We start from the raw sequence: 280,545 nt of genomic DNA, 5'->3' as shown, positions 1-280,545 counted from the left end.
ACATTTCGATAGGTATAAATATACACAACAAAATTGCATTTTTACTTTTCGGAAATCTTTAAAGATGTGGGCGCAGGACCCATTTTAAAATCGTTAGTGGGCGATTGTGGGCGTTAGAGGGGGCGTGGCGCTCGGCTAAAATAAACTTGCGCTGCGTAGGAAGCCAAAGAACATGTGTGGGAAATCTCAACCTTCTAGCTTTTGTAGTTTCTGAGATCTCAGCGTTCATACAGACAGACAGACGGACAGACGGACAGACGGACTTGGCTAGATCGACTCGGCTGGTGATCCTGATCAAGAATATATATAGTTTATAGGGTCGGAAACGCTTCCTTCTACCTGTTACATACTTTTGCACGAATCTAATATACCCTTTTACTCTACTAGTAACGGGTATACATAGCGGGTACTAATATTGCAATTTAATAGTTCTAGAGAAAAGAATAGAAGTGCCCTAACCTAAAGCCTTGTCACACTATGTTGGGTTTTCCCATCGAGTGATTTAATAACCGTATTATTTAAAAAAAAAGGGTTTCCACTGTTTTTTTTTGTTTTTTATTTGTTTATTTAACTAGTAATTTAACGTCAACGATAGGAAAAAAATACAAAGATCTCAAAAGTACCTCACTGTTGCCTGCCTCTTGTTTCCTATAAACATAGGACCCATAGCTCCATAACTCCACCCACTACAATCCTCTCTACTGGTTATAATCTGAGTTGTAGTTCTGGGAAATATACCACTGTCTGCCATCGATTTAAAGCTTCAGCACCCGAAAATGCATTAATAAGGCAGAATGACAGTCGTCGGTTGTTGGGAGGGCGGGAAAGTCGGCTATACTTTCACCGGATAAATACATAATTGATGATTATGGTTTGGAGCAGCCATCCCCACTCCCCGTTTTCCAACTACCAACTACCATTTACCAATTAGAAATATCAGGTTTTATTAACTGAACTACCTTGCGGGCGATTCCTGCCAATTTGGGGTTTTCGGGGGGTAATGAGCTTAGCTTACTGGGGCGTGCCAAGGGGCTTCGATGTTCGTATATGGGTATTACGAACCATAAATTTCAAGAGCGAACACGAGATGTGCATCTTTTGTTGCCGGGCTGCCATGTTTTATTGCTAATTGCAACTTCACGTTGCATTGTGGCTTCTTCTTCGACAGCCACCACTACCACCCCCTTCTTAACCAGAGTTTTCCACAGTCTATGTATGTGTCGCCCTCTTGGCAGCTCTATCGTGCCATCTCCATCTCTGCCCCGATGTTTGCGCCACGGAAAATAATAAAACTGATTTTATTTATGTGCTGCGCCAGACCAAAATTGAAATTCTGCAACACGAGCGGCAACTTGAGATGCAGGACGACGGACGATGGGAATCCTGCCAAAAAAAAACCAAATAAAAAACCGAAATAAATATAAAGAAAAAGAAAAACCCCATCGCGTGTCTTAGTTATTGTTACCATATCCACTCCATCTTCATCGCCCGACGAAGGCTTCTTCCCCGATAATGTTGTTGATGTTTTCCGCTTACGGCTCACAATTAATGGCACACGTGCGCCAAAGTTTTTATAAATTATTATCGCCGTCGATTGGGGTTTGCTCCATGTGGATTTGACAGCTACACACCTTTCGAGAGATACTTTCCGCCAGATGCAGGCCGCCAATAGGCCATTAATCACATTTTGAATTAATAAGCTCGATTTGTCCACAACATTTGCAAATTAGAATTATCATTTAATACCCTATAGTTTAAGGGGTCAGAATATCTTATTATCAACATCTACCAGCTAATTAGATAGATTTCGGAAAAGTGTAAGTGTAATGTTGCTGTGTTTTAATACCTATCGAAATGTAGAAGAAATTTTTCAAATGGGAACATTCATTGCATTCATTGCAGTGCATATCGCCTTCCCTTTCGCACTTCCTTTATCTGAGTAACGGGTATCTGATAGTCGTTCCCTCATGTTTTTATTAATATTTTTATTTGTTAATACTATTTTGCTGTTTTAAAATAAATTTGTAATATTTTAAACTGTAATTTAAAATTTATTAATTATCTTGTAACGATTAACTTACATGTTTCTATATTTAAATAAGTTTAAAGTTATTAACTTATGTAATAGAGAATTTAAAATGAATTATTTTACTTATAACTTTTTGACCTTTTTTCAATTATTTTATTGTTTTTATAATGTTGGATATATGAAATATTTTTTTCAGTGCACTTTGTTATCGTCTAGCTATTTCTCGGTCGCTACTAAGTGCCACATTTCCCATGTTAATTGCGAATTATGACGCAAGTAGTAACATATTGCCATTTGGCCTCGCCCACTTTTCACTTAACGCCCAAGTCTTGCGGAATGTGAAAATGTGGCATGCAGAATTTTCACAGAATCACGACACAAGAGGCAATATCCCCTTTCCACCCAGAAATGCTTAAACAATTCCTCACTGCTCGTTGAGCGTTACCAAGGATCTGTTGAAAGGGGAGCTTTAAAATGTTTATGGAAGAAGCCAGCTAATAAGATATTCATTTAAATGATTTGAATCATTAATAATTTCGTTTTGTTTAAAATAATCCTGTCGCCTTAAAGATTTTGTAAAAATAAAGGAAAGGAAAATTTTAAAATCGTACCATTCATTAAAAAGTTATAAGCATTTGACAATAGGTGGAGCCACTTTTAAGCGACTGCTTGCATATTATTTAATTTATTTATTTAATTTTTAATTTTTGATTTTCAATTAATTAACTTTCATTAAATAAATGGCATATTTTTGGTTGATTTTCGTCCAAATTTTCCAACTAATTATACCTTAATGAGGAATATTATTTAATGTTCAAGATAAAGCCTTCTAAAGTCTAATGAGCATAGCCCTAGGCCGTTCCTTTCAATGGGAAATCAATGATTAAATGTTTGCCCACTCAATTATGGATTGGCATTCTAGTGTTTGTCCTGACTTCAAAGCCCTTTGAATGGAGATGGAGATTAACATGTATTTACATTGATTCGGAAGAGCATTTTTGCGACTATTCTCAACCATTTCCCCATTTCCCCAGCTACAACATGTAGCAGCGCTTAATTTATTCAATAGAAATTTGTAAATTGTAAAAGTTGCTGTCGAGCAACAAGCGGCAGCTTCCAGCAATTAGTAAATCATGAGAAAATTATGTACTTTGTGAATGCAGCTCAGCTCCCCGAAGAGGTTGACTTTCAGTGAGTGGGGGCCCAGTTGGCAGACGAAAATTTTAATGCAAACTGTAAATTATTATATACTTAGTTACTTTTTGCTCGACTGAAGCTGCAGCTGCAGTTCCTTCGAAGAATTCCTGCGCGAAAACGGGTCGGTTTCCCAGGAACCAAGAACCGAGAAGCCACCCACACGTCCCACATCCCTTTCATTTGGCGCTCAAAAGGCAGTTTTAGTCATTTTCTGGGTTGCCTGCCAGACAATGCAGAACTATAAATATGCACAGTCACAGACTGAGTCACAGTCCCAGTCGCAGTCACAGTTGCAATTACAATCACAGAACCGAGGCTGCACAGTGGCACAGTGAATAATAAATAAGAGGTACATAATTAATGAATTATGTATTAATTAATACAATTACAAAATGTGCACAAGTTTTTATTTGACAAGTTGGATGTAATTAAATGTAACTTAATGTGGTCTTTTTTTACAAAAACAAAAGTATTAAATTAAAAAAAACTACTTTTACATTTTAGAGAGGGTTAATACCATATAAAAAGTAATTAACTGAAAAAATATTTAATAATAATATTAAACAATAACGTTTAGTAATAATATTTATTACCTAAAATTTCTTTATAATAATAATAATAACTTAATAATAATTTAAAATTAGACAATACAATTTAATATTTATATCAGATATATTTTAATATTTTGTAATATTTCACGAAAACGCACTAGTCTTTTTCTATTTTATTTTATAATCCTTCAAGTTTAAACACTTCCTAAACGATCTTTTGGCAATATTCAAGACCCTGTCAGGCACTGTTTCTGCTCATTCGCTATTCACAATTCGCCTTTTTGCAATGAAATATTATTTTATTTACTTTATTTTATTTTAGCTTCTCCGCCGGCTGGTTGCTGGGTGTCTCTGGCAGAGCCAGCAAAATGCAAAATTTATTGCAGAAAACTACAAAACACACACCGAGTGGATGGAAAGTGGGCGGCGGTTGAGTGGTTGGCGGGTATAGTAGGTGGAGGGCGACTGGGGGCGTGGAAAATGTGTTAAGTCTATTGAGTGTATTAAAGCAAATAACTGCGTCGACGAATAAAATACATACGGGACGACGGCAGCGAGGAATCCCAAGCCCAAGGCACTCGGATCAAGAGGGGTGGGGGTGTTGGGCGGGAGGCGTGGCAGATATACTGTATACACATACTCACAACGAGACCCACTGACAGCTGCACCAACTCAGACATATGCAAATATGAATATAAATGAACAACGCGATGAAGTCTGAGATCCAATGACTTAGCAGGCGGTATTTGCAGATAGCGAAAAAGTTGCAGAAAACTTGCTTTTTGAAAATGTGAAATACTAAAATAATATAGAATTAATTAAATTCATTACAAAATATAATGTTTTTCATCAAATAAAAATGTGAATAACTAAAAAAATGTTGAGTTTATTAAAAGAATTAGAATTTTAACAAATTCATTAAATACGTTAGTAGGGGAGAGGTCTGTAGGTTGGTCCACCTTTTGTTTTTAATCTGCCATTTCGACATTCACTTATGAAACTTAACGCATTTGGTACTGATCGAAAGGTTAGTCTATTAGCTTAATAGCTTAGGGAAAGCTGAAAAATTTTTTTTTTTTGAAAAGTCCCAAAAAACGACATTTTGAAAAAGGAGGTCTGTAAGTTGAGACACTTTTTAAAGTCAATAATACTCACACAAAAAGTACTCAAAACTATAAGGAACTATTTATTTATGTTAATTTAATCAATTTTAGTTCGTCCTAAATCATTTCCCATCCAATTTTTAAGAACTTAGACCAAATAACAATTAAAATCAAAAGGCTCTTTGAACATTCACTTTTCCCCTAATATCAAAGAAATGTACTAGGCAGAAAGCGACCTCTGTTGGCCTAAGGCCTTTTTGTATGAAAAACGGGTGTCTCAACTTACACAAAATGGGATGTTTCGGGAAAAAATTAATAACTTTTGTTCTGACTTTCACATTAAGCTGATTCTTTTTTTAATTAGTTAACAGTTAGTATACTAATGTTTTAAATCTCTTACCAAGTTAATTTAAGGACGTTATTAATTTTAAATGGAATTTAGAAAAAAGTAGACAAAAACTTTTTTGGTGAAAAATGGTACACGACTCTCACAGCTTTAATCTGACTAGAGCCTGGCTTATAATGTTTTCCCCAAAAGTTTTGTCACTAAAAAGGACTACAAAAAAAAAATAAAAACAATTTTTTTAGTGGATAAGTTTTGAGAAAATTGAGTGTCTCAACTTACAGACCGTCTCAGCCTACAGACCTCTCCCCTACTCATACCAAAATGTATAATAATATCTCAAGGTAAATTAAATTGATTTTTATTTAATTTTAGTATTTCATTTTTTTTTTTTAATTTTGTTTATTGTATTTTAAATGTGTACATTGGAAGTTATTTAAGGCCACCTACAATTCAACAGTAAAACATACTATTCAATTTAACTTCCAATGGAAATCGAACCGAGGCGATATTTGCTGTAATAAAATAATACAAATAAAATACAATACTTAAGGAACATTTTTGTAAATACTAATTTTACAATTTCTCTATATTTATTTTTAATATTTTTTTCTGTGTACTTTGGTACCAAGAAAAGGGGGCCAAGAAAGAGGCGTGTTTGGCGAGGGGTCCCGCTGAAAAGTTTATGGTTGGTAAGTTGAACTTGGGGCCAAAACTGTAATCGACACAAGGCAAACGGAACTACGCCCATAAAGCTCGATCGCAATGCAGAGCCGAGGGGCTGAGGCTGAGGCTCTCGAAACTCCAATCGCATTCAATCAATTATGGCAATTTAACAAATCTGCCAAAAATGGCAAAGCTTTAATGCTCGCAACTAAACCATAAATTATGGTAATTCTAATTAGAGCCCGGTGTAGTTGAAACGCTTCATTAGATGGCAATGCAATCCATTTAATATTCGCATTTAAATTAATTTTAATGTTCATTTCGTTTAATTGATTTGACAAATAGTTGCTCGTGTGCAGGAGCATGGAAGGAAAGGAGCCGAGGACCAAAAAGCAGAGGCTGAAACAGAAACAGAAACGGAAACAGCTCCCAGAAACAGGCAACAGAAACAGAACCAGAACGGAAATAAGCAGCTTTTGACTAACGGCAAAATGGAGGCCATGGAAGCCTATACGTGTGCACGAACTACATGTGTGTTTGTGTGGTAAAAAAGCAAGGCAGGGCAAACAGAAAAGGGGAGAAGAGAGAGAGAGACAGATAGGGGGGCAAAGTGGAGTAACATCTGGCGTTGCCCTGTGCGATTACAAAAACATCAACACTTAATATGTTTATTAAATTTGTTGCTACATCATTAGGCACTAGCAGCCATGTAATGTGAGGCAAACACTTCACATGTGCCCATGTCTCCTTGCCTCTCAGTGTGTGTGTGTGTGTGTAGTGTATGTGTGTGTGTGCTCAGGCTGTGTTTGTGTTGCTGTTACAACTGTACTAAATACCCTATGACCCATAAACCCGACTCGAATAGCTGGAGATAAATATGTTAAATATGCATAAACAAATAAAATACCAAGGAAATACATTTACAACTTTTTGGGCTATGAGAAACTAATTAAAGAAATATTCTTGATTTTCTTCATATAAAAATTCATCCAATAAATAACTAACTATTTTAATTTATAATCTTTTATTTTATTAGCTATTAATTTATAACAATTAAAATACTAAGTAAATATAAACCACTTCTATTGGCTTCCAAAAAATATATATATACTTAATCTTGACTTGGTTAAAAATGATTTTAATTCATCTAACTATTAACTAACTATTTTAGTTTCAAATATAATATTTAATTTAATTTATTGCTGAAACACTTTCATTATTTTATACCTACGTATACCCAATTACTGTTTACCTAATTAAACTGAAGGGCCCAATTACATATAGACTTAAGTCCATACCAATGCTAATTTAGTCTTCATTGAGTGATTCCCTAACCAAGTGAATACCAAATCAATTTACTTTACTGATTTACGCTAATGAATTTGGTGTCTGTTTGGTATAGTTTACCCTGTAATCCAATCAATTTGGGGGTTTTTGGACCCCCTAAATTAAGTTTAGCTGTCAAAGCTAATATTATAGGTCGTACTACATATGTAAATCGTATGATAAACATATTATTTTTATGATTTACAAATGATTAAGCAAATAAGTTCTAGATATATTTTGAATAATTATGAATATATTATGAATAGATATCGATCTTTAGAAGTGAGTAAATTTATTTTAAGGAAATGTGTTTGATTTAATCGCCCCATCTTCTGCGGTATTTACTTCAAGGGCATCTGAGGTTCGTGGGTTGTTAGGGACACTGCTTTTGTTGGCTGTGCCAATGCCCTGTACTCACTCACAGATACTCACCCACACAGCGGCGCGTGGCGATGTGTTTGTGCGGTGCTCTGGGCTACTTTGCATGGGCTTAATGATTGTTGTTTAGGTGCAGTTTCAGTTACTGTTGCCGTTGCCGTTACAGTCACAGTTACAGTTACTGTTCCAGCTGCAGTTACAGTCACAGTTGCTCAAACAGAAAAACAGCAAAATAATAAAAAAAGAGTGGGTGGGAGTAAAAGAAGAAGGCGGGTTGAAGCTTTAATAAAAAATTTGCATTGCATACTTTTTGAAAGTGTGGCCTTTTAAGAGTAGAACCCGTTTGTGTTCTCAGCTTTTCTGAATTTGGAGATTTTATAGAGGATAAAAAGTTTTTTTTTTTTTTCTGTTTTGTCAACTTTGAAAAAATATATATTTTTAAATTTTTTAATTATTATTATGTAGTATTATAAATTATAATTTATAATCTACTTCAATTGTTATAGGGTATAGGAGCATTTTATGTGTATTAGATTATTATGTACTTAAAAATCCCAAATTTAAAACAAACTCACGAAAGTGAAAATGGGAAAGCGTCTGCTTGTCTGAATACAAAAACACATATGTACAACGTTTCGGCATATATTCACTTTTATAAATATATATGCTTTACCTGTGCTCCCTTGTTGTGCTTTTCCTCGTTTTTAGTTTTTGCCCCGCGAAAAGTTATGCGCATTATTATAAAAAGAAAAAAAAAGATAAAAAACAAGTCCACCCGCCGCATAAATTTTAATGCTCATGATTATTATTATCATACTAAAATGTAATGTTGCCATCATCGCAAAAAGACTGTGCGAGCATATAGAATATACATTTATATATTTGGGTATCTGTACATTGTAGGGCCACTAGAACTGCATACTCAGGTGATTTCCATTTCCCTTTCATTTCCTTGCAGCTTCTGCCGGCAGTGAGGTAATCACAAATCGCTCGACGCCAACGGACGAATCGCTGACACTACCGCTGACACTACCGCTGACACTACCGCTGACCGGCGACCGCCCACCGAATGTCACCCTGTCGCGCCTCTTTTCCCGCCCCTTCCGGGAGCCGGATGTGGCCGAGGGGGAGGGGGAGGGTGGCGACTGGGGGGAGGCGCAGCTTCCGCAGACCATCTCCCGACCACCGAGAGCGGGACGCAGCGCGCGGCAGGCGGAGGAGGATCAGGTGGACCGCTGCCGGCTGTTCGTCGAGGGGGATCCCACCAAGAACGAGCTGTACAGCCCCGAGTATCCCAATCTCTATCCGAAGAACATCAACTGCACAAGGGTGATAACAGGTGAGTCCTTGGGATTTTATATATTTTATATTAATTTTATAAATATTAACTTGGGAGCATCAAGTCTCTTTGTCCGATTTTATATAATTATATATCTATAAGGTGATAAATTTAACAGATTTGCATTTTAAGATTTAGTCCTAAAAAAATTACTCATACGACGCGTGTGACGGCTAGAATTTAGTCGAAAAAAACGTTCTTTCATAACTACGTTGTAAAATAAGGAAATTCGGTGGTATTAATTGGTTTAAAGAAGAAATAGCTCTTTGATCGGAGGCAACAGGGCGTATGGGTGATAAGCTATGAACTTTGAATTCCCAGACATATCACTTAACCCCTGTTCAGAGCCTTGTTTTATTCATAGGCGCTCTAATTTATTTATCCAGGTACCCAAGGGATCAAAGCCCCAGCCTAATGGCAGGCTGTCGTATTCATGGCAGTCAGTTAGTCAGAAACTCATTCCTGTGGATTATCTACGGCTAAGCAATTAACAATCAGACCGAACAGCAGAAGCCAGCTGTATCGGTGGCATTATCTGTATCTGTAGCTATAGCTGTATCTGTATCTGTATTCCACAGTTGCAAAGACAAATACGAACTTTGATGGAAGCCAATTGGCAGCCGGCTTCCTGTTAGCGAGTGTGGGAGTGAGTGTGCATTGAGAGAAATAATAATAATAATACAAAAAAAACTTAATTTCTTAAAAAATATATAGCATTTTAAAATCTTTATTTGAGGTATTTTGATAAAAAAAATTAAAAATAAATTGTAAATTTAATTAAAAGCATATAATTTATTGTTAAAGCGATTTTAAAATATTTTTTATTTTATTTTTCAGTAAATAATTTAATATTTGAACTCTAAATAATGTTAATATTTTTGAAAAAATGAACAAAAAATTGTAAACATAAAATTTAAAATTTTTAACAATAAATAATATAAAATGGTTAGCTTAATAGAAAAATTCAAAAAAAAATTTAAATTTAATTTAAAAAAAATATTATTAGCTTTTAAGTAGATTTTTTTTTTTTGTAAATTTTTATTTTATACGAATACAAACATTCTGTCTTTTGAAATCACACAAGAATGACCCCTGTTTTTCTTTGCCTGTAAGTGGAGTGGAGAGTGCAGGCCTCGTAAAAGTTTATATGGCAAGCACTTGGCGACGAGCGAGCTACTGCAAATAATTGCAAAGTCTTTGGCCAAGTCTTGGCAGCCACTGCTGTTGACATTACCAGATGTCAGTCAGTGAGTCAGTCAGTCATTCGTTCGACTAAGGGGGAAAGCTATAAGGGACAGGAGAAAGGAGAAAAGAGAGGGGAGAAAAGGAGAAAGGGCGGAGTGAACCAGTGAACCGGAGGCATTAGATGGCGCTGATGCGTAAGATGCTCCACACAGATTCCACATGGCAGAAGGCCGTTTTGTGTGGCCCATTTAAAAGCGTTAGCACGTTGGCTCCCCAGTTACCAGCTACCAGTTACCAGTTTTCCATTTCCCCGGGCTCCAACTCCATAATACGATCCCTCGATTGGGGATTGTGTGTGTGTGTGACTCTGGGTTGTCATCATATTTGAGCTGCACTCGCTTCAGTGCCTCCGCCATCACCATCGCCATTGCCGCAGAAACTGGTTGGTTGGTAAACTCTCTCAGTTCAACTCCAATGCTTATCTAAAGTCGCTGGGAGGCCAAATCATTTGTCAGTTAAGACAAAATAATGTCACTGCAAAAGTCAAGAGCTGACAGATAAAACCTGAAAGCGAATGATTGACTTTCCATAAGCACGCATCAGCGGTCCCAGTTTTGGTATCTTTGTATCTGCGAATATGTTGGCATATGTAGCGATATACATATGTGCGCTTACACAGGAAAAAAATTGAGACAATATCATATTTATATGTGCAGGTTAATTGAACATTTTTTAAAGATCAAGTAATTCATATCACTTTGATATGAATAAAGATTATGGTTATCTTGTTTTACAATATTTGTTCAAAAAACACATTTGGGATTTTAAAACACTACATATTTTTATAACTTTTATGAACTGATAAAATATCGAGTTGATATGTTTGCATCATTAATTTGACATTATTGATACGAAATAAGGTAGAAATGACCCCATTTCATATCGACCTTTTTTTTAGTGTAGCATTACGAGTTCGAGTACGAGTTCGGCTTATTTGCATATCAATGTGTGTGCGTAATGTTGGACTAAGCGGGCCAACAAGGGCAGCCAACTGAGGTTCGCTTTATGGCCAAGATGGGCGCCCCGCAGGGCGAACAAATGCCGCAAGGAATTGCGGGCATAAAAGTCTTGCGGTCGGGGAATCGAAAGTTCAAAGTTATTTCACGAAAAACAACAAAGAATCAGAATCAGAATCAAAGTCGGGGTGTATTTTTATACTTTCGAAGGGAGAGAGAGAGCTTATATTCATGCACTTTGCTTTATAACTATAATAAAAGTGCAGAACACTGGGGCGTATACGCAATGCGGGATTACAACTGAGGAAGTAACTCGGTGCACAGAATTTTTTGTAAAATCCCTGGGATTATTCTGGTCCAAAAGAATTTGCTAATTAATACCACATCCAATTAGTGTCGTTTTTGTTCGTTTTGGTTCAGTTTTGAAACTCAATTCTGTCAGTCAGTCAGTCATTTGCCACTGTGGCGTATACGCAACATGATTTTCCCATTGTCAAACTGCAAGATTAAAACACAATGTAACCCAAAACTAATCACCCGAAATGTGGGGGCTTATGATCTCAATTTTCAGGTATGTATGAAAAGCTGAAAGAGCTGAAATTGCCCAAAACTGCTAACCAATGTGTGTAATTATGAGGGGCCCTTCTTTTTCAGTCATGTCATCAATTGGCCAGCAGTAATTAGATTTTTAGCATGGCCCAAACTTGGGAAGGACTGCAAGTGCAGTCCGAGAATTCTCGTTTGCCTGGGGGACTTTGTAATTTGATAACGCTACGAATACACAGAACCATATGCCATCTACGTTTTTTTTCAAGGCCAATCAATGTGGGATTCTATTCCATTTCAAGTTCTCTTCTTCTTCTCCTCCCTCTCCTTCCCCTTTCTCCGCCTGTCTGTGATTCCAACTTTCATTACTTGTCCATCTCCATTATGTAATGTGTGTGAGTGTGAGTGGGTGGTTGTGTGGGTGCTAACGCCCTGGCAATTGCTGCTGTGTGAGTGTGTGAGTGTTGTTATGCCACATTGGCCACAAAGGTTCCATTTGAGAAAAGCCGGGGGAAAATGTATTTTCAAATGCCAGAGCCAGCCCATCGCCATTGATTCATGCCAAGGATTCGCCGGTTGAATATGTATGGCCCGCAATGCGAGTGTGAATGAATGACTGACTAAGTGAATGAATGAATGAATGAACCGAAGTGGGTGTATATGTGTGCGTCCAGCATCTTGATGCCTTCTCCTTTTTATGCGGCCACTAAATGAGTCCCCAGACGCTTTCATTTTGGCCATAGATACGAGATTGGGTCCTGTCTCTTTCACTTTTTTTCCCCCGGAAAGTTGGCCCTACTTTGTGCCAAGGACTCCTCTGGTTATTCTCGGCTCATCGACAGGCGGAAATTTTCACAAATATTTTTATTAGCCAGCCGAATGTTTGCCTAACCAAATTATGGGCCTATTTGAGCGCCTAAAATTCAGTAAAGTCGATAGTAAAGTTAAGGTGTTGTTTGGTGCTAAGAGTAATCCCTGATTATTTAAAAGGAAACCAAAGTTCAAAACTTTCAACCAAAGAAACTTCTTTGCTATGACAGGAAAAATAATAATTAAAAAGAGGCCAGCAAAGGTATAAAAAATATGTAAAAATATACATTTCTTTATTTCGTTTTTATATCTAGTTTTTTAAGGTAATAAAAATATTTAAAAATTTATTTAAAATAGCTGTCTTTTATTTACTTATATTTTTTATTTATCAGACGAGATCATTTCTTAGCTCAAATCTCAAACCCACACTATGAGTAGGTCACTCTAGCTGTTCGTATTTATTTTACGATGTTTAGTATTAATTGATGATGCATAAATAGATGTACGATAGCACCGAGGACTGTTTTTGGATAGCAGATATTTTAAAATATTAATAGAAAATATTCTTTAATATATTATTATTGTTAAGAGTATTCCCGCTTCGGCCGACCGAAGTCCAGCTGGCCATATTATCCCTTCAAAGTCCGAAGCGCTGAGGTAAGCTGTTGTTAATCAGTTTCTCGGCTCGGGGCCATTTGACTTGGAGTAAGCTTGGGAGCTTGCAGGGATCTGGCCACCTGGCCATCCGAATGGAGGTGGAAGTGAAGTCAAGTGCCATGGTTACCATGGTGAATGATGAAATATATATTTGCGGACTAACGTGTTCTTGTTCGCCGCTCCTCTGCCCTGCGGCTGCCGGCATCTAATTACAGCGCCAAAGGGACAAATCATACGCCTGGACTTTCGCAACTCGTTTAATATCGAGGACAAGGAGGAGTGCAAATTTGATTTTCTCGAAGTAAGTACAGGGCTAGCTGACAAATGCACAGAGACAACATTAGTTGGCCAGAAAAATAAATAAATAAATTGATAAATATTTTAATTTACATTTTCTAAAAGTCAAACCTAATATACTATTGCAAATTAACAGTTCAAAAATATTGTAATTTATTTTTTTGTATAATTTTTATTGAAAAACTTGCCAAAAATGTAAGTTAAAATATAAAAAGTAAAAGAGATTATTGGCAATTGTTTTTCAAATATTTAATATTGCCAATTAATAATTGAAATTTTAATAATTATTTTTTATTATGAAAAATCTGAAGTAATAATACTTATGAAGATTATAAGCAATTATTTTGGCGTTCCAGCAATTTAATATTGCTACTGAACGGAATTTATTTTTATATTATATGTTTTTAAATTTTAATTATAAACTTTTAATATACTATTGCCAAATAATAATTTAAAAATTTATTAAAGATTTTCGCAGATTGTAGGCACTTATTTTTACGTTCCAGAAATGTAGTAGGTACTTACATTTTAATTTACTTTATTTAGTATTTATTTATTTATATTCTGTCTGGAACTCGACTTTTTTTCTCTTTGTGCAACAAAAGCCGGCATAACCAACTTAAAAAGGGTCAGCGCATAAAAAAGACAAACTTTGTTGCATGCTGAGGCTGAGGCCAGGGCATAAAAAAAAGGAACGAAACAAAAACTTGCTTAGTTGCTCGGCTTTTCTCGGTCTCTTGGCCGGACTTGCAAAGTTTTCGATTTGTTTCCTTTACGACTTTTCCTTGTTACTTCGGCCTTTGCAGCCACTGCCACAGCCTTTCTTTTTGCACCGAAAAATGGCAAGTTTTAATTGAATGTTGTCTCTGCTGCAGCAAGTCGTAAGCCTGATTTGAATGCAGGCCCCTGGCCAAAGCGGTTTAGGCCAAGACAAACTGCCAACTGAAGCTTAGGGGCTTAGCCAAACTAACGATCGGAATCCCGAAACCCTTCTTGCAGATACGGGACGGCCAGTACGGCTTCTCCCAGCTGCTGGGCAAGTTCTGCGGCACCAACTTCCCGCCGGAGCTCACCTCCAAGGAGCGCTACCTGTGGCTGCACTTCCACTCCGACGAGACCATCGAGTACACCGGCTTCAGTGCGGTCTACGAGTACCTCGATAGGAACAGGGAGGCGGCCAGCACTGATCTCAACTGCACCATCGAGAAGGGCGGCTTCGAGGGGTTCATCAACTCGACAGACGTACCGGCGGAGATCCGGGAGCAGGTCATCCACAGCAAGATCGCCTTGGACTGCATCTGGCGCATCCAGGTGAAGGAGAACTGGAAGGTGAGAGTCGATTTCGTATTTTTAATATTAGAAAAAAAACACTACTTTCCAAAATCATTGCAATATTTTAGAAGCACTTTAAAAATTTGACCTAAATAGTTGGTTATAAATAATTTTCTAATGAACTTAACTAATTATTTTAATAATTTAAAATCTTCATTAATTACCGCTAATAATGAGCAATTCGACTTATATTATTCATTGCTTTTTCTAATTTTAAAAAATGCACTAAATGTTTTGATTTAGTATTATATGTATCCGAGCTATACATCGATGTAAAAACCTACTATTTACTTACATAAATATTTCATTAAATTACATTTTAAAAGTAATTAAGTAAAATAATTTTCCCTTATCATTCTCCTCTCTTTCCCCAGATATATCTCAAGTTTCTGGACTTTAAGCTGAGCAAGCCGAACGATTGCGACACCAACTTTCTTGATATATTCCCCGAACAGACGGTGATGCCGCGCAGGTGAGGACCTTCGATTCGCGGCTTAATCACATTTCGCGTCGAGCGTCCGGAGTGCCGGTGATAAAATTGCTATAGTCATTGCTGTTGAGAAGAGAAGGGCTGCGCGAGTGCAGTCGGTGGCGTATGCGTAATATCGGTGGCGTATACGCAATGCCGCAAACCAATTTCCGCATTGCCGAAAAAGCAGCGAGATCAAAGCCCCGGCCCGTCATGGGCCAAAGCAAATTTTCAATTTATTACCGGCCAAAAGTAAATTGTACGCGAGCGGAAGTGGCGTCGCCTTTGACTCGCACAACCAATCTCCTCGACCTGCGAGGAGTCCCTTTCCCTTTACCCCCCCGATGTAACGAGTATTTCGCCATCTCCTGGTTGACTGACTCAATGACGGACTGACTGAGTGACGAACTGAAGGACTACTCGCCACGGCATCTTCGACACGCATTGACATCCGCTTTTAACGCGCCAATACATTTCCACTTGTTGCCGCTGCTCGGGACAACACTCAAATTGATTGACTGGCGGCGGTCCTTGGAAAATGGCAAATGGAAAGCTGAAAGCTGAAAATTCCTTGCTTCCCCTCCTTTCATTCTTGGCCAATGATTTGATGCCTTTGTCGCTTTCATTTAAATTCATTTTTCATTTTTCGTTACAATTTAACGCACACGACGGGTGGCCAACTGCCTTTGCCTTCCACAACCAGATTTTGCGAGCATAAAATGCGTTGAAATATCGTAAAGAAAATACCCGGAGCCACAGAGACACAGAGAGACCGAAATGAACATAAATACAATATTCAGTGAACGTCATCATTTAAGCCATATTATAAATTATTTATTTATCGATTATGTGAGTGTGTGTTTGTGTGTACCATCGATGGCCAAATATTTAACGAATGGCAGATATATTGCCCCGGGAAAAAGGAGACGTACTCGTACACTCGTTGACTGCAAGTTAAGGCCTTCATTTGTGTGGCAAAATGCTTTGGCAACTGGTAACGGGATTTGCCACAATAGATTATATCAATCACTCGATAATTAATTACCCAGTCAACTGGCCGATGCATATATGATTTTAACAATTTACTTATCGTTGAATAATTTGCTGCTGCATATTTTCTATTTGTATTTATTTAGGCAAATGTTTAACTGTCTCAAGATTATTTGAATCGATTACGATGTCCCTTTGACGCGTTTAATGTAGTTACATTTTATGCCATTTTAATTCTCTAAAGAGCAAAAATATTTGAATGAACAATTATGTTGCTAGCATAAAGAGAGAAAATTTAATGAAATAAATTATTTTTTTTATGTTTTCATTAATACAATAGGTTCTAAATGTGAAAAACTTAAATCTGAACATTTATTAAAAAGCTATGAGAAAATAATGAATTTTCCGATAGATGGCGCCACTTTCAATCGTCTGCTTGCATTTCTCCATCTCTCTCACACTTATTCTTTTGAGTAACGGGTATTGGATAGTCGAGTCGGTCTCTCTTGTTTTAACTATTCGGTTTACAGTCTATTTAATCATCTTTTCCTTTTCAGGGTGAAGAACTTTTGTGGTTCGGCTGGCGAAAGTATTACGGCCGAGTCAAACATCCTGCACTTGCGCTTCTACGCAGATCAAATCGCGATTAACTCGACATTCGGCATTCTGTTCACGGCTTTCCGGGACAAGGGACCTGGTAAGTCCAATTCCTACTCCGGTTCTGATTCCGAAGTTCCAAGTTCCAAGGGCCCCTTTGATGGCGGTGGCAAATCCCTCGAATTGGCAACAAATGGCCGGGGCGCAAAGTACAAAGGCATGGCCAAAATCCTGGGGGCAATCCGGTGCTAAGCTGGCCCCAAATCCCGGCGAGCCATCCCCCTTTTTGGCTGCTCATTTGGCAGTTGGAGAATAGGAATTGAGAATGAGAAGTAGTCGCTTGTCTAACCAACTATCTCGCCACCAGGCCACCATATCCTCCATCTATCTGTCTCTCCGAATGTCTGAATGTCTGAAGGAAAGGCGGCCAGGAGGCGGAGGTCCTGCGTGATTGCCGCCAGTTGCCAGAGGCAAAAGGCTAAGCACTCTTTTGTCATTCAACGATTGTCCTTTGTCCCCGGGCCAGCATTGTTTACTTTTAGGCAGCCAGAGTAGTGGTGGTCCTGGCTCGCCCCCCGAATCTCCAGGACCTTCGACACCAGCTCCTTCTGCTTTCCCAGCATTTCCAGCTCCTTCAGCTTCAGCTTCATCTACTTGAACTGCCAGCATCGGCAATTATTGTTGTTGCTTGAGCGATTTATGTCGGAGATTACGTGCATTTGCTTTGTGGTCTCGCCCATCGTCGCCCTTCAATGACTGCACTGTGGAATGTCCATCAATTTAAAGCTTACAATTGATCGAAGCTTTAAGTCAAATTGAATTGACATTCAATTTAATGTCGAATTGAATTCGGTTCTCCATGGCCAGGAAATTCAATTGCGAGTGGAATAAAACTCTATGGGTGTTAAAACCGAACTCAAAGCTAATCGAAATAGTATACTAAAATTATTCTAAAAAAAAATAATTTTTTTTAACTCGAAATCGAACCTAAAATTTATATACAACTTCATTAAAATCAATTTAGTTTAATTTTAATTTTAGGTAAGATTTTACTTAACAAATGAATTAATTTAAAATCTCTATAATATTTTATCTTAAAAACTTAGTACCTATAAATCTTAAATATAATATAATAAAGTTAGTAATAAGTACATTAGAACCAATTTAATATAATTTATATTGTAGGCAAGATTTTACTTGACAAATGAATTAATTTAAAATATCTATGATATTTTATCTTAAAAACTTAGTACTTATAAATCATTAAATTATTTACTGACATGGTGTGGCAATATTCGGAAACTAACGTCAAATATTCAATCTCCAATCGTCCTGCCACGTCAATCAAAACCATATTGAATTGTCTGCTGAATGACCATCGAATGACAATATACATTTTATGCGCCCGTTTTACACTCTCATCTAGTGGAGAGCACTTTCAATTGAAGTCAATTGTCCATTCCACTGTGCGATTTGCGCTTTGATTGGCGTTTTAGCCATTTTGGCCGCTTCTCTCGTCCTCTCACTTTAACTGCCATTTTGTGCCAAATTTTTTACAACTTTCTCTAACTCCCAAACTGTCGCCCCTCTGCCCCTTTTTTAGCGGGAGCCTGCGCCGAGGACGAGTACGATTGCGAGGACGCGACCTGCATATCAAAGGATTTGAAATGTAATAACCTAGACAATTGTAAATTTCGATGGGACGAGGAGGACTGCAAGGTAAGTGACACGCCTCTACAGAGAGAAACCTAAAATCTGATCCGACTGAAAGCAATAAAATATTAATTCCCAAATTAAATAGGCAATACTTAAATATTTTAAAACTATGAGTTAAATTCGTTTGTACTTATTTAAAAAATATTTATATTTTGAATTAAGCTAAATATAATAAATTTAATAAAAAAAAATTCCATATAATATTTGTATTACATGTAAGGAACGCTATAGTCGAAAAATCCGACTATCAAATACCCGTTACTCAGCTGAAAAGGTGCGAGAGAGACGGAGATATACATGCGACTGCTTGAATTCCCTTACTTGCTCATAACTTTTTAATAAATGGTCCGATATAAACAATTTATTCTACATTTCGATAGGTTTTAGTGACCGAAATAAAATTTGCATTTCCACTTTTCCGAAATCTTTAAATATGTGGGCGCCAGACACATTTTAAGGTCGTTTAGTGCGATTGTGGGCGTGGCGCTCGGCTGAAACAAACTTGCGATGCGTAGGAAGCTCAAGAGCATGTGTGGCTAATCCCAACATTCTTGCTTTTGTAGTTTCCGAGATCTTATCCTTTTACTCTACAAGTAACGGGCATAGATATGAAAACGAAGAGATAATTAAGAATCTGGCACATACGGTATATTTTCTCTCAGTGCATCCGCACTCAAAAACACAAAACTGGGCCGTTTGTACGTGCATCTAATTATAGGCCAGCTCGTTCGCCCCGACTACACCCCATCCCCTGGCCTCGTGACCCCTTACCCCCTGCCAAAACCCCTTCGAACCCCCTGCCAAAACCCCTACCAAACCCCCTGCCAGCTCCATCACCCGGCTCATTATAAGTATGCTCGACACGCCGATGATGGCAACACCCAAAAACACTCACGTACACACGCTAGCGAAAACACACACACTCCTGCTCCGGCACAAACACAAACAAAGTTGGTCAAATAAGTTTTGTTTGGCAAAGTTTGAGGTTTGTGTTACAGGAAGGCCTTGTGTTTGTTGTATTTGTAGTTGTTGTTCCTGTTCTTTGCGGGGCTTGTTCGTTAGCCGTAAATAACAGTTATTTGCAGGGCATCCCCCAGAATCCCCCTTCAGCCCCCCAGAAGTTGAACACCAGCATCAGCGCATTAGATCATTAGATTTGATAAAGTCAGCGGGAACTTGAGCTCGCACCACCGACAAGCGACTTTATCACAGGGAATGATTCATGCAGCGCCATCTAAGCCACTTTCCCATTTTTTCACTTTCACTCAACAAAAGTGCGGTTGTAAATCCCTTGTAAAAATAGCTAAACATAAAAAAACAGCTGGGGGGAAATCCGCACTTGTGGCATCCTCGAATTACATGCATTACAAATTGTTTAGTTCTAATGACCTTAGCTAATGGAAGGGTTTTAAAATATTCAAAAGCTTTTATAAGCACATAATTTAATTTCAAGCTAAACAAAAAATCTAACAAAAATTGTCCTGCCCTTAAAATATTTGTATTGACTTTTAGACTCGGTTTTTTGCATATTAATTATTTTTTTCTGAACCATTTTTAATTTTTTTTATATTTAAAATTAAGATAGATATTATAATATTCAACAAAATTCAATTGAAATGTTTAAAATTCAATTTACTTACAAATTAACTTAAATTTACTTAATAATTCAAGCCCCACCGTTTCCAAAAGAGTATAAAGCATTTAAATGAAGCACACATAATTTTCAAAACCAGAAAACCAACCAAAAACACTCAATTTAAACCACGGCCCTTGAATAAACTTTTCCATTAACCATTGCAAAATACCGCTGGCCAAAAGCAAACACATTTATGGAAATTTTATTATTTAATTTCGTTTACAAAAGTCTACATTTAATTTTCGCACCACATTGGTCGATTGCATTTAGCATTTGGCCATACCATTCAATATCTTGCCCAATTAAAGCGAATTGATATTGGGTTTGGCCAAATGTTTCCATAATTATTCCTAATTTTATACATATACAGAGGGAGGCCATTTGCATTGACCAGGAATTTTTAGTTTAGTTTTTCGATACCCGATTGAACGGTTCCGGTTTATGGTTTCTAATTTGCTCAAACGATGTTAAATGAACGTGTGTAAAGGCGGGCTTCAATCAAATGCTCAATCGAGCGCATGCACAAGTTATGTTTATTTAATTGGCCGACATTAAAATCGGTCCAAAATATATGCTGTGTTCACTGGGCGCGTGTAATTTATGACGACATATTGGCCTTTGGAAGCCGGCTAATGATGGCCTAAAGACCTCATGAAATCCAAGAAAGATATAGAGAAAAATTAATAATAATCACCAAGAAAATAAAACAAATACAACATTTATTACAATTTTTGTTTAAATTAATTTTGTTTTTGTAATGTCCTTTTTTTAAATATAATTCCTCTTTCATAATAAAATTTCTATGCAAAAAAATAATTTTAAATGGTTAATTTACCGCTTAAACTATTTTAATAAATATTTTAAATAATTTATAATCACCAATAACAAATTTTAAAATAATAAAAAAGAAAAAAAATTCTTGGCCTTTTTGTTTGTTCCTCTTCCTTAACAAAATTTCTATGCAAAACTTTAAATAAACGCTTAAAACTATTTTAATAAATATATCGTATAATTCATAGTCACTAAGAAAATAATTAAATTGATAGGTCTATTAAAAATTAGAAAATGTTTTATCTTAATATCTTTTTTTTCCTAATAAAATTGCTATGCAAATAAAAAATTTGTAAAATATTTCAAATTGAAAGAATGAAAGCCGAATAAAATCACAGCTTCGTTTCTGTTTGTGGGCTAATTTACTTGCTGCAACGGCCAATGGTCATTAGTTGTCTAGCAATCGATGACGCACACGAACACTCAATTAAGTGGCGTAAGGAAAGCCGCACTTTGATTATTTTGATTCGAGCCTTGGCTTGGTAATTCGATAATGCAATTAAAATGGCAATTAATGTCTTTTTTGCAGGGCGACGCAAACGGCCAATCGGAGCATGTGGTCATCATCGTGACCGTGTTTGGCCTGATACTCGGCGGCATGGTCCTAACGTTCATCGTCAATTGCACACGCAAGATAATACGTGATCAGAAGATAATACGCGTAAGTATTGCCAACTTTTACGCCCCCATTCGTCTCCCCATGAAACTTTAGTCTGTGCTCGCGCGTGTCCCCCCATAAAATACTGAAACCACCCCCAGAAACCAAAAACCCCAGCCACCCAAAACCACCCAACACCCCGCCTGCCGCTCTCTCTCTCTCTTTCTACATATGAATATATATATATATATATCTCTCTGTCTCGCTCGTTGTGTGCTTGAACCACCCAGCATTTACCACTTAACCCCCCTAGAATAGTCTCCTAAATGTGGCCACCGCAGGACAGCAAGAATTTATTTCCACACACATATATCCACTCTTTTTGTTTTTGGTTCCATTAGATATGTTGCCAAAAAGTATTCAACTGCATTTCAAATGCACGCTAACACAGGAATTGCAACACAATTTGGAACAACCGGGCTCGAAATAATAGGCAGTAGTATTTGCATGTTTTTGGATAAAAGCAAACGAAAATTAAATTTTAATGTGGGTTCATTTTAGAGCTTGAAAAAAGATCGACAGTTGGGTATTTCTCGATGTTTAATAAGTGTTTTCCCTGAAAAACATCGAAATTATCGAATACATATTGTGAAAATATAGAACATATCGATAATTTTCAAACTCTACTTCATTTGCCACAGATTCGAAGAGATTTGTTTATATTATATTATTATTTTGTGTAAGTTAAACTTTAGGTAATTGCGGAAATTGCCGTTCTATTGTTTTGATCACAGCTGTGACCATAAATAAATGTGAAAATCAAATCTGCCTGTGACGCTTTGACGTTGCATTTTTTCGGGTCAGCGAAAAATTGTTGGAATCAACAATCATTTGCACTCCTTTAAAGAACCCATTCACAAAAGTGGGCTATAGAGCGATTGTTAATGATTTACCGGAACAGAACGGAGCAGTGTAAATTCGAGGGGCTTACACTCGACTTAACATGCGATGACCAGGCATGTGTATAATTATATATGGATATATGGTTATATGGAGAGTGCCTGCGTATATGACAAACTCGTTTTGCATATGTAAACATAATTTGCATTGACTGCGCTGACTGTTTGACAACTGAATCTGATTTGGCTTTGGCAGGCGAATGCGAATGGAAATGGCAGTGGTATTCGGGATTCAGGATTCGGGTTTCAGGAATGGGATGGTACCTCGAGCAGAAATCACCCGACATAATGACTCTGCAAGGGGCCTCGCGCTCCACGAATGACAATTGGCATAACTGACAATTAGGCGATGGATTAAACTAAGCCGCGTTTAGATTGCATTTTGGCCTTAATTAAAGGTGCGATCTGAATGGTGGGGCCAATGAAACAGCGAAACATCCACTTGACTCTGGAACTGAATTGAACTCAAAAGGTCAATGGGTCGTAAAAATAAATTAAATAAATTTAATAATAATCAAAATCAAGAGGATCGTCAGGTAGATATTAGACTATGGTTTGCCTAAGCCAATTAGAATAAATAGACCATTACAAAATAAGTAATACCTCAACGAAAAATTTTAAAATAATATTCATATAAAACATATTAACAGATAAACAATAAATTAAATTAATTTTAATTTTATAAATTTGGAAAGATTTAACAAATATTATTATTAAAATTAGTAATTTCATATCAACGAATAGTTAATAAATTAAATTAATTATGATTTAATACATTTAGAAACAGCTTGTGGTTCAGTTTAAAAAAGCTCATAAGCTTTGGATAGAATGTAAAAAGATATTTGTTTTTTTGTTCACCAAACCAATCTTAACATTTTCGACAAATCATGGCATGTTCGAATTTAGATTATTATCTAACGAATTTCCTAAAACCAGGCCAATGCATTACCACAGCAAATCATCGACGAAGTGACGCATGTCACTCAGCCTTCAACTGCCATTAATTATTAATGGTAATTGTTCTCGAGCTGCAGTCCCCCATCAAATCATATCTATCTGGGGCACTCAAACGGTTCGATTTGAATTTCGATTTTAATTAGCGAAAGTCAAAATGCGGCAACTTAAATCGATGGCCGCGCAAATGTGGCGAGTGCATTAAAGCCGACTTCGTTCAAAAGGAGGGCTTCGAACGACATTAGTAAAACAATAATACGCAGCGTGATAGGAATCTTGTCGCCTTGTCTCGATGCGGAAATGTGCGCGCGGGCGAGCACTTTTCTCACGCACTGTCGTCTGCTGCCTGGAATTTAATAGACATGCAGCGTCCCCTTACCCGGCGGCAAATTGAACGAACGGATCCCGGCAATTCTAATGTCGTCTGACACTTTGAAATGTAAAATAGACTTTGACTCTGAGCCTTGAGCCCCGAGCCGGAGCTCCACACCCAAACCAATCCAATCCGATTTGATTCGATGTAACCCTAGACGAGGATCCCACACAAACTGGAGGTGACTAATCAATACAAATGAAATTTGTCAGCTGAATGAACAAAGTACAGTGTTACTCGAGCCGTTTCGCTTCGCCTTTTCATTTATCTTGTTATTTTTCTAAACTTGGAGAAAAGCTCGATGGAAAAACCAGCAAATAGAAACTCACTTTACGAAAGATACTCTAGAAATTAGTTTTTTTAGGATTAGGATTTTATTAGATTATTTGTTTTAATATTGCAATAGTAAACTACTGTATCAAAATAAAATATAGAAATTATACTAAATTAACATAGTAAATTCTATCAAATACTAGAACATTTATAAAATACTACAAAATTCGAGAAAATACTAGAAAATGCCTAAAATGCATTAACTCCATTTGAAATATTGACATTGACATTCTCGAAATAATAATTAAGATAATTGAAGTCCAAGAATTGCAAGACATTATTTTATTAATAACTAAATACGTTGAATATTATTTCCTGTTTTAATGTTGAACCACATTCTATAAAATAATTATAATACCTATTTGTTTTTAGAATGCACATGTATCATGTTGCATCCTATTTTTTCCGAGTGTACGGGAACCCCCAAAAATACCAAACACACACAAAACCGAGTGCGCGAGTGGAGGGTCTGTTTAATCAAGCAGCAGACCGCGTCTATAAATATGTGGCCGCCGCACAAAAACACACAGAAACACACGGACTGACACGCAAACACACTTAATTAACTCGCTGGCGAGGGCGTCTGGGTCTCCAAACATTTCTTCTTGGCCGCTCCACTTGCCAGCAGTCGATTCCTCGATGATATTCAATTTGGCCAGTGCCTCTTTCTCCTCCTCCAAACCGAAGTCAATGTCAAATTGAAGCTCCATTGCGGCCATGACCCCCGGGGGAGATGGAGATAGAAAATAGCAGCAGAAATGAAGCGAACTGAAATGAAATGACTTTTGCCAGGACAACCGTGGACCCCTGACAACCGATGAGAGCTAGCTAGCTGCCTTCCGATATTCCCATATTCCAATATTCCGATATTGATACCGACAGCCCGGGAACTGGGAAACTTTATGCCTCGCAAACTCGGCCAGCCAATGAATAATTTAATTATCAAAAAAAAGAGGAAAAACAAATACCTCAGCTGCGATATGGTTTTGCGTAATTTAATTAGGACAGTCCAGGAATCAGGCATCAGGAGTCGGGCATTGAGCTTCCACTAGGTTAACTTTGGGGGGCCGAGTGAAAGCCCTCAACTCCTGAAACTCCCGCCGTTAATAGTCATAATTACTAGTGCGCGAATGTTTCACGGGTCAGTGTGAAAAAACAAACTTGATTTTTGCAAATTAAATTTAAATGCAGAAGGTGTGGATTATTCAATTAATTCAATTACCACCGGCTTTCACCACGTCCACGACAATTAAATGGAACGTTTTTAAACGGTTTTGCGTCATCATTGATCACTACACTGTGCTGCTTCACTGATTTATGGAATTTAAAGTTTAATAGCTTGCTTTGTTTCCGGGAAAAAATGAACGCATTTATTGCAATCCAAAACCAAAGCAGATCTATCTTTTTCGGGAGATCTTTCATTTGGGAATTTGATTGGAAAAATACTCCCTGGACTCAAACGATTTTCGAAAATATATTCGTTAGGGTGGGTCGATTTGGGACCCCAAAAATCGTATAGGGGGAACGTAATCTTTAAAGGATTCTAAGCCATATTGGCGAACATACTTATGGTCTAAAATGATGTTTGACCCCCCCCCAAACGCGAATGAAAAATACTGTTTTTTTGAGAAAAATATCATAGTAGTCAGCACATTTATAGTACTGAATATCAATTTCAAATTTTTATTTTAAATTTAATAATACATCTGAGCTGACTACTATGATATTTTCCTCAAAAAAAGCTGTATTTTTCATTCGCGTTTGGGGGGGGTCAAACATCATTTTAGACCATAAGTATGTTCGACAATATGGCTTAGAATCCTTTAAAGATTACGTTCCCCCTATACGATTCATCACTTTTTTCGGCCCCATACAAATCGACCCGCCCTAATATTCGTATTAGGCATCATTTGAATCTATCTTATTTTTACCAAACACCCAAGTTCCTGATTTTATAAAAAAAAAACAATATTTTGGCGAAACAATTAAAATAATATTAATAATAAAAACAGTTAGTATTTTTGATGTGGGAAAACAAAAGAAAAACTACTTAAAAACCAATTTTGATCAAAAATTAAGTTCTGTTGCACTTTTTGCTCTGCGCTGCCGAATTTATAACGGTGCGTATGCGTAATATGCCCACACCCTCTAAGTCGAAACGAGCTCTTTGGGCTTAGCTTGTTAGTTGTTGATTGTGGGGTTGGTTTTTGGTTTTGGGCTTTGGGCTTTTTGGCGGGCATAGATGCCCGTTGGTGCCAGGAAGACAAAGCAGTCATGTCCCGGCTAAATTGTAAAACAGCGTCGTGCGCTGACTTTGCACAATGCCCCCGGACCCCAGCTGATACCACATGCCATCCTGCCATCCTGCCATCCTGGCGTCCTGGCATTCCCATCCCAATCCCCCTACCCCATTCTGGGCAAATGGAACTACGAAACGGGAAAACAATGGGCCGAGGACACGGGATCCCCCTCATAACGGGAACCCAATTTGCAAGGCGTTCCTGCGGTTTCGATCAACACAAAAAGGCATGAAAGTTAAGCGGAAATTGACACGACCATTTTCAAGTTATTAGCGGTAGCTGGGGAAATTTCCAAAATCAATGGAAGCATTTCCTTCAGCTTGGGAAGCGGAGAAATATTTAGAGGGTCCACTCTTCTCGTTTATTCGTAATTATAAAGTGATTATTATTATACCCGTTACTCGTAGAGTAAAAGGGTATACTAGATTCGTGCAAAAGTATGTAACAGCTAGAAGGAAGCGTTTCCGACCCCATAAAGTATATATATTCTTGATCAGGGTCACTAGCCGAGTCGATCTAGCCATGTCCGTCTGTCCGTCTGTCCGTCTGTCTGTCCGTCTGTCTGTCTGTATGAACGCTGAGATCTCAGAAACTACAAAAGCTAGAAGGTTGAGATTTCCCACACATATTCTTTGGCTTCCTACGCAGCGCAAGTTTATTTTAGCCAAGCGCCACGCCCCCTCTAACGCCCACAATCGCCCACTAACGATTTTAAAATGGGTCCTGCGCCCACATCTTTAAAGATTTCCGAAAAGTATAAATGCAATTTTGTTGTGTATATTTATACCTATCGAAATGTAGAAGACATTTTTCAAATCGGACCATTCATTAAAAAGTTATACGCTTTATAAATTGTCAACATATATCTATCTCCCTCGCACTCCCTTTAGCTGAGTTACGATTATTAGTCGGGACACCAACCCGACACAGCGTTCGCACTCCCTTTAGCTGAGTGACGGGTATTAGGTAGTCGGGACAACAACCCGACTATAGCGTTCTCTCTTGTTTTTTATTTATATAGTGATCATTTCACTTCGCTTAAAAATTAAACAAAAAAATTGGGTCTTCAAAAAGTATGCAACAACAAATTTTTTCTGAAATCACCCCCCACAACCAAATCCAAAGCAATAACTGGGTATAATTATACTTTTCTAGCTTAAACCATGTTTAGTTATATCTAATGATGTGCTATTCACACTATTATTTTCACAAAAAAAAGGCATCTCGTTCCACTGTCGGCGACACCTGAGCCTTGGCAGATGCACGAGGGCCTCAATCTGATTATCGCCTGAAGTGCTAGATGATGGCTGATGGTTGATGGCGGGCGGCTGAAATGAGGGGGTGGGTGGTTTGGGGTCTTCACCTGCCACCCTTCCCCTTCCCTTCACTTCAAAGGATTTTCGGGGCGTGGGAAATTATGCCATCAATAAACGGCAAAGGCGAACGAGCGACTGAATGAATGGCAAATAGGTTGGGCTCTTTTTTTCTTGCCTCCATTTATGAAACTGCAGCGCATCACATAAATTTGCACAAAGCGCACATCAAATCAAATCGGATCGAATCGAATCGAACCGAATCAATTCAGCGTCAGCAGATTTGATAAAATCATTCGGAGCGGCGGAGATGGCGATGGCGATGGCCAGCACTTTAATATCCCATTCGGGGCCACCAAATGGCGTCCATATAGAAAACGATGGCAACATTCGCACATCTAATAAAACTTATTTCCATATTCTCCAGCTGAATCCTTTGCTCCCTGGCTTTTGGCCATGGCCTCCTGCCTTCCGCCCTCCGCCTTCCGCCGTCTCAGCTTTCTATTCTTTCTTGTTCGCAAAATTTTCTGTTGCCACTTAGATTTTAGCATGTAGATAAGCAGAAAAAGTATTTCCGCTCACTCGTGCACACTCGAAATCAGCGAAGAGGATGCAATTTCTTTTGCCCGCTCCCAGCTCCTTTGCCCTTTATTTTTATCCCTTTTTTCGGGGGTTTCGGGGGTTCGGGGTTTCTGGGTGCTGCCAACAGACGAGGGTCGCTCCTGCGGTAGAAGGTGAGGGTGATGATGACCTGATGAGGCTCATAATTCATCATAATAGGTGTCTTCTTCACTAGGGAAGCTGATAAAGGTGCCGAGATTTTTTGGGAATATAAATGCGAAATTACGAGGCTAATTTAAATGATTTAAGCCCGGCGCTTGAGTGGGGAAATTAGGCCATTTCATATATTTCTTCATTTCCGTTTAGTCGGGAATTATTTGTGATTATTATAAATTATTTTTTAAATCGGGTAATTTTTTCATATTTTAAACCTTTAACAAGATTGGAAGAGGTTTGTTGAAAGTAACTAGTGTTTATTTTTTAAATGCGTTTTTATTTTACCTATCCTATACTTTTTAAATCATTTTTTTTTATCTTTCTGTAATATTTGTAATTCTGTAATATTTTAGTTTTGGTTTTACTTTTTATTCAGTTGAAATGCTGAATAGCCCAATGGGGTCGATCTGATGAGCTGGCAATCTGATGATATTTCCACTCGGACTTGCAGCTTTAAATGTACTTATTATAACGACTCCACACGCTTTTTTCCAAACTCTTAGTTTTCGTGATAAATGTGCTAAGCTGCAATTTGCCAGAGATTCCCCGATGGGATTTTAGCGAAAACTCGGTGAAAATCTCATCACTGCAATTCATCCTGAAGCACACCTCGCACCGCATAAGTCCTTCCGCCCCCCTTGCGTCGCACCCCTGGCAGGCTAAGGCAGCTGGGGAGATGCATTCGTATCCTGCGCCCCCCCCCCCCCCCACCATCCTTGCATCCTTCGCAAGGCGCTTGCCATAACTGCATGCAATTTGGTAACAACCGCAATGCATATTTGCCCTGCCACACACACACACAATCGTCCTGCACCCATACACACACAGCGCGGAGTGCCTTGAGTGGCATTTTAGTGTTGCCATTTAAGCAATGGCAACGACTTGGGTGCCCCCACACTCGACGAAAAAATATTCTAATATATAATATTCTAAAAAAAAAGATGAAGAAAGCCTTTTGTTTATTTTTCTTTTATATTTTGTTTTTGATATATTTTATATTTTGTTATTATTGTTTATTTCCTATTTTATATATTATATTTCATTAGCATTATTTTCAACAAGGCAAAAATCATTTCAATTTGGTACACATGTTTAATAACTAAATTTATTAATATTAGGTATGTACATACCTATAAAATATGAAAGTTATTTCTTTCCAGTAAATTACTGTACAACTTATTTTGTCATCGACTTAAATTTAGGCAAATTGTTTCCTGTACATTTATTTTTACTTTTTTTTTTATATTTTCATTCTTTTCTTAGGGCATAGCATTTTTTCCAGTGCATGCTCGCTTGCTCCCGTGCAAGTTTGCCACTGTACCAAAGTGCAAGTGTGCTGGCCGGGAGTTCTCCACTTCTCCACTCCCCCAATTCTCCGCTTTTCGCTGATGCTGAGATGCTGGGCCAGCGATTGCATGGCGAAAGGCAAACGAAGCGAATCATTGTAGTGATATCCTGATATCCTTCCACTCGCGCTCCCACCTCAAGATAAACTGCATTGCAATGACAGCCAGCACATGCATATCCATAGTTTTTACGGCAATTGCGGCTGGTTCCGACCGAAATGGCGCAACTGCAGCCCCGGGGTATCCGGCCCACCCGATAATGGTATCTGCATTTCCGACTAGAAATATAGGGATGTAAAAGTAAAGTAATCCCAAACTTATTCTACAATTTATTGTAACTAAAATCGCTAATAATTGGAGAAAACTAATTTAATTTATTTATTAAAAAAGTCACTATATATTTACATATATTTCATATATGAGTGATTCTTTGTGAAACGTATCGAGATTTTCTTCATGGTCTCAAAACGATATCTAATTTTTATGACACTATCACACCATTTAAAAAGGATTTTTAAAAAAGTTTCAAAAAAAATCCATTTGACAGAAGCGAAGATATGGCGTTGCTATTTTTTTGTTTAATTCATTTATAATTTTAAATTACGCGGGATAAAAAATAAATAAATATACTCAAAAATTATTATTTTTGCCAAGCTTTCAGATGAAAATAACAACCTTAATGGTTCCAATGCAAAATACGGTCCAAACTTAAAAAAAAATTTTTCATTCGCGGTTTTCTGCAAATCGGCATTTTTAATCTTTATAAAAAAATAGTATAATGTTCTATACATAATTCTTGTTGGCTCCTAAAAGTTTCGTCATGGGACCTCCATTACTTTCTGCATAATTTAATAAAACATTAAAAAACAAAGCAGTCTTTCGTTGTTATACATTAAATTATATTAGACGAACAGTTTCGTTCTTCATGAATTCCGGGAGAACGACCGTTCCCATTTAGGTAAAACCAATAGGAAAAATGCAGTTTTGTATAACAAATAAATATCTACCAATTTCAACGTGGGACAATAACTTCTTGCTAGTTATGTAGTTCTAAGGAAGAACAACACCTAAGCAACACCTTACATCCAAGCTAAGACCATTCCACGTTCTCAAAAGCACCATCATATTGCTCCAACACCTAATAGCAAACTCTTTTAAAAAGATAGTCATTCGCTGAAGACATTTAAATTTTCCCAATACACAAATCATTGTAAGGAGGCTTAAAACAACAGTGGAGCGCCGCCACAGGGGGAATCAAGGAGCGACATGAACCGAACGAGGTGCGTTATTTACCAGGAGCCTGGAATGGTCTTAGCTTGGATGTAATGTGTTGCTATATATTCGAGTGTTCTTCTTTAGAACTAAATAATTAGCAAGAAGTTACTGTCCCACGTTGAAATTGGTAGGGATTTATTTGTTATACAAAACTGCATTTTTCCTATTGGTTTTACCTAAATGGGAACGGTCGTTCTCCCGGAATTCATGAAGAACGAAACTGTTCGTCTAATATAATTTAATGTATAACAACGAAAGACTGCTTTGTTTTTTAATGTTTTATTAAATTATGCAGAAAGTAATGGAGGTCCCATGACGAAACTTTTAGGAGCCAACAAGAATTATGTATAGAACATTATACTATTTTTTTATAAAGATTAAAAATGCCGATTTGCAGAAAACCGCGAATGAAAAATTTTTTTTTAAGTTTGGACCGTATTTTGCATTGGAACCATTAAGGTTGTTATTTTCATCTGAAAGCTTGCAAAAATAATAATTTTTGAGTATTTTTATTTATTTTTTATCCCGCGTAATTTAAAATTATAAATGAATTAAACAAAAAAATAGCAACGCCATATCTTGGCTTCTGTCAAATGAATTTTTTTTTAAACTTTTTTTAAAATCCTTTTTAAATGGTGTGATAGTATCATAAAAATTAGATATCGTTTTGAGACCATGAAGAAAATCTCGATACGTTTCACAAAGAATCACTCATATTTACAGTTATTTTAAATTTCTTATTTTAGTTTTAAAGGGTAACAAATAGTCGCCGCACTAAACCCTCTTCGCAACTGCCCTTTTCTATTATTTTAAGCTCCGTTGAGAATGCGTTTTAGCTAAATTTGATGGCACTTCTCATTGTTTCCAAGTGCAACTGTCGCTGCCCGAAATGAGATTGTTGCTGCCGTCGAGCTGTTGTGTGTTTCATATTTCATAAAAATTAAGTAATACGCGAAAGAGACGGGGCAATCGAGGGGGAGACGCAGAGGGAGAGGGAAGACCGAGGCCAGAGGAGTCCGCCAAGTGTCGGCCAGTTGAAGAGGCCCCCAAGAGCGTGGCCTGGCAGTCGTAATGGAAAAACTGCCATTTCCGCCAGTCGCAGCTCATGCGTGATGCCAGGAGATCGTTGGGAGGGGTGGAAAGTCCGGGGGGGAAGAGCCGGAAAACTGAGGGGACTTGGCCTGGCTTATCTGCCCCTCAGCTGGGGGCTAAAGTCTAAAGCAGAGCCTGCCAGGATCCGACGGCTCCTAGGCTGGAGTAGAGGAACGGGACCTTTAGCAGAACCAGAATCAGAATCAGAAACAGAACCAGAACCAAACCAGTAGCTGTAGTAGCTGGGGAAGCTGAAGCCGAAGCTCTGAGGCCGTGTCATGCATTGGGGAAATGCAATATTTTATTCGAAACTGAAGCGAATTCTCACCAGTCCGCACACACTGGCGCACAGATAGATTCCCGGTCGGAGTGACGAGTGGAGTACACTCGAAGAATAAACAAGTGGAGCTACATATTCGAAGCATGCCCGATTGAAGGGGTCCATTCATAATCTTTGCCGCTCTCAAAGGCCACAGATTCAGATTCATTTGCAACTGTTAATTACACAAGCCTACATTAGAAATAATGTGATTTAAATCTGGAAACTATAAAGTCTTAATTTCGAGGAAATTTGATGCTTTTTAATTTATATTATTATTAATTTATATATATACAAGTCGAACAAAATTATTATAAATATGCTTCCAAAAAACATCAATGTTCAAAAATATCGAGATATTTATATTTTGTAACCTAAAAGCCAAAAGCTAATTTTTAAACACATTTTTTAAGCATAATTGTAACTTATTGTAATAATTACAAATTTAATCCTTTTAAATTATTCAAAAATAGAAGGTTATCCCCAAGCATCGAGTTTTAATTTCCGGCTATTTATTCTGGACATACAAAATTATTTAACTTAACCTAGTTTTTTACAGTTCTTTAGTTTCCAAGTATTATACTTTCAACTTCCACCACAGCTTTTTTAATTTGTTTACATTTTTACTGCATTTTCTAATGGTGCAAAGGTTCTATTCCCTTTGCTAATTGAGTCCTTAGACCTCGCTGCGATTTTCTTCGAGTGCACTTGGGGTCGCGGCCATTGGCTTTAAGCAGCAAGTAATAACCAACTTATGTTGCTAACCGTATTTCTTTCGCTGCCATCAATTTTCCTTAGCCTCCTTCGCCTCCTTGGCTGCTTTCGCTGGACACTGGCTGCATTGGCGAAATGAAATGAAATGAAATAAATCAAGCTGAAATGCAATTCGCAGAAGAAACACTCAGAAGCCGGCCAGAGTCATAAAATAATGCCAAGGAGTTGAAGTTGCAGTTGCAACGGTTTGCGACGGGAAATCCCCATTCCGATTCGCCAGACAAGATGGGGCTAAGTGAAAAGCGTTGGGCTTAATGCGAAATGAAATGCCTTTGCCGGGGCTTAACACGTGGGCGGTGGGCGTGGCACTTAATGATGCACGTCTCGGTGGCAGCCAGTCAATCGATCGATCTGTGAGTCAATCAGGCATTCAATCAGCCACTCACTCAGCCGGCAAACCGCAAAATTTTTGGAAGGGACATATGTGATTGATTTACCCCCCTTTCTCATATCCCATATCTCTTATATCTCCAGTGACGGATCCAGGATTTGGTTGAAGGTGGAGATTTCAGAAAAAAAATTGGTTGCATACTTTTTGAATACTTTTAACATTTATCTTTAACTAGAGCTTTAAAAAATATCGACAGTTTGCTATTTATCGATATTTAATTTGAATTATTCTTTCAAAACATCGATATTATCAAATAAATGTTGTCAAAATATCGAAAATATCGATAATTTTTAAGCTTAACTTTAACCCCCATGTCGCCCCGTGGATCCGCCCATGCATATCTCACATGCCCAATCCATTTTGCGGTTTAAGCTGAGCGACTAAAGCAGACTCCAATTAAGCTGGAAAATCATAATTAAACGCCAGTAGAAAAAATCGAAGAAAGGAAAAAATGCTTTATTTTCAGTTCCAGTTTTCAAAATTTCCAGGAAAGCAATTGAAGATGCTCGTCACGCTTTATGGGTCGGCAATCAAATTTCGGGGCGAAATTTATTTCCATTTCCTCGCTGCGCATGCAGCATTTGCATACTGGCAACGATTGTCAATAATCATAAAATATGATTTGGCCATTAAAAGCAATCGAACGGAGCGAAAGGAGCGAACTGGAAGGAGAGGGGAGGAGAGGGGAATATTTCACAAATTTCACAAATGGTTGCCAATCAAACAATGCGAGCTGCTAACATCAAATGCAGATTTTCGCCGGCGGTTCGAGATGCCGACAGGATGTGGCCAGGATGCTCGCAGGAAGTCAATAGAACCCATATATCTACCATCTACATTCTCTATATCTATATCTATATCGCTGGTTGGCTCCTGATTAGAGGCAACTTGTTCGAAGTTAATTTTCCAAATTGCCCTCGAGCAGACGGCGCGCAAAAGGTGAACACTCCTCCAAAAACCAAACCCAAACCCAAACCCAGACCCAGACCCAAAAATTCCAATTAAACAAATGCCAAACTTTTGGTGCCCACTCCATTTCGTATGTCTCTCTCTCGTCAGATTTTTCGGGGCCTGCCAAAAAGGCAGGAGTCAGCGGAGCGCAAAGCCAAAAACTTTCATGTGTGTGCGTTTGGTTGGTTGGCAAACAAAAATTGGCAAATATATATTCCATATTCCGCAAACATTTTATTAAATAACCAGGCAATATATATGGGCAATGCTATTACAGCCAAAGCGATTCAACTGGAAATTCGCAGTTACGCAATTGTTTTGGCCAATTAAAGTGCGTCCAAGACAAACGAACTCGTTTAATTTAACCCCCTAATTGGCACAAAGCGTTGGGCATTAAACACAAATCGGCAAACAAACAAACGCAACCGGAACTTTATCGCAAAGAAATAAAGTAACTAAACTGAAACTGAAACTGAAATTCATGGACGGACAATCCACGTTGACCGCAGGATTGAAATCTGCCCTGCGGTTTGATTATATATTTCATAAGCCAACTGCCCTCGTAGAAATCACTTCTGGCACAGTTTCGTGTGAAGCAAACCACTAATCAAATACGATACTTTGCGAGTTTCGGGGGATGTGGAGAAGGTTACGGAGACAATCGAATTTATGGGTCAGGGTGATGGGGTGCAGACCCCCCGGAGCTTTAAATACCCTTTCACACTTTCGGTTTCACAGCTTAAAAATTCGGCTTATTTTTATTACATTTTCAAGGCAAATTATAATACTATATTATATTTATGGGGGATAAGACCCCTCCACTCGGGTGAAAAATAAAAGAAGAAAATGCAACAAAGAAATTGTTCTGAAATCCCTCTACAATCAAATTCTGGATCCGCCACTGAATATTTTATATTTATTAAAAACAAATGGTTTAACGTGCGTTATAAGGAAAACTATTTATAATATTTAGAAGAAAATTATTATTCATAACTAACTAAAATAATAACTTAATTCTAATGATTCTTTGTCTTAATTTGATTTTTTTCAAAGAACACTTTTTCCAAGAACTAGTTGATTTGCCAAGTCACTCGATGATTTAATGAGTCTTAAATGCTTTTCTCTAAACTTGGAGAATGGCCGGGAGAACGTATAAAACTCGACCACAAAGGGCAGGCAGTGGGACTGACCAAAGTAATTTAGCTGTAGGCCGCAAACGGAAGGCCGGAAAATGGAGGGAAAAGGGAAAAGAACAAGGCCAAAAGCAGACAGAATCAGAGCCAGACAAACTCACTTGATGGCCGTCATCAGCAGGCCCAGAAGGCCCGACTTGTCACGTCTTTGTGGCCCCATCTCCTTCTATTTCTCCTTCTCTTTCGCTTCCTTATACATATACTGGCACTCCCTCTCAGTCGCCGCCCCTGTGTGTTTAATGACAGGACAGCTGCAATCTGCTGCAATGATATCTATTAATTATGGCACAAACTCCAGCAAATTGAGTTTTATTTCCACCGAAGTGGATATTCATTTGCATATCACTCATACGCCAAGTGCGCAGTGCCAGGCCACAAATTGGCCGAGCTGCCGAGCTGCAAGTGGCAAATCGTTGACAATACAATCCAAATGGAATAAACTATTCCTATTGCAATTCCTTTTCCCCACTCAACAGTCTCCACTCTCCACTTCGGATTGAGTTCTCGCACCGGCTTAGCCAACGGGGCTTTGTGTCCACTCGGTCTTGGTTACCAGGAGATCCAGTGAGAGACATGATTAAATTATCGTTGACTTTTGTTGCACCAGCTTCCCCAGTTGCCCAGTTGCCCAGTTCCCCAGCATCGAATCGAAGACAAACGGGGTGGGAATCAGGAGGTAAATATGGGGTAGTATAGTTCTTGGCATGGGGTTGGCAACCCTCCACTCCCCTCGGCCAAATCAGATTAGTTGCCGGGATTCGGATTCGGCTTCAGATTCGCATTCGCATTCGCATTCGTCGGGGGTTGGGACTTATTGTGTGCATATTGCAAATATACTTTTCTGCTGGGGCGATTGCCTTGGCTACCATTTACTCAGAGCCATATTGCAATTTTGGTATTAGAAAAAAAAATATGAGAACGAAACGCAATTGCATGTATTTTTGTATTTTCCCATGGGTCTTATTGATGGGATTATGCAAGGGATAACTGTGATAAAAAGGACTTTGGTGATTGAATGGGCAAGCTATTTGAGCTATTTTTATATCAATTAGGATTATGTGATTTGTATTGTGTTGCCAAAGTTGATGATGTAAAATTAAAGAGTTTGTCTGCCAATCAAAACTGTAGAAAATTTGACTTTCCCCGAGGATTTTGGAAAACTCAAAGCGAAGACAGACCGACTGACAGTTCAGGATGTTGCATTTCTCGAAACATCAGTCACAGTCTCTGCCGAATTAATCAGCTTACATTAAAGAACCGATTTCTAACCTAAATTTACAGCCTTGCAACAAATTTCAGTGATTTTATGTGAATATATTTTGAAAATTGGAATAGAAAATGAGATTTGCTCATTTGACTTCTTTTCATTTGGATATTTGGATGTTGTGAGTATGCTTATTTAGTAGCCAGAGTTGCCATCATCATGCATGTAGCAAACGTCGCACACCCTCCTCTATCTATCTATCTATCTCGCTCGCTCACAATCCCATTGCCACATTAGTAGAGTTGTCTCGCTCTAGAGTTGCCTCCTCTCACTCTTCACTCTTCTCTTGGTTAAATCGGTGATGTGAAAAGCTCACAATCTTTCTCTGTGTTTAAATCAACTTCTTTCTCTCTCTCCCTTTCTATTTCTCCCTCTCTCTCTCTCTATTCTATCTATATCTTTCGCTTTCTCTCTCTCTCTTCTGCCTGTCTTCTCTTTCTGTTTGTGCTTCATCCACAGGACGTGCCCGCGTTGAGTGACGGAATCTATCACATTGATTCCTTTATACTGGAGGCGCCCAAGAGCGCGATTTTCGTGGGATTACAGAATGATTTCATGTGCGATTTCTCCTACTCGTCGGACGGGCAATTGGCGCCCAACGTGGGGCACGAGGCCCGAGACGAGCAGGCAGTTGGCGACGACTGCGACTTTGACTCGCCCAAGCAGACGTGTGACTGTGATTTCGATATGGATGTGGATGCCGATGTGGAAATGGATGTCGACATGGACGGTGGCGATGGCGAGCAGATGGAAATGGAAATGGAGGAGTACGAAGAGGAGCAGGAGGAGGAGCAGGAGCAGCAGGCGGAGGATCAGGAGTACGATGACGGCATCGGTTTCAGCTGCGACAGCGACAGCGGTCTCACGCTGCCCGAAGAGGATGACGACGAGTTCGTTGTGGTCACCCGGCAGTGCCTGCCGAGCAACTCGAGTCACTCGTGCAGCAGCTCGATGCAGTGCAGCAGTGGATCGAGCGGCGGCACGGGGCCCATCAGCTCGTCCACCTCCATGGAGCTGGATATGGTCCTTACACCGCCGCCGCCTCCGGCACTGGCCAAGCCCAAGTCCGGCGGCCATCATGCCCTCAAGTTCCTGCACAAAATCATCTAGAAAAAATGAATAAATATTCGCTCACGTTCTGCGGTGGCCTTTGACCCTTGACCACCTGCTGCTGCAGGCGGATCTGCAGAATCATCTGCATGGACATCATTAAAATCAGGCTGGCAAAATTCGCAAAAAAAAGAAATCCGATAGCGATACCGAAACCATTCTCCCTGTGGCCCGACCTTCGTTTGCCCCCGTCGTTCGTGCTGAGTTCACCGCAACAAGCCGAAATCAGAATCAGAACAAATTCAAATCCGGGTCCCGGTCCTCAGGGGGGTGGGGGTTGTGCAGTCGGTCGACATTTTCCCCCTCATTAAGTTAAGCTGCTAATTGTATGGCGGGCGATATCATAGATATCCCATTTCCCCGCTCTTAGGTAGGCGAACATAGTTAACAGTATTATGGATATAACCTCATTAAAAGGCTTACAGTTTATAGAAATTATTATGCGAATCGAAAATCGACGTGCATCATCGAAAGGGAATGAAAAACGTAAGTCTTGGCGCCCAACGTGGGGCACAAGACCCGAGTTACGAGTTCTGGTCCCCGTTTCTTAACCCTAAGTAGCAATTGAAATTGAAATTGAAACTGTAATAGTTTAATGTTCCCATTGGACAATCTGATGGCTAAACGAATGGCTGCCAAATCTAATACCGCACAAAGGCAATATAAATACTTATACATGAAAAATAAATACCTATATATAACAAGATGAAATGTGTACCTTTAGATCGTTGGATTGTTAGCTTTTGAAACCAATTACCTTTTGGCATTGGTCATTGGGAAATCAACGAGAACGAGCGAAAGACACTCGCATTTCCTTAGCGATTTGCATTGGATTCTCCTCATTTTTCCATTATACTCAATTCAATTCAAAGTTCGAGCGAGGGAAATATTCTACAATAAGGAAAGTAATTGGCAAGCGATACGAAAAGGCAGGGAATGAAGAGTAAAGTGAGGGAAAGGTGCACGCAATGTTTGCCTTGTATTCCATTATGAATGCAATTTGAGGTGGTTTCAGGTGGTTTCAGCTGGGCTGGTGGCCATCGAGATTTGTGGATGCAGTGCCTGCAGTTCGTCCTTCATTATTCTGTATTTACGTATTAACGCTTCCTTTTATGCAGGCCATCAAGTGCTTCACCCAGCAGGATTTATCCACCCCTGACCTTCCCCCTTCCATTTCCCCCCGTTTTCCCCCTCCTTTTTCCCTCACACTTTTATACAATCGAAGTATTAATGACTGCAAAAGAGAGAGAGAGGGAGCGAGGGCGAGAGAGATGGGGCATCAGGTGGCTGGTGGCTTAATTGCTCAGCCACGCCCCCTTTGCCAGCCCTTTCTCATAATCCACAGTGCAGTGGGCTTTAAGGATATTATATTACAATATTACGCCGCTCTGCAGACTGCAGACTGCAGAATCGGGCTTAAATCGACTCCCCACCACCTCCCTTCCTTACCAAATTAATTGAAAATATTTATTGTTATGCTTATTACATTGGTCTCACCCCTCTCACTCTTACTTTCTCCCTCTCTCTCTCTCTCTCTCTGTTGCAATGGAACCCCTGCAGGAGCACATCCGAGAGTCCAAGGAGAGCAAGCTGGACGAGATGGGCCGCAACTCCAAGGGTCGTTCGCGCGAGAACATCTCCAGGTGAGTCTTCTTAATCCTGAGTACCGAATCCTGATTTTGGTTCCATCTTAAATCTTAAATCGCTTAGAATGCAAGTAGGCAGCACACTTAATTGACGACACCCCATCGCATTACGTATACGCAGTGTGTGCTTGTGCACTAATGATGCACTCAGCACGAACTCAGCACGACGACCGATTGTCGAATAATCAAACAGCTGTGCAGCCATTGTCGGCCGACAGTCTTGGAATTAATGAGACTTTGGCCTGGCATATAAATATTTTTCTAGCAGTTAATTAAAGATTTAAGATTAAGAGAAAATCGAAATTTTTGTTTATTTTATAGCTTAAAAAAAATTAATACTATTCAGATATGATTTAAAAAAACCTTCAAATTTAAATTGATATAAAATTTGGAATTATTCTATTTTTAAAAATATGCCTTTTTTTAATAATATTATTATTTATTATATTAGGTATATATTTTATTTGTACAAGTTCAAAAACAACTAGTTCCTTTGAAACTATTTACTATGAAACGTAAACCCTTTAAGCCGAAAAATTGATATTTAATGCCGATGAAATTTGTGATGAAATTCCCCGATGGACCGCTGAAAATGTGCGAAATTTAATCCGAAATCCCCCTTCCTTTGCTCCTCTGCCTCGCAGGCAAAAGCACTCGCAGACCTCGCTGCAGATCCTGGACGACGTGTCGAACCGCTATTACCGCGAGGCCGTCCCCCTGTCGACGCAGTCGAGCAAGGCGGACTTCAAGGAGAAGGAGCACAGCATCCTGCGCCGGCACGCGGATATGACCCAAACGAGTCTCTGCGAGGACGACGGCGAGTCCAGCTCGACGACCACGGCCACCCACGAGCTGATGACTAAGGCGGCCATGTCGGCGGTGCCCTCGAATGCCTGCGATATGGGCTGTCAGACGAGGTGAGTTACCATCCCATTCCCGATCCTGATCCCCATCCCCATCCCGAAGTGCAGTCAAATAGATGCCAGAAAATTGCAAAGTCAACGGCGGGCAAACACTAAAAACAATGACAATGTGAATGCGAATGTGAATGTGAAGCCCGGTTAAAGTTCCGGGGAATGGAATCCAGTAATCCAGGAAGTAACAGTGGGGGGCGATACTATGTATGTTCGTACCCTCGAACAACACAAATCGATGCAAATATTTGTATTTGCATGCGTCTTTATTGGATATATAGGCGACAGGTTGGAGTCGCAGGAGTCGCAGGATGATTCGGGAATGTGGGTTAGCTGGATGGCAAAGTGGCGGGATGGCAGGATGGCAGGATGGCAGGATAGTAGGATGCCAGGATGGCAGGATGACAGACAGTGGGAATGGCTGGCTGGCTGACAGGCGGAATGCAGTGACACAATGCCGACGTGCCCAGATGAAGATGATTCATGCCACCGAAATAGTGATGGGAACGAGTCACTGTCACTGTCACAGCCAAACTGCTACAGGTTGTTCGGGGTGATTTATTAGAGGCTTTCGCATTTATCTCTTGGCTGTGACATATGTGCGAATGCAGGATACAGAGATTTAGATTAAGAGACACAATTGTTTAATTTAAATGTTTGCTTGATGTTCCAAAAACTAACTTGTATGGTTGGTCTAATTTTTAGATTAATACCTAAGTGTTGCAAATGTAAATGTAAATGATTTTAATTTGATTGGATTAATAAAAAATACCCAACTAATTTTATTGTTTTCGTCTTTTACATTCTTTCTGATATCCGAATACTAACCCTATGATTTTATTGATTTTTTCGGCTTAATAACTAACCTAACTAAATTATAAATAATTAAATTCAATTTTCTTTCAATACAAAATTCATTGATTCGGTCAGCACTGCCAAAGTGTTAGATAGTTATCTGTCAACGGGATCCTGTTTTTAGACCATATGCCTTTACAGCCGTCCGACGGATTCAATTCAGCTGATTGGCGCATACCGTTGTGCCACAATCCCTGTCCCGCGGCTACACAATCACCTTTGTGCTCACCAATGCCCCGTCCTCCGCATAATCCCTCTAAGCCACACTGAAAGAAAAGCACGAGTAACTTACAAAACTAAGGGGATACTTTAAAAAAGCATTATTAGACCATTATTATTTTTTAATTGATTTATTTTTATACATTTTATTTTGTAGCCTTGAAATGGACTTAAATTAAGAAAAAGGTTCTTAGCTCAAACCTTCACTATAATTAATATTGGGTACAAATTTGAATTTTGAAGGTTCACTGGCTTGGGTTCTTTGAAGAATCAATTAAAATTTTAAGCAGAGTTTTATACGTATAGATAAATGTCTTTGATATAAGGGAGTTTTATTTGTAAGCTCTTTTGGTATTTCTTTTTATTAGAGTTTTCAAAAACAACAAAAAAACAGCTGAGAAGTAGGCAACAACTTTTGTGATTGCATTTTTTCGAAATTCTACAAAGAGTTTTAGATCCATCAACTTAGTGTTGGGAAATATTCAAACTTCAATCGTAGATTTTAGGAGTGATCCCAGTGTTTAGGTCCCGATTTTTTGCAGTGTCCTCGCAACCGATTGCCCTCGTGTGTGACTGACAAATATTAAAACCTTTCACTTTGCTCTCTCCCAACTCTCCTTTCTCTTTTTTTCTCCCTTTCTCCTTCTCCGCTCAGGGAATCGCTGTTTGTCAACAGTCCCGGAATTGGACCGTCGGCGGGTGTTGGCGTTGCCGTTGGCATTGGTATTGCTGTTGCTCCCGGCGGCGGTGTTGCGACGCTAATGAGACAAAAGTCCAGCTCCTCATCGCTGGGCGGGCACAGCGGCTCGGGGGGCGGGGCCATGATGATGCCGCCCCCGCCGCAGCGCTTCTTCTCCACCTTTGGCTACGAGCCATCCGGATCGCCGGCGGTGGCAACGCTGACAAGACGCAGCATGCATCAGCAGCATCCGCAGCAGCAGCAGCAGCAGCAACATCACCAGCTGCCTCGCCAGGAGTCCATGGAGATGGAGGAGCGACACAGCGGCCGCTCGCATTACGGCGGACTCTTGGTGGCCTCGACGGTCAAGCAGCCGCAGGAGATCTGTCACCATCATCACCAGCACCAGCAGCAGCACCAGCAACAGCAGCAACAGCAGCAACATATACAGCAGCAACAGCAACAGCAGCGAATGCACCACGCACATCCGCATCCGCCGAGCATTGCTGCCCGTCTGCCCACGATGAAGGGACACGGGGCCATGGGACAGACTACGATCCTGCCCGGCGGCAACAAGCAGCAGCATCATCAGCAGCAACAGCAACAGCAGCAGCAGCAGCATCAGCAGAAGAACGAGGAGTCCAAAGTGTTTATCGACATACGGAATTCAGCACCAGACGTGATTATCATGACGTCCCATTGACATTTAAGGATGGCCCGCCAATCAGCAACAGCAACAACAACGGTAGAGAGCAGGAGCAACAGCAACAGGAGCAGCAGCAACATCGGCGGAAGAAGCAACCGTTACAGCAACTGGACATCGGCCAACATATTAACCGCAGCCGCAGCGTCACTGATGACACAACAAGGACACCAAGGAGGTGGTTGCTTTTTGTTTCACCCCCTCGCAACATGTCACTTGCAACCCAAAACCCCCACCCACACCCACCGCCCCCCACATCCGGTTTGCATTCCGTTGCACTCTTTTCGCGCTTTCTTTTCTCCTCGTTTTTAAAGCAAGGTGAACGCGCATTCATTTAAATTGCTGCAGAGTCGGGAGTTTGGAGTTGTTTCGTAATGAAGAGACACCAAACACCAAACTTCCTCTGTAAGCATTGTTTTTTCAAAGTTTCTAAAGCGACTTTTAAGTATTTTTCGGTAAAGTTAATGAGGCCACTTGCTTTGGAGCGAAAGATAGGGAACTATCAGTATATTAATACACACGTACAGTTGCGTTTAGCTTAAGAATGTTATTTAAAATAATTTGTATTATTTTTCTAAAAAGTACAGAATTTATTTAAAATTAAAAATATTATTTAAACACAAATTTTATTTATACAATAATTTGATTTTAATTTTCTAGATTTATATAAAATTAAATAAGATCAAATAATTTGGTTTCCTAGATTTTTCTGTAAAATACGGAATTTACATAAATTAAATAAGATCATACCTACAACATAACTTCTTCATAACATAACACTAGTTTTAATTCGTTTTTATTTTTAAAAGCTTCAACTAAAAGCTTGAGTAATATTATTATTATTTATCGCAGCTGTATTGATGAATGAAAGCAAAACGGAAAAGACCTTTTAAAAATCAAAAACAAATTTCCAAAAAATATTTCTTAATATTTACGTTTTTTTGGCAACTCTTACACTAAATGAATGAGATCTTAAAAAAATATATAAAGGTCTTTAAGACGACATGAGCCCACTAATAGCTCGACAGCAACGACTGCTGCTGACTGGGGCGAGACAAATGGAAGATATGTCGGTCCATTGGCCTCGGCCAGCCCCTTTGCAATAGCCAGATAGCCAGTCGAAGGGATTGTGAGGAAGGGGAAGGGGAAGCCCGGTGAGCTGTTCCAGTTGTTGTAGCCGACGGACCGCAATTGCTGGCGACATTTGCCGGACATTCTACGGCTGCGACAGCGGCATTTTCTGCTCGAAAACAATGCGAACGCAGGACAGAGAATACGGATGCGGATGCGGATCCAGATGCGGATACAAATAGGGGGTAGTGGGCCGGCAGACACTGAGCAGACCGCTGACAACGTGGCGTATGAGCAACATGTCCCAGAACATTGTTATCGGACTCCACATCCCCTACTTGCCCACCTTTCCATTTCCACTTCAACTCCCCCTTTGCCCCAACATGTTCGCAGCTTGGAAAAACGCTCGACAGGAACTTCTTCATTTACATGCATTGCGGACGTGGTCCATTTCACGACGATGTCGCGACCAGAGTCCATCCATCACGGGCACGTGCTCGTAGCTCCATTTCGGTCTTGGGTTTTGGGTTTGGTTTTGGGTTTCCCAATTCCCGACAAGCAATTTGCGCGAAAATAGTTTTTTAAGTGATTTCGGAGTATTGCACTTCGCAAGTCTTATGAAATTCATTTCTAGTCCCCAGTCTTTCACTTTGTAACCCATTAACTACCAGTGAAAAAGATATGGGGGTTCCGTTGAGCTCATAATAAATTACTCACATCAAAAATAAAAGGAAATTGGGTATTCAAAAAGTATAAAACAACCAAGATCCCAATGATAGTTCATAAAAGTTCTAAAAATAAAAATAAACTCTAAATTAAGAGATAAGCAATCTCCAAACGTTCATTGATTCTCGCACCGTTTGCAATGGGTTAACGAAGGAGCCTGGCTATCTTTTTAGTTCATCTGCCAACTAAATCCCTTTCAATTAGATAAATTAGCTGGCCACAGATTTCTCCGCACCTGTGAAAAGTTTCCATCCCCATCCCCATCCCCATTCCCATCCCCCATCAACGACAGATAGAACCGGGCTCTGGAATCCGTCGGTCCGCAATTAGCGTGGTCACCGTAATGCGGTTGCTTTTGGGTTTTCAGCTCTCGGTTGCCCGGGATCATCCCGGCGATTTGAGTGGTCTGAGTGGTTCCGATGGTGTAAATATTGTCGCAGCTGGCCAAAAAACGACGTGATGGGGGGGTTGACTTCTGAAAAAATAAAGATGACAATGACAATGAGCGAGCGAGGAGGGTGTGGGAAATCCATTTGATTGATTGAATTTAAAGAGCAGCGACAGCCACGCGGGAGAATGGGGAAAATTACAAGATAATGATAATGATAATGCTGCTGATGATGATAATGATGATGATGATGGTGCAGTGCTGCAGCTTTTTTTCTGAGCTCTAGGGAAAGCTCAAATCATTAGAGTGATTAAAGGTCGAGCTGACATGACAAGAGTTCCTTTGACTTGACTCTCGGACCCTCATCATCTTGAGCTCTTGAATCAGTCACGGAAAATTCTTGAGCTCCAAAATCTGTCAAAATGATTTTAGCGAGGGAAATTCACACTTTTACTTCAACCTAACCTTTCGGCCAAAAATTAGTTAACTTCTAATATAAATATGATGCTTTTCCTGGAAAGTTACCCTTATCATTTTGAGCTCAAAAATCAGTCAGGCATACAACTTTCAGCTTTGTATAATTTATTAAGAGATTTCAAAATATAATACTAATATTTTTGTATCTTTCCGCCAATTTCTAACTTCTATACATAAGATTTTCTTCTTTAAAAAATACAAAACCCTCATCATCTGTCTTAAAAAAACCCTCAAAATCTTACAAAACGAAAAAAGCAAACCAAATGAATTTAACAAATTGTATATTTAGTTAATGGAAATCTTTACGACTATGATTTGTTAACTCTTTTTAAAACGCAGTTAGTTATTAAACCAAATATTTTCTTAAAATACTAATTCTAAGACAGGAATATGTCTAACCGTTCCGTTTGTACATAAAACAAAGCAAATGTAAGCTTTTTGTTTAGGCTTAAACTTAAACTACTTATTAATTGTTAAATAAAATTTTGATTTGTTTTTTTGTAACCCCGAGAACCATAGGAAACTTTTTCTAGCTAAAGTTTAAGACGAAATTTAGCGATTTTACTAAACCAAAATAGCATCAAGAAACTATACTAAAGTATGAAAAAACTAAAGGCAAAAAATAAGTAAATGGAAAACAATGTGTACTATAAGTCATCTATGCCTAGGATTAAGTCAAATGTATGATAATTTTTTTTTTATGAAAACATATACATAAATACTGAAAGTATCAAAATGAACTACAGAGTAAACCCCAAAAAATATTTAAAACCTTGTCTGTTTTTTTTCCAAAATGACTGCAAGCATTGTAATTGTAATTGTAAATTGTCGAGTGACAAAAAATGTAAACACATACGAGAGCATTAAATAAATACTTGAAAAAATGCTTCAAAATGTATGGATTTAAATGGATACGGCGAAAGAGATAAGCGAGCAGTAGTATTGTGTGTGAGGATTTGCGATCTGAATGTATCTGAATGTGTATAAAATATAAAAATAAAATAAGCCCAAAAGCGATCGAATAAAAATTCATTTTGTGGAAATGTGAGTATTGTTGTGTTGTTAATTCCCGGGTGGCGCTCTCCAATCGCTCCAGTATCCGCCCGAAAATATGCCATTAGCCGTCGAGATCGCCGGCCCGAAAGTAGACGGCACTCAAATGCGGATAAACACGGAAGCTCACGGCGTCAAAGGCAATCGGCTGACCCAATTAGCGGGGAGCACACAATTCACAACTCACATTCACATTCGGACCGCCCGGAGGCGTCCAAATCACGACCAGAAACGAATCGCATAATTATGCAGAGCATCGTGAAAGAGCATGGAGTGTGATAGGCTCTTGGAAAGTTAGGTATATCATAGGATATCAGACTGCACATTTGAATTATAAATATTTTCCCCAAGAATACTGTTTGGTTTTATTTATTCGTAGGAAAAAATATAGATATTTTGATTAGGAAAATTATAACTTTCTATTTCTCCTTAAATATGTTTTTTAAGATTTGTACAGGTAAATTTGAAAGGCTATTAAAATTCATTGGTTAGTTTGGGAATTCTGATACTAGTTTTAACTTTGTTTGGAATTAAATATAATTAAAAGGCACTCAAAACTACATTATATACATTAATTATATACTTTTTGAACATATATATGTAATTATAATCAAATAAAAACACCTCTTAACGGAGTAAAAAAAAGTAGTAACCAGTTACGATCAAAATTTTTTTTGGTGTTAATACGTAGTGGTATATTTTTAGGGAAAACAATATTTATTGGTTTGCTTGGGATTTTGTATAGTTTTCTTAAATATAATATAAGGACAGCCAAATCTAAATACGTTATTTAATAACGTAGCTTTTGAAAAGAAAATATTTTAACAATTTATATTTTTACCGTATTTTATTACAGAAATTAAAACCAAGCTTAGTAACTGCTTTATTTGGATTCTTTTATTTATTGTCAATAAGTCTTTCTATTTAATTTCAATTAATACTAAGTTAAACTCAAAATTAAATTTAAATTGATAATGTGAAAGCACAGCCACCTTAATTTGATTACCTACCTTTTATATATAGTTGTTAATGGTTTTTATTTGGACAAAACTCCAGCAATTATCTCTGGTTTCGGCGGATCCATAACGTTCTTAGCAGCTCGAATCTGCCGGATATCTGGCTGCGTGTATCTGAATCTGGAGCTCGCAGTGCGAAATGCAAATTGTCGCGCGCATCGCTATTGTTTTCCATAGATTTATGCACTCGGCCGATGCTGCGGCTGATTTGTGGTCAGCCGTGTGAATGGCCAGCTCATCGGTTTGGATCGGCTCGGGGTTCCCAGCCATATAAAAGTGAACCCCGCCGGAGGGGACAGTAGTTAGCTCCCAAAATGCCATCGAGTCAGTTTCACCTGCTGCTGCTGCTGCTGCTCGGCACCTTGATCCTGGTCGCTGGCCAAAAGCCAACCTTTCGAGTGCCGCCGCAGGATCTGCAGGTGCCCAACTTCGGGGGCGAGAGCTTCGAGAGATTCGCCAGCGGTGCGGGATCGGGATCGGCATCGGTGTCGAGTAGCGGGAGCAGCGCGAGCCAGGAAACCAGCGATGAGATGCGGGAGCAACTGAAGCAGCTCCTCAGCGACCAACTGGCCAATGCCTTCGCCCCCCTGGCCACCACGCCCTTCACCCAGCGACAACCGGCCATTGCGTCACCCGCCTCGGGGGCAGCAGCTCGTTCCCAGTTCGCCGCCGATCCGGATCAGGATCAGAATGAAGAGGAGTCCCCCGAGGCGGAGGCGGAGGCGGAGGAGGAGGAGGGCGACGAAGAGGAGGAGCAGGAGACCACTACTCTCCAGCCGCAGCCATCGCCTCCACCACTTCCACAACCAGGAGGCGCCGAGGAGGAGTTGGCTGGTGGCCAAGTGGAGGTGGACGACTATAATGCCTGGCGCGATAATTTCTATGACCTCAACGAGGACGGCAGCTATATCTTTGGGTGAGTTCTCAAGGCTCAAGCCGTAACTATGACTATTAAAAAGGCTTAAACAAGTAAGATGGGATTGCAAACTGAAGATTGCGGTGGGCTAAGCCTGCTCCTCAGCTTTGCAAGTGAAATTAAACCCAGTTGACTTTTAGCCTAGGAATTTAAAAACCATAATAATCTTAACGTCGAAAAAAAATTTACATTCCATTTAAATTTAGAATATTTAATATATTTACTTTTATTTGAGGATTCATAGGGTTTCGAGCTTTTGAAAAAAATACGCAATTTTTGACGTTTTTCGATTGTAATTCAGACAAATCAAGACCGACCGCCAAAAGACCGACTGTTTTGAGCAGCTAACAATCTAAATTTTTTTGCGAAAAATGGCTAAAATTGATATTGCATATTCGGACCTTTATTTACAATGTTGCGGACAAAATACTGATATTTTCGAACGGAAATATGGATTCGAATTTTAGACCAAAATAAACGTTTTTTTTCGGGTTTTAAGGCCCACAGCTAAACGACCCACTGTTGTAAGCAACTTACAACCTAACACTAAACTAACAATCCTCATCACTTTCTGGGAAATATATTTTTTGATAAATTTTTGCATTTTATAATGATACATGATTACAACATGACCTTGCGAAAATTGGTTAGAATTAAAAATAAAAAGTTTGAAAAAGTTTAAATATAAAAGATTTGAATGCCAATCGATTGGGCATAAAAGTGCGAGCTCAACGAGGTATAACATTTCATATATATACTTAATTTAGCGCTATAATGGTTGAAAACAGATTTTAAAGGGCTGAAAGTCGGATTAGGATTTTTTACAAAAAAACCCCTTCTTAGGAAATCTACCCATCGCTACTTGCTAACATTTTTTTTTATTATTTATTTATTTTTTTATTTATCGCATTTTATTTATTAATCACATCTATTTGACCAGTTACTCCATTCCTCATGGCGTTCGTCGCTGGGAGAAGGGTTTCTATTCAGAAGGTCAGCATGGTCAGGTGGTCGAGGGCTTCTACGTGCAGCCCCGCCACGATTCCCAGGGCCTAAGATACGAGTTGCGGTGCTACAGAGCCGATTCTAATGGTTACCAGCCACTGCCAGGTAAGGCCTTTTGCATACAGGATTTTTAAATATAAATAAACACAAAAATACCGGGTGATATTGCAGTGGAGTTCCTGAGGACGCCGCCAATTGTGAGGCGCGATGAGGTGCCCCAGGTGAATTGCTTCCGATGATAGACGACCATTGGGCAAAGATAATCGAAAATCACACCTGAAAAGTGTGCGGTATTCAGTGCTTCCAAATACGTTTTAATAGCTAAAGTGCTACCATTTCTACTGTCATTCTTTTTTTGTGCACGTATGTAAATATATTTAAATTAAAAGTCTTTCGCCTTCATATTTTATTTTCTTCCCAGGATCGAACTATATACAGAAACTAAAAATCTTTGCGATTCATTCAATTGGGATTTTATTTGCTAAAAGTAAGAAAATATTAAGCTATCTGCTGCCAAATGGCATACAATTTATTTTTGGTTTGAAATTAGGACCGACCGACTATATTTCGCCATACTTTATGGCCAAATTCCTTTAAGCACAGCCCGGGAATGAAAACAGGAAACCGTGGACCATAAAGAACATGAGCGCATAAGAAGCATAACAATCGCTTAACCGAATTTTTGGGGCTTACCCGTACAGTCATCACTTCCTTGTTTGCTTTGGCGCTACATTTTGTTTTATCCGTTTTACTCGCTTTATTTTCGCCACTGTTTCAGCTTCCTTCGTTACTCGGTTTCAAGTTTAATTCAAATGGCATTTCGAAATACTTTTTATTTGTTTTTATTGTCTTTTATTTTCGCCAGGGTCCTCTGTACTTCTTCTTTTTTCTCGTTGCTACACGTAGAGAAACATTTTAATTTGACAAATTTATTATATTTGTTTCACAAAGAATTAAGTTTTAGACTTTAAAAAAATATATTTAACTAAAGTTAAAAAATTCAACAAAGTCACTATAAAAAATCTATGTAATTTCGTAAATAGTAAAAATTGTTCATGGTCCTTCGAGCCGGATCATGTGAGTAATCATGTATGATTATAATACAAAATATGAAATGGTTGAAATCATTTGAAAATTCAATGATCGATTGCAAAAGTGCAGAGTTTAATAGTGTATACTCAATATAATTGCAAGTAATAATTTGCAGGTCTTCGATTTCTAATCAAATATATTTTCCGAAACCCAAACCTATTCTTCTAAATTTTCTCCCTCTGCATACGTCCCACAGCGGGGCAAACGAGATTTGTAGCTATGTGTGAGCTTGGCGTGGCTTTTGCGGCGTCCCTGACGTGGAGCGGTATTCCCACAGTTTTCAATTTTTGGCGATTTGTTGCGGCACTTAACGGTTGTTTGTTAGCTGTCATTGTTGTTGCTGATGAAGCGCCTTTTGTCTCAACTTCCCGCCATATCTCTTGCTCTTTCTCCTGAGTTCTGCCCACCGGTACAGGCCAACTTGCCTAAGTAAATGGCCAAAGACATGGCAAAAATCTTTAAAATGGAATTACAAATTCAATTGGAATTAAGCCCGGAAATCTGTATTTTTTTTACATTTTTCACAATTAAAATGATATACATTTTCTGTTATTCAATCTTTTAAAATATTCTTAAAGATTTTTGTAAAATATTTTTAAAATTCGACCGCCTTGTAACTTTTTTGTCTTTTCAAATGACTATTAAATATTCGCTCAAAAAATAAACATTTACCACCTTTAGCTTAAGAGGCTTGCCTGTACATCTTGTGATTGTTGTTCCTGTTGTTTTTTCGCGAATATCCCAAGACGGACCCGCAAATTCTGGGTAAATTGTTTGGGCCAACTCGCCAAAAAGGGGTTGCCCGCATCCGCATCCACATCTACATCTGCGTCTACATCCGCATCCACCGTATCCCCATCCGAATCCGAATCCGAGGACCACATCCGCGGGTCCCCAAAGTTTGCTCGACTCTGGCTTAAATACGAATTTGCCTAAATCAACAAACGGCGAGAACAGAACATTTTGTGTGTCTTCTTTGCATTTGAAAAGTAAAATGTAACAAGATTTCATTGTGGCTCATATTGTCTCGTCTATTTGCATATCTTGCGCGTGGCTTTATAGCTATGGCGTTATATACGGGCGCAAATAGATATATATACCGACCTTTGCATTATATAGTCAAGCGAAACGAAGCCAAAAAGAAAAAACAGGTTCATTTAGCTCACGTTTTGAACTTTTAGCGATTGATCGTGATTTTTATTGCGGTTTCTGTTTCTGTTTGCTGTCATTTGCATGAGTCAACCACGGGGAAAACGGGAATTTCTAACCTAATGCTCTAGTACTTTTGAATGTGGCGCTAACATTTGTTTTTTTTTTAAATAAATAAATTAATAATTTTCTACATAATTGTGGATTTAAAAAAATATTATACTTACTTTAAAAATTGAATTTCAGTGCCATAAATTCTAAAAAATGATTTGGTAAATTATTGAAAAAAAGAGTGAATAATTTGATAATTACTTTATAAATTGCATTTAATATCTTTTTCGTTTTTTTTCAATTTTTAGTTAAGTTTAACAAACAAATTTAAAACAAATAAATAAATCATTTCCCAAATAATTGTGTATCTAAAAAAATATATTATGCTTACTTTTTGTTTGAAAAATGCTTTCCTAAACCATTGATTTTCAACAGATTTCTTAAAACAAATAAATTAATAATTTTCTACATCATTTTCGATTTCGAAAAATAACGTTTTAATTGCATTTTAGTGCAATAAATTTTAAAAAATTCGTTGCTAAATTATTGATTTTCAACAGATTAAAAGGAGCTTCGTAGTTTGTCATATTTTTTCTACTCTCCCAAAAGTCGCAAACAAACTCCATAAAAACAGAAATGCATACAACTAATCTCGAATCCAATTTCCACACATTTTGTCCCCGCAGTCCTAGGAAGTGCTGTTTTTGGTCAACTGAAAATCATGAAGTAATCAACTTAAAGCGAAACTTTGCCTTGGCCGGCGAAACTTTTGCAGATACAAAGATACTCACAATCAGATACACAGATACACATGGGCCTGGGCAGCAAACTTGGCTATAATTGAGCAATTTACACCACAACAAGATGGGGCAGTAGGAGGGGTGACCGGGATGTTCGGGGTTTTCGGGGGGTTTCTCGAGGTTTTTCGGGAGTCTAGAAGGTCAGTTCGCAAGACGAATCGGGGAAAGTTTGCCGGGAGCATCAAACAGTGCTGGAATGTGATAAAAATGCCGAGATTATGTAACCGAAATACTTTTAAATCGAAATCGAGCAATATAAATTCATGGCTTAGACACTTGAAAATGCCAACGATGGGTGGGACACTTGGCCCATGGCTATGGCTATAAGGGGGTGGTTTATTTGGGTGCTCGGTGGTTTTTCCCAATGGGAAATGGGAAATGAAATATTGCAAACACACACGCCGAAAGAGAAAGAGACGGCGACGGACAATGGAACAGAGACGGAGCGACAGAGCGACTGAGCTGAGTTTGCCATTTTTTGGTTTGGCTCTAAACAATATTTTATACTTATTTGGCTGGAGATATTTATTAGTTTGTTGTGCGCATCACCCCGATTTTCAGCTGCACATTCGAACTCCTTTTTACGATGCCTCTGGCATTAACATGCGAAATATCTTAAGTCCCTGCCATTAAAAGCCAACCGAATAACCGAATGCGATAAGATCGGCGACCGTTAGTCGTCGGCACCTTAATACCTTTGGCATATTATAGCACTGGGATGTCAAAAAAAAAGAAATGAAATGAATAAAAAGCAAGAAAAGTGGGGGAACTGTTTCCGAATAAATGCTTACATTTATTAATTACGCATGCGGTTTGACGGACTCTCGGGGGTTTAATCTGCCAAATGGAGTGTTAACCCTCCGCTGGCCGCCGTTCCTTTTGCATCCTCCCACACACAGTCGAGGAAAAGACTGATTTTAAGCCAATAAATGATCAACGATCGATCAAAGCTGTTTATTGATCATTAATTGTGCCGCAATTTATCAACAGATTCGCTTAATTTAATTTATCAATTAAATGTCATTTGGCTGCTGATCAATCATAAGGGAGCAATTTATCATTATTTAACAAATAAAAAAATGCAGACACAATTTTTAATATTTATAAGTGCGTTATGTTCTTATTTGCAAAAACAATAAATACATAAATAATATATCTAAATTAAAAAAAATAATAATAAAATAAATGAGTCACAATTTGAATTGTAGAAATAATTCAATAAATACTAAACCCCTAGCTTGATTAAAATTAAAGTGCAAGTAAATAATAATAATAATATTGCACACTACTTTTATAAAAATCAAAGGAATTTCGGGACATTCCATTGCTATTCCAATATGGGCAAATGTAGCAATAGAAAACTAGCTGTCAAATCAAAGTCATCACAAACAAAGGCCAAGAAAAGCATAAAAATTTAACGCAGGGGGCGTGATGAATGTCTGTAGAGACTGGAGACTGGATTCTGGAGTCTGGCATTTATCACACACTCTCGGCCACAAGGGTTAAGCAATTAGGGGCAGATGGTGACGCCCACACGGGGCTACCAAATCGATGACCAACTCACTGAAAGGGGGAAGAACTGGGAGAGATGGGCCCAGCCGATAGTCGATGTGGGACGATGACGCGCCTGGTCAATGAACCATGTCGATGGGACCCAGAGACTCCGATTGGGATCGGGATGATGCATCTGGGGCTGACACACTTCGGCCGGCCGGGCGGCGCAACAAACAAATAATCAGAAATCAAACAAACAAACGGACGGAGTAAACAGGCCGAAAAGAATCCCCGTCGCAGGTTCAAGGATCCGTCGGGCCCCGAAAACGCTGTCAAAATCACAAAAGCCACCGTGACGCCTCACAAAAACCGACAAAAGAAACGTTCTTTTTTGGGGGGGCTGAAGTTGGAAGGCGGGGGTGTCAGTGCTGTCTGCATCTCGAGGGGCACAAGGCTGTCTTTATAGGGTTAACCGCAGAGCACAAAAGCCGAACAAACGCCGGAGTAATTATTATGAATGAATTTTCTTTGCCGCCTTTGTTGTGGCCATTATTTTGAGGCAGTGCTTTCAGGCTTGACAAAATTCAGCTCGAAAACGTATCTTTATTGCGAACTTCCAAAGCCTTACTTGCATGTAGGTAAAGAGATCTCTTGAAAACAATTCAAAGATATTTTTAATATTTATTTAATAAATAGTAGGTAAAGAGATCTCTTGAAAACAATTCAAAGATATTTATAATATTTATTTAATAAATAAGAATTATCTGAGATTTTTATTCTAAAAAGATAAGTAAAACCGTTTAGAATCTGACTTGAATTCAGTTTTATCATATAAGAAGGATTCTGTGTTTACTCTAGTATTTTATGTTAGTTAAGTTAATATGCAATTGGTTTTGGGCAAAGTGATTTATTAACTTTTTATTTACAAATTTAAGCAAATAAAAGTGTCTAAAAATATGTATAAATAAATAGAAGAATTCGATCAAGGTAAAATATTCCGTCACAATAATTTATAATATACCAAGATTTTAGAGGTAATATTTAAATAAATATATATTTAAAATATTTAACCATAACTTAAATATAACTGTTTAAGAATATTTAAGAAATTTATTTACAAAATAAAAATATTTTTTATCAATACCATTTTGTGTGTTTTACGTATTACAATATAATGAAAATCAAGAATAATATTTTGATGCCCAGTAAATAGATTTAAACGGGATAACAATAAAATAAGTGTATTATTGTATTGTATTGTAGTGTATCTGTATTATTTTATTATTATCTAAAAAAAACCGCCGCATTTATTGGCCAGGAAATATAGCCAAGTCGGGCAGCTCTGAGTCTGCGCAGCAGTGCGATAAGGAAGGGAAATGGAGAAGCGAAGCGAGGGAGTTTTCGGAGGCAGTGTGGCCCAGACTCGGGCCCACCGAAAAGCAATGCCAAATCATTGGCATTGACGTTTGAGCAAAAGAGGGGTTTATTATACTTCAGAGCCAGCCTGTTGCCTTCATCGGTTCGGTCTTTCTTCATTTGCCACTTTCTTGTTCTTGTTCTTTCGCAGGAACATTTTTCATCTTTAGTGCCGAAAGGCTTCACTCGAGTGGGCTGCGTTTTGCTTTTGGTTTTGGGGTATATAAGGCGGCCCCAGTTCGCTTCAATGCCACACAATCAATTATCGAACTCTGAGTGAAACATGTTTCGAACGAAGGAGATCTATGCGGGATGGAATGTCCGATATGTGGTGGCCTGCGCGGTGATCCTGCTGCTGATCCTGAACGAACCCGTCGATGCCCGATTGACCCGGCGACCCAGGCGCACCACCACGCCCAGGAGCACCACCAGTCGGGCCACCGTGAATCCGGATCGCCACCAGCACCTTCACCACTGGCCACCACTGGTGGCACCACCGGCACAGCCACAGCCCCAACCACAACCACATCCCCAAGTGGTTGTGGTGCAGAAACCCATTCACTCGGAGTCCAGTCCCCGGCTGATTGACAGCTTCGATCAGAGATCGGTCGACGGGCAGTACGAGTTCAGGTAAGGAGTCTTAAAAAATAAGTACCCATATTTATGGGTATTATATTTTATATTATATTTTATTTATATTATATTTGTTTGATATGGAAGATTTTTGTTAAGACCAGGACAGGCTGAAATTGACGTTAACTTAATGCAAGTTTTAAATTTTCTTGAATGCTTGTTTTCCCAAGAAAATAAAATCAATATATATAAAATATTTAAAAATTATTTGATGCTCACTAAGATTCAATTTAAATTGAATTGTTTCCAAAAGATAATTTCTTTTACCAATTATTGTACATTTTATTGATAGAATTAATATTTATTAATCAGTTTCTGGTACATACCATTAAAAATACTACGAATTTACGTAATATACGAGTCATAAACAATTTTATAATCTTCATGAATTTTTAAAACATTTTATTTATGCTTCAATTCCACAATATCAACAATATCCAGATATCAACTGGACAACGGGAATACCCGCTACGAACGCGCCTACTGGCTGCCCGTTGGCAAAGAGCTTGTCCTGGCCAAGAAGGGTTACTACTCGGTGCCCCTGCCAAATGACAAATACTCGACCGTCTTCTACACGGCCGATCATCGTGGCTACCATGTGGACATGCGTGAGTTCCTCAGGGGACCATCTCTCCATTTATTTCCAAACCGCTAATGAATTTATCCAAAACGCAGAGACATTAACCGGAGAGCAGCCGCTGTTGCCGCGGAGCCTCGAAGTGCCCGGAGTGGAGAGGGAAATGGGTGCGGGATTGGGTTCGGGAATGGAAATGGGATCTGGAACTGGAACGGGGACTAAGCGAAATTCAATAAGCGGTCCGGAGCGTAACGAGCTGGATGTGGATGTGGGAGTGGATAGGGATGTGAATGTGGACGCAAGTGGAGCTGGCACCGAGATGGTTCCTAATGTAAGTGCCACTGGGGGTAGCCTCCCCTATATGAACACACCGTCGAAAATGCCTTTAATTTATATATCATAACAGAAGAAAGAAAGAATAATAGTCAACTCTAAATTTTAATTTAAATAATATAATTATTGAAAATAATTCAAAATATCAAAATAATTACAAAATTTGAAGTGTAATCCGCGCATTTACAATTTTTTTAGTGGCATTAAACGCCAGCCATTGCAGCCAAACTTAAGGATCAAACTTTATCTATGATTCCCAGACTTAATTTAATTTTCCACTGTGCACTTGCCCCCTTTTGCTGCAGGCTGTAGACCAAGTCGAAACCGAAACCGAACCATCAACTTTGGCCAACGACATTTTGGCAACTGAAGCACCAGCCGACATCCACGACGACGATGACGATGATGATGACGACGCTGTTGATGATGATGAAGGCGCCTCAAACTGAAAGCCCCAACATTAGAGGACATTTCGGCATATATGGAGGATGGAGATTGGAACTGACGGAGGGACGGAGGACAAGGGACACACACACTTGGCTGGCTCGCAGCTCGCTCCACTTGCTGCAAATCAAATTGAAAACAATTGTTGCAGTCACCAGTCCGACACAGTTGAGTTGGCCAGTAGTCACTATATCCCGAGGACCAGGAGCAGGAGCAGCGGGAGAAGTCAACTCGACTCCACTTAACTCCATCTTCATCTTCATCTTGAAGTTCATGGGGAATGTGTCTCAATTGCTCGCTTGACAGCTTCTTCTGGATCCGTTCTGGTCCCCTTCTCTGTTTTCTGTTTGCCTCTTTTAATATACGATAGATTCTTTTTTTTTGCCATATTCAATAAAAATAAATATATGTAGGTTATAAACTTCAAGTGGCCTTTATGGTAATGAGGGGATTTTTTTAGGTGGGTGGGAAAATATGTCATTTGACTTATAATTATTGCCTTTAACTCACTTTGACTTCCTTATATTTTTAAAAGCCTGTTTTGGCATAAAACAATCACTCCAATTAAATTGATTTTATTTATTATCTGTAAATATCTTTAGTACATTTTATAATTTTTTCAAAATATTGGGAAGGTGTATAAAACATTTTGAGCTCTCAAAAAAAACTCAACCAATTATATATTGCCATTAAAGATTTTGAAAAGTACATTGTGGGCAGATAAGGGCCTTTCCTAATGGCCACCATCCAAAATTACATCGTGTTCAGACACACAAACGAGGTCCATTGAAGCAATTCCAAATAGTTTAGAGGTGTCATAGCCATTTTCAATGGACCAAAAAGGAAGGGACCAAAGACCGAGGCTCCGTGTGTGTGATGGCCAAAAGATGAGACATTATGAGGCGGCGGCTGACAAAAACACATTCGAGCCTCAATTTGCCATCTGCCGACTGTCTTTTGTGGGGCCTTTGCTGTCCCCGCTGCCTCTGCCGGTTTCAATTTAAATGGTTTCTGGAAAAACGCCCCAAATTGGGCGGTCGCATTGGTGAAAAGGCAATGCCAGGAGATTTGTCGGCGGCAAATCGGTGAGCATTCATAAAACTTCTCCATCTCCGGCCCTTCCATTGACTCCCCCCTACCAACTGCATGTTCCTGTAAGACTCGGCTGCTTACCTTCGCTGGTGCACATATGCTCGTAAAATGCAGAGGACACTGGGAAAAAAATTGAAAAAAATACAATTGTAAAAAAATTAAATTAAATAGCTACACACAGAAGAATCGACGTGTGCCCAATGCAAGATAGGCGTGTGAACGCAAGAGGGAGCACCCCTGATTTAAGGACTCATTAGCATTACTTTCAAATGAATTTTGAATAAATCATATGAGGCCTACTTTCATAATTATATTTAATATTCTAAAAATGCAATTTACTTTCAACATATTAGGTATTTTTATATTTCCTATATTATTTGTTCATTTAATATACATTTTCTGCGAGTGTCGAGAGGGTTCTGTGGCAGGATAACTGCAGCTATTCATTTCGCTACTAATCCAATGCGGGCCAGGGATTCGGCTTGGTCCTTTTAGCCGCTCCTTTAGCCCCTTCTTTTGCCCCTTCTTTTACCCCTCTCCCTGTCCTTGGCCCGTTTTGTATTTACGATTCAGCCATGCCCACGTAATGAATGGCAGGACCTTCTGCTCCTCGGGCGTGTGAATGAATTGAGTGTGCAAATGGCTGACTGAATGAATGAATGAATGAACCAATACGAATGCGAATGTGAATGCGGGCGGTAGATGTTTTTGTGGCCTGATTGGAGGCGGATCGATCGCCGTGAGTCACGCTGCCATCTCTGCTGCAAAAGGCATAACCTTGGCTGCAATCCCACCATTTCGCCCAGTTCCTTTCTTAATTTTATGTGCGTCGCCTGCATCGAAAAGTTTACACATTTACCGCACTCACGTGAAGCTCCATAAAAGCAGAAGCGGCGTTGGGGATGAAGATTGAATGGACTTTGCGCTGGATTCATCGCAGCTCATCCCGCCCTCCGATTTTCCGAGCACCCAAACACATTAGCATTTTCCAGACAGGATCGCACAATATGATGGATTACGCAACCCAACAAAATATGTTTCACAATCTCAATGGGGAATACACTCAGGAGGCACAGGAAAAAAATAAATGTTATTCAAAGGACGGAAATTAATTTTCTGGTATTATATTATTTTTATATATAATATTATTCTTATATTTTCATCTATAAATCTCTTATGGATTCTATTTTTTTTAAGGAAAATTAATCATCAATTTTATTTCAATAATATTCCTATTATTTATTTTTATTTTCACTTTTTTTTGTGCATCTTGAATAGGATTGGCGCACTTGTGGCTATTTATAAGGTGCCATGGGTCATCGATGACCCTTGTCCCGGATTACCTATGTAAATATTCACACGCACCCTTAACCCTTAACCATTAACCCTTAACCCCATCATTTGCCCATTTGCCAAAATTAATTTATCTTCATGAGCACTCCACTCTCCAGTCACCAGACGGGCAACAAAAAAATGAAAAACAAAACGAATCCCAGGCCTCCAGGGACTCCCGACCCATGTCCAAATCGGTCCAAAGTTCGGCCGCCGTATTGTAAATAAATAAATAGGAAAATAAATAAATAAATTGAGTAATGGCCATAATTGACGTGTCGCATGAAAAATTCAAAGCGCCAACACACACAAATTGAATGAGAATGAGAATGGGTATCCGAATCCGAATGCCAGCCATTGAACTTCAGCCCCAAAGTGAAGCCAAAACAGTCCACAAACTGAGTGTGTGAGTGACTGCGGCATTTTCCAGATTTATATCGGGGTTATCAAACCTCGAAGCACAATGAGAGCACACATATAAGGCCAAGCACACACACTCGAAAAATGCCAAAAAATCAAACGAAGTTTGGCTCTAAAAAGCGGCTAAGATATTTGTTGGTTCTTAGTAAACCGGGCACATACCATCGCCCCCAGACAGCTGAAAGGGGGCGGGGCACCACATTGGGGGTATATCCGAGGTTGTCCGGCAAACATTCTACACAGAAATATTCTCAGACACTGGATTTCGATTGCTAAGGGATTGTACTTTCCTTGAATTGCTAGAAGGGCTCCTTGAAAATCTAAAAACTATTTTATTGTAACCTATAACATTTATTATTAAGAATGGCCAACTATTTATAATCATTTTAAATTAAATTAATGATATAATAATATAAGTCCAACAAAAAAATTATTTTCTTGTAACTAATAACATTAAACATTAAAATTGGCCAAGTAATTATTGTAATATTATCCTATATATAATCTATTTATTTATTAATATTTATTTCTCTCACTGCAGCCCCCTACCCCACCAACATATTTATATTTATGCATACAGTTAGGTATTTCCTATTTCGTATTTCAGTTTATCAAAAACAAGACTCCATCTAATCTTGAGATTAATAATGCGGCTCTGCGTAAATTTCAATTGTGACCACCAGCCACACACACACACACATGTGCTGTCCGCAAAAATGTAGATTTAATGGGGACCTCAGCTGCAATTTCGACCACGGTTGGCAAAGTCCGGCAGGAAGTGGGTTAAGGAAGGCTGTGAAAAGGGCCCGCAAACGGGGTTAGAGGCCGGGGCCCGCCCCTTTTTATGGTTAGAATTTTATTGACTCGGATTAGTCGAGAGTCCGTATGGCGCATCCGTAAGATACACATTACTATACAGAGAGATGCACGATTGCAACGTTTCGGCCGGCAGATTTTCTGCCATATTTTCGGTAATTGAGAATTGTGAATTTCGGCCAGGCTTAGCCGCTTAATAAATTTATGCAAACCGAGATAGAGAGATACAAATGTATCTGCCGGGGATCTGCCGAAATTTGCTTCAATGCACAGCAAGAAAAAAGTGTATAGAAAAAAATAGCAAAAAAAATAAATCTTTAACAATTTTTTTTTTTAATGATTTTATTTTTTATTATGGGATCATTAAAACGAAAAACATTATATTCATACAAGATTTAAAAGCCGTAAATTAAAACTATTAATTTTAAAAATATTTTAACTTAAAGCAAGCTACTGAATTTCTGTAACGATTTAAAAAAAAATATTAAAGAAAGTACATCCTAAGCAAATTTTATTTATTTATTATATGATCATTAGATCCCAAAACATTATATTCATTAAAGATTTGTAAGCTGTAAATTAACACCAATTAATTTTCGAAATATTTATAATAATAATAATAAAATCAACTAAATTATTTTTTAATTCGTTAAACACTTCTTTATTAAATTTTCGCCCTGTGCGTCTGCAGCAAGTTTCGTTGTTAGCACGCCCCTTTCCCTGCTCCCTATTCCCGGTATTTGTTTATCATTGCTTCTTTTTTTCTTTCTTTTTTTATTTGTTTTTTTGTTTTTGCACAGGCACTCAGCTTGCGGATTTTATAATTTATGCAAGACACCAAACAAACTCAGCTTAAGTCTTACAAATTGTTTTGAGATGCTCGGCATATCATATAAAAAAAGCGCACAAGCCAAAAGGAAAAGCAGCAGAAATCTGTATCTGAGTTTTGAAGAGCGCCGCAAAAAAGAAAAAATACAGAAAAAAGAAAAAGGGAAAGAGGGCGGGACGTGATTTGATGGGAATTATTCCATTGCCGGCAACAGGCAGCAGACTCAAAGCCGCAAAAAAGTGGGCAAAGTGCTCCAGACCAAAAGGTAGCTATTCTGGGGGAGGGGCTGCTTTTGGGGTCCGGGTCCACAACAAGTTGTATCTCGGAGATGTCATGTCACGTAGCAGGCAGTGCTACATGGACCATTCATACAAATTTTGTTTTATAAGCCACTTTTATACGTTATTTGTGTGTAACTTGGTCCGATTCAGACGGGCTGTGGCTGCGATTGCGGCTCTACCCCGTATGTTTATCTGTGTAGCTGTATCTTTCCCGGGCTCACTTTTTTGGGCCATTTCATTGCCGCCGCTGTAGATTCACTTGCGAGCAATTGCCAGCAGTCGGCTGCCCCAACAGTGGTTGCCTTTCAAAATAAAAGTGTTTCTAAACAACCTGCAACAAGTAGTGTTCCCTTGCCAACCACCAAAGGATTGATTTACATTTTGTATTTATTTACCTTACCGAAATTACGTTCTTTAATAAAATCTATTTTCTCTAGTTCTTTTTTTATCTACCCAGAAAAAATTTCAAAAGTTTTATACAAATTTTATTTTACTTTGGATTTTTAAAACGTTTTAATTTTTATTTTAAAAAGTTTTTACAAGAAAACGGCATCTAAAATAAAAAAAAGGAGCAAACAAAAGATTATATTTAATAATTCAACATTTGAAACCTTACATAAAAATGTACAACTTTGGAAATTACCTGCTAATTAACAATTTTAAATTAAATTTTAATATGTTTAATACATTTTATAAATGTTCAGTATTCAATGTTTAATTTTTTTACCTGGCTTTTTCCCCTTTTCTTCCACTGTGCCGCCATTTCGTTGTGTGCTGAAAGCTGCAGCACGTCGTCAACAGAATGTCGTGGGTCCCCACTCTGACACCTACAAAGTAAGACAAACCGAGGCACCTCCTGCTGCTCCTGTTGCTCCTTGGCCATTGATGTTGCTGCTGTGTCTGCGATGTTGCAGCCTGCCCAAAAATAACCAACGCACACGGTAATGACAAACAGCGTTGTTGTCTCAACCATTTAGCATCACAGACGACAGTCACACTCGAAAAAAGTTCTTTCATTCTACCCAATACTTAAAAAAAAAAAAATTCCCCATATAAAATAGAAAATACAATTAAAATTACTTCAAATCTTTTAAGTAGAAAAATGTGCAAATAAATAAAGAATTTTTAAGGACTATGCACTTGGTATTTGATTAATTTTTTCTGTGCAGCGGCAACACCGCCAGGAATCGCTTCCTGTCACGACTGCACAGCGGCAACATCTTGCTCCTCCTGCTGTTGATTCTTTTTCGGACACTGGCTTTGTCATCGACAGACAAAACAAATGACCTTGCTGATGAGGCACCCGTAACTACGCCGCCCCCTTCGAGCCACTGATCTTTCAGTACAGCCAAGTACACAGAACAAAAAAGTCTCTAATTATAAATTAGTTTTATTCGAAAAATATCTTTGAATTTCTTTAAAATATTTTATTAATTCTAATTATTATATTTAGAATAAAATTTAAAAGGTATAATAAATTAGTTCTCCATCTTCAATAGATCATAATCATTTCTGTACAGAGAAGAACACAAGACAAAAAAATGTCTAAAATTTATTGTCCACAAGAAATCTATCTTGGGGTTTTATAAATTAGTTAGTTTAGAAAAATTTCTCAAAAAATTTATTTAAATCTAATTACTATTACTGAAATACCTTTCTAAAGGCACAATATATCCGTTCTTAATCTTCAATGGAACCTAAACATTTCTGTCTGTGTTTTGCGAATGGGCGCAACAAGTTTGGCAAACATTTTTGCACTTTTGTATTTTAATTTCTGGGCCTGAGCGCCGTCTTTTGTTCGCCTCGACAGAATGTGAAATGAATGCTTTGTCACAGCCAGAGATAAAATACGTTTATAAATAAATCAGTTTACGCCAGGATGAAGGAAGTGGCTGGTGTTGCTGATGTTGATGTTGCTGTTGCCACTTTGGCAAGTTTGGCGACTGGCTGACTGACAGAGTGACAAACTGGCAGAGTGACTGCCCGACTGACTTAGCCCAGTGAGTGAGCAACTGTGACTGCCATTGTCACTGTTCTGTCACCGCGACTTGGCCATAAATCTGCTCTGGATGCCATGCAAAAAATTCAAAAATAAAATTTAATTTACAAAAAAAAATTCGCATAAATGAGATAACCATTTTTAATGCACTGGCATGACCTTTGAGGTGTGCGGAAATTAATTAAATGGCGATAAGTCCGTGCCGACGTATTGACAGCTGCCCCCGAGCAGCACTAACCGATAAGTTTTGCTGGGTCCCTGGGTCCCCAGCTCAATTGCACATCATTAACTTTGGCCGACTGACCAAGTGGCTCCCTAGATTGCCCTTGCCCCCCTTGAAGCCGCCTCGGAGCCCCTGGCTTCCATCGCATATTGGAGATCCCAGCAGATCCCAGGCCTGTGTTCGCTAAATCGCTGCACATTAAATGCAATTAAGAAATGATTGAAATCATAAATTAGCCCTAATTGGCCACAGGACGCTCGCCTCGTTCGCTGCTCCTTCTCCTTCTCCCCATTCGGGCCCCCCTTTTATGTTCCGCCCCTGGTAGTGCGCTGCCTTTGCAGTCCAGTCCGTTGACAGGCGGCACGTACTGGCTGGCCAAATTGTAGGGTGCAAGAACTGTTGTATTTTTAGCCGCTGCCCAGCACCGTGGGTTAAATGGCAGAAAAACCACATTCCATTAAAAAATTTAAAAAAGGATCTTTGCTTAAAAATATTTATTCTTTCATTAATAAAATCCTTAAACCAATATAGAATATTAATCTATTATTATTGACAGTTTATGAGAGAATAATGACTTAATTTACATTGCCTATTTGGGGGTAATAAACAAGCATTCGGAACAAGCAACATTAAAGCAGAGCCACACTTTGAAGCGATTCCCTGGCCATCCATCAATTGGCAGCAAATCGATTATGTCTGCTGTATCAGTTTCCAACTGTGATTGCTTAGCCCCTCGCCCCCTAACCCCTGCCAAACCCCTGCCAAACCCCTGCCAAACCCCTGCCTAACCCCCCCTTAACCCATTGTGAGCCATTTGGCGGCCGTGCGAACAGCGCCAAAAGCAAACACACAAAAGAGGCGCAACCAAATTGCCCAGTTAGCAACCTGTCCAGCCCCTGCTCCGCCCCCTTTAACCCATTGAGCCCGGCACACCGATAAGCATGTGTGTAAGTAGATGAAATTAAGATTTTTTTCGTATGATTAAGCGTTGAGAATTTTTGACGGCAATGGCTCAGAGAGATTCACATGCACTGAGAAATAATTTGTGTTATAAATCTAAACTAATATATAAAAATCGGTACCAAAAAAAACGGGAGTTATCGAAAATCAACCAGAAGGGATTGACATAAAAATTTAAAAAAATAACATAAATTCGGAAATAATAAGGAGAAGTTATATTTTATTTTTTTTATTAAAGACAACCCTTATGCAGCGATTAAGAATCTAACCAGAACCAGCGGTCGGCAGCGTCCTATTAAGTGAGCATAGGGAATTGCTCTGCTCATCCACTGCCTCTCACGGACACTGTAGAACAGCAGTCTGCACACACACATCAATGAGCTGCCCAGTGCAAATTACTCACACATATATAAAACAAAATGTCATCATATGTGTGTGCCGACCGCTGATCTAAACCCATATTTTACAAATCTTTCTAGCTGTGTATTTGGCTCTCAGTCACCCTTTCGGATATCCCGCTCAGGCTGAAGATATTCGCTGCCTCAGTCGAAGTCGACGTCTCTGCTCCCGCCACTGCCTGCCCGGTGGCGACTATAAAAAGCCAAAGTTACACAGTTTCCGAATTAAACTGTTAACAAAACAACACGCGACAGCACACAACACCCCACATACCCCATATACCCATCCATCCATAACTCACATAGCCCGCAAATAAAAATGGCCACTTCCGATCTGATCCTGCTCTCCATTTTCCTCCTGAGCGCCACCGTCACCCACCTCACATCCGCCCAGCAGATCAGGGAAAGTAACGAAAAGGAGCGGAGCGTGCGATTGCTGGATCGATTCGATAACCGATATCCCGACGGAAGTTACGAGTATCGATTCGAGCTGGACGACGGAACGGCGCGTTACGAGCGCGGATATTTTGCCAAGATCAACGATGTGAAGACCCTCATGGTCGTGGGCTACTACGCGTATCGGATGACCGACGGGCGATACATCACCGTGTTCTATAACGCCGATCAATTTGGCTATCGGCAGAATCAGTGTAAGTATGATTGGTTATTGGTTATCGATTTATAACAAAAACTGACTAGGGACAGAAATATTTTAAATATATTTTCTCCAACATAAAATTACCAATAATCATTAATTTAAAATTTAAACAAGTTTTTCAAATTAAAAATTTATTAAAATAAATTTATATTATTTAAATGTAATATTTTCCCATAAATGTACTATCCCGGTTTTCGCTGCTAAAATTATTGATGTAAACGAGCTACCCGTTAACAAAAGCTCCATCAGCTGAAATTAATAAGACCACCGATTATGCGCAGCCTTAACCCATCAATGGCCCCGCACTCGAATCTGGTTTATATTAAATTATATTATTTGGTTCCGCCCACAGCGATCACGCCGCAAGAGTATCCCAACCTGCCGCGCTCCATCGAGGTGCCCATGGCCAGCGATTCTGATTCCGTTTCCAATTCCCAATCGCAATCCCAATCCCGGCTGGAGTCCCATGGAAACCCCTCCCCCTCCCCCTCCCCCTCCGCGACGACGACGACGACAACGCCCCGGGGGGCGGGGACGAGTCGCAGGGGCCGCTACTGAGAGCCCGTAATTGCACACCATCCTCATTATTATTATGGCTCCCTCCATCGTTTATTCTTTTTTTTTTGTGCCCCGACTACTCGCATTATATTATTATGATTTTTATTTCTTTCACATTTTTTTTTTGTGTTCAATGAAATGGAATTAAAAAATAATAAAAATTTATTAAGGCAAAGCAGCGAAAATTATGAATTTATTATTGAAGATGTTTCAAGTTGTTTGTAGCTGTTTTGGGTTTTTTGCGCTTCACGCCCCTTCATGCCCCTTTCCAGTATTTTTTCGCTTCTTTTGCTTTTTTGCATCTTTTTTGGTTGCGAAGATTTCGCGATTTTTCGAAAGTCGCCGACAATTTGGCAATAAATTTACCACAAAGCGTTTCGGGCAATAAAACATACAAGTGCAGGGCAACCCCTCGCCACCCTGGGCTTCAGCTATATATATATAAATATGTATATTGGATATCTTGCCATATTTTTGCATTTTTAACACATTTTTGGCGAGGTTCTCGGGCCGAGGGCAATTAAGAAACGAAAACGAAACCAAACCAAACCGAAAACAAGAAAATGTCCAGCACACAGAGAAAAACCTGGAAGCGTCTGTAATAATTTATATGTTTAGTTCTAGAATAGCTCCAAATGTTGCTGAAAATATAAGTAAAGAAAGAGCTATTGAATTATTTTTATTTATATCTAAATCTCCATTCAAAATATTTTGATTTTTTCACTCAGTGCAGAAACGAATTGAAATGAAATGGAATGGTGCGGAATGGTGCTGAATGGAATGGAATGGAATCCCAAATTCCCAGCTCTTGAGTGTGTGAAGGTTCATCATAAATTTATTAAGTGCCGACAGGATACCTGGGAAACGGGAAACGAGAAACGAGTTCAACGCTCGCCTGACTTGCAGAATTAATTCAACTGGCAACTGGCACCTTTTTGTGGGCCGACTATTAAGCCATAAAACATAAAAGGCCATAAAAAATCATCTTGAGATCGGATTGCAGTCGACCAGCTTAATTGCAGGCCCCCAAAAAATAAAGCATGATTTGTGTGCTCATAAAATTGAAATTGATTTCAAATCAGATTAACCCAAGAATTGCATAAGCACAATGATTAAATAACCGAAAGGAGACAAGCCAAAAGTTTGTCAGAAAGAAAAAGAAAATTAAGGACTTAAATCGGAGAATATTTTGCTAATGAAAAAAAAAAAAAAATTGGATTAAAAAGGAAATTGCCGAAGCGCAAGCTTTTGCTTGCAATGAAAGCAATACCACCTCGCGGTTTTGGTAAGCCAAAGAAAATGGCGGTGGAAAGTGGGAGGAAAACTGGGTGTTGGAGTGGGCAGGTGGCTGGTGGCTGGTGGCCTTCGACACTTGACTCGATGGCTTGCCACTGTTCCCATTGAGGAGCTTGGGTACACAGAACGCAAGATAGATTCAAGGAAAAAACCAAGAGACTTAAGAAAATAAAAGTGAGAAGGGCTGGGTTAGTAAATAACTAAGTAGATGCTCCCAGTCAAAGGTTCCTTAATGCACTTCTTGTATAGCAGCTTTTTTTATGCACAAGTATTTAAATCGTAATTATAAGCAGTTTTTGGTTTTATGTAGAATAATTCTTTGTTATAAAATAAATGTTTTAATTATTAAATATGTAAAAAAAAATCAGACCATTTTTGTAGCTAATCTTAAAACTTTGCGGACTTTGAACTACAAAAAATTTATTTAAAATATTATTTTTTTTTTTAAATAAAATGCGAATAATACTTAAAAGTAAGTGATATTTAATGATATTTCGGAATTCTCGTCATTTACATCGGGTAAGGTAAATTGATCCTATTTAAATTCATGAAAACTTAAGGAGTTTAACTTAAATCCTCGGTAATTAGAGTTCCTTCCTCAGCTTTAGTTCACTACTGACTGGCGCAGTCCGTGAATTATTGTAAGAGAAACACAATAAAACCAACTTTTGAGAAGTACTTAAAGCGCCTTTGCAGTTCAACACGAACCGGCAATTCCCTTCGAAATCCCCTCCAGAACTCCGACATCCCGACTTTCAGACTTTGCGACTCCCCAACGGACAAACGGACAGACGAACGGACAGACACATGTAGCTGGGAGTCGTTAAAATTATCAATGAAACTTTACAAATCTTCTCTCCGGAAAAAGCCGGCAAAATGGATTGGAGCAAGGGGCAATGGAATGGAAAATAAGAAGGGAATAAAGCCAAATACAAGGGAAAAAGTTAAGTTGCAACTTTGTTAACTTTGACGCTTATTAAAGAGAGTAACAATCCAGCAACTAAGTAAAGGGAAAATGATGAAAAAAGGGGGGAAAATTCTTCAACGACTTTCGACTCGATTAAAGTGTTCGGGGACCTTAAAAATTTCCCCCGTCAGTTCAATGTCAATGCCATATCCCATCCCGGTTTTTCCATTAAATTCACATCACCCGAAATCTTAAATGCCTTTCGAAAAAACCGAAATATTTTTTCTGGCCCGGCTGAAAAATAATCAAAAGGCAATAAATATTGCAAATGTGACAAAGCAGGCAAAGTTTAACTAGGACATGGACCTCCTTTTTCCTCCCGCGTTTCCCAGGAAACGGCTACAGAATGTTTGCAAGCTGCGGTAACAGCAACAAACAGCGAAACAGCGACAGAAAAAATGTAAACCAAAGCCAAAGGATGAAGAACAAACAGAGGTGGAAAGGACACCGAAAAATGAGCAAGGACCGAAATTTAATTTGGCCAAAGCGAAGAAAGGAATACCCTAAGTCGGATTTTTCAAGTCGAAAATCCTTAGTTGTATTTTTTTGTAATTTGTAATTTTGTAATTCAACAAAAGGATTCTTTAAAAATGTTCATTATAAATTTAGGTTTTTTTGTTTAAAATTTTTACTCCTCTGGGTAAAGAATTAGAGCTTGAAAAAATCGATATTTTCACATTATCGTATCGATAATATCGATTTTATTAGGGGAAAAAAATAAAATCTAAAGCAATTATTTTATTGTAAAACGACAGAAAGAATATCGATGTTTCCGTTAAATATCGATGTTTCCGATAAACATCAATGTTTGAAAAATATCGAAAATAATCGAATTGTTGATATTGGTACAAGCACTATGCGGAATACATTTTCAAAGGGTATAGAAAAGGATAAGCATTGCGGCACACCCTCATGAGGTCGGGGGAGAGCACAAAAAAAGGATGGCGAAAAAAATTAAATATAAAATGCAAAAATGGCTTTTAAGCAGCGAAAGTCGCGTTTAGCGGGGGGACCCCTTCCCGCCCCCAAAGGACGCAGGACACATGGCAGGTGTGTGGGCAGGATGTGCCAAAAGGACATTGCTGTTGTTTGCCGGTGGGTGCCGTGCCGTTCCGGTTGATGTGTGCAGTTCATCAGCGACCGCAGCAAAAGGCTGCGCTATCCTGCAAACACACACAAAAAGGACACTGGACACGGCGTCCTGCCAGTTAACCATCACAAAAATACGAAAGAAAATGCCAACCGAAACGAGGAAACGAAATTATCATAGGGCTGGCTTAGCGGAGTCAAATGAACCCGAAAAGGGGTTCATTAAAAACGGAAAATGTGGCAAAAAATCTGTAAAAATGAGGAAAAGCGACGAATGTAATCGCTGGCATGCAAAATAAAATAAGTATTTTTGACGGACTCCAAATAATTCGCTTTCTGGAACAACCCAAAGTGGCGACGACACTGCAGCCCTCAGCCAATTATGAAGTGCAGGCAAATTGCATTTCTTTGTGGGAATTTTCTATTTTCCATTCTCCATTTTTATTTTCTCCACTCTTGCACCTCTAATGAAATTGCCAGGCGCAAGTTGTCCCAAGATTCTGTCTCCTAACTAACTCCTTTGTTTATGCAGGCGGAAATTCATTATTTTAGCATGCACGCCGCAAATTATGCTATGAACTCGCCTGCGAATTTGCACACTTTTTTTGCGAGCTTTGTAAGTGGAATTACCTTATTGGGCCGGATTAAATTCATCAGCCATTGTGGGCGAATTTCTGGCCGGGAATTAACATTCCAAATTGAATTGGTGTTCAGCAGTTTATGAGTGAATTTTCGGGGGTTTTGGGCTACGTGGTTTATTTGGCCAAGCGAACTTTTGACTTTATTTGACTGTATAATTTTTTTCTGTCTTAAATATTTTTTTTACAATAAAAACCTCTATATTATATTTTTTTTATTTATAAACACAAAATTAATTGCTACTGTGTTTTCACTGCTTTAACAAGCCTAATTGCTAATTAATATATTTACTGCCTTACAAAAAAAAAAAAAACAAAATGCTAAATAAACAAAAAAGTGCCCTCATAAATATTAAAAAAAACTCTTGTCAACTTAATTAAGAGAGTACTCGTAAAACTGAATTCGTTTTAAGCAGTTTTAAGGCATATATTAAATGAAGTTTCACCAATTATTTGTGCTTTAGCCGAAAAAACTGTTAACCAAAAAGCCGGGCAACAAAAAAAAGTCACGAAGAGAACTTGCAGCCGCAAAACAACTGTGGAATTTATTTAAATGTTTAACGAAAATCCACTAAGAGCATTGCCCACGACCAGAATATCCAGGTTAGTCGCAGCATAATAATATATTTACACGCGCATAAAAACATTAAAAAAATAAAATGTGCTCACTTTTTGCCGCTTATATTATTTTTTTCTTTTTTCTGGTATTTTTCCCTTTGTTCCTCCTCGGCGCTTTAAAATGAACACGAAGCTATTTGTTAATTCAATGAATTTATTTTGCTGGCCCAGGAAGGGAATCGTCTGGAACTGAGTCAACGAGTCCGGAACATTGCCCGATCCATGTTCCACGGGCATCCGCACACATTGATAAACACATTACAAGATATTTTGCATATTTCATGGGTTCGAGGCGAAGAAGAAGAGAGCATCATATCATCCATATATGGTATATATGGTATGCCCATGCATATATATGTATGTATGTCCACTATACATGGCATAAAGTCAGCTCGTGTTAAAATCTGCTTTTATGATTAATTGCCGTGGCGCTGGAAAATAAACCACGACAAGGAAGGCGACTTGCTGCATTTCAATTTGTATTTTTGCAGCCATTTCCATTGCTCGACCGCTTTTCCGGGGCTTTTCCATTTCGCATCGCACATTCACACTTTTGGGTTTTGGGTTTTATTTCGGTTGCCGCGATGTAATGCTGCATTCGGCTGATTTAAGAGTGATTCTTGTGTAATCGCCCGTTAATTAATCCTCACATTAAATTTTGCCAAAAAAATTGCAGCAATTAATTGCATGTCAGTAAATTAGATTAGATAATTTGGTTTCACACATAAATTATTTGGCAAAATATATGCATTCAATTAAATTTCTTTACTTTTAATTACAGTCCTCGAATTGCAATTAATTTGTTATGCAACTAAACTAATCTATAATAATTTAAAATAATTCTTAATCCTTAGTTAACATTTTGTATACTTTTTTTTCGGTGCTTCATCAGTGGCTTTCCTTCATTTAGCCCCACAATTGGTTTCACAATTCTTCTGCCTGCAAAAGTGTTTGCTATTTTTGTTCTTCTGGAAATTGGCGCGTTTATCTTGCATTATTTTGCGCACATTCGCTTCGCATAACTTTCGGCCTCTGTTGCAGTCACCGTTTCTGCCTCAACTTAAACTTGCCATGCTTGAAAAGCACTGAAAAAATGCTGTAGTAGTTTAAATGTATATTTTTATAATATAAATAAAGAAATAAATATTTTATATTTTCAATTCATAAAAAGTCAAAATGTCTAAACTCATAAAATATATAAAAATATTAAGGTTTTAACATTTTAAAATGTTCGGCTATAAAGTAAAATTTACAGGCGAGCTTAAAAAACAAAACAAAACAAAAAAAAATCTATAAAAATTAATGAACAAAAAAAATAATGTACCACAATTTTTGTAATATATTTAAATAATTATTTTAAATTCACAAAGAGTACAAAATATAAAAATAATATAAATAATTTACAAAATATTTATTTAATCTTCTTTTTATCTTGTAAATGAATCAGTTTTGGTTTAAACCTATTTTATTGAATTATTATATAAACTAACATTTAGCCGTGTTTTTCTGTCTTATAAATATAAAAAACGACAACAATTGGCAGTCATTAGTTAGTTAATAAAAGGCCCACTTAAACTGTTTTCTTTCTGTGCTCCCGCGACTTTCGCCGCTGCTTCCGTTTCCTTTTGCCCGGATGGAGGAGTCGAGGAGGGTGGAAGGGGGGGAGAAGGGACGAAAGGACGACAGGACGAAAGGCGGCAGAGGACGAACTGCAACTGGCATTTTTGGCGTTCCCGGCACGCGCTCACTAATTTTATTCCTTAATAAAAACCAAAGGCACACAATGGCGTTGCGCTGGGAGGAGAAAGGAAAAAGGAGAAAGCCGTTTCTGCACGTAGCTTCGTCCTTGCAATCGCCCCCTCTCTTTCTGCTCCCTTATGTGCCGTCTCTCTCACCCCGGGGATAGCTATCTCGCTCATTGGCCCCATTGCGGGGCGCTACCTTTGGCGAGGTTCGCTATCAAACTAGCAAAGTTCATTAAAGTGATAATTACAAAGGCCGTAAAACGAACGACGTACGGCCAAGACGACACGGAACGGATATACGAGCTGGAAACTGAAAAATAAACCCCAACCGAAACAAGGTTAAGCTCTACAAGAAGAAGAAGAATAGGTGAACAAGAAGAAGAAGCAGGAGGTGGCAGCCCCGGGACATTTAACCCCTTGCAGACCACAATGTAATAGTTGTCTCATTATTTTCAGATATTTTCTGGGTCACTGCCAATAATTTAGGGCCAACAAAAAATATAATACATAATAAAGTGGGATTTATGTTACAAAGTTCAATACTTCCAAATTAAATAATTTAAAAAAATTGTCTTTTAATTATTTTTTCATTAAATATTAAACAATAAAAAAGTTCTATAAATATTACTAGTTTTATATTTTAAATTAAACCATTTAAAGGGGGTTTAAAAAATCATTTACAATAACAAAAAATACCAAAATACCTGCCTTTAATCCAACTACAAGTTTCCATTAAAGGGTTAAAAATAGACGAAGTGCAGAGAGACGTCCTCACCCCGCCCGAACACCCTTAGTATAAATAGTTTCTCAATTTACAGTAAATGGGGCGAAACACAGTTACAGATGATAAGAATGGAAAATTCGTGTTCGATTTAATTGCAAGCCCTTGGAGCCTTTCTTTCTTTTAAATACATATTTAGTGAAAATCATTGGGATTCGGGATTCGCATTCGGGATTCGGGCCTATAAAGTAAGTAAGGTCGAACATGAATTTAAATAATCATAAGACCCAAGACCCAAAAAACTTTGCACAGCTGCCAACAGGCTGACACCCAAGGACCAAGAAAACTTTGCGGCATAAACAACAAACAGGGGAAATTCAAGAGTTTATAGGGCGAGGAAAGAAACGAATCGAGGCAAAGAAAATCCATAAACTACAATTGAAAGAAACAACAAAGACATTGCCAGCAGCGGCGGCAGAAGGCAAGAAAGTAAATAAACAAAATAAATAAATAAATAAATACATACATATGCAAAAATGCCAAAAGGATTGGGCAAAAGTGAAATGCTTTGATATGCATCTAAATGGCATCATCAGCATCATCCTTGCCCCCTTACCCCAGCCCTTAACCCACAACTGCCCAGGGGTTTTCAAGTGGCAAAACAACAAGCACACAGAAAAATCCAAATCGATTCAAGGATCGGTAAATGGATAAATCAACAATACTCACCTTTTTTATATAACAAATATTTACTTAGTTTAGATAGACAATAAATATGACATTTTATATATGTCCTTTACCAAAAACTTTGGTACTGTGGTTCCAAGTAAACCAATTTAAATAAAAACAGTTTGATTTTAAATACTTTCGTCTTTTCTCTCAGTGCAGCAGCAACATGAACAGCAGCAGCAGCAACCAAGGATGGCAATCAGCAACACTGCGATTGAGAAAGCAACAGCAAATAGAATAGGAATCAGGCAAAGCAACAACAACCGAAATCTGGTGAAATAAAAATAGTGAAAACAAAATACATATAGACAGATCACCACTGCCAGCAATCGCAAAAACAGCAAAAAAAATAATATATAACACCAAGAGCGACAAACAAAAAAATACAGCAAATCATTTTGTGGGCATTACATTTTATTTCGCCATTCGTTTGCCGCAGACATAGTGGACATTGGGTCACAATAAATGTGAAATATAAATGAAAAACAAAAAAAGAGATTGTACAACTAAAATTTTAAAATGGAATCGGATAACAGAATTTACAAAAAAGGCCGTTTTAGTCATTTTTGATATATTATTTAACAATAATATAATTAATAGTTTTCCAAAATGATATACTTATGTAAATAATATAATAAGGTCTATATTAAAACTATGCGTTCACTATTTAGATCACTTGCCATTATATAAAAACTAAAAACGATTTCTGAAACAACCATTAACCTTTGGTTGTTAGCCTAGATTTTTTGCGTTCTTAAAAAAAACTAAAAGAGTCATATTTAAGATAAATCAGCTCCATAATATATATATTTTTCTCAAATTCATAAAAAAATACTTTATAGAACAGATAGACAAAAAATAACCTGTTGTCGTATAGTCTTGAAACAGAACCTAATTATTTTTAATAAATACCTTTTGCCTAGTTTAAAAACTAAAGAAATCCATTACAAATACAGTAAAGAAAATATAATTAACAAACATTAACGCAAGTTTTCTTTTAAATTTATTCAGAACTTAATAAACTAATATAAGTTAAAAAAAAAAGAAAAAAATATTCGTTTATTTATTGCGCTGAGGCCACTGTGTCCGCCATTTGGAAATCCTGCTCATCCTCTCTCACATATTGGTCGCTTTTGTGGCTTTGTAATGCAATTGTTTGGGCAACCCTGGCTGATGGGTGTGCAGCTCGACTGTTGGGGGCGGGGAAGTGGAATATACAATCACTATTGATGGCAACCCTGGACGGGCAGACTACTCACTTCTATAGACATTGTAGCCCCGCTCGTCGGCAATGAAGTACTGCGTCTGGATTTGGTTCTTGGGCCCTGGAATGGGCACTGAGTTGTAGCCCTCCTGCACGTTGACCACCTGGTCACCCACCTTCTTGGTGTAAAGCTTCTTGTAGTTCACCAACCCATTGCTCATCACCAATCTGGGATTTGGAGAAAATGGTTAAGTTAAGGTTGGGCAAAAAAAAACTTTAAAATAAAAACTAATATTAATTCTAAAAATAAAAAAATATATTTAATCCTAAGCGTTTCAAACTAGTTTAGTTAAAATTATTCAAACCTATTTAACTATTAATGTAACCAAAAGATTACTTGTTGTATTGGATTTAAAATATCTTAAAAACGTATTGCTAAAAATTTATTAAATAATCTAGATGGAACGAAAAAAAACTATGTTTAAAGAAATAAATCTAGAGTTTATAAATCTACTTTTTATAATAATTTAGAAAATGTTTAGTTTAGTTTATACCAAAAATTGCCAAAAATCGGATTTAATATAAGTATTTAATTTTATATTTTAATTGATTTTCTTTTGGCCAACTTACTTGTATTCCTCGGTGCCGTTGGTGTGTATGAGATGATAGTTTTGCACCACATAAATGGGCGTGGGAGTGGGCGTGCCCGTCGGATGGGGGCTGGTGGTCACCGGTCGCCCAGTGGTGGGCGGTGAAGTGGACGGTGGCACTTCGTCGAAGAAATAATCAAGATTCTCCTCTTCAAAGTCCATTTGCGGAAATACGACCAATTGATCCTCGTACAATGGCCATATTTGCTCAATAGGTGTCCCAATTTGGGTGGGTTTCAGGGTGGTGCTAGTGGTGCTAGTGGTCCTCGGGGTGGTGCTAGTGGTGCTAGTTGTGGTGGCCAGCGGCGGACTAAAGTCATCACCATCCTCGATGTCACTGGGCCAAACAACCAATTGTAATTCATAGATGGGCTGGCTGTCCGGGGACTTCAAGTGGCGCTGCCATTCCGGATTTTCCGCCACCTCCTCGGGCTTATTACCCGACCTCTGCCGCGCCCCCTCATTGTGGCAGCCTAACGAGTCCATTGTCGCCGCATCGAAAGTCAATTTGCAGTCGATGCGTCGGCCATCCACTTGAGCGGAGGACTCAGGAGCTGCCGTCTCCGATTCCGATTCCGATTCCGATTCCAGCTGCTCCTGCGGGTCCAGGGGGGCGGTGGTGGTGTCCGTATTCGAATCCGAATCCGAATCCGAATCCAAGTACGGAGGATCCCTAACTATCCCGGCCTGCAGCAGGGGGATTAGTGTGGCCGCCAGCAGCAGCAGTTGCAGCCGGATTCTGTTTGATGACATGTCTGCGGGCGCTTTTCCTTTTGCCTTTTGCACGCTGCCAAAAGGCCCGGACTTGTATTTATACGAATCAAAGGCTCGCTCCCGCTCGCTGCAGCTGAATTCGAGTTGACTGAATCATCATCGTCATTATCAGCTGCACTTTAGACATCTGGAATATATATATATATATTATACCGTTATGCGCCAGAACGGCAAATAAGCTGGCTTTGAGCCGGCTACTTTGGAGCTGGGCCAATAATAAGCAGTCGAAGCGGGCTTTTAACCCTTGAGTGTGTGAACACAGTGTGGACCTAATATTAAGCCTTTAAGTAAATGTTGTATTGTACTTTAATTAGCAGTAAAGGCAGTAATGTGTAGCAAGATACCAAATTGGGAATATTTTATTATTTTTTTAGAATAAATACACAGTGCAACATGAAAAATGTAACCGCAATTCTGATTTCATGGGCGGAAAGAACTCATCGAAATAAGCTTAAACCCATTTGGGTTTCGCTGGCTTAGTTCGCGTTTACCTTTTATAGCGAGTTAAAGTTTTACATACAAAATTTATTTGTAACGGCCATATCTTGTGAACCGATTAAAATTTCACTATCAAGTCTTCAGTGATTATGTAGCTAGTTAACCCAAGGAACTAAATTGACAAATGACTCTTGCGCACTTAGCACCTAGTATACCTAGCGCGTTAATAAACAAATTTGCTTAATTTTTCGATTTTTAACGCGCTAGGTGTACGTCTTCGCAATAGCCATTAGTCAATTAAGTTCCTTGGGTTCATAGCTACATAATCACTGAAGACTTGATAGTGAAATTTTAAACGGTTCACAAGATATGGCCGTTACAAATAAATTTTGTATGTAAAACTTTAACTCGCTATAATAGGTAAACGCGAGCTAAGCCAGAGAAACCCAAATGGGTTTTAGCTTATTTCGATGAGTTCTTTTCGCCCATGAAATCAGAATTGCGGTTACATTTTATAACCCTAAAAATGTTGCACAGTGATATCAAATATTTATTGGCCAAAATGTTCAACGAAGAACATTGCTCATACGCAACGTTGCCTTCTATCAGCTTAGCATTACTTTATAAAATTTTATAAAATTAAAGCTTATAATAAAAAAAATAAAAATAATAACATTTGTTAAAATTTAAAAAAAAAAAAATTTAATTACTGTTTCTGGGAACCCAAAAGTGTTCTTGACCAAAAGACTAAAATTCAGTTCATCAATAATTAAACAAACAAAGTTAATTTAACAACAAATGTTAACAATAAAAAAAGTTTATTATAAACATAAGCAAACATTAACCCCCTTCACCGCACAAGGGTTAAAATGCATCACGTCATGATGATCATGTAATGCCGAAAGATGATGAAAATCGGTAAATGAATATTTGAATGGGAAGTGGTGAGGAGCTGAGGTGCAGGATTGTTAAAATCTTTATAATCGCCATATTGTGTGCGAGCTCGTAAAGGTGCTAATGGGTATTTGTTTGGGGTATTGTTGGTTCAAGGGGTGATCAAAGTTCATTGGTTTAGTTACTTCAAAATATTTTTATTTAGAAAGGTTTTTTATTTTGTAACTTAAAGCTTTTAATTTAAATTCTCTTTTATTTTGGTTTTCTATGTCCTCGGTGGTTTTCTTTACTGCCTTTTTTTTGTAATTTATAATGAGATTTTCCATGGCTGGTGATGCCATGGATTTCTTCTTATATTTCTGCTTGTGATTTTTCTCTGTCTTTTCGGTTTCTTTTCCATAAACCGTGAAAGATATTTGACGTTGTAAATTATTATTTTTATAGCTTGCTTTCCGGCAAACCGGTTACAGTTTTTGACTCACTTTGGCAGCTTATTTTTTATCACATTCTGGTTTTTATTTTTTTCGCTTCAATTTTGTCGCATTTTCAAGGGCGGCCAGCTTTATAATTTAATTCAATTTCTATTTAATTGAACCAAAGACGCGTCTTTAATGTGCAATTTGTCAAAAACTTTTTGATTTATGAGTCCGCAACAGCAAGCGGCTGTCAAGCAACTTGTTCTTTACAGTTTCCTTTTCGTCTCTGTTCGGGGAAAATTGAAAATCTCACACAGAAATTTCCATGCAAACGAAACATTTTCTGCCCGTTGCCTCATATTTCCGGTTTCCTTTTTTCTTCTCTTTTTTTTGTTGGCACAAATTTAATTTGATTTGATTTTTTGGCCGCTGGACATGGCAAAGCCCCCAGGCAATTTGTCAACAGCTGTATGCTCATTATAGGTATGTATGTTTATATAATGTATAAATTCCTATAAATAATAAAAAAATATATATAAATCAAATGTGTTTTTATATTTGTAGAATCCAAGAATTGCCATTATTTTTAAATTGAATCCCCATGTCTTATCATTTAAATAATAATAATACATAATCTTAAAGAAAACAAAAAGTACAAAATATTGTTAAAATAAAAAAATTAAATAATAAAAAAAAATATATATAAATCAAGTGTGTTTTTATATTTATTAAATCCAACAAGTGTCATTATTTTTCAAGGGAATCCCCATGGTTTGTCACTCAATAAATAATAATGCCCTGAAAGCAGCCTTGAATCGAATGCTTCTAGCTGAAAGCAATGTGCATTGTGTGAAGTATTAATTTTGGGAGATTTTGAAAACAATAGGAGATAGCTGAGATGGTCCTGGCGAAAATAAGCTATTGATTGTTTGTATTTGTATTTGCTGGGTAAATTAATTGGAGAAGTTTGGAAAATTAATGGACACCTGCAGGTATGGCTATTGAATGATTGTGCATTTATGTAAGTCCACATTAAATTGGGCTTTAAGTCTTAAACTGAAGTCCCTTAAAATTTCGAGCGAACTTGGCTGGGATATATAAATAAGTACTTTGGGTTTATTAAATGCTGACCCAGATTCTGTGCGAGCAAATCCAGTTTTTGTATTCTTCAATTAATTCTTTATTAACCACCATTTGGATTCTTGGCAAATCTGGTTTCATTTACTGCCCACTCGAACTTCATGAAATGACAGGATATGAGAGCGCAAAAATCATATATAAGTGGTTGGGGATCTCATCCCAACATCAAAGCGAGTCCAAGCAAAGTCTGATAAAGAACAATCCAGAGATTGCAAGAAACCGAAAACTTTGTTTGAAAAAATATACAAACAATTTATAGAAAACATGGCCAGCAAACTGAGTTTAATCGTCTTTATGGCTATCATAGCTGTGGGACTGGCCTTAACCACACCAACAACAGTAAGAACCAGGGAACCCATGCCCACTACAACTGAAAAGCCCAAGAGTAGTGGTGTGGAGACCGTGGAGTCAATGGAACGCCGGGACAAACGACAATTGGTAAGTTTACAATTACAATTTAATCTTTAAAAAATATTATAAAATGAAAAAAAAAGTAATTTTATCTGAATAGGTTTTTTTGTAAACACATTTAAAACAAGAGAGAAAATCCGTTACTAAACTAACGGGAGTGCGAGGGAGATAAAGGTACGCAAGCAGTAAACTGCTTGCAATGCTTGCATGCCATTAAGTGCCTATAACTTTTTAGGGAATGGACCGATTTTAAAATTCTTTTCTACATTTCGATAGGTATAGGAATCCACTCAAAATCTTAAAAATTGATCTAAAAAATGTATTACTTATTCTAAAAATTATTTTTCAGACTGCCAATGGTGGCCAGAGCAGCCTGGCTGGTTCCAGTGGCCAATTTCCCATTTTCTTCGACGGCCTAAATGTGAACCCCCCGCTGCAGCCGCTGCCACTGCCGCCCCTGCAGCCCCTGCAGCCGATTACCGTGGTGACGCCCGTGGCCTCCAACTCGAATGCCCAGAGTCAGCAGCCGCAGTCCGGCTGGCTGCCCGGCTTTGGCCAGAATCTGCCCATAATCGGCACCTGGGTCGGCGGGCTGCCCAATCTGATCAGCGGTTTGGGTCTGGGCGGTCTGAACGGCGGCTTCGGCACCCTGGGTGGCCTCAATCTGGGCAACCTGGGACTGGGCGCTGTATCGCCCGTGGCCCCGGCTCCCGTCGCCTCGTCCCCCAATTCCCAGGCCAGCTGTCCGCTCACCCAGAAGCTGAGCTGCCGCTGTGAGCCGCTCATCCAGCTGCCGGGTCTGAAGCCCATTTCGAATCCTTTGAGAACCCAGCTGGTGCAGATCCTGCGGCAGAATGCCCGCAAAAACGACGATGGCTCGCAAGAGGTGCGGGTGATCCTGAGCAGTGGCCATGTGTTGTACCAGAAGATCACCAGGGATCTCGGACAGAGCGGCTATTTAGCCATGAGGATCCAGTCGGGCAGGTACTTCAACATCTACTACAGTGTCAACGAGAAGGAGTACACTGTGCGGGCGGATGTGAAGGACACGCCACCCACCTCCGATTTCGACGACGAACTGAGCGGTCAGCTTTAAGACCAAATTCCGTCTAATGTGGTTTTAATTTAATGTTTTTTTTTAATATATTTAACTGGCAATATTTTGTAAAGAAAAAAATATTTAAATCAAAATTCGATTGAAATGAATAAAGTGAATTAAATGAAAATAAATAAACTGTAATATACACTTATATATTTTACGGGCAAAATGTTACAAAAAAGTTGATCAAATAATTTTAGTACATTAAAAAACATGGGAAAATTTTGAAAAATAGATTACCTAAATAATAATAATACCATTTCGAATAAAATAAATAAAAGGAATGAAAAGCAAATGATCAAAACTTAAAGTCAGAGTAGAAAGTTTAAAAGAAATGTTTAAGACATTGAAAACCGAGCGATAATATTGAAATAAAAAACAAACTTACGTAAATAATACAATTTCCAATACGAATGAAATGAAAAAAAGGAATGAAATGAATAAACTCAAAGTGAGAGTAGGAAGTTTCTTAGGGTGTCAAATCATCAAAAAGTACTCAATATGGGCCACATATGTGAAAGCGAACCCAATTTTTGAACCCTAACCCCCAAACTTTCCCGTAAACTGTATTAATCCCTTTTTTATTTCTAAACTTTTTCTTTTTTTTGCGTTTGAACTACTACAACTACAAACTAGCTGCGAAAGAAATAAACAACAATGAAACACAATTTTGGCGATTGCTCCTTGGGGACAAAAAGTTGAGCTACAAAGACAAATATTCATGGGGGTGCCGGCAATAAACTTGTCTTTTATTGCCACTGACGTTGTTAAAGGGTTAACAAGGAGGTTGGGAAAGGGGGAGTCTTAAATGGGAGGAGGAGTTCGGCTAATTACAGGAAATATGCTTATTTGTAGAACAAAAACAAGAGAGAACGCTATAGTCGGGTTGGTGTCCCGACTATCTAATACCCGTCACTCAGCTAAAGAGAGTTCGAACGCTGTACTCGGGTTGGTGTCCCGACTAATAATCGTAACTCAGCTAATTGCGTATTGATTTGATTGCGTATAACTTTTTAATGAATCGTCCGATTTGAAAAATGTCTTCTACATTTCGATAGGTATAAATATACACAACAAAATTGCATTTATACTTCTCGGAAATCTTTAAAGATGTGGGCGCAGGACCCATTTTAAAATCGTTAGTGGGCGATTGTGGGCGTTAGAGAGGGCGTGGCGCTCGGCTAAAATAAACTTGCGCTGCGTAGGAAGCCAAAGAATATGTGTGGGAAATCTCAACCTCCTAGCTTTTGTAGTTTCTGAGATCTCAGCGTTCATACAGACGGACAGACAGACAGACAGACAGACAGACAGACAGACAGACAGACAGACAGACAGACGGACAGACGGACATGGCTAGATCGACTCGGCTAGTGCCCCTGATCAAGAATATATATACTTTATGGGGTCGGAAACGCTTCCTTCTAGCTGTTACATACTTTTGCACGAATCTAATATACCCTTTTACTCTACGAGTAACGGGTATAACAATGATACAAATAACATTTAGTTTACTTAATAGGCAAATAAAATATATGAATATATTAGGAATTAATTTAAAATTAGAGGTACAAATAAAAGCTGCTTTACTTAAATAGAAAACAAAACAAGAGAGAACGCTATAGTCGGGTGCCCCGACTATCAGATACCCGTTACTCAGCTAAAGGGAGTGCGAAGAAGAGGGAGATAAAAACTTTGATCCGCCGTAACTTTTTAACGTATGGTCCGATTTAAAAAATTTCTTCTACATTTCGATAGGCATTTATAACCACAATAAAACTGCATTTTTACTTTTTAGAAATATTGAAATTTTTAAAATCGTATATAAGCGGTTGTGGGCGTTAGAGGGGGCGTGGCACCCTTTTGAAACAAACTTGCGCTGCGTAGGAACTCCTAGGATCTGCATGCAAAATGTCAATCTTCTAGCTTTTATAGTTTCCGAGATCTCAGCGTTCATACAGACAGACAGACGGACAGACGGACAGACAGACGGACAGACGGACAGACGGACATGGCTAGATCGACTCGGCTAGTGATCCTGATCAAGAATATATATAGTTTATAGGGTCGGAAACGCTTCCTTCTACCTGTTACATACTTTTGCACGAATCTAATATACCCTTTTACTCTACGAGTAACGGGTATAATGAATGGCAAATAATTTGAAAAAATAAAAATATTATTTCAATAAATATAATTATTAATTTATTTAAATCTTATATAAATCATTAATATATCAAATGTTTTAAGTATTAATAGAAAACCTATTATAACAATTTTTTTCAAATAAATAATATTGTAATATACTAAATTTCATTAAATTTTTTAAGTTGAAAACAAAATAAACCAACCTATTGGCTTAAAAAATAAAAAGATTAAATTATTATTATCCTTTATTTCTGTTCAACCGCCACCAGTTGAATCTTGGCCATGGAAAATCATGGAAAAGCCAAGAGAGGGCAGCAAACAAACAATGAGCTCTATGGGCAAATGGAAATCAAGCTGTAAAATGCCACATCCCCCACCCGATTTTCCACTCCACTTTACCACTTTCCCACCCCCCACTTGCCTTTTAAGTTGAGCTGAGAAGTTTCGCAATGAGCCGGGAAATGGAAACTGGCAGGATATGCCCGGAAAAGCGGTAGAGTAGAGTGAATGCAGGCCGGCGGGGCGGTGTATAATTAAAAGTTCCCTTTTGTGCCGAGATTGGTGGATCCTCCAAAAAGGCAGCCGGCATTTTGATCCTTTCAAGCGGCGATTAGTCAGTGCAACAGCATTTCAGTATTGCTCAAACTCAGCAAAATGGTTTCTCAAGCTCTGCCAAGAGGCTAACCGACGGATTCATATTTTCCAAATGTTGAGCCGGTCTTAAAATTAAGAGTCATAGAGAACATATTAAAAAGATAATCGTTAAAAATATTATTTAAAAAAAAACCATAAAAAAACTAATAAGTAAATAGTGAGTTCACCATGATTTGTTTTAGGCCAAAAGATTAAAAGGGTGTTTGAAAAATGTATTTATATATTACTACACATTTTTTATTGGCAACCATAAGCTGTTATTTTTTGAAAAATAAAATGGAAAATTTATACACCTTTAGCTGGCTTTAAATCTACAAAATGTTTCGATTTTTGATTATGGGGCTTGAATTCACGATAGTTCTGTCCTTAAACCACTTCCTGCAACTAATTCACCCAGCTGGCGGATGAAAGTTGCTGCTGAAGGGGGGCTAGAAGGGGGTTAAACAGGGACGTAGAGGGGGCGTTACTGGTAATGAAACCGCACTCCTCGGTGCCCACGAAACTTTTTCACAAATCATAAATGGCCCAGGCTACACACACTGCAGCTTAGTGACTCCCCAGCATTTCCGGCCTCCCTTAAGAGCCCCCCTTTAAAACCTCCCTTTAACCCCCCTTAACCGCCGCCTCATTGGTTATGCCAATTGCAAAAAGTCCTGGGCAACAATTGAAATTGCCGGACTCGTTGATGAGACTTTAAGCTGTGGCTGCAGCTGAAACTCCGCCCCTAATTACGTATTACCAGATGACTGCCATTAGGTGCTCTCTGCTTCTAGCCCCCCTTCTGCGCCCCTGGCCGCATTTTAAAGCTGGACCTTCTTAAAGTACGGCACAACGCACCATTAAATCCACTGAATGCTCTACATTTTGGTTGGCTTTGGTTTGTTGATGTTTCTAGTTTTTCGTGGGCGGGGTTCAAAGGGGGCTCGTGTATCCATTAGCCGATATGGCAGAGGAGGTCGGGGGAGGAGGATCCTAAACCCAAAGCCAGACTCGTCGCAACCGCAGACCAACGTGAGTGACCGGCGACCGACTAGACAGTGCGAATATGTGTGCGTCTGACCCCCGGGCCATGCCCCCCCCGAAAACCCGGGATGCATTTAGCCTTAAGGCCCCTGCCCCCTTTCTACCCCCTTCTGCCGCCCCTGGCTACCCTCGAAAAAGTGCCGCATTGTGTGGCCAAAAAGCGAAACCGCGACTGCAACTGGCCCGGCAATAGAAAAGTCATTGGGAAAAAGAGAACACAGTACAGTTCCTCAAAAATTCACTTTCAATGGGATATAGTTTCGTTATAAAATGACTGTTAATTAATATAAACTTAAACTGATTAAAGAAGAAATTATTTAAAATTTTAAATAAAAAATATAAATGTACTTTTCTAGAATAAACTGTATATATTATAAAATAAATATTCTCTAATGCAAGCAAAAATAAAAGAACAAATTCTAAAGAGCTGAAGACATGATTTTTAAATTTTTTCTATTTGATTAAAGATTATTTTGAAACTATAATTTAAAATATAAAATATAAATGTATTTTCCTAGAATAAATTGTAAAAATTATAAAACAAATATTCTCTAATGCATTCAAAAATAAAACAAAAAATTTCAAAGAGCTGAAAAAACAAAGCTGTAATTTTTTAAAATAGCCCAATTTGCTGATAATATTGGGAACTAACTTTTGTGACCAAGTGTATAGAAAAGCCCAAGCAAAAAAGGAGAAGCAGAATGGCGGACGGATGCGAATCGAGAGCGGAAAGCGTGACAGATAGATGGGCTGGGCAGCAAGGGGTTAATGTTAATGAAGGCGGGAATTTAGTTCGGGGCACTGTGGAAATGATTAAAATGTATTAGGCAAAATTAAGTTGGTTAAACGGGGAAATGGGGGAGAAACTAATGGGGTAAAAATTGGCTAAAAATGGTATAAAACTTGGTAAGGAGTAAAGGGAACAGGTGAGCGAGAAAAATGCATTCGACTTATTTTTATTAAAACATTATGACCATTACCAGTTACGATTTATTATAGAAATAACCGACGCAAAAAAGTATTGTTTAACTACATTTTACAAAAAAGTAACACAAAAAACCCTTTAAGTTGATTTGAAGAATTTTAATCTGCAGCAACAAATTTCCGAAAATGCTATTTACTTACCCGGCATAAAGGCCAAGTTTGACTTCCTAATTGGTTTGCTTGAAGGGAGAGGAGAAAGACCGTGGGAAAGCCCGATGGATCCCCAGGAACTCGCTCAAAGCTTAATAATAACAACCCTCCTTTAAACCCCCCTTGGAATTGGCAAGCCACTGAAAACAGGTGCAAACGTTGCACAGCAATTTCACCGACGACCCCCCTTAACTTTTTCAGTGGGGAGCTCCCCACTTTTTATCCCTTGTTCAAATAGTTGTAAATGGGCGAAAACGCAAACAAAAACTGAGATCCACTCGAAAGGGAAAACAAGAAAAATCATTGAAAGGCAACAATGGTGGGAAAACAAAAGGAGAACGAAATGCAAAGCCAGCGACCACTAAATAAGTGGAGTGCGTGGACGAGTGGAAATGCGGAAAAGTGGAAAAGCGGATGCAAGAAAGTCCGAAGGGGAAAGCGGGGAAGGGGGATAAATAAAGGATCAAGCGATTCCCTGCGATGGTTCAAAGGGGGAAAATTGGTTGGATAAATGGAGATATAAGGATGTGGGCCACTCGAAAGGTGGCACACGAAAAATACAACAAAAAAATGGTCACACTGCTATTTCAAACTAAAGAGTTGCGTATACATAATATTTTGTTTATATATTAAAAAGCAGTGAAGTAAATATTTAAAAATAAATAAATAACTATACGCGTAAATATTTGTATACTTTTTTGGAATAAATTCGTATAATTTATTTTATTTATTTATTTTTAAAATACACTTTCTTACACACTTCAACTATTTTTTTTTATTTCCTATGCTAATATTATCAGTGCCCTTTAAGCCCTATTTTTCGCCGAATTGGCCAATCGCTGGGAATTTTAACAAGCGCTTTACAAGATCTGAGTCACCGAAGGTTGGGTCCCTTATCGGGAGGCATGTGTGTTCCCGATAAGCCCTATCGACGACGACATCGGGCGGAAACATGGAAAGACCATTAAACCGACCACCTCCTCAGTTGGAAGTCGGAGCTGCTGCAGAACGGACAAGAAAATGACAGGTAATCAAGTCGAACTTAACAAGAAACCATTTGACCAGCCAGATAATTAATCATTTTAAGGCCCTTGTCATAAGCTGTTATTATACCTATGCTTTTTATAGGTAAACTCTGTGACTGAATTGTAAAATTTAAATAATAAATATCACTAAAAACTTTTACTTTTATTTAACTAAAAAGTACCTAGTGCTTTGAAATTACCTACATTTTTTTTATAACTTGTGCTTGGTTTTCTTAAGCTATTTATTTAAAACAATTTTAAAAATATAATATTTTTCTGTTTTATTTTTCTTTTTAAAAGTGCTATTAAACATCGTTCTAGTTTCATCTAAAAAATCATACCTAATTATTATGTTTTCAAATTAACTTTCTTTGAAACACCTTACTCTTGATTTCAAGAACAGTTGCTCTCAAAAAAGTGAGAAGAAATCATCTAGTTTTCTTAGCACATGTTTTAAACGTGAATTTTTAAAGCAATGAACCAAATATTAAATTTAAATTTGTTTTAACAATTATAATCATTTTTCAATTTATTTAATTTATTATTCTACTTCCCCTAGACCACAAGTGGATGCACTTTAGCAACGGCGTCGTGCCGCCGAACGCCGTGGTGGCTGGCCACGATTCCGACGGGGACACCATCTTCGTGGGCCGCGCCTTCTTCCACAACGACATGCTGCCGGCGAAGGTGATCCCGAACAAGGGCAAGGCCTACGTGGCGTATGCGCGCGAGGAGCACGAGCTGGAGAACTACGAGGTCCTCTCCGGCTACAACTACGAGTGGCTGCCGGCGGAGAACGGCGAGGTGCCGCCGGGCGCCGTCAAAGTGGGTCGCAATGTCGACGGGGAGTACTTGTACGCGGGCCGAGGCTATCATGCCGGCAGCCTGACCGTGGGCAAGGTGCATCCCTCCCACGGCTGCCTGTACATCCCCTACGATTCGGATGAGGTCAAGATCTTCAGCTACGAGGTGCTCAGTCAGCCGGAGCGTTGGATCGACACGACGGCCACGAATATCCCAGACGGCGCTTTGCTGGCGGGCCACGATTCCAACGGGGATACCATCTATGTGGGCAGGGTCTTCCGGAACGGGGACCTGCTGCCCGCCAAGGTGGTGCCCGCGAAGGGCAAGGCCTATGCCGCCTACGCCCAGGCGGAGCACGAGCTCACCGATGTCCAGGTGCTCACCGGATCCGGCTTCCGTTGGGTCCCCGCCTCCCATGGCAACGTGGCCCCCGGCGCCCTGTCCTCCGGACCGAATGTCGACGGGGAGGCCCTCTATGTGGGCCGGGCCATCTACTGCGACAGCCTGAGCGTGGGCAAGATCCATCCCTCGCACGGCTGCATCTACATCCCCTTCGGCGGCGAGGAGGTGCGTCTGGAGAACTACGAGGTTCTGGTGAGGATTTAGGGGTCCTATAGCTGTACTTTCCTTTTTTTTCAATTTTTTGTATCCCAGAATAAAAACTTTTTTTAAATTAAAACAAAAATGCTTCTAAACGGAATATTAATAACTATTTATTTGAATAATTATATAGAGAAGATCTAAGGGGGCCTTTAGTTGTACTTCCTTTTTTTTTAATTTTTTGTATCCCAGAATAAAAAACTTTTTTAAACTAAAACAAAAATGCTTCTAAACGGAATATTAATAACTATTTATTATAATAATTATATAGAGAAGATCTAATTTTTTTTTAATTTTTTGTATCCCCGAATAAAAACTTTTTTTAAACTAAAACAAAAATGTTTCAAAACAGAATATTAATAACTATTTATTATAATAATTATATAGAGAAGATCTAATTTTTTTAATTTTTTGTATCCCAGAATAAAAAGCTTTTTTTAAACTAAAACAAAAATGCTTCTAAACGGAATATTAATAACTACCTATTTATTATAATAATTATGTAAAGATCAGAAAGTAGAGATCAAATGGGTTGAGACGATTTTTAGCCCACAATTTAGTTTAAATTTACTGAAAAATGTTAGTCATTAGGTTATGTAAATTTATTTATACCCTATTGACATGATTCGGTGTAATCTTAACTTAGTAATCGAAAAAAGTCCCCCATTCATAAAGAATTTCGGTGATAATGGCTCCCTGTGGATGTCATGGAAATTTCGAGCTATCGCGGATGTCGGGAATTTGTACTACTTATATGTGTGTTTTTTTGTGCTATCATATCGGTTATCAATTGGCAACAATCGGTTGATTTCTGGCCATAAATTGAAGTCTACTTATAGCATAATTAACTATTTGCACTCGCGTACTCGTAAAACTCAGCCAGATATCGCGGTTATCAAAAGATTTCATAAAACGCTTTTTATACCTGTTACTCGTAGAGTAAAAGTATGTAACAGCTACAAAAGCTAGAAAGTTGGGATTACCCACACATATTTTTGGGCTTCCTACGCAGCGCAAATTTAACGATTATAAAAAGGGTCTGGCGCCCACATTTTTAAAGATTTTGGAGTTGTATAAAGGCAATTTTGTTGGGTTTATAAATACCTAACGATAAGTAGAACACATTTTTCAAATCGAACCATTTATTAAAATGTTATGCGCAATCAAAGTTTTATATATCTCCATCAAATATACTTTGCCATATTTTAAAGTGTACTGGCGTCACCTATGAGGCGAAAGAAGAAACTTACATACACTTTAGAAATACATCTTTATAAACGCCACCTATGAAAATATCTCTGTCGTTTCGCACTTTCCCGATAGGTGGCGTGGCCAGGCGATGCTCTGCCATTTTAGCGGAGTTACCCACCACATTCCAATTTATTTTTAAGCCTAAAACTATCGGAGCCTACTTGTGCCAGACTATCGATGTGGAGGCGCCGATGAAACATCGATGTTTCCAAATTTTTTGCCGAAGTTAGCTTCCGTCCTCGTTTTTTTTAAATTCCGTTGCAATACATATTTTTTTCTTATACAATTTGCTTAGATCTACGGAAAAGCAAATTCATGGACATGCCGGTTGCAGTCACCGCTTAGCCCCTATCCGTGTTCCGATCCATTGGTGGTGGTAACAGAGCTGTTGTAGATGGCGTGTTACTCTCTCCTCTCTGAGTTAATGCTTACGTTTCGACACTTACGTTTCTTGGTGATGAACAAAAACATCGATTGGGGCAAAAAACATCGGTGTTTCTCCACCTCTAACAGCGATCGCCGCTCTCCCTCTCTCTCTCTCTCTCTGAGTAAATGACGGTGAGCCGGCGTTACGTACAACTGACACTTACGTTTGCTTACGTTTTGACACTTACGTTTTTGGTGATGGGACAAAAACATCGATTGAGGCAAAAAATCATCGATTGTGGCAAAAACATCGAAAAACATAGACAATTTTAAAACATCGAATGTTTCTCCACCTCGAACACTCTGCTCGCAAACAACAAAAACGTTTGTCGGTCGTCGCGAAAAGTGCAATTCGGATTATTTTTTTGCAAACAAAACTGAAAAGAGTGCCGTCGAGTGACGAAGTGTTGGTGCGCTGCATTTGTTTACGATTCTTCTTCTGCCGAAAGGGGGCGGAAGAGGAAGCGGCGCGGGAAGAAGAAGAGCACACGCAACGTGCAACATTGTGTGCGTGTGTTTGATTGTGTGACGAAAATACAACAAGTGCAAACAACAATAATAATAATAGCAGAAGCAGCAACAACAACGTAGCAACAACTCCTTTTCGAAAAGCGAGACAGCAACAACAACAGGAGTGCGTGTGACAGGGACAGAGAGAGACGGCGGTTGTTGTTGTTGTTGTCGTTATTGTTGTTGCCCCACACTGATAGCTATGATTAATGAAGAAGAATCCACCGCCGCAACAACAAATCAAGTAAATATACCGCTAAACTAATCACTTTTGGGAAACTGTTCGTAGGCATTGTAATATTTATTATCTCTGCTTTATTGCGGCATTTTCGATTTTGTTTTTTTTTGTAAGCTACGTGGCTGTTTCAAAATATTGCTTGTTTACCAGTGTACTTATTGGAAAATATTAAGTCAAAGTTCTCAGTTTTGTTGAATCTTCAATAAATTTAATGCTTTTTGAAGAATTGGCCGGTGCAAACCGCAAATAAGGTAAAAAAAATGAGGTTGCGTTAACAATTTTTAATTTCGTTGATCTGATTTATTGTAAAATTTTAAATATTTGTTTGGCATACGTGGCCTTTTTTAGAACTATTTATATATTTCATTTCCTAAAAAAAAACTATATTATTTACTTCTAGTGTGAATTTAAAAAAAAAAAGTAATAATAATATAAAAATTCTATCGCTGAAACGGAAATTTAGAATTATCAAAAGGATTGAAACCCTTATTTAGAAATTAAATAAATGCGATTTTAAAACCTAATTATTTTCGGTTTTTTTTTCCGTCACCTATGAAGTTTTTATATTTTTATTATACCTTTTGGGCTCGATCTCAATATACAGTTTATATTTTAAAATCTCAATTTCAAAAGCCTACTTTAAAATTAAATTATATTACGCTTTTAGTTAGTGCTTCAAAGTCGAATTTATTCAATTTGTTGCATTTCCTAAAACAAGCCCAACTTTTTCATTTTCTTTTTTGCCTACGCCATCGAAAACTTGGTATTATTTTTGCTGCGGTTTCAGCTTCTTCTTCCTCGTCTTCTTCTGCTGCAACTTCTGCTTCTTCTTCCTAATGAGAGTGCTTCAATTTCAATGCAGTCTTCATTTTTTTCTTCTTTTTTTGCAAGTCGCGTTTTTCCACATGTGTGCGAGAATCTCCAGCTGTGTGGGTTTGCGATTTGAAGTTGCAAAAAGGGCGCTTCATTTGCTCGCCGCCCCCTTGCCACGCCCACTCTTCCGACCCACCTTTGGGCGGGATTTTCGTTTTATTTTGTCAAAGTTTGTTGCACTTTTCGCAGTCAGCGCGAACAAGTCCTTCGCATCCTGCCCGCTTTTGTCCCCACTTCTTCTGCTCTGCCTCTCTTCTCTTCGTCCCTTCCCTCCCTTCATCCCGTTCTATTTTTTTTATTTAATACATTTTTTTCTTTCAACAATTAGTCGCAGCTGCTGGAAGTGCAGAAATGCAAAAATGCAGTGGTAGAAACAGACACAGAAACGGCGATAATAGACAAAAGGGCTACAGTGGAGCACCAAATGTGAAAGACATTCGAAATGCTAAATATATTCGACTATCTTCCATGATCCGGCAAAAAATCATAATAAACTTAATTAAAAATCTAAAAATAATATCCATATAATAGATCTTTGAGTATATTTTTAAGAAACTCAAAGGATTTACATCAATAAAAATTCAGTTAATAAATCCGTTTTCAAAAATATTTTAAAAAATACTTCGTAATTTTAATGTAATTTTGATACTTTAAAGGATCAATTAAAAAAGAAAAATACCAAAAATAATCATCCATCGGGTATTATTTCATATAAATTTTGGCCCCATCTGTTTTCATATCAAAATGATATTTTCGAATATATGATTTTGTACCATTTTGTTATGCAAAAATTGATATGAAACAATATCAGTTCCATATTGTTCCGTTTTTTTCTCCGTGTAGCTCTGTATAGATAACTTTTGGAAAAACAGATTCTAAAGTATCTTTCAAGGCGAATGACCACTGTATCTGCATCTGCCTCACATATCTTTGCGCTGGCTTATTTATGTACATATTTCGCTTGGCACTTGTTATATTTATACGCTCCACACACACTTACAGCACCTCCACCCCCTCCGCCCCCCCAACCCCCACTCCCCTTGGACCTATGTTCCCTTTTAAACCCCCGACCCCTCCGCCTGTGTGTCGTCATCAGTATGCCAGTTGTCACTTCATCTTTTTAAATGCGCCTCATGGTTTTCAATTTCGAGAAACAAGTGGCCCAAAAGTGCTGCTGCCCAAGTGCCCATATTACATGTACACTCTGAGAAAATTTCTCGAAAATTAGCCATTATGAGGATAGGGGTTCCAGAGGGCTTCTTCGTCTGTTTCTTGAAAAAGATTTATATTAAAACTATGTACGTTTTTTAAAAATATTTTTTAGTCATTTGTTTTGGAAAATCCAAATGAAATAAAAAAGGACTGCTTTTTGCTAATTCTTAAATTAACCATGTTTCGCTTACAAAATGAAGATCGAGACCAAAAATAAAAGTAAATTGGCATTTTTATTATGTAGACCTTTGAAAATAAAATAAGTCTCAAAGAACTCTATTATTCAGTCCCTGCTGTTTTATTTTAAATCTAAAGCAAATCTAATTGATCTTAAGAAATATATGAAATTGTAAATTCAGTTTTTCGTTTATGTATTTTTGAACACTTTTTAAATTTAAATAAATAAAAAAGTCAAACACTGCAGCTAAATGATAAAAAGACAATATAGTTTCAGCAAATCAATTGGATAAAATTGCATGATATGATTAAATCATTACGATAACGTGACCAAAACTATTGTGCTGGGTAAAAGTGATGGAAATGACAATGGGGAACTGATTTTCCAGTGAACGCCCCCTTCTGGCCAACACCCCCGTGTAATTTTTCTTCCCACCACCCCCCCTTTTTGTGTCCGTCTGTCAACGACGCCTCTTTGCTTTCAGGCAAAACTGCAGCCAAATGAAATTAGCCGTCGGAGTTGCTTTAAAAGGAGCTGCGAACACGACAGATATACAGATGCAAACTCAATAAGCCAACTAAATGCAAATTTCAAATTCATCCGTTCAGCATACAAACTGTCTCACAATTTGCACACTTTTCGCCAGTATTTTTTACCCGGGCTATGAGACTGTGTCTCTAAGAAAAATTCCGTACCAAAGTCCACACCATCCCAACCCACCCGATGCGATCCCGAACCACCGAACCACCGTCATCATTGGGCACATATGTACATATTCCATCCATCCCATCGCACCACTCGCAATTCTTTGGAGCGGTGTAAAATCATTATTCGTCACGCTCAGATTGCCGCACTTCAACGGCCCGGTAGACGTGTTCGCATCCAACTCTATAACTCTGTCACACTCACCTGGTCTTTTGCATTTGGAAGTTCTCAAGGAAAAACTATGACAGCCGATGGCGGGTTATTGAGGTGTGAATCCACCTTGGGAATGGAAATGGAAATGGGATGGGAAAGGGGATTGGTGTCTGATTTTTGCGGAAAAGATGGGTTGCACTTTGAACATCGCCATTAAAAGATTTAATAGAAGAAATATAATTAAACCGATATGTTAAAAATCAAAATTGTCAAAAAAAAACATCAAAGACAGTATTAATCATACATTATATTCCAAAAAAAAATTCTTATTAATGATGTGTTAAGGTATTTTTTATAGGAAATTGTTTTCGAATTGTATAGATTTATTTTAAAAGTTTCAAAACATTTAAAAAAAAATGTTTTTCCCTATTTATGTTATTTTTAGCTTGATTTTTTAAGATTAAATCAAAATTAAGGGGTTTTAACCATTAAAAGTATATTGTTTTTTTTTTTAAATTTTTATGTTTTTTTTACGATTAAAATCATACGAATTTACCGATTAAATCTGCACACCTGTTGATTTCAGTTGATTTTGTTTTGGCCAACGTGCTTTCAGCCCAGTGAATTTTCCCCGAATAAAACGCGACACTCGTGCCATTAATGGGCACTTTAGGCCCAAACAAAAGAAGTAAAACGAAACAGTAAAAATTAATTATGAACAAAAACATTGTGCATTTATCATCATTCATTCATATTAACTTGGCCTATCAGCATTTTTCATCATTCCCTCAAATCGCGGCCCATTAAAGGCCGGAAAGAAATAAAACGAAATGAATATGAGAATAATGAAAATTAAGGCAAATATGCAAAAGGGCGACACGCAACGCTGACTGTTTGTTCTGAGCTGGCCAACAAAATTTTGATGATGGCCTCCGAAAGGAAGGCGGTTTTTTTGGAGCTTTTTTTATATACATATTTTTTAGAGAGAAGGACAGCCTTCGCAATTGCACAAATTGCCTCGGCGGAGTGAGAGAGAATTCGGGGAAGGAAAAGGAAACTCCTTGGCTCCATTAAAAGTTGGGCCATTTGACATCGGGCGCGTTGGCCCCGCTCTTGCGCCCCCGAAAAAAGAAGTTTTAATGGCCTTTCCGCGAAATCTTCTCTGGGACACGTAAGCCCTTTTGTCAAGCTTCTCTTTCTGCGCGAACGAAAAAGAAAGCTCGCCAAGAGAGTGACGTCAGAAGAGGCATGCAAAAAGAACGTCCACACTGCAAAATACGTTTTAGAAATTAAAAATTGTTCACAAATATGTTAAATTGGATCTTAACAATCATTATTTAATTTGTAATTGATTTTTAAGAACTTTAAAAATCATTTTGAAAAATTCTTTACAAAAGAATATTTTAATCACTATGGACGGCAGTCCATGTAGTGACGAAGCGCACCAGGAGAGTGTGCGAAGGCGACTACTATATATACACGAAGAAATGAAAATCTGCTGTGATAGTCAGATCGTAATGAGTAATACACCAATCGAAAGGTATTGCAAAAACTTAAAGGATTGCATACCAAGACTTTAAGAAAATCAATTGGATTGGGAGAGAGAGCGGTGAAAGTGAAAAAGTAAAAATTTAGAAATTTGGAGCTGTTGGGGCCGGTGGGGATAAATGCCCCCTCGCAATGATTTACTTGTATTCCTTTTGAAAATACCCGTCGAATGAGGGGTCATTTGTCAAAATCCGACGCTCCGTTCAAAAGTTATAGCCAAAATAAGATTTTCTTCTTCTTCCCAAAATGAAAATTTAATTCTGTTTGTCAGTTTGTCCACTTGTCCACTTGTCCACTTGTCCAAAACATGTTTTTTAAGTTCTGAAAATTTGATATGACGTTCATCACATCGATATAAAAAACTTTTGTTCTACCACTTTTGGAAAAACTCGCTAGTTTAGCGGGAAAACAGCTATAAATAGCTAAAATTCGGAAAGCCGTAACTTCTATACTACTAAAGCTACAGACTTGTGCTGCATCTCGTTTGAAAGGTATTTTGAAATGCTATAAACGCCTTCTATATGCAATTTGTGTAAATGTAATAGTTAAAAAGATATGAACAAAAGAAAATTTGTTAAAACTTTTTTTTTAGCTTTTTTTTAATTTTCTCAAAAACGGCTCTAACGATTTTCTTTAAAACTTTAAACTGTATAGCCCTTGAGATTCCTTAAATTTTGGTATATAACACATTACTGTAAAAAGTCACGTTTAAAAGTTATTTTTATACGAAAATAGCCACTTTTGCAAGCTCGAACTACTAACGCTCCCTGAGTATTGAATTTTGTGTGAGGGTATACGAACTGTATTTTAGGGTCATGGAATCAGTAAATTTGCACTTAAGAGTTCCATATAGGAATCTTTTGTTCTACGACTTTTGGAAAAAGCCGCTACTTTAGCGGGAAAAAGCTAAAAATAGCTACATTTCGTTAGTTTGTAAGTTCTACACTACTAAAGGTACAGACATGTGCTATACCTCGTTTAAAAGGTATTTTGAAATACTTCAACGCCTTTTTAACTGAATTCGTTAAAATACAATAGTTTAAAAATTATGATTTATGACCAATTTAAATTTAAATGTTTATATTAGCACCTATGAGAGCAAAAGTAAACAAACAAAAACTTCTGATATCAAATAAAAACACCTCTTAACGAGGTAAAAAACTAGTGACGACCGCACCTTCAACATACAAAAGTTCTGATATCAACATTTGTGACGAAAAATTATTACACTCGTCATTAAATAGACTTTCTAATATTTTCTCATTCGGCACGCTGCAATAGTAAATGCCTGTAAAGGGAAAAGGCTGGAATAGTTTGCTAGGGCGGGCCGAATGAGAAAAGATTAGAAAGTCTATTTAATGACGAGTGTAATAATTTTTCGTCACAAATGTTGATATCAGAACTTTTGTATGTTGAAGGTGCGGTCGTCACTAGTTTTTTACCTCGTTAAGAGGTGTTTTTATTTGATATAATAAACCTAAGAATATTATTTTAACATTTATTGGTAAACTGAAACTATTTATATATTTTTTATTAACATTTGTAAGTTAAAACTAACTACAAACATTTTTTTTCCGTGAAGAAATAAAACTGAGACCGAGACGTCTAAAAGTCATGAAAAAATAATGTAATAATGGGGTTAATAGTATGCCATTTCAAATCAATAAAAGTCTGGAAATAAACTACTTACATTATAAAGTGAAAGATTACATGCACAATTTAATCAGATTGAGGTTATGATTTCAAATAACTGAATTTTATTTTTGAGAAATAAAAAATGCAGCACCATTTGTATAGCAAATTCTCATTGATTTCATAAGTTGCAGTTATTATACAAATTCTGTTTATAAAGATAAAGATAAAGATACATATATATTAAAAACAAAACTTTTAGAAATTTTAACACACATCCGAGAATATCTGATAAATTATAATCGGCATGTTGCATTTCAATAATATAATCGCGAATTCCCTAAAAACTGGTTTTTATTTCGATTCAATTGTGGAAAGTTTAATCAAGCATTATTCAAGCTGAATAAATTAATTGTGGAATATTAATTATTTATTCAATGCTTCTGCCAACTAGAAAGTAGTCATTCTACCATTAAAAGTCCAATATAATAATAATAGTAATCGATTTTTTTTCGGTGCCCAGGGAACGAGTTAAAAAGTGTGCAAACGCAAAAGAAACGAAATGAATTAAAATGAAATAAAATAAGAGGAGCGCATTTGGTATGCTTATCAGTTTTTAGCTCAGAATAAAATAATAAAACCCCGCAACGCCTCCTCAACGGAAACTTTGTTGCCAATTTGCATACAATGCAGTTTTCAGTTTGCAGTTTTCCGTTTTCACCAGGCAGTTTGGAGTCCGCAGTTTACATTTCACGTTACATTTTGAGCAATTTGTTTTTATTATTCAAAGGCACTCTATTTATTTGGATTAGTTTGCCGGCCATCCATGTCAAAGTCATTTCATGGCTGATGTGTATTGTATATAGTGTATAGGCTCGCCTTTCCATCCATTCATCGATAAGCGTTTGTGCTCCCCTCGTTCCATATCGTTTTATTTATTTTTTGTTGTCATCGGAAAAGTTTCGGGTTCATTGACTCGAGGAGCATTTGGTTTGTACGACCATTTCTTTCCATCGCCCGCCATCTGGGGTGCTAATTACTTTTTGTTTTAATTGTCAATTTATTGGGGCCGCATCGAACTCGAACGCCCAGTAACTTGAATGTGCGGGCAAAGCCTCTTTGAAGGCCATTTTATCAAGGACTTTGTTTTAGTCTCTGGAAAATGACAGCCGTTAACAACTAAATATGTAACTACAGTGGTGACTGTGTTAGAAAAGAGTGTCCAAAACTAAAATAAATGTTCGATTTTTAAAGTATTATGGGTCTTAAAAAAATTAACCAATAAACTTTGAAAACTTTTATATTGATCTATACATTATTCGATTATATTATTGATTATTATATTAATGTCAATCTAAGTTAATTCCAAAATATAATAAATAAGTATATCGTATATTAAATAATATTTTTTTAAGAGTTCATGGGATATGAAAAATTAAATACTTTATAACTTCGAAATATTATATGACGCATGTATAATTGAGTACGCCTCTCTGTACAAGGGAATTTGAATAGAAGTAGAAACAATTCGTTTGGCCAGGCAGGACTTAATTTATGGAAGCAACAGCTAAATTGCTTATTTATGTACTCGTCCACACGTTGCCGAAAAATTCTGATAGTTGGTTGCCATTTAAGCTAGTTACACCCACAGAAGTTGGCCTGCTTTTTTGATTGCCCGCTGATGCCTGACGGCTCCCGAGGAGCTTATGGCCCTAAGCTCCTCAACTGTTAATTACAAACAAACGAATGCTGCTCACTGGTGCGTCAGGCATCGGAAATTATATTCAGTTCGGTTCAGTATAGTTCAGGGAAGTGGTATCGCAAAATCTTCTAACCGCTTCTAGCCGGGCTCATAATCTATGCCAGGTTCAATGCACTTGTCGATTTCACAGCTGAATAAAGTCGGGCACTCCCATGCCCCCCAAAGCCCCGATACCTCATCTACCCATCTACCATATATACCCCGTGTATATCTCCCCCGGATCCGACGCTATATTTATACAGCAGTTGACATAACACAAATTGAATTATAACATTTTTCTCTCCGTCTCCGCTTTCTCGGGCATTGCCATCGAGTATCCATCGTTTCGTTTCTTTTTTTTTGTGTGTTTTTTTTTTGTATTTTTTTGTACGTGTTCCGGTGACGTTTCGTGTGTAACGCGATCAGACGTTAAGTTTTAATTAACACATTTTCCACGGACTCTGGGTGCCGATCGATGGGCGTTAGTGGGTTAAGCGGGGACGTTAGTCACTATCCACTAGTCACGTTAAATCTAACGGCGCTGCGCTTCGCTGTGCAAATATTCCGGCAATATTCGCGCTCCATTGCATCCGACGGGGGGAAGAGGGTGGAATCCCAGCGAATCCCTGTCAACTGTCCCCGGGTTTAGATAACGCCGTTGCCGGTGCTATAACCCCATGCTAGCCCCCTTTTCTGTAACCCTCCCCGCGGAAGCAGTGATGCCCCAACTACATTATTTGATTCACCAACTTTTAATTGCTAAACATTCCCAATTTTCAAGCAAGTTTACAGCTGCTGACGTAGGATATCTTAGAAAAATAAAAAGTCGCTTATTTAACCTTAGGTTATTTAGTAAACTGTAATTTTCTTTATTCATTGGCTGACAAGTTTAAACTTATTGCTACAGGCCACACGGCTTCTATATTATTCAAGGAAATACATTAGTTAAGAATTTCAGAAATTTTAGGTATCTATATTTTATAGATAGTAGTACTTCAACTACTAACATGCTAAGTTTACAAAATGCTAGGATAAATAAAAGGAAATATTCTTTTGGCAAATAATCCGAAGAAAAACGAAACAACTAAATAATATGTGTTATTTAATTTTTATCCAACACAGATTGTCTCAAGAAAGCAAAGCAAATAGTGAAAATAAATACTCAACTATAAACTTGCAGTTGTTATTTGCCATTTATCAAATGTCATACAATGTTTGAGTTGATTGCAACAAAATGTGTCGAAACAATATGTCAGTCTTTTGCCTAAACGCACATAATTCAGCATCACAAAGATCTAATTTCATTTTAATAGCCACATTTGATTTTGGTTTGCAATTTTTGGCAATGCAGCCCGGCAAGTTATTCGATTCATATGGAAATTAAATGGAAACAATAAACCAGAAGCACAGAAGCTTTGCACCGCAAAAAAGCTTGTTTTTGTTTATTTGGTTTTTTCGAAAACAAATCATAATATTCTGTACAGAGTATGCCGTTTTAATTTAATTAAAAATGCCCTGCCTGGTTTATTTGCTCGGGATTAGTGATTGATGTTTTGGCTTCCATGGATTCCCATCCCCAATCCCCATCCCATTCCCATTTCCATCCTGACCTTTAAAGGCGGCCAGAACCGAACAGAACTGACGGGATTATAGCCAAGTAAGACATCCCAGGATTGCTGGGGGCATATTGCTGCTGCATATTGTCTGAAGTAATTTATAATATCACGACGTGACGTGCTTTTGCCTGATAAATGAGCCGAATGTCGCCACGGAGTCAGTTTGCTAAATAATAAACTCTCGCCAGCAGCCGCCGATGGGAAAAAAGGAGGGAGGCATAAAATATGGAGGGCCACGTTCCGCTGGAAAAATAGAATGGCTACGCTCCGCCGGCTGGGATCTGGATGATCCAGCCCACCCACCATTTCTACCCTATCCAGAGAACCCACTTTCTTTCGCCTTTCTAACTGTGCTTAAGCCGCAGCGTTTTGTTTTCGCACTTTGCGCGCTTTAGCTTCGGAATTTTCCATCAAATCATCAACACTTCCCGCAGAAAGCGTGGCTCAACATTATTTATGCAGATTTTCTTTCTATTTTTTGCCCGCTTTTTCCCCAGGAACAAAAGACAAGAGATAGTGGGCGCAACAAGCGTGTGAACTAGCGCCAGGCTATTTCTCGTCAATACAGTGGGACGAACTGGGAGCATTAGCTCTAACTTTTACTTCTTAAGCCATTTACGGTTTTTACACTCTGTAGTATTTCAAACATTATTTGGAAATTAATAGAGAATAATATATTAAGAAAAAAGGAAAAATAAAAAAATTAGCCAAGCAGTGGGTATTGAACTCTGCTATAGTCATTCCAGTTATTTTTAAACCACTATTATATCGATTTAAACTAATTCAATTTGATTATTCCACTCTGTAGTATTATAACCCTTATTTGGAAGTTAATAAAGATTAGCAGACCTTAAACAATTTAAAAAAAAAATTGCCAAGCAGTGGGTATTGAACTCTGCTATAGTCATCCAAATGTAGTAAAAATGTTGGGGATATTCATATAAGAATATATTTTTATTATAACCCAAAGTCCCTTTATTCCACTTACGATCCACTGTATGGCAGAGCCGAAAACAAAATGCCATTAAGCTTAAGTTGAGCATAACATAAGAACAAAAGCATCTGAGAACTGTTTGTGGAAATAAAAAAACTCAAAGTCCCATAAAATAAAGTAGGAAAACTCTTCGTATGCATAAACAATTTAATGCGTTCTCTGTGCGAGTGTGTGTGTATGGCACAATACAATACAATTTACACGCTTATTAATTTTTACAAGACTTTAACCGACACTTGAGCCAAACAACAAACGAGCAGCAACAAAGGCAACAAAAACTGGAGCGAATGCTTTCACATCGGTGTGTGAATGTTTGCCAACATCACACACAAACATAAAAACACACACACACACACGCTGTGCACCTCTTCAAACAAAAATCCAACTTGGTTTTCGGGTTATTATTATTATTATTATTTTTTACTTTTTTGGTATTTCTTTCATTTGCGTGGGAGCAGAGCAGTGAACAAAAAAGCAAAGAAAAGTAAAGGGGTTGCCGTAGTAACGTTGCTCTAAAAAGTTTTGGCACCCATTTCGGCGGGCGACGACTATTGCGGTGGAGTTGGGGTTGGGGTAAATATATAACCCACAATTTTAGAATGCAAAATATGGCCAAAAGGAATTTCTATTTTTGTTTATTTTTTAATATGAAAACTTTTCGACATACGAAAAGCAGCAAAGCGGAGAATGTGGCAAGCCGAAGAACAAGCAAGGCCCTTGAGGGGTTTCTGTCATATGTGGGCATACATTTTGCGTACTCGTGTACACAGGAAAAATGAAAATACCAGAAATCTAAGTAGCTCTTAAAACATATTATTGAGACTATTATCTAGATCCTAAAATCATATACCTTCCTTATAAGTATATAGGTTTATTGGAGACCAGCATCAAAAATCAGAAACATACACAAAGAAAATTATACTACGTTTTAGGTGCCGTTTTCATATAAAAACATTTTAAAAATAAAAATTGAAAACGTTTTAGAAATGCAAAGTCAAATACGATTTGTATGAAGCGTTTTACTTTTTAAAATGTTTCATCCCTTATTTTGCACCTAAAACTTTTGATAAATTTCTCTGTGTATTTTTAAAATATTTAAATTCTTTGCGATTTGACCTACCAACTAAAAGAATACTTATTTTCATAAGCGGTATTTTATTCTAATTATTTTAGATATTATCTTAAAAACTAGCAAATTACGGATTGATTGTCCTACACCCACGTAGTTATTTTTGCAAGTGTAGCGCCGCCTTCTTTGCGCCGTGTCCCTGCTTGTTTTGCTCCTGCTTTTCGGGTCCTTGGGAGAGGGAGTGACCAACAAGTTGGCAGGATTCAGGATCAGATGGCAGGAAGTACACGAACACACATTGCTGGAAAAGTGCATGTGTAATTGGGAATAACGGGATATATGTTTGCACCAACAGCCAAAGGTGAAATGTGAAGGGGGAAAGGAAAAATGAAAACGAAAAGGAAAGGCAAAGGAAAAATGGAAGACGGAAAACTCCTGCGACGACGACAAATTGCCAGCTTCTTGAAAGTTTTTGGCCTGGCCAAAAGAAAATAGTTTCTGAGGTTGAACGAGTGACGAAAGCTGCACACCCACACCCTCACACACACCCACACAAATCCATTTGTGAAAACTTGTAGAAATTGTGCGTTTTTCTTTGGCCAACAAATAATTTCAAATTTTAAATTAATTAAAGTTTTGCGGAATGGTAAAAGTTTACTTTTAAATTTTGTTTGTGCCAAATGAAAGGGAATTAATGAGGATTGGAATTGGAATCGTAATCGGAAGGTGTATACCAATTTTGGTCACTTGAAAATAATTATTTATGAATTTTGTCGTTCTCAAAATCTTAGCTGAAGGCAAAGTTATTTAAATATTTTTAAAAATTTTATGTTCAAAAACTATTCTCAAAAATTAAAACTATAAAATTGGCACATAAATATTTATAATATTGTTATGCATTTTTCTTTAAACATTTTAAGCCTTAAAGCTAAATAAATAAATATATTAATATTTCATTACCTTTGTGTGCTTGATTTATTATACACTTCATTAATATTTTACGACTTGCATATGAGTAAACTCGTGATGTTTACATTTGTTTTGGGCTGACAGCCTATTAGTAACAACATACATACTATGTTTGCCAACATTTACCGAAAAATAAATGAAGTTTCCAATGGCTGGTCTTTAAGCTCTTTAAGTTCACCCAACACACGACTACGACTGCGACTACAACTCTTTCGTAGCACATTTTTCGCTTTGAGGCACTTTACTTTCCAGTTGGTATCGCTACGGCTTTCTGTGTCTATCATCCTGGCCTGCGCCACCTCACTTCCGCTCATACATATCATACATATCATACGTACATATGTCGGAGCTGGGAAAGTTGAGAATTTAAAGGAATTATAAGTACTCGAGCATCTGACACGTCGGCCGCACTTGGGAGACTTGCCGGGGACTTGGCAGTTGGCAGTTGTCAAGTGTGCTCCGGCCACTCACTATCCCTCATCCTTTAACTTCAACCGCCCCTGCCAACCCCTTTTACCCCAGAACGAAGGGAAAATCCAGTGACGAATGTCGCCAGAAACTCATATGCACTCCAGCTACTAAGGGGCAAATAGTTTGAGGGATTTCCACCAACGAGAATGTGGGCAATTACAGTCAAACTTCCATGGACAGGAATTGATAACCTTGTCATTAGCTAGGGAGTTTTTTAATACACTCAAAATAAATTTAACCCTAAATTTTAGAAAATCGCCATTATCTTTTTTCTAAATACAAGAAAGTTATTTCTAAATCTAAGGAAATTTTTCTTAAGTCAAGAAAGTTTTCCTTAAATCCAGGAAGTTTTTCTTAAATGTAGAAAATGGTTACCATGAACTAAAATCACCCTAAAATCTAGAAAAAATGCCCTTAAAATTAGAAATTATTTTCTGAAAAATAGAAAGGCAAACGAAAATAATAAAATATATTGGCAACACCTTTTCTAAAAATGAGTGCCCTAACCCTAAAATTAAGCTAACCCTAAATAATAGAAACATTTCCTAAAAAGTAGAAAGTTTTTCTAAAAAATAGGAATAGTTGTTTTCACATGCTCTGGCACACCAAAATGTTCAATGCCAGAACTTGTCAGCTGCCGGCCAGCTGTACTCGTGGCGCAGACCGTTAAAGCACTTGGTTAGCAATCGAATCGACGCGGGTTCGAGTCCCAGAGCAAAATTTTTTAACTTTTTTTTTTAATGTTATTTTATTTTTTTAAATTTATTTTATTTTATTTTTATTTGTTTTTTTACTTTTTTTTATTCCTTTTTTTATTGATGGCAAGCAGTAAACTAAAAATAATTAGGTTTATATTCAGTTATTTACTATATACTACACATTATATAAATTGCGTTAGCATAAATATATACATATGTATATACGTATGTAAATAAGTAAAACGCGAATGGTCAAAATTATGCAATTAGTATTCAAATGTGTTGTCCGCTTCACCCTTTACATACATTGCTCGGTTTGCCACAGCAAGTTTAAGTGCTACAATGGCCCAGTATGTAGGCCATTCGCTCCTCGCGCGGGAGACCCGGGTTCGATTTTCACGACGGACAAGTAAAAAATTGTAAGTTTTTTTCATGAACATAAAATATTAACTAATCATAATTTCTACATTCCCAATCTTCCGCAGTCCCGTAGTCCACATTTACAACCACATTTGGCTTTGGTTAGATAAGAAATCCAAGCGCAAATACATAATAATAAATACATAACCTTTAACATTCACAATATACAAGACCACACAACGCCTGCATATGTATATAGGGAGGAGTACATAATATAAACGTATATACAAAAAAAAATCATGATTGAACATGTTTTTTTGTTTTGTTTTTAATTTCTATTTTTTAGGAAAATTTCCTACTTTTTAGAAATTTTTGCCCTTAAATTTAGTAAAATTACCCTAAAATTTAGAAATATGACGTCAAAAAAAATCAAAAATATAGAAAAATGTGACCCTAAAATTTAGGGCGAGCTTGTCTTGAAGACAAAAGTAGGGCGATTTCCTTGACTTTAGGGTTAATTTTATTTTGAGTGTAGGAATTTAATGCAACGAAATTCGGGAGCAAGTTTCCTTTGAGATAGATTTTCCAAATATTTTGTATAGCTAAAAAGAAATACAAAGTATCAAAAATAATATTATACTATATAATTATTTTTTCCTGAATATCTAATATAATATAATTATAATATCTAATATCTGCACAATTTTTAAAATGCCAGATAATAATTATTACATAATAATAATATAATAAAAAGTAATAACAGGAACTCCTATGTCATTTATTCCATCACAATAATTTCAAAGATAAATGCTGGTATCCAAATGTTAATATTAGTGTATCCTTGGATAAATAATAATAAATATCCATTGAATTTTACTGTACTGCGAGGCACTTAGAGACTCTGGGAAAACAGCTGGGAAATGTCTTTTATGTAAGCTGCTTACCCCGCTCCCTCCCTCCACCCCCTCCTTATGTGTCCCCTTGACCCCCTTGGGAGTCACGTTCATACGTCATATTGAAAAGGAAAAGAACAAATGTATCGTGTATGATTTCTAATCAAATATATCATGTGTTCCATCGCCCTGCCAGGGAAATTGTGTTTGCACTTTTCTTTCCCCTGTGTTTACTCCGGTTTTTTTTGTTCTCCTTTTCCCTAATTCTTTTCGTTTTTTTTTTTGGTTTTTTGTTTGTGATGCGAGGTGATTAATAATATTTCCATGTTTGGCGTTTCATCTGCAGGTATGACGGAGGAAATAACCGGCGATTGGAGCTATTACGTGTATATATCGCTGACGTTGGTTCCAGTCTATTTGGCATTTCGGCTCATTAAGTCACTGGGCTGGCAGCTCTTCGTCAACAACTGAGCAAACATCTGAAGCTGAAGCTGAAACTGAACTGAACTGAAGTTGCAGCCGTCATCAGGAGGGAGACGAGAAATCCGTCGAGGAAAAGTCGAACAGCCAAAGCCGAAGAGGTGCGTAGTCACTTGAGGTTGCCAGTCAGAAGCGGTCGAGTGTCGAAAGTCGAGTGTCGATAGTGGATAGTGGAGTGCCAAACATTCAAAGTTGCAAGTTACCAGCAAAAAAAAAAAACAAAAAATCAAAAGAGACACGAAAACAGAAGTGGTGACTACCCTTCGCTTGGAGTTAGTGATATAAGCACCACAGGAAAACCTAGTTACCATTGCAGAAAAATAATATAGAGGAAAATGAGAAAATTTTAACCCAAAAGTTAACCTTAGGTTAAAACATAGATTAAAATCAACCGTTTTCTCGTTCCTTTGTTAAATTTAAAGTAGAGTTAGCAATATAAGCACCACAGGATTTCATTAAAAGCAGGAAAGCAGGAGCATGTGAGAAATGGTTAACATAAAAGTTAACCTCAGGTTAAAGCAAAGATTAAAATTATATTTTTTTTTCGTTCCTTTGTTAAATTTAAAGTAGAATAAAACCTTAAATCTTTCTTTAAGGCGGACAGGCGGACGAGAAAACGGACCTTATCTTAAGTCCTTTTTTTTAAATAAACATTTAGGAAATTTTAACAGAAACAAGATTTTATTATTTTTAAAGATTCATTGCCATTGTCATTTTCACTGTTCGCTCCTATAATTTAAAAAGATTTAAGCCATAGCTCAAGTAATAAATTTCTTTGGTTTCTCTTGTGCTGCGAACTGTTGGCCATAGCGATATTTTTGCGCAGGCAGAAGAGCATCGTCGAATATCTTGGCGGCAAACAATAATTCGTGGCAAACTATTTAAATATGCTTAACGTAGTCTTTGCTTTTCCCTTTGCAGCGTGATATCAATGTGTATATATTTTGTAAAAATGCAATAAATGGAAAGCTAAAGGACTAGAAAGCGGCAGAGGAGAGAGTGATAAACAGGGGTCCCAGCAGCTGCCAGGACTGCCAGGATTGCCAGAATCGTGTTGTGCGAGCCGAGTTGTTGCTGCTGCTGGCTGGCCAGAAAGGAGTAAACAAAAGGCGAGGCGATGCAAAGCAATCAACGTCATAAGCAGGAGCAGCAGCAGGACCAGCAACAGCAACAGAAACAGAAACACAGACCGGAACAGGACCACCACGACCACCGTGGACGGAGTTATTGTGGTGGCACCGCCAAGCAGCCTCAGCCGCCGCCGCAGCTGCATCAGTATCCACTATAGGGACACCAGCCAACCAGCCAACCAGCCAACCAGCCAGTCAGTCACCCACCACATCCCGAATCCCCGTATTCCTCGCCAACAAGAGGAGCCCGGCAACACGGCAACGGCAGGAGCAAAAGCCAAAGCAAAACAACTCTCGCTTTGAGGACCTCAAGAAAACCAATTTACATATTTAAGCTTTGGGCAAACGTAGAGCGGAGGAGGAGCAATCAATAGGAGCTGGGAAAAACGAGTGGGCGCCTCCGGGAAGAAGAATCAAGAAGGAAAAACCAACCACCAACCAGCACCGACTAGACCACATCGCCGAATCAAAGGCCAGTTAGCTGCGACACCTTAGCCTACACCGCCAGAATGCGACTGCCATATCGAAATAAGAAGGTCACCCTGTGGGTGCTCTTCGGCATCATCGTCATCACCATGTTCCTATTCAAATTCACCGAGCTGCGGCCCACATGCCTCTTCAAGGTGGACGCCTCCAACGAGCTGGCCTCCCAAATGGTTCGCGTTGAGGTATGTACCCCCAAATCGAACACAATCTGTTTGCCTCACACCCATTCACATCCTCACATCCTTCACATCCATCCTCATACCCATTCTGGGGAAAAAAGGCAAAGGAAAAAGCACACATAGTCACACCCCGGAACATCTACATCCTTTGCCCAAGGTGCGTCGCAAAAATGTAGGGATTGCGGATGTGTAAAAATATTTAAATTTAATCAAGTGGTAAAAGGGGCTGCAAAAGCGTGCCAGCAATCAGGTCCTGACAGATTCTAGGCTTGCCTCATTCGATAATCTATTTTTGATTCCGAAATCAGTTAGATATTGAAGACTTTCAATCGCAGCCTAATGGTTTATTTAAATTTGTGCCGCGAAACGGAGTTTATCCTTGAAATTTGCAGAAGGAAGATGTCTTTTTTAGATTTTGTTAAAGAAATTGTGGGAATACTTGTAGAAATATATAATAAATATCATTAATTTTATAGCTCTATTATTGATATAACTATATTTTGAATATCTCTTAAGTTTGATAGAAATTCAAAGCTTTGTTTAGATATTCAAAGGCTATATTTTTGTGACGCACTGTGGTCACCACTCCGCTCGTGCTGACCAAGCCAAACAAAAACATTTGCAATGATAAATCAAAGGAAAAAAATCATGGGAGTAGAACCGAATCCGAAGCTGGATAACTAATTTCATGTTGGCTGAGCACAGATGAAAATCCTGCCGCCCCCCGGAAAACACCGACCGCACACGCAAAACCAAAGCAAAAGTCATTGAGGGAATTTAACTGGTTATCGGATGACCGAACACTATTTTGTAAACATTAGTCGAGACCAAAATGGTCTCGTTGGAGTTGAAATGGGAATGGGGGCTTGGGGGGAATCCATTGATTAGCATTGGGAATATCGAAGGCGGAGGTCATAAGCAGCTTAGGGGGGCAGGAGATGACTCCACACAAGAAAGACAATGCGTCCGAGATGTGTGTGCCGAGATACGAGATGGCCAAATCATTTCCACAGAGCATTAACACATCCTTGGTTTTAGCCATGAAAGGGGCTTTAATTCCGGGAATTTTGCGGTCCCAATTATACGAAATGTGGAGCCATGACTTAATTCGGCTATCATGCTATCATGCAGCTTCCAAATGCATAATTATTAGGATAGGACCAATGGATTTATATTGCATTGCATTAAATCGAACACAGCAGCATATCATCTTATTTAATGGGCACAACGACAATGTTGTGCCAAAGCAAATATAAATATAAATATAAATTAATGCAAATGCAAATGATCCTGTGTATATGGGTAATTAGGGAAGGAGGTAAAAGTGGGAGATTTTTGTGGCTAAATATGGAAAATGCGAAGCCCTGGCTTAAATTGCCATCGGGCCAAATCAAATCGTGGTTTAATTAACCCAGGCCAATTGGTTGGCATGCAGCAGCGGCAGCCGAAACCAAATTAATCCATTGATTAAATTGGTTATCGCTCAACCAAATAGTTAATTCCTAGAACAAAGCGCCTCGAACAATGGATTTCAATTTCATGGTCTTCAATTAGGCATGCATATGAGCAGCAAAAGTGATGAATAATTTATTTCTAGAGAAGCAAATATGAAATGTGAATTTAATCAAATAATTTAAACTAACTTCCTTATCATTTCTTATAATAAATCCCAGTTGTTTTTTATTTATCAAATCAAACATTTCGATTAGATAAAAAGTAAAGCCATGCCACACTATCACTCTCCTAATTGAATGCTTATGAGTTACGGAAACCGATCGATTTTCCATTAGCTGGGTAGTGGAGTTTTCTACACGCTGTTTGCCTTTGATAAGGTTTCAATTTATCACTGGATTTAGGCTAGAGAAAGATAAGGCTGCAGAACCTTTCGGTGGGGAGCTCCCTCCATATGGAAAGCTAGAATCTATTTTTAGTAATGCCCATCACCTGTCGCCACCACTTTTTATTTCTTCTGACGCTAATGCCCACGACGGCGTTAACACCTGCGCTTACTCAACCATCAAGCCATCACCCACAATCCCTCGGTTCACGATTCCCAGCTCTCCCACTCACCACCATCATTATAATAATAATAATAATAATAATCATCATCATCATGGCCATCACCACGAGCCATGTCATTTATTTTGCGCCTGCAACTTTTCTCTAATTTTATTTTTTTGTCTCCACCCACATTGCCGTCGCGGATACGGATGCGAAACCCCGGACACGAAATACGGACACGGATACGGACACGGTTACGGTTACGGAATACGGACACGTTCAGAAATACCTCACAGATGACAATCAACGCGTTTATTCATACAACCGTGAGATGCCATTAATATTCATAGGCGGCGTGCCCAGATCTGGGACGACTTTGATGCGCGCCATGCTGGATGCCCATCCCGATGTGCGGTAAGTCCTGCCCGGAAGCCCCTTGGTTGTCCCGATTCTGAATCCTGGGTTCCCCCGTAACCGGATAATACCCTTTCACCGTTCCACCGGCAACTGTTCGATTTGATTGTTTGCCACAATGCGCGTTCTGCGGGGGAATGCTACAGCTCCACTTCCTCTTACTCCTCCTCTCTTCCGGGAGGAGTCGAGGAGATGTCTTGCACATATCGGATATCACAGCCGATTTATTGGTTTGACATTGAGCACAGGAAGGGTTGTGCAGCTATATGTCCAAGTATAAATACATAACATTTTATGTATTTATAATAACTAAATGTGTATTATTCTATCTATTAATCTTAAATTAAGTAATTCAACCATATCACGAATCCTTGAATTGCCTTCATGCCGTCGTTTTATTGAAATGCTCTCGAAATCATTGCTGTCAATTCAATTAACATTTAATTTTCACCGAAGGAAATCCAATTTAAAGTTTCCCTTTTGTCACTTTGCCTGCCAGAGGTCCTCTTTCTTCCTTCCTTCGAGCTGTTGAGCACTCTGGCGCATATCGCATATCCTTTTTATTAGCACATTTACAGCATAATATATTTAATCATTTCGCACTTTTTTTTATCCAATTTTAAGTTTCAAATGTCAAACAGAGTGACTGCAATTTTCTTGGAAGAATTTTCTCATTTTTTCTGACAATGCAAGAAAAAGTTAGTCGAGAAGAACTGTTTTTTTTTTTTTTTTGTATGTGAGTTGTTGAAAAATTTTACTCATATCGCATATCACAAACAATTTATTCGATTGCTTTTCAGCGGATCTTCTTTTGTTTTTATTGTGTAAATAAACCTAAACTTATTTTAGTTAAGTTTATTAAAGCTAGCCAACCATCGCAAAAAATATTTTAATGTTTATTCTTATGTTCCGGTTTTTTATATTTATTTATTTATTTTCAACCTTTATACGCTAAAAGTATTTCCAGTTTTTTGTTTTTTTGTTTTTAAAATCCCTTAACCAGAGAAATCTGCTAACCAAATTTCGCACTTCCTTTAAGTATAATCAAACATTTGCCGATGCCTTAAAAAAACATTCCAATTCCAAATAATTTCCTCTTCCGTTTTTCGGGGGACCTTTTCTGCTGCTTTTTGCCCTGCCATAAAGTGTATTTCCAGTCCGCTCTATGGGGAAAATGTTGTAAATTTTAATATATACATTTTTTGGGTGGTGCTGTGTGTTCTGTGTCCAACTCCCCAATTTCAATCTACCAATCTGCCACCTCCCAGGACCAACCTACAACCAGCAACCCAATTCGATATATTCCGTTTCGCCCTTTGGCAATTTTAATATTTTTTTACGGTTGGTCCTGCGCCGCCTCCATTTGCGTATCTGTTTCTGTTTCGGTTTCGGTTTCTGTTTCTGTTTTTGGTTCTGGTTTTATCTTCCTGCCTTTTACCTTCTGGCAGCTGCGATATATTATAATTTCTTAAGTTTCCCTTACGCATGAGTAATTAGCCACGAAATTTGCGCAATCTGAAAATGAGAAATGGCTGAGGACGAAGACCGAAAAAAGGCTTCAATCTTTTTTGTAAGCCCCTTATTTTATTAACAATTTGCCTTTCTGCCGGTCCCATTTCCAGACCATTTCGCTCCATCCTGTCCCATCGCATCCGTGGCCTATCCTGCGTCCTGTATCCTGGAGCCAGGATCCTGACATCAGCCAGCCAGCCAGGCAGGGTCGCTTTTTCTGATGGCTGCACAGCGCAATTTCCGCTATTTAAAAACCGACTTCCCTTTCCCTCAAGGATCTCACGGATTTTAGTTACAGAATAGGTCCTCGTCCTTTGTTCGCCTTTGCAGGACCCCGAAAACGAAAACGTGGGCGGTGCAAAGTGTAAAACTTTCCTAAGCGTATGTGGAGTAGGTCACCCTCGTTCCTCACTTCCCCCTCCTCCCTCCTCCTGGTTTCCAGATTAAATCTGGTTTAGTATTTGTAGCATTTAGCATTTGGACTTGGCATCAACTAATTGAGTCTGGGTAAGCCCCGAAACAATTTTGTGGGATTTGCATGGCGGCATAGGGATAGGGATACGGATACGGATAGAGGGGAATCCCCACCGAGGTGGAGGGCTCTCATGGTGCGAGGTGCGAACAAATGTAATTGGTTGGGGCCAGATAAAGTTGTGACCCCGATTTAGATGGTGCAAAATAGGTGACTCCGTGTTGTTGGGCCATTAAACTGCGGGCTTAAAGAAATCTCTTTGGGAAAAGTATTTCTTTTTTTATAACTCACTGAACATGTGTTTGCAAGGAATGTCTTCTAAAGAGATAATACTTTCTGATCTAAGAAATATACAAATTTAAACTAATTTTTACTAGTTCCTTGCAAACACGAAGGTTACCATTAACTGTAGCTGATAACAAAACTAATTAACAAATAGATAATAAGAGATGATAAGAATTGAGTTACAACTTAAAAACATTTACAGTGTAGTTACGATTAGTTGACAAGAAAACATATGGCTCATGTTGACTGTTCCAATGAGTTCAATATTTTTGTAAAGTTAATTAGTAGGGCAGTGTTCAATTAATGTTATTGTAGATTAAATATGAAAAAATATAGCTTTTAATAGACTGTACAAATGGATTTGGCCTAATTGTTGGTAATACAGTGTTCTAATTTAATAATTATTTCTCTTTTAATTATGTCAAATATGCCCAAATATTTTGACATTTAATGGTTTTGTACCAAGACTAATTTAGTTAGTTCTGATCATAACACGAAATATTTCGTTAATAAACATTGTAATTTAATAATTATTTCTCTTTTAATTATGTCAAATATACCCAAATATTTTGACATTTAATGGTTTTGTACCAAGACTAATTTAGTTAGTTCTGATCATAACACGAAATATTTCGTTAATAAACATTGTAATTATTTTCGATTTATTTTTTTTGTGTAATAAATGTGTATTTTTTATTACCAGTCACAAAAAACTAGTAAAATCTGTTAATTACTTAATGACTTCAACATTCAATAAAATGTAAGAACATTAAGCAATTAGTTTAATACTGCTCACATCAGTCGTAATTCAATTCCTTTTACAGCAGTTGCTCTTGGTTTTGTTTCAAAGTACTTTTGCTGAAGGAACAAAAAAACTTAAATCAACTTTGATTACTGACCCAAAGCCCTTTTCAATTGGCTCAACAAAAAAAAAAAGAAAAATAGTTGAATATACAAGGCTTTGATCGACATTGATTACTTTCCTCCGGGTCATGGGTTCGGGTTCGAGTTCGAGTTCGAGTTCCTTTTTTCAATTTTTTTCAATTGCCGTTTGCCTTGCACTGCAGTGTGGGATATTTATGATAATTTACGCAATCAGGCAGTAATTTTTTGTGTGTGCTCTGAACTTGATTACGGTGCGCTGCCGGTGGAAAATTCTAGAACGGCAAACGGCAAACGCCAAACGAATCGTTTGAAGCCCTTCATAGTTCAGTGGTTTCTGCAGTCCTGCAGCCAAAAGGGAAATCGGAGGGGGCAGAACAAAATGGGGAGTTATGCAGCAGACATGGAATCGCGACGGGGCTCCAATCCCACTGGAGGGGAAACCAAAGAGCTAACAGCGGATGGTATACCATTTCGTTTTGTCGATTGCATTAAGAGGAGGAGTGGGAGGAGTGGGAGGAGTAGGAGGTGGAGCGCACATCACATGTTGCCCGGCAATGCCAAAATGGCATATTGGGGTGCCACTCTATTAACTAGAATGCTAAACTTATAAACTTTCATTAAAGGAGCTATTGTTTTGTCTTAGTTTTCTACATCTCTGGATAGATAGTTAAGACATTTCTAATTTCTTAAATACATAAAACATTTTATTGTACTATTCCAAGTCTCGAAATAAATTCGGTATTTTTTTAAATGATTAAACAAATTAATTTGCGATTATAAAAATATCATCAGATCAAAAACATCCACGTTATTAATAATTTACTTTCTTTATAATGTAGCTATATGATATTTAAAGATTTTAAGAAAGAATATTCTAAATGGTTTATCCACTAATACAAAATTTAGTCTTCATTTTTTTATTTGGATAGATAGATCAGAGATTTATAGTATCTTAAAATAAATAAATAAAAATATAAATAAATTCCGTATTTTTTTTATATAAATAATAATGGTATAAATTTATTTACAATTAGAAAAATAAATCCGATTAAAAACATCCACGTTTTTAAATAATTTACTTTGTTATTATATTATTACAATATAATTAGATTATTTTTAAATATTTTAAGAAACAAATTCTCATGCTATTAAAAAGTGGAAATTACATAATTTCAAACACATTGGTTTCTAAAAAGTTTGTCATACTTTCCGTTACCGAAAACCGCGATTCAAAAGCACGGAGGACATAAAATTTCTAACCGCGTTGGATGCACCCTATCCACGTGAACAGAAGCTGCCCCGCAGCCAGTACTAACCCACCGCTTTGTGTATTCTCATCCGTATTTTTTGGGATCCTTGCAGCTGCGGGCAGGAAACCCGCGTCATTCCACGCATCCTGCAATTGCGCTCGCACTGGCTGAAGTCCGAGAAGGAGTCGCTCCGCCTGCAGGAGGCCGGCATCACCAAAGAGGTCATGAACAGTGCCATCGCGCAGTTCTGTCTGGAAATCATCGCCAAGCACGGCGAGCCGGCGCCGCGCTTATGCAACAAGGATCCGCTGACGCTGAAAATGGGCTCCTATGTCATCGAGCTATTTCCGAACGTAAGCACCCGCAGCGATACAATTTCCCCATTCCTTTGCATCCCTTACATCCTGCCATCCAACCATCTAACCGACACACTGAGAGCATAAAAAACATAACAATATCGGTTATGCAATGCCATTTTCATTTACCATATCTTGTATAAAAACCATCTACTCGGTTGTCACAGAAATCAGTTTCAAAGGGTGGCTTTTGATCTAAAAGAAAAGCCATAGAAAAGCAAAAAGTATTTTATTAAACACCTCAAAGGTGTCTTGACAACCAATTTCTTATCACAGGGATTTAAAATAGGCTTTGCTTTAACATGATATATTTAATAATGGGTACTTTGCTAACAGCGTTATTTAATGTTTTACTTTAAATGTAAAGTATCTTAACATTTTTAAAATGTTGGTTTAAAAAATGACTCGTTATTTTATTATTTAATTTTTATACAAAGTACAGAAATCTGCTTATACACATGCTTAATTGCCCAAAAACTTTTAATGAACATTATTAAAAATTAAAAAAATATATATATACATATAAAAAATGTTATTAATATTTTTTCTCGTGCACCTCACCTGTTTTCTGGTTGTTACAGGCTAAATTCCTATTCATGGTGCGCGACGGACGGGCGACAGTTCATTCGATTATATCGCGCAAGGTGACAATCACCGGCTTCGATTTGAGCAGCTACCGGCAGTGCATGCAGAAGTGGAACCACGCCATCGAGGTGATGCACGAGCAGTGCCGGGACATCGGCAAGGACCGCTGCATGATGGTGAGTCCCGGGCAACTGGGCAACTGGGCAACTGGGCAACTGGGCAACTGGGCAACTGGGCAACTGGGCAACTGGGCACCTGGCCACCTGGCCACCCATCTCGCCACCCTTACCAATCAATGATGATTAACTTGGTCGGGGTGCTGCAGTGTGGCACAGGAAATTAAACGAACTGACTTTTAAATTCCATTGACGGCTGATCAAAAAAGTTCCACCTCACAACTGTCACCAGAAAATTGTATATGAAATTATTAAAAACACTTTAACGTTAGCAATTTAAACTTTTACAAAATAGTTTAATAATAGGGGAGAGGTCTGTAGGTTGAGACAGTCTGTAAGTTGAGACACTCAATTTTCTCAAAACTTTTCCACTAAAAATTTTTTTTTTTTTTTTTTTGTAGTCCTTTTTAGTGACAAAACTTTTGGGGAAAACATTATAGGCCAGGCTCTAGCCAGATTTAAGCTGTGAGAGTCGTGTACCATTTTGCACCAAAAAAGTTTTTGTCTACTTTTTCAAAATTCCATTTAAAATTAATAACGTCCTTAATATATTTTTAAAATAAATAACAATGATGTTAAAATAATTTTATTTATTCGTAGTCCCATTACTATTATTATTAAAATCATTATTATTTATTTTAAAATACTTCTATTTGTTGTTTCCAAAAGAGACCTATTAATCAAATTTATTTACCATCTCCACACAGGTCTACTACGAACAGCTGGTCCTGCATCCCGAAGAGTGGATGCGAAAGATACTGAAATTCCTGGACGTGCCATGGAACGATGCGGTGCTGCACCACGAGGAGTTCATCAACAAGCCCAACGGTGTGCCCCTCTCCAAGTGAGTCGCAGTCCTTAGCCCAGAGAGGAATACGCATAACTTAAATTAAATCCATTCGCAGGGTGGAGCGCTCGTCGGACCAGGTGATCAAGCCCGTTAATCTGGAGGCGATGTCCAAGTGGGTCGGCCAGATACCCGGCGACGTGGTGCGCGATATGGCCGACATAGCGCCCATGCTGTCCGTGCTCGGCTACGATCCGTACGCGAATCCGCCGGACTATGGTAAGCCAGATGCATGGGTGCAGGACAACACGTCGAAGGTAAGGTGCAACCCGCCGGTTCCTGAATGCAAAACAAACTCGAAACTCGAAACACTCCGAATCAGCTACTTTTCACGTTACCACTTCATCGCACATCCCAAAAACCCCTTTCCCAGCACATCAGTGATGCCTAAATTCAGTTTTAAAAGAGTTTATAATTTTATTTTGAACTTATCATTAGTATATTGCATGTAAATGTGTTATTATTTTGTTTGTTTATCTAAATTAATTCATTCATAAATAAAAAACACAGTAGAACTTTCCGCATATTACTTATAACCAGAATTTAATATATTTCTAATATTTAGAATTAATTTAGGCGTCTTTCAATATGAACTTATATGAACTTCAGGATGTATTAAGATTACAGTTTGCCAAGTGTTTCCAACTAAAATGATTACATTTTCAATTTAGGGCTCTTAAGGGACACACACTTCCAAAGGCATCACTGTCAAGCACAGGCAATTTCACTTCATCCCTATTACACCACCACCTACACCACCACCCACTAGAAACCCCTTTTTGTGTCCTTTGTTTTTGTTGCTTGTCATTTTCCCAGGCTCTTGTTATCTTTCACCTTTTCCTTCGGCTCTGCCTTTCCCATTCCCGTTGCCTGTGTCATTGGCATATTTTGCACTTCCCTGCATATTCCCCCCCCCATATATCCCGTATACAGTATATCACCACCCCCTCCCCTTACAGCACAAATTCCGCCCCACTTACATCACACATTGTGCAACTTTTTTTTTCATCCTTCTACTCGATTTCGTTCTGTATGTGCGATTTGTGTTTTGCTTGTTTGTTTTGTGTTTTGCACTTTGCCTTCTCGTTTGTTGGTTGCACCTAGCGATTTTTCTTTTTGCCCTTTTTTTCCGTTTTGTTTTGTATTATTCTTTTTTCAGCTACTTTGATTCATATATGCATGTTGGTTGGGGTTACAAAGCCATGGAACTGAAAGGAATATCATTGATCACGATGATGATGGGGATTTGATGGTCGCTTGGTGGCGCCATCTATGGGCGATGGCATGCACATTGTGCGCCAAAGGGCGAAAAAACTATTTGTAGTGCCTTGTTGGGTTTATTATTCTTATTTTTTATTCGAATCTCCGGAAATATATGGGTAAATATGAATTTAATCGAAATATAGTAGTCTATCGAGGGCCAGGCGAAAAAGTAGTGCACTTTTTCATACCTCAAAGGTGCGAGCTATCGGAAAATATTTAATTTCATTATTTATTTAGCACTTTCCGCTGAAATATTTAACCAATCAATGTTTTTGCACACATTTTTATTAAATTTGACATTTATTGTCTTGTTTTTTTTACCACCAAGGGGTTTTAAAAAGTTGATTTCATTATTTATTTATCAGGTTCCCAAAGGAAATTTATGTTTTCGACAACATTATTCTATGTAATAGGTTTGATAAAATAATTATACATTTTTTTTCTGCTACCTTTAAGCTTTAAATAGAGTCTGATGATAAAGGTTTTTATCTAAATTAAAATTTATTTTAGTTTTTTTCTAAAAGTACGTTTTATTAGGGCTTTAATGTTAAAATTTAATTTATATTCACCTCTTGCCTTTTGCTATTTCAGTAGAATGTAATTAGTATTCATAAAGTGGTCAAAGGATTCGAGGCGCTTCCTAGTTACTTCCTTTTAAGTCAGTGATTACTGGGCCAACGGAATTTTCAACTAACGTTTAATTGAAAATTTCGGTTTCCTTGGCCATTTATACTGACCTTTCACCCCGTGTCCTCTCCTATTTTTTCCCTTTTTTTCTGCCGTCAGCAGCTGCTATCTCTGTTTGCAAGTGCATCCTGCTGAGTTATGTCCGGCGCAGCGACGCGTTAAATTAGCTGCTAATTAATTAGTCCACTCCTCGTTACTCCGCGCCACTCGACTCGAGTGGCGTTGAGTTAACTCAACTTAAGTTATCTCCGCGCCGATTTTATCCTACTTTTTTATCCTCCTGCATATATTTGTTTGTTCTGGGAGTATCTCATAAATTGTGGATTTTAATACAAAATTAAGTGGTACGCCGCTGATCTTTTTACACCTCTCACATTTTTAGCTGATCTTGAGGTTTAAATAAATTAAAAATTCAGTCTTTTTGTTTTTTTTTATAGATTTTTAGATATATTTTCTTTGTGTTCCTCAACCAAATAAATTAGTTAAATAAGAAGTAAAAATTCCTAAGCAAGCGGAATTTTTTTTTACAATTTGTATAACATAATATTTTACAACTTTATTTTATTAATTTATGAAATGTTAGTTAATTTTTCCCCTTGGTAGCTAAAAAGTACTATTAAATTAATATTTATGATTTCTTTTTTTTTTAATTACATTTTATTTATTTATTTTCCTTTACTTATCTTTCCTATTTCTGCCACAATTTAAATGATGACATCTTTATACTCATGTTTGTTTTTTTTTTTAATTTTTTTAAATATACAATTTAAAGTGTCTCGTAAATTAAAGTGGGGATGTAAAAAAAAACGGGCAATTTTCACTCGATTTGCTACACCTTGGTTGGGCAATTTTTTATGCTTTTTATGCCAGTGGTTTGCGTTTGACGATGTCCCCGATTTTTGTGCGTTTTTATTGGCCTGTCACAGGGGCACTTTCTGTTTGACAGTTGCAATTGCAATGTTTCCGCGCTGCTGCCTGTCGAGGGGGCGGTGGGCGGCAGTTGCGAAGGGGGCGTGGCCGGGGCATGATGGCATAAATGGCAATTTATACATGCATGCCACCGGCAGACAGGACGGAGGACGAAGGAATGCCGGGGTTCCGGAGCCGGACAAAGTTAAGTCAACTTTCGCAATCCCCGCCAGCTCGACAGGCATCCGATCCCACACCAATCCAATCCGACTCCTTTTTTCCCTGATGCCTGATGGCACACCGGTCAGTTATCCCATTTCCCATTCCCCGGGACGCCTCGCCACGCAACGTGCCACGCAATTAATATCAATTGAAAGTCCGCCAATTTCATTATATTCCTTAATTTATGTTAATGGCAAATATTTTAATTAATTGACGGCTTTGCATGCCATTCCCTTCCCTTTAGAACCGAACCGAACCATCCGCTTATATCGAGAGAGGTGTCTGCAAACATTAAATATTTTAAACATATTTGCATATTTAATATTTATGCAAAAATTAAAAAGCGAACGGCAGTTGCAGTGGGAAAATTAAAATCAAATAATGAAACGTTAATACCCTGAGGTCGAAAAAGGGAAACGGGAAAATGGGAAAAGCGGAGGGCGAGACAGAAAATACTAAGGAGTCAAACGGGAAAACCAACCGCACAAAGAAAGAAAATGTTGTGAAAATTACTACGTTTTCTGCGGGTGCGTTTGCATAGCCAAAGATAAACAGAAATCAAATGGAAATCTAAAATATTTAACAAGGAGAGGAATGAATTTGAATTGTTTGTCCAGAGGAAAAGGCAAGAAAAACTAGAAGGCAGCGCAGAAAAATCATTAAAAGTAATTAGTTGCTAAGACATCTGCAAAGAAAAACTAACTAAGAAACTAATTACATTTTATAACCCAAAAAGTTTACTTTTCACAATGGATAAACGTTTTGATAATTGTTTTTCGGATCACATAATTGTGGAAAAATAGCAGACTTATCTAATAGAACATAAACAGGAATTTACTATGGTTTTTTTCCAAAGAGATGTAATATATTTATATATTTATATTGATTTCAGGGCAGATTTTTTGTTTCATACATTTTGAATACCCAATTTTCATTCATTTGTTTGGCTCTATTACTTATAAGATTATTCCCATTATTAATTAATTTACCTGTTTCTAGGAACTATACATTAAATATTAAATTATTCAGAGGGGTCCTTAAATAATACATAAAAATAAATGAAATAGAGAACTATTTTTCTTTCGCTTTAATTTGCAAACTGCGACGTCGCAAAGTTGAACACCAAACTGTTGTGCTCAAAGTTTTCGCTTTGACTGGCACTCAAACGATGTTTTAATGTTTTGCAGCCAAAAAGGGGCAGATGTTTGCATATGCTGTATAGAGGGGGCATGCTAGGCTATGCTACTGCAACCAGCAGCAACATCAGCGGCAACACAGCAGCAACATCGGCCGTAATGAGGCGGCCATCAGCCATCAGCAACAGCTGCAATTGCAAGGGAAATGGGAAATGGGAAATGGCCGCAGTTTATGCCACACATATATGCTTTGTTTACACGCACAAGTGCGCCCATTATGAGTGGTTTAATGTTTAATTTGAATACGCATTTGGCTTTGTCTACTTTCAGCTAAAGGCCAATCGAATGCTGTGGGAGAGTAAGGCGAAGGAAGTGCTGCAGATGTCGTCCAGCGAGGATGACGACTTTAAAGCGGTCATCAACAATAGCAACAATAAGGATAACAACAATAATCAGTACACAATCAATAAAATGATACCAGAACAGCAACACAGCAGACAGCATGTACAGCATGCACAGCGGCAACATGTACAGCAGCAACATCTGCAACAGCAGCAGCAGCAGCAGCAACAACAGGAGCAACACGAGCGACATGAGGAGGAGATCGAGGCGGAAAGGGAAAAAGAAAGGGAAACGGAACCGGATCGAGAACAACAATTGTTGCATCAAAAGCCAAAGGATGTCATTACGATAAAGCAGCTGCCATTAGCCAGCAGCAACAACAACAACCAGAACAACGAGGACCCCATGGCGGATACATGATATCCGCACATACCCATAAGACTGCCGCGTGGCAAGCATTGAACCTGGGAGACTTGGCTGCCGATAAGAAGGATAACGACAAGGATAACGATAACTGTTGCTGCTGCTGCTGCCGGAAAACCCAATTTTAAATTGTATTAGCTGAGACATTTACATGCTCGATATTATGTATTTGTATTAATGCTTCTTAAAGTTACCAAAAAAAAAAAAACAAACAGACAAACAAAACAAAAGTAGTTCAACATCTACAGAACGTTTCGTGACGAAAAGACTTAAAGTTGCAGGGAGAAATGCCAATTTAATAGCCACCCATAATAGCTCCCCCCATAATCGTTTAATTTATGCCTTAATATCTCTTAAATGGATTTACCTTAATGCGGGCTGGGCGTTGAATTATTAAATTTATTGTGCAATGAATTACTTTCATTCGTCGGCCCATGCATGCGGTCATTACAATATCTACTACCTTAATTACCAGCTAATCGAATTCAACTGATAAGCTACTTAATTGAACAATTGCATTATTATAATTTAGTCAGAGCTTTGACTTAATGCGATTTATGTTATAATTCATATTTAGTCTTGTTTTTAATCAAACGGTTGGCATTCACCCCCTACCCTCACCTATCTTACAGTCAAGAAACGCACTGTATGCCCAAAAACTAAATCTTAATAAATGTGTTGCGCCAAAAAACAAAAAATATAAAACCACCAAAAGAAGCTGAAGAATTAAAAAGGAGTGATTGCAATGATGAAGATGCAGGAAATCCATTGCAATGCCTCATCGACCTCCTTTACGAAGCATAAAACGAAACATTTTAATTTAGTTTAGAACTCTTTTTTAAACCTCTTTTGTACGAATGTTTTTTGAGAGACTCGTGTCGCTTTATCACTTAGAAACCTTTTTTTATACCCGTTACTCGTAGAGTAAAAGGGTATACTAGATTCGTGCAAAAGTATGTAACAGCTAGAAGGAAGCGTTTCCGACCCCATAAAGTATATATATTCTTGATCAGGGTCACTAGCCGAGTCGATCTAGCCATGTCCGTCTGTCCGTCTGTCCGTCTGTCCGTCTGTCCGTCTGTCCGTCTGTCTGTCCGTCTGTCTGTCTGTATGAACGCTGAGATCTCAGAAACTACAAAAGCTAGAAGGTTGAGATTTCCCACACATATTCTTTGGCTTCCTACGCAGCGCAAGTTTATTTTAGCCAAGCGCCACGCCCCCTCTAACGCCCACAATCGCCCACTAACGATTTTAAAATGGGTCCTGCGCCCACATCTTTAAAGATTTCCGAAAAGTATAAATGCAATTTTGTTGTGTATATTTATACCTATCGAAATGTAGAAGACATTTTTCAAATCGGACCATTCATTAAAAAGTTATACGCTTTATAAATTGTCAACATATATCTATCTCCCTCGCACTCCCTTTAGCTGAGTTACGATTATTAGTCGGGACACCAACCCGACACAGCGTTCGCACTCCCTTTAGCTGAGTGACGGGTATTAGATAGTCGGGACAACAACCCGACTATAGCGTTCTCTCTTGTTTTGTATCTGTAATTGTGTATATAAAATATAAATATTTTAATTATGTTTTCCACTTATCGAAAGAATCTCTAGCTGAACTTCGTCATTGGGCTCTAGGAATCTTTATAGATCTATATAAAAAGGAGACGTGAAAATAAAACCTAAGCACTGTTTATAGTTTGCAAAATGGTAGGGCAAAGCTAAACGAAAACGATAACGAAAACCATTTAGGAGTGTTAAATTTTAAACGAAAAGAGCTTTTAAGATGTTTAGTTTAATATTAATAATCGCATATGAAATACTTGCTGCTGATGACAAAAGAAAAAAGACGTGAACTAGTTTAGAAATATTACATTTTTGTAAACTTTTTTTTGTGTTGCAATAAATTGACTGAATGTAAAGAAAACCAATTTAATAAAACCATATATTAAATATATAACTTAAACTGAATGTCTAAATGTATATGAACGTTGTAATAGATTTTAAATGTATATGTATGCGTGAGTGTAAGGGAAGAAGAAGCGAAGTTAGCTAAGCTAAATAATTTGGTCTAGGAAATTAACTTCAAATTCAGATGGCTGAAAAACCCTTTTAAAAAGAATGAAAGGTAAAAAACAACAAAAATAGCTGACAACTTTTTAACAGACTGTACTTGCAAAGTTTGACAGTAACATATGACACATTTTGAGCAGACTGTACTTACATTTTAGGTTTGACAGCTTAATATGACACCTTTTGAGCAGACTGTACATCTACTTAATAATCTTTGCATCTCACTCAGTCATTTGAATTTGGAAAGGTGTTTTTTATTGTTTTAACCATTTTTTTAGCAAGGAGTAGTTTCTTGCACACAGACAGACACTCACACAGACACACGAGCCTTGTCCGTCCTAACTGCTGTGTGTGTGCGAACGGGATGGCTATTTTATGTACTTACTTGCCGTTAGCTTTGTGCTCAAAGAAAACTCTATGAAAGTTTGTTTTTGTGTTTAATTTGAAGAAATAAAATGAGAATTGCTGACAATAAATAAGGAAAAATGATTGCTTAGAGGAAAATTGAAGTTTATTTGATGGCAGCGATGAGAAATCGCGCTTGCTTGCTAATAGCTTAGAAAATTAACGGAGAAGAAAGTCAAACATAAATGAGAAAAGTTTATATAAATGTGTTTTTGTGTAGTCACAGTGCGTGTCGCAACCATAAAACTATTAAGCTTTGTGATTGGGAAACACATTGAATATGTAAACTATATATAATCATATATATGTGGTAAATGTGAAACGTAAACTATTTTTGCTAGCTTTTAAGATGCATTTTTTTCTCAATTTTTCCCGTGTATGTATGTAATATGTATAAATTTCTGAATATACGTGTATTATATATATTGTACATTTTTTTGTGTGTGGAATTGCTGCAGTTAGGACAGGAATCCAGACACCAATGTTGAGGAACTAACGATCTACTTGCAGCTGACAGACAATCAGAGCTCAAAGGAACTATAAATTACACTATACTGCACCCTCCCAGCAACCCCAAAATTATAATGCCCACCCGACGACCCCTAAATCAATGGAACCATAACGAAATGTATTTAGCCAATTGTAATCCATGAAAATAAGTTAACTGTACGCTGCAGAGATCCGATATGGAAACGAATTAATTCTAATCGCAAAGACATTTTCTGTGTGCAGTTTATAGCCTAAGAAAATTGTACTATATTGTATTCGTAACACGACATCGCGACAACAGATAAATGAGGAATCAAAAAAATAAAAAAAAATATATATACGAAATTATACTATACAAGAAAAAAAAGAAATCAAATGAGAAACAATAAAAGTTAAACATAAATATAAAATTATGCAATCAAAAAAGTTTTATTCATTACTTGTTTTACAGAAGGGTATTGAACCATTGAAGTCTATTCAAAAAGTATCGATGTAAAATAATTTGTTGTCATGTATTCCAAATTAAGGATATTAAAAGGAGCTGAGTTCGGAATTCCCATGAGACATCATCATAATATATTATATATGGAAGTAAACCACTTCATAAAATTGGCAGAAAACACGAAAGCCAATTAACCAATTTCGCTGGAATATTTATAGAACTATGGGTCCTCAGACCTCCATCAGGTGCTTATTCCCCCACTATGGCAACGTTGATCTGGAGACCCGATCGATACACACAAAACATGCACACAAACAACAGGAATTGTTCATAGATATGATGCCATAACACACTTTAATATCTTGATTGTTTCTCTTATTTTTTTTTTTGGTTGCTTGTTTTTGGTTTTGCTAGTATTTGACTTAGTTGGTGTTGGTTTTGATGTTTTATTTTAAAGAAATCTTACATTTCTCGATTCAATAAAAAAGATGTTGAGTTTTTGATTTTGAATAGCAAGTTGTTGGGCGAATAAGCTAAGATATATCATAACTATTTAGTTCATTCTTTTACTTTTATTAAAATTGTTTGGCTTTGGTATTTAAATGTAGAGTGTTTGTTTTTACGAAAAGTGGTGAAGGAAAGTGGTGCGCGAGGGCGGGCCCAGAGTGTGGATTGGTCTATTCCTCCTCCTCCTCTTCCTCTTCTTCCTCCTCCTCCTCTTCCTCCTCCTCTTCCTCTTCCTCCTCCTCTTCCTCCTCCTCTTCCTCCTCATCCTCCTCGGCCTCCTCATCCTCCTCCTCGACGACCTCCTCCTCGACCTCCTCATCATCCTCGACGATGTCCTCATCGGCCTTGGCGTCCTCCTCGCCCTCGGGTGTCTCGGGCTCACCGGCCTTCTTGCCTGGTCGCTCGCCGAACCACTTTGGCAGTTTGGCTAAGGATTACAGATGGGGAAACCATTAGCATATTCATACTCATCTGCCTACTAGTAACTAGTAACTAGAAGGGGGATCTCGAGAACGAGCTCCACAGGAAAGGGAAAAACGAAATAAACACAGCACGACAATGAACAAATTGATGAATGTTGTTCTGTTGTTGTCGCGTCCCTTGGTTGGGGTACAGTTGATCCCCATTTTGCCTAGCTATATTTCTCGAATCTGATCTACAGTACATACATTTTTGACGGCCGGTGTATTGCTCCTTCTTCTCGTTCCAGATCTTCTCGCTCGAGTCCTTGGAGATGGCGTCCCAGCCCTGTGTGTCATAGTGTTTTGATTGTGTTTTGGTGTGTGATTTAATGAACACGGTACAACGTACAGTTGACAATTATAAAAAATAGTACATAAAACATAGAAAGAGATAAAAAGAGAGTAGACGTTAGATGAGTTATTGGTTGTCAGCCCCCAAAATGGCCTATAAAAAACCCAAGTTTTGTTCTTTTGCTAGTGTTTCAAACGCCCAACCCTTTGACATGACTGTACTTTCGATAGTGTTTCAAACGCCCAACCCTTTGACGTGGCTGTACTTTTCGTGGAGTTTCAAATTTCCCAACCCTTTGACATGACTGTACTTTCGGTAGTAGTGAAACAAACACAAAACATAGTATGTGACATAAACATAAAACAATAGATAGATAGAAAGATAAAGAGAGAGAGAGACACGAAGGTAGACATGGAGGGCTCAGCAGACGCTTACATTTTGTGCGCTGAGTAAATCTTTCCTGTCTTTCTTGCCAGGTCTTTTCTAAGGTTTCCGCATAGACCGTATTATAGCCCTATATGTGCGTAATATTGAGAGAGTTTTACAAAGAGGCAACCCAGCGAAAAAAAAAACCCAAGAACTGTTAGCTTTAGGAGTGGAAACCGAATACTTACACCCTCGAAGAGCTTCTTCTTGTCGTCATATGAGCGGGTATCCACACGTCGCTCATACTTGGAGGCGACTTGAATCTTGGGCTGTAAGCAAGGGACCAGGTTAGATGGGTGCATCGAAGGTCAGGAGGTCAGGAGGTCAGGTGGCCAACTTACCGGGTATTTGCCAGTCAAAGCTTCCGGGTCGAGACCCTTCTTCAAGGCTTTGTGCCTGAGCTGTTGCTTCTGTCTTTCCTTCAACTCTTTCAACTGTCAATGGAGATGGTGCTGTCAGATGTTGGAATCTCTAGAGAACTATGCTAGTACTCACATCGTAGTCCTGACGTTTCTGCCTTTCTTCCAAGTCATACTTCTCAGTTTCCAATTTGACAATGAGCTCCCACAGCTCCTGGGCCTTCTCGCGCAGCTTAGACTCGCCGAATCCTTCGATGGCCAAGGGCTTGATGCGGAACGACAGCGAGATCTTCTTCTCCTCCTCCAACTGTTCCTTAGTCTTGTTGCGTTCCATGGCGGCGGACGAGAGTCCCAACTATTTTTTGTTTCATGTGGCGATTTTTGTTTTTTTTTTTTTTGGTTCGAATCGATTTTCGCGCAGGATGCGTTTTAATTTTTAATATTTTTAGTTTTTTTTCATTGCAATGCAGACACATTTCGTTGTGTTTTTATTTTTTGTTTTTTCGGATTTTTGAGATTTGATTTTCGGTACGTGCGGTACAAACGAGGTGAGAGAGACACAAACAGTGAGAGAGATAGACACACACAGAGAAAAGAGCGCAAAACAGAGTGGAATATTGTTTGTTCGTGTTTGTTTGTTTGTTTGTTTGATTGTTTGTTTGGTGTGTTTGCATGCGTGTGTGTTGTTTGTTTATTGGTTTGTTGTGTAAAAGAAAAAAGAAAACAAAAGAGTGTTTTGTTGTTTCAGTTTCACATTGAAGTGTAGTGTTTTTTCAAGCATATTTTTAGGCGATCGATGTGAACACAAACGATTAACGATTGTGAAATGTCGGAATGTCGGAATGATCGATTTATGCAAACACATTGTGAATGCGAATCATTGATGATGATTTATTGTATCAAATACAAACGAATGATCGGTTCGATGGGGTCGAGCAGAAACACAAACGATTGACGATTGTGGATGATCGATTCAGGCGCAACACAAACGATTAAAACGATTAACGATTACAAATGATCGATGAGTTCAAAAACCGACGATTGCGATTGATGCGAATGATTGATGGGAACGATGGATTGTGGGTGGTGGTTGGTTGTTGGTGGTGGTGATGGTTGGTGGACACATGAGGAGTTCATATGGAATCAAAAGTAAATAAAAAAGAACGGAAAAAGAAGAAAACGAAAACGGGAAGAGAGAGAGACAGATGGGGGGGTGGGAAGACGGAGGCGTATCAGCAGCCGGCATTGATGGAATCTCATATAATTACCACGCCTGCATCCTTCTTGGCAATGGTGAAGTTGGGGCCCTTCTTGTCCTTGTCCTTCATGGCCTGCAGCATAGCCTGGCGCTTCTTCTCGGCCTCCTCGAGGCGCATGCGCTTCTCCTCGATCTCGCGCTGCTTCTTCTCCTCGGCCTCGCGGACACGGCGCTCCTCCTCCTCCTTCTTGCGCTGGGCCATCTTTTGCTCCTCCTCGGCGCGGGTGACCTTGCGCTTGGCCTGCTTCTCCTTCAGCTTCTTCAGCTCATCCTCCTCCTTGGATCTCTGTTTGCGCCACTCGGTGATGTATTCTTTCAGCTGATCATCGAGGTCGGAGCGCTTCTGGTCCTGACGCTTGATGAACTCTGGGTCGCCCTCTCCTCTGATGTTCGAGAATGAGAAAGAACTCTATTAGTTTGATCGGTCGAGTCGCGCGCTTTTCTTTCGATAGCCACTAGTACTAGTACTACTATAATGTCTAGGCACTAAAATTAATTACAGATTACAGAATTTTGACGGAATTTCTCACGGCCTGTTTATTTGTTTGGTGATTATATTTATATTATTTGGTTCGATTTGGTTCCGAAAGTCAAAGAGTTGTTTTTACAATTAGTAGCCACCAAAGTGCTGATGTGAGAAAGCATTAGATTTCTACATTCTACGTATGGCAATACTACTCTAGTTATAAAAAAAAAAACAGAAACAGAACAGAAACACACCAAAAAATATAGGGATTGGCTTCGATGGCACTGGAGTGGTGAGTTGTGGTGAGTAAGAGTTTGTGTTGAGTAGTGCTTGCTACAGAGGTACAGTTTACACCTTAGAAACTATTTTTATTTTTTTTTTGTTTTTTTTTTTTTTTTTTGAGTGGTTTACAGACACGCACAGGCGGATTAATCGGGACGATCTTAAGATAACTCTAGGGGTTTAGTCTTGGTTAGCGTTCTGGTTTCATTTGTTGTTCACATTTGTTTTTTGTACATAGACTTACTCGGCTGGTGTCTGAGGTGGTTTTCTATACGTGAGGCATTGAGGTGGCAACAAACATGGAGGTGGTGATATTTTTATTTATATATATATATATATTGGTTTTGTGTTTCAAAAATTGACAAATTCACGATGGTTTCGATTGATTGATTGATAAATTGTTGTGGGTTTCGGTTCGAAAAGTTCATACAAAATGCGATTGTTTTCGTTATTTCAGTTTTCAAACAAAAAGGAACGTTGAAAAGAAAGAGAAAAACGGTTGGTTGTTTTAAAAAATTCAATTGCAAAATAGTTCGGTTTGTTTGTTGTTTTGGTAAACGAAATGAAAGAAGAAGATAAGATGGAGAATATATATAGAGAGATATTGATATTGATATTTGCATAAAAGGTTGAACAGAATAATTAATTTTGTAATGGTAAGTACGTAATTGTTTTTTGTTTGGTTTTGTTTGTTGTTTTCTGGTTGGTTGTTGTTCTAAAAAAAACTCAAAAATGATTCCAAGCAACGAATCTTTGTACAGTATGAACTGGAACTGGTACTGGAGCTGGTTCTGGAACTGGAACTGGAACTGGTTCTCTGATGCGTATGGAGCAGAAATGCACACACAAAAACTTTGAAAATTTTCAATTCAATTTTTTTTTTGTTTTGTTTCGGAAATTGGCAAACGAGCATATAATTTTTGGGCCAGGCAAAGAGTATATCGGAAAAAAACTTTTATACAGATATTTATGGGATCTTTATAGGTCTTTCTTTCTTCTTTTCATTGGTTTCTCACACAATTTACTTACTTCCTGCAACAAGAACGAGATCAAAAAGAGATGGAAGAGAGAAAGAGAGAGATAAACAGAATTGATATCAATGATTTCCAAGTCTTATAGGCGACAACACTTTTGCTAAGCCAGGCCAGCGATAGGCGGAAAGTTAACTTTTTGTCAAAAGTTTTTTTAGAATTTAGAAGTTGCGTTTTACGGCTTTGGAAATTTATTATCTTGTGGGGAGTCGGGAGATACGATGGTAGAATAGATAGACAGATAGACAATAGACGTGTTACGAGTGATACAAAAATACACAGTAAAAAACCGACTGCATTCAAAATGGTAGTTTATTCATTTAAAAACCAATTTATTTAGCGAAATACTTTTGTACTGATTTTTGTTCTTTGCTAAATTTTCTTTGTAGGCAAAAACAATACTACCATTACTTTGAACACAGTTTCGAACGTATGTGGATGGTTGGGGGATACAGACAGCTTTTATATACACAATTTGCCAATTTTTCGCTAGGTTTCCGGGGGTGGGGTATGAACTATGAGCTCGCTGCTTGAGTGGGTGTGGGAGTGAACAGGTGGGTGGTGGGGGGTTTTGCTCTCGGGTTCCATTAGTAAATTTTGTACAATTATCGGATACTGATTTTGTGATCTTATACGATTATTTCTAATTTCAATTTTGGTTTTTATAGACACACACAACAACACATTGAAAACAAAAACCAAAAGAAATAACAAAAATGTACACAGAACAGAAAATAAAATAATAATTAAGAAATTAATAAACAAATAAAATTATTTACAGACGAGTACACAAAACAAAAATGTTGGGTTGGTTTCGGGTTTTTTTTTTTGGGTGTTTTTTTCTTTTTTTCGGGTTGGGGAAATACATATTTCTACAAAATTTATAAAAAGGTGGTTTTGTTTTTGCAAACATTGACAAAATACAACACATATAAAAAATTTGGAATAAAAAATTGGAAGTAGGGCGGGTCAAGTGGTTTGGTGTGGAAAAAATCAAAAAACTGGTTATAGTTATGACGAACAAAAATTATATAGACATAAGTGAACACCAATCGAGTTCTTTAGGCTGCTGCACCAAAACCAACAAAAGATGTTGACAAAAATCGGCAACAAAAATGTACTTACGTCTCCTCGCGGGTCTCCTCGACAACCTCCTCCTCCTCGGAGCTGCTTTCGAGTTCGTAATTAAACGCATTGTTTTTTCATATTTTTTTGGTTTTTGATTTTTGGATATGGTGTTTTTTTTTTTATATTTTTTTTTTTAGTGAAAGTGCAGGGTTACACACGGCACACGGGTGCAGAGGTGATGTTGTTGAATTGTTGTTGAATTGTCGTGTGGTTGTTGTTGAATAGTTGTTGATTGTTATTAGTTGTTGATTTCAAAAGAAACGAAACGACAACATTAGCGGTTGATCGAACAGATTCATGGGTTGTGGTTGTGGTGGTTTTGGTTTTGGTTTTAGGATCGTGGTTCAGTTTCGGTTCGGAGTTCGGGTTCGGGGATGAGATAAATGCGTGGAAATAGACAGAAAGGAGTACAGATCAAAATAGGTGCCACTGGTAAACGTGATTACAAAAATGATCATCTTACAAAAATCCACAAAAATCTGGTCGTTGAAACAGTTAGTATTAGAAACAAGGGTTCAAACGAGACCTTCGAATACTTCTCTTTAGCTTTGCTACTTTACTTAATTTACAGTTTACTTTTACACTCATTTTTTTAAATCATTTTCGCGGTCATATGCGTCGTATACTTAATATCTGCAACGCGTTCTCTTTCACATCGGTTCTACTTACGTGTACTCTTCATCGTCGGACATGGCTACGGTTTAGGGTTGAAAAAACCTGCAATTACAGCGAGAGAATACAAAATGTTAGGTTTTGTTATGCGAATTGCTTAAATAATAATAATAATATTCAGGAGCAGGAGCATTTATCAAATAAGCGTGATTTAATATGTATATTTTAATTTCAGCTTATTTTAAGGCTTTGCTTTTTTTGATTTAACCGAAAATGGCTTTAAATTTTATGATATTATAAATAAATTAATTCTCTCTACTACATTCCGTTCAGGGTTTCACTGTACCTGAAGCCGCAACAACAACAAACGAGCCTTTGATCGCCTTCCTATAACTCTATAATTAGACCGATCTGCTGTCCCCCTATATATATTCGCTTCTTCGGTAAATATGTAGGCAGGCCAACCTGTCTTTTTATAGTCGGCAACAATGTCTTGTCCTCACATCATAATCTTCCACAATCCAAAGGCAAAAAAAAACACAAAAACAACAACGCTCTGAAATTATTTAATTTCCTATGCTATCCTATATATAAATCCATGTCTGTGTGTGCGAAGGAGAGAGCCATAGTCCAATCTATGTATATCGGTGGTTTTTCTTTTTCCTCCGATTTTTTCTCAATTAAAAATAGACTTTGCTTTGGGGCAGTATTGAATTTCCCGAAAGCCGAAAGCTTCCGAAAACATCCGAAAAGCTTCGTCGAAAGCCTTTTTTGAAATTTTTTGTTTTTTTTTTACCTTGGCACTAAATCAGAAAATGTAGAAAAGCTTTCGAATTTATATATATTTTTTTGGGCGTGCTGGTGTGAAATGAAAAGCAAAATAAAATCAAATACCATTCATAGATCGTTGATATATATATGCCAATTATTATGCCATGACATTATATATGGTGCAAAAATGTCTAAAATTTCATAATCTTTGATGGATTTTTGCTATTTTATGTTTTCTCTGCATTTTTGCTTGGAAATGCATTTTTCTGGGCTTTATTTTTAGACGCAGACAAACTGGGTCAGTTTTGGGGAGATATTTGAAGATAAGGAGAATGCATCTACGAAGTTAATTTTATATAAAATGTGTTGAGCAAAAATTCTGGGATAATTTATATATTTTTCCTAACTTATTTTACCCCAAAAATTGCAATCCATCAAATCTGATAGTTATCATACAAAATCTATCTTAGGATATTTCCAAGCTTATGATAGACTTTTAGATATTTGATGTGGCAAAAATATTACAAAATGATGTCTTGTGTTGCATTTTCAAACGGTTTTCAAGGCTTTTCTTATTCGTTTGCAACCATTGATTTTTGTACCCTACATTTATTTAAGTTTATCTTTTTACGAACTAACTATGAAATATGCCCCAACTTCCTGTTACATTTAACCTCATCGAACGGCAGTAAATATTAACTCCCCACCTAAACCTTTACTTGTTTTACCGTTTTTATACCATTTTTCTCACTATATGACTATCTAGCTCTGCCCTGCTGCCATTTATAGGCCTACACGGATCTATATACGGTTTCCAAAAAATCTCCAGATCTCTATTCACCAGCGATCTTGCGTGGGTGGGTGGCTGTAGTCCCGTCTCTTTCTGGTTTCTGCTTTCTATATGGCGCCTGCGCCGAAAGCTATAGAAAAAGTTCGTGCGTGTGTGTGTCTTGGATATTTTGCCAAGGTAAAAACACACACGCATACCCATACAAAACGAAATTTATTTTTAAAATTCGTTGAAAATTCGAAGAAAAAAAATTAGAGAACTTTTCCTCTCAGATCATATAACACATCGAGAATTGGTTGAATATATCTATCTATTTGTATATATATTCCTGTCTGGTTTGGTTGATGCTTTTGTTGTTGTCGTTGTTGCTGCTGCGGCTGATCCTCTTGTTGTAGTTGCTGTTGCAGAATATTTCGTTGTTGGCGTCGCCAATGCCTGGGCGAATTTGTTCAATTATATTTTTAGCCTTTAGCCATCAAAAAAAAAAAAAATTTGAAAAAAAAGTTTTTGAAAAAAATGTATTTTTTCTTCTTTTTGGTTTTTGAGTCATTTTATCACACTATTCGTTCGTTGGTTGCACTTTAAAAAAATTGTAAAAAAATAATGTTATATAACACTAGAGTTTTCCAATTCGTAACTTTATTTTGTTGATTTTTGGTTCGTGGTTCTTGACCAAAGGATTTGGTTTTCTTTTTCTTTAATAACTTTCTTGTTTTTTAGACACACTATTTGATTTGATTAGATTTTTTTGGTGATGCAGCAGTAGAAGGAGATGTGAAGCAGCAGTAGAGCAGAAACAGAAAAAAAAAACTTACTTAGGGAGAAAAACAAATTGAATTGAAGTCCGAGCAGCTGACGTCGTAGGAGCGAATGCTGCGGTTCGACTAAACAGACTGACGATGAAAAGCGCTGCTACACGTTATGTTAAAGAATTTTTGGTCGCGTTCGCGGAAAAGCCATTTCCACGCACACACCGAACGCTTTTCTATATAGCCTATGGCCCGAATGGGTGCAAGGAGCGCAGCGCTATATGCCAGATATGCCAGATATCTCTGGCCGATGTGGCAACAAGTGGGTGGTGGGTGATGGGTGCTGGCTGCTGGCTGCTGGGTGTGTTGGGGATTTTCAGGTGGGCTGCAGCTGAAACATAAACTTGTACACGCACACTTCGAACCGACTTTTCCAATTTTCCATTTTCCATTTTGGCCAGAGCGAGACGAGGCATCTGCTATATAACGCACATAACTAGATCATAAGTATATAGCCATATAGTCGCTCGGAGGAGCGTTGGCGGCTTTTTACACATTTGTTTTTGGAATCAAATATCGTAGAACATAAATTTCACAGCCATTAAAAAGTCGGCCTGCATATATTCCTGCCTGTATGTATGTTCGCGGCGCTATATAGTACATATAGCTTAGATTCCTCAACGGATCGTTGCAGTATTTGAACCCCAGAGTGCACGCCCTACAAACTCGCCCCCTAGCACATATTTTTTGTATATATATTTATTTACCCCGTCTATATCTCGCGATCGAACGGCTGACGTCGAACGGCCTTAGGTGGCCCCATCGCATTGCCATTTGTCTAACACTTGAATCTATTCGTCATTGTTCCGATTTTCTTTTTTTATTTCTCACTTTTTTCTTTGCTATTTTTTGACTTTTTTATTTTCCCATCTAACAGAAACTTTCGCCAAATAGTTCTAGATACACTAACACGCCTTGAGGCCCTTTGTTTTAAGCGTCGATTTTGATTCACTCTTTCTAGATGTGCTATTTAATCACTAGATACCAGATCAACCGACCAAAAAGTTGATAATACTTGTGTACCCTTGTAAACATAAGTTCAACGTCAAAATAAATTACTAGGAGCTAAGCCCTTAGTTTTTAATTCTTTCAAAATTCAAATAGTACACGAATCCAAAATGAAAATGTATATTTTTCCTTTTAAACATGGAACTGAACCATTTAAAGGATATGTGGGGAATTGCATGCGGATTTTTCAGATATTTGTAAAAAATGTTCCAACAAAATATAGTTTAAGCATATACAAAAATATTTGTTTTGCAGATTTTAGAAGCTACTTATAGCTTTTGATAAGTATTCTTATACTCCAAAGGTTTAATATTATAGAAGTTCAATCAAAAGGAAAATTGTTTCAATAAATACTAATAAATTCGCATTTTCAGGGATCTTTAGAACCACAAAATTTATATTTTTTTCAACATTCTTGTATTTCAAATGTTTTTTATATCAAGCTTTGCCTGAAACACATTTTATCATATTTCATTTAAAACTACACATTTATTCAATGATTAAAACAGACAAAAGGCTTTAATGATTGTAATACAACAATATACTGACTTAAATATAGTTCGTAAAATGTTTTATAAAACTACCTATACACCCAGAAAAAAAATGAAATTGTCAAAAAATTGCCTAGAATTTAGATAAAATTGGCCTAAATCTGGAGCTAAGTTTTTGAATGGCCTAAAATTTAGGATTCCATGACCTAAAATGTTAGGCCATTAATGGCCTAAAATGGAGGTAATTTTTGGCCTAGATTTTAGGTAATTTGCTGCAAAAAAATATGAGAAAACCCCTATCCAAAATGTTAGGCTTTCTTTAGCCTAAAAATATGTACTGAAAAATGTATCTAACTCGGGGTCAATGTCGGCTTAGTCTTCAAGAAGTCGTCATTATGCCAACACACAAAAAGGAGCGAAGAGGCTTCACTGTACATGCATACAGTCAACGATCGAGGCGGGTTACCATGCAAGCCGCGCTAGAACTGGTTGGGAATTATAGCGTCGCCAGAACGCTATCAGAGTTCCGTGCAAATTTATTAAGGTAAAATGCATTAATTTTAAGGACCACAATGACCTAAAATATTAGGATATACGGGGCCTAAATAGTAGGGCAAATATAACAAAAATTTAAATTTTTAGGGCAGTACATGACCCAAAAAGGAACTTTTAGTCCATTTAAAATGTTTAGGCTATGCATGACCTAAAATGCTGTCCATAATTTTTCTGGGTATACCAAATTGTTTATTTATTTCATTGTGTTTAAAATAATAACATAATATATGAGACGATTTAAGAGTGGCAGAACCGCCTACTATTTTGTAAACCATTATTCTACCATAAAAAGTGTAAACAAAAAGACATTTAGTAAAAATAACAATAGAACATTTTTAAAAGATGTTAAGGAAATACGTTGCGTAATGTGTAAAATGGATTTTTATTAATATTTGTATTTAAGTTTTATTATTTCATATATAAAAAGTTAGCTTTGTTATATTACAAAGCCCTTATATTATTTTGTAAACAATTTAAAATGGTTTACTTTGTACAAAAGATCAGATAACAAATAAAATAATTTAAATTTCGTGGATCTAAAAAATGCGCCTTGTAAATGTATATATTTTAGATGGATTTGTAATAATGTGCAATTAATTTCCCCGTGCAGCAAAATTACTTTACAATCCTTAAGTTTCGCTCTTTGTTTTGATTCGTTTTTGGTTACCAAGTGTCTTAAATTTAGAACATTTTTGTATCTGCACCTTTGCGAAATGCACACAGCAGATATATTATATTATATTGCATATATATGGGTAGTCCTGTACGGTCTGGGTATTATGCATGGCTTGCCAAGAACTAGAGATTCGCAATGGGACACAGGTGGGCAGGTCGAATTTTCTGGTACTCAGTGCATGAAACAATCCGGGGAGATGTGTCCAGATATATATCCGACATCTGTAACCGTTAATTTTCTTATGGGATATTCGGTTGCCGTCTGGATTCGGTATGGCATTATGTGAACGTAACATCTTTCGTTCGGTAAACAACAGTGAACCTATTGCAAACATCGGGGCCAAAGAGCCCAGTAATCCGTACACCCGAAGTACACGCATGTGCAGATGTGGGCGTGAAAGTGGGTTTTGGGTATGCCTTCAACTAAATTTCAATTCGCATCATCTTCTGAAAATCGGAATATCAGAAAATTAGAAAATCAGAAAATCAGGGAATAACAAATAGCACAGTTTCGAATTTTTGTTGTTCTATTTTTGGCTATTTTGTGTGGGCGCTATCGTCTGTAGCCTTCGCATGCACGAAGTCCCCCGATATAAATATATATATATCTATATATATATACATATTAAAGTATGCGCGTATATGTATTTGTTTAAATATCTTCTATATGTCTATCTATAGGTTAGCTTTCTGGGGCGATGTTTACGGGCAACTGTGGGTAATATCTGCATAGATCAGGAATAACATAAACATTATTCAAGATCTGGAAAAATATTTCATTTCAGATAGGTCAAAACCCAAAGGTCTTATGAAGTGAAAAACTGTTTGAAAACTCGGGCATTTAAAACAAATGGTTTCCAGTGAATATTTAATAACTAATGTTTAGTTACAACTTTTTTTTTACTTAAGCAATCTTTTTTGAACCCCCCAATACCCACACACTTTTATATTTCTTAAAATTGGCCAACCAAACAAAATAGCTTTCTATTATTAAATATACATTTATTTGCCATTTCAAATCCATATTTTATTCCAGTCAAATATTAATATATATTTGCGCCTGTTGTGTTTCATAAAGTTTTCATTGAATAAGATTGTTTCAGAGATCAGGTCAGACAAACATATTTTGTAAAGAACAAACAACGCGATGCGTGCCAATTTTAGATTCTATATGTTGGATGTTCGATTTAAAAATACGTTCTAAGTAAATTAAATGAAATGAAAACGAACCAAATCAAAGAGAAAAAAAAGAAAAACAACGGAAAAATCCATAGGAAAAGACACACAGAAGAAACGCCGAAAAGAAAACAGCAAAAAATATAAAAACGTTTAAGAAAAAGCCATCATACACAGGCGATCTATATCTATATAGTACCTATGCTCTGTCTACTATATGTATAATATTACACGTTTATTTTCAGAATTTGTTTTTGACTTAATTTTTAGCTTGTTGACAATTGGAAATGAATATTAAAAATTACTTGCAGCATTCAAGCTAGCGAAACCGCGTTTGTTTTACTGGCGATTAGCAAATCCGGCGCCCGGAAATCATAATTTGGCAATAGGAGGGCTATATTTTATACATTTGGCTTACTTAATTTAAACCTAAAACATTCCTCAAAACACAGTGTATAAATTAGGATTATAATAAAGAATAAAATAAAATAAAATATAAAATTTTTAGAGATAAAGGGTGGTGTTAATACAACAATTTTGACCGCAGATTATGGCTCCGTTAAAAAATCCCATCATTTTTTTTGTTTGGAAAGAGTTTTAAAAATTTGCACTTGTCAAATAACTTGATTAACTAAAAAACCAAGACTTGCAGTTCAAATATGGCCAATATTTGAATTTCACCTTAAAGATTACTGATTAGATTAGACATTCGAACCCTATAAAATCCTGCAGCACCCATTAAGGTAAATAAATAAAGGTTACACCTGGCAAAACAGTGTTACTAGCCAAGTTCTGCACCAAAAAAGCAAATTTAATAATAGATAAGATCGAAATGTTGCTATTTTACGAAATAGTAAAAGGGTTTTTATTTATTCTTATAAGGTTACATTTTGGAACTTCAAATGTACCGCTATAAATCGCGCAATGTGTAATCGATACTGCCCTTGCGCCCAATCGAGCCAATCGATAACCGGCGAATGCACATCTCATTCCAATTGGAGTACGCCTGCTGCTATCGATATCTAATCACAAAACACAATAAACTAAAAACAAAAGTGGCTAACTAACTTGTTAAAGAAAGCAAGCAGCAGAGGAAAGGCGCAATTGACTCGGGGCACGACTGGCAAAACCAATAATTGCAAAAAAGAGGGCGCGCGCGGTGGGCCGAGGAACAATTGCGTGGCGTGCTAACAGACGAGTGCGAGCGAGAGGGCCGATGCCCCTGCCCAAATAGAATTCCATATTTTTTCCGGCAGGTAAAAAAAGGTGAACAAGTCGATTTTTCCGGAGGACACCGCCTGCGGCTCCGCGACAAGGACGATGGCCAGCGAGCCGGAGAACAAGCCGCCCATCCTGCACATCCTGGTGGTGGGCTTCCACCACAAGCTGGGCTGCCAGGTGGAGTTCTCCCATCCGCCGCTCATCTCGGGCTCCACGGGCCGCCACGAGTGTCCCTCCGGCTGGAAGTACCTGCCCACCTTGGCGCTGCCCGATGGGTCGCACAACTTTGCCGAGGACACGGTCTTCTTCAATCTGCCCAGCCTGTACGAGCCCGCCGCCAGCATCTACGGGGTTTCCTGCTACCGGCAGGTCCGAGTGGAGAAGCTGAAGATCAGGACGGCGGATCTCACGCGCAGCACCGTCCAGAAGTCCGTCTGCATCCTGGCCCGCCTGCCCATCTACGGGTACATCGAGGTGAAGCTGGCCCTGATCGCCGACGCCTTCTTCGACCAGGGCGACTTCTCCGGCACCGAGCTGCTGGTGAAGGCCTATCAGCAGCTGAACGCCTGCCTGCTGGACGACGAGTCGCGCCGCCCGCTGCGCCACTTCCATGTGGGCCTGTCGCTGCGCGAGATAGTGCTCCACTGGCGCCACAAGGCGCTGATGCTCTTCAAGCTCCTGCTCCTGCAGCGCCGCGTCGTCTGCTTCGGCTCGCCGGTGCGCCAGATGTGCGTCCTCATCCTGGGCATGGCCTCGCTGGTGCCGCGCCTGCTGGAGAAGGGCTTCCAGGAGGTGGCCTGTGTGCGCACCTCGCGGCCGCTCTCCCCCATGCCGGATTTCACCGACTCGCTGCAGCGGGAGGCGCAGGCGGAGGCGGAACTGGAGGTGGCTGCGGTATCGGTGCCAGCGGGGAATTTGTCTGCCGAGGAGCAGAAACTTACGCCGGAAAGCGCCACGGCGGCGGAGGGGGAGGGGGAGCCCGAGGACCTGGCCCTCGTCTCGTCCGCCGCCTCGGTGGGCGAGGAGCAGGCCAGCGGCGACGACACCTCGCCGCGCTCCACGCCCAACTCGCAGTCGCAGGACTCGTCGAACGGCAGGAACAGCTCGCTGACCAGGGAGGCCAGCGTGGACACATTGGCGTGTGAGTAGCCCTCCGTTGAGGTGGCAGATCCCTGCCCCTCTTAATATATGTCTTAGTATGATATTAATTAAATCGCAATTAAATTGAGAACCTAAGCAAGATTAATTGTAATTTTGATAGAACTCTAAAGATCTTTGTAGAATACACAAGAGTTTGTTGTAATGCATTAGTAAGATATTTATTATACTCTCAGGATATCTATAAAATAAGAAACCAAATCAAGATTGTGCTTTATCGAACCAATAGTTATTTTGATAAAACTCTAAAGATCTTTGTAGATTACACAAGAGATTGTTGTACGAATTTCGCAAAATATATGCCTTAGTATGACATTTATTATACTCTTAGGATCTCTTTGAAATATAGAACCAAATCAAGATTGTGCTTTATCGAACCAATAGTTATTTTGATAAAACTCTAAAGATCTTTGTAGATTACACAAGAGATTGTTGTAAGAATTTCGCAAAATACTTGCATTATTAGCATAATATTTATTAAACTCTTAGGATCTCTATGAAATTTAGAACCAAATCAAGATTGTGCCTTAAACAACCAATAGTTATTTTGATAAAACTCAAGAGATTGTCCCAAAAACGTTTGAATTTGTCCAGGTCTCTCTAGATTTTTATTTCTGATTTGGATTACTATAGGCCATTCACAGAATCGTATGCTAAATTTTTAAAAAATATTTATAGATTTCAACACAAAACTTTTTATAAGCATGCTTGAAATCTTGTAATATAAACATTTTCGTGCCTAATAATGAGTCAGAAGGGATTGTAATAATATTGTAAATGCTTTGGATTGTAATACTTATTAATCATATTCTTTTTTTTATCATTTGAGTGACTCATTCCCATGGTATATTGGAGTTTACATATGTACTTATATAAAATATTATATTATTTTGGTAAAACTCTAATGATCTTTGTAGAATACACAAGGGATTGTCCCAAAAATGTAACATTTGAATTTATCCAGGTCTCTTTTGATTTTTATTTCTGATGTGGATTACTATAAACCAATAAACTAGATAAGAATAATGTATATATAATAATGTTGTAAACGCTTTGGATTGTAATACCTATTATTCATATTCTTTTTTTATCATTTGAGCGACTCATTCCCAATGGTATATTGGAGTTTGTATTAAAGAACTTTGTTCCGTCTTCTCTTCCAGCCAACCTCGCCGCCTTGTGTGCCGTGAATCCGGACGAGTATCGGGCTCCAGTCAGCATCTTCGCCAGCGGCAATCTCTGCCTGCCGTATCTGTCGCTGCCGTACATGGACCTGCTCAGCGATCCCATGGTGCTCTCCTACGTCATCGGCACCTCCAACGTGCTGTTCCAGCAGAAGCGTCAGCTGGCCGACGTCCTGGTGGACATCGAGGCGGCCAACCTGGATGCCCACGATCCGGAGCTCAGGCGCCAGCTGGTGCTGAGCACCGAGGACCTGCGCTACATGGACTACATCATGAAGCACGTGCAGTCGCCGAAGGAGGATGCCGAGGGCAGCGAGTACTGGATTCGGGAGCAGTTCCAGGGCTACATCCTGGCCCTCCTGCGCACTGCGGTGGCTCCAGGTGGGTGTGCTTAGTTAATAGAGTCCTGTACGAATGGAATTGAATGAATTTGAATTTTGAGTTTAATAGAATTCCGAAATAATTCAAACGACAAATTATTTTGAAGAAGAAAGGGCCATAATTTTGTGATTAAGTCTGCCTGAACTTTATTTTCTAAGCAGTTAACATTGATTTTATAATTTTATCCACTTTTTGTTCTCAAAAGAAAGCACAAAAAGATCTGGCAAATTAAAAAAATTCAAAAAATGTATTCATTCATTCATTCAATTCGAAATGAATTAGAAAAACATTCAATTTATTTCACATAGAATGGAAATTTGAGTTTTATATTAAAAATCACGTTATAACAGTTATTTTCGGATTCGTAAAGTAAAACTCAAAGAATAACTGTTATTTTTTAAATTTTATAATAAAAGTTGACAAATAACAGTTATTCGTCGTGATCAAAAATAAAACTCAAACTTGATTTACGGCGATTTTGTGGGTAAAACAAATTTAAAAAAAAATATAGTTATACATATGCTCGGTTGGCTTTTTTTAAGATTTTTAGTAAGTTATATGCGGTTAGCATTTTTTTAATTATTTAATTTTTTTTAAATGTCAATGGAATTAAAAAAAATAAAATAATAATAAAATAACTTATTTGTTGAAAAAAAATCAACAAATAAGTTATTTTTTGAGTTTCATTATAAAAATCAAACAAATAAAAATCATTACGGATTTGTAAACTACAATGGCTAACAAAAATTAGGACTCTTCTAAGTGCATAATTTTTTTGGTAAGAAAAATGTACAATAACAGTTATGTTTTCACATAGAATTGAATTAAACAAATCAGAAATTTTATGGCATACTATGATACAACAAAAATTGAATGATTCATGCAGGCCTCTATTAGTTGACATTGGTTTAGAAATAAAGCTAACACAAAGATATATATTTTACAGATGCCACGGCCAAGGAAAACGATCACTTCAATGCGCACTTCATGGCCGCCTTCAAGCGCACCCAGTGCTTCCAGGAGTGGTACGACGTGAGGCCCGAGCCAGAGTTCTTCGATGCCCTGCCCACTGGTCATCCCTTTGCCGGCACTTTGTCCGTGGCGGACATGAAGCTAAAGCTGGCGCAGTGAGTGCTCAATAACCCTTTAGCAACTGTAGTCTAAACACTCCCCTTTTTTCCGCAGAACCATGCAGAACAGCGAGAGCGGGCGAAAGATCAACCAGGCGGTGAACACGACGAGTCGGGCGGTGGGCGGTGCCATCTCGCAGGCCAAGGGCGCCTTCTCCAGCTGGTGGTCATCCATAACGACGGCCCCGCCAAATGCCAGCGCTGCGCCCGCGACAGGCGCCAATGGCCAGGAGGGCGACGCGGGCGAGGGAGCTGCCGCAAGCCAAGAGATCTCAGTTACATTCCAGAACCACAAGGACGCCGAGGACGTCAGCATCCACCTGGCCGGCCAGGAAGAGGCGCACGAGTCGCATGAGTCGCACAATGCCAGCTGCGAGCAGCCGCAGGGCATTGTGGAGATCGGACGCGAGGCGGAGCTGTTGGACAAGGCCGATCGGCAGCCGGAGGAAGAGGAGGCCAAGATCTCGGCCATTCGGCCCGGTTGTGGCGGCGATGTGGCCACCTCCGCCGTGGAGCGCAGCAGCGGCGATGTCTTCATCGTCTGAGGACGTCGGACGTCGGCACTAACGAGCATTGTATAAAATCGCACTAAGCTAAATGATAATTATTTATTACGCAACATATTGTCTCAGTCTCAACGTTGAATTTATATCCTCGTACTCGTACTCACCCCTTTGTACACCTATATTTTAGAGCCAGTTGACTTGTGGCACAGAGAATTGTATGGACAATTTGAGACCATATTCATTAGTTGCACAATCTCTAAACAGGAAAACTGATTTGTTGTTTTGATTTGTTATTAAAATCCACACTTTTGTCTATATAGAGTATGTATGGTAAACTCTTGAAGATTCCAAATAAATTGTGAAAAATAGAAGCGTAGGGATTACAATCTATGGACAATTTGAGACCATATTCATTAGTTTCACAATCTCTAAACAGGAAAACTGATTTGTTGTTTTGATTTGTTATTAAAATCCACACTTTTGTCTATATAGTGTATGTATAGTAAAGATTCCAAATAAATTGTTAGTTTATGATTTAGTTAAGTGGTTAGTTCTTTTGCCTAAAACATTTTAGAATATGGCTTATAATTGTCACATTATTCCTTTCCCTAACACAAGTCGATTCCGCTCTAATCCAAACAAAATTGGCCAAAAGATAATATCGTTTAATATTTATTATGTACGCCTACGTTTAAGTTGTCCTTGCCGTCTCCACCCACCACTCAGTGTATATGTGTAACCATGTAAAGCTAAACCGTTCCAAGTGCAATTTGTAATCCAAAAAGGCAGCGGAGATCCGTAACAAAACCATAAACCGTGTGGCAATAAAGAACCTAAAGAAATTTACCTAATCCACAATAAATACATTTCACAAAACAGTTGTTCTGTTCTTGTCTAACTGGTGTCTGTATACATATCTTGATGTAATTGCTAATATTATCATTTGTTAAATTTAAAATATCGCTTTTTGATGGCCGCTAGCACAGGCTCAAAGGAGGGCAGCCGGGCAGAGTGCACCTTCTGCTCCTCCTCATCCAGTTTGGCCTGATTGAGGGTGAGCTTGGTGTGCAGGGCCTGCAGTTCCTTCTCCCCTTCTATCAGTTTTAGTTCGCATTTGTCGAGCTGGGCGTTGCGTGCTTTGTGGTCCTCCTCCTGTTGCAACTCGGCGGCGGCGAGAAGATCTTCGTTCTTCTGCTCGCTTGTGTGGAGCCTCTCCTGCGCCGCCTGCCGCCGCCTCTCCAGTTCCTCCAGTCGGCCGATCTGATCACTCTGATCCTCGAGCAACTGCTGCTGTGTCATCAGATTGCGCCTGTTGCGATTTTCCTCCTCCATTTTGGTCAGGCGATGCTCTTGCTGCTGCAGCTGGGACTCCAAGGTGGCGATCTCTCCTTCCAGTTCGATGGTTGCTCTTTTTAACTGATCCTCCTGCTGATCGAACGTTAGACGCCTCTCGATATTCTGCTCGCCCTGCTGCTGTAGGAGATTAGCCAGCAACTCCAGGCGCTGAACCCGTTCGGAGATTTGCTCCTGGTTGGGAGACATGGGCAAAGTTAGCTCCAACTTTTGGCCGGCGGCCAGGACAGGATCCATGCTGAGGTGCCGAGCATGCGAGTTGAAGGCTTCGACGCTTTTTAATAGCTTTGCCCAGCTGTGCGACACCGAAACACGCTGGTGCATCTCCAGATCGGCCACCTCCTGCAGTTGTCGGCTGTAGGCCTTGGAGTAGTTTTCTGCATCGTGGCACTTCATTTGCAGCGCCTTCAGCTCCTGGGCCGAGTACTTTTGGCTCTTCACCGCCTCCGCCAGGCGCTGTTCGTCCTCGATTAGCTGGCGGAGATTAGACTGCTTTTCAGCGGCCTGGGCGCCTAGGTTGTCCAGGTTCTTGAGCTGCTGGCTCAGATCAGCCTGACTGTGGGCCAGCTGCTGGGCGAGCTGTTGCTGCTCCTCCATTAGAAGCTCCAGATCGTTGGAGCTGCCCAGTTCAACGTCCAGTTGCTGCAGCTTCAGCCTCAGTTCGTCGATCAACTGGTCCAGCGCCTGGCGATGCGGCAAATGGCACTTCCTACTGATCAACCGATCCCCGGTCTCCGCCTGCAGCTTGGCCTCCTCCTCGCCGAGCTCCTGATCCCACAGGACAATGCAGTCGCCGACCGCGGCGAAGAGCAGAGCGTTGACCTCCTCGTCCAGCTCGGCCATCGATGCGCAGTGCATGCTGTTCAGATACGAGCAGCTCGGCTGCTCCGTGGTCTCCATGAAGGGAAAGTCCTCTTCTTCGGTGGGAAACGGAGGCGGGGCAAAGTCGAGGAGAAAGTCCAGCAGGACGATCACATGGCCGAAGGAGTGCTGCGTGGTGGGGGAGACCAGCCAGGATTTGTTCACCTGGTAGGGATACTGGAGCTTCTGCATGGCGCTGGTGATGTCCTCGACGTGGTTCTGGCCCACCACGGTCACCCGATTTCGCCAGATGTTTTGGAACAGCAGGTTGAGGATGGCCACGAACTGCTTCATGGTCATGTTCCGCAGGCCGCCAGGCCGGCTAGAGAGATCCGAGATGAATCCTGCGGCCGCCTCGCTTTGATGGATGGCATGCAGGTACTCCAGGATCTGGTGCGACCGCTCCGCCACCCACTTCTTGTCGGTGTGCGGGGGAATCGCGCGTTCCGCGGTGGAGGGCACAAACCGCGATGCGGAGGCTCTGGAGGGGATTAGGAAGCGGTGTATTAGAGGTATTATCAGGGGGGGCTTATCAACGCACCTTCGGGGCATCGCCTGGTTGGACAACGGAGTGTGCATGACCATGCTGCGCTTGGTCGCCCTGGATAAAAGATGATCCTGGTTTTAGTTCTTATTATTCCCCGCGATTTGGGGCTTCTCACCTGGTCTGCCGCTTCTCGGCGGTGCTCCGCTCTTCCAGCACTTCGCCGCGGAACTCGCTGGTCCGCCGGGGCATCAGATGCGACATCCTGGACAAATAAATAACAATCTAAGGAAATTTAATTAAATCCCGCGTCGTTTACTTCAAATCAGCAGTGGATGCGCCTGTTATCGACTAATCGATAGGTGTTAAATTTTATCGGCGGTTGTTTAAGTGTTCACACTGCAACCGCAGCAGCAACAGCGACAATTACTAAGCTGCGTTCACACAATGGAATTTTTTTAAAGACGCCCAATTTTAAATTGCAACACTGTTGTGCTTTGCTTTCGACAAAACACTGATTTTATAGACAAAAATTGGAATTATCTAGCTAAATAACATAAGCAAAAAATCGACAACATTTTCGAAAAGAATAAAAAATATATCTTTCGGAAAATTTTTACATTTTCTATAAGAGGAAGCATGACCTTTTTTTTTAAATATTCAAAAATGTATTTAGCTTTGAACGCCGACGAGGTATAACATTTCATATTTGAACTATTATTTCCAATGTTTCGGCCAAAATACTGATATTTTAGGTTGGAAAATATGGTTTCGGAGTTTAGACCAAAATAGTCGTTTTTTCGGTCCGACCGACCGACTGCTTTGAGCAGCCTACAACCAACTATTCCCATCATTTTTTGGAAAATTTATTTTTTGATCAATTTTTGTTCTTGTTAATGATTGACTTTTTGGCGAAAATTAGTTAAAAATAAAAAGTTCCAGGTTGGAATGCCAATCGGTTGGCAATCAAATTAAGAGCTTAACGAGGTATAACATTCCATATTCGAATAATTATTTCTTATGTTTCGCTAAAAACAATGATATTATTATATCAAAAAATATATGTAAATATTATAAATAATAAAAACAACATTATCTTTATGAACGAATCTGTTTGCTTTCGTTTATTCCAACATATTTATTTAATTGGTATTATTGTTTCAAGTATTACACAATATTGATGCCTTTTCTCTTACGTTTTCAATTAATTTATAATTATTATTATTATTATAACTAAATATCGATCACATTTCCTTTTAGAACGTCTCCCATTCTCATCGTTTTAATCCCTGTTCACTTTTTGTTGCAGAGCCTACAAACTCCTGCATACACTTCCCATCGTCCTAACTAATTTGCAATAATAAATATCGTTTTCCGCGCGTTAATTATTGCTTTTCTTTTTCATCGCTCGGGGCTGCGGGGAAATGGAGAAGGGACAATGAGAAAAGTAATATTTAAAAAAAAAAACGCACAAAATCGAAAGCGAGACTTGCAAAAATCAAATCTGCGCTAATACTACATAAATGGTTGGTAAGTGTAAATTAAGGATTTAAGTAGGTTCTATTTAAGACTATGCTTTTGCAATTATTATTTGGCTGATTAAGGTAAACCAGAGCGAAAGAATCAAGAACCGAAGTGGGAGGAAACAATTTGCGTTGCGTAAATGTTCTTTTAGTTATTCTTCGTCTTCGTCTTCTTTTTCTCCCTATACAATGTATATATTTCTTTAAATGTGTATAATATTGTCCTAAAAGCCTTAAAAAATATGCCGCAGCAGACCTGCAAATCTACATATGCCTATATATAACCTGTATATATACCATAATCGCACATAATTTCTGGGTAGAGCAAAAGGAACACAAGCAAAAGCCATGTGAAGAAGGACTCAATGTAAAATGATATCATCTCTATCTCTTAATATCTCCCGCCTCGAACATTCGAACATTCGGCATTCATGCATCATTATCATTAGAAGTTAGTTCGTTTTATATTGGTTTCCGTTTCCGCTCTCCGTTTTCCGTTTCGGTTTGGTGTTGGGAGGTTTTTTGTTTTTTGTTTTGGTTTTTAAGGAGGGGCGCTGAAGGCTATACGTACAATTTCTATGTTTTCTATATATTTGTTTTAGGTACATAACAGTTCTTTATATTGTGTGTGGTGTGTGGCTGCCTTGTTTATCATTTATCATTTATCATTTCTCGTTCTACGCTATTCCGTATTTCGTAATCCCTACTCTAATTGGGTGCGTTGAGTGTCTGCATTCCGCTTCCGTACTGCATGCCCACCGACATGGTGAAGAGCCACGCCACCGCCAGCAGACTGCTGCCCAGCAGATCGCCCAGGGCCGTCAGGTAGGGTATGGCCGAGTTATCCGGATCGATCTTCCACTTCCACATCGCGTGCACAATAATGTGGGCAATATACAGCAGCAGCATCACCTGAAACGATCGCCACACATTAGAAATTGTATATTTACATTTAATTAAATAATTAGTGTAATTTTTTTGTTTGGTAATGAAAGACCTCATGGGTTTTGTACTTTTTATAAGCACCAGAAATATAAATTGATATTACTTATGGTGTTATTAAGAGTTATATGCCATTTACTATTAATTAAAATAAATAATAATAATTAATAACTCACCTGCACTAAACTGGCAGTCAAATACGAAAGCACAAACACCCAGGTGACCGTCGAGGTGCTATAGTTTATATAGTCAGCAGCAAAGATAAATAGGACATTGCCGGGGATGGACATGGCAATAAGAATCCGTGCTGTCTTCGCATAGGGAACTGTGTTTACCAAAGAAAATTGGACACATTAATACCACTCTCAGTTATAAATATCTGTTTTAGGAATTACCTCCTTTGAAGAGCGCCCGCCAGGGCCACTCGAAGATCTGCGTGTGCGGTGGTATAATCCCGATAATTGAGCTCTGGTGCAGCATTGTGGATATCTTGCTGGCCTGCACCGACACCAGGTTGCCGCCGATTCCGTTGATGATCGGTTGAAAGACCACGAACCCAGTGAACACCTCGACGGCGGCATCCAACACAAGGCCACCCAGACTGCAATGGCAAGAGGGGAAAGTCCATTAATTTTAATTAAATAGTTTATATGCCTATTTCTATAAAATCTATAAAATCTATAAAAGAGTTAAGAAGCTTTAATACCTTTATATACATTTTAAAATACCACGAAATTTCTGAAAACATTTATCAGTTGCATTTAAATACGTTGCAATTCCCATTCAACTCCCATTCCAATGTTTGTTTTAATTTAAGTAAACTGAAGTGTGTGCTTGTCTTACGAAGTTCTATTGCCGCAAATTCCCTAGTCATGGCGAATAATTATAACGCCCGGGAATTCAAATCCTACTGCTGATTCCAATTATAAGCGCACTTGACCCCTCAGGGACATCCATCCGTGCGAATGTTTCCCATGGTCTCGGGTCTCGAATCTCGCGTCTTGGCTACTTATTCCCCAGATTTGTTATAAATAGCGATAGAGATACAATCGCCTGGACATGATTTGGCACTAAATTAAACGGCCTGATATATCTAAATATAGCGGCCAACTTGACTACTTGACGCTCTGTTTTTCTGCTTATCATGGCCCCAATTTTTGCTTTTTACACTCGAGAGTCCATCATCCGATCGGATCGAATAGATTGCCGAGTGCGGAGTGCGGAGTGCGCAGTACGTACCCACTTATGCAGAGGGCCGAGAGGACGGGCACCCATCCGCTCTTTAGCACCGGTCGCGTGTACTCGTTCCTCAGCACAATCATCACCCACATGGGCAACAGCACCAGGTAGCAGGTGACCACGATGAACGTGATCCACAGGTGCGTTTCTGTGGGGAAAATCAAGTATGTTTAACATATATCTTTCGATAGAAAGCCAATACTTACTGATATGCTCGTACAGCAGCGAGGCGATGAAGGAGAGCAAACTGATGGACACCACATCGCCAATGGAGGCGGCCAGGGGCGTGGCCAGGTTATCCGGATTGAGGCGATATTTCTGCGAAAACAGGATCACTGCCACCAGCACGAAGTCTGCAAAGGGGGGAATTATTAGTTAAGTACGTGGTATAAGTATCGAAGGATAAATCCTACCCAGCACAAAGCACGACGAGGTGGCCGTGAACATGGCCGAGGCCGTCAGCAGCATCATGTTCTCGAAGTAGAATTCACCGGTCATCGCCGCACCAACGCTCACCGCAAACATGGCCACCAGGAAGGAGGCCACTGTCGCTTGGACCTGCACCAGCGCTATATTCCCCACTATCATCCGTATCACGCCCTGCCGACTGGTCATGTTGCCCAGGTTCACTTGCGTGGAGAGCCGCGAGGCCAGGCACATGTCCAGATTGCCCTTCAGGCCCAAAAGCGCCGGAACCAGGATAAACAGCTCGCTCACATTCTTGAAGACATACCATTTCTAAGGGGCAAAAGAGATCATTTTTATTAGAATTTGTAATATTTAATATTTTTAGATATTATTCTATTATTTCCTAATTTCAGTTTTTTAGAGATATTTTTATAAAGCCATGTTGGTGCAGGAGGGTCGTACCATTATTTAAGACTATTATATTATAATCGTATAGATTTTTAGGACTTTTATAGTATAGATTAGAGTAGTATAACTGAAAAACATTTTATTCCATTAAATATACTTCCTATTATAACTTATTATTTATTTTTATACTTCAATTATTTATGGTTCAACATTCATCATTTAAAGATCATTGCTCATTGCAAGAGTGCATCGAATATGTATGACAGCATTTACGACCCATCGTAAAGCCCCTTAATCCCAAACTCCTCTTTATAACGGACAATATTTTCAGTTCATTTCGGGCATTGGCCGCCTGTAACTGGCTGCGGCTCCAGTTTGGCCCAGAACTTTTACCATCAATTAGCAGGCAAATTAAACATTTACTATCTAACGCATATATGCAAGATACATATATTTACTCCGCAGCCATAAATAACATTCTAAAAGGAATTGTGCCAATTCACCAGGTACACAAAGAGGGGGCGAAGGTTTAAAAATAGCATTAGCTCTGTCTGGTTTCTGTGTTCTGTTTTTTTGTGTGATTGAGTGGCTCTCTAAGTCTTGAGTCCCCAAACAGAACAGATCGATTATAGAAAGCGTACTTATAGCCCTCATTAATACCTGATTTCTGACTTTATCGTGTGTTATTGCACAGGATTATTTATGAAGCTAAGCCATAAAGATTTCTTATCTGCATAATTGCAATTATTTATTAAACTAAACAACATATTGTTATCAATTTGTGACATATGTCTAAAATAAAAGACTCTTTCGCGTCATAGGAGCCAATAAATTAGGCCCATGTACCAAGCATTCAATAGGAATTTTCCCACAAGAGAAATTTAAATCAAGTGAAAATGTGCAATTAACTATTTTACGATTCACTTTGTGCTTGACTTAGTGCAAATCTTTCTGTTTTAATGGGCCATCCCACTGAGCCCAGGCAATTACAAGTTTTTACAATTTAATTTGATGCAATTTACGCTGTCGTTGCTGTTTGACTTTCGTTAGGCTTAGCTTATCGCCCCCCAGACACCTACAAAGTGAAGGGAAGTCAGGTGAAACAATTACTTCACTTAAGTTGAAGTGTTGGAAAACGGCAATTAAATTTCAAAAAGCAAAATAATTGATAAATACTATTTCAAATGAAAAACCAATTTAAGATGGAAGTATTAATATTTTAAATAATTTCTTTTTAAATACTTCTTAATAAATACTATTTCAAATGAAAAACCAATTTAATATAAAAATACAAATATTTCTAAAGATAATGTTTTTTTTAGGTATTAATATGTTTTAAAATTTTTTTTTATGATATAAGAAATTTCAAAAACAAAATAATTGATAAATACTATTTCAAATGAAAACCCAAATTAAGATGGAAATATTAAATATTTCGAAAGATATTTTTTTATTTAGGTATTGATCTGTTTTAAGATTTTATAGATGATATAGGATATTGCAAACACAAAATGATTTATAAATACTAATTCCAAAGGATAAATCAATTTATAGTGGAAATATTAATAGTTCGAAAGAGAATCCTCTTTTTTAGGTATAGATTTTATAGAAAGGCGAAATTTTAAAAACATCTAATTGTTAAATATCTGTTTTATTATTTTATATATGAATATTGGAACTCACCTCAACGCGTCCCAGCACAATGCCAGCTCCGATGGTGCCGATGCCGGCGAGGAAGAACGGAATGGAGACCTGCAGCAGGATAGTGGACCACTTCTCCTGCTTGATGCCGGGCCTGTTGAGCGCCAACTTCTCCTCGGAACTGCCATTGATGCCGGCGATGCTGGAGGCATCCGCCGCCACAGGGGCGCCCGATCCGATGCCGCCATTGCCACTACCGCCGCCTCCTCCCCCTGCTCCTCCTCCGCCGCCGCCGCCACTCGCCGCTCCAGGATCCGGTTCGGAGGATGCTATGGACGTCGTGATGATTGAGCTTAGTGAACCGGTTGTCGAATGTGGTAGGCCCGACAATTTCTCATTGTCGGGATCTGGATTTGCGATCGGATTGTTTTTTTTTTTTTTTGTGAGGGGAAGAAACGAAAGAAGAGGGTTGCAAGATGCGGGTTAGTTGGGGTTCAAGGCACAGCAGTTCAAGTGTTCCAAGTGGGTCGCCGGATTAGGTGCTCGGGTCACTCTCTCTCATCCATGGGAACTACGACTATACTATATTTAAGGTGCATTCATTAGCCTAAGAGTGCTGAGGTGGTGTGCGTGTGTGTGGCATGCATCTTAAATCTAAATTTAGCAGCATTATGCATGCAATTAGCAGGGCAATTAATTAACATCGCTATAAATTAAATATCAACATATATATGTATGTATATATGCATGTTTCTCTGATTCTCTGTGTTTTATTCATTTTTTTTTGTACACTTTTTTCGGCAGTCTCCAGGTGGAGTCTTTGTCGAGCAAAAAATAAAACTCGTTTGATTAGAATTCTCTTATTTATTATTTGCGTTTTCGGTTTCTGTGTCGACTCGTAGCCAAGTTCATAAACCACGAATCGTTCGTCCATAAACAAATTCGCGAGCCGCCGAGACAGCGACAATTAAACATCACAAAAATAACAATTAAGAATGCCATAATCCAAGTCGAGTGGTAAAGACACTTGGCTACCCTTTCGAAATTGTATCAGTACGAAAAAAGCGGAAAAGGTCATTAGCAGAAAAGCTTAACGTGTTTGAAAGGTCTAAGATTTATACATACAGATTTTTCAATCTTTAAGAACCAAAAGATTTTTGTAATCCCAAGTATATCGATTTATTTTGATTTATATCGATTCTTCGATTTATATCAATTAAAATCGATTTTTCCGATTAATATCGATTTAAAAAGATTTTAAAAGCAAAACTTCTTTTGAATTATTTTATTTACAAGTATTAAATCATATTTATCTGTTCTCGCTTCCTTAGGTCCTTAAAAACAAAGATATCCAAGGAATAAGCATGTTTGAAACAAGATAACTTTTCAGGAATCCCACATACATCCCATATAGTCCCGGATAAAGATCGGTGCTCAGACGAGACGAATAATAGGCAGTAGCTTTGCATCGAGATAAACCCGGGTGAGGCGGCGAGCATGCATGGTAATTAGTAAACATTCTGTGTGTTTAACCGCAAATAGACGAGACATACACAAGCCGGGCGATTATTGCACGGGATTAATGTAATATAAAAGGAATATAAAGAATATGGATATATGGATATATGGATACGAGGGTAAATATGAATGAAAAGGGAAACGAGTCTGGGCGCTTAAATATAAATATTTGCATATCAAGAGTAAATACAAAAGATAGTAAGATAAAGTCAGCGACAGAGCAAGAGATAAAGAGAGAGACAGATAGAGAGAGAGAGCGAAAATAAATCAAGGAAAGGATCAAGATCAACGATATATGGTGTTTCTTTCGTGTTTAGTGTGGCCAAAACCTCATAATTCCTCGAAAAGACCTATCTACACGGGAGCCGAGAATTGTTGCCTCTGCATTCTGTTATTGTTGTTGTGGAACTTGGTTTTATTTTTCTTTTTTGTCGCATCAGTGGGGGGAGGGGGTTTTTGACTTTCACTCACCGTTTCCATTGAAAATGGTAAACAATCTGTATTTATCATCCGGTGCCACATCTAGCGGTGTTGTTGCTGTCAGTGTGGACAACTGTTGTTGGTATATTGGTGGTGTGGCATATGCAGATGGTGGCGTTGTTGATGCTGTGTTGTTGTTATTATTATTATTTGTATTGTTGTTGTTATTGTTGTTGAAGAGGCCAATGTTAATGGTGGTGGGCGGGGGTTCATCGCCAGCATTATCGCTGATCGCTTGCGGATTAACGTAGCCCGATAAACGACGCACATTCAATGGCGTCAGGCGGTGTTTCAGCTCGTTTGGTGTGGTTCTTGTGGAAGGTGTTGGTGTAGAAGGTGTTGTTGTTGATGTTCCTGTTGTGGATGGTGTGTCTGTGGATGCTGGTTGGCTGGGATTGTGCGGCAAGTTTGTCTGTTCGTTGGGCAGCGACATTTTAGCATTTGTTTGGCGTGTGTTCGTCTACGTTCGTCGTGTCGTGTCGTGTGTGGGGGTCCTTAGGTGTCGGTGTAGAGCAGCCCCAAACGGTTGGCGTGCATGCGTGTGTCTGTTCGTGTGCGGGGGCCTTTTCTCAAGCGAGTATTCGCAACTAAAACTCATCGACTAAACTATATATATTTGAACTAAATCCTGAGTGTCTAGGCTTTGAAACTATATTTGATTAAAACCAACGCAAAATAAACATTCAACACAAATCATAAACTGTGCTCAAATAAATATTGTTTTTGTTTTTTTTTTAGATTTACTTGTCTATGGGCTTTGCATACTTTTTGTTTTTGGATTTTCTTTTCTTTTTTTTCAACCTATGACTAAACACAAAAAAGATATCACAAAATGGTATTATTTTTAGATAAATAATTTAATAAGTTAAGAATTATGGAAAGTGCATTGATTGCTTTTCAGTATTACGTAGGTCTACGTTTTCTTTTTGTTTTAGTTTAAGGAATGAATGAAGAATATAAATTGGAACAAGAATTGAAAGAATCTGGAGAATCGTTTGGTTTACATTGTATTGAAAATGTGGGGAATGTTGGGGCGCCGTGTGTTTGTCGCAGGATGTGTGCGTCGTAGTGTCCGTAGTTTCTGGGGGCCAGGTTGTACGAGGGAATGTGAGAGGTAGTGGGTAGTAGGGTCGTAAGGTCGTAGGGTCGCAGGTAGAAGGACTGAGGCTGAGGTTGAGGTTGAGAGGTTGAGCTTAGTCACCGGACCGTTGATATGGCTGCAAGGCAACAACAACAACGTATTTGGTTTATTTCTTGTTTAACGCATTCATTAAAATCGATTTAAATCGGTTTGATTAAATACTATAGATTGGCTGGAACGTGGAATCAATGGAAATCAAGAAAAGCAACAAAAGATCGGGTCACAAATCTACAAAAGCGGCAATTTGTTTTAAATCTATATAAGTTTAACTCGGAACTCTATTAAAATCCTTTTGCAAACTTCAGAAAAAGAAACGAAATTTTACAAAGTGTTTTTTTCGAAACTTTCCAATTTAATATTTAAAATTGTATTAAACGGTTTAAAAAATCTACAAAAAGTTTAATTATGTTTGTGATAAAACTGTATCCTAACTTTAAATGTAATATTTTAATTAAATATTGAAAGATTAATGTTTTTTTCAAAAAATTTAAATTAATTATGTTTTCAGGCGATTAGTTTCCTCAATTCATCCATTCATCACTTATTTATTTGCTCCAAAAATATGCCTGACCTGCCCGAACAATTTGTTTGGAACTTCCGCATGATCGAGGAACCGAGAGAGGCCCTGACCAAGATAATCAAAATTGTTTCGGTTTCTGCTTTTTTGGACCCGTTTGTTAAAAACTTTTGGCATCGTCGGTTTTTGTATGTCTATGTTTGACCGATTGAAATGATTGGGAGAAAAGGGAACCCCAAAGTTAACCAGTTTTTTTAGACCTCATTTTAAGTTGAAGATAATTTCCTTGTGAAACCATTAAAAAAGTACAATATTTGCAAATTACAACAGCTTAATTGCAATATTATTATGTATCTTTCAATGATCATTTTTGTTTAGATATTCTTTCGGTTTCCATCAGCATTTTTGACCACCAAAGGACTGTAGGTATTTCATGTTTTCATGTTTATATTTTCAATGGACTTTAATGGACTCTTTACGCTTTTCACAACTCTCCATAGCCACTCACACACCTGCCAGCGATAAGAGTTTAATTTCGCTTGTTTGCCAACGCGTTGACAACAGTTGGACACAATAAATTGCCGCCACTTGGCTTTGACAACTGGGAACAATATAACAAAAACCGATGACAGGGAGGATTGAGAGGCGATTCTATATTGAATGATCCACTTGAGACTTCTAAAGGGTTTTTCGCGATTTTTGTTTCGCCTGGCATGGGTTCTTATCGCCGTGGAGTGAAAGCCTTGCGCTCGCAAGTCAATATCATCACGTCACAAATCAGGTCCACGCGTCGGCTACGTAGCAAAAAATAAAAAAATAAGTATACAACTGCAGCTATACACACAACACACCTGCCTATTGTTATTATCTTTATCTGGGTGCTCTTGAGAGTGTCGCCATAAACCGCCCGGGGAAGGTCAAGGGGTGTTATAAATTGCAAAGATCACCGCATAAAATGGGAAATTATATAGCATTATCATGGAAGTATTGGGAAATTATAGGGCATTTATTTATCTTGAGTTTAGAATATAACAATATAAAAACCAACAATTCATGGAAAGATTCCCGAGATTTTCCCTTGCAATATTTTTGGTTTACCAATAAATTCCGTTTATATAAAAAACCACAAATTCATTGAACTTAGACACCATGAACCCGCTGAAAAATCCCCCTGAAATTCATGTGCGCCTAACTAGCAATTTATGGAAAGTTTTCGAGTCGCCCAATTGACCATTGATAAACCTCCTGGTTTTCCCTTACAACAAAGGCCATAAATTGGCTATTTGTGGCTAAAATCATCGGTGAGTAAGTCATTTCCGATTGCAAAAAGTCGCTATGCTTGTTTATAAAAATAGTTTTCCAATCCAATCTAATCGGTTATTGGACGATTTCGATAGCTGGCTGATTACTGGGAAATTGGTGAGAAAGCCCTGTAGATTAAGACCTGCTATTATATCAATCCGTCGTAAACAGTGCAACCGTCGAGGGAAGATTTCCTGACGACGTAGAACGCGACACTTGTCCACCGACGACAGCAGCAGATAATGGAAATGCATATAATGGACTGCGAAAACATTCCATATCAATGGAAAATTCAATATTTGAATTGTCAATTTATTTGTCACCTTCTTGTCAGGCGTTAAGCGCTGAGCGTTAAGCTTTCTTTGCCTGTGCTTTGTGCGTTTGTTAATACCCTCTGATTCACTTCGGTTAATTCTCGGCTATGGAAAATTTATGGTTGTAATAAAGAAATTTTTCTTTATTTTTTAAAATTATAATTTCAAAGAAATATTAATAGATTTTAATTTTGAACAGCTTAAGCAATTGTAAAGTCTTTTCTTAAATATCTTTGACTTACAAAGAGCAGGTTGTAAAATACTAAAAATCCGATAAGCTTATCATAACAAACCCAAACAACCCACAGAACTTTAAACTCACAAGAATTTTGAATACGTGTTACGTATACGCAACGTGCCCCGAAATAGGTAGTACCTTAATTAGCCTCACTGATTACCGATTGCCTATTTATGGTTTGACATTTTCAAATTTAAATAATAGTTGGGATAAAAAAATATGAATATTTCACAAGCACGAAACCTTTACTTCGTTTACAAGAAAGAAAGTAAATAAGAAAATAAAAGAGGGAGAAAGAGCAAATATTCGCATTACGTATACGCAGCGTTTGTCAAGCGATTCAAGCGACTCATTTTCGCTTTGCGATTTTCAAGTTCAAAGTCAAAACAAAACACGTGGGCGGATGGGCTCGAGAGGGGCGTGGCATTTGGGGATCCAAATTGAATTCCGTTTCTTTTCCCCTTTGTTTGCATGCGGAACTGGGAATCGCAATTATATAGTCAGCGGATCGGTTTGGCATATAAATGCACCTTGATTAGTGGATCAGCCGCCGATCGTCGATAGTCGATCGCCGATCGCCAATAGACTTTGCCGCCGTTCAGTCTTCGTTTTTTGCCCCTTTTTCTTATCGCCGCGAAGGAGCAGCAGTAACCAATTGATTTTCAATGGTTATTGTTTTACGATTCACGCGCTTAAATGCCAACTGTTTTATTTGACTCTTTTTCGGCTTTTCGGCTCTTGTTTTATTTTATTTTATTTTTTCCTTTATGTTTTCAGTTGGCAGACGATTTGTCTGCAAAATTCCAGTTGGGTATGGAAATTTTACGAAATGCCAAAATCAGGTTTTATTCGGAGGAACCAGTTGCATATGTGCAATGACTGAACTGAACTAGTTCCAAATTGTTATAAATTCAATAATAAATATACATGTAGGAATATTTAAAGCCAATAGAAAATAATACAAAATATGAAATAAACATGGCATATTTATAAGAAATATTAGTATTACATTTTCATTTATTAAAGATTCAAATACATTGAGGATTTCGGTTCTATAATGACTTTAATTCAAACAAGAAAAGATGTGAATTCATTTAAGTTCTAGTTCAGGTTTATTAAAGTGGTAAAACGAGCAGGTCATCAAAATAAATCAAATACTAAAAAAAATAAAACCGAATTTAAAACTAGTTCAGCTTTTAAAAATTGGCACGAGAGTGAAGATAATACAATCCAAAAATAATATTAAATATTTATTTAAGCAAAACGTAGTTTCTTTATGGCCCAGTTTAAAAAAGATTTCCAAGCCATCTAGGCTCATAAAAAAATGTTAAGAATAGTACACAGACAGTAATCTTAGAACCCACAAGATAGTTTACAATGAGGCGCCCCATTATAAAGTATCCTTATCTAAGGGCTTAGCATGAAGATCTCGTCTCAAAGGGTGACATGGGATTTGTCGAAAAACGAAGAAGTCATAAACCAAGCAATCTGAGCTGGTCAAGATCCCAAGGTTGGAGTGAGAAGTCTAACCGAAAACTGATAATAAATACATTTACTGGCATTTAATTACTTTTGTTTGAATTCTGCACAGCAGTGATTAGATTGCAAAAACAAGATTAATGATATATTTATATACAGATATGTATATATTATAAATAATAAAAAATCACAAGATTCGGCGAGATTTCTATGATTGGGAATCCGAATGTCCAAGTGGTCATATAGCGCACATTTAACCCAAGAATGCCCACAGTCATTGTCGGCGTTAATTAGCAAAACGTGCGCTAAATATTAAATGTGCGATGATGCCGCGGGCTAATTTCTATTAAGTGCGCTTAAAAAGTCGCGTTGTTCACTTCTCGGGCAGATATATGCTATAATATAAGGATAAATACACGAACATATGTTTTGTGATTAGATTGTTCCCAGGCTTCATTAAAAGCGATTTTGTTTCACTTATTACATATGCCGTCCTATGTCAAGTGCTCTCGTACTAGGAAATGCATTTTAAATGCGATTTAATGATCTTTATTTGAAGGGGTATATGGGTTTTTGTACATACATTTTAGTAAATATCTATTGCAAAAATTGTTTAATATTTCATTACTAAGTTTAAAAAAAAAATTTTTTTTTTTTTTAATGTAGTATTTTTATGACCAGTAAAGCCTCTCAAATAAATCCAATTAAATGCCAACTAGCCGGTATTTAGCATTTGAAAAAAACCAACCGTAATCTTCTTATGGAATTTGGCCATCTATGATATATTTCTCACGATGCGGCGACAGAAACGTGCGACCCACTGGTCGGCTACGTAATATACACAAATATTATTTATTCACAATAAAAAGTATGCATAAATATGCAAATTGTTCACGTGAACACAAGTTGGGCTCATCTCCCCGCCTCATTTGCATGCGATGTAAACGAACTCTGGTCAAATGAAAAAATAAAAATAAAAGACAAAAACAATCGCATTCGAGATGGAAACGCTTTTCATTTCACTTCACAGAGAATCATTTTCTGGGCCCTGGCAACAGTTAAAAAACTACATAAACAAGTCTTTCATATGGGATTCGCGGCTGTTGTTTTGGTTTTATGGCTTTTATTCTGTTTTATTGTTACGTATGACGCAGGTGAAATCGAATTCGATTCTGGACACAATAATTTTGGTTAATGAATTGCCTTGTCAACCCTAGAGACCAAAAAAAAAACAAAGTAAATAAATATATATACCTGACTGGAAATCAGCGAAACAAACAGTTTGTTTGGCCGTAAATTCGAAAACCAAATTATTCAGACAAGTAATCACCTAACCGGCTTGGCTTATATATTTATAATTCTTTCTAAGGTGTAAAGTGTAACGAAATGAGAAAAACTGGAACCGAGACCAAAATTGAAACTGTATCAAATGTCATTCAACTTGGCATCAATGCGTGAACGAAAAACAGCATTTAAGCTCACAACATCACAGCGAAAATTAAAACAACAGGTGCCAGTACAATATACATATATTGTATATTCCGAATCTAACTCGTGGGAAGATTGTTGAGAATAGTCGAAAATATCAGCTGTCGCATGAGTCACTATGATCTGCCATTTGAAGAGGAGCTCTTTATTAGTTGATAGAAGTTACCAACACTTTGGCTGCTCGATGATATAATCAATTAGCTGTATGAGTAACTTTGCACCGAATTTAAATAATTTATTTTATTGAATCACTGTTTTGACAAATCTCCAATCCAATCGATAATTGTTTGGATGAGCAAGCTTGCAGATTTTTGAGAGGTGTGAATCTTGTTTACTGCAACCCACACAGTTGTTTCGAGCAAACAGATAAATTAAATTAAATTATTCAATTGATTGCTTTTGTAATCAGGGTGATTTTAGACTTGAAAATAAATTATTAAAAAAAGTAAAGTTTATTTTAAAAGAACAAGACTGGATCTGTAAAAATGTCTTTGTAGTTATTTAAGGATTTAATGGTCTTTCGATTTAAGTAAAGAATTTTAAGAAAATTAAATTTAAGAACTTTACAAGTTATGAGGATTATAAAAAGAGAGCTTACGAAACCTACGTTTGAGAATTTCTTCCGGTTTGAAGCACATACATTTCTGGTGTTTCCCCGCCCCAAAATCGAAGCCTCGTGCGATCCATTGACGACCTTGCCCACCCAGTTACCCAGTTTGCAATCTGCAGCCGTCTTAGTTGGCGAAACAAAAGCAAGTGAATGGCAAGAGCTTACTGGCTCACTAGAAATCAGATTGAAGCCCGAGCGAAACTCATTAACTACACGCAGCAGTTGGTCACCCCGACGACGTCGTCTACGATATCTTTACATAATATAAGTATCGGAAAATTGGGGAAGTCGGCTTTTGTAGATTCTCAAAAGGGAGAAATCAAAGCCGAGCCAATCCAATCCAATCCAATCAAATCGAATCGAATTCGAACGCCTTAATTTAAAGATACCAAAACCCAAGACGTGGAGACATTGAACCCCCCGCAGAAGCATAAAATCCAATTCGAAAAGCCAACTTAAAATGCAATTTGGCCGTGAAAACGAAATACCAGCAAACATAAATTAATTATTATTGTTAATAATATTTTTTCTTTGTTTTGGTTTTCTTCTTTGTATTAACTATGCATAAATTCAAAGCTTTTCAGCCTTTCGACTTTTGTAAAGCTTTGTTTTTATTATTCATATCTTTTTTTTGGTCAGTTAAGGTTGCTCTTTATATATGTACGTGTTTATACTATTTATAGTATTTTAATAACTTTGTTTTAAGCCTCAATTAAGCCTTTAAATTAAGTTCTCAGCTAACTTTTGGATTTGATTAATTGCTTGAAGTTTGGAGTTGATAAATGAAGTAGGCAATTTCTGGCGGAATTAGGCTTGCATTTAAATGTCTCAAAGTCTTAATACCAAAAAGTATTTATTGAATTATAAAATTGAAAAGTATAAATTTAATTTAAATTTGTTAATTTAGAGCATGCAGATTCTAGAAAGAAAGTGCTTCGATCTAAGATGTGTGAGATCATCTGAGGATAATCCCAAGAAAATCTCTGATCTAGGCGAAAAGAAATCCACGCCAACTGTAAGCCATCGATCAATGACAAACGATTGGCAAAGACCGAAAAAAAACGGAAAAATATTGCCGAAAACTTGTTAACCAATTCGCTGCGAGTGGGAGAAACGACACGAAAGACTAGAAATATGAGATCCGAACGAATTCTGCCCGACTTCAAGACCCCAATTAACGGTAATAGTAATAATGCCTCTAAGATTCCGATTCCATTGATTTCCGCCTTTCAACCTTTCTCGCTAGGCGATTTTACAAAATCTGGGCTTACATTATCAGCTGTGTTTTCTTGGGGGGTTGTAAATTCACTGGGTTTTTTGATCTTTTTCGTTTTCGTTTTTTATATTTTTTGATTTGCAACTTTTTTGTGTGGGCACTTTTAGCACGTGTAATTAACTACTGATTGAGGTATGTTTTGTACTTGTGATGACTTTTATTTTGTACTTTTTGTTTTGTCACAATAAAAAAAATAGTTTAAAGTTTAACTTAAAACTTTATCGTGATGTTTATAGTTTAGTTTTTAGTTTCAAATCGTAACTTTTGTATGGTAACTTTTGTATAGGATTTTTGAATATTTTGCTCGGATCGTGTGAGGCGAAGCGTTGTCTGCACCGTCCGCCGGGATATCGCACACTGAATGTCCAAAGACGGCAAACACTTGTTATTATAACGCGTCAAAGCGTTTCCATTTAGCGGTGACTGCGACGCCGGCCGCGGCTGCGACGCCGGCAGCGGTCTCATCGCTCGCGGGGAGCAGAAAAGAAAAAAATACAACAAAAATTACGATGCTGACGACCGAATCTGGCCCGAATCAATAAGCCACTTGGGCCTGTCGTCGGTCTTGATAAGACTCGGATCGAGACCCGCTCTCCGATAGCGTCGGCAGAAGGCAGAAGGCAGCGGCAGAGGCAGCGACTGCGAGAGGCGAGCGGTACGACAGGTGAGCATTAACGCTCTCGACTCTATCTGTTATCAGCAGAGATCGTATATCGAGTGCATTAATGAAATCAGAACAAGAAGAAGGAGCTTCATATGTCTTAAAGTGGGTTTATCTTGTAGAGAGAGGATTATAGTATGCACCATGTAGAAGAAAATCATGTTCTATAAAAAGGGACAGAGAATTATCCTGATGAAGAATCCAAAAGGATTAGGGAAAGTAGAGTATCAATAAAGAAAATCTACCTCTAAAAAAGAGGTAATAGTTTCGGAAAACCAATATCGTTTTTTTTATTTTTAGTTTTTAATACTCTAGCTTTTAGATGTAATACCTGAAGACTAAAAAAGGTCTCAAAACATTTATAGCTTTGTAGACTGGCTCCTTTAACCAAGAGCGGTTATAGAAAACCTATCGAAAAGGTTACAAAAGTTAAAAAACACAGAGAAATTAAAAAAAGTAGCATTTTCTTTTTAAAATAAAAGGGTTTAAAAGCGTTGCTTTTGAAATGGGGGTTCGGGAAAACCCCCAATGAGGGAAATGCAACAACAAAACCCAACAGAGAAGATCAATCGACGGCGACAAATCACCTGCGCCGACGTCTCTGCCGCTGCGACGCGCCTCTCGTCGCAGTTAGACCGTTAGAACGACCAAAAGCCGAAGAGGTGGAAAACCCGATGGCAGGTTCGGCTGGAACTTCGTGACCGTTTGAGGCGATTCGTTGTAATTGACAATGATTTTTGACAGTTAGTTGGCTCATTACCCGTTCATGATGCGCCACGAGCAACGGGTCGTATGAGTGATGCGAACGCGTGATTTCCATCCGAAAATTATCTATGATTTACAATCACAAAAAACCCTTTTCGCCCTCTTTTTTTGGAGCATTTGCAACAGATAATAGATCAATATTAATGCAGTAGGCAAAAAGTATTTTAATTTATGGGTTGTCGTATGAGTGATGTAATGTCCACAAGGGTAATATTTATACTTTTCAAGTTAAATTGTTAAACAAAAAAAGTTAGACACATGACGAAATGGGACAGCCTGTCTACAATAAATTTTCTTTTACTATTTTGTTTAATTAAAAATTGCACAAGCGAAAAACTTTTAATTTAAGTACATATAATTAAAAAAAAATTTATTTCTTAATGAGTTCTAACCATAATTTAGATCTCATAAAACCGATCATCGAATATATTTTACCCTTTTTTGTTGCACGTACACCATTTGATTAGATTTACGAACTTGTCACTTTACGTTTTTATTGTTCACTTGCAAAGATTACAGCTGTTGAAAACAAAATAAATACCTTTTTTTTAGGTACATACATAAATCTAATCAAGGATCTTATTTGCTTTAATTGTCAATTATTTCGTGGACTGATATGGCGATTCGTTAGGAGGCTATTGACTGTAATTGTGTTGATGATTTTACGTACAAAAGGATAAGATTACATTTTAAATTAAATAGTACACACGAAACAATTCTTAGAAAATTTGAAGACTTTTAGCAAAGATCTATAAAAATATATAAGGGTGTTGATGTCTCTAAATAGATTACCAAACCAAACAAAGACAGTAAAGTTTGGAGTTGTGACACTGATTGACCCAGAGGTACTATAAAAGCCACAAGAAAATAGGGGCCAACAAACATGGAAAGTGTTTTAAACTTTGGCACTCGATTGTGAAGCACACTCTCAATTTAACATTTTATTTTGGTATGTGCCAAGATCCAAAAGAAACGAAAAAAAAACTATCAAACATCTGTACTTGATTTCATTTGTATTTCGTTTTATTTTATTTATTTACTTTGAGCTTTTTTTATTTTGGTTTTTCGATAGACATAACTGGTTTTCCGCACCCGGATGAAATGTGCGAGAGAGTCCAAGTCCAAGACCCGAAAACAAAACGCCGAAAACGTACGCCCAAACATCTGGCATATGGAATCTCGATTGGAAGCCCCCGCGGGGCTTTAATTAAGATTTGAATTCGGAGTTGAGAATTGAATTCGCTTGGCTTTCAGGATGTTGTGAAGAGCCAGATCTCAATGGATGACTGCATGAATGAATGAACCAAACGATTGGCACCGCGCTTACAAATAGTTGTTGATTATAAGCTCTAACGTCAACAGATGTAAGTGAAAAAAAGACAAGAAAAAAAAGGGAACCAGATATTTGTTTTCATTGATTGGGAACGAATTTGCGTATTTGGGACATCAATGTCTTTCTCAAGAGGCGTACGATTTGTAGATTATTTTTGACTTCAGCACTGGAAATTCTTTACATAAGAAAACAATTTTTTATGTGGGTACCCTTTTTTTGAATACATATTATAAAACTTTTAAATTGTACCTAATTTTCTATTTTTTTGGTACTTTTCATGTGCTGAAGGTCACATTAATTAATAGTACCATCTATTTATTTTCCCTAACCGAATAAGACACTCAAGCTTCGTTTCCTTTACATTTTTATCTGCGATTTAACAAAGAGGAAATTGATCTGAAAATATCCCCCAGGGGACTTCCCTCGAGAACATATCCATTGTATGAGACATGCAATGTCTGGCCAGACCCCCTTTTTTTGCAGGTACAGTTACCGCCTAAACTTAAACAGGGAAGTACAATATCGATCACAGGCGAACAAATAGCGGGCGAAAAAAAAAATAAAATAAATACAAACAAACTGACAAAAGATACATTTGCCGCTTATCAGAGATACTACGGTTTCTGTGGGGGATTTCGGGGAGGGACTGGTGGCAGGTCATTTACATAGTTGACAACGTCGAGCTCGCTAGCTTTTTTGTTTGTAATTTTTGTTGTACTTTCCGAGTAAATTACTCAAATGAAATTGCTCGTAGTGTATCGATTGGCAATTGATGAACTGCCGTTGCCTTTGGAGGGATGGGAGGTGGTGGATTTTTCTTTAATTTTTGGATCTTGGGGAGGGGCGTTTGTTCAATGGAATTGCCAGGCAGATAATTACGATCAACTATCACCGGCGGATCGCCGCTAGTTGCCCTCCCACAACTATCACCAAGCTGCACATTAAAAAATATTTATGATTATATTTTTGAAAATAAAGGTAACCATAATATAATAAAATATGTTTTTGAAATGTACATGTACGAAAATGAATGCCTATATATATTTTGATTACTTATGATATAATATAAATGACACTTTGCCAATGGATGATACCCAGTATTAAATTATTATGCTTCATTTGATATTAAAAAAACAAAATTTTTGTAGAAATAAATTTATTTCAGAAATTATGAATTTTTCTTTTGGTGTGGGGAAACCTTCAACTTGAACTAGGGATTGAGAGACTTGTTTTGAGCTTAGCACGCGATTGAAATAAAATTAGCAGCTGCAAATTGCAGCATGAATTATTACGCCAACGTCCCTTGGCCTTGAACCGCATCACCCTACACCCCACACTCTTCACCTGAATACCAACCAATTATACAGATGTAATGAGCTTTAATTGTTTGTTTGGGGAAATTTGTTGCACACCCGGCTATTGACAGGTGGCAAAAACAAAAGACCAATACAATGAAATGGTTGCAAAAACCCAGAAAAAAATCTCTGGAGATGTGCTACACACACAATCTTATCGCTCATGATGTGCATATTAATTGCAAACGAGTATTTATTCTGTCGTTTCTCCACCGAAAAAAAAGGCAGAAATCATCTGGGAGATACCAAGATACTAGATAGACTACAGACACGCAATTTGGCTATGGCTATGTAACATCTAAGCATGAGTCATTGCAGCGAAGGCCCGAATCGTTTAGGAATACTGGGTGAAATACCCGTCAATTGGGTGCTGGGAATCTCCGTGGATCCGCTGGGATTTCGGGAACTTTTCTGCCTGATAACTCAGGGCGGAGGAAAAATGTAAGTTACCTTATCACCTGGCCACAAGATACAACTAGGTGGAAATCTATGACTAATAGAAACGGTTTTTGGTAACTTTTCAAACGAATACATGGCTCAAAATAAAACGTTTTCACTTAATATTTTGATAATATCACTTAATAGCTTTCCCTCAGTTATATTAATGGTGGAATTTTATATGACTGCGGGATTTGAAAGCTGTTGAAAACAGCAAAAGAAAGCAGTATTAAAATTAAATATTCATACTTAGGCCAAGGTCTAAGGGAACCAAAATATAAGTGCCCATATGTTCGAAATATTTCTGTTGAAAGGATTATATTAGAATTAAATGGAAATTAAAGTACAATAACAAAATGATATATGATCTGAAATTTACCATTGATTATTTGGGAATTACATTTGTGATTAAATTCAACTCACTAAAATTCAAGAGCAAACCAACATTTAATCAGAGTTATCAATACCGTTCCACCGGTCACCTGAATAAGTTCTTTGACTCCACCTGACCATGAGTGAATCATGTATTATTTTCCGATGGTTCCGACCTGATCCCGCTAACTAGTCGGGTGAGCATTGAAAGTCGTTCAAGAGGCCACTGGCCACGGCGAGATAATGGTTATCGATGGATCGATCGGACCTGGCAGAATCTTGCTGGACATAAGTGCCCTGCGATGACGCAAAGTTAAAACCGAAAATCAGAAGACACAGGCCCCCTTTCAGCGCCTCATCCTTTGGCCACTCAAGAGATACAATCGATGGGGAAAATATGGTGTATGACAACGACAATGGAGATGCCCTATCAAAGGAATTTATTTTAAATTTAATTTAATTATTTTATGTAATCTCTGTTCTACTTTTGTGAATCACTTTTAATTATTTTTTTCAATTTATTTTACAACCCTTAATTTCATTTCAGTCTTGTTCTTTGTTCGTCCCATGTTTATAGCCATTTCTCAACAGATCGACGGTTTAACGATACTAAAGGGTATTCCCACCAAACGTGCGTATATCACAATTGCGTCGGGTGGATTTCTTTATCCATCCGATCGAGGGGTATTGACTGCGATTTTGTAGTACAATCCCCTACCTTCGTTCTTCCATTTCAATTCCTTTGGCATTATCAGTTGTCACGTACCTGGCTAAAATTATCTCTATCACACAGCTCGTACAACTTGATCTTGATGTGAAGTACCGCAAGTTAAGCCCAGGGACCCAAAGGGGGAGCTGCAGGGATGGACATGGTCAAAACCTTGAGTGGAGCCTGTATTTACTCAGAGCTATGTCGCATATATTCGAATCTAATCGCAGGGGAACTTTGCCCGAAATCTCTACTTTTAATTAAAGCGAATGAGTTCCTTTCTGCAATCCGTTAAATTCCCGAAAATAACAAAAAATGTTTTTGTACCTTTTATAGCTCGAGTAAAGATTTCATAAAATAGATAATGTATTAGTTTAATCTATTGAATATAGTGGTAATTTTCTTCAAGACTTAGAGTTGTCAATATTTTTTTATTTTAGTACCACAGTAAAAAGAAATGAAGTACCATACGTCAAAGCCTTGGCCTTAAGACAAAAACAAAAATAATATCAAAAAGAAAGAGGATATTATTCATACATAATAATATATGATATGATATCATTTTGACAACCCTACCCGGAATCCTCTCAAGAAACGATGTGATTCCTATCACGTCGAGTGCATCTTCAGTACTTCCCAGGTGTTTTTTTATTGTTTTGTGCAATTTATCAACGGGTTTAATCATTCCAGCAGCGACGCTTTTCTGATTTTTGATTTCGATTTTGGTCTTTTGAAGAGTGGAGACAAAAGCCAACGACACGCGTCATTTGCCTTGATTAGTATTCCCAGCCACATATACAGATACAGCTACAGATACCGATTGAGATACAGATACACCCCGTCTATAGATACGGATACGTGTGTTCGACGCGTTTATGTAATGTTTTCTCGTTCGGCGTTTGAAATGTTTTTATTTAACTTTTTATTTTGGGTGGTTGGCTTGGCTTCTGGCCTTGCCCCTGACCTTGGATTTTAAACAATTGTCGGACGTGGTCGTTGACAAGTTAGCGCCACTGTCTTTTTATTGGATCACCTTATTATCACTTCCTCCTCGTGAGCATTACAACTTTGAAGTGCTCACCGACTGACGATCGAAAGTTATCATTAAAATTACTCAAAGCTGTCATTCACTTTACTTGTTATCTTTGAGAGTTTTCCCTGTAAAGGGAAGTTTCCCCACGGAATTGCAAGTTTTCGTCATTGAGAATTTAGTTAAATGATACTATTATAAAATTATCGTCTGTATTATTAAAAAGGTAAATAGATCAATGTAGAAATTTCTGTATAAACTGATAAGTTTGGTGTCATTAGTCATAGCAGGTTAGATATCTTCTTTAATTTGTATCAGATAGAAAAGAATGGAATGTAAAAAGTGGAAGTTCCCAGCTATGACGACAATACCATGGAATTTTCGCTCTTCAAAGGTTTAGAGAGTGGTGATAAGACATTTTAATAAACAAATTGCATAGCCCCTTAGCCAATAACGCTTTATGAAAAAGAGAATAATAATAATTTTCAGAAAAAGTGGTTTAAAGTGGTTTAGCAGTTTGTTCAGACTCCTATCTCAGCTTTAGTTATTGAGTATACTAATCTCTACAGTAAGTAAATTCCCATTTATGGCCTAGTTAGGATCCAAGTCGAGTGCCTTTTCTATTAAGTTAATATTAATTGGTTTATCAGCACACATAAACAACCAAAATCCTTTTCCCACTATCCATATTATTTATAGTACGACGAATATCAATTTATTGGGCCCAGCAGCTAGCAACATAAAACTACCAAATAAAATCTAAGGCTCCAAGCTATAATTCCCATTTCCGCTTCTGTTTTCTGGGTAGTCATAAATTTGACACAATTCCAAAACGATTTGATCTATCGAAAGTTTGTCAACAATCGAATATTTTTATGGCCTTTGCGATAGGGGAATTGGAATCGCAATTCGATAATACGCAGTGGAACCCTAAGATTGAGGCAGGACTATATGGTGTTTACCGATTACCAATCCTCACCCAATGAAGAGTGACTCACGCGGCCAAATTCAGGCATTCATTCATCCATAAATGACGGATATTATCTGGAATCATGGGGCTCTAGACTGGTGCTTATCGCAGACATTATGGGGAAACCTCTATCAACGTCGAAAACAACAAACAATTCAAACGAACTGCGACGAAGCTTAATTATTTTACAATGCTCGCCTAAAGATGATCACCTTTTTTTTTGGATCTCCGCTGATAACTCAATTCTCAGAGGGCAGCCGACTGTAAAAAGCGAACAGCAACGGCAATAAAAGTCAATTGTAAATTTGATAAAATAACCTAATGACAGTGTCAACATTTGGCGGATTGCTCAAGGAGTCAGACGCAAAGCGATAAATAATGGTAGACAAAATAGTCAAATTATTTAAGGGCAGACCGGTTGGCTGGCGCAACAAACAATCCATATTTTGAAAATTATATGATCTGAAATTAAACCCTTAGTCGAGATTTAAGTGAAAAAAATTAGGAAACGTGTTCACTTAAATATTCTAGCAAACAAATGGTATTTTAAATTACAATTTTTTTTTTACTGGCGTTATAAGGTTTTCTGAAAAAAATACCGCACTTGTTTTTTAAATGGTACCTAAAAAGCATCTTCTCCCAAACCCAAAATGATTCGAGCTGAGTCAGCCGCACATTAAGCAGGCGTCAGAAATGGATTATCATAACAAATGTCAACAATTATCTGAGCAAACATTTTGTAGCCCAGGCAAACAAACAATTTCGATTCGAAAATTCTCTTGCCGCTCCGCTCACTCACTCACTCACTTAATAATTCCTTAATTCTTTAATTCTCCAATTCTCCGATGGATACACAGACATACCTGCCTCACCTGGGCTTTCGTCATCACAGGTGTTCACGAGTCGGGCGTAACCACAATATGTGCCACGCCCACACCGCCCCCCTTGGCCACCCAGGAGCCGATCCATAACTTTTGAGATCGGTGAATCTATATCAATATTAATCCAGATCGAAGTTCACTTTCAACGGATTGTCTTTGGAAAATCAGCCACATTTTCACAGCCACCCTACGGATATTATGCGAAAAACAACCGATTTACTGAAAACTCTATTTTGTGTTCCTAATTTTGATTAATTCGCCCAACCGATTCTCAATGTCGACTAAGTTCTGACTGGCTGGGCCACAGTTTCTTATTTGGTTGCTCCAGAAACGCGTCGGATCGAGATCTCTATATAAACACATATGTTATGTGTTACCGCTCAAAAATATATAAAATAGTTTCGTTTTTGGAAAGAGCGTCTCACACAAAAACGTGAATGGGATTCTTGGGGGTCGTGCAAAATCGTAAGCCTCTGAGAGGATTGAAAAAAATATATACAAATATAATATAACATTGATTACCATTTTGTATTTAGGAGAATTCGATATATCCCTATTATACGAAAAGGAAAAAAAGATTCAGAGAGTTGTAAAAATAATACTAATTTTACTAAATACCAGAAATCGTAAAAAAAAGAATTGCATAAAAATGATCTAGAGTTAGATAATACAAGTTTGAATGAGAGATGTTCGACTGTAGTTGCCTTAGAATATGGAGATCAATAGAATTTTAATGGCCTGAGAGTGGTAAAGTGGACCCAATTAATTTATTTATTTCCCATAGTCAATTTGCAGTGAGGTCCTAATTCGCGGAGAGTTGCCAAAGACAACAAATGACGTTGTCTGTTAACTGGAAACTAAAGATGAGGTGTTAATGCCAATATTGACTCGAGTGTTTACCACAGCATGCATGCAGCACCACCGACTGACGTCATAACGAGCGCTTTGGGTCTCTTGGAAAGCTCTCGACGACACCTACGCAAAACACTGCTCATAATTGCCGCCAAATGGACTCAATCTGAGCACCCCGGATATACAGACGAGGTAAGAAGAATGGTACTTTGAGTATTATAGATGATTTATGTTTCCGAATGTAAAATAAATCAAATGTAAAATTTTACAAATATGTTACAACATTTTTTGAAAATAAATAAATATATACACAATTTTTTTTTTCTTAGCACTATTATTTTGTACGCAACTGTACCTGAGTGGGCGCGTGTAAGCCCTTGAGCCAGAGATCGAAATGGCCAAAAACCACTCAAAGGGGGTAAACAAAGATAGAAAAAAGCAATGATAAATCGAAAATGATTAAATGCTCATGCGCTGAGCACTCAAAAAGCCGTTATGCGCCGCTGCCTCTTAAAAAAAAGGGCGAAAAGCCGACTATGGCAATGAAAATAAAAAAATACAAACAAACAACAAATGCAACTGCAACTGAAAATGTTTGTAAACAATGCCGCGAAATAAAAAAAGCCTCAACAATATCAAACTAAATGTTACTAGGTTAAGTTATTCAATGCACGATTCATTGGGCAAGTCATAACCTATAGAAAGATATCGATTATGTTGCTCAATGCACAAATGACGTGAGTTGTCTACACAACTTGGGTCGAGTTAATAGCTCATAAATGATTGTAAATGGTTAACATATTACCACCGCTGCGGGATATGATCATAAAAAATGAATCCAATTAGTAAAGAACTTGAGTTCTACTTTTCATTTTCGACCATATAGTTTAATTGACTGCATTTAGATAATAAAATTGCAAATATTATATATAAAACTAATTTAATTTTTGTTTTTTATAATCAGCTCTTTAAAGTATAAGCGTTTGGGTGTAAATTAAAAAAAAAATGTTAATTACATATTTAAAATGGGTTAATTTTCCTTAAAGTTGAATGTACCCTCAACAAGTTATACCCCTTTATTTTAATAATTGTGCTTTAACGAATTGATACTCCCAATATTTGTTAGACAAAGGAATGCTAAGCGGTTGACCGCCACTGTAGTTTACATGCAATCGATTAAACTCCGCATAAACAGCTGACGGCGCTGAACCGTTAAGCCTCGTCATCTGGCAATGGCAATGAAAGTGCAACTGCAAGTGCCATTGCAATTGCAACCGAACTGCCGATGGCACAAACACTAACTAACTAAAATATAACCGCTGGCGTGTTTACACAAAATAAACAAATGGCAGTAAGTCGGGAGTCAAGTGAAGTCGGGCCAGCTCAACCAAGAAGTTACAAAAAAAATGAAATAAGCTATGGGCACTGGCCTTAAACTTTGCTTTTCAGGGTCGCGTAAATAAAACCAATTGTTAGCATAATGCAATTAGTTTAAAAATCAAACAAACTAAAATTAATACTTAGCATTAAATTAATTGCTGCGAAATGCATTTGTACTGCGCTCTAAAAATAGCGTGCAGCAAATTATGGGAAAAGCAATAAAAGATGTCAAAGCGAAAAAAACACAAATGAACTAAAATAAACTTAAGTAAAACAAAGAGAGACACACAGAGAGAGAGAGAGGACAACAGAAATTGTGTAAAATTAGTAGCGATTTAAATTACATTAAGTAGGGGCTGTGAAATGTAGAATTTCAGGCATTTAAAACGCTTCAAGGAAAGTTAAGGGTGTTACAATATGGAACACAGCGAGTAATTAATAGTTTTTATAGCAGTTAGTCTTTTTTTATGGCAAGGTTAAATGCTCCTAAACATTGTTATTAAAATTATTACAAAATTGAATACTAAAAATATTACAATTAATTTTAAAGTGTCGTTGAACAATCGAATTGCAAGGTCGCTCAATTAATATTAGAATAATTAAAGTTAGAAGATTGGTTTATTTATAATATTTACTGTATTAAAATGACCAGCCATATTTAAGATTCGAATTAGTAGATGAGGTTACACTAATCAAATGTCATTTATTAATATAAAGGTGCCAAAATATAAAATTAAAGCAGAATACCGGGGTGTTAAAGTTAATCCAGGGAATAAAGCACAAACTTAAGGCGGAGGATTAGGTGACAAAAATAGCTTACGTATGGGCCGGCGGCGCATGCGGGTCTCATTTTTCTCGCCGCCACTGTTGGCGCCGCTACTGTTAATCGGCTGCATCTTGCGACTGACACAACAACAAGTGGCAAGTGGTATTTTACCGATTCGATTGGCAAAGCAAATATGTGAAAAGAAAAAGAGAACCAAAAGAAAAGCAAAAATTTAAGTAAAGGAAAACTATCAAAACTAAGATTGTAAATTTAGTACTGAGGCAGCATTACACTTGATGTTTCTTATTGAGGCAATATAAAAATGTTTTTTTCTTTTGAATTAAGAGATCCATTATATTTAGATTATTTTTTTAAATCGCTTAAAAATATTTTACTCTGTACTCTACTTGTAACTTTTTAATAGAAATCCTTCTTGGAATGAAAGTTTTTTGTAAATATATTTTTTTGAGAGATAAATAATCAAAGTGTAATACTGCCCTAATGGCCTTATTCGTGATCTGAAAACCAGACAATCACTGAGAAATGGGTGTTCCAAATTTATGGGACCACCACTGTGGTGTGCGGTTCAATCGAGTGGAGATAATAAATAACCGGTTCGCTGCGGGCAAACAAAAAAAAGATATTTCACATGCACAATCCACAATTGGCAAACGTTTTTCGGGTTCTCTTGGTCAGCGAATTCTCTTTGTTTTGTTTGGATTGATGATTCTGCTCTATTCAGTACCTTTCTCCCTTTTTTTCAGCAAAGACGCGACGAGCTAAAATGTTCGAAGGCAACTAAAAGCAGCAAACGGAAATTCTTTGCCGCCGACCGGCAAACAATCGCATCAGAAAAAAAAGAACAAAAGCAGAGCTGAAGGAAACATTCGAGATGTTCCCAATTTCGGAAACTCACGAAATCAGGGTTAGAAGGTGTCTAGTTGAGTAGATGTTAACTAAATATTGTAACTTTTTTAATAACTAGTAATTATAGAAAAAACTTATTTCCACAGAATGAATGTTTTCATTTAGTTTTTTCTTAATTTTCTGATTTAAGATGATTATGATGTTTTAATTTATAAATATTTTAAATATAATATTAAATTATTTTTACTTTAGAAAAATATTGTAATTGGCAAACAAATATTTCACCATATCGGCAATAAATTTCATTGTGAAATTCTACATTTACTTGGAGTATCCCATTAACCTACTGAAAGTTAAACCAAAATTACAGTTTTGGTGTTATTTCGCAGATATTTTGGAATGGAGCGAGTAGATTTTTTTTTATCACATAAGTCGTTAAGTCGCGTTTGAGCGACACATGTCAAGACCCCCGAGCGAGCGAGACGGGGCTAATGGAGCACTTATCTGCAGACCCGGCAACTCCGGTTCCAGTGCCCCCCTTTCGATGATAAGATAGGCGCGACAACAGGATAGTTGTATAAGCGGCATATTGATAAGGCGGCCGACGATATATTGGCCGAATTTAATCAATTAATTGTTGGCCGAACGAGCCGAACTTCGAAGGTCAGCAGACGGCTTTGCAAAAGTGTCCGTGACATTGACCTCGGCCACCTGACAAACGAATATCACCCGAAAAACAGAAAAAAAAAACAGAAAGTTGACCCAGTTAATCGAAATCCGTCGAATTAAAGAAAAGGACTACGATAATTTCATTCAGATTCAGACGGGCGTGGGAAAGAGAGGTGGCGCAAACAAAGACAGAGACAGCGCGAGGGGGACACGCGTTCAACAAACTTGATTAACTGTTTATCGATTTGCCATCGCTTTCGCACAAACACGTGCTTTGTCGCTCCTATTGATTTTAACGGCTTGGAAAACGAATAACTGCACATTCTCCGTCTCCTTTTTGCGCACTCCTTCCAATTTCATAACGGACCCGTCCCGTTCCGTTCCTTGCATGTGTGTACTCAGGTGTGTGTGTGTGTGTGTTTCTGAGCCGAGTCCACGTGTTGTTGTTTTTGTTAATGATTGCGATTTATATATTACTCTTGTTATTATTGGTCGGTGGAAGGGGGAAGAACACAAGATAATGGCTTAAAGTTGATGAAACACCGAGAGAGAACAGAAATCATAGTCGTTGCGTTTGCACACTCGCCAGATAACCAAATAACGACATTTACTAACAATAAACAAAAGGGAACTCAACACAGGAAAAAAAAGAAGAACACAAGACACACACTCACACACTCACATCTCTTCCAGACAACTTTTGTCGCGGTAACTGCGCGAACTGGAAGTTTGCTCCTGGCTTCATTGACTCGCAATTTCGAACTGAGACGAGCCGCCACGGGCAACAACAACGCGTCGCGTGGAAAGCGGCATTTTCCACCCCCTAAAAAGCCAGCCAGCCAGCAACAACAACAACAATAACGGGAAACGCTTTTAGGGATGACACGGAACAGATGGTGCTGCTATCGGTGTCATCGATAGACAGCGATAAGGGAGTTTTCTAGCCGCTAAGAGAACATAAGATTTTAGGGGGATTCCCTAAACTGTTGAATTGCTGAATTGTTGAATTTTGGCCAGCTGTTAATCAGCTGTTCCATACAAAGTCAACTTTCAGAAATTTCAGCAATTCAACAGCCTCGGGGCTGATGAAAATTTTGTTGAATTGCTGAAAAGCCAGAGTTGTCACCTTTTTTTAAAAGTCGTGGCAACTCTGTAACATTTTAGTATCACCAGTACGCATTATTTATTTTAAAATGAACTTAGAAAGCATATTTGTGGTTCTTTTTACCTCGGTAACACTTTTAGACAGTCACTAGTAGGGATGTCGAAATATTTAAAAATATCGTATCGATGATATTTTTTATTGAAAAAAAAAATCAAAATGATATTTGATATATCAGAAAAAAAATATCTAAATATCGGATATTTTTGATATTTAAAAAAAAAATTTTTTTTTAATTTTTAATTAAAAAGAACTAAGAATTAACCCACATACGATCTTACATTATATTTTTAATGTTTTTAGTTTATATTTATTAAAAAATGAAAGAAAACAATATTTATTTTTGGTTTTATTTATCAAATCAAGACAAAAATGTAGGTTTCAATTTTACCTTAGAGTATCTTAAATAAAAGATAACAAAACATTTGCTTAAATATATAAGGCTTTTTCGTTTCAGTTTCAGTTTGATTTTGTGAGCCGAACTAAGGCTTTAAGAGTATCTTAAATAAAAGATAACAAAACATTTGCTTAAATATATAAGACTTTTTTCATTTCAGTTGGGTAAGAATTTCCCAACTGCGCATATGAAATTTTAGATTTTCTTCAAACTCGGGTACCTCGTAGAGTTTGGCTTGGATATCATCTGTGATTTTTTGAAATTTTTTGGTGTCCATTTGTGGGCGCTATGAATTTTTGAAGTTAAGAATGTTTTCCCTATAAAAAGTGTGACCGCCTAAAAATATCAAAAAAATGTGCAAAAAATATCGATGATAACTGATAATTATTCAAAAAAAATATCACGATAAAAATATTTATTTTTTCGCAAAAAATATCGATATTTTGATATTTTGATATATTTTCGACATCCCTAGTCACTAGCAATAATAAATCAAATTTTACGTGCTTTAAGTTTCGTGAAATTTTTCAACAAATAACAGCTGTTTGAAAATTCAACAGGAACCATTTTGGGTCGTTCCCTTAATTGCTGAAATTTTTTGTTGAATTTTCAACAATTCAGCAATTCAACAGTTTAGGGAATCCCCCTTTTATCTACTTCAAACACACATTTGCAATGCAGCAAGAAGCTTTGGTAGCGTTTAAAATTTAAAATTCAATCGTATATGCACAGAGTTTTATTTTAGTAGATTATCCCTAATCAAACCATACTCAAAGCCTACTTGAAATCAATACAATTAATTTCAAATTCTTTGGCCATTTATACTATAGTGAAAACTTTGATATAATTAAGAGACACTAGTAAGAATATTACTCACTAAATCGTGACTCCCTGTGACTTGCACATCACTAATGGTCTATTCCCTTTCGCTGCATCCTTCCAACCGCTGGAAGCTTCTCGCTCTTTCTGTTGGCATTCAAATTCGCGGTTCTGGAAGCTAAGATCATTGGCATTTGCCTCATTTCTTCGAGTAACGGTGCTAGGTGCGGTTGCCACAGTATTATTTATATTTCTATATTGCCTATAAAAAGTGATCGTGATAAATAGGAAAGCAGTAACGAGTCGGTTTTTTATTTAATTTTAGCTCACATATTTTTTAGTACTAATTTATAGTTGTTTTCTAACGCTAAGTCGACGAAATCACGCAGTCTGTTTTACTAATTGATTAAGAAACATTTAAATTTTTTATCTTTGACTTGGATATTTATTGCATTTCCCTCTTGCATTTGTATTCGTTTGGCTTCGCATGACGCCATCTTGAATTGATTGGTGACTATGGTCATCTCGCTCTAATCTTCGGTGGAACAGAGCCGGTGAAAAAGTTAGAATATTTCGAAGAATTTGCCTTAAATCTAACCAAATCTATTATTACACCTCAAAGTAGCCATTCTAAAATCGAGTATTTAGATCTACTTATTAGATTAAGTTAGTTTTGTGGTTCTTGTGTGTGAAGAATAAGCAATTCGCCAATCGTCAAGGTCGTAGAGGTCAGAGGGCCTCTAGTAACCTCGGATTGTGTAAAACTGATAACTTTATTAGTTAATAATTGTGCCTTCGAATTTTTTCAGAGGAGTCGCCATGGACATGCAAGTGCAGCGCCCCATAACATCCGGCAGCAGACAGGCCCCGGATCCGTACGACCAGTACTTGGAGAGCCGCGGACTCTACCGGAAGCATACGGCCCGGGACGCATCCAGTTTGTTCCGGGTGATCGCCGAGCAGATGTACGACACCCAGATGCTGCACTACGAAATTCGGCTGGAGTGCGTACGCTTCATGACCCTAAAGCGGCGAATTTTTGAGAAGGTAAGGATTGTACCAATCTGTCGGGATCTTTAGTATTAGTCTACATAAATCTAAAAAATTTCTTTAGATTTTTATCCGATAAAAAAGTGTATTGCAATTTAATCTTTCCTCTAAAAACTTTAATTAAAGGTTTTTCTAAGTGTCTTAGTAAAAATTATCTTAAGTTCCTTTTACGGCAAGAAAAGTACCTATCATACATCATATATTTTTTAGTTCTTATTTTTCTATATTTAGTTTTTGTTTTACTTAATAATAACTTAATAATTTCTTATTCTCCAGGACATCCCCGGTGATTTTGACAGCTATATGCAGGACATGTCTAAGCCCAAGACCTATGGAACCATGACAGAACTTCGCGCTATGTCCTGCTTGTATCGGTAAATGTTAAAATTTAATTTTTAAGTTAGTTAATTTAAGACCTGAAATTTTCCCATCTTCAACCATTTTCCAGTCGCAATGTAATCTTGTACGAGCCCTACAACATGGGAACCAGCGTCATTTTCAATCGACGCTATCCGGAAAACTTCCGTCTCTTCTTCAACAACGAGAACCACTTTGATTCGGTGTACAAAGTGAACTATATAGAATCTGCTGCCATTTGCCAGTGTAGGTGGTAGCTTATCGATATAAGATTGCTTTTATATGTGCTGCTCTGTTCGTTTGCAGCGATCGCCTTCAAGTTGCTATACCAGCAGCTCTTCAAGCTGCCCGATGTATCGTTTGCTGTGGAGATCATGTTGCATCCGCATTCTTTCAATTGGGAAAAGTTCGACGTGCAGTTCGATGACAGGGGCTATATGGTTCGCATTCAGTGCTCCGATGGTCGAGTCTTCGCCCTTGATCTGCCCGAGAACACCAACTGCATATTGGAGAACTATATGCTGTGCAATTTTCACAGCACCTGTGGAAATCAGAGCATTATTAGTCGAAAGGCGGCACGGCGGGAGTTAAAAAACCAGGACGATCGAAAGCAGGCTGTCAGTAATGGGCACGAATCAAGCGAACAGATGCCCATGTGTCCCAACCGACTGGAATCCTGTGTGCGCCAGCTTCTGGATGATGGTTAGTATAAGAAGTTTATAAAGGTAAAAAGATTAAGAGTCTTAAAAAAAAACATCCTTCTTTTCAGGCATCACACCGTTTCCGTACAAGGTGGCCAAATCCATGGACCCCTACATGTATCGGAATATCGAATTCGATTGCTGGAACGATATGCGCAAGGAGGCCAAGCGCTATAATGTCTACGTCAATGACTATAACTTTAAGGTAAACTTGGGAGGAATTTGGATAATCGACCATAGCACATACGCATGTTTCATGTCAACCCATCCGACTTTGCACACACTTTCATCCTCCATCTGCACACACTATTTTACACTTCGTTATATGTCCAGCCCTGTTTTATCCCCGCCCGTCTCGTTGCCGTGTTGTTTGTCTTCCAGGTAGGCGCCAAGTGCAAGGTGGAATCGGAGCACGACTCGGAGATGTACACGTGCCACATCCAAAGCATCTCCAAAGACAAGACCTACTGCGTCGTCTTTGTGGAGGCGATTGGCAAGAAGCTAGGGGTACCGCTTTTCTTACCTGTTTTCGTAGGCCCTTGCAGAGAAATGTTATAATTTTATGTTAAATTATTCCGAAAATACTTACAAATTTAGTAGAAATTCAAATATATGCAGTTATGAGTGTTTTTAATTTCAATTGTCCGATTTAAACATTCAAATTGATAGTGATCTTAACTTTTATATTCCATAAATTTAGTAAAAACAAGAAAATTCTTGTAAATTTTTAATCTTTAATCAAAGATTTTAGACTTAAAAAAAAACAAAATACTATATATTAATTTAAAATATATGATATATGCATTTAATATGATAGATAACATTTATCTGCAAGGGTGCTCTTAGTTTCGGCATTCGAAGCTAGTCTTTCTTAGATGTTAACATATAACCACTTTGCCAATTAAAAGAGACAACTTACTGATCTAGAAATCCTTTGTTGGCCCAGGTTCCCTACGAGTCGCTGCATCCCCTGCCCCCAGAAGAGTACCGTCCATGGGCGCTGCCCTTCCGCTATCAGCGCCACATGAATCGCATGCCGTTGCCCAAGTTTACCGGCAAAACAAACAAGACCTCTTCCAAGTGGAAGAAGAACAAGGTGTTCGAAATGGGCCAGTACTTTGAGCCCGGCAAATGTGACTTGATGCCGATGCAGGGCTACATCCCAGTGGAGAATTGCTATCAGGAGATGCACCACCACCAGGAAGAACTGCAGCAGCGCGATCAAAGAGATCCCGATCAGAGTGACCACAATCCGGTGGCGGAGCAGCGTGATCGTGAGGAGCCGCAGAAGCAGCAGCAACTGCAGCGCTCCAAGGGATCGAGGGTTCAGCGGCAGAACTCGAATTCCAGCCAAATCCCAGAGTCTCCGGTTTCGACTGTTCCACCACCGACTCAGTACATGAACTATGTGCCCCTGTTGGCGGGTCGTCCTGGCCAGGTTCCGCCGCCTTGGCCCTCGTCTCCGCTGGCGCTCACCGAGGAGTTCCAGTTTCCCATGTCCGGACAACCGCATCCGCCGCCAGCCGAGAGCTGTGTCTATATGCCCTTCGGTGGTTATGGTCCGCCACCACCGGGAGCCCTCGCTTTGCCGGGACCGCATCCGTTCATGCCGCTGCCTCCGCCGCCGCTGAATGCTCCCGGAGTTGGAGAACCACGTCGTTCCCTTCACCTGAACGGTGAGGACTTGCCAATGGATATGGTCACCTTGAGATATTTCTACAATATGGGCGTGGATATGCATTGGCGCATGGCCCATCACCCACCGCCTGAGGAGCTATCGTTAATTGGCTACAGTCATCAGAACAACACGGACCAACAGTCGCCGGGAAGGAACTCTGGCGGAGAGGAGCATTTGGCCGCCGAGGCCACGCCACCGCCTTCGCCAGAGGTGGAAAATGGCACGGTGCAGCAGTCGCCGCTGGAGAAGGCCGGCGGCTACTCCAAGCGCAATTTGACTCCGGCTAAGGGACGCGGTAAACGGCCGGAGCATCTTCAAGATCTAAAGGATCCGCTAGGGCCGGCGGCCTTCTTACCCACGCCCACACCATCGCCCAGCTCGAATGGCAGTCAGTTTAGTTTCTACACTTCCACACCACCGCCTCATCATCTGATGTCGCCGCCGAGGCTGCTCCAACCACCGCCGCCGCCGCCGCCGATATTCTTCCACAAGGCGGGACCACCTCAGTTACCGGGAACAGCACCTGGACAGGTATGAGAACTATGTTAGATCTATCTTTAAATTGCTATAAATATGTTAAAAGCTGTGAAATGGAAAGTAATCGTTACGTTTATTATTTAGTTACGATTTCCAGTTACATTTAAATGGGTATTACATTTAAATAATCTTACATATATGGGCAATTCTCTGAAGATGTCAACCAGGCCAAAAAGCTTGAAACTTGCTAAAAACATATTTCTATATGATTTTGCACTGATATTTTATTCTAGTTAGATGGATCCTCAACTAAGCTAAGTAATTTGAGTTTCCTTGAATAATTTTCCAGAACAATACCTATAATATGGACAAAAAAGTAATTTTTTGATATTTAAGGCTAACGAAAAACCACCTAAGAAAACGACGGAAAAAACTGTCGCGTGCGACATGCGACATTTGCACTTCAATGCAAATAAAAAATAACTACTACATATTTTTTAACCAAACCAAATACATTTTTAAGAAGAAAGAATAAGTAACACTATAAAATGAACTGCATTAAAATATTCCTTTACAATTCGCTACAATCGAAAGTTGAGCTGGTAGTAAAAAAAAGACACTTCAATTGGTGTCGCATGCGAAAGCCTTGTTTTCTTTACATATCTTAAAAATGAATAGTGGTTTCAAAGTCAGCCCTAGCACGTATTTTAGTGCTAATCCAGACCTTTAATGGGAGCCTAGTGAAAAAAGCGTACGATCGTCGCGTGCGACAGCAGAGAATTGCCCATATGTATGAAACTAAGTTAATAACATAAACTTATATTAGAAAAAAATACTTTAACCATTCTGTTAAAATAACCAAGAGTACACAACCGTATTTTTAGAATCCCTATGCCTGGGGCATGGCTACTCCTGTGGTGGCCCCCTACGAGGTGATCAACAACTACAACATGGAGTCGGCGGCACAGTCACCACAACAACATCAGCAGCAGCAGCAGACGTCGCCCTTGCCACCAACTCCCGTGCCCGTCCAATCCCAGCCAGCAGCCGTCTATGCTGCACCGCGTCATCACTAAAACGGGGAAAAAAATCAGATCAGATCAGATCACTTCGAAGAGAGAGGCCATTCCCGTTCCCGTTCCCATTCGCATTGAGTGCATTCCAATCCAACCAATGACTTTTAAAATTTAAACTCATTTTTAAATTTGTAGTCAACTTTTTATAGGCCACCTGCTCGATGGCGCTTTTCAATTACCGTTCAGCTTCTGTACAACAATCGATTGCATAATTTAACGCAAATGTCAACACAACTTCATTTTAAACTTGTAACTTAACGTAATTTTATGCGATTTTTTTTAAAGTTAACAAAGGTAGCCGGCAAGAAAACAAAGAACCACCTATTTATATGATTTATTTAAAACCCTTCCAAACTAACACTATATAATCTTATATATTTATGTACTCGCTGATCGGCTAGAGACTCACCTATGTAAAGTGTACCAGAAAATTAACCATAAATAAAACAAGATTCGAGTATAACGCACAAGACAATATACGAAAGACTTCTGCAAGTGCTGCACTTACGTGGTATTCTCGTGTTTTGGCCCGATTTGAGATAGTAAACGAAAGGTGTGGATTGTTTCGATTCACACGTGTGATCCGAATGTGATCTTAAATAAGATCTGATTGACATCTGATTAAGTCCTTAAACTATAATTTTGTATTTACTATCTGAAAGAAGGCGAAGATTTTGTATGTTTCAAACTAAAGAAAACACGTATGTTTTTTGTATACTTTAGTTGTTTTATTTAATGCGTAGTTCTGCATTCTAGCACATTACTAACAAACCCATAAAATTATTGAACCATAACCATTGTGCTTCGTAACGTAAAAAAAAAAAACAAAAAAAATGGACTTATAGATAACAAAATAAGATCAGAGATTTGGAAATTCAAACCAACTCATTCTATGAATACTTTGCAATTTATGATAGTACAATACATTAGAAATTATGTTTTTCTTTAGGGAATAAATATTGTTGAATCTAGCCTATATTCAAGCCATCAAATATGCTAAAGAAGAGCTGAGTTAGGGATTGCAAAGCGTCCATGCTGGTCTCCGTTGTCCTTCTATGGGAGGGCTAAATGAAAGAAATTACAGAAAGAATATATAAATAAGTAAAATATCATAGTTTCGTGCCGTCTTACAATAAAATAATGAAAGTAGTTTTATAAAAAAACATTTTATAAGATGTGAATAACACTACGGTATCACAGAAATCAGGGGGCCACAAATGTTTCTAGATATTCATTTTTATAGTTAAATAATTTTCTCGCAGACGTACCTGATTTTTATTTTTGGTTTTTAAGGATCGTCATGTAAACAATATATATTTCTGTGACAATCTCGGTTGTAAGGATTCTCTGTGATACCCTGTTCATTTAGTACATTTATTTTATTAGTTGATATTATTATTTTGTTAAAAATACTAACTTGTGCCGAACAGAAAGCGAAGAGCCCGAAACACAGAACCATCAAAAGGAAGTAAACTTGACTCATTTTGCCTGTCATTTTTGTTTTGTTCTTAAACTCTGCACAAAAACGTTGAACTTGAAACCGAACTGTTTTCGCTGGCTTGATTAATTCTGTTTAGTTGGTTATTTTATTAATGCTCTCAATTTATTTCTGCTTACAGACTGAAATCGCTGTGCAAAAGTATCGCATTTTTATGCTGAATTTTCAAACTGCCAAATGGGCGGCACCGGGCGACCTACATTGCGATTCCACCTGTCATCAACCGATCTCTTCTTTACATTACCTATTATTATCGCTGTTGTTGCCGTTTGTTTGTTATTGAACATTGCGTGGGATTGTGAATTTGATCGCCAGAACAATGGGAAGGACAACTGATGTGTGTAATGACAGCTCGCACTTACAATTTGTGATTATATGCGACACTTGCGGGTCAAATCAAATTTGTGGGGTAAGTCATTTTTCCATCAATAACGCAACTATTTTAAGATACTGGTTATCCGATAATAATACGGTTAATATAATTATTGTATCCAAAGAAAACCTACATACTTTCTGTATTGAATTCATATTTCTGATGAAAATATTTTAATATTTTATTCTTTTACCTTGTTTATCATTAAATGTAAAATAAGATTTAAGAACTTCTTAAAAGAATGTCTAAACATATCAAAATCTATATTTTTTATCATATAATTATATTTATTTTACTAAGCTGAAAACCCATTTTCATAAAATAATCTATTTAATTTTTATTCTTTTACCTTGACTATCGTTAAATGTACAAAAAGGTTTTAAGAACTTTTTGAAAGATAGATTAAAAATATTAAAATCTATATCATATGATAACCGATATATGATCCCTCTAAAAACCCATTTTCATACTTAACCCTTCGCTCTCAAAAGTAATAGAGTTTTTGTAATATTTTTTTTTTTTCAAATTTTTTATTTGTTTGCAAAGAAACCTGAATGCCACGCCCCCTCCCTGGGCCGTTGAATGGGTGGGTGGATTTGGGTGCGGATTTGTGTGCATGAGTGGGCGTGAGCGTAGGTGTGGGCGCTGGGCGATCAGGCTGTGTTTTCATTTTAAAACATAGTAACTAATCAGCCGGATAACCGGGTGACTGGACAGCCGCTTCAGGGGATCCGCAGAGCCGCAGCAGTCACTCCTCAGCAGTTATCCGTGACTCCTCCGCAGGCTTAAATTAATAAGAGGGAGCAGCATAGCCGCCATGACCGGCCGGACCAGCGCTATAGTGCTGGTGTCCATGGCTGGGTCCGGATCCATAGGGACCCTCGCGCTCGCCAGCGATGTTGGCGAGGGCGGACAGGCCCTGGTTTCCGCTCTGGAGCAGCTGGTAGCCGGCACTGGCGGCGGCGGAATCGGCTCCCGACGCGTAGGCGGGCAGGCCGCGACCACCCTCGTGCTGGCCAGGACCATGGGGTCCCGAGCCGTGTCCGCCGTGTCCGTGACCGCCGTGACCGCCGTGTCCGCCGTGTCCGTGACCACCATGTCCGTGTCCGTGCGACTGCGAGCCCTGTCCGTAGCCCTGCTTGTTCTCGTTGACGAAGTACTTCTCTGCCGGCGGCTTGACCACATTCACGAACACGGGCTCAACCTTGACGCGACGTGGATGGTGCTTGACGTAGACCTTGCGCAGGACAATTGCTGGGGGCTTGTGCAGCACCACGGGAGCGGGCTTCACCACCAGTGGGGGATGGTTGACCAGCACCTTGGTGGGCGGACGCTTGACAATGATGGGGGCGGGACGATGGATCAGGATCTCGCCCTTGTTCTGCGGGTAGGTGATCGACGAGGTGAGGGTGTTGCCCTTGGTGTTCACCGGCTTGTAGGGGATGTTCTGGTCGGAGCCGTAGCTGCTCTGTCCAGCCTGGGCCACTCCGGCGGCATCGGCTCCGGACTCCAGAGCACCGGCACCGGCGCCAGCACCGCCGTACTCGCCGCCAGCTCCACCGGCACCGCCGGCAGCAGCTGCGGCCGCTGAAGCGGCATCGGCGCCGCCCTCAGAGCCACCGCCATGGCCACCGGATTCGGGACCATAGCCCTGGGAACTGCCGTAATTGGCGCTCGCACAGGCCTGAAAAATACAGAGGGTTAAAGTGTGAATAAAATAATATTTTTAAAATATTTTTCCAGCTCTATATGAATATTCTTTATATAGTGATTTTAAGAACCTTTTGGGAACCGATATAATACAATAAAAAAGATTTCGAAATTCAGTATAGAATATTGCTAGTAGAATGAAAATTAAAAAGTATTTCCATTTCTACTTTCAGAAACAAGCTTTGAAAGGACTGTTTTTTTTCGAGTGAGATTTTAACAAAAATCCTCGATGAAGTAATCCAAGTAGCGGGATGATATTAATCCTACGATTTCGATTTCGATTTAAACACTTACGATCAGGCAGGCGGCCAGCGCCCAAATGTAGGTCGATCTCGTCATCTTGTCTCCCAGTTGCAGTTCCAGTTGCTCTTCGGCCTCTGGTGTGCTCCCACTTGGACTGACTGCTTTCTTCTGCTGCCCTCCATTGGTGGCCGACTACTTTAAATATGCTCCGGACGCGTCTCCGGCTCCGGCTACGTGACATTTGGATCGATGGCGACTCCGGTGCCGGCTGTTCCGCTCCCAGCCCACGCGATGCGAGCGAAACATGGCCAAATGCTGATAGATCGCACGCATCGCATCGCGGCCAGCGCATATCACGGCGTCTCTTCCACTTACGTAGAAGCCACTGTCCAAAAAGCCCCAGTGCCCCATTACAATAACAATGGGTATCGAAATCAACAGCCGGGCTTTGAATCTCCGCTGCATATCGAGGTCCGAACGTCTGCTCAGATAGCGAAAACAGTTCCGCATTGGCAGACACAAGACACGGGAGTCAGAAAGAGAGAAATCGAGTGGTAAATGGAAATGGAAATGCAAATGGAAATGGATAGGGGAAAAATGATCTCCACAGATTTCCATATCATTACGTGGCTGGCCATGTAAAATCCTTGAATTCAATGTGATATACAGGTTAGTTACAGTTAGGATTGTAAAAGTGGTTGGCGGAAATGGTATTTATACAAAATCCTTTAATCTTAAAATGTGATAAGATAGTCAAATAGTTAGATAGCCCAAATACATATCTTATAATTGACCCCCATTCTAATTTTGATACTTTTTATAAAGTGAGCTTTATGGCTTTAAAACATCACATTAAAAAATTATGTGTATTCAAGACATAAGGTTTAATATGTGAATAGGAGCTTAATTACAGTAACAGCTTTGTAAATGTTTCAAAACTATCCATTCAATAGTTTTTGGTGAATCCCATACTTTCTTTGTTCATCATCCTTCAAAATTTAAAGATTAATAACAAACTTAAAAGATACTTTTCCGCAATATTGACATGCTTTATTAATTTAATGATTTTAAGTGGAATATTTATTTATTATCGCCAATAGATTAATGCTATTCTTACAATTAAAAAGAAGGAATATCCACTTAATTATTCTTTAATAACATGTCTTTTTGGGAAGCAATTGGGAAACAAATATTTTCGAGCATAGGAATAAAGTATTTCTTTGAAATAAAATAGTAAAGAATTTACTACCCTAAATATGAGCTGTAAGAAACTTGTTGTAAGAATATAATATCTATTCAATATCCTTTTATAGCAGAGACAAAATCTATAAAAAGAAAATTAACTCATGATAATGTGTTCTAGATCGCTATTTTCTTAAATGCTCAATCCATTTTTCATTTATATGATAATGGTAAACATACGATAACAAGAGTGTGAAATATTTTCATTCAAGATCGTGATAGGAAATATCGCTAAAATAATCTATCGTTAAATATGTAAGAGGTGCAGATCATATCTATAAAGATTCTTCTCTTGAAACAATTTTGGAGTTACAAATATTTATTTTTCATTTTATATGATATGATGTTATATTATATGGTATACAAAAACCTAATATTATCGGATCTACTTTTTTCTGTCAGCTTTATAAACTGCAAAAGACCTTGAATACATTTCAACTATTATTCTCTTGATATTGTTACCCATTTTTGCTGATGATTAAGAGCTTTGTAATCGCTTTGTAATCACTTCGTAACCCTCCCAAATATTCTCCACAACACAACTCGTTTACGTTTTGGGTATTTTTTTCATTTATTTGCGCTCAGCAGTCGGCAAAGAAAAAAAAACAAAAATTTAAATTAAACCAGCTGTCGCAGCTGAGGAGTAGGCGAGTAGGATGAGCACCTAGTAGTTGGGCTGGCCATAGGGCGCGGGACTGTTGTACAGTGGGGCCTCGTTGCCGTAGCCATTGCCATCGGCAGATGACGCGGCACCGGCGGCGGAGGAAGCTGCTCCGGCACTACCATAGCCCTGCGGCTGGCTGTACTCCCTGGGTTGGCTGTACTCCCTCGGCTGGCTGTAGACGGGGGCCACCACCGGGGCCAGCGGGGCCTCGATCTTCTTGCCGGGCTTGTAGACCTTCACGTAGACAGGGTTGAGGCTCAGCGGAGTGGGCACCTTGTTGATCACCTCCTGCTGGTAGATGACCGAGGGCTTGATCTTGTAGATCACCGGATTGCCGCGCACCACCGTCGGTGGGCCGCTGTTCACATGGGCCGGCGGTGCACCTGGCTGGTGGACAATGATTGGAGGCAGGGGCTGGGTGGCAATCACCTGGTGGTTGTTGTGGCCCGAAGGCACCAGCAGGGAGCGGAACAGATGCTGATCGACGAACTGCGGGGAGACCACCTTGATCTTGCCCTGCCGAATGTTGCTGGCCAAATTGGTCTCCGCGAGAGACTCGGCAATATCCTCGGAGTTCTTCAGCTTCTGGTAGTTGGGATCGGCGTTGAGGGCCTGCAATTGGGCCTGGACGCGACCCAGACGACGGGCCTCCTCCGGCGAGGGCTGGATTTCGGCCTGGGAGGCGATCTGGTTGGCAGCCGGCTGGTTGCCGCCCGTCGCCACATTCACGTACTCCTCGAGTCCGGCATTGGGACCCGCCAGATACTGACCGTGTCCACCATGTCCATGACCGTGTCCATGTCCAGCGGGGGGACCATAGTTAGCGCTCACCAGCTAAAAGAGAGATTAGAGGGATGAGCGATTGCCATGGATGGATGGATCTGATGGACTACTAACCGGCGCCGCGGCGATGGCTAAGATGCCAAACCAGAGACCGAGTTGCATGTTGCCGTTTACGTGTGGATCGTCTACTGCTCGCTGTCTGGCGATGACTCCGGCTCTTTATAGCGCCTATAATCGCTGCCCGCCACGGCCGGCTACGTGATGCATCTCCATTTCCGATTTTGCGCCGCATCTTTGTCTCGCCATCGTGCCGAGATCTGTGGAAGACAACCTCCTAACCACCAGAGTGCCAGAGTGGTGCAGCAGCGGTCTGCCTTCCGCCCGTCGCAATCTTCTCTTTGTGGCGGTACCATCGCCTTGGCTTGAATCATAGCTCTTCTAGATCTTCGTTTCGCATCTCAGTTGAGGGTTCTTCATAGAGTTCTGCGAAGAGAAATATATGAAGTTTAGGGAGTGGCTTTTGGGTATACTCTCTGAAAAGGTTTTCGATTCATAATGATGTATCATTGTGATGCATCTCTTATTTAAAAGATATTTATTTAATTAAAACAAAATAACTAGTTTATGTTGAAATCTGAAGTAATCCTTTCTTTAAATGTGTTTTGTATTCTAAAGATAGATTTAACCTGAGGTTATAAAGTTCTCTTCGATTTAATAATATCTTAATCTTGATAAAATCTTAATGAACTGATAAACTTTGTAAAGATTTCCACGTAAGATATTACAGATAAAATGCTGTTACATATAAATATAGTTATAAATGCTTTATGTAGTTCAAGAGATTATTTAGTCTTAAATTCTCTTTAGTTAAAATTGATTCAGTGCTTGCATTACCCATTTTAAAGTAAGTTGTTGTATACTCTATTTAAAAAATAAGAAAATACTTACATTTACAATGTTTTGTGTAATGATCGGCTAAAATTTTTATTATCTTTCAACACTCACAGGGTAATTATAAATTCTTATTAGACTTTGTTAAATTTAAATCACTATGGACGGCAGTCCATGTAGTGACGAAGCGCACCAGGAGAGTGTGCGAAGGCGACTACTATTATATAGCCGCAAAATTGAAAATCTGCTGTGATAGTCCGATCGTAATGAGTAATACACCAATCGAAAGGTATTGCAAAAACTTAAAGGATTGCATACCAAGACTTTAAGAAAATCAATTGGCTTGGGAGAGAGAGCGGTGAAAGTGAAAAAGTGAATATTTCGAAATTTGGAGCTGTCGGGGCCGGTGGGGATAATTGCCCCCTCTCAATGCTTTATTTGTATTCCTTTTGAAAATACCCGTCGAATGAGGGGTCATTTGTCAAAATCCGACGCTCCGTTCAAAAGTTATAGCCAAAATAAGATTTTCTTCGTCTTCCCAAAATGAAAATTTAATTCTGTTTGTCAGTTTGTCAGTTTGTCAGTTTGTCAGTTTGTCCAAAACATGTTTTCTAAGTTTTGAAAATTTGATATGACGTTCATCACATCGATATAAAAAACTTTTGTTCTACCACTTTTGGAAAAACTCGCTAGTTTAGCGGGAAAACAGCTATAAGTAGCTAAAATTCGGAAAGCCGTAACTTCTATACTACTAAAGCTACAGACTTGTGCTGCATCTCGTTTGAAAGGTATTTTTAAAGGCTATAAACGCCATTTATATGCAATTTGTGTAAATGTAATAGTTAAAAAAATATGAACAAAAGAAAATTTTTTAAAACTTTTTTTTTAGCTTTTTTTTATTTTTCTCAAAAACGGCTCTAACGATTTTCTTTAAAACTTTAAACTGTATAGCACTTGAGATTCCTTAAATTTTGGTATATAACACATTACTGTAAAAAGTCACGTTTAAAAGTTATTTTTATACGAAAATAGCCACTTTTGCAAGCTCGAACTACTAACGCTCCCTGAGTATTGAATTTTGTGTGAGGGTATCCGAACTGTATTTTAGGGTCATGGAATCAGTAAATTTGCACTTTAGAGTTCCATATAGGAATCTTTTGTTCTACGACTTTTGGAAAAAGCCGCTACTTTAGCGGGAAAAGGCTAAAAATAGCTACATTTCGTTAGTTTGTAAGTTCTACACTACTAAAGGTACAGACATGTGCTATACCTCGTTTAAAAGGTATTTTGAATTACTTCAACGCCTTTTTAACTGAATTCGTTAAAATACAATAGTTTAAAAATTATGATTTATGACCAATTTAAATTTAAATGTTTATATTAGCACCTATGAGAGCAAAAGTAAACAAACAAAAACTTCTGATATCAAATAAAAACACCTCTTAACGAGGTAAAAAACTAGTGACGATCGCACCTTCAACATACAAAAGTTCTGATATCAACATTTGTGACGAAAAATTATTACACTCGTCATTAAATAGACTTTCTAATATTTTCTCATTCGGCACGCTGCAATAGAAAATGCCTGTGAAGGGAAAAAGGCTGGAATAGTTTGCTAGGGCGGGCCGAATGAGAAAATATTAGAAAGTCTATTTAATGACGAGTGTAATAATTTTTCGTCACAAATGTTGATATCAGAACTTTTGTATGTTGAAGGTGCGATCGTCACTAGTTTTTTACCTCGTTAAGAGGTGTTTTTATTTGATATATTTAATTGAAACAGGATTTCTTTTAATAGCATTAAATTTGAGTTAATAGGGTTTAATATTATTAAACATTACCTTCTTCATACATGTTTCATAATTTTCTAGTATGTAGATTTTATATCTTGTTTACTTATGTTTGGAAGCATAGAACCTAAGCTTAAACTGTAACTAAAATTTAAGAGGTGGATATTTTCGTCTCAATTGTATTTGAAGATCTTTGAAAGGACCCAATGATCATATCTAAAAAAGTCTTAAGAATAAGGCAACAACTACCAATTTTGTAAATTGTTAATACAAATGAGTCACTGAAATTGTTTTTTTTTTTGATAAGCCTAAATGATTTTATCGTTTAAAATCGAAACACAACCACTTTGTTTGTATTTTTCGTTTTATTCTTGTAGTAATTTCCTTAATCTCAGTGTTTGTGTGGTTTGTGTTGTGTTGTTTTGTGTGTAAAGTGTGTGTTTTTTTGGGTGGGTGTGGCTCAGGCCCATTTATAGAACTCAATGGACGGAAGACCGCAAGTCTTTTTGCTATACATATATTTTCAGAGACCCCGTTTGTAGAGAAGGTAGGTGAGATCTCGGGTGGGTCGACTGCCGTAGTCGTTGAAGGGCGACTTAAAGTTGAGCTGGCCGCCAAAGGAGTCGACCTCCTCGTCGTGATTAGGTCGATCCTCGCCAGCGGTTCGCACTGCCGGTGGATTGGATTGGGCGGCGTGCAGCTGATCCTCGCTAGAGTTGATGATATAACTCTGGGGCTTTGCCTTGTAGGTGTTTCTGTGCTGCAGTGTTTGTTGTTGTGGATATTGGTGGGTGTGGCTTTGTGGGTGTGGTCGTGGTGCATAGTGTTGTGCGTGTTGTTGGGCGTAGTTATAGCGCTGCTGGGGAGGATGTGCCCGCTGCTGTTGGCTGAGATACTGCTGTTTCATGGTCATGGCTCGGCTGTCGAAGCCCTGCCGATAGGCTGGTCGAGATTGCTGAGGCGCGGCAGCTCCACCGCCGGGTCGCTCGGCACCCGGCAAGTACTCATGATGCACCTCCTCGTGGACTCCATTCTGGGTCTGGTTAACCAGACGATTGTACTCCTCGTTGGTGCCGCCCACCTGCAGATGGATGGCATGCTTGAAGTCATCGCCCAGGTGCTTCAGCCAGAAGCTCTCGTCCACCTCGCCGGTGGTGTAGATCCTGGTGGTCTGGCCGCTCTTGGGCCGACCCACCGCCGTGCCCGTGGAGGCCAAGACATCGATTACATCGTACTGCTCCGGAGTGCCCTGCTTATAGGGTTCCACCCGGGCAGCCGAGCGATCGGTGGTCTCTTCGAGCGGCGGACCCGAAGTTGTGCTCCCATTGTAATCCTCTTCGACGCTGGGCGTGGACTCAATTGGATTCTAAAGGCATAACAACTATTTATTATAATATAAATTTAGTGAGTTTATTTTAAACCCACCTCTGCGTTAATAACGACCTGCGTTGTGACCAGCAAAAGCAGCATGGGCCATCTGCCGACGGCTGCCATTTCGACTGAGGGCCCCGGCTCCCATGGATTCCATTTAAATACTCCCAAAAGCAGCTCAATTCGACCAAAAAATAAAAGACGTGCCGGGACGTGATCTATAACCAGATATGCCATATTCACTAGATGTCTCATCCACGAATCTCCAGCGATCTTGATGCGTCAGAGCCAAAAAAAAATAATATGTGAGAGAAATAGTGAGCCAGGGTCATTTGAATTCTTTAGTTCTACTCAATGGGTTCCGAATAATCTTTGGGTGGGTAAGATGGGTGTATGTGCCATTAATTGGATGCTGTAGAACATTTTTGACATGTCCAAGTACAAGGTCATTTAAGGTATCATTCTAGAAAGTTCAGACCAAGACTCCTATTTTACATCTTTCCCACTTAACTAATTTATTTCTTTGAAAAAGTTTTACCAATCTTTACTCGTATGTGTGATATTAAATACTCTCCTTGTTTTAAAAGTTTTTCTAATGAGTAATATTTTATTCCTGTATTAATTCTTTATTTTAACCAATTAAATTCAAAATGTAAAATTGTAAACATCTTAATAAGAAAAATAATTAACAATTTTTACTCTTTACCTCTTTATATTGACATTAATGGCCATTGTTTCTTTAAAAAAATAAATCATTTTTATAGATCGAAGTAATTCTGTGTTTTAATCAATTAAATTATTAAAATTCAGCTCCAAAATACCAAATGTAAAATCGTGTAGATCTTAATAAGAAAGAAAATTAACCATTGAATTACTCTTTACCTGTTAATATTGACATTAATGGTCATGGTTTCCTAAAAAAAGAAAATCATTTCTATAGATCGGAGTAGTTCTCATTTTTAATCATAATTTATTATTTATTTACATCGAATGAGTCTTAAAAACGCGTCTGGAACTATTTTGCTTATGTGATCACGAAGCTTATAGTGTTTTTTGCCGCTTTTAACCACGAGTCTCTTTTGGCGTCTCAATAGTATGCAATCACAAGAATTTTGTCGCTGAATGATGAACCATTTGTTTATATGGAGCAAAAAATATTTAGCCATTGACAGATCGTGATAAATGCGGGTAAACAAGCGTTAACTGTTTTATTTTTGGTAATATACACATAGTTGATGCAGAGACTTTAATGATAAGAAAATATCTTAATTTCCACCGTACATTCACTTTATAAGAAGAATTGTAACTGCGTGTGGACTTAAAATAATTGTATAATTATTTATTTTGTTTATAAATTAATGAGCAGTTTTATGAGAAGTCCCATAAGACAGTTTTTATTTTTTTTTTATGTAATATGTTAATATGAAATATTTATTATGACTTGCAAAATACATTAAAGACATTACAAAGTGGTATAATGACATTAAAGCCCTTACAAAATTGTAATCATAATAACAAGAGTTCATGGTTGTAAGAATTAATGTGACAAAGATAGGTTTTTGTTGAATTCACTAATAATGTTTAAGGAAATTATTGTAAAAATCGAATAGAAGTCGTTCAAGTGAATGGTAAAATAGTTTTTTATTAAATAAACATGAATATGAACGTGCCAGCAAATTGTTAGGATTAACCACCTAGCAAAAATAGTATTACAAATGGCAGAGCATACTTTCAGGGGCATCAAATAGAGTAAAATAATCCCTCCCCATGATTATAAATCAATTGTGGATCCGTAAAATCATTGAATCGAGCATTATTCAAGCAAACACTTTATTAACCTGTTAAATGGGGCAACTTCTTGAAGTGCCGACAAAAGCGGAAGACGTAAACAGAAATCGGAGGTTGGAATCGGTTGAGAATATAGTATAGGTAGGTACATATATATACAAGCGAATGGAGACCCGAAAGCAGAGTGCTCCACTGGCCTACTTTCGGCTGGATTTTAAGCCGAGCTCAGCAGATCGACGGGTTGAGTTGGTTTTGGCTTTGGGTTTTGGGTTTGGAGTTCGGTTTTCGCTGTACGTAAGACCTCTCTTCTCAGTAGCCGTAGCCCGCGTCTTCGCCGCAGCTGCAAAGAGAAGAAAGACGAAGACGGTGAAAGAAACGCCACAATGTTTTTTCAATTTATTATATTCTGTTTTTTGTTATGTTTTTTTGTTTTTAAATACTAAAGCTAGGTTTTTTTTGGGGGTTGGGGTGTTCTAGAACCAGGCCCTCAGGTAATCCGTTATGGGCGGCGCACTATAGGTGTCCACACTGTAGCCATTTTGGGTGTGGCTATTATAGCCATACGTTTTGGCCGGCTGCCTGGAGTAATCCTCCCGTAGGCTCTGCTCGGGCTCAGCGGCCTGATCGAATCCCCAGCCGCCCAGGCGGCCATCGATGAGCTTCTTGAGGAAATCCGTTGTCTGCTGCCTCTGGACCGGCTCCGGATCCACCAGGCTGCCCTCGGTGGAGTAGTGACTGTAGGCCGGATGATTGTACACTATGCCGGAGATAATGCTGTCCAGCTGCGAGTCGGTTACGTGCTCCACGGGATAGCCACCGCCGAGACCCAGGAGCGGTGTGCCATAGGATCTCCTCGTGACCGATTCCAGGTCACCGGCAAACTGCAGCGGCGTCGAGCTGTACTCCTGCGGATCCGGCACCGAGGTGGTGGACAGGAGGCTGCGCAGCTGCGAGTCATCCACGAACTTGTAGTCCTCCTGACGCGACGCCAGCGGCGAGGGAATCTGCAGCGGATAGTAGCCGAAGGCGGCCCGCTTGGAGGGAATCGAATTGTGCTGCTGCTGCTGCTCTGGGGCCTCCGTGTGCTCGGTGGGCAACTGGGTGGAGTGCTCCTCCTCTTTAGGCAGTGGTGGTGCCGCCGCTTCCATCGCCCCACAGCCCATGTGGCACTGGCCGGGCTTAAAGTCCGGATTCAGGGTCTCCGGCATGAACTGGATTATCTCGGGCGCCGTGAGATCTACCTGGGAGCGCTCCTGCTCGAGAAGATCGTACTCGCCCTTGATATCGCGCTTGCGCAAACGACGACTCATCCAGCTGGGCTGGGTTTTCTTGGTCTTCCGCTTGGATTTCGGCGAGGCAGCCGCCGGCTGTGCGGACTCCAAGGGTATGAGCCCGAAGAGCTTCAGCTGCTGCTTCTGCTGGGCCGGAGTCAAGTCCTTGTGGTAGAGCTTCACGAAGCGCGGCGGACGCTCCTGGATCTGCTGCTGGCGCATCAGTCGCCGGCGGAGCAGGGAACCCGGTGGTCGGAGATCGCGGCGACGACGAATCGCGTTTGGCGACCTGATCGGTGGAGCTACTACGTACCTGGGCTTTTGGCTGGAGCAACTGGAGCAGCTGCAGGTCGACTTGTCCTTGGCCTGGCAATCTGGAAGGAGAGGGGAGGCATTATATTTAAGATATTATAACTAAACCATAATTAAATGTAAATAACTATAAGCGTAATTAAGAAAAAATTAAAATATTTATAGTTGAGTTTTTATACTTTTACTTTTCAATGATATTTATTTATATTGATAATGATAGAAATACATTTAAATCCTTCTTACTTTTATTTAATATCTAAGTTTTTTATTAAGGTTTTGGTCAAATAAAAATAATAACCATTAATGATTTAAATATTATCATATTAATGTATTTATTTGATTAATTATTCTCTGGTTAAGAAAAAATATTCCATATTGTAAATGTAAATTATTAAAAGAAAAGTCTCAAATATTATAAAGAAGGATTTAAAAAGAAAGTATATATAAATTATATACATTAAAGACGCAAACAAAGACTAAATAAGATAGATTAGGCAAAGGGAGGATTTATTTATATATTACTGAATTAGAAAACTATCTAACTTATTTACTTATTTACATTTAAGACAAAAACAAAGTCTAAAAAAATAGATTAGGCCAAAAGAAGGTATATTCCATATTATATATTTTATTAATTAAGAAAATATCTAACTTATTTATTTATAAGATCAATATAAGGCTTCCCACTTACCCGCTTTGTTGACTGTGATCCGGTCCACCTTGGCGTACAGCTTGGAGGGATTGCTCTTGGGCGGTGCGGGAGTCCTGGGCTGCTCCACGGTGAAGTCGAAGCTGTAGCTGATCTTGGCCTTCGTCTGGACGGGCTTCTCCACCCGATAGCCGTACTCGCCGCCCCCGTACTTCTTGGGCTTGGCGGGACTGGGCACATTCAGTTGGTAGCCCAGCTGCGTGGGACAGGCGCAGCTCTCGCCCGTGTAGACCACCTCCACGGGAGTGGGAGCGGGAGCAGGAGCGGCGTGGAGCTGGGCGACGAGGGCCAGGCCCAGAAGAAGGCTCATCATCATGGCTATTGGGTGTCGCATCTTTTAGATCTTCTCGGTTGTCTGCCTTGCTGGCTACTAGCCGCAGATCGTTCCGCCGCATTCTTTATATCATCTCGCCCAGCTCGGACCCCAATGCACTTGACTTTGGGCAAGGTCTTCTTCCCCAGAGACGCCGGCTGGCCACTCTTTGGTTTGTTTTTGTTTTCGCTGACCTTTTCAAATAGTTCGCGGGTCATGTTTTCCGTCAAAAGTCATGTTCCCGACGTTCGCCGCTTTCTTCAGTGTCGAGTGTCTCGAAAAGTCGAGATCCAAACGCCAAACCCGCAATTATCCACAGTGGAACCTCGCTGAAGAGTGCTGCCATCTTAGCCATCATATATTAATTTGTTTTTTTCAATGGTAAAAATATTTACATATAAATAATACTTTTATTTTTGTATAATCCTCTAAATTAGTTGAAAATGATATGGTTTAACCTAAAAAATATTTTCCAAGTGAAAATCTATTGTTCATGTTAGATTTAGCCAACTGTATTTATGTAATTCATAAAAAATAAAAAAAAAATATGTCGTGGGAATATTTTAAAGGCCTAATGGTGCTGTAATACTTTTCTGATACAGCTAATAGTTTAATTTATAATTTAAATTTGTTTTTAATTTTTTTAGGCTTTCTTTACATGGTAAAAATTCTGTAATATTTTGTAAGCAAATTACCTTGTTTTTTATCTAATTTATTCGTAAGAATGTGAAGCCACTTAAGCGACAATTAAAACGTGTCTTAGTGCTTTGTTTACACAAGTGGGGTAATCCACAGATAGGTAAATAAATTAAATACCTATATTAAGAAAAAGATCATTTACAAACCGTTTATGTTTTAGTCTTACAAATATTTTCTCAGTTGAGGCTGAAAGATAATCATCCTAAGCACGAAACACTTCCCATTATATTTAATTTCATTTTTATATGATACCCCAAGCCTGTAATATTCCTGATAAATATTTTTTAACGATAGCTCTTTAAAATCTAATTTAAAGATTCACAAGAAAACCTACTTGGCCACGCACTTTGTATAAATATATATTTGTAACACTAACTTAGACAGACATCCATTCATTCCCCAGCGTATATACACATATTTACAGACGGAAGGATCGGTGTTAGATGGTATTAGTTTGTGGTTCAGTAGTAGCCCTCAGCGGACTCCTCTCGTTTGGCCTTCCGGTACGAGGTGATCCTGCCGGGCTTGAAGCCGCAATCTACGGACACTTTGCCGGCCACCTTGCCGTAACCCTCGTCGGAATCCTTGGAGTCCTTGGAGTAGGCGTAACTGGAGCGGTGGGAACTGGTGATCTTCTTGAACTTGGGGTTCTTGTACTGCTCGGTTATGTAGCCCAGCTGCTTGTAGGTGAGCTGCGGCGCCTCCTCATCATCGCTGGACGCCTCCTGCTCCTCCTCGGCATACTCCTCCTCCTCCTCCTCCTGCTGCTTGGTCACATAGTTGCGCTTCTTCAGCGTGATCACCTCGCTCTTCAGCTTGAAGAGATTCTCCTCGGGCACGTTGGAGAATACCACCTTCTTCTCGCCGTCGACGGGCTTCTGGGCGAAACCGTAGGCCAACTTGGCCTCCGGCACATTGATGGCCTTGCCGGCCTGGGCGGCCAGACTCACGCTGATGGGATCTGCAGCGGGACTGTTGTCCTCTTTCTTCTCCGCATAGTCAATTCTGCAAGAAGTTTGGGATTAATTAGATTATATCATACACAGAAAAAAAACCGATATGAAATAGGGTTGTTTCTACCTTATTTCATATCAATAAAAGATTCAAACATATCAACATGATATTTTATCATATCATAAAAATACAAAATTTAGTATTTTTTGAGCAAATAATATAAAAAAGAGATTAACATAATCTTTGTTCATATCAAAATGATAACTTGATCTTTTAAAAATATTCCTACTAAGGGGTATACTACTCACTTTCCGTAGTATCCAGATCCCGAGACCGAAGAGGAGGCGTAGCTGCTGTCCGAGCTCACCTGCTGGCACGAACAGGTGGGCTTGCACGGCGTGGTCTGTGTGGATTGATCAAATCGAGAGGGAGAGAGTTCAGTTTCGGTTCGGGTAGCTTTGGGGGTATCTATCTAGGGTTCTATCGCTTCGCATAGCTCGGCTTCTTGGCAGCACGTACGCGGCGATATATGAGGCGGTGTATATATGTTTGGATGACGATGCTGTGGACTGATGGATGGTGACGCAAAGTTGGGGCGGTGATGATAGTGCCGCCCGATGCGGAAATTATGGTTACTGCAGCTGACGGGGGGGATGACGATGGATGATTATAACTGTCGAAACTAATGCTAGGTCTTATGATATCTAAAGTTATGATGGGTATACTATCGATACAAAAATATTGCCATTTATACAATGCTCTTAGTTAGAGGCTTCTCCTTATGATTGATTTAAACGATTATCGTATAAAAATAATGTAACTAATAGAACAATTACAATTGAATTTACATCATATAAGGTGTATCTTATTGGTAATCATTAACATTCAGATTTCTTTAAGGTGTGGAAGCGAAAGGAAAAATTATATCACTAAAATCCAAAAGATATGATCTAGAAGTAAGGCTTAAAAACCTACTGTCTTCTTATTTTATGTTCTTTTTTTAGAATCCTTATTTGGAAATCATTATAGAGATTGTGAGCATACTAGCTTTGTAGTTTAGATAAAGTTAAGATCTGTGTAAAGACAGATCTTTTCCCTTCTTGTTAGATGATAAGTTGAGTGAATTAACGATCTGGTTAGGCGTCACTGGCTATGGGTATGTGGTATGGGTTGTCTATGCGGATTAGTCACTGGTTACTGGTTATAGCTGATAGCGATGGCCCGAGGGGCCCCTCTTGAAGCAGTCGATCCGCTCCAGACGCTGCAGCCGCTCGGCCAGACGCTGGGCCGCCAGCGTCTTGGCTTCGATGGCGCCCTCGAGCATCCGACGGCCCAAGAGGTTGTTGAAGGCGTTCATATACTGGAACAGCTCACGTACTTTTCCGCAGGTCTTGGGCAATTGGGCCGGTTCGATTAGCTGCTTGCTGCACCAGCAGTTGTCGCCGATCGGCGAGAGGTTCACGTCACTGGGCTCGTAGTACCGGGGCTTCGGACGGATCACCGTGGATCCCTGGCAGCTCTGGCAGTAGTCCGTTCCCTTCTCGGAGCACACACATGCTGCCATTATCTGGAAGATTAAGGGGAATTGTTAAGCAAAAAATTGATTTACAAATATTTAATAAAAATAAAATGTAATCTTTGTAAAGCATTTACACTCTTTCTAAGTATACTTGTCTTGACTTTATTTCCAGCTTTCAGCTTTTTATCTGAGCTGAATAACATCTCAGGAAACTTCCTTCATCCTTTTGATTTCACCATAACAAAAGCAGTGTTGAACAGTCCATTAGAAAGCTTGCTTCATCCTGAGCAACCCTTACACTTGAGCAGTGTTGATTAACTTCTTAGGAGTTGCCTCATTCACCTTTGCACTTTCACTCTTTTTTCCACTCATTCTTATTTATTTTTCTTATTCTTACCAGCTGAATGCAGTGCATTCCCATCACCAGCGAGAGAAGAAGCTTGCAGGCTAGCATTTTGTAAATGTTCTTATCGGATCTGTGGGCTCACTCTGTTCTTGGCTCGTTAAAAGTTTGGACTGACTGTGGGAGCGGTCCACACGGCTTATATAACCGTGATAAAAGCGAGAAGATCGCCGAAAGCTGTGCTCTTGCATTAGTTTTCCGCAGCTGTTGCTCTCGATTTGCCTCGAGGTGAATGAAATCTTTGCTCTTCATTCGCGCTAAATGAAATCTTCTTGGGGTCACTTTCCCGTTGAACGACCTTGATCGGATGACAGGGTCAGGTTCAGGTATAGCCTGTCTTTGGACACTTTCCATTGGGTCCCCACCCGCTCACTAAAGCTGCGCTGCCCTACGTGCTTCGGTTTGAAAGACCCACTTGGTTTTGATAATACCCCTAAATCAACATAAGCAAACAGATGTGATGCCATTCCCACTGCTGAATTCCACGAACTTTGGGCGATACGATGTGAATAGCCAACAATGAAATTGGTATTAAGTATAAAATTGCAAACTTCTTGAACCTAAAAAATATTAGTCATTCAAGATGTTCTTATCAATTTGTACAAACTTAAAGCTATCATGATGATTTAAGATTTTTGTTGTTGATTTTTTAATGATTTTTTAATTAAATTATAAAATATTAGGAAATATCTGCTAAACAAATTTAAAAAAATGAAATGTAACTTTTTACCATCTTAACTATATTTATCAATTTAAGATTAATATAGTTAGGAAATATATTTTAAACAAATTAAAAAAAAAATGAAATTTTACCTTTTACGATCCTAACCATATTTATCAATTATTTAATTGGAAGATCTATTTAATAGACCTGGTCAAGTTAAATAATATTCTTAAATTAATATTCTTCATACTTCGTTCCCGAAATTTCGATTTGGGGAATTTTAGCTGTATAAATAAAATTGCGATTAGAGGTCCGTTCCGTTCCCGATTTTTAAATAGGTCAGCGTCATCTCGAAACGACCCGGGAATCGGGAGCAGACTTCACAGAAATAAATTTAGGCCATTAACCTAATTAGCGGCTTGTTATTGTTGCGGTTTTTTAGTCAAAACAAAAAATTTTGGCAAAAAACTCAATCTATGGAAAGCGAATCGTAGAGGCACTTCCACTTCCTTTCCGACCGATAACCGTCAAAACAATCAGTAGTACATTCCTGTCCAAAAAACCCACATGACACATCGAATTAACCACGTTTTCGATTCGTATCTTTAGCCATGCGATTTACTTGATGTTTATAAACGACTTTTCCCCGAATAAACACGTGTTACACTAATCGATTAGCTGCCCATCGAAACATTTACAAACACAGATTCACAAGCAATATTATGTAATTGCAAATTCAAATGCATTTCATTTTTCTATGGAAGTTCAACGACTGAGTGCGATAACCTGTTGCGCGATTCGAAAAATACATACGAGTATTTCTTCATATGTATAAACATTTTATTAGACGATGGACTTACGAGCAAAATGTGTATTGTTGAATATTAATTTAATTAGATTTTTTAAGAACTGGGAAAATTGCTGGGAAAGTTTCCATAAGCTTTTATAGTTTTTACAGTTGTGGTTAATATTTTAGCACAAGAAACATTGAACCTTTATAAGAAAATGCTTAGTAAAATGATATGAAACAAAGTTATTTACTATGAAAATTACAAAATTTTAAAATAATAATTTCTTTTTAATATGGTTATGTGGGTGATGTATAATATATTATCATTCAATATTAAATTTTCTTACCGATGGCTATGAACATTTTTGTCTTATAATATTTCCCGCGTCTGTTTTGATGATTCCTCACTATTTATTGTTGCCAACTGATTTGTTTACAAAAATCTATGGTTAATCTCTTCCACCGAAAAAATAACCTTGGCTAGACGCCATATCAGAAGAACTTTCTCAACCCCAGATGACGATCGATCAGCTTTTCGTCTCATGGAAAGCAGGGGCAAAGCAAGGGGGGGCTTAAAATAAAGCTTAAAAATCTTGGTAAGTTTGCTATTTCTCGACTTTTAATATGTGGTTTTGTGGAACATATAAAAAATATCCATCATTTTCAAGCCCTAGCTTGAATAGTTACAAAGAATATGATTATATTGAAAATGCTGCCGCAAAAAATATATATATTACTATTGTATTCGAGTTAGATATATTATATTGTATTTTTTCCAGGGACCGTAAATAACAGTTATTTGTGATTTTTATTTTAAAAGGCCTACTGAGATTTGTACAAGGTTTTATCAACAATTTAACTGGTTTTTATGCACTTTATAGACATGAACAAATAACAATTAATTTGCTTTCCAGATTTGTTGAAATGCATATACTTTGTGGACAAGAGTAAAAAGAACGTTATTTTTGACGTTTAAAACTTTTTCTTTTTAAAATAAAAATCACAAATAACTGTTATTTACGTTCCCTGATTTTTTCTGAAAATATCGTTTTATATTTCGCTCAAAATAGAGATAGAATTTCCTTATTGTTTTGATGTTAATAATAAATAGGTTTCCGAAGTTCTGAGGCTAAATAATTTCCTCATTATACGTATATTCATCAGGTTCGCCCCTGCCGTAATATTTGGACTCCACTCCCCTCCGGAGGTCTACCGACGTGGGTCTGGTTTACGGTGCCGAAATCCCACCCATTACAGATGGTTAATGGCTCGGCAACAAGTCCAGACGCCTGAACCCGGGCTTATCAGCCGGTTGGGTTGTATAAAAGCCCCGGACTGACATCCCCACGAGCTCAGAGCGTTTCTATATACGGAATCGGAACCCCAGTTGCCCAGCCGAGTATATATGTATACTTGGCCCATCGGAATCTAGCTTATCAGTCGTTCGAAACCAAGTCCAGCTGGCAAGGTCCGCTGAAAATTCGGCAATAGTACAGTCGTACGCCTCCAAGTGATCGCAAGTGGAAAGTTCCTCAGTTCTAAATATCCCTAAGGAGCCTTAAAGTCGAAATAATGGCAGCAAAGAGAATGGATTTAAATAGACGCACCTTTTTGGTGCTCAGCGGCAGCTCGAATCCCCTGGGTCAATCCCTGGCCCTGGAGTTCTGCCGGCGCCTGGCCTCGGGATCCGTGGCCCTGATCCTGGACGAAGATCAGGAGCAGCTGCGCAAGCTGGAGAATCAACTCCAGAACGAGCTGAAGTCGGAGAACGTACGGGTGACGACTGGCCAGCTGGACAAGAGTCAATCGAACGGAGTGCAGCTAATGGAGCAGGCTCTGAAGGACCATTTCGGAGGTCAGCAGGCCGACCAACGATTCGAGCGTTCGATAATCCTGCACAACGAGGGCCAGGCGGCCACCCATGTGCTCCTGGAGCCCCAGAGCACCGGCGACTGGAAGGCCTATGTCCAGCAGCAACTGTACGCCCCGGTGGCCCTCAATCAGATGTGGCTGCAGTCCAAGTATCTGGAGAAGGTGGAGAAGCTGGCCGTGAATGTGACCTCCTCCCTGATGGTCCGTCCTCTGGTCCACTCTGGACTCCTGTGCTCCTGCAAGCGGGCCAGGGACATGTACTTCCGGGCCATGGCCGCCGAGGAGCATCGCTTCGGTGTCCACGTCCTCAGCTTTTCGCCCGGTCTGATGGCCACCCACGAGAGCCAGTGCGATGTGAACGGCAACCGGATCAATCCCGGCGAACTCGTGGCCTCGAAGCAGCTGCTCCAGCTGCCCAGGATCCAGCCGCACCAGGCCACGCTCAAGCTGATCAACATCCTGGAGGAGATCTCCTTCGTTTCCGGTCACGATGTCGACTACTACGACACCTTCGTTTTATGAGTAGCACCGTGGCGGTGGGCTGCGTCCCCGATGGACTCGGTTCTGAGTTTGGCTGACGATTCGGATGCTGTTTTTGATTTGATCGCCTTGGAAATGAATAAAATCTGGCCAATGACCCTGAATTTAAACCTGAAAGTGCAAGAAAACCCAGCACATGAACAGGAAAACGAAAAACAAACCTATACTTTTTATTTGGGGAAATGGGTAAAGAATGGGGAAAAATGGGGAGTTATGATCTCGGAGATTAGATTGAAATAGAAATTTACTTTTTCATATTATTCTTTAGGATAATTAGAATATTTTTTACTATTTCTATTGATTAAAAATAGTTAAAAAAAATATAAAGTTAAAGCAATATTCCTGCTTTAAATGTTTTATTATACTTTATTTCCTAAAATTAAATTATGAAATCAATGTTTAAATACGCTCAATTAAACAACTTAACAACGTTAATGATCTGACAAGCATACATTTTGAAATACAAGTTTTAAATATATATAAGTTTTAAAATATATACAAATGTTCATTTGAAAATATTCAGGCAATTCAGTAAACAGGCAATTTTATTTAATTCAGTTGATGAATCAGCTATATATATTTATATAGGGAATACATTTGTCATAGCTCGCCACACAAAATGATTTTCAACCAACCGCCTCAGAGATAAGGAATCGAATTATACGGATAGACACGTGTCCATGAATATGTACGTATGTATTATGGAGTGTTGGTGTTGCCGGGTCGGAATCGAAAAAGAATTCTTTATGGGATGCCTTTTGATCCAGGATTTCACTTTACGATGTGTTTTTTAGTGTAAATATGTACTGGTCCTGCTTAAATTTCGTTTAATGTTTTAAATAAATCATTGAAAAATATAAATGGAAAATAGGGGAAATCTTTCAGATGGTTAGATAAAATATTTTCTGTTTTTTCAAGGCAATCCTGATAAACTGCTGATACGCATATGGAAAAACCTATTGCTATGAAAACTACCATTATCATTTATTATCATTATTTGTAATTATGCAAATATTTATTTGTTTCATATTCAAGGCATACTTTTGGGTATTCCTTTTGGCTACAAATGTTGCAAAGCTTTCACAATCAGTTTAAAAACTATTAAAAATAATAATCTTTTGTAATTGAACCTTCCCTACAATGTCGTGAAGCTCTCTAATCAATATGTGTTCATCAAATAATAATATTACGCAAGAATTTTAAAATGTATTTATTTTACAATGTTAAACCAAATACATTAGAATAATAGATTATATTGGACTTTGGTTAAACCGAATATATAATTCTGCTCCCGTAAAAATGAAAAACAAGTAAAGTAATATTTAAAATGGAACTGATCTACATATTTGTGGTTTTATATGGTTTATAAACTACTTTAATATAATTTAAAAAACTCCCTTTAATTTCTTTGAATAAATACTATGTACAATTTATTTAAATAAATATTTAGTTAGCCTAGTGTAGTCAGGGGAATAGCAAATACAAATTAAATTTTATTGACGATTTGAAAGCTTGAACTTTGTTACAAAGTTGCCGAGCTTTCCAGAGAAGATTACGAGAATCGAGAATCTCAGTCCAGTCTCAACCCTTTTGGCTAACTTGCCGACCTTGACATTGACTTGGTGCATTCTCCAACTTAAATGCATCGCTTGAGTATTACGATAAAGCCTGTACTTTTTGATATAATAAGTTGAGTGTAGCGATGCGATTAATAAAACATAGCCAATTAATTAAATTAAATCGTTAAGCAAGAGCCGGCGATAACCTTTCCACTTCAAGTAGAGCTTAAAGCGTGAGAGATTAAATGTGGGAATCGAGAGCATAAGAGGCTGAGAGAGAGGGTAAGACAGGGGCGGAAATAAGGGGGTTCCGACCTATGCAAGTCCCCTGGAAATATTTGATCCTCAAAACCCCAAACCTTTTTATCTCAAGCGTTTCTTGTATTTGATAGAAACAAAACAATCTATTATTTGAGCTCTTTACAAATAAAAAACAAATTATCTTGTAAATATAAGACAAGGAAAACTTTAAATAATCATTAGATTAAAAAAAAATATAAATAATAAAAATCTGTTTTAATATTATATAGATCAGTTTTGGTAAAATATTCAAAATATTACCATTACAAAATGTTGAAAAATTATAAAATTTAATTTTGAAAATTACCTGAAAAATGTTCAATATTTTAAACGAATATATGTTCAACCAATATTCGCTATAAAATGAGATCAGTTTTGGTAAAATATTCAAAATATTACCATTATAAAAGGTTGAAAGTTTTTAAAATTTAATTTTGAAAATTACCCAAATAATATTTAATACTTTAAGTAAATATATGTTTAACCAATATTCGCTGTAAAATTAGTTAACGAACGTATAATTCCAATTACCCCTCCTGAAAGGTAGTTGCTGCCCACCTTACGCTCCTGGACCTGAAAACAGTGAGCTTTAGTCAGCTGTGGAAAAGCTGCCAAATCAGCCAAAAGCCAAAGCGAGTTAAAAGAAGAAAAGGCAGCCAACTGTTGCCGCCGGTTTGTGGAAAATAGAAAGTAATTTAGTCTGGTTTTTCCTGCAACTATGGACCTGAAACAGCGCACTTACCTCCTGGTGACCGGGGCCTCTCGTGGAATTGGCCGGGAGTTTGCCCAGCAGCTGGCCAAGCGGATAGCGGCCGAGGGATCCGTGGTCGTCCTCCTGGGACGCAATCAGCCGCTTCTGGAGGAGGCCAGGGCACAGATCGTGGCCTCGGTGCCGGAACTACCCGTACACACGTACTCCCTGGAGCTGGAATCGGCCAAAACGGAGGACTTTGCCCAGATTCTGGAGAGTTCCGCCGCCCAGAAGTCGTTCCAGCGAGCCATAGTCATCCACAATGCCGGCACCGTGGGCGATACCTCCAAGAGGGCCAAGGAAATCGGGGATACCAGCTTCCTGCAGAGCTACTACCACACCAATGTCTTCTCGGCCATATCCCTGAACTGCGAGTTCATGCGAGTCTTCCGGGGCATCCCCAAATTGGTGGTCAACCTGAGCACCTTGGCCGCCATTGCCCCGATCTCATCGATGGCCCACTACTGCACGGTGAAGGCGGCCCGCGAGATGTACTTCCGTGTGCTGGCCACCGAGGAGTCCGCCGAGGAGACCCTGGTGCTGAACTACGCGCCCGGCGTCATAGACACCCAGATGACCGTCCAGGTGCAGCGGGAGGCCCACGATCCCGCCGTCGTTGCCATGTTCCGGGAGCAGCGGGAGGCCAAGACCATGCTGACCACCGCCCAGACCACGGAGCGCTTCATCCAGATCCTCGAGGCCCGCAAGTTCAAGTCCGGCGATCATGTGGACTACAGGGATGGACAGACTTAGGTTCATTATGTATTGTGTGATGTTTGGTAATGGGTTCTTGTATTAAAACATTAAAAAGATAACAACTTTGAAAAATCCGACTAGCTGATAACAGACTTGCTAGTGCTACGCTTGTGATTTCGTTGTGTATTCCTTCAAAAGTATGTAGCAGCTAGCTACCCCATAAGGGATATATATATATATGTCTGTCTATATGAACGCTGAGATCTCGGAAACTACAAAAGCTAGAAGGTTGGGATTTACCACACATATTCTTGGGGTTCCTACGCTGCGCAAGTTTATTTCAGCCGAGCGCCACGCCCCCTCTAACGCCCACAATCGCCCACTAACGATTTTAAAATGTGTGTAAAGATTTCCGAGAAGTATAAATGCAATTTTGTTGTGTATATTTATACCTATCGAAATGTAGAAGACATTTTTTCAATCGGACCATTCATTAAAAAGTTATGCGCAATCAAAAAAATGTTATATATCTATCTCCCTCGAAATCCTTTTAGCTGAGACACCCACCCGACTATAGCGTTCTCTCTTATTTTCTTATCAGCTTTCCAACAACTTCTTCTGATGGGCTAAATAACTAGCAACAGTTTAAGATTAAGAGGTATTGTATTGAAACTAAACACAAACAGGATTCTTTAGACAGTGCTATTTGCTAAAAGAAATCGGCTGCCGAGCGTCGCTTGGTGGGTATCTTGAGCAGATCGTCCGTGAGTGTGGAGCCCGTGTCGATGGCGGAGCCCTTGGCCGGTGTGCCGACCTTGCCTGGCTGCTGTTTCGGCGGCCCCAGTGGCGTGTTGGTGCTCCTCACCACGCCGGGCGTTATCTTGCGCTTCCTGGCGCTCAACGGTGACGGGGTGTGCAATAACCGGGGCGTTCCGCGGAGGCCCAGCTTCCCAGTGGCCAGTAGTTGGGCCGCTGGCGACATGCTGGCCAGGCGCTCCATATTGGTGCGTATCAGCGGGGAGCCAATGTTTCGACGCGCCGTATCCAGGGCCATTTGCTTCTGATTGCGCATCTTCTCGCTGACCTTCTCGGCCAGAGCGATAGCAATGTTTTCGCGCCGCGAGTTTTCGTTGATCCGGAACGAAGGTCCCTGGGTGGGCCGCAGCGGGGTATCGCCGCCGTCCAGGCGAAAGGGAGTGCCGTCGATCTCGCCCCAGGTCATGATGGGCGAGAAGGCCTCGCCGGGCCGCGGCGAGGGTGACCGCAGCAGATCGAATCCGCGTATCTTCGGCGTGGCCGTCGCCTCACTGGCCCCATTCGCCGGCACCTCGTCGGACTTCTTGCCCTCCGTTTCCCGGTGTTGCGCCTCATCCGGCAGCCTGGTGGCATTGTGCTGAATGCTCTGCTTACGCTCCGCCAGCTGGACACGCTCCTCCTCCGTATATTCCACGCCATCGGGCACATACATGACCGAGTTCATGTTGGTGTAGTTCCACGTTTCGATCTTTCGCAGCGGATCTGGCTCTTCGAACTGCTTCTCTATGCTGGGCAGCATTAAAGCGCGCTGCAGTTGCTCCGCGGAGAGTTTCTCGTGGTTGTACAGCACGGCGTATTTCTGGCGCAGCTTGGCCTCCGCCGTCTCGATGATCTCCTGGAAACTCTGGTTATCCTCGCTGGTGTAGTTCTGCAGGAAGGCGTCGAGGGAGAGCTTCGAGGTGGTGGTGTCCCCGCCCTCGGCCAAGCTCTTCTCGGAATTGGTGGTTGAAAAAGGGGTGTCGGTGGCCCGGGAATTGGGCAATGGTGTGTTGCTGCCGCCGGCGTGGCTAACTGGCGTCTCAAATGTGGCCGGGGACATGGCTGAAATGAGGGAAATAATAGGTTATTCTTTGAACTAGTAAGGGGGAATTACGAGTCTAGTAATATGGAGAATTTGGGGATATTCAATATTGTATTACCCAACATCGAATGGATGTATATTTTCATCATATTTTGAAATACTTAAGTATTCTTTGTATTACATATGTAGTTCAAATTTCTAATTTTAAAAGACTGAAATAGCATTAATCCTTCTCTTAGGGTCGTTTTCTCGTCCCTATGTTAAATTTAAGTTAGGGTTTAAGCCTTGAAATATTATGGAAAATTACAGTTTAAAGCTTCCTTTAAATTTAAACGGCACTTAGTCTCGTCTTCTAGTCTTAATAGTAAACTGAAAGTACGTTTTAAACTCCAAAATTCTATTGATATTTGAAGTTTATAACCTAGTTTTAGTTTAACATGAGGATGCTAACTAACTTTGACCTTGTGAAGGTTTTTTTTAAACATTTTATGTGGTTTACTTTTGAGATATAGCAGTTTAAAAGTAAAAATAATTTCCTTACAAACTAAATTTCAAAGTTTTAGACCAGAAATCTGTTCTTTGGTAAGATAGTAATTAAAAATACATCACTATTTTTGTAAGGTCTTAAGGTTTAAGATATAGCACTTCAAAAGTAATAATACTTTTTTTTAAATCAACATTTCAGAGTTTTAGATCAGAAATCTGTTCTTTGGTAAGATAGTAATTAAAAATACATGATAATTTTTGTAAGATCTTATCGTACTTAACAAATAGATGATGTATGTTGTATATTTAGGTAGCTCCCAAAAATACCCACCATTATTGCGCTGATTGTTCCTTCGGCTGGCGCTTCTGCCCGTTCCGGGAATCCTGCCCAGACTGTAGCGCTCCCGGATCTCGGCCATTTGGACAAAGTCCCGCCGCGACTCCGCGTCCAGGTAGTCGTTCTGGGCCCGCAGCCTCTCCAGATCCGGAAAGAAGTCGCGCTGGATGATCTTGGACATCTCCTCGATGTACTTCTCCTCGGTGAGGATCTTCGGCTTGTTCTTCTGGCGCACCATCGTCGTGGGCTTCTTGAACTCGGCCAGCGCCGAATTCTGCACGCGGGCCACTTCCATGGCCAAACTGCCGGGTGTTCCCGGTGTCCTTGGTGTCCTTGGTGTCCCAGGTGTGCTTGGCGTCGCGTTCATTGCCGTGCAATATCGTTTTTCCTTAGAAAATTGTTTTGTTTTGTTATGGAAAAAAACTATTTTGTTTCTTGCAGTGTGGTGTGACCGTTTCCTGTTCCGCGCAGAATGACAAAACCACTTAGCTTCTAGGTTATCGGTTGCACCCGAATTTTTCTTTGAATTCTGAAATTTTCCGTGTGTTAAATGTGGAATAAGTACTCCCCGATTTATGGTTAGTGCAATAAATAATTGAAAAATATGAAAAATGTAAAATTAAATTAGAAAATAAACAATGCAGCGTTGCCAGACCAGGTACATCTATCGATAAGTTATTGTGGAACGTGGAACGCATTCGAAGGAGCGCGTGTATTTGAAATGCTAATTATTCTAGGTGAGTATTAAGCAAACAAAGTTGATCACAAAACAAGCAATTTCATATAAAAACCTTTCCTTAACAGGGTTTTCCATTTAGGTAGTTACATTGAAAGCATTTTAAACGAAACAAAAAGTATAAAAATCATGAAATAAAATAAAGTTTGAGTAATGTTATTAAATATTTAATATTCTATTTATTTATAATATGTATTACGAGCTTTCTGTCACACGTTTGACATTTTTCTTTGTACCCACCAATGTCTGTAGCGATGTAAAGTGCGCTAATCAGTTGGCCAAACATTTTTGCCTTCCCCAAAGGGTTACAAAAATGTCCAAAAGGTGTACAAAATGCCAACTATTTGCCCTGTGAATCACTGGCCATAACTTTGGTTCGGCCACCATATCAGTTTCGATTACGGCTGTCGGGGGGCCTTATCTCTTTCTACGAGCTTTCCGAGCCTCAAATCCCCATACGAACCGTGGATACTCCCGTCAGTCTTTATTCAGCTCTACTGCCCGTCGCTTCATCGATCGCCGTGAAATTAGCAATTGATTTAACCACATTCGTTCGAGATCGAATATCCAGAGAGTCATTATGAAGTTCTACTTGTTGGTGATCGCTGCCGTGGCGTTTCTGACCTACATCAGTGGTGGTAATTGTTTTTTTTTATCCCTGATTTTAATCAGAATCTTTCTTTTTTTTTTTACCTGTTTCAAATAATTGATTTATTGAGTGTATTATATAAGAAGGCTTTGCGATAAGCTATGGTCTCATGGACACGGAAAGAAACTCACGATAAGATATCAATAGCCGATTTCTAATAGAAACTTCAAAGGTTTTGCAACATTTTTTTGTTTTGTGAGTGTGTTTTCAGCCGGTGATAAATTTGATATGAAGTTTGTAATAATAACATATGGCCATATGTCAGCATTTGTTTTATTGCTCTTTATGATGAAATGCATTGTAGATGTGCAGCAGCCGCAGGCGGAAATGTCTCGAATTTGATGTGTTCTTATCACATAGGAAACCATATCTCCGAGCCGCAAAACATCTTATGAATCACCAAATTATTTTCATGCAGTTTTGCAATTTTTACAGATCCTCAATTTTAATTCCCTTTAGATAATTTCATAATTTATATGCAAACTTTGTGAGGTGCTGTAAATTTACTTTTCTTATCTTGTTTGGGGACCTGAATATGTGTGTTTGTTGACTCATTTTGGAGCCTATGTGGACACACCGCCGATAAGAATCGATTATGGCAACAGGGAAAATGAGATAATAATAGCTGCCAGCGATTGTATATACAGTGCGCGCCATGAGCATAGGAAAGAGCAGGTTGCTAAGATAAAATAGACTGTTATTTTTGCACCGAGTTAGAGTGGACCTTGCACCGAAGTTACCAGTTTAAGTCGCTTTATTTTGGTGTGTTTCAAAGACATTGATCTAATCTAATCAGGCTTGGCCAAGACTCAATCGAAACGCTCCGTTCCCCTCGCTCAATTCGCAGATGGCTGCATCCAGTGCAACTCCAAGGACAACGAACGCTGCGCCACCGATCCGCTGAGCCTGCTAAACCGCAACTGCTCCGATGGAACCTCCAACTGCTACTCCCGCGTCCTGAGTGAGTAATCTATCCATTGGGGTGCTTTAATTTTACAATGTCAAAATATCACAGAAAACTTTCCTAAAGAAACAAATATTTCCTAGGTCAAAGTACTCAGCAACATTTTTTTAAGTCAAAAATTCTTTTTATTACCTTAAATTAAAACGCCTATTCAGATGAAAAAATTTCTCATTTTTCTTTTAAATCACATTCTTATGAACTTATTTTTATTTAAATATCCAAACTAGTCAACAAAATGTTATTTAAAAGTTTTTTTTTTTTTTAGATAACAAAAACACGATTTTTAATGAAATCACTTAAAATATTTTTTTGTTAGAATTTCATAAAATATGTGTAATATAAAAAACATTTTTAAAGATAAGAGAATACGATTTTTAGTTAAATTATTTAATACTCTAACACAAATTTAAAAAAATCTAATTTTTTCCCGTTTTATTTTTTAGGGTTCTTAAATTACGCAAATATTTTTTGTAAATTATCATTGAAATTTAGCCTCCTAAATACTTATTTAGAATAGTCGGCGTACCAATTTCTTAACTCTACTATCTTGCATAGCAACAATCGTTATAAATTTTTTGATGCAGTGAATTTTACTCTTGCTATTGCCTTAACAATAAAAATATTATAATATTAAATAAAATCAAAACAAAATGCTATAAAATATCTCGTAATTCCAATAAATAGTTAAATAATTACATTACATATTGTAAACTTTTTTGCCTCGCCCGCAGATGGCAACACGATCCGTGGCTGTGCCGTTGACCTGGACAACGCCACCCGGAACTCGTGCAACAGCGAGATGGAGTGCCAGTTGTGCACCTACACGGAGGGCTGCAACCGCAACACCTTCCCGCTGAGCCGGCTGCAGTGCCTCCAGTGCAGCGGCAACTCGACGTCCTCGCCCTGCGCCGCGGAGACCTACGCGTCGGCGAAGATCTGCCCGATCTACAAGTTCGGCGACAAGTGCTACATCCGCAACAGCAACCGCACCGTGGACGGGTCCTTCCAGCGCGGCTGCCTCTCCTCGGCCACCGCCAAGAAGCAGTGCGTCAAGGAGGAGAACTGCTACATCTGCGATGGTCGCGCCTGCAACTTCCTCCACTCCAACGACACCAACATTCCGCTGGCCCGCGACTCCGGCGCCCAGTTGGCTCTGTCCGTGTCCCTGATGGTCGGCGGACTCCTGGCCGCCTGGAGGCTCTAAGGAGCCGCTCTAGGGACAATGGATGAAAGCCAATCCTCCCACCTTTCCCTACTGCCTGGGCTCCATCTTCTGAATCATCCTTTTCTTTCCGCAGCATTATAATTGATATGTATATCATTTTCTTCTTTTTTTTTTGCCTTGAACAAAAATAAAAATAAATCTACAAGTAACAAGTAATGATGGTATTTTCTTTTTGATTATTTTTATATTCTATTGCTTTATATTTTAATATTAATTTATTTTATATTACGTCTATATAAACCGTAATAAACATTTTTCGGCTAGCAGCATTAAGTTGGTTGATCAACGCTATAAATAAAAATATGCTATATAAAAAAAAAAAAAAAACAGCATTATATTATAATTGTTACGTATAGCATTTTTTTGGTTGCCTTAAACGAAAATAAAAAAATACTAGTTTAAAAAAATGACTGGTTTTGTATTGAAATTATTTAAGACATTTGGGTGCATTTTTTAAAGATATTAAAAGGCTGGAAATACAATCTAGATATTTTGAATATGAATCTTGAATCATTTTTCTTAAAGTTGTGTTACTTAAATTAACATGATAAAAAATATAAATTCTTTAAACGTTTGCATATATTTCTGAAAAAACATAAATATGAAAAGTAATGACGAGCTTTTAATGTTTAATTTGATTTATTAAAAACTTTTTTGAAGTGATTAAAAGACTGGAAATCCCATTGAAAGATTTTTAAAAATTAAAAGTATGATAATAAAAAATATTTTAATTTTTAATAATTATTTTTTTGTTTGGTCTGAACAAAGATAAATATGAAAATGAAATGGAGGAAAACTGCGTATATTTCTGAAAAAACATAAATATGAAAAGTAATGACGATTTTTTTTAATGTTTAATTTGATTTATTAAAAAATTTGTTAAAGTGATTAAAAGGCTGGAAATCCCATGGAAAGATTTTAAAAAGTTAAAAGTATGATAATAAAAAATATTTTCATTTTTAACAATCTTTTTTTGTTTGGTCTAAACAAACATAAATATGAAAATGAAATGGAAATGGAGGGCAAATATTGATCAAAAATTTTGTTTTAATTTGGCTTTTTACGAGCTGTCAACGGTCGGCACTTGATGGCCCGAACTGCAGTTGACATTATACTACCCCTCCATCCATACCACTCCGTTCCTCCTTATAGATCCCGAGATCCCGATCCCGAACCCGGTCCCGAACCAGAACCACAAGCAGTACCAAAACCGGAAGCTCTCTCCGCCAATGAGGGGTGCATAAATGTGTCGACGCCTCCGAATGTTTGTCAATTACTTTTCACGGCTCGCTTTTCCGGGGCCATTTCCAATCGAACTGGATGTGCGGAAATAGATCAGTTCGTGGATGGTTCTCAGATCGAAGGAAGCCAAAATTTAGATATATATTTAAATTTCTTAGTACAACACATTGTACACTTAAAAATTTTAAATATTTATTTAATACCTTTTTCCGATGAAAAATAAATAAATTCGTAATCCTAAATTTCCTTTAAAAAAATTAGTATTTTGTCCAAAGCAAAGCAAACAATTTTCCAAATATCTAATGTTATGAATTCGTACACACAAAAAAAACTTGGTAAAATCAACTGTAATAATTGTCAAACAGGCCCCAACCAGCAAAATTGTCAATTCTACTAAGTAAATAGTTATTTCACAACAACAAAATGCACAGAATTAGCAAAGACACACACCCAAAGCAAAAACAAAATACACGTAACTATTTTAATAGTTACGTAACTATCTTTGTTGGTCAATTTTACCAAGCAATTTTTTTTGTGTGTAATAAAGTCTCGATCCATTGGCGTTCAAATTTGAAAAATTTTATTTTTGAGAATTTAAAAAAAAAAGAAGATGCCACCCTTAAAAAAAACTAGCAAAATTTGTGAAAACGTATATATTTTTAAATATTTCCAAAAGTAGTGTGGATCGTTTGCTTATATTATTAACTGAGCAAAGCACTCGATCTATACGACGAAAAAACGTGGAAACATTTCCTGTATTTGTTTCAACAAATCCTTGATCCCAATTTTCCTAAAAAAAATAGAATTCTTTTTACAAAAAAAGTACCAAAAATGTAATGTTTTTATCGATATATACCAGTATATAATACTTTTTCCAAGTGATTAAAGTTTCTCAGGATGCCATGACTTAGTAGTCACATTGCGATGATGATGACAGTTCGGCGAGGCATTCAAATGCAAACTTTTCCTTGACCAGACTAGACCCCAAAAAACACAGGACAACCCGGGGATAGAAAACAACGGAGATTGTATAGATAAAACGTGCTGTTGTTTGAAACCGGGCAGAAGTCAACCGACTCGGGAGATTCAAGATGAGGAAGATGCAACTGCTGGTTCAGACCCGAGACGGGCGGAAGAACATCTACGAGGTGGATCGCTTCGGAACGGTGGGCCATCTCAAGGCCCGGATTGGACGCGCCATGTGCGTGCCCATGGGCTTCAGTCGGCTGACCTACAAGGGTCGCGTCCTGTCCAATCAGAGCGTCCTGGAGGACGTGGGCGTCAAGAGGATGTCCACCCTGGATCTCTGCTGGCAGCCGGTTGTCCTGACGCCCAAGCAGCTGAGCGAGAAGGAGGGGGATCTGGACAAGCTGGAGCAGAAGCAGAACGTCGTGCAGTCGGGCATGATTGAGAGCTATGGCGGGATGGTCAAGGCATCGAGCAGTTTTCAAGATGTCGAGCCACCGGCTGGTGACATCCCCAAGCCGGCGAACAGCTCCAATTCACTGATCCACGTGGAGGAGGAGGAGGAGGACGATCTGGAGGACCCGGGCCTCGTAACCCCATCATCCGATGGCCTCGAGTTCCTGGCCACCAACAGAAGTCCCCTGAAGTGCGATGATCTCGATGAAAAGAAGATGGCAGTGGATCTGGTGCCTCTTATAAGTCTGACCCCAGATCCATTGGTTCCACCAAAGATTCCGGAGACCAGCGGTCCCAGCAAGTCCTCAAATCCCAAGAAGAAGGGCAAGAAGAACCGCAAAAAGTAGACAGTTCTATATATTTTGAATTCCGTCTTTCCGCATTGAAGTTCGAAATTCTTTCCAAGCCACTTTTCAACCGACATTTGGAAATCCAAATTTGCGTTACTAGCAAAACTAATAAACCTTCGATAACTCGAGTTGTAAAATGAATTTTATTCAAGTTTAATTGGCTTATAAATATAAATAAATATAAAGAAAAATATAAATAGTATATAAATAAAATAATAATAAGAATATAAGTTGTTTTGCTAAAAATTAAATATAAAATAATAATTTACATCTAGAAATCTAGTTTTCAACCGGAATTTCAAATTGCAAATTACCAGCAAAACTAATAAACCCTCGATACCTCGAGTTCTAAAATGAATTTTATATAAGTTAAATGGTTTATAAATATTAAATCATTTATAATGCCTTATTTTCATACAAAAAATGTAATTTAAAATTAAATAATGGGAAATATGAAATAAATAAGAATTTACCTTTAGAGATATTACTCATTTTAGTTAGTCCTAACCAAGTGCAAAACGATTAGAATGTATTTTTCATCTTTTAAAGCCATTTATTCCAAGCAGTAACCATTTTATTCCCAATTGTTTACACTCAAACAAATAATTAAGAATTAATGGCATGGCCAATGCCATAACAATTTTTAAAATTTATGAATTATTTATGGACTGCATGGTAGGATTCAGTGCGATCGAGAAATGGCTTCTGAAAATGCCAAAATATAAACGAGAAGCCCGAGAAAGAAACCACTTAACTCAAAATAATTGTAAACAGAGCGGCAAACGAAACACGAACGAAAATTAAGGAAAAACAATAACAAGCAGTTCCGTAAATGGATAATGGATAAATCCTGGGCGCAACTGGATGCGTAGATTTATATACACGAATAAGGAAGGTAAACAAATCGCATCGGGTGGAGGAGAAGACCCGGCCAGGTACCAGGTTCCAGATACCAAACACCAAATACCAAATACCAGGTACCGCTAATTGAACGCCCGTGGCTGATGGAAAGCAGACGCCCCCGGCTAATCGGGGGTGTTCACTTTGATCGGTCCAGTTTTTCGGATTTCGGGTTCCCCGGATCTCCGGATCGGATCGGATCGGATCAGATCCCGGGGTCTAATGGCCAACAGACGCCATTTTTGTGGAGCTCTACCACGTCTTCTATCTTGCTCTTTCTCTCTCTCTCTCTCCCTCTCTCTCTCGTTGGCCCCCAGTTTACCGCGTCCCTCGTACACCTGCACTGCGCGAAAATATTTCAAATATAATAGTTTTGGATAAAAAGCATCCAGGGATTTTATGATCATAGCCCTACCCAAAACATAGCCCCTTTTCTACGTTTAAAGTAGTAATCAATTGTTTTTAATGATCCTATTACATTGTCCTTAAAGACCTTATAAAATATATTTCTTCCGAAAAAAATTATCTTTTAAAAATGTTTATAAATGCAAAATAGTGTTGTTTCTTACGAAGTTTATAAATCAGAGTTTTATCACCGCAAATAGTTCTTTATTCTAAAAAATTTTATATTTTGTAATACTATTATTAATTTAAGCAAATAGATTATACTAAATATCATTGGTCTATAAAACACTCTGACCATCTTATGATATCAGTTCCAATCTCATCCTATTTTCCCAAAATAATTCTCATTCGAAATAAATATTTTCTTTTTAAAAAATTTAGAAAATAAAGTGATGCAAAATTTTTGTTATCTCTTTTTTTTCCGTGTGCCTTTCCACCGTCTTAATATTCCGTTTTCCTCTTTACGGTTTATTTAGTGTCGAGGTTATGGCGCAATTTGTATTTATGGCCACTGGCAGCAACACCATGGATCGGCTGCACTGCACCATGAGCACCATGAGCACCACCATGTGGCCGCAGTCCAATTAAAAGCGTTTTCCAAATGAGGCGCATGACTCAGGTCAGCCACCCACTCGGCGGGGCACGCCCACTGCCCACTGCCCCCTGCAAGAAGTAAACAAAATCCAAATGTGGGGATCACCACCCCCTCGCCCCCTGCCCATCGCCAAAGGCCACGCCCCACCAGAAAATAGAGAGAGAGAGAGAGCTATTTTGTAAACAGAAATATTGAAATTTGGGGAAGGAGATGGCGCTACAGTGATCCTTACTCGTTTATAAAACATCCCCAAAAAGGTACTCAAATAATTCTTAAATTCTCAAAAACATTTTTTTTATAAAACCTACATAGAAACTTCTTGATATTTTAGAACATTAACATCTTAGTTTTATAATAATGTTTATTGTAAATATTTATAAAACATTCGAGCTTTTCTCTTCATATTTAAGACTACCTTAAATGAAAAATACTTACTAAAATATTGCATTATTCATTTTCTTAAAATAAATAAATAATAAATTGTCCTGTGTGAACTTTGAGACTCTTCAAAAGAAATGCCTACTAAAGTAGCTTAATTTAAAAGGAATTTCCAATACTTTAATTAATTGATAAGAGTAAAAAAATTAAATAATAATCTATACATAACATATGGGCACTTCCAAAAAAAAGTCCACCAAGCCAAAAACCTTGAAACTTGAATAAAACATATTTCCACATAATTTTGCCCCGATATTAGTTTCTAATTAGTTGGATACTGAGCTTAACTACAAATTTGGAGTATAGTTTGATTATTTTTATGACAAACTCCACCAATATACGCAAAAATCTGTTTTTGGCTATTTTTTTTGTTATTTCTTGGACCTGTCTTCTGTTGTTAATTTATCCTATAGGAATGCTAATATGTGACATTTTTCTGTACTGAATGCTTCATTCACATGCTAAACTATTAAGTTAAAAGCAAAACATCCAGCAATTGAGAGATAGAGGTAAAGAAATCCGCTTAACAAAACAGTCGGAAAAAATGTCTCGAGCGACATGTCCCGAGCGAATGTGGTTGAAACTGCATAAAAAAAAACGGCAAAGAATTTTTGGGTAAAACCAAAAGCATTTCACACACCCAGAAAAAAAAATGACCTAAAATGTCAAAAAATGGCCTAGAATTTAGGTAAAATTGGCCTAAAACTGGAGCTAAGTCCTTGAATGGCCTAAAATTTAGGATTGTATGACCTAAAATGTTAGGCCATTAATGGCCTAAAATGGGGTAATTTTTGGCCTAGATTTTAGGTAATTGGCTGCCTTAAAATATGAGAAAACCCCTATCCAAAATGTTAGGCTTTCTTTGGCCTAAAAATTTGTACTGAAAAATGATTCATATTATAAAGTTAATACAGAGAAATTTATAGCTAACTCGAGGTCAATGTCGGCTTAGTCTTCAAGAAGTCGTCATTATGCCAACACACAAAAACGAGCGAAGAGGCTTCACTGTTCAGCAGTGAAATCGCTGTTTTATTCAACGATCGAAGTGGGTTACTATGCAAGCCGCGCTATAACTGGTTGGGAATTATAGCGTCGCTAGAACGGTATCAGAGTTCCGTGCAAATTTATTTAGGTAAAATGCATTAATTTTAAGGCCCACGATGACCTAAAATATTAGGCTATACGGGACCTAAATAGTAGGGCAAATATACCAAAAATTTAAATTTTTAGGCAGTACATGACCTAAAAAGGAACTTTTAGTCCATTTAAAATGTTTTAGGCTATGCATGACCTAAAATGTTGTCCATCATTTTTCTGGGTGCAGCGACATGTTTGAACAACATTCTAAAAAAATCGCATTCAAGTATTCCATCAGAATTCGCTAATTTCTGGTGTTGTATGAACTTCCCCGAAATCCACTTCTATTTTTGTCCCGAGCGAATACGGCAGTTTTTTACCGATATCTTAAAAACTAAAAGTGGTACAAAATCAAGATTTTTACCAAAAATAGAGCTTGGGAAGAGTGAAAAGAAAAGCCCATAATTAAAATTAAAATCCATTGTTTTACAATTTTGTTTCAACTTTAAAAGTGTGCAAATGTCCCGAGCGACATTTTGGAAGTGCCCATATCCTGTCTTACTTTCTATGAACTATTTCTTGTACATAACCTACAATGGAAATATCGATAATAAAGCCCCTAAGGGTCCGATCATGAGATCTATCCAAACTGTAGCCTCACTGTAGGCCACATCTGGTAAATGCCTTTCTCGCACCCTACGCCCAGTTCTGCCCGGCATATTCCCTGGATGTGTCCTACGATACTGTAAGATCTCAGAGGAGACAACATATGTCGACCCGATCCGCGGAGGAGGAGGCGGCTCGGCCATTGGTGGATCGATCGGTTCGGGGACCGAGTCTAAATTTGGATGCGGCTGGCGGCGATTGGCGGACGGAGATATGGGGAGATGATACGATGATATGTTCTCGAGATCTCTTCAAGAGGCTGTGCTGTGGTGCCCCGAAACGATCGAAAAGAAACGGCAGCTCTCATTCGGCGGACCAGCGCTTTACGGAACGGATGTGTGCGTGATCAGAGATCTCGGATAAGATCAGATCAGATCAGATCAGAAAAGTGCGGCGGACGCGATATATACGGATAATCAGTTCGCACTTGGCCGGAAGAAGGTGGCAATTGAGACAACTCAACGCTTTCTGATTCTGCCAGGCGAAATAGAAAGAAAACAAATAAAAGAAGTTCAAGTCAATCAATCAGCCAAATTCGAAATACGAAAAAGAGGAAATTTTCGCCAGTCAACGCGATCGGGCCATAAAAACATTCGAGCCAAGAAAAAAGGAATTACATTTTTTTTTCGATCTCGATTCTGATTGACAACTGCGAAAGGTTGCGGTGATTTTTCACACCCATTCGTTCGGCGATAGAACTGTTTTTATTTCACCATTTTTTTTTTGCGGTGCACATTGAGTGAGTGAGTGAGTGAGATGCAATAATCAAATTTGACAACTGCGCGAAAAACGTTTGAGATCAAAACAGCGCGCAGCGAAAACAAATCAAATCGGAATAAATGGGCCAAGAATTTAGTGCGATTTCCTTTTTTTTACTGTGAGCCCCCAGAAGATATACACAAACCAAATATATATACATAAATCCCATTCGCGATGACGCACTTGATGGGTCCCACGGAGTGTGCCAGCGCCATGATGACCACCTCGATGCAGTTCCTGGACACCAGCCTCCCGGATTACAACTGCTACGCCAACGACTACTGGACCTCGCCCTACATGACCGGCGGCCTCAGTCCCATGAAGCAGATCGAAGGTGAGTCGGGGACAAGTGAGTCCTTCAGCTAAAGGGGATTTTTCGGCAAGTTGGGAAATCTCTGAGACTTTTCCAAAATTATTAGGATTTCCCAATGCCCATCTATTTAAAATAATAAAATAGAGATTTATATCTTTTTGATTGCACTACAAAACATAATTCAATTCAAACTACTGTTTTAATATTGCATTTTATTTTGTATTCACTTATGTTTGATATTTGTTAGTTCTAATTCAATTACACAAGACTATATATGGGAAAAAAATTGTTAGATTCGTAGTTGAAGTAATATTTTAGTAATTCAAAATTGCACTTCCTTACTTTAATATTTTGATTATACAAGTTCAAATTTGTTAGTTTTATGATGTTCAAGTTTGCACCTTTAATATATGGAGTAGAATTTAAATACAAATCAATGGATAATAGAGGTATAAGTCCAACAAAATCAACCCGAGGTCCCTGCTCTTTTCCTAAAGAATCTAACGAGAGTTTTTGTAAAAATGTTTACTTTTTAGACCATTTACCATTGTATCAAAACAAAACGACACCAACGATTTTTGGCGCATTCAATCCAAAAACCTTATCGAGTTTTCTTTTGCGTTGTAAAATATAAACTAAAAGAGTCCCTTATAAGAGAAATCAAGTCCTTCCAAGCTTTGACCCATATATATACTGAAATATTTCTCTCTGTTCCGTTGAAAATTACTTTTTCAAAGTCTCATCGAACCACACGTTTTACTAACCAAACATTTATGTCTGCTCAAAATAATCAAGACATTTGAATCAAGTAAGGATCCTGTCCTGATCATAACGTCTTTAAAACAGACCTCAAAACCCTTCTTTGTATAGAACTTCTGTTGTTTCCGAACTTGTTTCTCCAAAACCTTTATGTATTTTGCTTTTCTCATGTTGAGTTTTTAAAGTAACAATAAAAAAAACTAAAATAACATATTTTTATTAATTTTTTACGATTTTTTTGTTGCTAATATTTTATGGTATAAAAATGCTATAATGGTCATGACTTTTTATATTAATTCACTAAATTGTGTCGAAATATAAATATAAGTGTAAAATGCCTACAAAATAATTCTAAAAAATTATACTATTGACTAAATACCAATTTCGTACCAATTGTTTTGAATTCAAGTGACCCAAAAAACCGAAAGAAAATCCATTTCCGATACAGTAATTAGCAAAATACACGGACCATGGCAGCGTCGGCAGAAATAACAAGAAGTCAGAAAGCCAGAAAGTCAGAAAATCAGAGAACCAGAAAACCCGAGCAATTAGCTCCGAATTCCCGGATCCCAGATTCCCGATTCTCAATACTCGACTCTCGTTTTTCAAGTGGCATTTTTTCCGTTTTTGTTGTTGTTTGATGTTGTACGAGATGGTGTGACAGAAAAACGATTTGTTGTGCCAAACGTTAATTGATTTTAGAATTCATTCGTGCAGCGGAAAAAAATGCCGAAAACGAAAAACGAAAAAAAAACGTAGCGTCTCATTAAGCGATAAAAAGGCGACCTGTCATGGGTCATTGGCAATTCCCGCGACTCCGCAACTCCGCGATTTCGAGATTTCGAGACGGTGACAATTAATTGCAGAAAATCCGCTCGAAAGGCATCCCCCATAAGAAGGGATCCTAAATTTAGAGCAACTTTAGGGCAACTCAATCAGCAGCCGCTGCTCTGACGCCTTTTTATAATTGGACATGTTGTCCCATTTGCCCGTAACTCGAAATTACATATTACATTGCAGATGTGGATAGTTGGCGGAGGAGGTAGTATATCAAGTTGTAATACCAGGGAAATCTTTAATCGGGACTCTGCGCCTGCGTGGCGTCTCCGTGTTGTTCCCCGATTTCCACTTTAAATCGCATAAATCACATTAAATATGAAATTAGCAAATCCCAGCCTCTATATATAAACCCATTCACTTGGCATACAATATTTACTTATATTTGTATGCGGAACGTGTTTGATTTATAGCCGCATATTTTCCGCCCATTTGTCAGGGATCCGGAAAAGTAGGTTAAATTAAGATCTTTATTTTATTTATTTGACTGCATTTGCCGTTCGGCACTCAAATGAGTTAACTATAATTCTCGTTTAGGGTAATATTTTATTTAATATCTTTTAAACTTTAAAGAATGTTCGAAAGGGGAAACAGAAATATTAAACATTAAGGCTAGAAAAAATAGTAAAATTTTGATGTTTTTAAATATATTAAATTTAGTATATGTTTTAATTTTGGTTATAGGTAATTTAAAATTACCCCTTGCCTCTTAAGAGAATAATTAAATATTTTGTATTTACACAATTTTTGTAACGTTTTAGTTCGTAAAATCTGTTATCTTCGGTTCTCGTTTCGCTATTACTTAATAATAATTGTTTAGAGCCCTGAAGGTAAAACGTAATAAACATTTTTAGGACCTTGAAAAATACAAAATTCAAAGGTTTTAAATTCCAGTGTTCTGAAAATGTACCCTTTTTAAGTAGGTACTTGAAATATTTCTTGCTTAAAATTATACTTAAATAGAAATGTAATGTATTGTATTATTTTAATTTCTTTATCCGAGTTTTTTATCCATTTAATTTTTCAATTCATATCCAAAAATGTTGTGAATTATTCATTATGAAGAACCTTCCTCCTTATTTCAGTATTTCTTATGTTCCTGTAATCTTTTAAGGATAACCTCCCACTGCATATTTACACTCACATGCTAAATATTCAACTAATAACACTGTGCAGCATTTTTAGTGCTTTTTAAATTTACCTCGATGGATGCTATATTTTTGGATTCGTTACGAATTCCCAAGTTAAACTGCGTTTTCCAAAAAGTTCCCCGACGCAAGGATTCTTAGCAAAAGGACCTCAAAGTTCAAAAAATGCTGAAATTGGCCAACTTTGCGGAGCTCTCAGAGGCAAATGGATGCATGGTTTGATTCGATGTTAAAGTTTTTTAAAAGATACACCATTTATCTTTTAAACCCCATACTTAAAATATTTTTAAGATTTTTTTTAAGGCAGAAACAAATTCTAGAAAACATAGTCAAAAAACATAAAAGTATACAGCTTCGGTCAAAATGGTAGTAGTGTTGCCGCCCTGTGTATTTAAAAGTTTGTTGTTGTAATTGATCTTTTCCTGGTAATATTGTATTGATTATAATTTTACTATTAGACTATTTGGATAAGAAAAAATTACAACATCAAACTTTTAAAAACACAAGGCGGCAACACTGCTACTATTTTGACCGCAGCTGTATGTTTTTCAGTTTTTTGACTATGTTTTTTGGAATTTATTTCTGCCTTAAATAAAATCCTAAAATTATTTTATGTATGGGGTTTGAAAGATAAAGGGTGTATCTTTTAAAAAACTTTAACTTCGAACCAAACCATGCATCCATTTGCCTCTGAGAGCTCCGCAAAGTTGGTCAATTTCAGCATTTTTCGAACTTTGAGGTCCTTTTGCTAAGAATCCTTGCGTCGGAGAACTCTTTGGAAAACGCAGTTTAACTTGGGAATTCGTAACGAATCCAAAAATATAGCATTCATCGAGGTTAATTTTTGATGCTGCATAGTGTAATTATTGTATATAAGTTTTATCAATCTTTTAAGAAATTGCAAGTATACAGATTTTTGCTTCCTTTATTTTTATTATTTTTACTAGACTTCTAGTTAAGTTCCTGTTAATTTTACACGCCAAACTTAAACCAGATGTGAACCCGTAATTTCAGCCTGCATCCAGACAGCTGGCAAGGATCGCAGTTCGTACAAGCCGCTGGAGCAGATCGATGCCAAGTTGGCGGACATCGAGACGCACAGTACAGGTAGCACTGGCACCGCGAACAGCAGCAGCAGCAGCCTCTCTAGCGGCAATCCCATCTCCAATTCCAATGCGAATGCCAGTTGCCAGGAGCAGTCCTCGTCCCTCCTTCAAAGCGATTATCCCGGCGGCAACAGTGAAGCCTCGACGGCAGCAACCTCCTCCGATGGCACGACGGCAGCAGGATCGACGGCAGCGGGAGGAGGAAGTGCATCGACGGGATCCAAGAAGCTCAAGGGACAACACAAAAAAGACAACAGCATTGGGGACAATAATACAGGGAAAGCCAGCAGCAATATTAGCAAAGGGGTAAGTGGAGTTTTGATATGATATAAGATATATCAGATCAGATAATAGTATTATTATTTGAGTATAAAAAATGTTATCACTTCACTTTAACATAATTTTATTGAATTATTCTAGGGTGTATGATAGGTCCCTTTCTAAAATATGTTATTATTACCTATTATTTAATTTCTTAAGTTAATATCGGAATATTTAATTATTACTTGAACGTTAAAACTGCTATCACTTTAAACTAATTTTCTTCAACTTTTCGAAGGTAGATTATATATTTTTGAGGCTTTTATAATATATATATATTTTTTTGTAATCCAGGACTCGGAGCCAGTGCATCCATCGCTCGCCCAGGCTATCGTGGTGCTGGAGACGAAGGCGCTGTGGGATCAGTTCCACGCCCAGGGCACCGAGATGATCATCACCAAGACGGGCCGTCGGATGTTTCCCACCTTTCAGGTGAGGATCGGCGGACTTGATCCGCACGCTACCTACATCTGCATGATGGATTTCGTGCCCATGGATGACAAGCGGTATCGCTACGCGTTCCATAAGTGAGTAAATTCTTGGAACAACTTAGTAAATTAAATTTTTCTATGAATAATATTTCAGAAATTATTATTTAAAAAATATTCGAATGTTTTACCTAAACTAATACCTCAGTTATGGGTAGTCTGCAAAATTATTATCAAAACTTATATGACAACGGTTTATTTACTTTTTATAATGCCAAAAACTAAATATTTAACAAATATCACAAAAGGTTCAAAAAATTAAAAAAAAAATATTTTTACTACCTTTTTGTTTACCCGGAAATATATATTCCTGGGTATATTTATAGTTTTTTTTTATTTAAAATTTTTATTATAAATATCTTTTGTGCCTCTCTAGTTCCTGCTGGGTGGTGGCTGGCAAGGCGGATCCCATCTCCCCGCCCAGGATTCACGTGCATCCCGACTCACCTGCCGCCGGTTCCAATTGGATGAAACAGATCGTGTCCTTTGACAAGCTAAAGCTCACAAACAATCAACTCGACGAAAATGGCCATGTAAGTCCTTGAAGACATCTAAATTGTTTAGTTTTCTGTTAGTATTTTTTAAATATTTATTCATTCACAATTTCTTTATTATTCATTTCATTTGATCATGATTAATGCTTAGATTTTTCTCACTTTTTTGCCAAACTATTTGTTTATTTTCTTTTCTACTGCTGTTTGTTTGCCTTTGCCATGTTTTCAGAGTCATAAATTGGCCTAACGCCTTGTTTTCTTGGTTTCTTTTTCTATTCATCAACAGATCATTCTGAACTCAATGCATCGCTATCAGCCCCGATTCCATTTGGTGTACTTGCCACCGAAGAACGCGTCCTTAGATGAGAACGAGCACTCCAGCCACTTCCGCACTTTTATCTTTCCAGAGACGAGCTTTACGGCCGTAACTGCCTACCAGAATCAGCGGGTGAGTACGGGGATTAATATATTATTTTTATGCAATTTTTATTTCAGTTTTATTATTTAATATTAATGATAAAATATTGTTAAGATTTAAATATTTCTTTAAAATATTTTCCTCCTCACTAATTGCCCAATGCAATTCCCCTACGCATTTTCACCCTCCTGATTTTCCCTTGGCATTCCAAAACAAGAGGCCGCGACCATTTTGTGCCATTTCGGCCTTATTGTTTATGTTTCTCCCATAATTTATAACAAACAGCGGCCAAAAGCTCGGAGCCCGGTGCCGCGACCCCATCCATTGCGAGGCAAAACAGCAGCACAAATATATTTGATTATATGTAACAAAAACGTATGCCTATTTGGGGAATTTAAGCATCGAACTAGAAGATACTCTTATTAATGAATTTCTTTATTTTTAATTTAATAACAATTTTTGGGACATCTTAGTTGTTTTTTCTTTTTAATTTTTGGTCATGAAATAATATTCATTTATTGATTTTTATAGAAATTTTATGAAATAACATTTATTATTATATAATCATTATAAAAATCTAAAAATAATTATAAATAATAATAATTTTATAGTTCCCTTTAAAATATGCGATAAACAAGTTCAATGGAATTAACTGTTTCAAGAAGAATGTCTCATTAAAGGTGGTAAATCAGGTGCGCAATGTGATATGGTATACAAAAATAAATATTACACTAGGACAAATACAAAATAAATTTCCAGTAATGTATTTTTTTTTGCAAAATTGACAACCCGAACACCGAGGGAACTCAGAACTCAGCATTTAGAACTCAGAACCCCCTATATCTTATCGCACGTTCTCAAGTTGGATGACGAACCGAGGCAATGCGAGGTGTTTTTCGGTGCGGTTCTCATATTTGTCTCGGGTATAATTCATAATTCTGGCAAGTGGAACGGGGAGTTTCGGGGCCCGGGGCTGGGGGTTCGGGTACATTGGCTATAAATACGGCCTAGACATGCTCGGAAAGTATTTAAATTATTTATGCGCTCAATGTGGGTGTTAACACTTTTTCCACCCGCCCTCAAATTTATTGCAAATCATTTTCCCTGTCTCTCCGCTGGCAGTGGAATGCCGATTGTAAACATTTTTCTCTAATTTGTTGTCTATTTAATTTATTTGTTTTGCTTTTCGGCATTTTTCCCAGTCCAGTTTTCCAGTCCAATAAAAATATTTTTTAATCTCTTTTTGCAGGTGACACAGCTTAAGATCTCCAGCAATCCATTCGCCAAAGGCTTTCGGGATGATGGCACCAATGATGTGTAAGTGGAAACCATATATAGTCAATATCTTTTGACAGGTTCTTAGTTTTGATTACGAAACAAATTGCTCAACATTTCGTTGTGTGAAATATTTAGAAAATATTTTTTTCTCTATGAAAATGAAATCAATTTGCACACATATTTTTGTGCAAATTTTAATGTTAAATCATTTGTCAGAGAAAATGTGCCAAAAAGAATTTTACGTCAAGAAAATTCCCGTTGTCTATGATTGTGAAACGAGATCCAAAAACATGTGTTTTAGTGCGTTCTATATTTTCGCAAGCAGCAATTAAATATATATATTAAAAGCAATAAAAATATATATTGTTTTGTAATTTCGAATTATACATTTTTAAAAATATTTCTTATAAATCATATTTACTTTTCTTATAAAAAGTGGCTAGAATTATGAGTGATTTAAAAATTGACCCACTTTTTTATGATACCATTCCTAAGACCTCAGCTGCTATCCAAAACTTGTAGAAGCACCCTTTCCCTTTCACAAACAAAATTGAAAACTTCAAGACCCGAAGTCCAAGTGGAACTAGACATTCGGTCGACGGGCAGCGACATTCCCGGAAAATATCTGGAAATCTTGAAAATCCGAAATGCCGAAACAATAACTCAAAAACAAAAGAACTTCAGAATGTAGAACAGAAGCCGAAGATGTCGAGCTGGAATGGGACTACCGATGATGATGCTGATGGGACGGCTGACAGATGTGCCGGCGGCATAAACAATTTTCGGGGGCTTTTCATATTTGTCGAACTGCCGGCCCCGACTTCGTAGCATAGTGTAAACAAATGAGCGCTGCGCGATTTTCAATCTTTTGTTTACGACTATGAGTTAGAGTTGTTTATTACAGGGAATACTTCAAATAATTCGAAGTTTTTTGTTACAAACTTTCAAGCATTTGCTCGGGGCTTTTCGTTCTAGCTCTCTATACAATTTTTAAACACAAATATTTATAATATTTTCCGAAACATACTTTTTCACTTAATTGTTATAATAGGCTTTCGAAAGTTTAGGGTTCGAAAAGTTCGAAATTTGTTGAAACTTTTCTAATCATTTTTAAAAATGTTAACATAAATATTTTGAAGAAATATTCTTGCAAAAATACATTTCTAAATACATATTTTAACAAATATTTTTAGTCAATTTTGTTGTAGACTTCTTTTGAAGTTTAAGTTAATTTTTACTAATATTCTTTTCAAATATATTTTGTTTGCTTTTCCAGAACCTCTGGCGGTGGCAGCAGCATGTCCTCCATGAGCCACGAAAGTCAGGCTCGCATGAAGCAACAGCAGCAGCAGCAACAACAGCAACTGCAACAGCAGCAGCAGCAGCAACAACAGCAGCAACTCAAGGAGCGATCGGCGGCAACAAGCAACTTCAGCCTGAGTTGCACCGAGTTGTCCGTTGTGGAGCAGCAGCAACAGCAGCAGGCGGGAGTCCTGCAACTGCCGGCCACGCCCTCCAGCAGCTCCACCTCCGGCAACTCGCCCGATCTGCTGGGCTACCAAATGGAGCTCCAACAGCAGCAGCAACAGCAACACCAGCAGCAGCAGCAACAGCAACCGCACCAGCAGCAACATCTCCACCAGCAGCAACATCAGGCCAACCAGCAGCAGTCGCTGCTCCAGCAGAGCCAAAATCAGACCCAATACGGAAGCTATCACCATGCCTATCAGCCGCATCAGCCGCAGCCCCATCCCCTCACCCCGCACTCCACCAGCTCCGCATCTCCGCCGGCAATTGCAGCGGGATCGACGGCAACGGGTGCAACAGCAACATCCGCCGGCGGAGCGGGAGCAACATCAGCCGTTGGCACGGGCGCAACTCAGGTGATGACCGCTGCCAATATTTACTCGAGCATCGGTCAACCCTACGCCCAGGAACAGAGCAACTTTGGGGCCATCTACCATCATAATGCGGCTGCCGCTGCCGCCGCCCACTATCACCATGGCCACGCCCATGCCCACGGCCACGCCCACAGCCACGGGCCGTATGCCAGCGCCTACGACAAGCTGAAGGTGTCGCGCCACGCGGCCGCCGCCGCCTACGGCATGGGGGCCACCTATCCAAGTTTCTACGGTTCGGCGGCCCACCACCAGATGATGCGACCCAACAGCTACATAGACCTGGTGCCGCGCTAGGAAAGATCGCTGGGGATTGCAGTCCTGAGCAGAGACCATTTCGGTTTAAATAGGCTAAGAAATAACCTTAAACTTGCCTGTAAAAATTATTTAATATCCTATCGCTAAGATTACTTCATCAATATCTAAAAGCACAAAGTATTCCTGCCAAAGCTAGATATATCTGAAGCCAAAAAGTAGTTCTTAAATCAAGAAACCATCAGTTATGAATATTACAAAAAATAAATATTACAAAAAGGCTAGGAAATTATTTCAAATCAAAAATATAGGTCCAATAACTAGCACACTAAAAATGTAAAAACAAATATTCTTGAAATATATAATTATAAATATATATATAATAAAAAAACAAATCCAAAATTAATGTCCAGATATAAATATCTTAATTGTTTAAATTAAAATATAACACAAACATTTACATACAAAATATTCTACAATATATTCCTATATTAAAAAAAAAAAATTATTTTACCATACAATAACATCCAATATTTGTACTACAAAATCAGTGAACTCGAAATAATATAAGGAAAAATGTTTTGAATAAATACTCTTGATTTTAGAACTACCTTTTTGGTCTGCGCAGGATTCAAGTATTAGCAGCCAGAAAACCAAAAGCAACAAGTATTACAAGTATTTCTAAAAAAATTACCAAAATAAATATTGTTTTTTTTCGTAATGTAGTTCTTAATTGTATCGATTTGTGAGAAGAAAAAAAAACAGATAGATGCACATAAAACATGTTTCATGTAATTCGTAGTGTAATTTTAATATACATTTTTTTTGCTTAACATTTTAGTTACTTTGTTTTTTCTATGTAAATACAAGCACATATATCGCTATATATAAAAACTGAAACAGTTTCAAGTAATAAAAACAAGAAATTTAAAAAACAAAACTCAAAACCAAAAACATAAATTAACAAAAAAAGTCGGAATTTTATTTCAAAATGGACGAAGTCAATTGGGAAATGGAAATGCCACTGGGAAATCGATTTTCCATTTACCATTTTGTTTATGCTATATAGCACTTTATCTCTATCTCCCTTGAACGAACGTTTTTTGTTAAGAGAGCGTCCCGTCTCTTTCTAAACAAAATGTGCCGTTGTTTTAATTGAGATAAACCAACGAAAGAGCAGCGAGGAAAAACGGCTGGAAAATGGGTTGGAAATTGGGGAAATGTGTAGAGAGGAGAGAATGCAGAGTAGGAATTGTGGAAAGGGAGGAGTTGTTAATCCAAAAAAAATATATATAGAAGATTTTAATCATATATGTATGTGAAGAGATTGATCGATGATCTATGTTTATCTTATATACCTACTCCGCAATATTTAATTTTAAAGCCATTTTGATTAAAATAATCATTACAAGTGCTAGCAAGATTAGAAAACCACTTTAATAGAATACAAATAAATGTATTAACATTATTTATACTATTATTTACAGGGCAAGAAAAAAAAAACATAGATTAACTTGGGAAAAATCATGAAAAGTGTATAAAACTAAAGGATAAGAAGAAGATAGTCAAATATGGGCACGAAAATGGTGATTACAAAATTGGAGAGAGTTTATGGCGTACAGTTTCAGGAAGAAGGAGGAGGAGAAGGAGTAGTGCTAGACGATCGGGGTCCAAGAAAGGGGATAGAAAGATCGACAAAGGAAGCCATAAAATCGTATCTTCCATTTTCCTCTTCTTTGATTTCCCAGCGACTTTTCTTTGTTATCATTGCGCGTCCATCGACCCTCAAAATGAGTTTTCCACTCTCTGATAAGTTTTCCCCTCGACGATTGACAAGGCGAACGGATCCGCAGCCCATGGAATATCGATTTCGGGGCAGCAGCCATGTATTCGTTTAAACATAGAAATTAAAAATTTGTTGTCATTTTTTTGCCAAAAATGATGAATACAATTTTTAACAAAAAGACTAAAATCGGTGAGGAAAGTGAGATTGTTACCTGTATAAAACTAATGACAGTAAAATAAAACCCTTTAAAAAAAAACAATTTTTACGAAAACACCAAATCCACATTTTCCAACCAAAAAAATAGTATTTTTATCGAAACAACGGAAATAATGATCCGAAAATGGATTGTTAACCTAGTTAAGCTCGTAGTTAAATTCCCAATCGAAAGGCATTGAAACCTGAAACATTTAATTTGTAGCCATTTTTAAAAAAATCCAAAAATTTGCCGAAGATATTGTAAAAAAAAACACTAAGAAAAATTTATATTCTGTCCAAAACTCCAAAATCCTGGCTTTCCAACGAAAAAAATTCGTATTTTTGCGGAACAAAGAAAATAATACCTCGCTGATCTCGTAGTCGAATTCCCATTCGATTTATTGGCAGGCCATCGATCGATTCAGAACGGATTTAAATGCCAAATGGAGGCTTTGAGGTGGCCATAGGCTGTCATGTGCTATAATTTAGGGGGGTAGATAAAATCGAAGCAAGTAATTAGGCCTTTCGATTCCTCATTATTCATTTACTCGAATATATCTGGATTTTTATTAGCTTTTTAGAATTCTGCTTAGCAACTGGTTGCATTTGGTTTAATACCTTTTCAATTGCTAGTATATATATACCAAGAGCTATCAACAAGTTTTTCCTGGGAGTGCGAATTCCATTCCACACTAAATGCACCCATACCATACCTTCCGCCCCTATATATAAGTAGTGGCATATCGTAACCGTATCCCCCGATCCCCACCCCCAATCCCAATCCGTCGGCGACACATCTGTTTGTTCTTGGGCGTTGTTTTTGTGAACAATTTTATGCAAGTGATGAGAAATTTATGTTCTACTTGGTCGCTGCTCTACGGCGAATTGCATGCCAATTTGTTCTTATTTATGGGTCCTCCCATAGGAGCCGTGCCAGAAGATATGGAATTATATATGGCGTTATTAAATTTTAGACATACGCTCGCAGCTCTTTGAAGCTGCGTCCCGTCCCTTTTCGGAATTTCCTGGTCTCTAATATATATATTTGTGTTATTTTCTTGGAGGGGCTGGCCAAAGTTCAATATGCCATACGATTAATCTAAAAACCTCCCATCGTGTCACCGTTTCCGTGTGACTAATGAATGTCGCCTTTGATGGCTTGTCACAGTTTTTTTTCGAGTATTATGTTCGGGCGTGTGAAATTGAGTTTTGAGTTCGCTGTGCAGGTTAAACGTCAGGCGAGTGACGTTACTAATGATAAGAGGGCCATGTGTCGCATGCCCCGCTGATCGTTCCGTTCGATTACTACCTATATGAGTAGATACAGTACTATATATAATTCTTGGTTGGCGATGGAAGGAAATATGATTGATTTTGGTGCTTTAAATGCTTGGATAGCCCAAGATAATACATCATATTTTATTTCCGTTTATTTTTCAAAAAATATAGGATCAGGACTATGAACATTGTATAAAAAGTCTTTATGATAAAAGCAATATATTTATAACTGGTAATTGTTATTTAGAGTTGCTTAAAATTTTATACTAATAGTATCTATGTAAAAACCAAATTGGATGTATTATTTATTCATTTGGTTAAAGTATCTATTAATTAAAAAAAACTGTTTTTAAAAAATCATTGTGCACTTTTTTTATATTTCGACACTATCAATGTTACTCTACATTTTTGAAAACTAAATTATCCTTTATTATAGGTAAATATAACAAGCGGAATAGACTTTTTTCCGTTAAATGATTGCCTTGAATTCAAATGATTCATTCTAAGACAACAAAAGTCAAGTGCGTGTTTCAAAAAATGTTATACTAATAGCATCTATGTAAAAACCAAATTGGATATATTATTTATTCATTTGGTTAAAGTATCTATTCATTAAAAAAAACTGTTTTAAAAAAAAAACTTTTTTATTTTTTCGACACTATCTATGTTACTCAACATTTTTGAAAACTAAATTATCCTTTATGATAGGTAAATATAACAAGCGGAATAGACTTTTTTCCGATAAATGATTCACTTGCATTCAAATGATTCATTTTAAGACAACGAAAGTCAAGTGCGTGTTTCAGAAGAAAGTGAGTAAGAAATCAGCTAAGGACTGACTAATATGGACAATCGGTGGAATGTTGGGGTGCCAAATACCAAAAGGTGACATGCTCATGTAAAACCCCCTAAAGGCCGATCCATTGAATTCTGCTGCAAAATCAAGTGGATTTGTTCATAGTATTTTTCACTATCGCTTCGACACTTTTTGTGGCCTGATAAGTGGTATATGACGTACAATATCACCGATCCGGCTTATATACAGTGCCTATCATTATGTGGTGATAATGGCTAATGGATGGGGTGGCTCGAAAAAATTAGGGTGGGGTGTGCGGGACAGTGGCCACTTGAAATGGCATGAAATATGGTCGGCGGGGATCGGTTTGCTGCCACTGTAAAGTGAATATTGTGAATATTTATTGTCGCCCGGCGCTGTGGTGGGTCCACTCTAAGCACACACACACATCTGCGTCGTTTGTTGTAGGTGTGTAGGCTGTCGCCTGTCGTTTCAATCACTCGCTTGGTGTCGAATTGCTCACATTTTTCCACAGCACTCTAAAAAAATACCGATTAAATTTGTTAAAAATATAAAAAAGAATTGTACTTAAAATAATTAAACCAGAAAATATTGGAAACAACCCAAAAAAAATATTTTTTTTTAAATTCTTTGACTTTTTGTTTTATTATTGAAAGCATTTTTTAATTTAAAATAAAATTTTGTAATTCTTTCCTGGAAAATAAGAAAACAATTTAAAAATAAAATTCAACTGTAAATTTTCTGTATGTACTAGCAAGAATTAATGCGATTTTTCTCAGTGCACAGTGCCAGCAAACTGAAACTGTTTTTCCTATCGGCTGAGCGTGTTTGTTGTCGTTTCGGAATTTTCGGCACAAGTTCGGGGCGCATCCGTTGCTAATCGCTTTGAAAGTGAAACCGTGTTTATGTTGTTCCCTTCGATTTTCCGCTCAACGAATTTTCCCCTCAGATTTCCTCCTTTTCCCGGTTGTTGTTATTGTTGTTGCTGACACTTGAGGCTTTGTTTATGTTTTATAAGGATAGGATATCATTGGGGAATATTGGCCTTATGAGGGCTTAAAAAAATATATAAAGCAATTTAGTTACTCAAAAAAATTCAAATTTAAATTGAGAAGATCCTTTTACTATTTTCTAAGGTATCTAAGAATCAGATATTCGAAAGAATGTAAAAAAGGATATAAAAAATTCGACTATGTAACTAGGTTTATTTCTTTAATTTTTTAACCACTTCAAGTGGAAAAAGGAGATCAAGGATGAAGGCGGGAGAATGCGGATGAGGGTTGTCCCTTTTTGTGGGGACGCATGCGCGACTGTCGAGTGCAATTTTGACATATTGCTGACACGCCCACAAACAAATCTCTCTGTGGATCTGTCAGTTCCCCATGAGTATACTCCCCTGTCTCCACAGAAACTCTTTTTTCTCATCTGGCGCACGTGCTCGAAAGTGCAGCCAACAATGTTGCTGCCGTTTTACGAAGCGTGAAAATTATGAAATAAAAGTTGCATAAAAATACAAAAAATAATGATGAATTTAAGTATCGAACATTTGAATATCCTGACAGCTTTCGTATAAGAAGTAGGCTTTAAAAATCGCAAATAATAGTTTATATTTAAATAATATATAACAAATCTTTAAATTACTTTTATAACTGAATTTTTAGTTCGGGAGAGTTTAGAAAAAATATTAAACAATTTCAAAAGATTTTTGGGTAAACAAAACATTTTTAATAACATTAATCAACCTGACGAATGATAATACCGTCTCTATAAGGCGTAACAAATTCCAAATAATTTGTAACCAAATTTTGTATGGTGCAAAATGATATTTTGATGGCATGTTGGGACCGACCAATTAATATTACTCGATGCGTTTAAAGAATTGTGGGGATTTATGCTAAGGGCTCCTTCGATTCGGCGGAAATTGAGCGCATAATTCAGAAAAATGTCGTGCCATAAAAATCGTGCGTTGAAAGAGGAAGAAGAAGAGGATATGGTCGAAGGAGCCGAAGGAGAGGATATAGTCAGTCGGGCGCACTTACCGAAATTAATGCCATCGATGACAACATAGCCAGCAACAATAAAAGGCAAACGCCAAAAATAGCCACGAAAGCGAAGGGAAAATGGGAAATGGAAATGGAAAAGGGAAAATCATGAATGGGCAGGGGAGGGTGAGGGGGGAAAAGTGTGGGGACAATGTTGCCGCTAGCTGCACAATTATTGCCAACTGCTAACAGATTTGTTGGCAGTGAGAGATCGAGGGGCGAAACATTTGTTTGATAATGATAATGGCCATGTTGAAGGCCCACAAAAGATGCAGTTGCACTTCAGAGCGAAATTGAGTCATTTCCACGCGGAATTATTGACACATGGAGTAGCGAGCTGCTGCGGCTGAAATGGTACAATTTCCGAAATTAAACAGCGATTGCCAGAGCCATTTCAATTTGAAATGTGCGCCACGATGTGTGGATTGTAACAGTCGATTTGTGTGGAACGTATGTGAAATTATGGAAATTTTAAGCGAAATGATTTTGTATTACATATAAATAATTGTTTTGCAAGCTAAATAAAACTTAAAAGAAAATAAAAGATTATTTTTTAGCGAATTTAAAAAATAAAAAATAAAAAAAAAAATAATTTGTTGATATCACTTGTAACCTTACAATAGAACAAAATTTATTTTGACCAAAAATCCATGTTGCATTGTTTAAAAGTCTTAAAATGAAGCATACCAATACTGAAATAATTGTTTAAAATATTCAAATTCGATAGTTTTTGGCGCCCACAAGCATGCAGACGACCAGTGTTGCCACCTGCAACCGATCGTAGTATTTTTTGGCGCTCTGGCCATGGGCACACTTTTGTTAAGAAATTTACAATTTTTTTTAGCAACTCAGCAAACAACTCCAGATAAATTAAAAGCCCAAAACATTGATCTACATGTCCTCCGCCCAACGATGAGGACACCGAATTGAGCCCACAGAGCACTGAAGACCGGGGCGGTGAACTCCATTCGAAACGAAAAGCTTCCCAAAATACGTTAACCAAGGAACCTGTGGAATCTACCTAATTGTTTTGCCTTATTTACATTTTTTTGCGGCCCGGTAAAAGGTTACACAATTCAAGTGGCTGTGCCATGCTAATCGCCCTCTTCCTCCCCAGATGTCGGACTCCCTGGTCATTTGCGTCTGCGACTACTGGCAGCGGTGCCATTTCCACAATCGTCCAAATCGCGAGGCCGGCGACTCGTGTCCTCCGGCATCGAAATCCCTGAGGAGGCTGTGCATCCAGGTGGATGCCATCAATGGCAACTACTACCTGCGCGAGTTCCTCGAGCAGAAGCAGCTGGCCGAGAGCCTGAGGAGGCAGCACGGCGTCCAGTTGGTTTGGCTGTCCCTGGAGCCGCCCGAGAAGGACACCGTCGACTATCGCTTTGCGGATATCCTGGCCCATACGCTGTGGGAGCACATCGAGGTGGAGCACCTCATGTCCTGGCTCTCCACCCTGGGCGGTGGATTCTCCGCCCTCGGCGAGCAGTTCGAGCGATGTGTAGGTCTTCCTAGTATTTGATCTATATGATTTTATCGCGAACTAGTTGTTCCAAGAACTACCCTTCAATGAAAGGGACTTTTCTAGATTTATCTAACCACATTTATAACGTACAAAGATCCCAGCTTGTCGGAAAATAATAACTAGAATTATTATTAATAATTTTTAAGACGTTTCCAGACTTAAGATATATAATATCTACGATGTATTATATGGTAGGTCATAGTTTTTCATAGTTTATATACCCTCATTTATAACGTCCACTTTCTTGGGAGACACCTAAGATCCCAGTTTGTTCGAAAAACATAACTAGAATAATTTGTAAGTCTTTTTCCAGACTTAAGATATATAATATCTAAGATGTATTATAGTACTTCATACTTTCCCTGCATGATTGGAAGATTATAAATATCTAATGATCAGAACAGTAGCATAAAATGCAGTTAAAGATCTAGATTAAAGTACATTTTAGGGTTTAATTTTAAAAACATTTAGGTAAATGCTAATTTTTGTTTAATTAAATTATAGTAGTATAGGACAGCAGTTATAGGAACTCCCAAATAACACTTAAAAGTATTCCGAAACGTAATCCACCTTCTCAAAGACACCTCTCTAATATCCAATCCACTTTCAGGCGGAGACGGCCGGCAAGATCTCGCTGCAGCAGCTGAAGATCGGACTGCGACTCGGAGATCCCTTCCTGCAGGCGCGCTGCAAGCTGTACTTCAGCATCTCGCTCATTCAGCGCGGCCAGCTGCGCACGGCAAAGCATCTGATCCGAGAGCAGTACGCCTTCGCGAGCCGCAACGCCGAGAAGGATGTGCGCCTGGTGCGGATGTGCCTGGGCATTTGGCAGCGACTTAGCTACGAGTACGAGCAGCGGCGGATGCGGAAAAGGCACTAGGACCAAGACCCGAGTACGCCGATCAAATCATGTATATATGGGGAAGATGGAGGAGAGCGGCCCGGTGTTCCTTTTGATTATACGCCAGTTGTAGGTAATGCAAATTGTTTTCAATATATTTATTTAATATGTAATTGTATATACGTAAAAAATGCATTTACATTATTCATTTATTTCTCGTTCGTATTGTATATATTTTCCACTGACCGCTGCAAAATCAAAGATAAACGTAATTCGGGGTGAAACTGAGAAATTTTCTTTATACTTAGGCGCTAAACAAAAAATTTTGTTGTACACAATTGACAAGGATATTATTAAGGGGAGACACGGACTGATCGATATATTGCAAGTGCATACACCTAGAGGATCGGAAGGTCTGGGCGGTGGAGCTGGTGGTAAAAAGTGGCCAGAGAAAAATATTGTACACAAAAACTGAAAGCGGGTAACTCTCGAACACTTGGATGCCGCTGCTCGAAGATTGCTGCTCGTAAAGCTTTGTATATATCGTATTTAAATATATATTTGGAGGCGCCCGACCTACTGCGCCAGCGTGCCCATGGGATCCCAGGCGGGCAGGACGATCGGATCCATGTCGAACACGCGCAGCACGTCCTCGGGCACGTACTTCTTGTCCACCACCACCTCGAAGCCGAACTCCCTGAACCAGTCGGCGTTCATCACCAGGTAGCCCTTCTCGCCGCGATCCTCGCCCCACGAGTTCTCCACTCGCAGCTTCTGGGCAACGCCGCCCTTCTGCAAATCAAAAGGAAGTGTTACTAGTGTTATTTTCTCCAGTTTATGCAAAGTACTCACGTCCACGGAGACGGCGGTGAAGACCATGGCATGGGTCATGGCCGATTCGCCATAGATTAGACGGTCCGCCTTGGAGAATGTCGTCTGAATGTCGATGTCGAAGACCAGCTTGAAATCGTGGCTGCAAGAGGGGAAGAAATCAAGTTCAGACATTGATAAAGCTATGGCTTTTTACGGGCTAACTAAACTTCTTAAGGGAGGGTAGGGTCTTTGGCACCAAAAAATCGACTAACTTTGCGATTTTTTCTATAATGGATGGATTTAATTCAAACCCTTTGTATATTATTAAGTGTCATTTAAATGACATCCACTAATTTTTATAGCCGATACTATCGGCTAATATATCGGTGGCAAAGCGATTGCTGAAACACTATTAAAAAAGGCGTTTTGCGGTGTTCACTGTACCTCCGCTAAAAATAATCGGATTTCCATTTTGTTTTTACATTTCGATTAGGAATTTAAAAAAACCCGTCCCCTGGGAAGCCCTTTTTTAATTTTTTATTTTTCAGAATTTTTTGTTGATATTTCAAAGTCAAAAATGTGTTTTTCAGCTAAAAAATTTGAGTTTCGACTTAAAAAAATATATTTAAAGTTAAAAAATAAAAATAAAAGGCTTCTATGCGACAAATTTAAAAACGATCGGTTGAGCCGTTTAGAAATGCCGACGAACACGGACTTTCAAAATGTGGTTTCGAGAAAAACGCACTTAAAGATGCACTTACGTTCCTAAAGTTTTAGAGGTTAGGGTACTAATTTTAGCTTAACTTCTAAAGTTTTTGTCCGATTGACTTGAAACTTTTTTTGTATAATCTTAAGATGTTAATCTACAAGAAATGATTAAAACACTCACACGTCCACATCCTCGATGCCCTGCTTGGAGGCAAACCGCTTGCTGACCTCGCAGCCGAACCAAACGGCCTCGCCGGCCTTCAGCGACTTGGTGACCACGGCCAGGAGCAGCTCCACGGACTGGTTGTTGTACAGGACGGGTCGGCCGCCAACCACATTGCCCAGGCAGTCGACAGTGTAGGCCTGGTCATAGCTGCTCGTCGGCCGGGGATCGGTGACCAGGCACACCTTGTCCTCCACGTTGAAATGCGGCTTCACGTAGCGCTCGTAGAACTCCAGCGAGCTGACCGGTCCGATGGACTGGTAGTTCTTGCTCTTGTCGTAGTACTCCCAGGTGAAGGTCTCGGCGGGAATGCCCAGGCAGATGCCCACCACCTTGTAGATCTCGGCCATCTGCTCCTGGATCTTGCAGGCGATCTCCTCCTCCGAGGGGTTCTGGTCCAGCAGCACGCGCAGGTGGCGGGCGTACTCACGGAGCTAAAAAGGAGATGCAAAATTTGTGAGCAAAGAGCTCAAACGAAAAAGGATAAACTACTATAATCACCTTGCTCTTCAGTATGGCGTTCATTCGTATGCTGGACTCGCAGCTAAAGCTCTCGGGGAAGCATTTCTTTGGCATGAGGCCGTGTTTGGTTATCAGGTTGACCAGCATGTCCCACTGGCCGCCGTCGGAGGTGGGATCGAGGAGCAGGAAGGACACCAGACGACCGTCGACCTTCTCGCCCCGCTGCGCCGTCTTCACGATGTTGTTGAGAAAGTAGTTGCACCGCTCGATCTTGTCCCAGTAGAAGAGGAAGGCCTGCGAGAACTCGAACTCGTCCAGATTGTAGTTCTTCATGAAGGGCAGGCGGATGCAGTTGAGGGCCGCAAACAGCCAGCAGCGGCCGGAGCTCCTCTGGTTGGTCACCGGCTTGCCCTCGGTCTCCACCTTGTAGTTGAACACATGGTTGGTCGTCTCCAGCGCCTTCCGCGAGAGGCACACGTCGAAGGGATCGACGCGGGAGCAGACGTTCTGCGCCAGCAGATTCTTCGGTTCGCTGTAGAAGTTCTTGCGCCACTCGCCGAGCAACTGGTCGGTGATCGCACTGGGCGACGACTCCCCGAGGCTGTGCGTCGAGTTCTTTCCGCTATTGGCGCTATTGTTGTTCCCGGAGCCACCGCCTCCACCGCCACCGCCGCCAGATCCGCTGTTGTTGTCAGCTGCAAGTAAATGGGAGTGGCAACGTTCGCCGGATATTGAGTGAGTTGCTCGAACGGATTCGGTCGAATAGCATATCGCCGGCTGCTGCTGCTGCCACATCTTGATTAAATTCGGATTCGGACTTGCACTAGGATCTTGACTCACTCTTGACGGGGTCTTGATCTTGATCTGCTTCACCACCGCCCGCCTCACCGCCCAAACTGGAGGATCGGGTTACCCAGAAAAGAAACCAAAAACGAGAATTTTGAGGTGACGGTGCAGGAGGTAGTAAAAGGAGTGAGTTTGGTGGCAATAGCCGAGGAGGAACAGGGAACAAGTAACGAGTAAATTTGGATAAAAATCTCTACAATTGGATGATTTATTATACGAACCTAGAAAATGTGTAAGTGTAGCTACTTTGGTTAAATGACAATGGGGGGAAAGCCACCTGGATTTGAGAATACCAAGATCAAAGAGAAGAACCTCTTTTATTCTATAAAAAATTAATCTTGAACATAAAAGAAAAACACTCAAATGTTAAACGACAAATGCAGCTGAGCTGTTTGAAATTAATTGGCAATTAAATTGCACAAGAATGTCGCATTTTGCAACTAGACAGACACCCAAAATGCGTGCAATGGGATACAAAAATTCAAAATCTACAACAACTGAGATATAAGTTAAGGAAATTCCTTATAAATAGACTTGATCCCTTTTGAATGCTATTTCTTTGACCGCAACTGTGCGTCTGTTATAAAAAACGATCGCTGAAAAGAAGATTGGATGTGATAACAACGTTCTAAGATAATGCCTCCAAACTTTCCAGAACGTTCTAAAAAATTTACTTTAGCTATGCGTACCAAAATTATAATTATATTCATAAATTAATCATACCAATTTTTTGTCATATTTTCATTTTAAATATTAATTTGTTTCAAAGCTAAAAACTAATTTATTTCAAGATTGTATTTAAAAAAAAATTAATGAGATAAAAATTCTATATTACGCATCTGCAAGATTCAACATTTGGGAACATTATTTCAAGTGAATACATCATTTCAAATATCTCTAAAAACCAGAAAAATTATAGTAAGCTACAAGATGTAATGTAAATAATTAACATATTCACAATCCAGAAAGTTTCAATTGTACAAAATCTATCTACAAGATCTATAATAAACCATGTTTCCGTTCCGTTTTGTGACGCAATCTGGAGGAAATTTGGCAAGGATGGGCATTATTTGCGTTATTTCCTACTTGGCCAACTTCCAGGGTTTCCCAGTTTCCCATCCGACAGTGGGCGTGGCCGGGCGCACAAAGGCAGCAATGCAAAAAGATTGAAAAAGCGAGAGAAACAAAAAGAACAGCTGCTGTTCGGGGCCATTAACATTGGCATTACCATTATGCACTTTGGATCTCTCATCTCTTTCGCTCTTTTCGCCATTTACTGCGCTTTGTGTTTATTATTTATCTATGTATATGTGCGCCTGAGTGTGGGTGATGCTGATAAGCGAAGCTAACGGGTTAAAAGCCGTTAAGAAATACCTATTAAAACCGTTATGTGCGAAAGAGAGGACGATGCAATTAAGCCAGAACCAGTTTAACGGGACTCGCACACACACACACACGCACGCGTGAGTAGCGGGTGGGGAGTGAAAGAACGAAGGAAAAGGGAACAAAAGGAGAGAGGGGCAAGTGCCGTTTTAAAAACTTTCGCGGAAAGCCGGCACAAAAACAATCTAAACAAACCAAAAAAAAAACAACACAAAACACGTTTGACCAGTTCGGCAAACAAAAAAAACAAAAATTTCGGGTGAAATTTTACTTTCGTCTGGTCTTAATTTGTTTTTGTTGCTGGGGCGTCAGCAAAACTTCCATCTTTCTCTCTCTCGCACACACACCCGCACATCACAACAACAACAACAAAAGAATGACGCCCGGATATTCGTTTCGTTTAAAAACTGATAACTTGCTGTTAAACTGGCTGGATTTCTTAGGACTCATCCCTTTGTTTATTAACTTACACATTGTTAACGTTTTTTTCCTTTTTTTATGTGGCTTTTCACTTGTTTTGATTTTCGTCTGCTACTGCGAATTTTGTTTGGCCTAAATTGTGGGTTTCCTTAATTTTCCGGCTGTGTTTGCAATGCTGGCAACTGCGGGCAACTGCAATTACTATGCGCAATTTGGCCCGCTATTATTTTGTTAATAATTGGGAAAAAAAAAGGAAAAATCTTCGGAACAGTGTGACCGCGGAATTAACTTATACCATTTTTTTCTTTCTCAAATATACCGAAAATATTCCAAGCATTCCAAGGTGAAAAATAACGTAAGTTCTATCGATAGTTTTAGTGCACTTTGCACTCGCTATGTATGGTTGGTGTCTCGACTAAACGCAGTGTCTCCGCTACGTCAGTAGGGTGTACCCGGTAACGATGGTGGGTGACTCGGATATTTTTGGCGCAATTTCTTAAACATTATTCCAATTATTTGAAAGGTAATATCGTTTTCTCGACGAGATTAAATGTGAAATAAACATATTTTTATAAAAATAATATAATCCATCATTTACTGTAAAAAAAATTATTACAAAAAGCAATTAAAATAAAATGTCTTATGATGTTAAATTTTATACTTGTTATAATTATTTCGCAGTTTCTACAATCTGATCATAATTTTAGGTCAGTAAAAGCAGCCAATATGCTAACTCGACCATTTGCATCGCGTTTCGTTTACTTATTTTGGTATTTGCAGACGTGATGACGGTGCTATTGAATGCCGGCGTATTTGAAATATTCAACCGGTTTTTGCTCTCTCAACGTTAAAGGTTGATTGCACCACAAACAGTAAATAAAAGCCACACCTGAGCACGGTGGGTTACAAAATGAGTGTTGTTCATCAGAAAGGAAACGATTGAAGGGTATTGAGCATATAAATTTTACACTAATGTTGCAGGCAAGACATTTCAGAATACAATTACCAAGTACTTGATTGCATTATTTGGTTTTTATCAGGGACCGTAAATAATAATTATCGATGTATTTTTCAAGCAAAAGCCGTGGAGAAGCCGTATAAACAAACGAATTATACCAATCGATTACTATTTGTATGCTCTATCCATATCCGCAATGATTTTTTACTTCTTGATTTTTATAAATTTTACTCCATTTTAATAATTATTTGTTGAGTTTTTTTCAATCGCTCAAAGAATAATTATTATTATTTTGAGCGAAAAAATATCGATCAAAAAATAATGATTCTTTTTGAGCTCAAAGTGCAATATCTTTTTTTCAGAGGTTTCTTTGAAAAAATTTTGCGCAGCAAACCCAAAAAAAATATTTTTAGATTTGAAAAAAAAAGTTTAAAAAATAATTTTATACATAAATTTTATTTATACATTTTTTTAAACATTTTTTTTTCCACTGTACCCTGCCCACGAATTTGCCTGTGCGGCCCACTGTGGCCCTGTGGATCATTTGCATACAAAGGGGGAAGAGCTGACAAACTGCTGGAGGCGACGATAGAAGATTGTGGTTCCAGTCCCACGACGACAAAGGTTTCTGGCACTCGGAGGAATCCGAAACCGATTCCGAGTCTTAAGTGGGTCACCACAATGCCACTCCGCAGGAACAAGAGTCCCGCCCATGGGACAATCAAGAGACATTCGCTATTAGCTGTTTCTTTGTTTGTTTAGTTTCATTGATATTTGCCAAAAAGCTTTATTGTACGGTATGTAAATATAAATAGTTTAGTGGTTGTTTGCTCAATGGCAATTTCTTGTATACTATTGCGGGCGTATTGTGTACTGTGAATATATCGGGGTCTGTATATCTATTCTATATAGCTGCACATTCATGCCAAGTTTCAGTTTCGGTTTCATTTAATTGCCATTTCAGACAATTTTGTTCCGCATGTTTATCTATAAAATGTTCCCGCTCTGCGCCATAAATTAATAGCGAGCAGAAGAACACGCACACGCCTCCAAAAGCGAATTATTATTGATATATTCCTTATGAATGCCATACATTATATGATAATTATCGTTAAAATACTCATGCTCTCCCGCGGGAAATCGTTCGAAATTCGCTTTTTGGGGGCGAGGAGCAGCTGACTAAGTGGGCTTTGCTTTGCAGACTTGTTCGATCGTTTTTTAGTTTCAGTTTTAGTTTACAGGTAAGGTTAACAACAGTTTCGGGTTTCGTAGGGTCTAAAACTTAGGGCTATTCGTTGTCTGGTTACAGGGATTCGAGTTGGGTTTTGGACAATAAGTGGTTAACAATCGATGTACATTGAAACGTGTATAATATATATCAATCGCTTAGCCAATAGGGTGTACAAAATACGTTTATATACAATAGTCAATAGTTAGTATCAAAATTACAATCTATGCATGTTGGTGTAAAGTATTCGCTGCCTTTGTCTCAGTCATTCGATAATTTCATATTCGATTCGTTGCTTAGGATCAAGAAATAAAGTATAAAATACACAGAAAAGAAGGCATTTTTCTCCTTGATTATGTACAAGTAAATGGTAAATAGTAAATATATATATATAAACAATCGACTCCTACCAAAATCAGCACATTCGCTCTTTAGTACGGTGAGAATTAGTTTTGGCCTGAACACTTTGGAAGTTCTACTACATCATAATACAAATGTTGCTGACGCACGTTGAACGTGTGTTGTTGCAAACTCGAGCAATAAATTAATTAGCAAAAAAAATAACTAATTGATTAAATAAAAATAATGAGAAATAATAATTGTACTGCATTGTAGTTTCTGCGTTTTCAAGACCTAAAATACATAAAATACGTTTGGGTTGGGGGAATACAATTCAAATTTGGCGCCACAAGTTGCAAGAGTTTCGGTTAATGTTAATGTGTGTGTGTCTACTGCTTTATCATTGTTTAATTAAGCGCGCTTTCTTTTCCAACCATTTAACCTTGATCGATAAGTATCGATGAACTTTTGATGATGAATTTGATTGTTTCCGCGTATCAGTGTGTGTGTGAGTGTGCGCAGCGATTTTGTTTATGCCTTTGAGTAAATAAATTTTGTTTGTTTACTCTGCCCATAAAAAACATTTAAAAAATTTTCAGCCGAAAAAGATTATGCGCCAAGCATAAAAATAGTTTTAGTCAGTAAAAAAGTGATTAGGCAATGAAAATGTCAAATACACAGTCTCACACACACACAAAGACTGGATGCAATCAGTGTCAAGTCAATGGAAATCGGGGAATTCAATTCCAGAATCAGCTAATTTAAATGTTAAACATCCGAAATGTGCATGTGTGTGTCGACCGTTTTTCTCACACTTGAGATTTGAGTCAGAAACAGAAACAGAAAAAGCAGAGCAGCGATCTTAGCTAAACAACAACAAAAGTGCCTCAACAGCAAATTCCTTGTGGTTGCCTCACACACACTTCTGTTGTTTTTGTGTACATACATACATATATTGTTGCTTGGAAGCGCTTGGAAGAAAGAGCAACAATAGCTTGTTTTGTTTTGTCTATTGTGAATTCCTGTCCGGCTGCACATTCCAGGCATTTCGCAACACTGGCCAGTTAGAATGTGTTAATGTGACCCGAACTGCTCTACCGTTATTCTGCTTTTACTGCCTCTTCTTCTGCCTCTCGCGATTATGACGATGAATAAAATAATACGTTTCTTTTGTGCTGGCTCAAATTGAAGTTGAATACTGGCGCACACCGAGTACTTTTTGTTCCACAGCGGTTGTTGGCCGATTTCAAAATCACGCGCAAGGCGCTTACACACACACACACAGCTCGCACAATTAGCTGGTCAGCTTGGTCGTCGCTGCGATTGCGCAAGTGTGTGCCGCCGCCTCTCGTCTCGAAACTCCAGCTTTAGCAGCTTTTTTCGTTTTGGTTTGGTCGTTTTTTTCTTCTGCTTGCTGCCTCTGTGCTGAGCTGCCCATTGCCATTATTTCGCTCGTTCGAGGTCTGGACTTTTGTATCCGGGCCTGACTTTCGCATTGTCGCTCGTCGTCTCAGTTGTCTGCAAAAAAAAAAAAAAACGAAAGAAAGGGGCACAAGTAAGTACAAATTTTTTATATGCGTGCGCATGTAAGTACAGTGCGGTCAAAATATTAGCACTAAGAAGCAGTGTTGGAAAGGGCACTATCATGCGGCGTCCTGGCATTTCGATAACGATAATGCTTGCTTTATGTTTTATGATATTATTTAACTTAAAAAACATTACCTAACGAATCGGAAAATATCTGTCTAAATATGCAAATCTTCTGTTTCGAACTTTCTTGGCTGAAACATCTGTGCATTGCTCATAATCTTTCGAGAAAGAACAACATGGAGTAATCAAAATTTCCGAGATTTATTTTGTTTTTCACAATTCTTGGAAAGCGATGGCAAGTGCGATATGATCTTAAGTGTGAACCATTGGTCAAGGGGGAAAACTAGTTTCTTGCCCAATGCAATTCAGCATTTCCAAATCGCAATGTTATAAAGGCACTTAAAAGAAATTAAAATTAAATAAATACATTTTTCTATTTCGTTTAATATAACTAGAACTATAGTACTGCATAGTACATATAGCACTACCCGCAACTGTGGCTGCATCACAACAATACCCTCCCCTTCCTTGCTTCCATCGACGAGGAGTCAGATGACGACCGACGTTGCAGGCACAAATTAAAAAAATAATGCCCTGCGTAAAATGTAAATGGGCCACAGTGCAATTATAACTTGAAAAACTGCAGAACGTTCAAATTAAAAATTGCCGCTAAACTCAAATTAACGCGAAGCATGTGTGCGTGTGCGATTGCGTCTGGAGATGATGGACATTTAGCATTCTTACGGCGAAATTTGTGCTAATTTGTACGAGAGTCAACACAGGATGGATTCATTACGCACTGACAAGTAGTGAAAACTTTCAAATATCATCGAAAACTATGAAGATAAAAGGTGACCCAGTTGGAAACTTTAAAGTTCTGACCTCTTCCACTCGCTTAAATAACTCACAGCGAATTAACAGTATCTCATGTTTCACGGCTAAATTTCAGGGGAAGTGCCGGTCACGTTCAACAATGAGTAAGAATTATCTGCATTTATGAAAACATCAAAAAAATATATTAGCTAAACGAATTCCGTCGACAATGAGCTGTGGTCCGTAATTCTAAAAAGTTGGTAATTGCTTAATAGAACAACAAACGAAATGACTAAATTATTAAGTGCTGACATGGGTATAAAAAGTGGAACTCAAGCGCGGCCAAGCTATTAGTTTTCATAACAAGCCGGAGATGTAGTTTTACGCTATTTAATCATCATGATTACCCGCACAAGATAATCAGGGAAATTATTAATTAAGGAAAGTGATTTTCGGTGTTCCAAAAAGTTATTGTAGGGGAACTGCTCGTTTTCGCTTTTTATTTGAGAAACTGAAATTTTCATTAGAAAATTTCTTATTCTAAGAATTTTTTAACAAAAGATCTTCAAACTAGTAATTAGTTTAAAACAAAACTTTAATCTTTAAGAAATCAATGTTTGTAATGTTATCTAGCTTTAATGTGTTTGCAATAGAAGAATGTAGTTAAGAAATTTATTTATTTATTATTCATCTACTTAACAAATTGTGACTGGCGCAATAATTTTATAAGTATTTTTTGTACTTGTAGCGTTAGGAAGAAATAAAACAAAAGTTAAAATTAAATTAATACAATTAATATAAAAGATTTGTTGTAGAAATATTCTGAAAATTGTAAATTAATGAAATACACATTTTTGTTTCTTAATACTGCTAGTACTGCTTCTGCGGCACTATAATTCCCAACTGGTTTAAGCCCAGTGAGTTGGCATTTTCGGGGCTAATGATCAAGTGCGATGATCCCTTGTAAAACCATGATCAGCTGAATCATTTGGCTGAATAACAATATATATATTTCTCGTACGTTTTCGCTCGTGCATTGTACATTTGTGCAATTTGGTTGACAAACGAGGAGCGCACCCTGCAACTCCATTTCTGCACCGTCGTGTTGTGATGAGCGTGACGGGGACACGCTGCTCTGGGATTATGCAGATGAACACAAATGGCACAGCAGCTGCAGCTGCAGTTGCAGTTGCATTTTCCGATGCATTTTCAGTTGCAGTTGCAACACACGCACTCCTCGCATGCAGGTCACAGTTTGAGAGCGACTGCTTTCGCCCCGACTTATTGCGTGCGAGCCACGATTTCAGGGGCCAGGCCAAATAACTCGGTTGCATAATCCCCCGAAATGGGCCCATGGGCCAAAAACCCAGTGTTTTTTTTGTTTTGTTTTCTCTTTCGTTGGGCAAAACCTCAGATTCGGACACACAGTCATCTGTTTCCCCTGACAGACGCGGATCCCAAAAAAAGTGACGCGATCAGGGCCCGTAAAAAAAGTAACAAAAAAACACGAGGGCAAAGAAATACAGTCGTACAACAATAACTGGTACTTTGCTGCCAGCTGTCACACTCTAAAAGAAATACATACTGATATAATTACACTTTTTGTATACACATATTTTCTCTTCATTCCTTGTAATAAAAAAAGGAAGCATTATCGACCATTATGTCTGTTAGATTATTTTAAAACAGAAATGATCGAATTCAATTAAACCGCGAATTCTTCAGTTGCTCGGATGGCAAACTTCTTGGTCAAGAACTTCTTCAGTGTCTTTACTCAGCCCTCAGTTTAAAATAAATTAGTAACACATTTGAATAGTTTGCAAAGTAGATGAATACCTAAAATACTCGTAACATTTTGGAAGTGCAAAAAAGGAAACTAATAAAGGTGTCTAGTGGATATACAGTTTCTAGAACTGCACTTCCTTTATCATACCGGGCTGAGATATCTATGTTTACAAACGATGGATAGTTTGTGTCGAGCATTGTTTGCTTGCCAGTGTCGAAGACCGACTGTAGTTTGCGTTGGATCATTTGGGATGTGTCAAAAGCACTTGAGGGAAGGGAAACCAAGCAGAAATACAAACAAGACAAGACGGAGCGGTACGCTTATCGTCGTCGTCGTCGTCGTCGCCGCCGGTGAGTCCAATTTAAACTCAATTTTCCCTTTTTTTCGGGTTCAAATTCAAACTGAGATACGACGGATGGCAGAGAGCAAACGTTAACGTTAACGCAACAATCCCGGGATCCCAATTCCGAGATCCCGTCCCGGTTTTCCATTATCTACGCTTGCGTGTGTGTCAAGGGTTGCGCTGATTACTTTATGGCCATGTGGAAATCGACAGGAAATCGGCCGACCCGGCGTCAGAGTTTTCCGATGAAAAACATAACGGCACAGCGGCAACATTTTCCATCTTTATGGACATTCTCGAGCTCAAGTGCTGCACGCGAAATCGTAAACTTGGCGCATGTTGTAAATGGCATTTGGGCAATGGGAAAATGTGAAAATGTGAAATGGAAAATGGTCATGCAAATGGAACTGACCAACCTACAAGAGTTTTTCCCAAAACCATAAAACGAGGGACAAAAAAAACGTGCTGGACTTTTCACCCGGCGCCTGGTTGGGAAAACGCCCCAGGTAGCGAGAGGAAATCTCGAACCCTGAATTGCATCTGGATAAAATACGGCAGCACGAGGGGGGTGAATGGCGATTCAAGGGGTATTTTCCAAATCGAACAATACTCGAAACGTTTTGAAAATAAAAAGTTTACTCGATTTACCCCCAGGAAACCCTAGATAACGAAAACCAGTTTTCTAGGTTTCGGTCTCCAAAGGTGGTGGTTGGTCTATAAAAGTTGTCAGCGCAAACATGACAAATCCCGAGTTTCCTACTCGTATTGGTTTCCAAATTCTGTAACTGCATCATTGGTATTTGGGTCAAGTCTGTAGACAGAGTAATTATCACACATGTGAATCTCAAATTAAAGAGAATAAATAATATGGCATATGTGATAATCACATTATCTACACGTTTAGTTATATACCGGAAAATCCGGCTGATGTGTTGATCTATCCACTTATTCACAGATTCTGGTTTACTTTCGAGGTTAAGACTAGAAAGAATGTTAAATTCGTAGAGAATACATGCTTTTTGAGAGCTGCTCATAATCCCTATAAAGATTTTGACAAACTATCTTATGTAATCCAAATACATATAATATATATGACAAATTCAAAAGGTGTTTCTTTAGTAAAAATTATATTATAGTTATTAATTTTAAATGAATGATTTTCTTATGATTTCAAAAATATTGGACTAGCTCTAAGATTAATTTAATATTATATAATGAAATAACAAAATAAAACCTAACTTTCAACGACATCCGACTGAACTTCGATGGAACTAATGCTTTGAGAACGTGTACTTTATAGGATCTCTATAGGCTGCGAGGCATGACACAACCGGAGCACAAACAACGCAACTCACTGAGATACTTTGCATTCCTAGTCGGCCCTGGAGCCCATATAAAGCCGATAAGTCTATCAGCCAGTGTGTGCTTAATGCTTAAAGCCACCTTTTTTAAGCCACTTGGCAAACAGAGCTATCTGCTCGGAGTTACACCGACCATAGCTACACAGAAAAAAAACGATATGAAATTGGGTTATTTCTACCTTGTTTCATATCAATAAAAAGCCGATATGATTTATGTTAAATTTAAGATTCAAACATGTCAACATGATACTTTATCATATCATAAATAATACCAAATGTAGTATTTTTTGAGCAAATAATATAAAAAAAGATGAGCATAATCTTTATTCATATCATTTTGATCTTATTTCTACCTTTATTGATATCAATAAAAAGCCAATATGATTTACATATGTCAAATTTAAGATTCAAACATATCAACATGATATTTTATCAAATTTAGTATTTTTTGAGCAGTATTTATTTATATCATTTTGATCATATCAACATGATATTTTATCAAATTTAGTATTTTTTTGAGCAAATAATATAAAAAAAGATGAACATAATCTTTATTCATATCATTTTGATCTTATTTCTACCTTATTTCATATCAACAAAAAGCCTATATGATTTACATATGTCAAATTTAAGATTCAAACATATCAACATGATATTTTATGAAAATTAGTATTTTTTTGAGCAAATAATATAAAAAGAGATTAAAATAATCTTTATTTATATCATTTTGATCTTATTTCTACCTTATTTCATATCAATAATAAGCCGATATGATTTACATATGTCAAATTGAAGATTCAAACATATCAACATGATATTTTATGAAATTTAGTATTTTTTTGAGCAAATAATATAAAAAGAGATTAAAACAATCTTTATTCATATCATTTTGATCTTAAAAAATATCAAATTGACCATTACCATTTTTTTTCTGTGTATTATCTATCGGGTGTTGAACTTACGTTTAGCAAACAGTCTCCATTTTGACGCCGGGAACGGGGGGAACTGGGCCCTTCTCCGGCATGTCATCCTCCAGTCCGCTGTCCGCCGCTGGACTGCTGGGCATGGTGGTGTTCTGGGTGATCTCCGTGCCGCCGGCCAGCGAGGGCAATCCCTGCGAGCTGCTCGAGTGCTGGACGCCGTTGGTGGTGTTGGTGATGTCGTGTCGCAATCGCGGGCAGAAGATCCGGCGGCAGGCGGTCCACACCTGCGGCTGGCAGCCCACCACAATGAAGATGAAGACGCCTTGCAGGGCGTTGATGAGGTCGGTGAAGAACCAGACGCCGTGGGGTCCGCCCACCGCCCACGAGAGGATGTCCGCAATCCAGGTGACGCCCATCACGACCACCAGCTTCAGGCAGACGCGCCCCAAGGCGGACTTCTCCGACGAACTCTTGACATCCTCGCGCTTCCACAGGCCGCAGGTCAGCTGGTGGGTGGTGGACACGAAGAGCGCTATGTTGGCGCACAGCAGCAGGCCAATTGGACCGTAGAAGTAGGCGAAGATGGACAGGTTGCGGTTGTCGAACCAGCAGTACAGCTGGCCGAATCCCGGCCGCAGCAGCGTCGTCTCCGGCAGCTGGTCCACGCAGGCGGCCACGAAGGTGATGAGCAGCGGGCCGCCCCAGGCGTACAGGGAGTAGAGGTAGCGACGCAGCGCCTCCTGGTTGCGCTCCAGCGAGCTGGGACGGAAGTCCCGGAACGTCCACCAGATGTTGAAGCACATGGTGTTCAGCCAGAAGAAGGCGGCCAGGAAGAAGAACTGCATCAGGATGGCCAGCGTGTGGCAGGCGGCGCTGCCGGGCTGCAGGCTGGAGCTCAGCTCCTCGATGGCCAGCAGTATCTTGCCGAGCAGCAGGCAGCTGATGTAGCAGATTTGGCACCGCCAATGCAGCGCATGATGGGCGGTGGGCAGCAGGAAGCCGGCCACCAGAGTGGCGGTTAGAAAGACAATGGATACGAGTATGCCGCCAGTGAGGACGGCCTTCTGCAGGTTCTGACCGCCCAGATCCTCGACAGCCTCGCCCGGGGCTGCCATCTCCTCTGCGCTAAACAAATGCTGGCAGGCTATGATCTTCACCTCGCCCTCGCGCTCCGTGTGCTCCAGGCAGTACTGGTCGGCGCTGAGGTTCTTGTGCGGCAGCTGCAGCCCCGCGGTCGTCCTGTCCAGCCGGGCATCCTGCCAGTCGCCGGCGATGGCATAGCCACCGGAGCGCGGGCAGACGGGCAGGCCGTAGCTGGTCAGGTAGCTGCCCGCTGGGAGCTGCGGCGCCAGACGGAGCAGCTTCTCGCGCTGCGGCTGCAGGTCGCAGTTCTGCAGCTGCGTGTTGTAGCTGCCCCAGCGGCCGCAGCACTTGCTCAGGCGGAGATTGGCGGGGCCATGTTCCGAGTGGTTCGCAGCTGGAGCCTTCAGGGCGTCGGCATCCTGTGGCTGGCTCTCCAGACAGACCAGGGCCACCTCCCAGTCGACGCAGTAGTCCGGCGGCTGGACGAGGAGCCCGCGTTCCCTTACGTACAGCGTGCCGTTGGGGAAGAGCATCACGTTGCCGCCGCGACTCCGGAAGAGCTCCGTCCGCCGATCCTGGCCGCACTTTGGCCTCGTGTTGGGCAGGAACTTGAGGAAGCGCGGAGCGGCGCCGTGGGGCTCGTAGAAGCGCTGCTGCTGCACCAGGTAGACCATGGGCAGCCATAGGGTCTCGCTGCCCGCGAGGCAGGCGCCGCTCGTCTCGTTGAGGAACTCCCCCGAGTGGCAGCACTTGTTGAGCTTCACGGTGGGCGGTGGCGAAGGTCGTGGGGGTGGATTTGCTATATTGGCGGTGGATTCCTCGAGGGCCCAGGAACTGGACTCGGCTATTAGCAGCAGCAGGATGATCCCAAAGCCTTCCATCTTTCTCTCGTTTTTTTCAGGCGGCCTCAATCTGCAATTTATGTGCTATGTACACACATCTTCAGATTCAGATTGAGATTCCGATTCAGATTTTTCTGCCGTTCCGCCTCGTCGATCAACACTTTTCACTTTTCCTCTCCTTCGGCCAGCCAGTAAACAAATGGAAAATGGGAAATTTCACCTCCGTTTCACGTAAGTCGAGCAAACAAACAAACAAAATCGAGGCGTCCGAATAAACACACGGCGCGTTCTTGTTTTTCTTGGCCTCCAATCAAATAGAGTTGTCAGCGAATTATGCACATATCACCGTTGCATTTTGCTCTCGGCGCGGTAAAGGCAATACAGCGAGGTTTCGTGCTCTCGTGTCTCAGTTTTCAGTCGTAAGCACTGTGCGCGGCGTTAAAAAAAATAAAATAATATTATGCGCTCTGTTTTCAAGCCACCTTTCCTCGCGTTTTTTTGGAAATACTTTCGATGGTAAGAGGGGAAAACCTTATATGGGTCTTTTGGGTGTGACCCGTCGTGCCACGCTGCCAAAATACCTACAGTATTATAGTATGGTCACACAGCTAAAATGTTTGGGGTATTCCCTAAACCAGCGGTGCTCAAAACTGCCTTACGGCAGTCCATTTACAAACACAATTGAAACCCTGCAGTTCCCGATTTCAGACCGAGCGCTAAATTGCACGCCGGCAGAGCCTCGGCAGAATCGACTCTCTCTCTCTCAATCTCTCTCTTTACGAAATTAAGGTGCTGAAAAAAAGCGCCAATTTCTGGCAGTGATGAGCCCCTAGGACATGGTGGAACTATACAAAGTGGTCTTGTCAGCTCTGCTGAGGACGTTAAATATGTTTACCTCTCTGTCTCTCTTAGGCGATAGAATGACAATAAACGTCAAATTTTGACCGATTTCACCCTATTATATAAGCACGCGCTTTTACCCTGATCAAGGTATGCGTAAAAGAATAAGATTCATGTCAAAAGCTCTTACACTGAGCGAAATATCTTTTTGTGAAAGCTAAATCCGATTGTTCCTATGGGAGCTATAGGATATAGACATCCGATCGGGTCAGTTTTCAAACTTGATCTGCGTACACATGTTTTAGGACTGTTTATGACTGTGAAAGTTTGAAGGCGCTAGCTTTTAAACTGAGCTCGCAAACGGTATTGAAACAGACATACAGACGACAGACGGACATGGCTATATCGACTCCCCTATTGATCCTGATAAAGAATATATATACCTTATGGGGTCGGAAACTTCACTGCGTTACAAACTTCTGACCAAAAGGGCAAGGGCATAAAGTTTATCCAACAGTTTAGGGAATCCCCCTACTGTCTTTGGGCAGGGTCTTATAAAAGTGTTGCAAAAGGCTACATTTTGAGGAATATCATTGCCATAAAGTGTGACCAGACGGAAACGAGCCGTAGTCGATACTATCGCCAGCAGCCACACCACCGCTGTACAAGATTGTGTCATCACTACCGTTAAGGCCGCATTTTTACTAGGTTTTCGCGTTTTTAGCAAATTAAAACTCAAAGATGTCGAAGGCCCATCCCCCAGAGCTGAAAAAGTGAGTGAAACAGGGGACTTGTAGGCTGGCTCTTTAGGCAAGTAAACGGATATTCATTCCAGGTACATGGACAAGCGAATGATGCTGAAACTGAACGGAGGACGCGCCGTCACCGGCATTTTGCGAGGCTTCGATCCCTTCATGAATGTGGTCCTGGACGACACGGTGGAGGAGTGCAAGGACAACACGAAGAACAACATCGGCATGGTGGTAAGACGCCAGTCCCCCAGCCAGAAGGCCTCCATTCTCATTCATTAATTCATATCCCCCACTCTTCTGCCAGGTAATCCGCGGCAACAGCATCGTCATGGTGGAGGCTCTGGACAGGGTTTAGCACCCGCCTCGGAACCCGATCCCCTCCAGCTCCTCAATCGTTAGCCGTAGTGTCTAGTCTTAAGGCTCCGAAACATTCATGCGCTATAGACCGTCAAGAAAATATACAAATTCGTAAATAAATTATATTCTACAGAGACAATGTAATCCCTCGCCAAACCAAGATATCTCTTTTTTATTGCTTATTTATTATGTCCTTAAGACATAGTATATGTAGTATTTGAATATAACTCCAGCCAGAAGTTTGCAATGCGGGAAGACATCGCCATCCCTGTAAAATACGGATTCGCTGGGACAATAAAAACCAGTTTTAAACATTTTCGGTGAAAAGATCTACAGTAGTCTTCTGTGTACTGAAAATCGGAAGAGAGTATTCTACATTAAACACCTTTAAAGTTGAAAAAAAATTGGAAAAAATGGATTTTAATTTTAATAATGGGCTTTCCTTTTCACTCTTCCCAAGCTCTATTTTGTATAAAAATCTTGATTTTATACCACTTTTAGTCTTTAACATACCTATCGTTAAAAAACTGCCGTATTCGCTCGGGACAAAAATAGAAGTGATTTTCGGGGAAGTTCATTTAACACTAGAATTTAGCGAATTCTGATACAATATTTGAATGCAATTTTTTTAGAATGTTGTCCAAACATGTCGCTGTGAAATGGTTTTGGTTTTACTCAAAAATTGTTTGCAGTTTTTTTTTTATGCAGTTTCAACCACATTCGCTCTGGACATGTCGCTCGGAACATTTTTTCTTGGCGTTTTGTAAAGTGTATTTCTTTACCTCTAACCCTCAATTACTGGCTGTTTTGCTTTTAACTTAATAGTTTAACATTTAAATGAAGCATTTGCGTATATTGGTGGGGTTTGTCATAAAAATAATCAAACTATACTCAAAATTTGTAGTTTAGCTCAGATTCCAACTAATAAGAAACTAATATCAAGGCAAAATCATGTGGAAATATGTTTTATTCAAGTTCCAAGGTTTTTGGCTTGGTGGACTTTTTGGTGGAAGTGCCCATATATCATATAGCTGCCATAAAAATAATAAAATTTGTTCTTAGCATATAACCTCCTTCTTTTGGAAATACCCTTTTTTTTTATCTAATTTTGATTTTCGAATTAAATTTTATCAAAATCGGACGACTATATTATATAGCTGCCATAGGAACGATCGGAAAATCGGAGAAACATAATTTCTGGTTTACCTTGCAATCGTATTGAACTTAATTCGAAACATATAAGAATATCCTAATTAACGACGAATGCTTAGGCATATTTGAGCTTATTTGTAACGCTTGTTTCCAAAATTAATGGGTTACACTTTCGGACATGTCAGTTCTATTATATAGATTAAAATAAAAAATCAAGGGCTGACATGGCTAGATAAAAATTGGTTTTAATGTGAAAAATGCCATTCGACTCTCTCAGATATGAACTTACCTGGAATACTAGTAAATGCGTATACGAGGGGTTACTTTAAAGGCGTATTGAATATCCAAAATTAAATATTTACTTAAGTAGTTGCATTTTACAATGATTGTAGAAATGCAGGTGTTCCATATAAAGGGCTATTTTAAACGGCAATAGATCAAGTTCCCACCAAATATGGGGAAGTGAATTAATTACCATCCTCGCCCTTCTTTTTGAAAATGAATTCTTATATTTTATAGCTTTCCTATTTCTCGCCTGCTACATGGTTAAATTCTTAAAACAATTTATCATTTGTATCTCCTAAACAATTTAAGTAAATTTAAATCATATAAAAGTTATAATAAAGCTTGTACGATTGAAAGTGACTTGAATTGAACAGAACCTGCAAAGTGCAAGTAAAATAGAGCTTTTGAGGTGCCCTTTATTGATTATCCAAATTTCTAGCCATCTTTTCATGGCAACAAATACGTTGGCAGACTTTAAATTTGGCAAATTAACTTGTTCCTGAAACCTAGGGTAAGAAAGTGACCACCTTGCTGTTCCGACATCTGAATAAATCGCATATCTATGGTTATTTGGTTTGTATATTACAGTAGATGCCTAAAAGAGGCTATTTAAGATTTCTGACAGACTTTTGCAAAGGAATAGAACATCTCTACGTAGATATAGCTTCTTGGCGACCTTACATCTCGTACATACTTAAGTATAGTTCCAGTTTATAGCAGGCAATAAAGGTATCGGGCATTTGTAGACTTTTACAAATTGTGGTTGGTTTTATTTTCTCTCATCTCTTTCGTGCAAACAAAAAGCGCATACAAATGAAGTCTAAAAACGCGATTTTAGAATTCGAAAAGGGCGCCGTGTGTCGGTTTACTTGGAAATAACAAGGGGCCCGGTCTGCTTGGCGGCGTCGCGCTGCTTCACGACGATCTGGTTGGCGATACGGTCCAGATCCCGCTGTCCGATGGAGCTCAGCTTGCGGCCGCCGTCGGGGTGCTTCTCGACCAGGCGGGCGTGCTCCAAGGCCTGGAGGGCCTTGCGGGCAGCACCGTCGGCGGCGCGGCAGAAGTGCGACGGATGGACGCCGTTGCGCTTGCGGCCGCCGTAGATCTTGGTGATGGAGCCCACGCCAGCGGGACTGCGGTGGTACAGGTGGCGCAGGATCGAGGCGCAGCGCACGTAGAACCAGTCGGGATCGTAGGGCGCCAGCTCCTTGAATTTGGCGGTCTTCACGATGTCCATCTGGTCGGGCACCTTCAACTTGCCAGTCCTTTTTGGGTTTTTGCGATTTCATGGGGATAAACAAATGGGTTGTGAGGTTATGACTGCAAACCGTGTAGAGGGTACTCACTTCTTCAAGAAGACGGCCACCGCCTTGGTAACCGCGTGCTGGTCAATATCCTTCACTGTGACGCCTGGCATCTGCGGGGGAAAACCAAGAACAGGGAATCTATTAAAACTTTGCCAAAAACACGTTGTCTCGCGTTCTTCTTCTTCAGCTCTCTCGCACACACAAACACACGCGCGTACGGCGTACGCTCTCTCGCACGCACACACTCGCAGGGGCACAACAAAAACGGCCAGCCGGGGGTTTTCGCCCCTGAAAATCACTCTGCTCGTGCTCAACGCCTGCCCATGCTGTCGCTTGCCGCCTGGCGGTGGCTCTTTCATTCAATTTCACCCATTCAAAACATAAAAAAAATATCAATTCACTCGAAGGAAATCGTGCACAACCTTTCTCGTTAAAGTCAACCGGAAAAAAGAACAAGTCGCGTGAAGTTGGCTGCGCTTTAGTGGTGGAGAGGAGAGCTGTGGAGGTATCGATGTATCGCTAGTGGCGAGTATCGATGTTTATAGTTCGCATCTCGGCTTTATACCTTGAACACCTAGGGTAATTTATGCTTAAGTTCTTAGAAAAGCGATATAACTTTTCGATTTCTCGAGCTCTTTCATTAAAAACAGGATAATATATTTAAAATCGAAATAAAATTAGATCATGAAAGGCTTATCGATGTTATCACAGCCCAGCGCGGCGTTGCCACCTGTTGGCTTGGGTATTTTTGGTGTTCTGCCGCCGCCCACCTTCGGCCACACTTTACCAAAGGAAAACTATCGATCATCACTCCGATACCCCACCTTCGATATGTAAACATAATTGCCATCTCTACCACAGCACCGAACCGAAAGAAGAAGTGCAACGCGCAGCGTCTAATTAAAACCAAATTGATCGATTTGGCCGCGGCCGAAACTGGACATTCGCAATTTGGGCGGTCAGCCGCCCCCGTCCCGTCCCGCCCCCCCGCGCGTTTCCCGCTGCCGCCTGCGTACAGCCCGTCGGTGTGACGCACGTCTCGGTGTGTGTGTGGTGCGCCTTGTTATTGTTGTTGTAGCATTTGCTACGTTCGCCGTTCGCGGTGCGCTGGTGTGCGAGCGAGCGAGGCGACAGTGTGTGCGTGTGTGTAAGGTATCGTTGGAATTAACAAAAAAGAAAAAAAAACAGAAAAGAAAAACAAGATTGGGGAAAAAACTGCCAAAAGCCGAGAAACAAAGCTAATCCCTAGCATCGCCAAGCTCAGTGGCAGACCAAGCCAACTGTTGCATGCCGAGGATTGGGGGGGAAATCCTGGCCAGCAGCCCCTCTACCCACAGAGGCTTCCAGGCACCTGGGAAGGCCCCGGGAAGGCCCCGGGTGCTCCACTGCGTCCGCATGTGGCGTTGGCGGCACTCCATCTCCAAACTGAGCCAAACTAACGCCGTGACCTCATCGCCGGAACCAGAACAACAGAGCTGCCTTCTCACTTACCACTAGCAATCCCCGAAAGCAGGTGAATATACTGTCTCCTTTATAACAACACACACACTTAAAAGCCTTTTTCCAGGAGCAGCAGCAGAGCAGCAGAGCAGCGGAGCAGCAGAGCATTTGCATGCCAGCTGGACTAGAACCCGTGACCAGCCGGCGCAGCATGGATGTGGAACGAAGGCGCCGGTGAGTGCTCGAGATGGCGGCCCAAAAGCGACTGCTCCACTCAGCTAATTGTCAGCACAGATACGTGCGATTTGTTCAACTTAGTAGCAGGCCAAAACAAATCAAAAGCTGGCCAACACAAACACCTTCCATATCTCATGTTCAAAGCGACAGCGCGGCAATCAAATTGACAAGCGAGTGAACAAAACAGGGGGGCGACTTTATAATAAATTTGCCATTTTCGCATTAAAATTTGTAAGCAAACCAAAAGCAAACTGAAAAGCAGCCGATGCTGTGGATGCTATGGATGCTGTGGATGCTGCAGCCGGTTGTCAGTCAGTTGCCAGTTGCAGGCGTCGCGTTGCATCGGCTGCATCAGCTGGATCGAATAATAATAAAGCCCTGGTTATTACCTGTATAGTTTTTAGGGCATGTGGCCATGGCTAATGCCCGCCGCCCTCCATTCGAGCGAGCCGGAACGGTACGTTGCTCTATAAATTCCGAAAATTCCCCAGTTGCACCTACCTTCCTGGCGAAAAACGCAATTCCCCGGCTTCAACTATGCATATAAATTCTTTAATTTTATTACCCATCCACTCGAATATCTGTTCTGTTCGCACATTCGTGCAAACGCCACTAACAAAGGCTAATGGCTAATTGCATTCTGCGCATTTGCTCATAAAAGCTTGCTTTCCTTTGTGTAATTCAAATTATTAAGGTGTTGAAAAGGGATTCTGAGAGATTCTGCAGCGCAGATCGCGAATTCAATGTGCAAAGTGTTCAATTTGTTAGCTCAACTTAACGTAAGACTGCCATTTGCTTTTCCAGATCAAATTTGGCGACGTTGTATAAATTAAATTGAAAATTATATTGTCTATAGGTGACGATAATGTTGTCGTCGTCGTTTGCCGTCGCTTGCCGCGGTTATTATGTATTATTATTGTTGTTGTTGTTAATAATTATGTTGTTGTTGCCATTGCCGCTTTGGCCAAATCGAAATCAACGGCAGCGGCAAAACGAAACGAAACTAAACGAAACGACGAAAATTCATCAGCAGCATTTTTGAAAATTCCACTTTCCCAAGTTGTTTGCGTTTGTTTGTGTTGCTTGGACGTTTTGTTTTTGGCTTTTCTGTCATGCCGTAAGTGGCGATGATGAAATCACAACAATTCAAACACCTTTTAGTATCAATTTTTAGCGCCGACTGTCATCGCAGTTCGCCTGAGCCTAGCGATCGGTTCGAAATTCGAAACTCCTCCACCTCCGAACTGAGTTTTGGGTTTTGAGTTTGGGGGCAGTACAAATATTTGCCTTTCTGTCAGAAATCTTAGTTACTCTACAGACAGGCAGTCAAAAAATGTAGGGAACAGCCTAGTTTATCCAAAAATCCCTCTTAATTTCCCTGCTCCTTTCCTTATAAGTATTTTAATTGTCCCACGGTCCAGTAATCTTGTATGCAAAAAATACCTATTCGATATAATTAATTCACCAAATGTACCATAACATCTCAATTGGATTCTTTTCCATTGATTTTTAGATTTTACTTGCGATGTTTTATTAATTTCCAAGTAAAAATTGTGATTTTTTGTAAGACAGGAACTTTGTTTATGTTTTTGAGATTAAAAAATTAATTTGTTTTAGATACCAAACTATTAAATTTATTTTGCTTACATTTAAGTAAGCCATAACTCAACATATCATAATAATAATAATATAACAAAATAATACATATAAGAAATGTGCATATTAAGAAGAAAAAAAAAGAGAACCCACACTTACTGATTAGAGAAATTAGCGTACTATGTTTAATATACTTTCATACTATATTTACGCAACATATGTATTGTATAAAAAAAACAAACAAAACAATTTTTTTGAATGAAATTTCATTCACTAAAAATGTGTTTGGTGATTAATGATAATTTTTTTTTGTTTCTGAATTATAAAATATTTTTTTTTATTTCATTCACAAATATCCAGCTTAAAACGCTTTATTTCCATGACATATTTAAGGTTTTGAGAAGCGGTAACTTATTTGATTTTAATATCTGGGTTACCACACACAATCCACTCTATCTTCTCTTGATTTTTCCTTGGCCACTGTGTGCTGTGTCCATATCTGTGTACATAAGTCTAGTTTTCAATGGGTGACAGCCTGAAGGTGGCCGCTGGTTCGCTTCCATTCCATTCATTCAAACAATGCAATGAAAAACAAAAACCAGAGTGCTCACCATCGTGGCAGCTCCCACTGCTCCTCAAGTGGGCCGTATCAACTGCATATGCATTCCTTCCACGTTTATCAAAGTCAACAGAGAGCAGGAGAACAGCAGAACAGCAGAGTGATAAAGTCAAGGCCTCCTCTTCCTCGCTGGTCTCCCCAAACATCCGGGCAGCCAGGTCATCAATGGAGAGCAGTGTTCTAAAAAAGATAAGGCATGTGCCGCCAATTTGTCTGCCACTGAGCTCAGCCAACCCGACCGCCAGATTGGGACGAATCTCCGGGGCATTCGGTGGCCACTGTCCACTGTCCACTCCGCTCTGACTCACCGCCACTCCAAGTCCAAGATCTGAAAACTGAAAACCCATAGCATTTCGACAGCTTGGCTGTCTCTGCGTTTTGTTTACATTGTCAGCGCACACAGTTGCGCTCATTTTGATAGCATTTTTGAAAGTGTCATTCAATTACGGCATTAGATATCCTAAATCTATATTATTATAAAAAATCTATAATATCCCTATTAAAACCTCTATTACTTAAAAATTAGGGCACTACATTTTTAAAAATCTATATTATTATAAAATTTTTTTTTAAGGAATATACACAATATATTAAAATCTATATTATAAACATTTTAGGGCACTAAATTTATATAAATTCTATATCATTATACAAAAAATCTCTATTACTAAAAAAAAGAGCACTACATTTTCTAAAATCTGTATTATTATAAAAATATCTCTATTATATACTCTATTAAAATCTATATTATTAAAATAGATATTAATAATCATTATAAAAGCTGTTTAGATCACCGTAAAAATATAATATCTTTAGGTTCTTTTTTTAAGTAAAAAAATGTAGAAGCCTTATGCTTTACAGATCCTCTCATAATTCTAATACCCAATATTATAATGGCAAAATAAAACAGCGCATATGTTATCTGCTAGCAGCATGGCCAATTAAATTCGTTGAAGCAGGAATAATAACAAATCTTTCATGCAGACGATGTGCAAAGTTATTAATGCCATTACTGGGACCGCAGCTGTAGGTTTGGGAAGTGGGGGTACCGGGAAGTGGTGTTTATACGACCATGAGTAATCTGCGCACTTTTCCCCATAGTTCCTTCTCGCTTTTTTCCCCCGTTTTCTTTTTTTTTTTTTTGTTTGTTTATGCGAGCGATTTGCATGACGACCAACGGAAGAACAGTTGAACAATCAAACACTCATCGAAAGTAAACAATGAACGAATATCGCGCAGATGATTAATTCGGCTGGCGGAGTACCTATAGTCTCCAATTTCTAGTTTGCTATTTAAACCTTTTAACTTTTTCCTTTTTCCCTTTATTTTAACAGGGCGAATACGCTCGAGCGCGAGATGCGCGATCCGACCAGCATCTGCAATGTGGACTGCCTGCTGGACACGGTGTCGGCCTTGGTCAGCGATTGCGACCACGACTCCCTGAGGCGGCTTAAGAACATCGAGCAGTATGCGGCCAAATGTGAGTTATCCATCTATCTATAAACCTGTATGAAATCCATCAATAACCGCTCTACTCCGTATTACAGATAAACCACTGGCCCTGCAGATCAACCAGCTGCGCATGAACGTCGAGGATTTCGACTTCATCAAGCTCATCGGCGCCGGCGCCTTCGGAGAGGTGCAGCTGGTGCGGCACAAGTCCTCCAGCCAGGTGTACGCGATGAAGCGGCTGTCCAAATTCGAGATGATGAAGCGCCCGGACTCCGCCTTCTTCTGGGAGGAGCGACACATCATGGCGCACGCCAACTCCGAGTGGATCGTCCAGCTTCACTTTGCCTTTCAGGTGAGAGCAGACAAATAACAGATTTTAATGGTTAAGTTAACCTAAGGTTAGTTAGACCCTAAGCTAGTTAAAATCGTTTTGATAAGCCGGCAAAGCTTTACTTTGCCCTTTAGGTGAGAGAGGAGAACAGAGAAATAACATATCCTAATGGTTAAGTTAACCTTAGGTTAGTTTAACCCTAAGCTAGTTAGAATTTGTTGCGATAAGCCGGCCAGCTTCACTTTGCCTTTCAGATGAGAGCAGAGAGCAGAGAAATAATATAACCAAATGGTTAAGTTAACCTTAGGTTAGTTTAACCCTAAGCTAGTTAGAATTTGTTTCGATAAGCCGGTTAGCTTCACTTTGCCTTTTTAGGTGGAGCAGAGAGCAGAGAAATAATATAGCCAAATGGTTAAGTTAACCTTAGGTTAGTTTAACCCTAAGCTAGTTAGAATTTGTCTTGATAAGCCGGCTAGTTTCACTTTGCCTTTCAGGTGAAAGCAGAGAGCAGAGAAATAATATAGCTTAATGGTTAAGTTACCCTAACCTTAGGTTAGTTTAACCCTAACCTTAGTTAGAATTTGTTTCGATCAGCCGGCCCTGCTGATGACTTCAAATCATTTCACCATCACTTTATATCTAGTAGCCCCAACAATACGTATTTATAGATTTGTGTCTGTAGAAAATATAATACAAAGCACCAAAACAGTCAAAAAACAAAACAACGCGTGGAATAGTTGAAGGATAAAGAAGAAAGTATAAAGGATAACCTAGCCATGCAGAATTTAATCAAGAGTCGTGCCCTCTTCGAGATCCTCAAGCACCCATTGCCGGATAATTACTTTGATAGCGACAGCGGCGAGGAGGAGATAGTGGAGTACCATGTGGTATTGCCTAGCGATTGGGATCTGCATCTGGCTGGACAGCCGAGTACAGTGAAGCTATGTGCCGATGCTCCCGAGTTCGTGCCGCGCTCCATGAAGATTCCAAAAGAGTTTACCCAAGATGAAGATGAAGATAAAGTGGACTTGACCGAAATTAAGCGAATGTTCGAGTCCTTGGATGAGCTCAAGATGATGGAGGCCAAGGCTCAAGATGAAGATAAAGACGAGAAGGTGGATTTGACTGAAATAAAGCGAAAGTTCGAGGCTCTGGATGAGCAAAAGGTGGCCAAGATGACGACAATGCCTTGGAAGGGATTCCCCAAAAGACAAGCGGAGAGAAGTAACAGAGTTTTTTAGTTCTCCATACATTTGTATGCCCTAATTACCCTCTCCCTTTGTAGCTGCTCGTAGTGCACAGGTGATTTTGTTAAACGATTCGGACTATATGATTGTTCCCCGCAACAAGGGAAAGAAAAAGTCGTCGAATATGGAGAACTTCCCGGGGGAGAATACCGCTGAGTACGAGGAGAATGTGGTTCCTTTTCCATCACATATCCTAGCCGATTTGCCGCCTGCCGACGAGAGGCTGACGAAGGCCCAGGAGAAGCGTCGCGAACAGGAACGAAAGGTGGCTTTGGAGGCCTTGAAGCTGGTTGAACAACGACGCATGCGAGGCCCTTTAGTTTCCAACCCGGATGAAGGCAAATCCGATAATCCCGAGAAACCCCAGCCGGTTGTGCATCTCTCTCGTTCGCCCATAAGATTTTCGCCGGAGGAACGGATCCAGGTGGATCGTTTGAGAGTCGCCAAGAGGGAGCGCATCGAGAAGGCCCTTCTGGAAATGGCCAATGAGAAGAAGAAGGAGCAGGCGGTGCTGTCCACCAAGAGATATATACCCACGGCCAAGGAATGGGACGAGCAACGTCGGGCCAAGCACTTGGCCCAAATGGAGGCCGACAAGGAGAATGTGAACTGCAATCGTCTGGCAAACGCCAGAGCCAAGCAGCCTGTAATGAAACCCAATGGGCAACCCAGCATGCCATCGAAATCTATTAAGAAAGGGGATCCTGGTGCTCCTGCCAAACAGCTCTATTGTCCACCGGGGGGCAAACTACTCAAAGACGAGAAACGCAAAGGAAATCTCACACACTACCAAACAACTCGCAAATGGAGCAGCCGTAAATGTAGCAAAGCTCCCATGAAGTTGGTTCAAAATCCAGATGGAACTGTCGTGAAACGCTACAGTATTGAAGAGCTGCTGCAATTTGAACCGCAGCCGGAGGATCTTGAAAAACCCCATGTCGATGAGGCCCTCAAGCGATTCGGATTTCTCATTTAATGACAATTTCCATGAGCTTTCTATTCTGTTTGTTTAGATTTTCTTAATTTCATTCGTTTCGATTTTGTTCCTTTTCAATTTGTTTATTTTTTGATTTCCCATTTCAAAAACCATTTATTATCCATGAGTTTTCATAGTACTTTGTATTATGTGCTTAGGCTGCAGATAAAATGTCATTCCAGAATGTACGTTTTAGTAAAATAAATCATTGTTAGTCTACTGTCGAACTGGAAATATTGTATTTTACCAGAAACAGGGTTTTTTTCAATAAGAGAATACTACCCTACATGCCTTTTCAAAGTTTAATTTCTAACTGATTTTATGGCTAGTCTACTTGTATTTATTATATGTGATCATGATGGTTTCCCTTTCCGTTTTTTAATTATTTGAATCCCTAATAGTCACTTTCAAATATTTAATTATTGCTTTTTTATCATGATTTCGTTTGGTTTATTATTATATTATTAATATTTTATGAATATTTTTTATTTTTTTCGTTTTTCAAGGAGTTTTTTAAACGCAGTTTGCCAAAGTGTTTACTTTTTCGGTTTTGTAGATATTTATTTGTTTTGTTTTTTTTTTGGCAAGTAACGAAATTACTTTGTAAATCTTAGTGTACCTATAATTACAATATTTTAGAAATGTATTTCTAAAAACATCAACAAATAGATTTAATATCTAGTTTAATATTAAGTATAAACTGTTTTAATAGTTATAATTTCGCTTTGAAAGCTTTAAAAGCCGTGAAATTGTGAGGCTTTAAGTATAATTATCAAAATAATATGGTTTAAATTCCCTAAACTCATCACTGAATTCCTCACTCCCTCTCTCTCTCTCTGCAGGATGCCAAATACTTGTACATGGTGATGGACTTCATGCCCGGCGGCGACATAGTGTCGCTGATGGGCGACTACGACATACCGGAGAAGTGGGCCATCTTCTACACGATGGAGGTGGTGCTGGCCCTGGACACCATTCACAACATGGGCTTCGTGCACCGCGACGTCAAGCCGGACAACATGCTGCTCGACAGCTATGGCCACCTGAAGCTGGCCGACTTCGGGACGTGCATGCGAATGGGCGCCAACGGGCAGGTGGTGTCCAGCAATGCGGTGGGCACGCCGGACTACATCAGCCCCGAGGTGCTGCAGTCGCAGGGCGTGGACAACGAGTACGGGCGCGAGTGCGACTGGTGGTCGGTGGGCATCTTCCTCTACGAGATGCTCTTCGGCGAGACGCCCTTCTATGCGGACTCCCTGGTCGGCACCTACGGCAAGATCATGGACCACAAGAACTCGCTCAGCTTCCCGCCCGAGGTGGAGATTAGCGAGCAGGCCAAGGCCCTGATACGCGCCTTCCTCACGGACCGAACGCAGCGCCTGGGACGCTACGGCATCGAGGACATCAAGGCGCATCCGTTCTTCCGCAACGACACCTGGTCGTTCGACAATATACGCGAGAGCGTGCCGCCCGTGGTGCCGGAGCTCTCGTCCGACGACGATACGCGCAACTTCGAGGACATCGAGCGGGACGAGAAGCCGGAGGAGGTGTTTCCCGTGCCCAAGGGCTTCGATGGCAACCACCTGCCCTTCATCGGCTTCACCTACACGGGCGACTACCAGCTGCTGTCCAGCGACACCGTGGACGCCGAGTCCAAGGAGGCCAGTGCGGCGGTGAACAGCAGCGGGGCGGCCAGTAACAATCACGGTCACGGTCACGGGCACAATCACCGCCACCGGCCGTCGAACTCCAACGAGCTGAAGCGCCTGGAGGCCCTGCTGGAGCGGGAGCGCGGCCGCTCGGAGGCCCTGGAGCAGCAGGACGCCGGTCTGCGGCAGCAGATCGAGCTGATAACGAAGCGCGAGGCGGAGCTGCAGCGCATCGCCTCCGAGTACGAGAAGGATCTGGCCTTGCGGCAGCACAACTACAAGGTGGCCATGCAGAAGGTCGAGCAGGAGATCGAGCTGCGCAAGAAGACCGAGGCGCTGCTCGTCGAGACGCAGCGCAATCTGGAGAACGAGCAGAAGACGCGGGCACGCGACCTGAACATCAACGACAAGGTCGTCTCGCTGGAGAAGCAGCTACTCGAGATGGAGCAGAGCTACAAGACGGAGACGGAGCAGACGCAGAGGCTGAAGAAGCACAACACCGAGCTGGACTTTACGGTCAAGTCGCAGGAGGAGAAGGTGCGCGACATGGTCGACATGATCGACACGCTGCAGAAGCACAAGGAGGAGCTGGGCCAGGAGAACGCCGAGCTGCAGTCGCTGGTGGTGCAGGAGAAGAATCTGCGCTCGCAGCTCAAGGAGCTGCACAAGGAGGCCGAGAACAAGATGCAGACGCTGATCAACGACATCGAGCGGACGCTGGGACGCGAGCAGAAGGCCCAGGAGGACAATCGGGCGCTGCTCGAGAAGATCAGCGATTTGGAGAAGGCCCATGCCGGCCTCGACTTCGAGCTGAAGGCCGCGCAGGGCCGCTACCAGCAGGAGGTGAAGGCCCACCAGGAGACGGAGAAGTCGCGACTGGTGTCGCGCGAGGAGGCCAATCTGCAGGAGGTCAAGGCGCTGCAGTCGAAGCTCAACGAGGAGAAGTCCGCCCGCATCAAGGCCGATCAGCATTCGCAGGAGAAGGAGCGCCAACTGAGCATGCTCTCAGTGGACTATCGCCAGATCCAGCTGCGCCTGCAGAAGCTCGAGGGCGAGTGCCGCCAGGAGTCGGAGAAGGTGGCCGCCCTGCAGTCGCAGCTCGACCAGGAGCACAGCAAGCGCAACGCCCTGCTCTCGGAGCTCAGCCTGCACAGCTCGGAGGTGGCCCACCTGCGATCCCGCGAGAACCAGCTGCAAAAGGAGCTGGGCGTGCAGCGCGAGGCGAAGCGGCGGTTCGAGGAGGACCTCGGCCAGCTGAAGGGCACCCATCACGAGGCGCTGGCCAATAACCGGGAGCTGCAGGCCCAACTCGAGGCCGAGCAGTGCTTCTCGCGGCTCTACAAGACGCAGGCGAACGAGAACCGCGAGGAGAGCGCCGAGCGGCTGGCCAAGATCGAGGACCTCGAGGAGGAGCGCGTCTCGCTCAAGCACCAGGTCCAGGTGGCCGTCGCCCGCGCCGATTCCGAGGCTCTGGCCCGCTCCATTGCCGAGGAGACGGTGGCCGATCTGGAGAAGGAGAAGACCATCAAGGAGCTCGAGCTGAAGGACTTTGTGATGAAGCACCGCAACGAGATCAACGCCAAGGAGGCCGCTTTGGCCACGCTCAAGGAGGCCGAGATCGAGCTGCACAAGAAGCTGGGCCAGAAGGGCGTCGAGTGCGAGGATCTGCTGCAGCAGCACAAGAAGCAGCAGGAGGAGCTGGCGCTGATGAGGAGCAGCAAGGACGAGGAGATAGCCAAGCTGCTGGACAAGTGCAAGCAGGAGGTTCTGCTCAAGCAGGTGGCGGTGAATAAGCTGGCCGAGGTGATGAACCGTCGCGACTCCGACCTGCCCAGTAAGTATCTGTATTTGTGGATCCCTGGCGCCTTAACTAATCCCCTGCTTTTCCTTACAGAGCAAAAGAGCAAGGCCCGCTCCACCGCCGAGCTGCGCAAGAAGGAGAAGGAGATGCGCCGGCTGCAGCAGGAGCTATCGCAGGAGCGCGACAAGTTCAACCAGCTGCTGCTCAAGCACCAGGACCTCCAGCAGCTGTGCGCCGAGGAGCAGCAGGTCAAGCAGAAGATGGTCATGGAGATCGACTGCAAGGCCACCGAGATCGAGCACCTGCAGAGCAAGCTCAACGAGACGGCGTCGCTCTCCTCGGCGGACAACGATCCCGAGGATAGCCAGGTGAGCATCCACATCCACACAAAGCTAAGAACACACGACACTCACCACTCACTCCACACTCCAACACATATGCTCCTCCCGCGCCGCCTCTTTAGCACTCCTCTCTGCTCTCCCTCACACAGGACTCGGTCTTCGAGGGCTGGCTGAGTGTGCCGAACAAGCAGAACCGGCGACGTGGTCACGGCTGGAAGCGGCAGTATGTCATCGTCTCGTCGCGCAAGATCATCTTCTACAACTCGGACATTGACAAGCACAACACCACCGATGCTGTGCTCATCCTGGATCTGAGGTGCGTTATTTTCAATATTTTTTAATAGTTATACACGTTTCTTGTAGAAGGAAGCGACCCTATAAAGTGTATATATTCTTGATCAGATCTCGGAAACTAAAAAAGCTAGAAAGTTGGTATTAACCACACATATTCTTGGGCTTTCGACGCACCGCAAGTTTGTTTCAGTTGAGCGCCACGCCCACTCTAACGCATTTAAGGACCTTTTTCTCACTTCTTTGAAGATTTTGAAAAAGTATAAATGCAATTTTGTTGTTTTAATTAATACCTGTCCAAATTTAGAAGAAATTTTTCAAATCGGACCATTTGTTAAAAAGTTATGAGAAAATAGTGGAATTCAAGCTCCATCTCTCTCGCACTTCCTTTGGCTGAGTAACGGGTATCTGATAGTCGAGTCTGTCTCTTGTTATACCCGTTACTCGTAGAGCAAAAAGGTAGTAGCAGGTAGAAGGAAGCGTTTTCTACCCTATAAAGTATATACATTTTTGATCAGATCTTGGAAACTACAAAAGCTAGAAAGTTGGCATTAACCATATATATTCTTGGGCTTCCGACGCACCGCAAGTTTGTTTCAGCAGAGCGCCACGCCCACTCTAACGCATTTAACGACCTTTTTTCAACATCTTTAAAGATTTCGAAAAAGTGTAAATTGCAATTTTGTTGTTTTTGTTAATACCTGTCCAAATGTTGAAGAAATTTTATTTTATTTTAATATTTATTTGTTATTTATTTATGCAGCAAGGTGTACCACGTTCGCAGCGTCACTCAGGGCGATGTTATACGCGCCGATGCCAAAGAGATTCCGCGCATCTTCCAGCTGCTGTACGCCGGCGAGGGTGCCTCCCATCGTCCCGACGAGCAGAGCCAGCTGGATGTGAGCGTTCTGCATGGGAATAGCAATGAGGAGCGCCCGGGCACTATTGTCCACAAAGGTGAGTTGGCTAGTTGAGTTAGTAACTTGAGGGAATCATTAATTTTTCTTTACCAAAAACAGGTCACGAGTTCGTCCACATAACCTACCACATGCCCACGGCCTGCGAGGTGTGCCCGAAGCCTTTGTGGCACATGTTCAAGCCGCCGGCGGCTTACGAATGCAAGAGGTTAGTTTTATATTTATACATATATATTTTTTTTATTAAGACCGCACAATCTTCTGCGTTTCAGATGCCGCAACAAGATTCACAAGGAGCATGTGGACAAGCACGACCCGCTGGCGCCCTGCAAGCTGAACCACGATCCCCGGAGCGCAAGGGACATGCTGCTGCTGGCCGCCACGTCCGAGGAGCAGTCGCTGTGGGTGGCGCGGCTGCTGAAGCGTATCCAAAAGAGTGGATACAAGGCCAACTCGTCGAACAACAACAGCAGCACCACCGATGGCAGCAAGATATCGCCCAGGTAAAACGAGGCCCAGGCGCCAGGATTAAGCCCTTGACGTTGCCAGGGAGTTAAGGAGTGTTTCGAAGCCCTAGTGGCAAACCCTACTAACTGATCTAAATTGTGAAATTGCGAATCCCCCAACGGCTTTTGTGTATCCCCCGTATCTGTATTGTGTGTCTCTAATCTCGATTGGTATTTCTCTTTCTCTCTCTCTCTCCCCGCCTCGCCCCCAAAAAAACCCAACTGTCGCTGCTAACCCGCCATCAACTCATCATGATCATGACCACTATATCATCCAACCTCATCATCTGTTCACTCATCGCCCGAACCTCGAATCGGCAGCCAATCGACGCGCTCCTCCTACAAGCCGTATGCGGTTAATGTGCAACGCTCCGCGACGCTGCCAGCCAATTCATCGCTGAAATGAACGCCCAACGATCCCAGATCCCAGATGGCAAACTGCAGCTGGAGCCGGGAGCCAGCCTCCTTCAGCCCCAACGAAACTAAATGCTATGCAAAACTGATACACCGATATATAGAGAGGAAAATAGCAAGAGAGAAAGAGCAGCTGCAACTTGAAGGGCAACTGCAACTACTATCTTAAATATACGCTCTAAACATACATGCTACATGCGCTAGTAATCTACAAATATTTTTTGAGTAATTTACAAGCTAAAACTAAACTACAACTAAACTGAAACTAAAACTAAAACGAAAACTTAAAACAAAAATACTAAATACTAAAAAACTGTATCTTAAAGAACATGTAAAGCCAATGCAACTCGTTTAACGCTTACCTAACATCAAACTGGATGGTGAGAAGGTCTACATAGAACATAAAACATAGAACACAAAAGTGGCAACGTCAGGCGGCTCAGAAGCGATGCACTTTGTTGTACTTTATATTCTATATAGTATATACATATAAATATAAATACGATATGGTATTGTACGACTTGCTATTGTATTCTGTCATCGCATTCAGCACAACGATGAGAGCTGTATTTAGTTAAGTGAATCCATATCCATGTCGCTGCAAAAGGTGATCCTTCACCTTTTCCCATATATCAAGGCCTTGTAAGAACGTTTTTTTTTTCACATATATATACCTATATACATACTGTTGTTGTTGTGTAGCGAATCAGATTGGCCAAACGTTGTTCTTAGTTGTAAAGAAACAGAGCTATACAATATATATTTGTAGAGATATATACTAGTATATATACTCCTCCAAGAGCATATCCTGTAAGCCAATTGCCAGCTAACAACAAACGAAAAGAATCGAGCAACCAACAAAAACCAGAACTAAGTTAAAGCCACTTTACAAAGCTTTAACTTGTATTCCATTTAATGAGCACTCTTTTTTACATAAATAGTATAGATTTACGTGTACAAGATGGAACGAATTGCGCGATGATATCGATAGAAGCGAATATCAATCAGTTACTTAAATAGCAAACGCGAAAGCAACTAAAAATACTGTCCTGTTTCGGTTTGCAGTTCCGATTCCGATTCCTAGTTGCCTTGGAGGCAAAACGAAAGTTAATTCTACAGTTTGTATTTTTTATTCTTAACGAACGGGGAACCGGAAACGGAAACGTAAACGAAACGGAATAGAGTGTCTCTAGCCATGGACAGAGCGAAACATGAATCGAAACTAAAACTAAAACTAAAAGTAAAAGTAAACTAAACTAAAGTCTAAAGTAAAGTAAAGTACACCTAACTATACAAAACGAAAGATGCGACACCACAGTGTTGTGTGCAAAAGGCTACATCTAAGTATTAAATATCCAATATGTTCTAGTTGTAAGCTAAGCAAATTATTTATTTATATCCCTGTTCGATGGCGCCATCTGGCGTTCGACAACAGAAACGGCAGCAGCAGCTTAGCACTCTCCAATTTGTTTGTATTTGATTTGTATTCCAGTAATGTTGATTTTACCTTACCTATCTATCTATGATTTCGAAGAACCCGTTTTGAGTTTTTATAATTTTATAATTTGAGTAGTGGTAGTTTGTTTTACAGAGTGTACAGAGTGAGAGGCGCCAGCGAATTGCATTTAAAAAGTAACGATAATAGCGATATATTTCCAAGTTTCGGGCCTTCTTCAAACATCGGTAGTCGGTTATTGTTAATCGCCAATCGCCTATCGATAGCCGCAAACGGCCGCAAAGTTCGGACTTGGGACTTTGAAATCGAAGCGCCGCTTTCATTTTTTACTTTGTATCTTATTTGCACTATTATTATGATCATTCGTATTACGTTTATGTTTAATTGTACTCTCTAGTTTAACCACGTTTGTAATTGCATTTGTCCTCGAATCTTATCGGCAGGCTTCCAAATGGAATTGCAAGCGTCAAGCAAATAAAACGATAATGTGTATAAAATCAGTATTCATTTGGTTTCCGTTGATCTTTGTTTTCATTTCATTTCCTTTGGTTTGGTTTGGTTATCCCTGTATATTGCATATTCCCCCCATATCATAGATCTTCTGGAGCAGCAACGATGAGACTGTCCAACTGCCTTAAAGGAAAACGGGAAAAATCGACAGGAATCGGAATCGGCAATTTATGGCCATATAGAACCTAACCTAGAAAAAGGTCTGATTTTGTAAAATGTAGTTTAAACTAGAGCTAAGCCCAACGGAAAGTCTGATCCAGTGCGAACTAAAGTGGTTGATGAAACATTGCATAAACTGCCTTTTATTTGGGTCCGTATCTATATCTCTATCTGCAACTTTATCGGGCGGCATTAATCTGGCCCCTAAATACGTGATGGGCATGAAAATATGCCGGAGTCATCAAGCCGGGGTCCATTAGCTCCATTTGCATGGCCATTTGCATTTGGATGGGATCTTAATGGAACTGGGATGGAAATGGAAATGGCAGCCATTGTCCCACTGCATATTTTATTAATATTTTTAACAAGTTTCTGGCTTATGCTTTGCAGCATTGTTTCTGTCTATCTCCCGATCTATGTTTCTCTCATTTTTATTTTACTGTACAGTGGAACTTACATAGCCTAAACTTCCCTAATTTATATATATATTTTTATACGTTACCGAAAATAGTTACTTTCTAAAAAATGGTTTAGCATAATGATTTGATAATTACAATAGTTAATATAATATAATTTTTACTATAATTGATTCAAGGAATTTACATTCGTCTTAATTTAAAACTCCAAAAGATATTTTTATAAACCTTAAAACTAAAAAAAAATGTACCTAAGCAAAAAAATGTTTCAGATAAAAGTATCTAAGTATTCAAAAGTTCTGATACTAACATTTATCATTTATCATTTACACGTAACTTAATAAACTTTT

General features: G+C 39.1%; 32 protein-coding genes and 2 long non-coding RNA genes across 65 annotated transcripts in view; 20 read left to right on the top strand and 14 right to left on the bottom strand.

Annotated features, from left to right (window-relative positions):
* Window positions 1-43,923, top strand: part of Neto (Neuropilin and tolloid-like) — a 94,469-nt gene extending 50,546 nt beyond the window's left edge. Inside the window, exons 4-13 of one of the 2 annotated variants that reach the window (XM_017155311.3) lie at window positions 8,552-8,932; window positions 13,362-13,447; window positions 14,443-14,772; window positions 15,150-15,247; window positions 16,792-16,931; window positions 18,435-18,550; window positions 21,544-21,675; window positions 39,897-39,979; window positions 40,627-40,899; window positions 42,626-43,923. In XM_017155311.3, the coding sequence (XP_017010800.2) occupies window positions 8,552-8,932; window positions 13,362-13,447; window positions 14,443-14,772; window positions 15,150-15,247; window positions 16,792-16,931; window positions 18,435-18,550; window positions 21,544-21,675; window positions 39,897-39,979; window positions 40,627-40,899; window positions 42,626-43,352 (2,366 nt within the window). In that variant the 3' untranslated portion in view covers window positions 43,353-43,923. Of the gene's footprint in view, window positions 1-8,551; window positions 8,933-13,361; window positions 13,448-14,442; window positions 14,773-15,149; window positions 15,248-16,791; window positions 16,932-18,434; window positions 18,551-21,543; window positions 21,676-39,896; window positions 39,980-40,046; window positions 40,084-40,626; window positions 40,900-42,625 lie in introns of those variants that run through there. The other variant, XM_017155312.3, reaches the window with a different exon arrangement.
* A 4,474-nt stretch (window positions 43,924-48,397) lies between these two features.
* On the top strand, window positions 48,398-50,243 carry LOC108066680 (uncharacterized). The gene is made up of 3 exons (XM_017155281.2): window positions 48,398-48,999; window positions 49,940-50,109; window positions 50,176-50,243. Exons 1-3 carry the CDS (start codon window positions 48,398-48,400, stop codon window positions 50,241-50,243), a joined length of 840 nt encoding a protein of 279 aa, XP_017010770.2.
* A 6,046-nt stretch (window positions 50,244-56,289) lies between these two features.
* LOC108066679 (uncharacterized) lies at window positions 56,290-57,998 on the top strand. The gene is made up of 4 exons (XM_017155280.2): window positions 56,290-56,636; window positions 57,081-57,247; window positions 57,315-57,547; window positions 57,855-57,998. Exons 1-4 carry the CDS (start codon window positions 56,290-56,292, stop codon window positions 57,996-57,998), a joined length of 891 nt encoding a protein of 296 aa, XP_017010769.2.
* Window positions 57,999-66,591: 8,593 nt separating this feature from the next.
* Cpr12A (Cuticular protein 12A) lies at window positions 66,592-67,608 on the top strand. Its single transcript, XM_017155278.3, has 2 exons — window positions 66,592-66,993; window positions 67,354-67,608. Exons 1-2 carry the CDS (start codon window positions 66,663-66,665, stop codon window positions 67,557-67,559), a joined length of 537 nt encoding a protein of 178 aa, XP_017010767.3. The 5' UTR covers window positions 66,592-66,662; the 3' UTR covers window positions 67,560-67,608.
* Window positions 67,609-76,470: 8,862 nt separating this feature from the next.
* On the bottom strand, window positions 76,471-77,969 carry LOC108066678 (uncharacterized). Its single transcript, XM_017155279.3, has 3 exons — window positions 77,197-77,969; window positions 76,622-76,794; window positions 76,471-76,552 (listed from the first exon to the last, which is right to left on the bottom strand). The coding sequence occupies exons 1-3, from the start codon at window positions 77,967-77,969 to the stop codon at window positions 76,479-76,481; spliced, it is 1,020 nt and encodes a 339-aa protein (XP_017010768.2). The 3' UTR covers window positions 76,471-76,478.
* Window positions 77,970-81,142: 3,173 nt separating this feature from the next.
* LOC108066672 (uncharacterized) lies at window positions 81,143-82,385 on the top strand. Its single transcript, XM_017155272.2, has 2 exons — window positions 81,143-81,316; window positions 81,639-82,385. Exons 1-2 carry the CDS (start codon window positions 81,143-81,145, stop codon window positions 82,383-82,385), a joined length of 921 nt encoding a protein of 306 aa, XP_017010761.2.
* Window positions 82,386-88,316: 5,931 nt separating this feature from the next.
* LOC108066675 (uncharacterized) lies at window positions 88,317-89,996 on the top strand. Its single transcript, XM_017155276.3, has 2 exons — window positions 88,317-88,371; window positions 88,929-89,996. The coding sequence occupies exons 1-2, from the start codon at window positions 88,365-88,367 to the stop codon at window positions 89,777-89,779; spliced, it is 858 nt and encodes a 285-aa protein (XP_017010765.3). The 5' UTR covers window positions 88,317-88,364; the 3' UTR covers window positions 89,780-89,996.
* Window positions 89,997-107,658: 17,662 nt separating this feature from the next.
* On the top strand, window positions 107,659-108,851 carry LOC123002742 (uncharacterized). Its single transcript, XM_044393342.2, has 2 exons — window positions 107,659-107,891; window positions 108,712-108,851. The coding sequence occupies exon 1, from the start codon at window positions 107,659-107,661 to the stop codon at window positions 107,779-107,781; it is 123 nt and encodes a 40-aa protein (XP_044249277.1). The 3' UTR covers window positions 107,782-107,891; window positions 108,712-108,851.
* Window positions 108,852-109,429: 578 nt separating this feature from the next.
* On the top strand, window positions 109,430-123,562 carry Tpst (tyrosylprotein sulfotransferase). Of its 3 annotated transcripts, none has more exons than XM_017155283.3 (7): window positions 109,430-109,588; window positions 111,870-112,000; window positions 116,517-116,757; window positions 117,342-117,521; window positions 118,229-118,365; window positions 118,427-118,625; window positions 122,916-123,562. In XM_017155283.3, exons 1-7 carry the CDS (start codon window positions 109,430-109,432, stop codon window positions 123,345-123,347), a joined length of 1,479 nt encoding a protein of 492 aa, XP_017010772.2. In that variant the 3' UTR covers window positions 123,348-123,562. The 3 variants fall into 3 exon arrangements, with proteins under 3 accessions (XP_017010772.2, XP_017010773.1, XP_070074811.1); XM_017155284.3 differs by having other exon boundaries at window positions 118,427-118,587; window positions 122,916-123,095; XM_070218710.1 differs by lacking the exon at window positions 122,916-123,562 and adding an exon at window positions 119,528-119,595 and having other exon boundaries at window positions 118,427-118,587.
* Window positions 123,563-127,088: 3,526 nt separating this feature from the next.
* up (Troponin T, skeletal muscle) lies at window positions 127,089-136,107 on the bottom strand. 13 transcript variants are annotated; one of them, XM_017155301.3, is made up of 10 exons: window positions 135,963-136,107; window positions 133,644-133,691; window positions 132,968-133,016; window positions 131,060-131,083; window positions 130,081-130,450; window positions 128,946-129,164; window positions 128,792-128,884; window positions 128,639-128,719; window positions 127,940-128,018; window positions 127,089-127,698 (listed from the first exon to the last, which is right to left on the bottom strand). In XM_017155301.3, exons 2-10 carry the CDS (start codon window positions 133,654-133,656, stop codon window positions 127,442-127,444), a joined length of 1,185 nt encoding a protein of 394 aa, XP_017010790.1. In that variant the 5' UTR covers window positions 133,657-133,691; window positions 135,963-136,107; the 3' UTR covers window positions 127,089-127,441. The 13 variants fall into 13 exon arrangements, with proteins under 13 accessions (XP_017010790.1, XP_017010776.1, XP_017010774.1 ...); XM_017155287.3 differs by lacking the exon at window positions 127,940-128,018 and adding an exon at window positions 128,460-128,538 and having other exon boundaries at window positions 130,078-130,450; window positions 132,972-133,016; XM_017155285.3 differs by having other exon boundaries at window positions 130,078-130,450; window positions 132,972-133,016.
* Window positions 136,108-140,847: 4,740 nt separating this feature from the next.
* Window positions 140,848-146,319, top strand: LOC108066690 (late secretory pathway protein AVL9 homolog). The gene is made up of 4 exons (XM_017155308.3): window positions 140,848-142,223; window positions 143,404-143,805; window positions 144,752-144,932; window positions 144,991-146,319. Exons 1-4 carry the CDS (start codon window positions 141,182-141,184, stop codon window positions 145,478-145,480), a joined length of 2,115 nt encoding a protein of 704 aa, XP_017010797.2. The 5' UTR covers window positions 140,848-141,181; the 3' UTR covers window positions 145,481-146,319.
* Window positions 146,101-148,501, bottom strand: Ndc80 (kinetochore protein Ndc80). Its single transcript, XM_017155309.3, has 3 exons — window positions 148,318-148,501; window positions 148,197-148,256; window positions 146,101-148,136 (listed from the first exon to the last, which is right to left on the bottom strand). Exons 1-3 carry the CDS (start codon window positions 148,401-148,403, stop codon window positions 146,381-146,383), a joined length of 1,902 nt encoding a protein of 633 aa, XP_017010798.3. The 5' UTR covers window positions 148,404-148,501; the 3' UTR covers window positions 146,101-146,380.
* A 1,650-nt stretch (window positions 148,502-150,151) lies between these two features.
* LOC108066693 (solute carrier family 41 member 1) lies at window positions 150,152-178,509 on the bottom strand. 5 transcript variants are annotated; one of them, XM_044393467.2, is made up of 9 exons: window positions 178,394-178,509; window positions 176,230-176,312; window positions 154,343-154,707; window positions 152,257-152,581; window positions 152,050-152,196; window positions 151,844-151,991; window positions 151,000-151,205; window positions 150,781-150,929; window positions 150,152-150,574 (listed from the first exon to the last, which is right to left on the bottom strand). In XM_044393467.2, the coding sequence occupies exons 2-9, from the start codon at window positions 176,303-176,305 to the stop codon at window positions 150,371-150,373; spliced, it is 1,620 nt and encodes a 539-aa protein (XP_044249402.1). In that variant the 5' UTR covers window positions 176,306-176,312; window positions 178,394-178,509; the 3' UTR covers window positions 150,152-150,370. The 5 variants fall into 5 exon arrangements, with proteins under 5 accessions (XP_044249402.1, XP_070075140.1, XP_070075142.1 ...); XM_070219039.1 differs by lacking the exon at window positions 178,394-178,509 and adding an exon at window positions 176,921-176,954; XM_070219041.1 differs by lacking the exon at window positions 178,394-178,509 and having other exon boundaries at window positions 176,230-176,344.
* LOC138913886 (uncharacterized) lies at window positions 176,191-177,360 on the top strand. Its single transcript, XR_011419763.1, has 2 exons — window positions 176,191-176,330; window positions 176,940-177,360. It is a non-coding gene; the product is annotated as an uncharacterized lncRNA (long non-coding RNA).
* A 1,667-nt stretch (window positions 178,510-180,176) lies between the features above and the next one.
* otu (ovarian tumor) lies at window positions 180,177-185,905 on the top strand. Of its 4 annotated transcripts, none has more exons than XM_070219036.1 (9): window positions 180,177-180,313; window positions 180,899-181,136; window positions 181,416-181,513; window positions 181,588-181,742; window positions 181,803-182,198; window positions 182,266-182,402; window positions 182,579-182,704; window positions 183,144-184,406; window positions 185,237-185,905. In XM_070219036.1, exons 2-9 carry the CDS (start codon window positions 180,909-180,911, stop codon window positions 185,426-185,428), a joined length of 2,595 nt encoding a protein of 864 aa, XP_070075137.1. In that variant the 5' UTR covers window positions 180,177-180,313; window positions 180,899-180,908; the 3' UTR covers window positions 185,429-185,905. The 4 variants fall into 4 exon arrangements, with proteins under 4 accessions (XP_070075137.1, XP_070075136.1, XP_070075138.1 ...); XM_070219035.1 differs by having other exon boundaries at window positions 180,237-180,391; XM_044392651.2 differs by lacking the exon at window positions 180,177-180,313 and adding an exon at window positions 180,555-180,651.
* A 254-nt stretch (window positions 185,906-186,159) lies between these two features.
* LOC138913887 (uncharacterized) lies at window positions 186,160-187,054 on the bottom strand. Its single transcript, XR_011419764.1, has 3 exons — window positions 186,846-187,054; window positions 186,697-186,785; window positions 186,160-186,492 (listed from the first exon to the last, which is right to left on the bottom strand). It is a non-coding gene; the product is annotated as an uncharacterized lncRNA (long non-coding RNA).
* Window positions 187,055-187,809: 755 nt separating this feature from the next.
* Cp38 (Chorion protein 38) lies at window positions 187,810-189,458 on the bottom strand. The gene is made up of 2 exons (XM_044394950.2): window positions 189,304-189,458; window positions 187,810-188,983 (listed from the first exon to the last, which is right to left on the bottom strand). Exons 1-2 carry the CDS (start codon window positions 189,346-189,348, stop codon window positions 188,090-188,092), a joined length of 939 nt encoding a protein of 312 aa, XP_044250885.1. The 5' UTR covers window positions 189,349-189,458; the 3' UTR covers window positions 187,810-188,089.
* A 1,582-nt stretch (window positions 189,459-191,040) lies between these two features.
* On the bottom strand, window positions 191,041-192,210 carry Cp36 (Chorion protein 36). The gene is made up of 2 exons (XM_044395882.2): window positions 192,056-192,210; window positions 191,041-191,992 (listed from the first exon to the last, which is right to left on the bottom strand). Exons 1-2 carry the CDS (start codon window positions 192,101-192,103, stop codon window positions 191,159-191,161), a joined length of 882 nt encoding a protein of 293 aa, XP_044251817.1. The 5' UTR covers window positions 192,104-192,210; the 3' UTR covers window positions 191,041-191,158.
* A 2,801-nt stretch (window positions 192,211-195,011) lies between these two features.
* Window positions 195,012-196,119, bottom strand: Cp7Fc (Chorion protein c at 7F). Its single transcript, XM_044395547.2, has 2 exons — window positions 196,048-196,119; window positions 195,012-195,988 (listed from the first exon to the last, which is right to left on the bottom strand). Exons 1-2 carry the CDS (start codon window positions 196,114-196,116, stop codon window positions 195,146-195,148), a joined length of 912 nt encoding a protein of 303 aa, XP_044251482.1. The 5' UTR covers window positions 196,117-196,119; the 3' UTR covers window positions 195,012-195,145.
* Window positions 196,120-197,615: 1,496 nt separating this feature from the next.
* Window positions 197,616-200,431, bottom strand: Cp7Fb (Chorion protein b at 7F). Of its 2 annotated transcripts, XM_044395680.2 has the most exons (3): window positions 200,056-200,431; window positions 199,366-199,426; window positions 197,616-198,121 (listed from the first exon to the last, which is right to left on the bottom strand). In XM_044395680.2, exons 1-3 carry the CDS (start codon window positions 200,405-200,407, stop codon window positions 198,091-198,093), a joined length of 444 nt encoding a protein of 147 aa, XP_044251615.1. In that variant the 5' UTR covers window positions 200,408-200,431; the 3' UTR covers window positions 197,616-198,090. The 2 variants fall into 2 exon arrangements, with proteins under 2 accessions (XP_044251615.1, XP_044251614.1); XM_044395679.2 differs by lacking the exon at window positions 197,616-198,121 and having other exon boundaries at window positions 198,190-199,426.
* Window positions 200,432-201,428: 997 nt separating this feature from the next.
* Cp7Fa (Chorion protein a at 7F) lies at window positions 201,429-204,085 on the bottom strand. The gene is made up of 4 exons (XM_044395472.2): window positions 203,956-204,085; window positions 203,418-203,606; window positions 202,348-202,442; window positions 201,429-202,090 (listed from the first exon to the last, which is right to left on the bottom strand). The coding sequence occupies exons 1-4, from the start codon at window positions 204,010-204,012 to the stop codon at window positions 201,547-201,549; spliced, it is 885 nt and encodes a 294-aa protein (XP_044251407.1). The 5' UTR covers window positions 204,013-204,085; the 3' UTR covers window positions 201,429-201,546.
* A 2,705-nt stretch (window positions 204,086-206,790) lies between these two features.
* LOC123003144 (sepiapterin reductase) lies at window positions 206,791-207,987 on the top strand. Its single transcript, XM_044394756.2, has one exon. It carries the CDS (start codon window positions 206,988-206,990, stop codon window positions 207,807-207,809), a length of 822 nt encoding a protein of 273 aa, XP_044250691.1. The 5' UTR covers window positions 206,791-206,987; the 3' UTR covers window positions 207,810-207,987.
* A 2,302-nt stretch (window positions 207,988-210,289) lies between these two features.
* Sptr (Sepiapterin reductase) lies at window positions 210,290-211,265 on the top strand. Its single transcript, XM_044395065.2, has one exon. It carries the CDS (start codon window positions 210,405-210,407, stop codon window positions 211,188-211,190), a length of 786 nt encoding a protein of 261 aa, XP_044251000.1. The 5' UTR covers window positions 210,290-210,404; the 3' UTR covers window positions 211,191-211,265.
* Window positions 211,266-211,777: 512 nt separating this feature from the next.
* On the bottom strand, window positions 211,778-214,267 carry Es2 (ess-2 splicing factor homolog). The gene is made up of 2 exons (XM_044396140.2): window positions 213,788-214,267; window positions 211,778-212,990 (listed from the first exon to the last, which is right to left on the bottom strand). The coding sequence occupies exons 1-2, from the start codon at window positions 214,158-214,160 to the stop codon at window positions 211,843-211,845; spliced, it is 1,521 nt and encodes a 506-aa protein (XP_044252075.1). The 5' UTR covers window positions 214,161-214,267; the 3' UTR covers window positions 211,778-211,842.
* Window positions 214,268-214,878: 611 nt separating this feature from the next.
* LOC108070303 (uncharacterized) lies at window positions 214,879-217,519 on the top strand. Of its 2 annotated transcripts, none has more exons than XM_017160723.3 (3): window positions 214,879-215,167; window positions 215,975-216,139; window positions 216,874-217,519. In XM_017160723.3, the coding sequence occupies exons 1-3, from the start codon at window positions 215,110-215,112 to the stop codon at window positions 217,344-217,346; spliced, it is 696 nt and encodes a 231-aa protein (XP_017016212.2). In that variant the 5' UTR covers window positions 214,879-215,109; the 3' UTR covers window positions 217,347-217,519. The 2 variants fall into 2 exon arrangements, with proteins under 2 accessions (XP_017016212.2, XP_017016213.2); XM_017160724.3 differs by having other exon boundaries at window positions 214,997-215,167; window positions 216,026-216,139.
* A 2,017-nt stretch (window positions 217,520-219,536) lies between these two features.
* LOC108070305 (uncharacterized) lies at window positions 219,537-220,526 on the top strand. The gene has a single exon (XM_017160725.3). The coding sequence runs from the start codon at window positions 219,701-219,703 to the stop codon at window positions 220,376-220,378; it is 678 nt and encodes a 225-aa protein (XP_017016214.2). The 5' UTR covers window positions 219,537-219,700; the 3' UTR covers window positions 220,379-220,526.
* A 4,247-nt stretch (window positions 220,527-224,773) lies between these two features.
* org-1 (optomotor-blind-related-gene-1) lies at window positions 224,774-235,143 on the top strand. The gene is made up of 7 exons (XM_017160729.3): window positions 224,774-225,555; window positions 229,293-229,690; window positions 230,000-230,232; window positions 230,570-230,726; window positions 230,974-231,135; window positions 232,355-232,422; window positions 233,660-235,143. The coding sequence occupies exons 1-7, from the start codon at window positions 225,396-225,398 to the stop codon at window positions 234,576-234,578; spliced, it is 2,097 nt and encodes a 698-aa protein (XP_017016218.2). The 5' UTR covers window positions 224,774-225,395; the 3' UTR covers window positions 234,579-235,143.
* Window positions 235,144-241,473: 6,330 nt separating this feature from the next.
* On the top strand, window positions 241,474-243,218 carry LOC108070307 (uncharacterized protein F58A4.6). Its single transcript, XM_017160728.3, has 3 exons — window positions 241,474-241,713; window positions 241,772-242,158; window positions 242,793-243,218. The coding sequence occupies exons 2-3, from the start codon at window positions 241,772-241,774 to the stop codon at window positions 243,060-243,062; spliced, it is 657 nt and encodes a 218-aa protein (XP_017016217.1). The 5' UTR covers window positions 241,474-241,713; the 3' UTR covers window positions 243,063-243,218.
* Window positions 243,219-243,295: 77 nt separating this feature from the next.
* LOC108070306 (bleomycin hydrolase) lies at window positions 243,296-248,156 on the bottom strand. 5 transcript variants are annotated; one of them, XM_070219106.1, is made up of 5 exons: window positions 247,929-248,156; window positions 245,269-246,125; window positions 244,726-245,201; window positions 243,876-243,996; window positions 243,296-243,815 (listed from the first exon to the last, which is right to left on the bottom strand). In XM_070219106.1, exons 1-5 carry the CDS (start codon window positions 247,930-247,932, stop codon window positions 243,600-243,602), a joined length of 1,674 nt encoding a protein of 557 aa, XP_070075207.1. In that variant the 5' UTR covers window positions 247,933-248,156; the 3' UTR covers window positions 243,296-243,599. The 5 variants fall into 5 exon arrangements, with proteins under 5 accessions (XP_070075207.1, XP_017016215.2, XP_070075206.1 ...); XM_017160726.3 differs by having other exon boundaries at window positions 245,269-245,924; window positions 247,929-248,154; XM_070219105.1 differs by lacking the exon at window positions 247,929-248,156 and adding an exon at window positions 247,162-247,303.
* A 2,033-nt stretch (window positions 248,157-250,189) lies between these two features.
* mthl1 (methuselah-like 1) lies at window positions 250,190-259,680 on the bottom strand. Its single transcript, XM_044393799.2, has 2 exons — window positions 257,259-259,680; window positions 250,190-251,921 (listed from the first exon to the last, which is right to left on the bottom strand). Exon 1 carries the CDS (start codon window positions 259,181-259,183, stop codon window positions 257,261-257,263), a length of 1,923 nt encoding a protein of 640 aa, XP_044249734.1. The 5' UTR covers window positions 259,184-259,680; the 3' UTR covers window positions 250,190-251,921; window positions 257,259-257,260.
* Window positions 259,681-260,605: 925 nt separating this feature from the next.
* On the top strand, window positions 260,606-261,253 carry SNRPG (small nuclear ribonucleoprotein G). Its single transcript, XM_017144186.3, has 3 exons — window positions 260,606-260,757; window positions 260,820-260,967; window positions 261,041-261,253. The coding sequence occupies exons 1-3, from the start codon at window positions 260,726-260,728 to the stop codon at window positions 261,089-261,091; spliced, it is 231 nt and encodes a 76-aa protein (XP_016999675.1). The 5' UTR covers window positions 260,606-260,725; the 3' UTR covers window positions 261,092-261,253.
* A 2,016-nt stretch (window positions 261,254-263,269) lies between these two features.
* Window positions 263,270-264,340, bottom strand: RpS19a (Ribosomal protein S19a). Its single transcript, XM_017144177.3, has 3 exons — window positions 264,260-264,340; window positions 263,877-263,947; window positions 263,270-263,795 (listed from the first exon to the last, which is right to left on the bottom strand). The coding sequence occupies exons 2-3, from the start codon at window positions 263,945-263,947 to the stop codon at window positions 263,396-263,398; spliced, it is 471 nt and encodes a 156-aa protein (XP_016999666.1). The 5' UTR covers window positions 264,260-264,340; the 3' UTR covers window positions 263,270-263,395.
* Window positions 264,341-264,659: 319 nt separating this feature from the next.
* On the top strand, window positions 264,660-279,613 carry Rok (Rho kinase). 4 transcript variants are annotated; one of them, XM_017144201.3, is made up of 11 exons: window positions 264,660-265,350; window positions 265,411-265,511; window positions 269,064-269,209; window positions 269,277-269,533; window positions 272,578-275,218; window positions 275,279-275,553; window positions 275,649-275,842; window positions 276,581-276,774; window positions 276,837-276,942; window positions 277,007-277,237; window positions 277,562-279,613. In XM_017144201.3, the coding sequence occupies exons 2-11, from the start codon at window positions 265,450-265,452 to the stop codon at window positions 277,644-277,646; spliced, it is 4,191 nt and encodes a 1,396-aa protein (XP_016999690.1). In that variant the 5' UTR covers window positions 264,660-265,350; window positions 265,411-265,449; the 3' UTR covers window positions 277,647-279,613. The 4 variants fall into 4 exon arrangements, with proteins under 4 accessions (XP_016999690.1, XP_016999691.1, XP_070075314.1 ...); XM_017144202.3 differs by having other exon boundaries at window positions 265,405-265,511; window positions 275,676-275,842; XM_070219213.1 differs by having other exon boundaries at window positions 265,405-265,511.
* On the top strand, window positions 270,143-271,969 carry LOC108059117 (uncharacterized). Its single transcript, XM_017144204.3, has 2 exons — window positions 270,143-270,736; window positions 270,798-271,969. Exons 1-2 carry the CDS (start codon window positions 270,289-270,291, stop codon window positions 271,733-271,735), a joined length of 1,386 nt encoding a protein of 461 aa, XP_016999693.2. The 5' UTR covers window positions 270,143-270,288; the 3' UTR covers window positions 271,736-271,969.
* Window positions 279,614-280,545: the final 932 nt, after the last annotated feature.

This window comes from Drosophila takahashii, chromosome X, assembly GCF_030179915.1.
Source record: "Drosophila takahashii strain IR98-3 E-12201 chromosome X, DtakHiC1v2, whole genome shotgun sequence".
Taxonomy (NCBI): Eukaryota; Metazoa; Arthropoda; class Insecta; order Diptera; family Drosophilidae; genus Drosophila; species Drosophila takahashii.
This window is presented reverse-complemented; position numbering and strand designations above follow the sequence as displayed.

Excerpts from the sequence above, each read along its gene's own strand:
- LOC123003144 (XM_044394756.2), top strand. The coding sequence starts at position 206,988 with ATGGCAGCAAAGAGAATGGATTTAAATAGACGCACCTTTTTGGTGCTC.
- Cpr12A (XM_017155278.3), top strand. The coding sequence starts at position 66,663 with ATGGCCACTTCCGATCTGATCCTGCTCTCCATTTTCCTCCTGAGCGCC. Across the intron at positions 66,994-67,353 it reads TGGCTATCGGCAGAATCAGT|CGATCACGCCGCAAGAGTAT; the intron begins GTAAGTATGATT and ends TTCCGCCCACAG.
- LOC108066679 (XM_017155280.2), top strand. The coding sequence starts at position 56,290 with ATGTTTCGAACGAAGGAGATCTATGCGGGATGGAATGTCCGATATGTG. Across the intron at positions 56,637-57,080 it reads GACGGGCAGTACGAGTTCAG|ATATCAACTGGACAACGGGA; the intron begins GTAAGGAGTCTT and ends AACAATATCCAG. Across the intron at positions 57,248-57,314 it reads TGGCTACCATGTGGACATGC|AGACATTAACCGGAGAGCAG; the intron begins GTGAGTTCCTCA and ends TCCAAAACGCAG.
- Tpst (XM_017155283.3), top strand. The coding sequence starts at position 109,430 with ATGCGACTGCCATATCGAAATAAGAAGGTCACCCTGTGGGTGCTCTTC. Across the intron at positions 118,366-118,426 it reads AACGGTGTGCCCCTCTCCAA|GGTGGAGCGCTCGTCGGACC; the intron begins GTGAGTCGCAGT and ends ATCCATTCGCAG. Across the intron at positions 118,626-122,915 it reads TGCAGGACAACACGTCGAAG|CTAAAGGCCAATCGAATGCT; the intron begins GTAAGGTGCAAC and ends GTCTACTTTCAG.
- LOC108066672 (XM_017155272.2), top strand. The coding sequence starts at position 81,143 with ATGGCCAGCAAACTGAGTTTAATCGTCTTTATGGCTATCATAGCTGTG. Across the intron at positions 81,317-81,638 it reads GCCGGGACAAACGACAATTG|ACTGCCAATGGTGGCCAGAG; the intron begins GTAAGTTTACAA and ends ATTATTTTTCAG.
- LOC108070303 (XM_017160723.3), top strand. The coding sequence starts at position 215,110 with ATGAAGTTCTACTTGTTGGTGATCGCTGCCGTGGCGTTTCTGACCTAC. Across the intron at positions 215,168-215,974 it reads TCTGACCTACATCAGTGGTG|GCTTGGCCAAGACTCAATCG; the intron begins GTAATTGTTTTT and ends TAATCTAATCAG. Across the intron at positions 216,140-216,873 it reads CTGCTACTCCCGCGTCCTGA|ATGGCAACACGATCCGTGGC; the intron begins GTGAGTAATCTA and ends CCTCGCCCGCAG.
- Es2 (XM_044396140.2), bottom strand. The coding sequence starts at position 214,160 with ATGAACGCGACGCCAAGCACACCTGGGACACCAAGGACACCAAGGACA. Across the intron at positions 212,991-213,787 it reads GAACAATCAGCGCAATAATG|CCATGTCCCCGGCCACATTT; the intron begins GTGGGTATTTTT and ends CCCTCATTTCAG.
- LOC108059117 (XM_017144204.3), top strand. The coding sequence starts at position 270,289 with ATGCAGAATTTAATCAAGAGTCGTGCCCTCTTCGAGATCCTCAAGCAC. Across the intron at positions 270,737-270,797 it reads CAAAAGACAAGCGGAGAGAA|CTGCTCGTAGTGCACAGGTG; the intron begins GTAACAGAGTTT and ends CTCCCTTTGTAG.
- LOC108066690 (XM_017155308.3), top strand. The coding sequence starts at position 141,182 with ATGGCCAGCGAGCCGGAGAACAAGCCGCCCATCCTGCACATCCTGGTG. Across the intron at positions 142,224-143,403 it reads CAGCGTGGACACATTGGCGT|CCAACCTCGCCGCCTTGTGT; the intron begins GTGAGTAGCCCT and ends CTTCTCTTCCAG. Across the intron at positions 144,933-144,990 it reads ATGAAGCTAAAGCTGGCGCA|AACCATGCAGAACAGCGAGA; the intron begins GTGAGTGCTCAA and ends TTTTTTCCGCAG.
- Cp7Fc (XM_044395547.2), bottom strand. The coding sequence starts at position 196,116 with ATGGCAGCCGTCGGCAGATGGCCCATGCTGCTTTTGCTGGTCACAACG. Across the intron at positions 195,989-196,047 it reads AGGTCGTTATTAACGCAGAG|AATCCAATTGAGTCCACGCC; the intron begins GTGGGTTTAAAA and ends TTATGCCTTTAG.
- mthl1 (XM_044393799.2), bottom strand. The coding sequence starts at position 259,183 with ATGGAAGGCTTTGGGATCATCCTGCTGCTGCTAATAGCCGAGTCCAGT.
- org-1 (XM_017160729.3), top strand. The coding sequence starts at position 225,396 with ATGACGCACTTGATGGGTCCCACGGAGTGTGCCAGCGCCATGATGACC. Across the intron at positions 229,691-229,999 it reads GCAGCAATATTAGCAAAGGG|GACTCGGAGCCAGTGCATCC; the intron begins GTAAGTGGAGTT and ends TTTGTAATCCAG. Across the intron at positions 230,727-230,973 it reads AACTCGACGAAAATGGCCAT|ATCATTCTGAACTCAATGCA; the intron begins GTAAGTCCTTGA and ends ATTCATCAACAG.
- Ndc80 (XM_017155309.3), bottom strand. The coding sequence starts at position 148,403 with ATGTCGCATCTGATGCCCCGGCGGACCAGCGAGTTCCGCGGCGAAGTG. Across the intron at positions 148,257-148,317 it reads GCCGAGAAGCGGCAGACCAG|GGCGACCAAGCGCAGCATGG; the intron begins GTGAGAAGCCCC and ends TCTTTTATCCAG. Across the intron at positions 148,137-148,196 it reads AACCAGGCGATGCCCCGAAG|AGCCTCCGCATCGCGGTTTG; the intron begins GTGCGTTGATAA and ends AATCCCCTCCAG.
- Cp38 (XM_044394950.2), bottom strand. The coding sequence starts at position 189,348 with ATGACGAGATCGACCTACATTTGGGCGCTGGCCGCCTGCCTGATC. Across the intron at positions 188,984-189,303 it reads CGCTGGCCGCCTGCCTGATC|GCCTGTGCGAGCGCCAATTA; the intron begins GTAAGTGTTTAA and ends TGTATTTTTCAG.
- SNRPG (XM_017144186.3), top strand. The coding sequence starts at position 260,726 with ATGTCGAAGGCCCATCCCCCAGAGCTGAAAAA. Across the intron at positions 260,758-260,819 it reads CATCCCCCAGAGCTGAAAAA|GTACATGGACAAGCGAATGA; the intron begins GTGAGTGAAACA and ends TATTCATTCCAG. Across the intron at positions 260,968-261,040 it reads AGAACAACATCGGCATGGTG|GTAATCCGCGGCAACAGCAT; the intron begins GTAAGACGCCAG and ends CTCTTCTGCCAG.
- Sptr (XM_044395065.2), top strand. The coding sequence starts at position 210,405 with ATGGACCTGAAACAGCGCACTTACCTCCTGGTGACCGGGGCCTCTCGT.
- Cp36 (XM_044395882.2), bottom strand. The coding sequence starts at position 192,103 with ATGCAACTCGGTCTCTGGTTTGGCATCTTAGCCATCGCCGCGGCGCCG. Across the intron at positions 191,993-192,055 it reads TAGCCATCGCCGCGGCGCCG|CTGGTGAGCGCTAACTATGG; the intron begins GTTAGTAGTCCA and ends TCTCTCTTTTAG.
- LOC108070307 (XM_017160728.3), top strand. The coding sequence starts at position 241,772 with ATGTCGGACTCCCTGGTCATTTGCGTCTGCGACTACTGGCAGCGGTGC. Across the intron at positions 242,159-242,792 it reads GCGAGCAGTTCGAGCGATGT|GCGGAGACGGCCGGCAAGAT; the intron begins GTAGGTCTTCCT and ends ATCCACTTTCAG.
- LOC108070306 (XM_070219105.1), bottom strand. The coding sequence starts at position 247,300 with ATGCCAATGTTAATGGCCCCGAACAGCAGCTGTTCTTTTTGTTTCTCT. Across the intron at positions 246,126-247,161 it reads AAACCCTGGAAGTTGGCCAA|TTTGGGCGGTGAGGCGGGCG; the intron begins GTAGGAAATAAC and ends CCGATCCTCCAG. Across the intron at positions 245,202-245,268 it reads ACGCCATACTGAAGAGCAAG|CTCCGTGAGTACGCCCGCCA; the intron begins GTGATTATAGTA and ends TCTCCTTTTTAG.
- LOC108070305 (XM_017160725.3), top strand. The coding sequence starts at position 219,701 with ATGAGGAAGATGCAACTGCTGGTTCAGACCCGAGACGGGCGGAAGAAC.
- LOC123002742 (XM_044393342.2), top strand. The coding sequence starts at position 107,659 with ATGACGGAGGAAATAACCGGCGATTGGAGCTATTACGTGTATATATCG.
- Rok (XM_017144201.3), top strand. The coding sequence starts at position 265,450 with ATGCCAGCTGGACTAGAACCCGTGACCAGCCGGCGCAGCATGGATGTG. Across the intron at positions 265,512-269,063 it reads GATGTGGAACGAAGGCGCCG|GGCGAATACGCTCGAGCGCG; the intron begins GTGAGTGCTCGA and ends TTATTTTAACAG. Across the intron at positions 269,210-269,276 it reads CGAGCAGTATGCGGCCAAAT|ATAAACCACTGGCCCTGCAG; the intron begins GTGAGTTATCCA and ends TCCGTATTACAG.
- otu (XM_070219036.1), top strand. The coding sequence starts at position 180,909 with ATGGACATGCAAGTGCAGCGCCCCATAACATCCGGCAGCAGACAGGCC. Across the intron at positions 181,743-181,802 it reads ATCTGCTGCCATTTGCCAGT|CGATCGCCTTCAAGTTGCTA; the intron begins GTAGGTGGTAGC and ends GTTCGTTTGCAG. Across the intron at positions 182,705-183,143 it reads CGATTGGCAAGAAGCTAGGG|GTTCCCTACGAGTCGCTGCA; the intron begins GTACCGCTTTTC and ends TTGTTGGCCCAG.
- Cp7Fb (XM_044395679.2), bottom strand. The coding sequence starts at position 200,407 with ATGCGACACCCAATAGCCATGATGATGAGCCTTCTTCTGGGCCTGGCC. Across the intron at positions 199,427-200,055 it reads GATCACAGTCAACAAAGCGG|ATTGCCAGGCCAAGGACAAG; the intron begins GTAAGTGGGAAG and ends CTCTCCTTCCAG.
- RpS19a (XM_017144177.3), bottom strand. The coding sequence starts at position 263,947 with ATGCCAGGCGTCACAGTGAAGGATATTGACCAGCACGCGGTTACCAAG. Across the intron at positions 263,796-263,876 it reads GTGGCCGTCTTCTTGAAGAA|GACTGGCAAGTTGAAGGTGC; the intron begins GTGAGTACCCTC and ends AAACCCAAAAAG.
- Cp7Fa (XM_044395472.2), bottom strand. The coding sequence starts at position 204,012 with ATGCTAGCCTGCAAGCTTCTTCTCTCGCTGGTGATGGGAATGCACTGC. Across the intron at positions 203,607-203,955 it reads GAATGCACTGCATTCAGCTG|ATAATGGCAGCATGTGTGTG; the intron begins GTAAGAATAAGA and ends TTAATCTTCCAG. Across the intron at positions 202,091-202,347 it reads GGATCTGGATACTACGGAAA|AATTGACTATGCGGAGAAGA; the intron begins GTGAGTAGTATA and ends AACTTCTTGCAG.
- LOC108066680 (XM_017155281.2), top strand. The coding sequence starts at position 48,398 with ATGCCATCGAGTCAGTTTCACCTGCTGCTGCTGCTGCTGCTCGGCACC. Across the intron at positions 49,000-49,939 it reads GACGGCAGCTATATCTTTGG|TTACTCCATTCCTCATGGCG; the intron begins GTGAGTTCTCAA and ends CTATTTGACCAG. Across the intron at positions 50,110-50,175 it reads TGGTTACCAGCCACTGCCAG|TGGAGTTCCTGAGGACGCCG; the intron begins GTAAGGCCTTTT and ends GTGATATTGCAG.
- LOC108066693 (XM_017155310.3), bottom strand. The coding sequence starts at position 156,731 with ATGTCGCTGCCCAACGAACAGACAAACTTGCCGCACAATCCCAGCCAA. Across the intron at positions 154,708-156,289 it reads TACCATTTTCAATGGAAACG|ATCCCGACAATGAGAAATTG; the intron begins GTGAGTGAAAGT and ends TCGCAAATCCAG. Across the intron at positions 151,206-151,843 it reads TCGGCCCTCTGCATAAGTGG|TCTGGGTGGCCTTGTGTTGG; the intron begins GTACGTACTGCG and ends TTGCCATTGCAG.
- up (XM_017155287.3), bottom strand. The coding sequence starts at position 133,666 with ATGTCCGACGATGAAGAGTACAC. Across the intron at positions 129,165-130,077 it reads CCAAGAAGGATGCAGGCGTG|TTGGGACTCTCGTCCGCCGC; the intron begins GTAATTATATGA and ends AACAAAAAATAG. Across the intron at positions 128,720-128,791 it reads CTTTGACTGGCAAATACCCG|CCCAAGATTCAAGTCGCCTC; the intron begins GTAAGTTGGCCA and ends CCTTGCTTACAG.
- LOC108066678 (XM_017155279.3), bottom strand. The coding sequence starts at position 77,969 with ATGTCATCAAACAGAATCCGGCTGCAACTGCTGCTGCTGGCGGCCACA. Across the intron at positions 76,795-77,196 it reads AACGGCACCGAGGAATACAA|ATTGGTGATGAGCAATGGGT; the intron begins GTAAGTTGGCCA and ends TCCAAATCCCAG. Across the intron at positions 76,553-76,621 it reads GGGCTACAATGTCTATAGAA|TCGAGCTGCACACCCATCAG; the intron begins GTGAGTAGTCTG and ends CGCCCCCAACAG.